This window comes from Panthera pardus, unplaced genomic scaffold (assembly GCF_024362965.1).
Source record: "Panthera pardus isolate Hobbes unplaced genomic scaffold, ASM2436296v1 HiC_scaffold_13, whole genome shotgun sequence".
In the NCBI taxonomy this organism is placed as follows: domain Eukaryota; kingdom Metazoa; phylum Chordata; class Mammalia; order Carnivora; family Felidae; genus Panthera; species Panthera pardus.
This window is the reverse complement of record NW_026526688.1, coordinates 96,301,374-96,550,078: the sequence shown is the minus strand read 5'-3', so window position 1 is coordinate 96,550,078 and position 248,705 is coordinate 96,301,374. Positions and strand designations below refer to the sequence as shown.

The window sequence follows — 248,705 nt, the reverse complement described above, 5'->3', positions numbered from 1 at the left end:
TATTATCTTGAGCTTATAGTTTGTCTTTTTAAAAAATATTAACTATTACTTCCTATTATTTGTCTTATTGCAAGTTATTATAAAAGAAAGAAGACTAAATAGTATGATAGGAAAGACAGTTTTGAGTATCAATCTTAGCTATTATTGGCTGAGAGTTCTTTTTTTTTTAAATGTTTATTTTTGAGAGGGAGAGAGAATGTGTGTGGTAGAGGAGGAGCAGAGAGAGGTAGAGAGATGATGTGAAGCGGGATGTGGGGCTGACAAACCCGTGAGATCATGATCTGAGCCGAAGTCAGGCACTTAACAGACTGAGCCACCCAAGTGCACCTGGCTGAGAGTTCTTTTTTTTTTTTTTTAATGTTTTTATTGTTTTTATTTATTTTTGAGAGTGGGAGAGGGGCAGAGAGAGGGAGACAGAACCCAAAGTAGGCTCCAGGCTCTGAGCTGTCATCACAGAGCCCGACGCAGAGCTCAAACTCGTGAACCCTGAGATCATGACCTGAACTGAAGTCAGATGCTCAACCGACTGAGCCACCCAGGAGCCCCTAGGCACTTAAACTTTATTTAGAGTTCCTACTTGTATTAAACTAGTCTATTAAAACATACCTAAAAAGTAAAGAGAGCATCCACTTTGGAACAACAATCTTGTTGAAAAGTACCCTAGATTTGTTTTGAACCTATTTTTGCATAGCAAGCACAGTGTTTTTGTTTTTTTTTTTAATTTTTTTTTCAACGTTTTTTATTTATGTTTGGGACGGAGAGAGACAGAGCATGAACGGGGGAGGGGCAGAGAGAGAGGGAGACACAGAATCGGAAACAGGCTCCAGGCTCCGAGCCATCAGCCCAGAGCCCGACGCGGGGCTCGAACTCACAGACCGTGAGATCGTGACCTGGCTGAAGTCGGACGCTTAACCGACTGCGCCACCCAGGCGCCCCAGCAAGCACAGTGTTTTTACCTGTTTGTATAATAGAGTAAAAATTTCTAAAGGTGCTTTTATGCTGTGTCTAGGATTGATATTTATTTACTGAAAAAAGGGTGCAAAGCCTTTCAAACATACATTAGCATTGATCCTGCCTTGAAGGTTAAAGATAATTGGAAGTATGCAATATTTATCTGAGCATTCAGCTCATAAGGAAAGCTATTATTCCGATAAACAGGGCCCAAAGCTCTATGAGTTGAAGGTAAGGATGGCTCAGTACATCTTGCTAAAAAATCAGTCTTTTCAAAAGTGGCTATTTTATAAGAAGTTAAAAAAAAATCTCTGGGTTCAGTTTTGTGAGAAACCACTGACCCAATCAAAGGCACAGACACTGGGAGCACAGTGAAATGAAGCTTTAATCAATGTTCTTGCAAGAGCATATGTCTGATGGACAGGCATACTTGGGGCAGTTACAGCAGGCAATTTATCTCCTAGTGTGAAGTACCCCCCCTCGATTCCTCATTGGCTGAGTACTAAGAGGTTACAGCCTTATGGGGAAGTCGCCTATGCCCATATAAGGCAAAAAATAGTCTGATTGGAACAAATGTACATTCCTTGAGGTGATACAGAGACTTCAGTTCTTTAGCGCTTACTCATTGCAAAGCCCGAGAAAAATCAGGCTGTGAAATGGAGAGGGGAAGAAGAACCAGGAAGTGAAGTGTCTAAGGGTTTGGGACTCCATTGTGGAGGGGGGGTAAGTTTATACATATTTCCAATAGGTTGTAAGCCTATTGTTAACTAGACAGCACAGCACTAAATAAGTATTTCTGAAAATGAATCATCTCACTTCTCACAAGTTTTATCTTCTCCTTGGACTTCCTGACTTTGAAATAATTTATATCTAATGCATTCTTTGAAACTTCTCTAGCATACACTACAGCTATTTGTACATTGTGTTTTTACCAGCTTGAACCTAAATTGCACTGGTAATAATAATAAAGATCTTGATGTTCTCATGGGATTTTAATTTCCTAAGGCACCAGGGGGAGGGGGAGAAAGAGTGGGTTCAGTCATCTGACAATACATAAGCATAGTCTAAACAGGAAAAACAAGAATCGTCTTTTAAAGGCTCATTTGAACAATGGGATCATCAAGTTTGTATAAGGATAATTACTTTAGGTGTTTCATAACTTATGAGGGCCCAGAGAACCAGTCTCCCTTCTTTGAAAAGATAACCCTATAACCTGCTCTTGATTCCAGTTTTCCACCAGAAAAATAAATAAATAAATACATACATACATAAATAAATAGGGCTTCTAATCTCAGTAGTTGGGTAAAATTAGGGTCATTTATCCTGGTTAAGTCTGGCTTTAAAAGCAATAAAAATAGGTAGTTTTGGGGCGCCGGGGTGGCCCAGTCGGTTAAGTGTCCAACTTCAGCTCAGGTCAGGATCTCGCGGTCCGTGAGTTCGAGCCCGGGCATCGGGCTCTAGGCTGATGGCTCAGAGCCTGGAGCCTGCTTCCGATTCTGTGTCTCCCTCTCTCTCTGCCCCTCCCCCGTTCATGCTCTGTCTCTCTCTGTCTCAAAAATAAATGAACGTTAAAAAAAAAAAAATAGTATTATTGAGCCAAGGTTTTTTGGTAAGCATTTTACATGTAGCTTTACATGGTAAGCACTTTACAAGGTAGCTCATGCAACCTTTACTACAATTTTATCAATTAGGTCTCAGTGAAGGCAGAGAGGCCAATTAAGAGGGTATGACAGTATCATATTAGCATGGTGGCATCTTGGAGTAGGATGGTGACAGTGGAGAAAGCAGAACTTGACATTTAGGAGGTACTGGTCTTGGTGAGAGCCTAGAATACTGCCTGGCAGAAGCTTGAGAAATATTTGTAAACTAGTGAATTATGGAGAGTGAGGGAAAGGAGAGGTTAAAGGATAACTCCTAGATTATATAGACTGGAAGGTGGTGCCATTCACTAAAATAGGGAAAAGACACTTCAACTTGGTTAAAATATGTAGTCTTTCACGTTCTTACTAACTGGCTCTCCCACCTTAATTGCCTTGATGGCAGTGTTTTGAACCAAACAGCTTTGTTCCTCCAGGCTAAATGGGGACTCTATTCACGAGAAAATAATCCACAGAATGGATAATAATTTGGCTACAAAAAAATTAACTGAGCCAATTTTCTTCCTTGATTTTCAACTAAGAAGCAGAGGAAGAATCTGGCAATTAGCAACAGAGGCCAAATGACTTAACATAATGGAGTTTCAGCAAAGACAAATTGGGTCAGTCAAGGTCCCATCAAAATCAGATGGGAGTCGCCTGGGTAGGTCAGTAGGTTAAACATTTGACTCTTGATTTTGACTCAGGTCATGATCTCATGGTTCATGGGACAGAGCTCCACATTAGGCTCTGCAGTGACAGTAAGGAGCCTGTTTGGGATTCTCTCTCCATATCTCTCTCTCTCTCTCTCTCTCTCTCTCTGCCCCTCCTGTGCTCTTTCTCTCTCAAAATTAATAAACTTAAAAAAAAAAAATCAGATGATGGGGCACCTGGGTGGCTCAGACGGTTGTGTCTGACTCTTGATTTCGGTTCTGGTCATGATCTCATGGTTAATAGAATCCAACTCCCCATCGGGCTCTGTGCTTACAGTGTGGAGCCTGCTTGGGATTCTCTGTCTTCCTCTCTCTCTGCCCCCAGCCCCAAACCCTAGGTTGCATGCATGCTCTCTCTCTCTCTCACAAAGTAAACATTAAAAAAAAAAAAAATCAGATGGAGGTACCTGGCTGGTTTGGTGGAGTGTGCAACTCTTGATCTTGGGGTTGTAAGTTTGAGTCCCATGTTGGGTGCAGAGATTACTTAAAAATAAAATCTTAAAAAAAAGATCAGATGGAAAGGTTAAACTGCATAATTTGAATAGAGTTATTAAAAGGATGACTTACAGAGGTACAGCATAAGAGTCAGGGAAACCAATGAGAGATAATGCAGTGCCCCAAGGACTACCAGTTATTAATAGGCTTGAAGGGACAAAGGAAAGAACTGGAAAGATAACTGAATAGAGAGAGTGCAGTTAACCCTTGGTGAATATGGAATTGACCAGCCTGGGGAATATGGACTATGACCCCACTATCTTCTGGCCTCCAATCTCTTGCATATACTTCCTACTGCCTGAACCCATCAGGATACCAAGGACTGTGAGGGAATTCATTAGTGCAATCTGGACAGATCAGCTCTGCTTGGCACAAAAGGAGGCAAAGGGTGGAGAGGCAAACAGAAGACAGGTAAAGTTGTTTCCAAGAGGCAGCTATGTGGAAATAGGAGTTATTAATATGTGTTTAAAAGAGGGACAACAAATTGACAACTCCCTTCACTGACATTAGTGGCACTGTATTACAGTGAAGATCTCAAACACCACCTACTGAATCTTTAGAGACCTTTTGAGTACACATTTACCCTCCAGTTCGTCTCTTCCTGCAACCACAATCTAGTTCCAAAAAAGTCCTCCTGTGTTTCTTCAATAAAGCACCTTTATAATTCACTTAAAAACAAAACAAAACAAAAACAAAACAGCAGCAAACAAAACTACCAACCATGGTTAGGTAGCCCATATGAATCTAACTTCAGACACCATTCCACATAACCTTTTCCTCAACAGAATCAGTCTTTAATCCACCTGTATTGAAACAGATAGTAAAATAGAATGTGTTCTCTCAGTCACTTCCGGTGTGAACTTGTTGCTGACCTTTTGTAAACAAAGCCAAGTATTACCTGGCAGGACTCCAAAAGGCTGATTCTAACAGGAAGAGCAGCTAGTTGATAGTTAACAAAACAAGGCTTTACCAATAATGGAGCTAGTGAAGATGGGGCCTCCTTGGAAATATAAGTACAATCCTTATTCAACTGGTAATGGGTCCTGAAGGTTGCTCAGGGTCAGATAAATTGGAAATTAATGTGACTGAACGGAGACCCCTGGGAAAGGAGTCCCGTACAAGCTTTCTGCCTAGCTTGTCAGCTCTCAAGGAAGCTAGGAGGGACCCATTGCCAAAGTGCATACAAATGGCCAGGTACAGTTTTGTTTTGCTTTTTTTTTTTTTTTTTTTTGAGGGAGGGGTGTTCCTTGGTGAAAAAATTTTCACTGGGTCAAACCCATTTTCAGCGACCTTGCACAAGAACATAAACATTAATTAACTTATAAATACATGCCTATGAAACCAATATCATCATTCACTGAATGTGACTGCCAAGTAGAAAGCTCTTATTGGATTTAATCAATACATATTTGTACCTTTTAAAATATGTCCATTCCAGGAAAAAATATTAGGAAACATGGTTACTTTGTAAACAAGTGTTATCTCTACAAATCAAAGGAACTTGTAACAACAACAAAAAGCCAGCGAAATACTAACCATTTGTTTTCCTCAAGAGCATTTTAAATGTATTTCAGTTCGAGGGTTGGAAATAAGGGTGGGGAAGTGCACTAAACCGACTCCCTGGGCAAAGGTTTCATAAACAGTTACCTACAAATTACACAATTTCCATTCTGGACGTGGCTCGGGATTAAAAGGGATCGCAGCTCCCCAAATCCTCAGGGGGAAACTTTCACGGGGTGAAGGGTCTAACGCAGAGTCCGGGACCCCGGTCCGCAAGAAAATCACCCCAGGGTAGTTGGCGGAGACTACCTACCATTCTCTCCCGCCTCAATTCTCCGTCAGGGCCTGGGGCACAAGCGACCGCCCCGCCCCCCCACCCTCCGGCGCCACGTGCGTAGCCCGCCCCGCCCCTCGCCCGCACTCTGCAGAGGGCGGCGCCAGTGCGCCGCTAGTCACAGAGGCCCTGGGCGCGCCCCGCCCCTGCGCCCACAGTCGGGGCTGCGGTAGCCCGCGTGCAGAAGAATCGTCCAGTTTGCCTTCCCTCCCCCTCGGCTGGCCGCTGGGGCGGGGCCGGCCCTTAGGCCGGGCGTTACCCGGACCGGCTAGTCCGTCAACCACCGCGGGCGGCCGCCTTGCGAGGGCAGGAGCCGGTGAGTAGCCACGTCACGCTCCTTCGGGAGGCCCCGCCCCCGCTCTGCCCTCTGGGACCGCCCCCTTCACGCCCCCGCCTCCGCCCCCTTGTGCAGTTACCGGCTCTAGGGGCACGCGCCTCCTTGACTCCGCTAGAGGTCCTCCACCCCTGCTTGTAGTGCGTCCACCGCTGCCCACGCCAGGTGAAGGCTCGCGGCTCCCGGCTGCGGCGCCTGGCGCTTGTTGGCTGGCTCGGGGCGTGTGCCTCTGAGGCGAACTGGGCCGGCGGGCGGTTAGCGCTCCGTTCCGCGCGGGGAGGGGCGGCCGCACGCCGGGCGCTGTACGGCGTCGGCCGACACGGGCGGCGGTGGCGGCCGGGTTCTCGGGTTTTCTGCCCCAGGCCGGAGCCAGTCGGTTCCCCGGCGGAAAGACGGGCAGTCGGGCTCCCTGGCCCCGGGCTCCCCCTGGCTGGGGTGACTGGGGCAAAGGGACGATGTCTGCTCGCGCCCTGGTGCCCGGCGCTCACTCTGGGGAGGAGCCACCCACGGTGACTGCTGAGAAGGAGTCGCTGTTGGTAGCGGCGAGTCGGCAGGCCGAGCAGCTGTCCCCGCCCGAACGGGAGGGCAAGGAGGCGGCGAGTGAAGAGAGGGCCGCGACAGCCATCAGCGCGGGGGCTCGGGGAGAGCCGTCGCCGGCGCTGGTGCTGGGGTACAGCGTGCCCCAGGCGGCCGTGCCCGTGAGACCCCTGGCGCTGCACCTGGCGCACAAGGCGCGCGGGCCCGGGGGCCCCTTCGGTGGGGAACCCCCGCCACCCTTGCCGAGGGACCTGCCGGCCGAGGACGTCCTGGAGATTGAGGCGGCGGCCGGCCCTGAGGAAAAGCTGCAGCCGCCGCCGCCGCCTAAGGAGAACCCCTGGACCAAAAAGCCTCCTCAGCACCTGTCCACTGCCGGGACGGGACTGCCGCCGTCCCCACTGGAAACCCTGGAGGCAGGTCTGTGGTTTTTGCGGTGGGCGCTGGGATGGTGTGTGCAGGGATGATTTGTTTGGCTGTTGAGGGACTGGGGGAAGGGCAGGCCGCCTTTCCCTGTCAGTCGGAGGTATTTCGTTCCAAGGTGTCATTCACTTTGCCTATTTACATAAATGGACATCTGGGAAGGGAGCGGCAGGAAGAGGTGGGACCTCAGCTTCTCCTTGACTGGTGGGGGCACAGCGGGAGTAAAGTAGCTGAGCCGCTCGCCTGCCGCGGCCTCGATTGAGTTTGCCCCCGTCCCCCCTCCCCTCCCCCGCACGTGTTAGTGACTTGGGGAATCTAGGTAGATAATGCAGTTCATCCTATAGAAAAGTTTTTGTGGACTTTTGGACTTGTAAAAAAAAAAGGGGTGAAGCAAGTCAGAGCCAGGGGATTTATTTACAAGCAGTGGAAGCGCCATTGTAGTTTTTTTCATTGCGAAATAATTGATAAGCTGAAAATCTCCGTTTTCAAAACAAGAAATAGTGATATTAAGTGTGAGACTATACAGTAATTGCCAACAAAATTGTGGTGGGAAATAATTGAATAGGACAGTTGACATGAGAGTGGGTTGCATGTTAGGTAAATGGGAGTCTCCGGTTGGCAGCCCTCCTCTTCAGAGGAGGTTAGATTAAGCCTCAGCATTTGAAAGCTGATCAGTACAGTAGGGCCCTAGGTGCTTTATTTTGGTTGTAGTTTTGTTTTTTTTTTTTTTAAGTTTAAGTGGAAAAAATAAAACAACACAAAAAGCAGTGTCTCCTAGTTTTATTTTGTAAATTAAGTCTTAGTAAATCAATAGAACTTTTAATATAGAAATTACAGCTGTTTACTGGGAAATCTTCACTTTTTCTTAAAATTAAAGGTTAACAATACAATGGGGAAAATGTGAGTGTGTTTACAGGGTTGTGAGAAGCAAGTGAGTTCAAGAATATGGCATAATTATAAGGTAATTAAAATGTTTTAATTACATTTATATTGCAGGTATAAACATTTCTTCAGAGGAACTCCAATAGAGTGAGATGTTAATTGATTTTTTTTAGCCTTTGCATGGTAATACTTCTCATTCTTGATAAATTTTGACACTTGCAGAAAAAAACTACTTAAAAATTTGCTCTAAATTTAATATTACCATCATTCTCTTCTAGCTGTAAAGATCTATTTATTCACTGTCACTAACTGAAGGAAACACATCTTAAAGCATAATGTCCATAAATTTAGCGAAGGGAAAGAAAGCCTTAATGAATCTTAATGGACTGTTCAACCTCCCTACTTCTAGACTTATAATTGTAATTTATATTCAGTGAATTAACCAAAAAATGAACTGTCTTTTGGTTGTAAATTATTTTGACAGGTTTTTAAACTTTTAAGGTAAGACTTAGGAATTTTAATTGGAAATGTCCTTTTGAAAACTATTTAAGAGTTTAATTAACTTCAGGTGCCTTCATTGGGGATCTTAATCTTTATTGGAGGTTAAGAACAAGGTAATGCTTGAGGTATGTTGTGGTTCATGGCAATTTTGATTTTGCTGATGTCTCTCTGTAGGCAGCTCTTCCTATTCTTGGAATCCTTCTGTGCCTGCAGGAATACCATTCTTTACTATTTGGAGCAATAATTTTATAAACTTCCCAATACTGACTCTAAGCTGTTCTACCACAACTTCTGTTTGTAGTCATAGTGTAAAGATTATGGTGTAGAAAAATTGCACTGTTTTGAGAGACTTGGGTTCTACTTCTGGCGATTTTACTGGGCGTTGTAAATGAATGAAATGAGTGTATTCATCTCTTCCAGTTAATATAAGAGTGTCATCTAAAATCTGGGTGCCTTGGCTTCCTATTTTCCTAAGCATATTTGCAACTTAAAGAACAATGAAATAGCAGAGGACCTTTAAGGTTTAGAGTAGGTGCAAACTAGGGATAATCTATTGGTAGGGAGCCTGTGTAATTTATCCTACAAACCAGGATACTGTAGAGAGGGAAAGAGAAGGATATTAATTATGCTGGAATAACAGACTTAAACCATGCTTGTCCTGGCCAAACCTGGATTTACTGTTACCCTCTTAATGAGGTACAGGAATTCCATCCACAAAATTTTGCCGGAAAGTTTATCATCAGGGATAGAAACATTATAGGAAATGAAGGGGACAGATAATCATGAATTTTCTCTGTTGAAACTGCAAGTGAATCATTCTTCTTCAGCCCTTGTGAGGCACTTTATTCCACTTGTAGGATGATTTTGGCCTGTGTATTGCTGTTTTTCTTAATCTAGGTGAGGCCTTTTCAACCAAAGCCTGGCCCACCTGAGACACCTAGAATAGTGTCATTGCAGTCTTGAATTCAGTAAGCAGACCCGAAAGAATTGTCTCCAATTCTTGTTTAAAGTAATTGTTTTGTTTTTTAAAGTAATTGGTTTCTTTTGGAGACCTTTATTAAAATTACAGTGTGGGTTTTATTAATCTCTTACCTGCTGCTATCACTGTATTTTGCATATCAAAAATCAGCTTTCTAATATAATTGCAGTTCTTTTACTCAACGAAAACATGGTATATAAAAATACTGATTTGTCCATCTTTTTTATCCTTATTCTTCTCTGACCTCATCAACTGTCCTTTCTCTTAATGTCTGCTTCCTAGAAACTTCAAATAAGCTTATTATTACCGTAATAACATTTTAAGTAAGTTATATGAATGATACATAAACACAGCCTCCTTATAAAAACAGAACTTTTGATGTCTCCTTACATATCCTGTTTACTGATATTCAGACCTTTCCATGCAGTTCCTTCTAAATATAGTGTTTTGTGTATGTTTTTAAAACATCATATCATCCTCCATTTTTCATTTAAAGTATTGGTTGAGCCCACCAACCAGGCATGGGCGGGGAGGCACCTGGCTGGCTCAGTCGGTAGATCTTAGGGTTGTGAGTTCAGGCCCCATGTTGAGCATGGAGCCTACCCCCCCCCCCCAAAAAAAAAAAGGTAACTATACAATAAGTGAGTTTTTAAAATTAAATTTTAAAAATTGCTGGCAAGGAGCCCATAAATATAATTGATATAGTTCATTTAGCCATTTACCTGTTGGTTGACATCTTGGTTGTTTCAAACAGCATTTTTATTTTATTTATTTTAATTTTATTTTTTTAGAAGGAGAGCTTGAGCTGGGGGAGGGAGAGAAAGAGAGAGAGAGAGAGAGGCTCAGCCATGACTGAGCTTGCCCCCCCTCCACTGACTCAGCACCACTGACTCAATCCCATGATCCTGGGATCATGACCTGAGCCGAAATCAAGAGTTGAATGCCCTTAAACAACATTTTTATACATATTTCTGGTATACGTGTCTGATTTTCTGTAGGATAGATGATGAGAACTGGAATTGTTAGGTAACAAGATATTTGTTGACAAGTTGCTCTCTAAAGTGACTACAAATTGATAGTCCCACTTTTAGAATATGAGAATTAAATAGTTTTAAAAATGTTTTTTAAAACACTCATTTACTGTGGTAAAATGACATTTTACTACAATTTTCCCTTAAAATTAGTGTAATGTTGGTAACAGTGCATTTTCTTTCTTTTTTTTAAGTTTATTTATTTCTAACAGAGAGAGAGAGAGAGAGAGAGAGCGAGCAAGCTAGGGAGGGGCAGAGGGAGAGGGAGACACAGAATCCCAAGCAGGCTTCAGGCTCTGAGCTGTCAGCACAGAGCCCAAAGCAGGTCTCAAACTCATCACCCACGACATCATGATCTGGGCTGAAGTCGGATGCTTAACCGACTGAGCCACCGAGGCACCCCAGTGCATTTTCTTAATTAAAACTTTGCTAATGATTAGAGTCATGAAAAGTGAGTAAAGTTTTTAAGTTTATTTATTTATTTTCAGATAGACTTAGAGAGCATGAGTGGGGGAGGGGCAGAGAGAGAGGAGGAGAGAGAATCCCAAGCAGACTCTGCACTGTCAGGGCAGAGCTGGATGCTGGGGCTTGAACCCATGAACCATAAGATCATGACCTGAGCCAAAAGCAAGAGTTGGATGCTTGACTGACTGAATCACCCAGGTGCCCAGGATTGGGACTCTGGACTCTTGACTAACTGAGCCACCCAGGCAACTCTAAAATTATCCCTATTATGTTACATTCCCTGCCCCTGCAAACTACTTAAATATCCTACACATCTCTCTATTGGTTGTTAACATAAGAAGAGAGTACTTAAATGGGGAGGGAGCCTATAATGTATCTGGTCTTATCCTACCATTCTAGCTTTTTGTTTATGTTCTCTTCTTTGTACCCTGTGTTTTGGGTGAAGGCCCTATTTGCTCATTCTCAATCTCTTTAATTCTCCCCCCCCCCCAATTTTTATTTAAATTCTGGTTAACATATAGTGTAATATTGGTTTTAGAAATAGAATTAGTGATCACTTACATATAACACCCCGTGCTCATCATAACAAGCGCCTTCCTTAATACCCATCACCCATTTAGCCCACCCCCCACCCTGTTTTAATTCTGTTTATCCTTGAAAAACAAGTTCATATGCTGACTCCTGTATGTAGTCTTCCTTGGTCTCACTGAGCTACTCTCCTTAATAGTCCACAGCTTTCTTACAGAAATTACCCCTAAGTGTCTTGTAATGGGAATCCATATTCATGTTTTTATCTCTAGTTCTAGTCTGTAATGTTCTTTGAGGCAAAGGGTGTCTTCTTGATGTTTGTTTATTGTCCATAACGATGACTTTCATTTAAATGGTACTCAATTTGTGGATTTTATTATTTTGAAAAAAATTTTGACCTTTTAAAATTATGATTAAATGCAGTCATGGTGTAAGATATCTTTCTTTTGGGGTTAGCCATAGTCTGCTTTTAAAGAACAGATTATACCAGCAACTCTCATTTTAATGTGCACAGGAATCCACCATGGGTCTTTTTAAAATGCAGATCTGATTCTGTAGGACCTGAGATTTCTGTATTTTTAATAAGTTCCTAACTGATTCAGTGATGCTGATAGATCAGTTTGAATAACAAGGGAGTTTAGTCCTAATGAAGTACAATAAATAATAAATATCTGTTAACAATTAAAGATGTTGCATTTACCTGACTGGGTAATACTGTTGCAATTTTCGTTTCCAGTGTTAAGGCTCTTAAAATGAATTGTTTCCCTTATTAATTAGAATTAGTAGCTTATAGATTCCCAGAGTTAAAGAATAACATTTTAAAGGTACTGGAATATTACTCACAAAGTTGCACTGATATAGTGTCTCATCAGTGATATTTGAAAAATGGGAGATATGAAGATCACACACCATTCATGTATGTTAATATATACTTGAAAACACTAGTAGTTTAAATTTGTTAGGTTTCATCTGTTTGGGAAAAAATGTATTTTAAATTTTTATGTACAAATTTAAATGTACAAATATGTTTTAAATTTTTTTGTTTTTTAATTTTCTAGGGTTGCTTGCTTTTTCAGTCTTATGTTTTCTCTAAAAACGTGAAGGGCAATTTCCTCCATTTTAGTTAAAAACAGCCTTTTGTAGGCTTGTTTTACCTGTTCTCCCTATGTGTATATAAAGTTATATTTAAGACGTGATGGACTATTTCCATGTTAATGCATATAGATTTATCTTGTTTCTAAAACTTTTACATTCTTTTGTTTAGATGTACTGTAATATAACTATACCATGTTAATGTAGATATAGGTTGTTTACTTAAATATGATTATATCAGCAAACTCATCAGTAAACATACAGACATCATTGTACCTTGTCTTGCTTCCCAGGTAATTTCCCAGAAATAGAATTGTTTTATTAAAAGATACATGTTTTAAGTGATAGATTACACATGTCATTATGATAGGTAAAAAGTGTTTTATTTTACATTTCTTTATTAGTGCAATTGAATGCCATTTCACATTTGGCCGTTTATATATATTTATTTATTTTATTAAAAAATTCTTTTTAATGTTTATTTTTGACAGAGAGAGAGAGAGAGAGAGAGAGAGCGAGCATGAGTGGGGGAGGGGCAGAGAGAGAGGGAGACACAGAATTCAAAGCAGGCTCCAGGCTCTGAGCGGTCCGCATAGAGCCTGACATGGGGCTTGAGCCCACGGACAGTGAGATCATGACCTGAGCCACCCAGGCGCCCCATATATATTTTTAATTATGATATTTTGAGTAGAGTTGACACAATGTTACATTAGTTTCAGGTGTACAACGTAGTGATTTCAAGTTTATATGTTTTGCTGTGTTCACCATAAGTATAGCTACCATCTGTCCTTTGGCATCACTGTTACATTGTCATTGCCTGTATCCATCAGACTGTGCCTTTTCCTGTAATTTATTCATTCCATAACTGGAAAACTGTCTCTCTACCCACTTCATGTATTTTGCCTAAACCCCCTGTATTTCTTTTTAAAATCATCTATTCATCTTTCACACAGATTATTTATTTAGCAGCTTAGTATCATCCTTTCAAATTAAAAAGTCTGGGTTGATGAGGTTGTTTAAGTGAGCAGCACAAAGAACTTCCTCATGTTGAACTTGGAATTAGACAAATGTGTCCACACAGTTGGTTGCATTGCAACTGCAGGTCCTCCTTCTATCTGTGTTGGGGAGTCTGTCCCTGTGAAGGTGACAGACGAAAAAGCAACCTACAGGGGCACCTGGGTGGCTCAGTCAGTTAAGCTTTTGACTCTTGGTTTCTGCTCAGATGGTGATCTTGGGGTCATAGGATTGAGGCCCCACCCCCCTTTCCCTGATGCGCTCTGAGCGAGGAGCCTGCTTGGGATTCTGTCTGTCTCCCTTTCCCTCCCTCTCTCCCCCTTCATGTGATCTTTCTCTCTTTCTCTCTAAAATAAATTTTAAAAAAAATTTAAAAAGCAAACTACAATACTTGCTTTTTGTGGACAGCTAGTTCCTAAAGGAAAAAGAGGAAAGGTACTGATTTGGTAGGTTCTGTTTATTTTCCTAAACTCATTAATCAGGAAACTTACTATTTCCATGGGAGGACTTGGGAACAGGAATGTTCTGGGAAAGTCTTCCTCTTGGAAAAGTAAATTAATTCATAAGGACTGTTTAGTAACAAATGTTAAGAAATCACTGTTTCCTTTTCCAGAGTGGCTAACATAGTTTGTCAGATACTTTGTGATTAAATTATTACATTGATAACATGTACATAAACATCCCAATTACAATGTGTACATAAAGGTACAACATTAAAATGTAAGCATTATTAATTCCCCAGGGTTAAATGTAAGCTTTCCCATTATATTTCCTGAGGAGGAATTAAAGTTGAGAGCTTAAAATTTAAACAAAAATTCAAAATTCTGAGTCCAAAAGAATATGCTGAAATCAATGTCTCTTAAAATTTTTTTAAATATTCTGGGGTGCCTGGGTGGCTCAGTCGGTTGAGTGTCCGACTTCGGCTCAGGTCATGATCTCGCAGTTTGTGAGTTTGAGCCCCACGTTAGGCTCTGTTCTGACAGCTCAGAGCCTGCAGCCTGCTTCAGATTCTGTGTCTCCCTCTCTCTCTGCCCCTTTTCTGCTCATGCTCTGTCTCTCTCTGTGTCTCAAAAATGAATAAACGTTAAAAAAATTAAAAAAAAAATTTTTTTTAAATGTTCAAAGAAATAAATATTCCCAACTTACTCACTTTTAAGTAGAGCTTATAATCATTGTCTGAGTAGAGTATGGAACTGTACTGGTTTTTATTTTTATTTATACATGGTTAAATAAAAAAAATTTTTTTAACGTTTATTTTTGAGGAAGAAAGAAGAGTATGAGTGGGGGAGGGGCAGAGAGAGAGGGAGACACAGAATCCGAAGCAGGCTCCAGGTTTTGAGCTGTCAGCATAGAGCCCGATGCGGGACTCCAACTCACAGGGCATGAGATCATGACCTGAACCGAAGTCAGATGCTCAACCGACTGAGCCACCCAGGCCCCCCGGTTTTTAAATCAATAGATTATTAACTCTGTTGTGTTTAAGTATTTTTAAAAATTTTGTTAATAATTTGTGTCATTTAATATTAAAGTTAAAAAGTTTATTTTTATGTAGTCAGAATAATTAAAAAAAATTATTTTTAACGTTCATTTTTGAGAGACAGAGACAGAGTGCGAGCTGGGGGAGGGCAGAGAGAGAGGTAGACACAGAATCTGAAGCAGGCTCCAGGCTCTAAGCTGTCAGCACAGAGCCCGACATGGGGCTTGAATCCACTAACCGTGAGATCATGACCTGAGCCGAAGTTGGATGCCTAACCAACTGAGCCACCCAGGCATCTCCAGAATAATTTTTATCTTTAATTTCTGACCTTAATTTTGTGATTATTAATATCTAATTGATTTATAGTAAAACTAAATGAAACCTTCTTGTGTGGCCTGTCCCTTACTACTTTACATCAAATATTTTGTATAAAGCTTTATTTTGTAACTTCCAGGCACTTAAGTTACTTAATATAGCAATATTTTGGGACATTTTTTTTCCACTTTGTTGAGGGAAGTCCCCCAAATGTTCTATACTGTATAACTTTCTTTTATTTACGTTTTTGAGTTTGAGCGAGAATGTGCGCACGTGAGTGCACCCAATTTGAGGAGGGGCAGAAAGAGAGGGAGAATCCCTAAGCAGGCTCTACATTGTCAATGCAGAACCTGATGCAGGGCTTGAACTCACAAACTGTAGATCAGGACCTGAGCCAAAGTCGGAATCTTAACCGACTGAGCCACTCAGCTGCCCCGATATTGTATAACTTTCATAAAATATACATGGTATATGTAGAACATACTCCAGTCAAATTCTGGATGGCGTTCAGGCAAATATTGTTCTTTGTTTTCCTGCCCTCATTTTTTGGTAATTTTTCTTAATGAAATATTTTATCTTTATGCCCATTTATAAATATGTATATACGTGCACATACATGTACCTATGTACTCATTATTCTGCTTTAGGAATAGAATTACTTTAATATTCAAGATTCCTGTATTTTCATCCCTTGCGATATCTTCATCCTTCATCTCTCTTCCTTTGAAAAGTACTCTGTATCTTTTTAAAATCTGCTTCTGGGTTTTAACTGAAAGATTGCTTCATTTTATTCTATGAATTGGTCATTGCTATGATTTTATGAATTCATGTTTTGCTGTATTATTGTGTTTTCTGTGCACACCAAGTTTATTCTACTTTTCAATATTTACTTTAGATCATGTTTAGCTAGGTGATACGCCATCTGGTCATCTTGGCTAAGTAACGAACCAGACTAAAAAACAGTTGTAAAGCTTCATTTAGAGAGTAAGTCTTTCTCTATCTCTCTTTATTTATGTATTTATTTCATTGTCAACCACTGTCTTATTCAAAATAGGGACAAGTGGTGATACCATGATAGTCTTTTTTTTTTTTTTTTTTTAAGTTTGTTTGTTTACTTTGAGAGAGAGTGTGTGAGTGGGGAGGGGCAGAGAGAGAGGGAGGGAGAGAATCCCAAGCAGGGTCTGCTCTGACAGCCACCCAGGTGCCCCAGTACCATGATAGTCTTATACAAACTTTTACAGAGACCTGTTCTATTTTTTATGACTTTATCTACATACAACCTATTATGGTTGCTAATCTTGTTTGTTTGCAAGCACAAATAGTTTGAAGTCTTCTGACTTATTTTCTGGATGCTTCTTGATGAATGTCAATGTATGACTTGTATAGCAAAATGTATCCATCCCTTTGGGAAGTAAGTTACTACTTTATGAAAACATGTTATATTTCTAATTTTTTCATGTTTTCCTCTGTGAAAGGATTGGTCTATCAGTTCAGGTTAAGTAAACCTTGATATTTCTTTTGATTTGAACACTGAAAACAAATTTGAATCTATTCTTGAACTGTAGTTGATTTCTTGTTAAGAGTTTCAGTATCAGAACTTTGGATTTTGTTGGAAATGATGACAACACTGGCTTACTGAAATTGATATGATACTTATTTTGTTAAATATATCAAATGAAGTGATTGTAAAAACAATTCTGTGTATTTTTTTAAATTTTTTTTTAGAGCTCAGTTCCCCCAAAATTATAAAAGCAGGAAAACTCAAGACAAAGAAATCCAACAAGGTATGTTTTTACATGAAATAGTTCTTAGCTATATTGATGTTGAAAATTGGTATGTTAGAAACTCTTAGATTATTATGTACTTTTCTTCTAGTTGTATCATTGATGTTAGGTTAAAGCTAATATATTAGAGAATTGTGGCCTTTGTGCAAATCCTGTATATTTTTGTTATTCTGTTATTCTATATTTATCAATCTAGTCTCAGTGTCATTAAATAGTGCTAGAAGTTGGATAAGACCCAAGCATTGTTATTGCAGTGTTCTGTTGTTTGGAGAAGATTTTGAGTTAATTTGGCAAATGCCTGCATGTAATTGTATATAGGTGATTTTTTACAGTCGCCTTCACTTTTAGAGAATATTTTTTCTACTTAAGATTTCTAATTTGCAGATGTAACACTTATTTATTACTTCTTAGGCTAGTGATTTCAGCGATATGGCGAATTGGCCAACGCCAAGTGAATTAGTGAACACTGGAGTGAGTATTATTTTAAGGTTTTTTCCTTCATAAAGGGAAAATATTCTCATTTCAACATGCAGAATTTTATTTCAAATGTGGAGAATTACATTAATAAAGAAATGCTGAAAACTTAGCAGCCATCCTTTTTATAGTCTAACCCATTTTTCAGATACCTGATTTTATTCATCACATTGCCTTCATTTGATTGTATTCTCAGGAGGTAATCTTCGATTTAGAAGGGGTGGGTACCATGCTGTTATTTTTATGTAGTGACTACAATTAAAGAGATTAGTTTTTAATATGAGACTAAATTGAAGCCCATTTTGTTTCAGAATTTGCTATATGTGTATTTATGATCTTCAATATGTATTGAAGGGCTAATTATATATACACATATGCATCATATGCATATATATATTGTATCAAATCAGGAAGTGTTCAGTGAATGGATTTTTAATTTAAACTATGAAAGAAACTCTAAAAGATGGTTCTGAGATACTTTATCAAAGGACTTAAAAACATTTTTTTAATTTTTTTTTATTTTTTAACATTTATTTATTTTTGAGACAGAGAGAGACAGAGCATGAACAGGGAGGAGCAGAGAGAGAGGGAGACACAGAATCAGAAGCAGGCTCCAGGCTCTGAGCTGTCAGCCCAGAGCCTGACGCAGGGCTCAGACTCATGGACCATGAGATCGTGACCTGAGCTGAAGTCGGACGCTCAACCGACTGAGCCACCCAGGCGCCCCAAAAACATTTTTTTAACGTTTGTTTATTTTTGAGAGAAAGACACAGAGCGTGAGGGGGAGAGGGACAGAGAGAGAGGGAAACACAGATTTGGAAGCAGGCTCCAGGCTCTGAGCTGTCAGCGCAGAGCCTGATGCAGGGCTCGAACTCAACGAACCGCAAGATCATGACCTGAGCTGGAGTTGGACACTCAACTGACTGAGCCACCCAGGCACCCCTATCAAAGGACTTTTTAGAGGAGTGGTAGCATATATGGTTATCTGGTTACATGTTTTCATTTGACACTGTACACTTTGCTATTTGTATTTTGTGCAGTATTAGCTTACAGTTGTAGATAATATACATTAATTTAAACAGCTTAGTGAGTGACATATAATAAACTGCACATGAAGTATACAACTTGATAAGTCTTGACCTGTGAAACCATCACCAAAATCAAGATAATAGGCTTAACCATTACCCCAAAAGCTTCCTCACACTCCTTTGTAATTCTCCCTGTCACATTCCCCTCATCATTCCTGGCAACCACTGATATGCTTTTTGTCACTTATAGTTAATTTGCATCTCTTACAATTTTACATAAATAGAGAGTCCTAGAATAGGACTCCTTTTTCCCCCAGTTTTCACTTAATTATTTTGAGATTTATTTATGTCATTAACGAGTACCTGTAGTTCATTCCTTTTTATTGCCAAGTAGTATTTCATTTTATGAATGGAATGCTGCTTGTCTATTCATCTATGGATGGACATTTGTGTTGATTCCAATTTGGGGCTGTTACAAATAAAGCTGCTCTATAAACATTTGTGTACAAAATTTTGCATGGATATATGCTTTCATTTTTCTTGAGTAAATACCAAGGTAGAATAGCTGGATTGTATGGTTGCTATGTGTTTAGCCTTTGCAGGAACTACCAAACTTCATTCCCCTAATACTCAGTGTATGAGAATTCAACTTGTGTCACACCTTCACAAATATTCCATAGAGTCAGTCTTTTAATCTGTTTCTATTAGGTGTGTGGTGGTATCACATTCTAGTTTTAATTTGCATTTCTTTGACTAATGATGCCAAGCACCTTTCCATTTATATTTGCTATCAGTATAACTTTTTGTTGGAGTGTGTTCAATTGTAGCCCATTTTTTGAAAATTTGAGTTGTTTTCTTATGATAGCATTTTGAGAGGTCATTATATATTTTGGATCCAAGTGCTTTATCAAATACTTAGCAAATATTTTTTCCCAATCTGTGGCTTGACTTTTAACAGTGTCTTTTGAAAAGTAGTTTTATTTTCAATAAAATTGTCATTTGTTTTGCAGTATTTAGAAAAGGTTTATTACCACAGTTTTTTAGATATGTTAGAGAAATTGTGCATGAAAATGATTTCATTCAGAAAACTTTTTGCAGAGTCAGAGTGTCATCAGCCAAGGAAATAAGAAGCTACAAAATAGAAAAGAAAGAGAAGACAAGGTTGAAAAGAGAATTAACACTGAGAGCAAAGAAAGCCGGGAAACAAAATTAGATGGTCCTGGTGAAAATGCCAGTGAGGATGAGGCTCAGTCAAGTAATCAACGAAAGAGAGGTTAGTTCATCTATAATGTCCACTTTTTCCACCAGTTTTATTGAGATATAATTGATAAAATAACATTGTATTAGTTTAAGGTATATAACACAATGATTTGATGTATGTATATATTGTGAAATGATTTCCACAATTTTATTTTATTAAAAAAAATTTTTTTTAATGTCTATTTATTTTTGAGAGAGAGAGAGAGAGAGAGACAGAGCATGAGTGGGGGAGGGGCGCAGAGAGAGGGAGACACAGAATCCGAAGCAGGCTCCAGGCTCCACGTTGTCAGCCCAAAGTGGAGCTCTGACCCACAAACTGCAAGATCATGACCTGAGCTAAAGCCAGAGGCTCAACTGATTGAGCCACCCATGCACCCCTCCACAATTTTAGTTCACATCCATCACCTCCCAGTCACAATGTTTTGTTTTGTTTTTTTCTTATGATGAGAACTTTTAAGATCTAGTCTCTTAGCAACTTTCAAATATACAATACAGCATTAATAACTATAGTCACCATGCTGTATAGTATATCTCCAGAACTTATTTGTCTTATAACTGGAAGTTTGTACTTTTGATCACCTTCACTCATTTCCCCTATCCCCAGCAGCCACCAATTTGTTCTGTTTCTGTGAATTCAGCTTTTTTAGATTCCACATGTAAGTCAGTCTTTCTGGCTTATTTCACTTAGCATAATGCCTGCAAGATCCATCCATGTTGTTGCAAATGGCAGGATATCCTCTCTCATGGCTGAATAGTATTCAGTTGTATATTTATCCACCACGTTTCCTTTATCCATTCATCTGTCAATGGACACTTACATTTTTTCCATGTCCTGACTATTTTAAGTTAGATGGTCCTGGTGAAGATCTCACTGAGAATGAGGCTCATTCAAGTAGTTAATGAAAGAGAGGTTAATTCATATCTTCATTTTGATTTTAATTTTGTGAGGAAAGTTGTAATAATGAAGAATTGTATTTAATCAATTGATTCCTAGTAGTCACCAATAGGTATTTTGGATTTCTTCAGGATACCATCTGCAATGGTAACTGATTTGCTTTTGTAATATTCTTAAACTATTCCTTTTTTCATTTTACTTGTACTTTATGTAGGTATAGAATGAAGTTGCACTTATAGAAATGGGTATAGATAGATATTTTTAAGATATATTTCTTAAAAATTGTATGATAATTGTTTCTTAAATTTGCATTGGAACTGCTCCCTATTTTCAGTTTTGGTCAACTTTTTTTTTTTTTTTTTTTTTTCATAGCATCTCTCCATTAAATTACACTTAGAAGAAAAAATACTGTCCTTGTATCCTTTTACATATTTGTATGCAACTTTTCCTGTATCTAGGGACAGATTATGATTTAACTGCTTTGTAAAAGCATATACTCATTGAGTGTTCTGAGCCTAAGTAAAAGTGTCTTCACAGGGCTTTAGGCAGAAAAGTTCTTTAAACTGTTGAAAGGTCAGTAGCTGAAACAAGATGAACATTGGGAAAAGGGGCAGGAGATGTTGGTCCACATTGTGCAGGGCTTTCGTCACTTGGAATTAGCGTTTTATTTTGAGTGCCATGGGAAGCCATTAAAGCGTTTTAATTCTTGGTGGTAGTGTGGCATGGGAGGGGACATTTTATGAAGTGTTTCCAGTCAATTTCTTTAATAATGAATTAAACAATCTCCCATACATTGAATGCTTTTTTAAGTTTGTTTATTTTTTGAATTCTTTTTTAAATGAGTATCTAATCCTTAGCTGCAGGGTAAGCATATTAATTAGCCTTACGTGATATGATGAGCCAAGGCTAATTGCTTAAAAGTGGTTGACAACAGGACAGACATGTTAGGAAAAAATTTCCCAGTTTCTTAAACAAGTTTATCACTTAGCTTTTTCATACTTCTCAGATAGGTAAGTCTTTTTGACTTCCTGGAATTCATACAGATGACAGACCTGTCATCCTGCTTTAAAATTGTCTTGTTAATCACTTCAATTAAAACTGATCAGCAAACACTAAAATCCAGGTTTTTATATTTAAATTCATTTAATCAAGTCGTGAATTGACTCTCTTTAGAGCACACAGGTGTTTTTTTGTTTGTTTGTTTTGTTTTTTTTAATCTTCAGAGGAAGGGCTTTTTTATACCAGAGAGACTCACTGATAGAATTTATAGTATAGAATTCAGATAGATTTTTTTTTTTTAAAGATCTTTCATATTCCTCTTCCTTGTCTGTCCACAGTTTGAAGGATTTATAGGAAATCAGTACTTTAGTTGCATACTGATAATTCCTTTTCCTTTAATTACCTTGGTAGTTTTTCCTTTGCACATGAGTCTTGTTTAGTCAAAAATATATATTGAGCAAAAGACTAAACATTTAGAAACCTTAACTGTGGATTCCATGAATTAGGTAATCTTCAGAATTTCACCACAGTGTAACAATTACAGTATCATGTATTCAACCAGAGAAGTTAAATTGCCTCTCTTAGGTTAGGAAAATGTATAGTAGCTATAAAAAGATTTATTAAGTAGTTAGACAGATTTTATACTCTAATTTTGAAAAACCTCTTTCATTCGTAGTAATCTAGATAAATCAATATTTTAGACAGTGACTTGAAACTGAATGTTTTGAATTACCAGCCAAACTTTCCAGTGTGTTCATTATAATGTCTTACCGGATATACCCCATTCTGAAGCCTGAGAGTCAAGTATTAGGAGTATTGTATTACACTTAACTATTTTTGAGGAGCTTTTTCATCAGAATTAAACAGAAGAGTGAGCATTTTGTTTGAAAGTAAAAGTTCTAAGGATACTCCATTAAGTGGCTTTTCACATGAACTTTAGAAATGTTTGCGCAGACAAGTTTATTAAGGAGCTTTGTGAGAAGAAGAAAATTATTTTGGTTCTCTACAAGAACATTTAAGGACAAAGTCTTCTGTTTAATTAAACCTTAGAGTCCATTCAGAATTGCAAAGCTTTAATGAAAATTGTGCATTGTCATTAAACGATTTTATTTTGTTTTTTTCAAGCTAATAAGCACAAATGGGTACCACTCCACTTAGATGATGTAAGACCAGACAGTCAAGAAAGACCAGGATCCCGAAACACCTCAAGATGTCAGCCTGAAGCAAGTAAATCATCACATAACAATAGGAGAAATGATACACGAAGTAAGTTACATTCTAAAGGAAAAAATTTTGACACTAATGAACTTAGTCTTAATTTTTATAATTTTAATAGCCATGTATAGTATAAACTACTTAAAAATAAGTTGCAGACATTGTGCCTCTTTTAACACTAAGTTCCTTCAGAGTGTATATCTTAAGAACAGTAATGCAGTGTGACTGTACACAGGCAGATTTTCCCCATAATGTCTTTTTCAGTTTTTTTTCTCCCTCCTTTCCAGGATCTAATCTGAGATCAAACATTGCTTTTAGTCATCTGTTCTCTTTAGTCTCCATTAATCTGGAACGGTTCTTCTGCTTTTGTCTTTGATGACACTGATTTTTTTTTTTCTGAAGATTTTGTGACAGGTGGTAGATATCTCTCACTTTGGGTTTTCTGGTGTTTCCTCATGATTGGATTTGGGTTATGAATTTTTGGCAGGAATACTGCAGAAGTTAAATGATTTTCTTCTCATTGCATGGAAATGCACATGATCTTGTTTATCTTATTGCTGATATTAACTTTGAGCCCTGGGTTAAGATGATGTACTCTAGGCTTCTTTACTGTCAAGATGCTTTTTTCTCCTTTGTAATTAATATGTAATTTGTGAGAGAGATTTTGAAACTTTGAAAATACCCAGTTTCTCATCAGACTTTTCTCATGAGCTTTAGTTTCCATTGATGATTCTTACCTGATTCAATTATTACCATATTGCAATTGCTGATTTTTCTTACTGCATCATTACTTCTGTATTTATTAGTTGACATTCCACTATAAGGAATGACTTCCCTTATTACCGGTATGGATTTATGGCTTCTTATTTTTTCAATGTATTATAATCCATTACCATGATTATTTAGTTTGATACTCAGATTATCCCAGATTTGGCTGGTGGGAGCCTCTTATGGGTGGTATCTGTGTCCTTTTAAAAAAGCCAGCTTTACTGAGCTATAAATTATATGCATATAAAATACATTTACATTACTGTCACTTCTCCCAGCTATGAGTCTACTTTCTGTCAGGTTAGATTTGCCTTTTCTATGGTTTTATATAAATTTTGAACTATACAATGTACGTTATGAACTCTTATGTCTCCTTTTGCTCAGCATGTTTTTCAGACTTGTCAGTATTGTTCCATTTATCAGTAGTTTCTACCTCTTTATTTCAGAATAGTTTTCTCTTGAATGGATATCCCCCTGTATCCATTCATTTACACATGGACATTTGGCTTGTTTCTAGTTTTTGGCTATTATGAGTAATGCTGCTATGAACATTTGTGTACAAGTCTTTGGGCATGTGTTTTAGTTTCTCAGGTAAACACCTAGGAGTGGATTATTAGGTGGTAGGATGAGTGCATATTTGACTTTAAAATAAATCGTCAAATTGTTTTCCAAATTGGTTGTACCATTTTGTATTTTCATCAGTAATGTTTCATTCCTTTGCTATTTGTTAGGTCATATGTCTTCTGGAATTTTCCATATTTTGGACTTGCTGATTGCTTTGTTATATTTTTTTTAACACATTCTTGTGTCTTTTCTGGATATAATTTTTAAGGTTTGATTAGATTCAGGTTTATTTTTGTTTTGGTAGGACTACTTCTGAATGTGTATTTCTTACAGCAGTAAGAAAAAATTAGGTGTTTCACTTTTAGTTGTATTAAGTTTGAGTTGGTTCAGGTATTGTTAGTCTTATCCATTATAAACTGTCTCATCAGTCTTTCATTTCCCAGATACATTATTTCAATGGGATTTCTCACATCTCAGAAAGCCGAGGAGGACAGGAGGAGAATATGTAGCAACAATTAGATGAGCATTTGGTTTTATAGGTTTCTGAAATCTTAAGTCTGATAATTTAAAATTAAAAAGAATTTTTTTAAGTTTATTTTTGAGAGAGAGACACACACACAGAGCATGAGCGGGAAAGGGACAGAGAGAGAGGGAGACATAGAATCCAAAGCAGGCTCCAGGCTCTGAGCTGTCAGCACAGTGCCTGGTGTAGGGCTCGGACTCACAAAGCCGTCTGATCATGACCTGAGCCGAAGTCAGACACTTAACTGGCTGAGCCACTCAGGTACCCCTTAAGTCTGATAATTTTAAAAGCATACATGTTGTCCTGTGAATGGGGAAGGCTTAAGAAAATTTACAAACATAATACCACTCAAAAGTTTCCAATTATGTTTTGGAATACTTTAAACACACAGAAGTTGAAAGAATTGTATAGTGAATACCTGTCTAACCACAACCTAGATTTAGTAATTTTGCTGTATTTAATTCCTCTATTTGTTGCATTATTTGAAAGTAACTTGCAGATAATCATGACACTTCAGCACTGATATTCAAAGAAAATGCAGCACCTAGGAAAAACCACAGTAATTCCCTAGTATCTTCTAAAACCTAGTTATATTTACTCAATTGTCCACAAAAATGACTTTAAAATTATGAAACTTTCTACAGAAAAACTGACCTTTTTTTGCCTTTGTATCAGTTTCTCATATGTATCACTTTAATATTTTATTCAAAAAGTAATATATATTCATAATATATTTTACTTATTAAATATTGGGCGTATAAGAAAACAGGGTTGTAAAGAACAAACATAAAATGAACACTGGGGACTCAGGACCAAGTTTAGAAACGTATATTACCATTACCTTTGAACTTCTGTGTGCCCCATGCAATTTCATCCCATTGCTTCCCTTCTCAGAAGAAAAAAGACCTGAATGTTTGTTGTTTGAATATTTTTATTTGAAGCTGACATTCAGTATGACTCCATTAACATATTGTGACAGTACATTTTTTTTTTCGTGGCAGTAATTTTTAAACTTTAGTCTAATTTTCTTAGATTAATGCATATTGATGTATTGTTTTTTTTCTTTTTTTAAGAATTTTTTTAAAATGTTTATTTTTGAGAGAGAAGAGAGCAGGGGCAGGGGAGGGGCAGAGAGAGGGAAACACAGAACTTGAAGAGGGCTCCAGGCTCTGCACTGTCAGCACAGATCCTGACATGGGCTCGAACTCAGAATTGTGATATCATGACCTGAGCTGAAGTCGGACACTTAACCGACTGAGCCACCCAGGCACCCCGCCCCGCATGTTGGTGTATTGTAAGTCCTTACGTTTGTTTTTTTTTTTTCCCCCTGCTAAAGGGCATTTCAGTATTTGATAAAATCTCTTCTGTTGGTGGACATTTGGATTGTTTCAGTTTTTTTAAAGTGTAATATTTACATTTTTATGCATGTTTTCCAGTAAACATGTACAAGAAGTTCTTTAGGGGTAATTTCTTTTCTTTTCTTTTCTTTTCTTTTCTTTTCTTTTCTTTTCTTTTTTTTGAGAGAGAGACAGAGACAGCACGAGTGGGGGAGGGGTAGAAAGAGAGGGAGAGACAGAATCCTAAGCAGGCTCCAAGCTGTCAGCACAGAGCCTGACACAGGGCTTGAACCCACAAACTGGGAGATCGTGACCTGAGCTGAAGTTGGACACTTAACCAACTGAGCCACCCAGGTGCCCCCTTTGGGGTAATTTCTTAAGACTGCAACCCATGAGTGCATTATGAAATTGGTGTACTGGGTGATGATCAGGTTTTTCCAAAAAAATTGATAGACTCAGAGTTCTTCACACAGAAAAATTTTTATGACAGTTGTGTTTAAATTACAAAAAATTTGTGTGTTCCAGGGTGTGATATACAGTAAGGCTTACTGTGGGTTGAGGCAGAAGTGTTTGAAAAAAACTGTATTAGGGTATACATTGAAGAGGATTTGCAACATCTAGGCCAGTGATTCTCAATAGAGATGATTTTCCCCCACTCCCAAGGGGGCATTTGGCATTGTCTGGAGATAATACTGGTTTTCACAACTTGGAGGGGGTGGTGAGTGAGTGCTACTGGCATCTAGTTGGTAGAGGTCATGGCTGATGCTAAACATTCTGTAGGCCCCTACACTAGAGAGTTAGCTGGCTCAAAGTGTCAGTAGTACCAAGTTTGCAAAACCCTTGGTCTCTAAGATATTTGTACCTTCAAATTTATTTAATTATTCCAATTTGTTTTTCAAAGTGGATGTGCCTGACTTTGCTCTCACTAATTGTATACAATGTTCTACCTTTTCTTCTTGATCAATATTTGATTAATTATAGGACCTGAAAATATTTGTCAGACTGGGGTAGATCAAATATTCTTTGTCTTAATTTGCATTTCTCATGACCGATGAGGCTAAACACCACTTTTTGCTTATTGCCCATTTGCATTTCCTGTTTGACTACCTATCTTGTAGCCATTTTTCCCACTGAGTTACTGTGTGTGTGTGTGTGTGTGTGTGTGTGTATGTTTGTGTGTGTGTGCATGCACGATAGTGCATTCTATGTGTATTCTGGATATAATTCTTATATTGTACTGCAGATATCATCTCTCAGTTTGTTTTGTGTTTTCATTTCCTTTTTTTCTTTAAAAGGAATTTGTTTTACTTAAATAGAGATGTTTCTTTAAACATTTTGTAAAACTTTTTTAAGGAGTTTTTTTTTTGTTTTTTTTTTTTTAAGGAGTTTTATATAATGCACATTCAGTAGTCTTGGAACGTCTTGAATCTTGAATAGTACCATCTTAACAAAGGACCTCTTCTTTTTTTGGTATATTATTTTCCTTATCAAAATGTTTTCTTTATGTCAATACTTTTGTGGACCCTCTTTCATGCCAGGGACATTTTGACCAATTCCTGTGAGCTCTCTTAAGTTAGTTATCTATCTGAAGAATGCCTGGTTACTAACAACTTGTTACAAAATGGGGAGGGGTAGTTGCCATGTTTTCATAAAAATTGTCATGTTATTTACTGTTGCAAATTGGAATGTATAAAAATATTTTTGTTTTTAAAAGGTTGGAGGCGTGATAGAGAAAAGAGAGACGATCAAGATGAAGTTTCCAGTGTGAGAAGTGAGGGTGGTAATATCCGAGGTTCGTTTCGAGGCCGAGGAAGAGGCCGAGGACGGGGAAGAGGACGAGGCAGAGGAAATCCTCGATGTAGGACATGAATTTCGTTAAATTAGATAGAGTTTCAAAAAGTGTGCAAGCCATCTGTTAGTTTTGCCCACTATCCCATATAATGTTTTAACTAATATTTTTTGTCTGATAATTAAGGTGGTTTTGTAATTGTTACCCCTTCAAATACTTGACTTTGGATTTTTCTTTATAGTAACTGTTTCTCTTTTTAAAAAAAAAAATCTGTAATCACTTTTCTTTCTCTTTATTCACATCAAGTGAACTTCGATTATTCATATGGTTATCGAGAACATGGTGAAAGGACTGATCAGCCATTTCAAACAGAACTTAATACCAGTATGATGTATTACTATGATGATGGTACAGGTGTACAGGTGTATCCTGTGGAAGAAACATTGCTTAAAGAGTATATTAAACGCCAAATGTAAGTTGATCAGACATAGCAGATGGGATAGTAACCTCACACTTTAACATCGTTGATAGTGAATATGTTATAATACATTTTAAAGCCGTTTCTTAGTAAAATTGGTAGATTTTTAATAGTATTTTATGTTTTTATTTTTCTAGGAAATGTTAGCGAAGTATTTTTTAAAAATTTATATTTGGTTTATGTTGTTACATAAGACTTCTGCTTTGTTTACTATTCAGGTATTTCTCTGTTTAAAGGGCGTTAGTTGAAAGAATATTGTCATGGTATATTAGGAGTGATTAAATATAAGAATATAAAATTGCCATATAGATATTTGATGTTGAACAAGTGAAGCCTGGCTTATTATTTGCAAATAAGTGGTTATATTGAAGTTCACAAATGAACATAAATGACAAAAAGTGGTGATAGATATATTTTTACTTAGCAAATGATTTCAAAATTCTAAGTTTGTTTTTTAACTTTTAAGTTCTCTTTCTTTGTGGCACATATTGAAGGGGAACTACCTGATCTTTTTTAGTTCAAACTTTTTATTCTAGTTTTCATAATAGTTGCCCTCTGAAGTACTGAAGTTGATGTTAGGAGAATATTCTATTGTCGTTAAGAGAAAAAATAACCCTTGTACATATTAGTATTGTGTAGAATGTTTTGCCTATTTATATAGTGTGTTTATATAGTGGTGAAAAAATGTCCTCAAGTGACTGGCATAACCAGTTTGCTGAAATTTGATTACTTTTTTATCCTTAACAAAGTAAAAGAAAAACTATTTTTGAAAGGGTTTAAGTATCTTGAAAACATCTATCTTTATTTAAGAAAGAAAATTGACTCTGTTAGAAAATAATTTCTTCATCGGCATCATCCAGGCATTTTCCTGGGATGTCTTCATGGTGGATTTGATTGGCTTACATACAATACGAAGCAACTTGTTTATTTTGTTCTTGCTTCTTTTGTTACAGTTGACGCAAACACTGAAGAAAAGGGCCTTTTTATGGGCAGAAAGTGCCTGGCATGTGGCTATCAACTTCAAACCACTATTCCTGTCTTTTTTGTAACTCTTGCTGCCAGGTCCCTTCTGAGACCTGACAGTGGATATGCAACTCCATGTCAGGATAATCGGCCTCCAATGTGCTCATACAAGTGAGGGAGGAGCAGAGAGCTACTTCAGTGTTGACAAAATTTCTGATCATGCAGTGTAGAATCCAGAGCTTCTAAGGTAGGACATGATAATGTCCCCTAGGACACTGAACAAAATGTCAGACACAGCACTGGGCATGACTCCTTTTTTTCTTGTTACTGTTTTAGCAATAGGGTTTTTGGCAGATGTTAGAGTACCAGGTTTAGAATGGCACTTTACTGTTATTCTTCGATTAGTGGACTTCTGGAGGAGTCATGCTTTCGACTTTGTTTTCTTTGAGGTTTCTCATACTTAATATAGATAGGCTCATTGAGTAGGGTTTACATTTTTCTCTTTGAGAAGTTACTGAAAACTTTCTTGCATTTGTGGAAAATTATGCTAAATATATTTCGAAAGTAAGAGGCTTAACTGTATTAGGGACGATTGAGTTTTTAAAATTATTTTAACTGAAAAAGTATTGTCATTTTTTATATCAGAATATTAAAAATTTAGATCTTGATTATTTCTAGCCAGGACAGTCTCTTTTGACATTCACATTTAGAGATGAGTAGTTTGTAGCCCATTAGAAGTTTAAAAAATAAATACCATAGGTAATAGGGTGATTTATGAATTTATTTAGATACTAAGATTTTCATGAAGTAGAATAAAAAACCATCTTATTAATGATTCAGAGAAGTTTTTGTCTAAGAACGGTTTTAACTTGTGACTAAATCAAATGTCGTAATGTGTGAAAATTTAGAATTTAAGCATATGTATCATGTGCCACTATGTCAAGTACTGTGAAAAGGACTTTTGAAGTGTATGATGTGCCCACCACATGCCAGGCACTATGAAAAGGGCTTTTGGAGGTATAACAAAATCAGAATTTTTGTTTCTTCAAGATTTAAGATTTTTTTTCTTCAGTGTTTAAACAAGTAAATGATTTACTAGTGTTACTGAGATGTCAGTAGTAGTTCACTGATCCAAGGGAGCTTTGCGCTTTGATCACTGGATAAATATCTGAGTATAAAGAAACAACTTGAGTATTTACATTTCTAAAATAAGATTTTTTTCTCCTAGTGAAAAGTAGCTCAAAGCCATTTCTCATTTATGGGTGATTATTTCTTCAAAGTTAGATTTTGACCTAAATATTTCAAGGGTATCGTTAGTAACCCTGTGTTACTAAATACATGAGTTGGTGTGCTTTCTCATAATTTGCCACCGATCTTTGATAACTGTCTCTGATTTGGGAACAGTATAGGATTATTAACTTGTAGGCCATATCATCACTGATGTCATGTATTTCTTTTGTATTCTTTTCTACATTTTCCCCCATTTGTCCTCTTGTTCTCTCTAGAATTCTATTTTTGTTTTTCTATATGGAGGCTGTAATTTAAAAAAAAATTTTTTTTTAATGTTTATTTTTGAGAGACAGAGAGAGAGAGCAAGCGTGAGTGGGGAGGGGCAGAGACAGAGACAGAGACAGAGACACAGAATCCAAAGCAGGCTCCAGGCTCTGAGCTGTTGGCCCAGATCCTGACTTGAGGCTTGAACTTGTGAGCCATGAGATCATGACCTGAGCCGAAGTCAGATGCTCAACCCACTGAGACACCCAGGCACCCCATGGAGGCTGTAATTTTAAACTTGTTTCTCAAATGCCACTATTGAATATACCCATATTATCTTTGTATCTTAGAACTTATAGTTACTGATCATACAGTTTATCCATTTACATTTCTCTCTACTTTCCTAGAGAAGATTAATATCTAAGCTAGCTTTTTCTGTATTTTTTTCCCCATGTACCTCATGGTACCCCATGTACCCCCATGTATCATAGATATTCCTTGTTCAGCTGTATATTCTGTTCATTCTTAAATGTCTTTTATAGTTCTCTCCATCAAAGATACAGGGAGATCTTGTAGATATATAATTGTGTGTGTACCCTTGTGCTCATGTATTCACTCAGTTTTTACTCAGTAGCTTTGTACTGGTTGCTAGCATTCAGGATTAAACAATATCACTACCCTGTCTATTTAGAAAACAAAACAAACTAATCTACTCTGTAAACTTCACAAAGAGTACTTCCAAGAAAGCTGTTCTCAGTGATGTGGGAAAAGTTGGAAGGCAATCTGTTGACATGTGTTTAGTTGTTATTTAGTGTTTAAATGAAACAAGTTAAAGTAGCTTTCAATAAAAAGTTTCCTTTAATTGACTCATTTAAAAAAAAAGTTATTGAACTGTTTTAAAGTAAAATGCTGGTTAATTCTTTATGCTTAGGTAAAGTTGATCTAAGTAGAAGTTAATGTTAGTTTTTTGGAAGAGAATCAGTATTTTAAGTTTCTTTCTGCTCATGGATAAGAAATTATAACTTGGTAGGGCTTTGGTCTTGTATTTACGTTCTATCTATGTTGTATTAAATCTGTATATTACTAATAAAATAATTTTAAAGCTGTTGATATATAAGTGATAGATATTTTTGTTTCCTATTGAATAAATTAATTAAACTTATGTTTACTTATTTTTGCTTGTTTCTTTTTTTCAGTGAATATTACTTCAGTGTAGAAAATTTGGAACGGGACTTCTTTCTTAGGAGAAAGATGGATGAACAGGGTTTCTTGCCTATTTCCCTGATTGCTGGTTTCCACCGTGTTCAGGCTCTCACTACAAACCTTAATCTCATTTTAGAGGTAATTATTCATTTAAAAAATAGTTGCAAAACAGTCTTTACTTTCCATTCAATTATGCTATAAAGTAACTCTCCTCTAAAAATTATATTAAAAAACTTAAAGGGGTGCCTGGGTGGCTCAGGTGGTGAAGCATCCCAACTTTTGATTTCCATTCAGGTTATGATATCAAGGTCATTAGATCTAGTCTCCCTGCTTGGGATTCTCTCTCTCCTCTCTCTCCTCTCTTTCTCTCTGTGCCGCCCACTCTCTCTCTCACTCTCTCTCTCTCTCAAGTATTTAAAAAAAAAAGGAGGGACACCTGGCTGGCTTAGTCTGTAGAGCATCCGACTTCAGCTCAGGTCATGAACTCATAGTCTGTGGGTTTGAGTCCTGAATTGGGCTCTGTGCTGACAGCTCAGAGCCTAGAGACTCCTTTGGATTCTGTGTCTCCCTCTCTCTTTCTGCCCCTTCCTTGCTTGTGTTCTGTCTCTCAAAAAATGAATAAATGTTAAAAAAAAAAAAAATTTAAAAAAAACGTAGGAAAAAAAAAAGCAAAAGATAACCTGTAGTTACCTAAGGCTTAGACTACATCTCATGGCTTTTTTTTCATTTTATAAGACCCAAATAAATTTCTAACCTTGGAGACTCCTCAAAGATTTACTAATGATGTTACCACCTGTGTTTAACCTGACCCTTCAAACTTGGACCTTCTTGAGTGTTTTTGGTTCTTTAAGTCTTCTTCAGGTTGCTGCAAAATGGCATGTACTTCTATTTATTAAAATTTTGAGAGTTTTTCATGTGCTATAGAAAGGGTAATTTAAAGCAGTCTTTCCAGATGTATTCTTAATGCTTTTATTAAATTTTGTGTCCTGCTCTAGAAATGCTTTGAACATTTTTGTTTTTCTGTTGCCTACATAGGTATAATCAAATTTGCCCTTTGGCTACAGTTTTGAAAGACTTGATATTGTCAGTTTTTTGAATAATAGATATGTAGTGGTTTTTTATTGAGGCTTTAATTTGCATTTCCCTAATGACTAATGATGTTGAGCATCTTTTTATGTGTGTATTTACCATCAGTGTATCTTATTTGTTGAAATGTCTGGTCAGATATTTTGCCTATTTTTATTGGAGGGTTTTTATTTTATTCTTTTTATTGTAAGAGTTCTTTATTGTGGATACAAGTGCTTTGTGTGTATTTTACAGATTTTTTTTCCCCAGTCTTTGGCTCATGTTTTCATTTTCTTTTTCTTTTTTTTTTTTTTTTATGTTTGTGTTTGAGAGAGAGGGAGCGTGAGCCAGGGAGGGGTAGAGAGAGAGACAGAGAATCCGAAGCAGGCTCTGTGCTGGCAGCAGCGAGCCTGATGAGGGGCTAGAACTCATGAACCATGAGATAATGACCTGAGCTGAAGTTGGATGCTTAACTGAGCCACCCAAGTGTCCCTCATCTTTTAATTTTCTTAACAGATTTCTTTGACTTTTTTAGCAATTTGTTTTGAGCATGTGTGCTCCATGTTTTAAAAACTAGTTACAGGAAGAGTCAATATTTCAAAACAATATAAACTAGCGATTTATTTGTTGACATGTAATTAATGAGTCTTTGTTTTATGAAAGAAGTTACCTCAAACAATGTCATTGTTGCATTTATTAATAAATACTATTTAAAGTTTCTTTGTAATTTTAAGAACTGTTTTTTCCTGCAAAGCTTAGTATTCATAAAAATATAATATTTGTAGTAGAATGAGTTTATTAAGTACTTCCATTGTCCGTGCTAATAGCAAAGATCTATTTTAGCTGTCATTTTCTTTTTTTTTTTTTTTAATTTTTTTTTCAACGTTTATTTATTTTTGGGACAGAGAGAGACAGAGCATGAACGGGGGAGGGACAGAGAGAGAGGGAGACACAGAATCGGAAACAGGCTCCAGGCTCTGAGCCATCAGCCCAGAGCCTGACGCGGGGCTCGAACTCACGGACTGTGAGATCGTGACCTGGCTGAAGTCGGACGCTTAACCGACTGCGCCACCCAGGCGCCCCAGCTGTCATTTTCAATGAAGTTGTGACTAATTTCCCCGACTCTCTGTACTTTGTAGGAATCTGGTTGTAATTTTATTATGGTATGTTTTTTTGGTCTATTGGTATTCCCAGTAAACCCTCAAGCATAATTTTCAAGTTATTGATTACCTGCTTCCTTACATCTTCTAGTAGAAGATGTAGTAGAAGGGAAGGAATATTTAAAAGAACTTTGGCATTACTGTTATGGTTACAATTATTGATAGAGAAAGAAATACTGCTATTATTGAAATACAGAAATACTGCTATTATTGAAATACAGAAATACATAAGCACAGTGATTTAGAACAGTATAGATCTGCATTCATTTAATATTCATTATGCACCTTTCCCACTGTAATGAATGGAAAAGTTGTCCTTTATCTGTTAAGTGGGAAAAATTGTCCTTTATCTGTTAAGAATGTAAGATTTCATTGGGTTTTGCAATATAAACATAGTAATTTAGAGCATGGACTTGACAATCTGCATGCACATCCTTGTAGCTCTGTGACCTTGGGTAATGTCCTGAGACTTCTATAAAGTAGAAATCCTAACACTACCTACTTCATAGGGTAGTCCTAGAGATGAAATGTGTGATGACAGTATCTGGCACAAACAGTAAGCCTTAAATAATGATTTACTGCCCTTGTTAGTTTTCAAGGATGTCCTTCTGTTCATTCCTGTTTTTGGATTTTCATTTACTTTCTATCAACTTTTTGCTATATGTAGCTTAATACGCTCAAATTTTTTCGTTCTTGAAAAGAACGATCAAAAGAGGTAAAATATACTTGAGCTCACACCCCTATCTGCCCTAGTTGAGGTTTTCCTTTGTTTTTTTGTTTTTGTTTTTTTAGTTTTATTTTGGAGAGACATAAAGAGCACATGAGCAGGGGAGAGGGACAGAGAGAGAGGGAGAGAGAGAAAGAGAGAGAGAGAACATCTCAAGTAGGCTCCATGCTCTGCGTGGAGCCCGATTCAGGGCTCTGTCCCTCAACCCCAGGATCGTGACCTGGGCAGAAATCAAGGCTCAACTGACTGGGCCATCCAGGCGCCCCTGGTTGAAGTTTTCTACACAGCCTATCTTACTGAGTCTGTTTACTCCCATTCATTTTCAGCTTACTGTACTTTTTTTTTTACTTTGATACATGAATATTATAATATGATTACTGTTGTAGTGATATTTATCATAATGTACATATCATGTACATAATTATAGTACAGTATTCTTGTCTATAGTCCTCATACTGTGCATGAAATCTCTGTCAATTATTTACTACTCATTGCAAGTTTGTGCCCTTAAACATCAGTCTTATCTCCCCCACCCACTGTTTCCTGGTAAACACTATTTTATTCTTTTTTTTATTTAAAGTTTCATGTTTTTAGATTCCACATATAAGTGATATCATGTAGTACTTGTCTTTCTGTCTCACTTATCTCATTTAGCATAATATGCTCAAGGTCCATCCATGTTGTTGCAAGTGGCAGGGTGTCCTTTCTCTAGGCTGAATAACATTCTGATATCTATCTATCTGTATATATCGATATATAGATATATATATCACATCCTCTTTATCCGTTCATCTATTGATGAGTATTTAAATTGTTTCCATATCTTAGCTACTGTGAATAATGCTGCAATAAACATGAGCATGCAGATATCTCTTTAGAATCCTGTTTTTATTTTTTGGGGGTATATCCAGTAATTGGAATTACTGAATCATATGGTAGATCCAGGTTACTGCATTCTTGATTCTTGCTCCACAGCTGAGGTCTATTTGTGTCTTCCTTTTTTTTTTTTTTTTTTTTTTCCTTAATCCAATTAATCCCGGAACTTTAGCTAATCAGTTCTGTAATTCTATTCAAGTTATTTAACCCCTTCATGCTTGTTTTCTCATTGTTAAAAGAGGGCAAATAATACTTAAAGTATTATAGAGTATAAGGGCTTAAGGGAAGTAATTAATACAGTATTTGTGAAGTCCTTAGAACTATGCCTACTACTCTTATCTGAAACCTTGTTTTCAAAATTGGCTGACTATGGTTCCTCAGAATGTGTGCTGGTGTCTTATCTCTAAGTCTTCACACATGAAAATCTTTACTCTTGATACCAGGCATAGGACCAGGAACTAGGAATATATTATCTATGTATTCTAACATTGGTAGTTATTCATAATAATAGATACCATTAAGAAAAGGACCAGGGGTGCCTAGGTGGCTCAGTGGGTTGAGCGTCCCAACTCTTGATTTTGGCTCAGGTTATGATCTCATGGTTTTGTGAGTTCAAGCCCCACCTTGGGCTCTGTGCATTGACTGTGCAGAGCCTGCTTGGGATTCTTCCTCTCTCTGCCCCTCCCCCACTTATGTTCGTGTTCTCTCTTTCTCTAAAAATAAATAATCTTTAAAAAAAAAAAGCACCAACATTACTAGAAAAAGCTTCAGGTGTCTAGAAATGTTAACTGTACACTTTAACTCATTGTTTAGGAGTTCAGGATAAACATGGTTTGGCTTTATTAAAACTCTTGTCTAGATCTTTTCCTTAATTTTGTGTAAAACATAATTTTTGTCTGATGCTAAATCTAAATCACAACTTCTGGTCTCTTTATGTTCTTCTTGAGCTTTTTTTTCAATAGGGAATAAATTCCCTGTGATTCAAGAATCAAAGGTTATGTAGTGAAGAATTTCTTCCTTCCCATGTTTCTCCAACAGTGAGTTAGTTAAATCTTTCTTGGTGACTATCATTGTTACTTCTTTTCTGTTTATTAATTCTCTTGAGATAGTTCATGTTATACTACATACATATATTGTTATGCCTTTCTTTCTAAAAACAGTGTATATTGGAAGATTACTCAATAGTTGTATATAAAGAACTTTGGTTTTTTTTCCCCTCAGATTTTTTCTTTTGAATTGAGGCATAATTTATACACTGTATGTTATAAATCATAGGATTATAGATTACTTTTCCCTATGAATATAGTTGTGTAACCAATACCCAGATTAAGATATAGAACATTTTCAACATCCCAGGCAGCTGCCTTGTGTCCCCTCCTAACCTGTACTACTATGCTCTTCTCGAAGGTAATTACTTCTTTAGAGTTCTCTCATTTGTTTTTTAACTTCACATAATCAGAGGTGTGTATATTTTTTTGTATCTGACTTATAGTTACCATTTCTGTGAGATTTATCCATGTTGTTGGTGTGTAGCGGTTGTTCACTATCCATTTTAGGTTAGTATTTCCTTGTATGAATATAATACAATGTACTTTTCCATGCTCCTGTTTGTAGATACCTGGGTTCTTTACAGTTTGAATCTGTGGTACTGTTGTGAACATTATTGTGTGTATTTTTTGATGGACATATGTACTTACTTTCTTGTGAAATGATGGGTGTATACACACACACACACACACACACACACACACACACACTTAGCTTTTGAAGATACTGCTAAGCATTTTTTCCAAATTAATGAACCAATTAAAACTACCACCGTTGAGAGTTTCACTTGCTCCACATTCTACCAACACTATTGGCAGTCTTTTTCCAAACATTGTTTTGAAAAATTTAAACCATTAAGAAAGTTTCAAGGTTTGTTTTTTTTTTTAAATTATTTTCTTTTTAACGTTTACTTATTATTGAGAGACAGACACAGAGCATGAGCAGGGGAGGGCCCGAGAGATGGAGAGACACAGAATCTGAAGCAGGCTCCAGGCTCTGAGCTGTCAGCACAGAGCCCGATGCGGGGCTTGAACTCACAAACCACAAGATCATGACCTGAGCTGAAGTCGGACGCTTAATTGAGCCATCCAGGCACCCCTCAAGGTTTTTGTTTTTGTTTTTAATTCAGGTATAAATAGCATGCTGTAAAATGCAGAGGTCTTAGGTATTTATTTTGAGTTTTGGAATTGTGTAAGCCTGCCCCCAAAAGGATATAGCCCATTACTCTAAAAACTTACTTAATGGTCTTTCCAGTCACAGTCAGTCCTCCCCTACCAACCCTCTGCTCCATCCCAAACTACTTTTCTTATTGTATCAGGATAGATTAGTCTTTATTTGTACACATTTGTGTAAATGGAATTCTTCTGTCTCCTGACTCTTTCATTTATAGTTTTTGAAATTCATCCATGTTGTTGCAGGATCTGGATGCTGAGTATACTGTACTACAGTTTACTACCAGGGTGTCATTGCTTCTAGAATGTTCAGTAGACAAAACTGGGAAAATGTTAGGAAAAAAATATAGATATCACCAATTCAAACTTTTTATTTTAGGCTTCTTCCTTATTTCCTTTATTCTGTGTTTCAGACTCTCTATTTTTTTCAGAGAGTATCCTGATTCCCATCAAAAGAGTTTGTTTTTAAATAATTTGTAATACTAATTTTAAAGTACTGTCCAGTTATGGAAAATGTAACTTGAAAAGTAAGTAGTATACTAAAGGCATACAGGTATAAAAAGTTGTACACATATGTTCTCCAACTAAAATATAGCAAGTTATAACTTTTATAAAAGAACAAGTATATATATTTAGTTTTTATATATTTGTATTTTTTCTCATTTAATTTTTAAAAGGTGAGTACCTTTGAATTTCAGATAAAATTCAGATCAGTAAGTATTTTATTTTGAGGAAATTTTGTTCTAGTTTTATTTTACCATTAAATTACAGCATGTGTATTTTTGCAAAGCACTTTGGCCTAGTGGCTAAGACCTTTGGTGGTGGGTAGCTAATAAATTATGTGAGTCCTTGTATTGCCTCATACTTAGTGTATAATCTTTATGAAGTTACTTTATTTCTTTGAGCCTCAGTTTCCTCATCTGTGTACCTTATGGGGTATTGTGAGGAATGTATATGTGTGTTTTTTTATAATTTAATTAATGGTGGTAGTCATTAAAATAATGCCTAAATTTTATTTGGTGATATTAAGGTAGGATAAAAAGAAATATGAGAGAAAAAAATTGACAATAAAGCTAATTGCCATAAAAGTAGTTTGCTTCTAGTTGACATAATAATCCTTAAATGCCTACTCTGTTGTGAAAACCAAATTATCTGCTGCATATTGTATCAGGATATCTGTTACCTATCACAGGGGCAAATGATTTAGAAATTTGTTCTAAGTAGTTAATTTGTGGATGCTCTTAAAAACATTTACTCTGTATAATATCTGCTAATTTCAGATTTAAAATTTTTTTTAGGTAATTAGAACTATAGGATATGCAATTTAAGTATTTTGAATGAAAGTTCTCTAGTATCTGAAAATACCTATTTATAGGCATTGAAAGATAGCACCGAAGTGGAAATTGTGGATGAGAAAATGAGAAAAAAGATAGAGCCGGAAAAATGGCCAATTCCAGGCCCTCCTCCACGTACTGTGCCACAGACAGACTTCTCTCAACTGATTGATTGCCCAGAGTTTGTACCAGGCCAAGCTTTTTGTTCACATACAGGTAACAGCTTTTCTTCTAGAGCAAGCAGTGTAATGGTGGGCTATTTGCTTCAATTTACCTATCCTTTCAAAAGGTTTATTTAGATTCAATAGGAAAATTAAAGGTAACTGAATGATTTTTGATGCTCTCAATTCTATTCATATTATCCCCTCACAGAACCATAAATTAAATAGAGATTTAAGAATTATGGGTAAATTTCTGCTCTATTCTTGTGTACTTTGTCCTGTGTGGAATTTCTGTCCATCTTCTTAGTTTTACTAAATGATTATAGATATATTGTGCCAGTTTTCCTCTTCTAAGATTGGAGTAGTCTAATAGGATTGAAATAGTTTAAAAGTCTTATACTCAAGAGTGGGCTTGACTTTAATGTTGTTACCTGTGTGCTTCAGTCCCGTCTTGTAAAGACAGGATGATCTATATTCGAAAGCAGAATTGGGGTACTGTTATGGAATTATTAAGGTTATTGATTAAAGAATTGATGGTAATTAGAATTTCCAAAAACTGCTTTAATATTAAGAATTTTTTCCTGGATCATTTTTAAGACATTCCCTCTTGGGAAAAAATGTGTGCTTAAACTTTTTTCAGTCAGGGTGATGATCTACTGATGCTCTTGGATGTCATTTGATCGGAATATGCAGAGGAATAGGTGACTCACTGAAATATTATAAACATTGGAGCAAATCGTGCTGCAGAAATGAAAGCGACCAGACTTACTTCTATGCAAGAATGTCTACTCCCAACTCCTTGTGGAGGAGGTTGGGCCACCACTACAATGGAGATAAACACCTTTGTGATGATGATGAGAGACAGACCAGAGGACTGCTGTTGTTTTTATAGGAGCCACCATTTGTGTGTAATTAGCCTGGGCTGCATGTGCTACTTTTATTTACGGTGGGAAAGTTAATTATCATTCTGGAATTATTGCAAGATTCTGTCTTTTCCTCCCAGACTTTTGTACCTGTGTCCAGATCAATAAAGCAGAAATAGGCTTGAGTGGCATTTCCTAGATTGTTAGGTCCTTTGCTATTTGATTTGCCCTTTAGTATAGTGTGCAGTCTACAACTCACATGCTGTCATAATATTTCACATGGACTGTAAGATGTATTAATGTGGACACTGAGGGATAAAAAATTTGAGAAATGAACAAGAATATTTTTTTCTAAACTCTTCAAAATGTATTTTTTATACACGAGTATATGAGACCTGCCATCAATAAAGTACTGATGGACAGTCTCACAGATATTTTTATTTAGTGTTTCTTTGGTTGTTAGCCCTCTGTGCCTCTAAACCTTGCCAAGCAAGAAACTTGGGCAGATGTTTTAAAAGTTGAAGAAAAGTGACAATTTTTAGGTTTTCTTAAAAAAGACATAATGTCTGATTGTGTAAGTTAGATTAATTTATTGTGTAAATCTGGGGTCCAAGATGACATTTTTAATCTGCTTATGAACAGGCATTAGGTGAGTTAGATAGAAATAGAATATACTTTTTCCACAGGTAGCTAAGATAGTTCAGTCAAGTTGGTGATGCCTGTTCATTTAACCATTTATGCATTATTAATAAAATTACAAGAACAAAATTACGTCTTGTACATTTTTGTGTTTTTTAAATATACACTCATTTACATCTCACATACATCTTCCCTAAAATAAATCACTGTATTTGTATGTCAAAATTTTTAGGTTCTTTAAATTATACATCATTAACTAGGTGGATAATGAAGGCATATAGGAAGACAGAATGTTCTTAGAGTTATGCTGATTCACATGACATCATAGGAATAAATATGTAAATTCAACCTTTTCCCATGAATCCTCAGATTTCTGACCTTAATAATCACCTTCTGATGAGAAAGTCTCAGTTTCAATACAAAGTATATGTCACCAAAAATTTGAAATGGATATAGGATAGGAAATGTAGATTGTATTTATCTGTGCCTATAAGTAAAGAAACTTTTATCCATATCCTTTTTATCTCTAATGAGACGATCTTAAGTTTCAAAAACGTAACTGTTGATGTATACTTTCAGAGGGATTTATATGGTAAGATATTTAAACATTTTTGGTTTTTTTTCATCAAAGAAATTAAAATTTCTATTTTTCCCTCTATGGAGGTTGAATTGTGTAACATGAGTTCACCTTTGCACTGAACAGAGGACCTCAATGCACCAGAAAAAGTTGATTATGGGAATGGTAAGATGTTAATTTAAAAATTTAGGTTTTGCAGTTCTTTGGATATAGTATTACACTATCAGCTCTTAAGTAAAAGGATTTCATTCATCAAAATTGAGAGTATCAGGTACCTGTCCTTCTTGGGGTTTTTTGATGTTGTTTTTGGTTTTTTGAAAAATGTGTAGGAAGATCCCTAATGATTTTTTAATAAGCTGTGAGATTTCCTTTGAAAAATTGCATAAGTATTCCTGAATGTGCCACATGCAAAGTATATAATCCTTTTAGAGCAATCTATATAATGACCCAGATTCAGGGTGCATAAGTCAAACTAGATAGATATCATGGGATATGTATGGTGATTTATCTCTGGAGAGTCAGGTTGACAATTTTCAATTAATGAAGGCAGCAAAGATCATTTTTTTTTCTATGTTCTCACAAGTTAGAACCTATAGGTGTCGAAGTATGTGTCTAATTTCTTTTTTTTTATCTGTAAGCAAGTTTAATGTCAAGTCATCTAAGTAATATTCACTCATTTGCTTTTGGAAGATGAGGGCTTTACCATTAACCCTTAAAATTTATACATATAAGGTTTGAAATCTTTATAAAAGAAAACATCACATAGAGCATATGTGTAGGTAATTATAAGATGAATACTTCCTTTAAAAAATCTGGATTTTTCTTGTCTTACCCAAATTCTTTATTTTAATGTCATTTAATTTATAAGCACATGTGTTATGGATATAGTGAAACACTTGACTCGTGGTAGAAACATTCAAGTTTAGAGAGCATTTAGAAATTATTATATAATAAACTTAAGTAGGTGTTTAAGATTAAATTTCTATGTTAAAAATAGTAGTTACTGATTTCCCTACCATGTGCCAGGTGCTGTTCTAATCATTTATACATGAACTGTGCATAGTAATTTAGTTAATTCTCAGTTGCTAGGATGGTGGTTCTTAGTCTATTTTTAAAGATTTAGTCACTGCATTGAACATAGATGATTTATAGTGTTAGGAATAGGGTTCTCTGCCGTTAAGTATTTTCCCATTCCTATAACTTTTTACTTGCAGCCCAAACCTAGCATTTCACTTGTACTACCTTTGTGGATCAATTAATGATACATATACCATTAATTTAGAAAATTGTAAAGCAGCAGTGTCTAATCGAAATAGAATGTTAGCCACACATGTAATCCTAATAATTTTAATAGCCTAAAAAGCTACAAAACAAATGAAATTAATTTTAATAACATTTTAAATATTTTAATATACCTAAATATTGTTAATATAAAAATTATGGATCCATTCTACCTTTTTAAATTTTTTTGTACCAAGACTTTGAAATCTGGTATGTACCTTACACTTATCCTGAGCACATTTTAGGAGTGGCCATGTTTCAAGTGCTCAGTAGCTCCATGTGGCTTGGCTGGTGGCTACATACTAGACAATGCAGTTTTAGAGCCTTTTCCATTATGAAGGAATATACATTTAAAAAAAGTAATATAGTAATCTGGCATTTGAATCCTGGATCAAACTATGCATTCTTGGAGAGGATAATAACTCTAACATGTAGTAGATGAAGTAAAATCTTGGAATATTCTTCTCAAATCCAAAGTCCTGGAGTGTGCCTTTGCATTTTCATTTAGTAAAAAAAAAAAGATTGTTGGTGTTCATTTATTTCAGCTTTCTCCATGTAATATTCAACTTTGCAGTATTTTCAAGTAATTGGCTTTCAGGACTAAAATGATGTTTAGAATTTTAGAGTTTAAATTAGTACTTAAAATTTTTGTATGACTCAAGTACATATTGCATTATAACTTTAAACAAGTATTCTTTGACTTTAAAAAAAGATTGATAAAGGAATCAATTAGGAATTTATTTATAGAGCATGTAATTATTCTGATTAAAAGATAGTGTGGAGAAAGGCATTTTTAATTCCAACAGAGTTTTTAAATGTTTTAGGGGCACCTGGGTGATCAGTCAGTTTAGCATCCAACTCATGATTTCGGCCCAAGTGATGATCTCACAGTTTGTGGGATCAAACCCTGCATCTGGCTCTGCACTGACAGTGTGAAGCCTGCTTGGCATTCTCCCCCCCCCCCCCCGCCCCCACCCTCCTTTCCCCCATTTGTGTACTCTCTCTCAAAATAAATAAAAAACATAAAATGTTTTACATTTTATTGCCAGAGCAGTGCACTTTAATGATGTGACATGCTACTCTTTATAAACAGTATTCAGTATGAGCTAAGTGGGCACACTGCATTCGGTTAAACCTCATTAAGCAAAGGAAATGTGAAAAGTAGGAATAATGGCTTACTATAGATCATAGCAGAACACTGAAGGACTGATTTTGCCTTCTATAAAAGACACATTTAGTCTGTGGCTTAGTAGCATTCAAGATTCCATAATTTCATTATATATAATTAATAGATTTTAAGATTGCATACGGAATTGACCCCTAAATAGATGTATTGTCACAATTAGTGACTCAATTGATATTCAGAAGTTTGAATGAATGTGATCTGTGTAAGAGTTGGTGACATTGCTTTTATCTGTTATTCATTGGCTTTACTTGAATACATCATACAAGCTTTTCGGGTTTGAAAGTCCTTGGGAAGATTATAATTGAGATTTGATTTATCATGTTTTTGTGAAAAAAAAAAAAACCCCAAATAAAGAAAAATAAGGTGTTTTATAAGTAAGAAAGCCATTATTTTAACTAAGTACCAACTTAAAATTTTAGAGTCTGCCCCAAATTCTCCAAGATTTGGAAGTCCACTGAACCCAAAGAAAAATACTGAAACGAGCAATCTCCAAGCAATATCTAGAGGTCTGTCTACCAGTTTGCCTGACTTGGACTCACAACCTTGGATAGAAGTAAAAAAGAGACCTCGTCCATCTCCAATGAAATTGAAGGTAAATTGTTACAAGCCAAGTGAAGTGTAATACATTTCGGATTGAGTATAAGACTACTGTATTTTGTTTGTCAAGTAAATATATAAAATTGGAAAAGTTTAAAAAATTGTAAAAATTGGAACCATTGGCCAGAAATAAAAACTACTCAGTAGTTAAAAGTAAGTTCTATTCTGTCAATTTTAAAAATTTACCTTTTACTTCTGAATATGATTTAAGATACTTTGGCCTTTTTACTTGTGACTAATTTAAATTTGAATAACTAACTCAGTGTTTTTAAACCTGACAAAATTTTCTTAAATTGTGAATTTGTATTTTAATCTCATTGTATTATTTGTAACTTTGTTAATTATAAAGAGTACAGATTCTGTACATACGTGTTTTGGTAATTCTGTGTACTGTAAGTAAGGAAAAGAGAATTGATGTCTTGGAGGCATGTGAGGGAGTGAGATGTGTGGTTATGAAACAGGAGGAGAAATCCTTGATGGTAGAACTGCCATATTTTTGACTCATGGTTAGATACAAAATTTCAAATGTGATAAAAATTGCTCTGATCTAATCCATAAACAAAATGAGTACAAATAAAACTAGGGAAATCTGAGTAAGATTAATGGGTTATTTCAATGTCTTATATGTGATATTCTATAGTTTTGCAAGATGTTAATATTGGAGGAACCTGGGTAAAAAATACATAAGATTTCTGTTTCTTTTTCTTTTTTTTTTAATGTTTGTTTTTTGAGGGAAAGAGCGAGCAGGGAAGGGGCAGAGAGAGGGAGAAAGAGAATCCCAAGCAGGCTCCACATGCACTGCCAGCATAGACCCCAATGCAGGGTTCGAACTGATGAAATGGGAGATCATGACCTGAGCTGTCACCAAGAGCCAGATGCGTAACTGACTGAGCCACCCTGGGGGTCTTAGATCTCTATTTCTTACAACTGTATGTGAGTGTACAATTCTCTCAAAGTGAAGTTTACTAAAAATAAATGGAAACAGTGGTACTCAAATGAGTCTGATGTATAGGGCCAGCAAGTTTGTAATGGAATATAGTTTTAGTAGTGGAAAGAGAATTATATAAGATCTAGGGCCTTCAGTTTTATGGCCAAAGAATATTGGTGACTTTAGTAAGATCTGAAATGTATTCTGATATTACAGAGTGAGGATTTGGCTTGGAGGAAAGCTGACTATAGGTTCTGGGGGCCTAGATATTTCAGTGATAGCTGCTGAGGTAGGTTACTTATCAACAATGTTGCCAACATACTTTAAAAAAAATGACCTTCTTAAAATATATATTCTAGAGTGGGTATAGTTCAGAGATATTTTTATTTAGAACTCTGAAAGCATTTTTCCACTGTTGTTTTGGTCAGTTTAAAATTTAGTCCCTTTAGATTTTTTGTATCAAGTCAATTTGTTGTTGAGGTTTTAAGATTATTTCTTCATCCCCCCCTCTTGAAATTTCAGATGATATATCTTGGAATTGGTCTATTTTTATTTATTTGTGCTGAGTATTTATGTCCTTTATTTTGGGGAAACTCATGTTTCTCTTTTTTTCAACTTTTGGTATTCCTTTTCATCTAATGTTGGACCCCCTGGATTAATCATCTGGCTATTGTTTTTCTGGAGTTGGGGATTTTAAAAAGCTTCTGTATTCTGATATTTCCATCAATTTTTTTTAAGCCCTTGTCTTTTAGGGTGATGATTATCTTTTAATATGTGGTGATTTTTAGTTGATGATTCATAATAATTATTGGTAAATTGGTATGGACTTCTGTTGTGGCCTTGTAGATATCTGCTCATCCAGAAGCCCTTTCTCCACCTGAATGTGAGGTGTGATTTTGCACACTCTTGGTTAAGTGTAAAGGTCCTATTAACTTAGACTTCTAGACCTTGGCAGAGAATAGTCATGCTGGTTCTGAGTCCCCAGAATTGGTAAAATCAGTACTTTTCTCTGGGAGGTAGGATTCCTTAGTGTACTTTATTCACTGGTAAAATTACCTTATTTTTGTCCCCCTTAGCTCTGGTTTAGAAGTTTAGAATAATACTGGAATGTGTTCAATGTCTATCTAGTTCTAGCGCTAAAACATAAGCCCTCTCTTGGCAAATCTTTTACCTTTTTTTTTTTTTTTAAATGCTTATTTGTATTTGAGAGGGAGAGAGCGAGAGATAGGCAGAGAGAGAGAGAGAGACAGAATCTGAAGCAGGCTCAAAGGTCTGAGCTGTCAGCACAGAGCCCGATGTGAGGCTTGAACTCATGAGATGTGAGATCATGACATTTTGGATGCTTAACCAACTGAGCCACCCAGGTGCCCTGGCAAATCTTTGACTTTGTTTAGAAAGCAATTCTTGGGCTTTTAGTTGGGAGCAGGTTTTATAGCTTCATATTTTCAGATAAGGGTATGGGACTGACTGTTCTGGCTATGTCCTGTAGTTATTTTTCCAGATACCCAATTTGATGGTTGTCACGTAGTCCATTCTTGCTCATTGTACTTACCATCTCAAAACTTTCTAGGACCCCAGTGGAACCAACAGTGTCTTTTTTTCTTTCTTTAAGTTTATTTATTTTTAAGAGGGAGAGTGTGAGCAGAGGAGAGGCAGAGAGAGAGGGGGAGAGAGAATCCCAAGTGGTCTCCACACTGAGTGTGGAGTCTGTTGTGGGGCTCAGTCCCTTGACCCTGAGATCATGACCTGAGCCTAAGTTGAGAGTTGGACGTTCAATCAACTGAACCACCCAGTCCCCCATTTTTTATGTTTTAGAGATAGCACATGAATGGGAAGGAGGGCAGAGGGAGAGAGAGCGAGCGAATCTTAGCAGGTTCCCTGCTCAGCACAGAGCCTGATGTGGGGCCTGATCCCATGACCCTCGGATCATGACCTGAGCTGAAATCAAGAGTTGCATGCTCAACTGACTGAACCACCCTGGTGCCTCGCTGTCTTTCTTGTTATAGGTTCTAAGTTGCTGTTTCCTCTAGTCTTGTTTATTATCAATATAATGCCATTTGCTTTCTGCTTTCCAAAAAATCAGAACAATTTCTGATCTTCTGATAGTATAATACTTGTTTTCATATTGACATGGATTTATTCTTTCCATTACTGCATATCATTATTGCAAGTAAGTATGGTCAGTCAGTTCATCTTGAATCCCAAACCTTTTGTCTCTTCCTCACAAATAAAAAAAAAATTTATGTTTGAAACAGAAATTTAAATACAACTGATATAAAGTAAAAAGTAAGAGACTGTGTTCAGGGTTTACCATTCTTAATGGTTTGGTATTTATTCTCAAACTTTTTTCACGTACTTGCAAATGTTAATAACAGGATGTATAGTCTCTGTTTTTAAATATATTCACAGTGTGTGTGTGTGTGTGTGTGTGTGTGTGTTTAAACCACTTTATTGACGAATGATTGACATACGAAAAGCTATACATATTTAATGTGCACAACTTGGTGAGTTTAAGATGTGGCTTTTTTTTTTTTTTTTTAATTTACATCCAAGTTAGTTAGGATATAGGGCAATAGTGATTTCAGGACTAGATTCCTTAATGCCCCTTACCCATGTAGCCCATCCCCCCTCCCAAAATCCCTCCAGCAACCCTCTGTTCTCCATATTTAAGAGTCTCTTATGTGTTGTCCCCCTCCCTGTTTTTATATTATTTTTGCTTCCCTTCCCTTATGTTTATCTGTTTCGTCTCTTAAAGTCCTCATGTGAGTGAAGTCATATGATTTTTGTCTTTCTCTGACTGACTAATTTCACTTAGCATAATACCCTCTAGTTCCATCCACATGGTTGCAAATGGCAAGATTTTATTCTTTTTGATTTCCAAGTAATACTCCAATGTGTGTGTGTGTGTGTGTGTGTGTGTGTGTGTGTGTGTATGTATATATATACACACACACACACACACACCATATCTTCTATATCCATTCATCCATCGATGGACATTTGGGCTCTTTCCATACTTTGTCTATTGTTGATAGTGCTGCTGTAAACATTGGGGTGCATGTGTCCCTTCAAAACAACATACCTGTATCCCTTGGATAAATACCTAGTAGTGCAGTTGCTGGGTTGTAGGGTAGTTCTATTTTTAATTTTTGGAGGAACCTCCATACTGTTTTCCAGAGTGGCTGCACCAGTTTGCATTCCCACCAGCAGTGCAAAAGAGATCCTCTTTCTCCGCATCCTTGCTGACATCTCTTGTTGCCTAAATATATTCACAGTGTGTTAAAAGTTAGTTTTCTTTTTGTTTGTTTTGTTTTGTTTTTAGTTAATAACATCATGGACAGCCTTCCATTTACTAGAACATTAGTTCTGTCAGGGCAGAGTTTTTACTTATTGTATACCCTTTCCTTGAACCGTGCCTGGCTCACAGTGAGGACCCAGATAATTATTGACTGAATGAATATATACTACATTAATAGGAGTTCTCAAAGAAAGGGATTGTATAGGAGAGTTAGCATTTGCTAAAGGATGAGGATTGGTCATAGGATGGCATAGGAAGATAATACTGAGAAACCTATTTTCTTGTGTTGAGAGTTTTGGAAATCTAGACTAGTTTAGATTTTAGAAGCTCTAGGATCTGAAAGTTTGGACTTGTTATGTCACCTAGTAGGAAGCAATTTTAACTTTTTCAGGAAGGGCAAAGTTCAACAACTGAGTACATGTTAGGGTAAATTTAATGAAAACCAGGCCACACTGAGTGGAGGTGAAGATTGAGCAGAGGGATTATCTAGGAAACCTAGTTAATAGCATTAATGTAATTGCAAAGGTTCAGACTAGCAAGTCTGACTATTGAATTTAGAAGTCAAAAAACCTTGATTGTTCTAGTCCTGACTAGTTCTGAAATTGTGGACAAATTAACTTCTATCTCTAGGCCTTTTTTCCCCTCATCTGTAAAATGAATTGCTGTGCAGTAGTGGATGAGCTAAGCACCATTCTAACTCTAAAAGGAATCTTTTAGATTAATATAACCCTCCTTTTACTCAATTTTGTGTTTTTCTTTAGCGTTAGACTTAGCGTTTAGCAAATACTTTGTATTTATTGGGCTAGAATACTACTGATTTGATTTTCTTTTATAATTTGCCTGCTGACTAGTCATTGAGCATGTTAGGCTTCATATTACTTGTAACATGTGATTTTTTTAAGTGATTAAAAAAAAGCGTGTATATAAAATCCCACTTTCTTCCCTTAGGAATCAGCATCTCTGCCTGAAGAGGCATCAAATCAGCTATATCCTTCAGATGAACAAGAGCAAGAAGAACTTGACTTTTTATTTGATGAAGAGATGGAGCAAATAGAAGGACGAAAAAACACATTTACTGATTGGTCTGATAATGATTCAGATTATGAAATTGATGACCAGGATTTAAACAAGATTTTGATTGTAACTCAGACACCACCTTACATGAGAAAACATCCTGGAGGAGATCGAACGGGCAACCACATGTCTCGGGCAAAAATTACATCTGAACTTGCTAAAGTCATTAATGATGGCTTGTATTACTATGAACAGGATCTATGGATGGAAGAAGATGAAAACAAACACACAGCCCTAAAGGTAATTGTTTCTGGCCAACAACATCTTTCTACTGATACTAGTTTTTTAAATATATGTTGCTCCCTGTTTTTCCTAAACTTAAGGCTTTATTTTATTAAATTTTTAATATAAATAAACAATATTTAATATGAAAAATTCCTGGAATATATCTGACAGTCATAACCTGAGATACTATTTTATTTTATTAAAATGACAGTGGAATGAATAATTAAAAAAATTAGCATTCACTGGCTAAAACCCTTTTTTCAGGTGAAAATAATTAGAAGGCCCTTTCTAATAAGAAGGAAAAAAGTTATGGACAGGCTTAGTTTATATGCTCATTTCTTACCCTGGCCTATAATTACTCCAGCTCTATGAGCAAGGTGTTAGAGAAGGGTTACTTTTGCTGACCCCTTTCATCCTTCACTCCTTAGTCTATGGTGCATGCTCTATGGTAGTGGAATTTATTGTGGTCAGGGATGGAAGATTAAAATGGCTGATTGTCTCTTCTTGTCCAGTCACTACTCTGGTGCTAGGGGTGCTCTTTGAACCTTGTTCGAATTTTTTATTCTCTTGCATTTCACCCCACATTCTGGATAACTAACCTATCCTAGTTATTAAGGTAAAATACAAGAGCATCAGAATATTATTTTAGCTGTCTGCATTCCTTTGATATCGATTTTAATGATGTAGATGGGGAATAAATTGGATATTTTTCTGCCATTAAAAAAGTTAAATATTTGTTTTTAGGATATAATAATGAAGGAAAAGTTGTGTAACTGTACTATGCCAAATAGAAGAGAGATCTTGGTCAGAAATAGTTAGAGTTGTAGGAAGAAAAGCCTGCCAACTAGTGATTGAATAGAAGGGACTGGCTGTCCCTGGAGGTGTTCTTATCATTAACAAGAAGTGTACTTCCCTTCTTGGCTCTTCATTTCTTTTTCTTCATGGAATTTCCATCATTGCATTCACCTCTTTACCTTCTCTATTTGTTGCCTTTTTGGAGACCATGCCTCAAGGTATTATAGCTTTCTGTGAATTAAGAGCCTGAGTAGTTCTTTCTGTCCTGCTGTGGGAAAGGAAGTGTGTTTTTATAAAGTTTCTTGGTTGAAAGTCTTTCCTTGTCTAAGCATTGCTATTTTATTTGTGATACTTAGGTTCTGTAAGAAATCTCTAAATCCTTTTTGGAACAGAGCTAGAAATTTAATAATAGGTTACAATTGCACTCCTTCCATTCCCTGTCTCCACTGTGCTTTGTTCTTCACCATCTACCATTCTGTATATTGTACTTCCCTTCTGTTTTGATTGCATGGATATGAGATTTATGAGGATAGGAATTTTTATCTTATTTTGTGCACTACTGTATCTCTGCTGCTAGGACAGTTCCTGGTGCATAGTAGTACTCAATTCATATTCATTAAATGAATAAATAAATTATGGATTAAACATTATGAACTAACCAGAAAAAAGCTAACCACTGTATATAATATTGGTTCTGTGGGAAAATTTTTTGAGTTCCAAATAATGAACTCACAAGTCACCTTGAGAAACATGCTATTTGTAGGTGATTATTTATTTGCTTTAACTAATGTGTAGACAAAAAAGCCATGTGTTAATTAAAAACCAGCATCTGCCTTATCCATGAAATATTAGGGGAAAGTAATCTTGGCTATATGACTCTGAGCACTATGGATCTGTTCATAAGTATGTTGTATTTTAGCGTATGTACATTGGTCCCTATGTACATTCTTATCACCTTATTCCCCTTGTTTCTAATTCTGCTCAACATGTAATTTCTTTTTAGAGTTGTACTTTTCTTGTGGGTCTGCTTAAAGGGAGAGAAAACAATGATTTAATATATATTTTTTAAACTCCTGCTGTGAGTCAGACATTGTGCTAGGTCCTGGGCATGGAATGGGAAGATAACAGTAGGGTCTCTACATGCCTGGTTCTTACAAATAATTGCGAGGATAGACATTAAAATAAGCTCACAATAAGTATTTAATCATAAATTATAATAAATGTTCTAAAGGAAAAGAACAGGATTCTACTGGATTGGGTTGTCAGGGAATGCTTGTGAGAAAGTCACAGTTATAGTGAGGTCTGAACTATGAGTAAGATTGAACCCTGCAAAGAGTAGGGAAACCATACTCTGGGCAGAGGAAACAGCAAGTGGCAAGGATCTGAGGGAGGAAAGAATTTGGTATATTTGAGGAAATGAAAAAAAAAAACCTGTTTATAGTATTATATGAGAGGACAGATATGACAATGTAGGCAGAAGTCTGATCATATATGGTTTTGTGGGCCATGTTAGATTGGAATTTATCTAAAATTCAAGTAAAGTATCTTGGAGAGCTTTACACAAGCAATGGGACATAATCTAATTTTTATTAAAAAAAAATAAGTCTGGTTATTATGGTGGAGAATAGAGTAGAGATAGGTACAAGGGTGGCAGAAGAAATCTACTTGGGAGGCTATAAAAGTAGTCTTGGAGATGGGTATTTGTAACTTAAGGTAACTTGGTAACCGAGGAACTGTAGAAATAAGAAAACCAGATCTGAGCTCTCAGGAATCATTGTTTAGGAGTTGTAATAGGAAAAGTGGTGATGTGGAAGCGTAAAACTGACTTCAAAAGGAAAGAAAAATCGGATGTGTCAGGAACTGGACATATAGAGTTAGATGTAAATGAAAAGAATGCCAAATTGACAGGGTAGTTTGGTGATATTTTTTGACTTTGCAAAAGGAGTTTTTGCTGGATCCAGAAGTTACATTGAACTGCACTGGACTGAGTATAGGCTTTCTGTTTCTGGCATGCTCTTACTGGTGAAGACAACTCAAATGGCCTTTTAATAGATGAGAAAACATCTACTTAAAATCCTTGAAGATCAGCAAGATAAGTTATTAATCAGAATGAAACCATGGACAAATATGGAGTATTGAAGTAGTGTTGCCCTGGAGACCGTTTTGGAATTTGAGGGATTTGAGGAGTTCAGCTTTGCAGAAGCCATCCAAAATAAAGGGGGAAAAGACACAAACCTAGGGCTCAGCCAAAGTTGGGGATTCCATCAAGTCGTCTTCCTATTAAATTGGTACCTAAAAGAAATACATCCTCAGTGGAAGAGAACTTGCTTTCTCATCTATTCCTCTGGGGGGGCTACACACAAATTTCCCTACTTGTGCTGAGCAGAATAAGGAGAAAAAAAATGGCTTAGAACTTATCATGCAACTTAAGTTCATACTATGTGGATGACTAATGTAACCACTAGTCATGAATTTAAAGTGATTATGGCCTGCTAATTTCCCAGAAACCTAGCAGAAGCCAACATAGCTCTTTTGTATGGACATTAACTTTTATCCTGGACCTCAAATAATTTACTCAAGTTACCTTAAAAGGAAAGTGAGCAGCTCACAAAGTTAATAATCAGACATGGAAATGTGGTACCACATGTAAGAATGAGCTAAAGTAACAGCAAAACCATACCCTGAAATAATTTAGATATTGGAATTTTTTTTATTTTTTATTTTTTTTTTAATGTTTATTTTTGAGCTAGAGATACACAGAGCTCAAGCAGGGGAGGGGCAGAGAGAGAGGGAGACACAGAATCTGAAGCAGGCTCCAGTCTCAGTGCTGTCAGCACAGAGCCCGATGTTGGGGCTCGAACACATGAACCATGAGATCATGAGCTGAGCTGAAGTCGAATGCTTAACTGACTGAGCCACCCAGGCGCCCCTTAGATATTCGAATTATTAAACAGAATATGGAGTAACTATGTTTACTGTGTTTAAAGAAATAAAAATATGGGTGGGGAAGAAGAAATTCTAAACAATAAAGTTCCTAGAACTTCAAGTAAAAACAGTTAAAGTTGAAATCAAGAACTCAATTGAAGGGATTAACAGCAGATTAGATACAATTAGAGGGTCAGTGAATTGGAAGCCAGCTTTACAAGAAATTTCAGAGATCAGCACAGAGAGGCAGAGAAATAGAGTATATGAAAGGGTATGTAATGTTACTCTAGAGAGTCTTTGCTATTACTTACTACATTTCAAATCAAGTTTTGTAGAATTTACCATCTACTGGATTTTATTATATAGCTTTTTATTTCTTTCCTTTTTTTTTAGCTTTTTCTGAAAAGTTTTAAAAAAGGAAGAAATGTGGAATACAGAGTGATAGAAATGGTCTAAAATGACATTTAATCAGAATTTCAGAAGGAAAGGTGAGAGAAAATGGGGCAAAGTCAGTATTTTACGAGGTGATAACTAACGCTTTTTCTGAATTGAGGAGAGGTACCAGAGTAGAGCAGCCAGGGGGGGAAAGGCAGATTACATATAAAGGAAGAAGAGTGACTTGGTCAGCTGACAGCTGACTTTCCAACAATTAACAGTTGAATGCAGTACACAGTGGAATGATGGTGTTAATATACCAAGGGAAAATAACTATCAACCTATGATTGTATGTCTTGCAAAATGTCTTTCAAGTAAAAGGGTAAAATATGAGAGAAATTGTAATTCAGAAAGCCTCACCAAGTGAAATTGTAAAGGTAGCATAATGATTTCAGATGCCAGATATATAGAAAGGACTGTAGAGCAAAGCAAGAGATAGGTGATAAATCTAAATATTAACTGTATAAAACAGTGTCTTACAGATTTACTATAACATTAACCCAAACTTGGAGAGAGCAATAAATACTATTTAAGGGTACTTTAATGTTTTCATGTTGCAGTTTGAAGGATACCCTTCAAACTATTTTTATTAAAACATAAAATTAGAGGGAATAACCATGAAGCTAGGAGAAAGGGAAATGTGGAATAAGTAGGGGCTTCCAGCACAACAATAAGGTAGATTTAAACCCAAATATTTAGAGAAAAAAAACCAATAAATATTGTCAGAGTATATATAAATAAAATCGGTTGTGTTATTTACATGTGACATCAAAAAGATAAGAGAGCAAAAAAGTTGAAAAGATTGGAACAATATACACCGTAAAGTACTAATAAAAAAAAAAATCAATCTGTAGATGCAGTGTAAACCATATCAGTATCCTAACTGGCTATTTTGCAGAAATTGATGAGATGATCTAAAATTATATTGAAATTCAAGGGACCCCAAATAGCCAAAACAATCTTAAAAAAGAACAAAGTTGAAGAATTCATACACAGTCCTTACATTAAGACAGTGTTCTTACTAGGATAAGCATAGACATACAGGTCAGTGGAAGAGAATTGAAAGCCCAGAAATAAACCCTGTGTCTATATTCAACTGACTTCTGGCAGAAGTGCCTAAACTATTTATTCAAATAGGGAAAGAATAGTCTTCTTAATAAGTGGTCTTGAGACAAGTGGATATCCATATGTAAAAGAGTAAATTAGATGCCACCCTAACTCACCATGTACAAAAATTAATTCATTTGATTTAAACATTTAAATATAAGAGTAAAAATGATACAACTATTGCAAGAAAACATAAAATCTTTGACTTTGTATTTGACAGTGGTTTCTTATACCAATAGCATAAGAAACAAAAGAAAATTGGGTATCATAACTTTAAATTTTGTACTTCATAGTACACCATGAAGAAAATGATAGGGAAAGAAAAAAAAAAACCAACAATACCATTTACATTAGCACCTCCTCCCCAAAATAAAATAATGAGGTATAAAGCTAATAAAATAGGTACAAGATCTATATGAGGAATATGATAACTCTGATGAAAGAAATTAAAGAACTACTAAATGAGACAGGAAGACTCAATATTATTAGTTTTCCCCAACTTGATCTGTAGATTCAGTGCAGTCCCAATCAAGATTTCAGGAATTTATTTTGTGGATATTGATTGATTAACTGATTCTAAAATTTATGTGGAGAGATAAAAGACCAGAATTGCCAATACAGTATTGAAGAAGAGTCAGAGAACTGATACTGCCTAACTTCAAGAGTTACTATAAAGCTACAGTGATCAAGACAGTATGGTATTGGTAAAAGAATAGACAAATAGATCAATGGAACACAATAGAGAACCCAGAAATAGACTTGCAGTAATGTAATAAAACTGATCTTTGACAAAGGAATAAAGGCAATACAATGGAGAAAATATAGTCTTTTCAACAAGTGGTGATGGAACAACTTTACATCCATGTGAAAAAAAGTGAATCTAGACACAGACCTTGTATTTTTTCACAAAAAGTAACTCAAAGTGGATCAGACCTACATGTAAAACACAAAACTATAAAACAACTGGAAGATAAAAGAGAGAAAATGTAGATGATCTTCAGTTGGCTGATGACTTTTTAGATACAACTCCAAAAGCTTGATCCACAAAGGAAGAAATTAAGTCAGAGTTTTTCTAGGCACATAATGGACTGTATCCAAAATATACCAAAAAAAAAAAAAAAAAAAAAATCTTAAATCTTCAACAGTGTGAAAACAACCAGATTAAAAAAACAGGCCAATGAGCTCACCAAAGAAAGTTATATTGATGGTGAATAAGCACATGAAAAGATACTCTATATCATATAATTAGGGAAGTGCAAATTTAGACAGTGAGACACCACTACACACATGTTAGAATGGCCAAAATATAGCTGAAAGCATCCAATGCTGATGAGGATATAGAGCAACAGGAATTTTCACTCCTGTTGGGAATGCAAAGTTGTACAGCCACTTTGGAAGACAGTTTGTTTCTTACAAAACTTTTCTTACACATTCTCTCTCTACACCTTTCTCTCTGCCCTTCCCCTGCTTGTGCTCTCTGTCTCAAAATAAATTAATAAAGTTTATAAAACCAAAAACCAAAACTACTCTTGCCATACTATCTAGTAATTACCTTCCTTGGTACTTAACCCCAAAGGAGCTGAAAACTTTGCATATGTGGGGTGGGCTGGTTGGCTCAGTCAGTAGAGCATGTTCCTCATTTATTTATTTATTTATTTTATTTATTTTTTTAATGTTTGAGACAGAGCCAGAGAAAGAGTGCATGTGGTGGGGGGAGGGGGGGCGGGGAGTGGGCGGCAGACAGAGGGTGACACACAATCTGAAGTGGGCTCCAGGCTCTGAGCTGTCAGCACAGAGCCCAACATGGGGCTTGAACTCAGGAACCATGAGATCATGACCTGAGCCGAAGTCAGATGCTTTACAGGCTGAGCCACTGAGGTGCCCCAAGCATGTTCCTCTTGATCTTGGGGTTGTGAGTTCGAGCCCCATGTTGAGGGTAGAGTTTACTTTAAAAAAAATCTGCATATGAAAAAACTTAAAAAAAAATAAAAATCTTTACAGTAATTTTATTCATAATTGCCAAAACTTGGAAGCAACCAAGATGCCTTTCAGTAGGTGAATGGATAAACTCATATATCCAGACAATGGAATATTATGTAGTGCTAAAAAGAAATAAGCGATCAGTGGAGGAATCTTATTTTTTTATTTTTTTTTTATTTTTATTTTTTTAATATATGAAATTTACTGTCAAATTGGTTTCCATACAACACCCAGTGCTCATCCCAAAAGGTGCCCTCCTCAATACCCATCACCCACCCTGCCCTCCCTCCCACCCCCCATCAACCCTCAGTTTGTTCTCAGTTTTTAACAGTCTCTAATGCAGTGGAGGAATCTTAAATGCAAATTACTAAATGAATCCAATCTGAAAAGGCTACATATTTACTGCATGATTCTAAATATTTGACATTCTGGAAAAGGAAAACTATGAAGATAGAAGGAAGATCAGTGATTGCTAGGGTATGGGAAGGGAATAAATGAATAGGCAGAACAGAGAGGTTTTTTAGGGCAGTTAAAATTTTCTGTATGATAGTATAATGGTGAGTACATCTAATTATACATGTATCAAAACCTGTGGGATGTACATACCAGCATGAAACTTATGTAAACTATGGACTTTAGGTGATTATGATGTGTCAGTGTAAGCCCACTGATTGTAACAGATGTAACACAGATTGTAACATGCAGAATGGTAAGAGGGGGAGAGTCTGTACTTTTTCACATAATTTTGCCATGAATCAAACTGCTGTAAAAACACTAAAAAAGCAAGTTAGAAGATGTTTACAAATAATATTTTTAATAAAGGACTTATATTTGTAATAGAGAACTCTTATAACTCAATAATAAAAATACAATCCAATTATTATTAAATGAGCAAATAATCTGAATAGACTTCTTTTCCAAAGAAGATACACAAATGGCTAATGAGCCCATGGAAGGTTGGTTGACATCATTAACCACCAGGGAAATGAATCAAAATCACTATGAGACACCACCTTGTACCTACTAGGATAACTATAATAAAAAAGATACATGCACAGTTGGTGATGATGGGGGGAGAAATCAAAATCCTCGTAGACTACTGGTTAGACTGTAAAATAGTTGACGGTGTTATGCTAAGTGAAGTCAGTCAGTCAGAGAAAGACAAATATATGACTTCACTCATATGTGGAATTTAAGAAACACAACAGATGAACATAGGGGAAGGGAAGCAAAAATAAGATAAAAACAGGGAGGCAAACCATAAGAGACTCTTAAATACAGAGAACAAACAGGGTTACTGGAGTGGAGGTGGGTTGGGGAATGGGCTAAACAGGTGATGGGCATTAAGGAGGGCACTTGTTTCGATGAACACTGGCTATCATACGTAAGAGATGAACCACTGAGTTTTAACTCCTGAAACCAAGACTATATGTTAACTAACTTGAATTTAAATTTAGAAAAAGAGTGTAAAATGGTCCAACTGTTTTTGGAAAGCATTGTGGCAGTTCTCAAAAGGTTAAACATAGATTTGTCTTATGATCTAGGAATTCCTCTCCTAGGTAGGTACACAAAAGAAGTGACAACATATGTCCACACAAAAACATGCACAAATGTTAATTGCAGCATTATGAAAGTGGAAAGAACCCAAACAATCATCACCTGATGAATGCATAAACAAAAAGTGGTATAACCATATAATGGAGTAGTATTTAGCAGTAGGAAGAAATGAATACATCCTGAAACATGAAAACATTATGCTATGTACCACATATTGTAAGATTCTGTTTGTATGTTTGTGTGAAATGTCCAGAACAGACAGAAATTATATTGGTGGTTGTGGGGCTTAGGTTGGGTGGAAATATTTCCTTGGGAGGAGATTGAGAGTGATTGCTAATGGGTCCTGTGTTTGTTTGTTGTTGTTTTTTTTTTTTTTTTTTTTTTGGAGTGATGAAAATGTTGTAATTTGATTTTGATTATGGTTGCAAAATTTGTGTATACTAAAAGCCAATCGATTCATATGCTGGGGTAGATTGTACCATATGTGGATTATATCTTTAATAAAGTTTTTTTAAAAAGTGCTACCCAAAGTGATCTACAGGTTCAGTGCAATCCTTGTCAAGAGCCCAATGGCATCTTTTGCAGAATTAGGAAAACTAGTACTAAAATTGATATGGAATCTTATGGGACCATGGAGAGCCAAAAAACAAGTTTTAAAAACCATGGAGTTAGAAATACCGCATTTCCAAAAAGGAAAGAAAAGAAAAATATCACATTTCCTAATTACAGAACTATAGTAATCAAAACTGTGTGGTATGAGCATACAGACCAAGATTAAATGAAGCTGAATAGAGCACAGAAATAAATCCTTGAGTTGACTATATGACCAAGTGATTTTCAGTATGTGTGCCAAGATCACTAAATGGGAGAAGACAATTTCAACAAATGGTGTTGGGGAAACTGGTCATCCACATGCAAAAGAGTAAAGTTGGAACCTTCTCTTAACATCATATGTAAAAAAATTTTAAAGATTAAAGACTTAAACCTAAGGTATAAAACTAGAACAAAACAGGTTGAAGCTTCATATTTGATTTGGCAATCATTTCTTAGCTATGACACTAAAAGCATATGTAATAAACAGATTGGAATTCATAAAAATCAAAAACTTATGTGTATTAACTTATCAGAATGAAAAGGTCAGCTGCAGAATAGGAGAAATATTTGCATATAATCTGATGAGGGGTTAATATTTCTGAATATATAAAGAAATCACAACAACTCAATAAAAGACTCAGTTTAAAAAATGGGCAAAGGATTTGAAAAGCTGTTTCTCCAATAATATACAAATGTCCAGTGAACACATGAAAATATGTGCAGCGTCACTATTCTTAGAGAAATGAAAATCTAAATCACAATGAAATATCACCTCACTCGTTAGAATGGCTACTTTCAAAATAAAAAGTAAAACCTAGGAAATAACAGTTGTTGGAGAGGATGTAGAGAAATTAGAACCCTTGTGCATTGTTGGTGGGAACATAAAATGATATAGCTGCTATGAAAACAGTATGGCAGTTACTCAAAAAACTAAAAGGATATTTGCACAGCCATGTATTTAGCAGTAGTATTCATGATAGCCAAAAAGCAAGCCAATTAAATGTCCATCATCAGATTAATAGATAAATAAAATGTGGTGTATACATATAATGGAATATTATTCACCCTTTAGAAAGGAAGGAAAACTATCACGTAATACAACATGGATGGTCTTTGAGGACATGCTAAATGAAATAAGCCACAAAGATACACTGGATGATTCCATTTACAAATGAAGTAGTAAGGAAGCCAAATTCATAGAAACAGAGTGGCAGTTGCTATGGGGGAGGGAGAAATGGGGAATTGTTTTTTTTGACATTTTTTGAGAGACAGAACATGAGTGGGGGAGTGGCAGAGAGAGAGGGAGACACAGAATCTGAAGCAGGCTCCAGGCTCTGAGCTGTCAGCAGAGATGAAATGGGGAATTGTTAATGGGTATGGAGTTTTAGTTTTACTAAATGAAAAAAGCTTGGTTATCCGTTGCACAACAGTGAATATATTCAACAGTACAGAACTGTAAACTTAAAGATGGTTAAGATGGTGAGTTTTATGTTTTTTTAAAATTCTAATTAAAAATGAAAATTAGAAAGCCCAGCTACCTCCTAAATAAAAAGTAACGCAAAAAAGCTTTTGTATATATATTGATAGCAGAATAGATTTACAAAGTAGACTTGAAAACAAAACATTACTAGTGCTAAAGAGTGTCCTTTTGTAATGATTAAAAGTGAAGAATCTATCAGAAAAGTATATTTTAAAATTTAATGTATTTAATATCAAGTTTTCAAATATATGAAACAATTGATGGGACAAATCCAAAGTCAGTTTGTCTCTTAAGTAAGGAATAACCAAGCAATAAAAAATGAGAGTAATTTGAGAAACAATTCTCTACCAAACCTCTGCAGAGTGCAAGATCTCTCTGTGCTTATCTGTAGTACTTTGACCTTCAGTGGTATATAAAGTGAATTTCAAAGCATTAATATTACATAAAACACTATTGGTGGAATTAAGTTAGTGTTTAAAACTTAAAAAGTAAAGTAATAAAACCCTGTATGTTTCAGAGCAAAGATACATGTTAAATAACTCACCAGTTGAAGAAGAAATCATAGTGGAAATTAGAAAATATAAATGGATTATTAACTGGATTTAAGAGGTGCACCGGATGAGAAAAGCTTAAATGCAAATATTTGGAAAAATGCTTGAAATTAATAAGCCGATCACCTGTATTATCTTTGCTGTATAAAACATTTCCCTTAAACCTCAAAGGCTTAAATAAAAACTTCTCACATTGCTTGGCATTGGCTATGGGTCGGCTATTGCTGCTGCTGTGTGTGTCTCTTCTCATTTTGGGGATTCATGCTGAAAGAGTAGCCACCATATAGCACTTGCTTATTCATTCACATAATGGGCTGAGCTAAAGTGTACAAATGTATTTTAAGTTGCTGCTTAGATGTTCTTTATGTAATTTCCTCACATTTGATTGGCTAAATAATGTGGCTAAGCTTATGGGGCTGGAATGTATATTCTCAAAAGGCATGAAAGGTGAATATGCATAATCCCCTAATCTAGAAAATGCAGGCTTTGAACAATAATAGAATCTGCTATAGCTTTCAAAAAGGTAAAAGTTAACAAAAGAATTAACAAAATAAGTCCCCATAAAAGTATATGGAAGTAAATAATAATTAGATCTAACACTAGAGAATTCATCATACCAACACTTAATTCTTTGAAAAGATTAAAATTTATGAAGACAAAGAGGAGGAAAATGTACTTATTTTCACTGCAGTGAAAATGGGGTTATAATTACTGATTATGGTCAAATAAGGGAAAATTTTCTACAAAAATATGTAACTTACCAAAACTTACTGGAAAAGAAAATTGATATAAACTTTTTTTTTTAAGTTTATTTGTTTTGAGAAGGGGGAGGGGCAGAAACAGAGGGGGACAGAGAATCCCAAGCAGCCTCCGTCTTTTCAGTGCAGAGCTAGATGTGGGGCTTGAACTCACAGATCGTGAGAGTCACAACCTGAGCTGAAGTCGAGAGTCAGGACATTTAACTGACTCAGCCACCTAGGCGCCCCAATGTAAACGATTTTTATAAATCTGAAAACTTGGCTTTATTAGCAAGGTTTTCTGAAATTGGAATAATTCCAACAGTGCACAAGTATTTCTAGTGAATAGAGCTAATAGTACTCAAATATTTGTTGAATGAATGGAGAAAAAAGAAATACTACACTTTATTAGAAGAGCATAACCTTGATAGCAATACCTGGAGAGAACATGAATGAGAAATTCAAGAGAATATGAATGAGAATCAAGCATTACAAGTTATCTGGGTATAAATATTTTAAACTTTTGTCCAATCAAATTCATTGTTTTTAAAAAAAGAATAACCAGATTTTTATTTCAATAGTGCAAATTAATTGTAAATCACCTTGTGAAGTTGAGAAATTAGTCACTGCAATTCTCGTGAACAGGTTAGATAGAGAAAGATTGTGATCACCTTAATAAATGCAAAAAATACATTTGATAAGTCAGCATGCATACTGGAGGTATTTTTTGCAACAGAGAAATAAAATATCTTCAACCTCATAAAGGGTTTCTGCAAAACCTCCTACAAAACAAACGTTCTGAATGGTGAAATGTTGAAGCTAATCTCTTGCAATCAGAATAAGACAGAGATTCTCACAGTCAAATCTATCAAATACATTGGATATCCTTCTTAGACCAGTAAGGAAAAACAACCAAAATAAGGTTAAGAGCTAGAAGGAAGAAGTAAGCATGATTATTATAAAAGGAAATACAAAGGTATGGCTAAGCCCAGCCACGTTCTTGCAAATGGCAAAGATTTCATTATTTTTCATGGTTGAATAATATTCCATCGTATATCTATACTACTTCTTTATCCATACATCTGTTGATGGACTCTTGGGTTGCTTTCATATCTTGGCTATTATAAATGATGCTGCAGTAAACCTATATCTTTTCGAATTAGTGTTTTTCTTTCCTTTGGATAAATACCCAGAAGTAGAATTTCTACTTGTAGTAATACTACATGTACTACTACATGTAGTATTTCTGGTTTTAATTTTTGAGGAACCTCTATACTATACTGTTTTCTGGCTATGCCAGTTTACATTTTTACCAACAGTGCACTTTTCTTCACATCCTTGCTAACACTTGTTATTTCTTGTCTTTTTGTACTGGACATTCTCACCAGTGTGAGGTGATACTTCATTGTGGTTTTGCTTTCATTTCCCTGATGATTAGTGATGCTGAGCATCTTTCCATGTGTCTGTTGGTCTTCTGAATGTCTTCTTTGGAAAAATGTCTACTTAGGTCTTGTGTCCATTTTTAAATAATATTGTTTGTTTTTTGGTGTTGAATTGTAGGAGTTGTTGATATAGTTTGGATATTAACCCTTTATCAGCTGTATCATTTGCAAATATTTTCTCCCATTTAGTAGGTTGCCTTTTTGTTTTGTTGATGGTTTTCTTTGCTGTATAAAAGCTTTTTAGTTTGATACAATCCCAAGTTTTTACCTATAGTGACTTCCAAGATTCTATTTTTTAATAGTATAAAACAATCATGAAGAATCTATTTTCTATGACTGCCATAAAAATTATCACAGATTTGGCAGCTTAAACTAACGTGAATTTATTATATAATTTTGTAGATAAGCAGTACAGGTGAGGTCAGCTGGTTTCTCTACTCCAGTTCTACAAGACTGAAATCCAGGTGTTCCTGCCTGAGGTCTTAGCTGTAGATTTTATGTGAGAATCACTTCCAAGTTTATTCGCATTGTTTACAGAATTCAGTTCTTTGTGGCTGCATGTAGAGTTGAGGTCCTTCATTTCCCTTTTGGCTGCCTGGAGCCTTTTGACTCCTTTAGACCACCTGCATTCTAGGTTAGATTGCTCTGTCAGTCTTCAAATCAGCAACAGCTTGTGGAGCCCTGCTTTTCATCTGTCTTAGTTTTTCTTCTGCTGCATCTCTTCTGTCTGGTTGGAGAAAATTCTCTGCATAATCCAGAAAAAACTCCCTATCTTCAGGTCACTAAATAGAAATCTGAATTACACCTGCAAATCCCTTTTTGCCATTTATTTAACATAATTACATTTTATAAGGATTGGGATCTGGATGTTGTTAAGGGACCCTTCTACCTACCATAGGGTAGATCTTTAAAAGGTAGAGTTTTTTTAAAAGGTAGAAGTTTTAACCAGACTTTTAAGAAGATTATTATAATAATTGAAAGGTGTTACGGAAGACATAAGTAGGAAGAGAAATACTGAGTTCATGTTTGAAAGATCTGGTGGGTAGTTTTCCCGAAGTCAATTCAAAAGTCAATTAAATACCATTAAGTATTTCAATGGATTTTCTTAAAGGAATTTGATAAACTGATTCTAAAATTTATATGGAAATGTAAGGGACAAGAAACTCCTCATATTCCTAAACTTGTTGTAACAAATTAAAGATAAGGACTATAGGAATGGAATAGGAAGTCCTGAAACAGTTGCATGTGTATATGCACAGTTGGTAAATGACAGGTAGGGTTAAAGATCAAAGAGAAAATCTGATTTTTATGTATGTGTGTTTCTTTGTTTCTTTTTTATTTTTTTGAGAGAGAGTGCGAACAGGGGAGGGGCGGAGAGAGAGGGGTACAGAGGATCTGAAGCAGGCTCATGCTGACAGCAGAGAGCCTGATGCGGGGCTCAATCTCACAAATCGTGACAACTTGAGCTGAAGTTGGACACTTAACTGACAGAGCCACCCAGGTGTCCTGAAAACATGATTTTCAGTATGTGGTGCTTGGAAAAATTGTGTGGAGAAGAAAGTGAAACTACAGATTTTTGCCTTCTAGTGTCATTCAGATCTACTCCAGTGAAAGGCAAAAGCAAAGACCTGTTAAGGGATAATAGTAAAAGATCTTCATGATCTCAGAGTAGGGACAGGTTTCTTAAGTGAACACAAAATTCACAATCATAAAGGACAAAATAAAAACATTTACCACAAAGAATTATTTATTAAACATCAAAAAGAATGCCTATGTAGTTCATGAAATTAAGAAAAAATAGTTTCCATTCATGATGTGATAGGTATTATAATAGGGGGTGCCTGGTTGGTTCAGTTGGTAGAGTATGTGACTCTTGATCTTGAGGTCGTGAGTTCAAGCCCCACGTTGGCCGTAAAGATTACTTAATGGAATTTTAAAAAAATGTACAAATCAATAAAAGATTCAGTAGAAAACTGACCATACGACATGAACAAGCATTTCACAAAAGATGAAGCCCAAATGATTGAAATAATGAAAAGGTGTTCAACATTATTAATCAGGAAGATGCAAATTAAAACGTCAATGAAATGTTCCATAAAACCCATATGAGCAAAGTTACAACATTGGACAAATTTTTGGGAGTATTTGGAACAAGAAACTCATTAATATGTAGGAATAAAAACGTAAAACCATCTCTTACTGCTTACCATCTCTACTTAAGAATATGCTTTTGAGTTGCATTGTTCAAGTATTAATCATATGTGGTTATTGAGTTTTCAAAATGTGACTAGTCCAAAAGGAGATTTTCTTTAAATATACAATATTGGCTTTTGAAGGCTTAAGAGGAAAGAATGTAAAGCATCTCAATGATTTTTATAATTATTGCATATTGAAATGATAATATGTTTGGTTAAGTAAGATACTAAAATTTCACCCTTTTAAAAATCTTTTTTTTTTAAGTTTATTTATTTATTTTTTGAGAGAGGGAGGGAGAGCACGAGTACAGGCAGAGAGAGAGGCAGACAGAGAGAATCCCAAGCAGGCTCCACACTGTCAGCACAGAGCCTGACATGGGGCTTGAACTCACAGACTGTGAGATCATGACCTGAGCCGAAATCAAGAGTTGGATGCCTAACTGACTGAGCCACCCAGGCTTCCCTTAAAAATCTTTCTTTCTTTTTTTCTTTCTTTATTTTTTTTTGTGAGCAGCAGGCAAAAGTTTATTAGAATATAAGATTAAAAAGGAAGAATAGTAGGAAAGCTCTCTTTACAGAGGGGATTTTTGAAAGTGAATGCCCCTAAAAATCTTTTAAACGTAGCTACTGGAAAATTTTAAATTACTTGTGGTTTCCATTTTGTTTATATTCACCAGCACTTCTCTAGAGGAGCTTAGAAGTGTTCATCAGGAATAATACATGACAGTACAGCAGAATGTTCATAATATTCACAGATTGGAAATAACCAAAATACCTATCAGCAACTAACTGGACATTATGGTATAGTAAACAATGCATAAATTATAGAGTAGTAAAAATAAATTACAGCTATAAACATCTTTATCAATGAATCTGGAAAGCAGCTGAGTGCAAGAAGTGAAGAAAGGTTGTGTATAGAATATGATTCCATAAAGGTTAAGGGATGGCTCAGTTAGTTAAACATCTGACTCTTGGTTTCAGCTCAGGTCATGATCTCGCAGTTTGTGAGTTTGAGCCCTTCATCGGGCTCAGCACTGATGCTGCGGGGCCTGCTTGGGATTCTCTGTCTCTCCCTCTCTCTCAAAATAAATAAATAAACTTAAAAAAAAATTCTAAAAGAAAAGCCAGGAATGATTAATCATGTAAGTCAGAATTTGGGTTGTGTTAGGGAGAGGGACTAGGATACACAGGGGTTCTAATGTATTAACAGTGTTGTGTATCTAGTTGTTGCATGAATGTTTTCTGGGAAGTTGCACATGTATGTTTAATACATTCTTCTGTATGGCATGTTTCATAACAATACTTAAAACCAGGCTAATATGAATAGGGATGTGTGAGATAAAAAGAGACAAGCCAAAGTGGAATAATTCTCTTCTTAGAACTGCAGGGTTATTGCTCTTTGGGCTAAAACTCAAGGTAGGTTGAACCTGTCTTTTTTCTTTTTTCTTTCTTTCTTTTTTTTTTTTTTTTTTTAACATCTAACTACTCATTTTCTCGTTCAGTGGTCTGCTTGGGGTAGTGGTGGAAACTTGAACAGTGGTGAAGGCATTATTAATAGAAGACATACAGATAGGTCCTCCATCCCAGATGTGTCTCTTTTTAGTCATATTGCTGGCTGGCCTCTGGGCCCATGGGCCTCAGGAATTGTCCAGTCTACTATCTCTCATGATACCTCCCCCTAATTAGAAATCTTTAGTTTGAATCTGCAGAACAAGGGAGAGAAACCATTACAACCAGTTCCTTAATCATTGTACTCTCTGTCCAAGTTGCTTATGTGGAAACCTAAATATGCTCATACCTTTGTTTCCAGCATTTCAGGGAGAACCTTCAAATCAAAAGCTGCTGAATCACATCAGTCAGAGTGCTTACCTCATTTTTAGGTTCATAGCATTTGCTGTTGTGCAGTATGCCAGCTTTGTCCAGTACTTCCTGGAGTATTATGTGACATTATCACTGGTGGTCTAAGTGTCCATTTCCAGAGTTCTCCTTGGAGAGAGAACATTTCCAGTTGCTGAATAATCTGGACTGCAGAGACATTGTTGAGAGAGTTCACTGAATGTGGGTTCTCTCTTCTGCCTTGACCCAGATAATGTTCTGGAATTGTGCATACCCAGTGGCTGCTGCTCGCTCTTGATTTTGCTGACTACTTCACTGTCTTTTGCCACATTCCCCTTACGAATGCAGGAGGGCCCTTCTCTGTATTTGTTGCAGATAGTGAGAGGAACTTCACCTGTGGTGAAGTCTTTGTATATAGCTGGAAATGGTGTAAAATTTGCTAGGAGATAACACATCATCACCTAGCAGACAATCACATCATACTGACTTGGCAAGAGGAGAGTCATCTAAATTTTTCCTCACCACCAATTGAGCTGTTCCTTTTCTCACTAGGAAAGAACACCAAGTTGAGAACCTCTCTGGCAAAACTGAGGTCTATTGTTGATCAAGAATCAACTTGTGTACAAGTTCACTGAGTACAATTTTGGACCAAAACTAACTTTTGTGAAACTCAGATGGGGATCGTTCTTCTCTACCTCATAGGGTTGTAAAGACTTGAAAACTGTAAAGACTGGGCATGTTTGAGAAAGAAAAAAGGCCATATAGTTATGTGGGACCAGTAATAATTAATGACTGATACCAGTGGAGGGGAGACCAGGAATTTAAAGATTGCAGAATCTACAGGCTTTACATAGAAATTAATGACATCAAAGTGTAGTCTGTGGAGTTATTCCTGGGTGCCACAGTGTTAGACATTTACATGATTAGTCCTTTTGTGTATTTTAAAATGCAAAACTCTTGATTCTTCTTCCTAATACCTTACTCTGAAAGACTTTCTCAGATCACTTTCCTCTCATGCACATGAGGCCCTAAATCAACTGTAGTCACTCTCTAGAAATATTTTGAGGGGTGCCTGGCTGTCTCAGTTGGTAGACTGTATGACTCTTGATCTTGGGGTTGTGAGGTCAAGCCCCACACTGGGGATTAAGATTTAAAATCTTAAAAAAAATAAAATCTTAATTTTTTTTTTTTAATGTTTTGAATTGACATCCTGCTGGAGAGACAGGTGAATCAGGATACCTGATTTCAGGTTTTGCCTCATTATTTAAATTCCAGCCATAATCCCTTGAATACATCAGTTTCTTATTTTAACATACATACTTCAAATATGGTAGCTTTATAATAAATTAACTCTTTGCCAAGGATTCAATCATTAACATATATTTGAGTGCCTGCTATGTGCCAGATGGTGCTGGGAGCTAGGAATATGGTAGTGAACATGACTGACTATTGAAAATGCAATCTCCCAATAATTTATAATGATGGTGTTGTTGGGAGTAGGGTGGGTGGATGGAGGTATTTAGACCAGAAAATCTGTGCAATAGATAACTACTATAATTGACCATTGAATTTAGTTATGAGACTCTTCATAAACAGGAAAGAAGAAACTTGCTGAGTTACCTCAGTGGAACAGTTTGGGAAAAAATCTGAATGAAGAAATGACTAGTGGAAATATGAGTATAATACATTCAATTGTATGTGAGTATTAAATATTATATAGAATAATATGAGTATTGAACTTTGGTATAAAATATTGGAGAAATAGTACCTGAAAGGTCATAAGCAATCATTGTGTGTGTGTGTGTGTGTGTGTGTGTATGTGTGTGTTAGTATATTTTTAAAGAATGGAAAATACTGGAACATTTTACATGGTGATGGTGATGGGAATGGTTGAGTCGAAAGGGGAAGTTGAAAATATAAAGGGAATAGAAAAACTAGGCTAAGTTCTCAGTAAGAGACTGGCTAGGACTCAGAACATGTGGATCAGGAGTTGTCAGCCTCAGCCCTATTGACATTTTGAATCATAATTCTTTTTTGGTGCAACATTGGATGGTTAGCATTATCCTTGGTCTCTACCCTTCAGATACTAGTAGCACCCTATCCCCACAATAAAGAAAAATGTACCTTTAGAAAAGCTGTGGGGTAAAATCACCTTTAGTTGAGAAGCATTTATACAGAGGTATTGGCCTTTCAAAGTGACTCTGTTCTTTATCTGGAGAGAAGCAGAACATGAGTGTGGGGGTGCTCGTAGATTTGGTGGTGGAAATATGAGGGAGTGAATTCCTTCTCAAACCTTTCTCAGTGAATTATGGGTCAAGGTTATGGGGCTGGTGAAAGTGTCGAGAGTGATGAAGATAAAAAGTCATTTTTGTAGAATGAAAGGTTAGAGTTCTTAGAAAAATCAGAGATTCCTAGTGAGCAGTGGGAGACTAGAGGCTATTTCTTTTGGAGGAAGTTTTACTATAGAGGCATGAGAACAGAGACCAGGCAGAGGAAAATGGAGTACCATGGTACTGAGATTATTACAGACTTATTTCTGAAACTGTTGAATAAAAGACCATCTAGATCTTACTTGGTCTTGAGCCATTTGGCTTTCCCATTAGACCATATTCTCTTGCTTTTCCTCCTACTTCTATAGCCACTTTTTTTTTTTTTTTTTTTTTTTTAGTTAGATTTACATGCTTATCTTCTCTTGGTTCCTTAAATGCCAGTGATTCCTAGGCTTATGACTTAAGACCCTCACTACTCTTCCTAGGCAGTCTTTCTTTCTACTCAGGGCTTCATTCATAACTGTTGTTTTAATCCCAACTCTTTTACGTCTAGATTAGATTTTGATTCTGAATTTCGGTTACAATGTATCTAGGTGTTTCCTGGGACATTTCATCATATTTGTCCTAGAGGCCTTGAAAAATCAACATACCCAAAACTGAATTTATTAACTTCTTGATTCAAAACTCCCCTCTGTAGCTCCTTTTCCTCCCCACCAAAAATCAAAACTCTGTGTTGCTCTATGATTCCTATCCTGGTAATTGGCTCAATGATCCCTGAACATTGGCATGGGTATAGCCCTCTTGCCTCACATTAGTCTGTAAGCCTCATTTATACTCTCATTTTTCATGAATTCTTTCGTATCTCTTTTCATTCTGTCACCCTTATTGCTCCTCTGTCTGTACACTGAAATACTTGTTTCCCAAAGATACTCTTCCTTTCTCTAAGCTTTCCCATATGTTTCTCCAAAGTCTTGATATACTCTTGCCCATCATCTTTGCTAGACAAACTCCTATTCATATTTCAAGTTTGGACATCAGCTTCTTTGAGCATCCTTTCCTGGTCTCCACTTCCTGCCTTTTCCCACAGCACCTTATATAAACTACTATTACAGCAGAATACAAGTGAATAATGTTGATTCAAGTGTTCTGTTTATGATTATATATATGGCTAGGTTCCCAGATGATCCCTCTGTGGAAAATAACTAAAAATCCTAGATAAAATTATTGAAAAAAATTTACAAAAAAATAAGGTATACTCACTAATTCCACAGATAGACCGAATGTGAGAACCTAGAGAAAGAAGCTCAGTTGAAGAACAGGCATTTCCTCAGAGGGCATGTACTAAGTAAAGTGAACTCCGTTTTGAAATGCACAGCCTTATGAACATGGAACAGGAGATAAACCCAAGTGAGGAAGTAAAATACGAGACGAGGCTATACCTTCAGTGTGATTATGAACTAGAAATTAACACATCCACTCAAATGAGGCATAAAGAGAAGAAACTATAACAAAACTTGCATTCTGAATCTTGGTTCTGAATGGAGGCGGGTGGAAAGTGCTCTGAGAACTAACCATGTGATGGTAGTCATTTATGTATATGCAGTTCAAATTCCTAATATATTTTAGTAGTCTGAAAAAAAGTTAAAACTAACAATATAAAGCCATTCTAGACTGTAATAATCATAGGTACCTGACATAAGCAAACCCATATCCTCTTTGGGGGAACTTATTTCACAGGATGGCAGACTCTTCTGTATAGGGCTGGATAGTAAATATTTTTGACTTTACCAAATATTTTGGCCCATTGGTTGTAGTTTCCTCCCCTGAATGACTTCATTCCAAGCCTCAAAATAGTTCACAAAGTATTTTTTAATGTTTTATTATTATTATTATTATTATTATTATTATTATTATTACTATTATTATTTGAGAGAGAGAGAGAGAGAGTGAGTGAGGTAGGGGCAGAGAAAGAGAGAGACACAGAATCTGAAGCAGGTTCCAGGCTCTGAGCTGTCAGCACAGAGCCTGATGTGGGGCTTGAACCCACGAACCACAAGATCATGACCTGAGCCAAAGTTAGATGCTTAACTGACTGAGCCACCTAGGAGTCCTACCACAAAATATTTTCTGAAGAAATTAAGTAGCTCAGAGAAAAAAATTATGAAACACGTAAGGAAATAAGATACCAAATGCATTATTACAGCTGAAATAACAGCAGAAAGAAACCCACAGATACTTTGGATGTTGGAGTTCCCCACTCACAGAATATCAGTCACAGAATATAATAAATGTTTTACATGGTTTAATTAATAATGATGAGGTAAAAAATATGGGAAGGGGAAAATCAAAATGCAGATTTGAAAAAAGGAACAATTCCTATAAGTGAACATTCATTTAAAATTAAGAATTCATGGTTGGATTTAATAGAGGTGAGACAAAGGTGATGAGACATTGAAGATTAGTAAATTGGAAGAGAGGTCGGTAGAAACTACCTGGAATAAAACACAGAGTGAAAGGGAAAGTATGAAAGACAGCCAGGAAATGGAGTTAGAAGATCCAGTGTACGGATACAACTATAGTTCCAGAAAGAGGAGGGAGAAAGCGGAGCTGGGGCAATAAATGAAGATATAGGGCTAAGATTTTTCCAGAACTCATGGAATGTAAGTTTGATATTTGAGTTTATTTCAGAAATAGGCTAATTTAACATTAGGAAATCAATTTGCCACATTTAGAGGTTAGAAGAGAAAAGTATAAACAATAAATATAGCAATAGCATTTGATAAGCTTATATATATTTATGATTTAGAAAAAAGAATTTGCAAAATAGATGTATCTGTAACCTAAATAAAAATATCTTTTATTTAGGAACCTGCATTTAACATTATACATAATGGTAAGAATTTTAAAACATTGACTTAAAGAATGGGATGAAGTTAATAACTATTTGGAAAATTCTAGAAATTTAAAAATATTATAATTATTAGTCTGTAGCAAGATTCCTAGATATAAAATCAATATGTAAAAATATTTTTGTCTTTCTTTGAGCAACCAGAAAAATGAAAGTTTTAAACAGGCTACTGTTTATAATAGCATCAAAATGTAGTAAGTAGGACTCAGTTATAACAAAAGATGTGCAAGATTTTTGTGCACAGCATTATAAACTTTATTAAAAAGATACTAAGGGATTTAAATAGAGATGCTATCTTCATAGATTGTAAGAATTAACATTGTAAAGATGATCCTCAACATCTTGATTTATATATTCATTACAGTTCCCAATGTCCTCCCCCATTCTTTCTTTTGTTCCCTTATTATTAGGAGGAGCTGATTCCAAAATTTATATGCAAGTGCAAAACGTTAAAAGTAGCAAAGACACTTTTAAAAGAAAAAGTGCAAAGTTGGCTTGCTCTACCAGATTTTAAGACTTTTTGATAAAGCTACGATAATTACAATAATGAGGTCCTCATAATGCATATATAGATAATTTGAGAGAATGAAGAACGAGGAATAGTTTAATTATATTCAGACATAGGATGTATGACACAGGTGGCTATATTGCAAAGGGGAAAGAATGCACTACTTAATTATGCTGAGTCAGTAAGATACTTTCGTGACGGAAAAAAAGGAACCCTGCCCCCAACTACATTTACATTAATTCTAAGTGGATTAGAAACCTAAATGTGAAAGGCAAAACAATAAACCTTTTCTAAGAAAATATCTCAAATCACTTGGGAGGGTTTTTTCCATAAATATACAAACACAGAGGTTTTTTTTAAATGTTTTATTTATTCATTTTGAGAGAGAGAGAGTACAAGCCCTCTCTGAGAGGGGCAGAGAGAGGAAGAGAGAGAATCCCAAGCAGGCTCCACGCTCTCAGTGTAGAGCCTGACATGGGGGTCGAATTCACAAACCATGAGATCACAAACATAAAGTTATTGATGCATTTTATATCATTGAACATAAGTATATTCATAAATAATTGATTAATTTTAATATATGTTTGCATTTACTTGTGAAATTTTTTCCTTTCATAATTCTCTTATTCTTGATTATGGCCTTTTCTTTCCAATTGAAGTATTTAATGTTTCTTATAAGGCTTGGTTGGTGGTAATGAACTCCTTTAACTTTTATTTGGGAAACTTGTTCTTTTGAGAACTTCCGGGAAGTTTGGGAAACTTCTTCTATTCTGAATCATAACCTTTCTGGGTAGAGTATTCTTGGTTGCAAATTTTTTTCCTTTTGGTACTTTGAGTATATCACACTACTCCCTATTGGCCTACAACATTTCTGCTGAAAAATCAGCTAATAGCCTTACAGTGTTCCCATTGTATATAACTGTTCTTTTCTCTTGCTAATTTTAAGATTCTCTCCTTATCACTACCTTTGTGCCATTTTACTTATTGTGTGTCTTGGTCTAAACCTCTGTGGGTTAATTTTGTTGAGTGGTCTGTTTCCTGGATCTGGGTGTCTCTTTCTTTTTTCGCATTAGGCAAGTTTTCAGCTCTTACTTCATTAAATAAGTTTTCTTCCCCCTTTTCTTTTTCTGGGATTCCTATAATGAAAATGTTATTATGCTTGATGATGTCATTGAGTTCCCTTAATCTCTTCTCATTTTTTATAAGTTTTCCTTTTTTACTTTTAAACTTGGTTGCTTTTTATTACCCTGCCTTCCAGATTGATGATTTGTTCTTCTAATCTGCTACTGATTCCCTTAGTGTATTTTTTATTTCAGTATACGCAGTATGGAGGTTAAAGCAGTAAAATCAATTATATTTACAAAAATCAGCCAAGGGATTCATGAAGTAAAAGGATATGAAGGATGAAATCATATACATAAAATGTAAGGGGGGGAGTAAAGATTTAGTGCTTTTAAAATGGGTTCAAACTTAAGTGACCATTAGTTTAATATAGTCTGCAATATGCATAAGATATTATATATGAACCTAACATAACCACAAATCAAAAACCTATAATAGATACAAAAAATGAAGAGGAATCCAAGCAAAGCACTAGAGAAAGCTATCAAACCACAAAGGAAGAGAGCAAAAGAAGTACACAGAGAAACTATAAGAACAGCCATAAAACAAGTAACAAAATGACAATAAGTACATACCTATCAATTATTACCTTAAATGTAAATGGACTAAATGCTCCAGTCAAAAGACAAGGGATGACTAAATGGATTTTAAGAAGGAGACTCACTTCAGACCTAAAGACACATGCAGAGTGACAGTGAAGGGAAAAACATTTTTCATGCAAATTAAAGCAAAAAGAAAGCTGGGGTAGCTATATATATATATATATATATAAAAAATAGACTTCAAAACAGAGACTGTAATGAAAGACAAAAAAGCAAAAAAGGACGCTGGGAATGACACAACAAGATGATATAGCAATTGTAAACATTTATAATGCACCAAACATGGAAGCACCTAAACACATAAAGCAACTATTACTAGAAATAGAGGAGGAAATTGGCAGTAACACAATAATAGTAGGGGACGTTAACCCCATTTACATCAATGGATAGATCTTGCAGACAGAAAATCAAGGAATCGGTGGCTTTGAAGGGCATGTTAGACCAAGTGGACCTAATAGATATGTTTGTAACATTCCATTCATAAAACAACAGGATGCACATTCTTAAGTGCACATGAAATAGATCACATGTTAAGCCAACAAAACAAGTCTCAATAAGATTTAAAAATTTGAAACCATCTTTTCTGACTATAACAGTGTGAAACTGGAGATCAACCCAAGAAGAAGTTTGGAAAGAACACAAATACATGGAAGCTAAATAGCATACTACTAAACAATGAATGGGTCAACCAAGAAATCAAAAAAGAAATGAAAAAAATAGGCAAAGGACAATGAAAACACAATGGTTCAAAAACTTTGGAATGCAGTAAAAGCTGTTCTAAGAGGGGGGATTATAGCAATACAGGCCTACCTCAAGAAATAAGAAAAATTTCAAACAACCTGACTTTACACTGAAGGGAGCTTGAAAAAGAACAAAGCCCAAAACCAGTAGAAGGAAGGAAGTAAAGAATATAGCAGAAATAAATAGAGAGCAAAAAAGTAGAATAGATTAGTGAAACCAGGAGTGGTTCTTTGAAAAGATAAACAAAATTGATAAACTTTTAGCTAGAGTCATCAAGAAAAAAAGGGGACCCAAGTAAGTCAGAAATGAAAGAGAAATCAACACCACAGAAATGCAAGATTGTAAGAGAATATTATGAAAAATTACATACAAATTAGACAACCTAGAGGAAATCAACAAATTTCAAGAAACCTATAACCTTTCAAAACTGAATCAGGAATAAAGAGAAAATTTGAACAGACCAGATACCAGCAATGAAATTGAATCAGTAATCCAAAAACTCCTGAGAAACAAAAGTCCAGGACCAGATGGCTTCACAGGTGAACTCCACCAAATGTTTAAACTATTCCAGAATATTCCAAAAAGTAGAAGAGGAAGGAAAGCTTCCAAATTCATTCTACAAAGCCAACATTACCCAGAGACTAAAACCAGGTAAAGATACCACAATAAAACTACAGGATAATATCTCTGATGAACATAGATGTAAAAATCCTCAATAAAACATTAGCCAACTGGGGCACCTGGGTGGCTCAGTCAGTTAAACATCCGACTTTGGCTCAGGTCGCGTTTCATGGGTTCAAGGCCCATGTTGGGCCCTAGCCTGACAGCTCAGAGAGCCTGTAGCCTGCTTTGGATTCTGTGTCTCCCTCTGTCTCTGCCCCTCCCTTCTTCTCTCTCTCTCTCAATTTCTCTCTCTCTCTCTCAAAAATAAACATTAAAACTTTTTTTTAAATATTAGCAAACCAAATCCAGCAATATATTTTAAAGAATTATTTACCATGATCAAGTGGCATTTATTCCAGGAATGCCAGGGTGGTTCAGTATTCACAGTCCACATGATGCATCTTATTAACAAGAGAAAGGATAAAAACCTTTTGATCATCTGAATAGATGCAGAAAAAGCATTTGACAAAGTATAGCATCCATTCATGATAAAAACTCAACAAAATATGTTTAGAGGGAAAAATTCCTCAACATAATAAAGTCCGTATATGAAAAACCCACAGCTAACATCATCCTCAATGGTGAAAAACAGAGCTTTTCCTTTAAGATCAGGAACAAGACAAGGATGTTCTCTTACCACTTCTATTCAGCATGGTCCTGGGAGTCCTAGCCAGAGCAATCAGATGAGAAAAAGAAAAGGCTTCCAGATTGGTAAGGAAGAAGTAAAATTTTCATTATTGGCAGATGACATGATACTATATGTAGAAAAACCCTAAAGAATCCAACAAACTGGGGCGCCTGGGTGGCTCAGTCAGTTAAGCGTCCGACTTCGGCTCAGGTCATGATCTTGCAGTCCGTGAGTTCGAGCCCTGTGTCAGGCTCTGTGCTGACAGCTCAGAGCCTGGAGCCTGTTTCAGATTCTGTGTCTCCCTCTCTCTGACCCTCCCCCGTTCATGCTCTGTCTCTCTCTGTCTCAAAAATAAATAAAGGTTAAAAAAAAAAAAAAAAAAAGAATCCACCAAACTAACTACAAAAATAACTGATGAAAACTGATGAATGAATTGAGTAAAGTCACAGGATACAAAATTAATAAAAATCTGTTGAATTCCATTACACTAATAATGAAGTAGCAGAAGGAGGAATTAAGAAAATAATCCCACTTACAATTGCACTAAAAAGAATAAATATCTAAGAATAAACTTAGCCTAGGAGATTAAAGACCTGTACTCTTAAAACTATTAAACATTGGTGAAAGAAATTGAAGATGACATAACAGATGAAAAGGTATACTGTACTCATGGATTGGAAGAAACAATATGGTTAAAATGTCTATACTACACAAAGCAATCTAGAAATTTAAATCTTTATAAAAACATCAACAACATTTTCCACAGAACTAGAGCAAATAATCTTAAAATTTGTATGGAACCACAAAAGACCCCAAGTTGCCAAAGCATCGTAAGAGTAGGGGCATCTGGGTGGCTGAGTTAATTAAGTCTCTGACTCAATCACACCTCAAGTCTTGATCTCAGGGTCATGAATTCAAGCCCCAAGCCTACCTGAAAAAACAAACAAACACAGAAAACAAACAAACAAAAAACAAATATAGAGGTATCACAATCTCAAATTTTAAGATATACAACAAAATACAGTAATCAAAACAGTATTGTACTGGCAGAAAAACAGACGCCTAGATTAATGGAAAGGAACAGAGATCCCAGAAATAAACCCATACATATATGGTCAATCTACAATGAAGGAGGCAAGAATATATATATTTATATATTCTCACCTATATATATGTATACATGTATTCATATACGTACACCTACACACACACACACACACACACACACACATATATACCATATAAAATGGAGAAAATACCATCTTTTCAACTAATGGTGCTGGGAAAACTCGACCACTTTTTTACATCATAATACAAAAATAAACTCAAAATAGATTAAAGACCTAAATGTGAGACCTGAAACCATAAAACTCCTCTAAAATATAGGCGGTAAGTTCTCTGATATCAGCCATAGCAATCTTTTTTCTAGATACGTCTTCTTAAGCAAGGGAAACAAAAGCAAAATTAAGCTATTGGAACTACACCAAAATAAGCTTTTGCACAGTGAAGGGAACCATCAACAAAACAAGACAGCCTCCTGAATGGGAGAAAATATTTGCAAATGCTATATCTGATAAGGTGTTAATATTTAAAGTATATCAAGAATTTACACTAAACACCAAAAAGCAAATAAGCCAAAAATGGGCAGAGGACTTCATTAGATATATAGATGGCCAACAGATACATGAAAAGATGCCCAACATCACTAACCATTAGGGAAATGTAAATTTAAAAGCCATAATGAGATATCATCTTATACCTGTCATAATGACTAAAATAAAAAACACAAGAAATAAATGTTGGTGAGGATGTGGAAAAAAAAGGAACCCTGTGCACTGTTGCTGGGGGTGCATGCAAGTGCAGCCACTGTGGAAGACAGTATGGAGGTTCCTCAAAAAACTCAAAGTAGACTTCCATATGATCCAGTAATTCCCCTATTGGATATTTACACAAAGAAAATGACACTAATTCAAAAAGATATATACACCCATATGTTTATTGCAGCATCATTTACTATAGCAATGATATGAAAGCAACCTAAGTGTGCACTGATAGATGAATGGGTAAAGAAGTGTTATATATGTATATACATTGGAATATTACTCAGCCATAAAAAAAAGAATTAGTTCTTCCATTTGCAACAACATGGATGGACCCAGAGGGTATAATGGTAAGTGTGATAAGTCAGTCAGAGAAAGATATACCATAACATCTCACTCATGTAAAATTTAAGAAACTTAAATAAATAAAAAAGAAACTAAAAAACAGACTCTTAAATACAGAGAAAAAAGTGGTTGTCAGAGGGGAAGTAGGTGAGGAGATGGGTAAAATAGATAAAGGAGGTTACGTGTATACTTATCATTATGAACAGTGAGTAATGTATAGAACTGTTGGATCATATTGTACACCTGAAACTAACATTGTAAATTCTACTTTAATAAAAAAATTGTTTTTAAAAAACAACCAAAAAAGTATTCTTTATTAAAGAATACCTAATGGAAGATAGGGTATTAAAAGATAATTTCCAAATTGAGAGAATATATTTTAGAATATATAAGACCTAAAATGCCTGTCCAGAGTGTGTCAGAATTCTTAAGACTCAATAGGCAAAGACAGAAAGCCCCGTTTAAAAATGGCCAAAGACTTGGATGTGGTTTTTGGAAAAGTGGAAATCCAAATGGCTAATAGACAAATGAAAAACTTATTTCATTTTATTTAATAAAACCTAATTATTATTAATTAGGAAGATGTAAGTTAAAACACAATAAAGTGTTTTCATATTAACAATATTGTTTTATGTTCTCAGTGTTACTCTTCCTTTATCATTGATTTTTATTACCTATTATTTCTCCCTTAAACCACCCATCAGATACATATATGGTTTTAAGTACAGTCCCACATCATAATATGCAAATGTAAATTTATCATGCATATAATAATGTTAGGATCATATTTATAAAATATTCAAACGTTTTGCTGAAGCACTTGAGCAAGTTTATGAAAATTCTAACTTGGTGGCTCTTTCTGTTCGTGGTCATCTTTCTTCTTACAGGTTCATTTTTAAAATAATTCAAATGGTGTTTATGGTTCTCAGCTTTATTTTTAAAACATAAAATCCCTTAATTGTAAAATTAGGTCCTTAAAGATTTGGTGTAACTATACTTGTTTGGACATTACTTTCCAGTGGTCAGGACATTGCTAAAGTGTATATATCCCGTTTCCTTATGTGATTTAGCATTTTAGAGTTTAATTACATTAGTGCCTATGTTCATTGAGTAGAATGGCAGTTGCATTGCTGGCACATTACAGTTACTGTTATTGCTGCACAAGTATAAAACAAATTTCTAGAAGTTAAACGTTAGTGATGGTACTTTACTGAAATTGAAGATTGTTTGGGCAGGTGGGATGGGACTTGACTATGAAGCTATGTAGGAATTTAGAATAAGGAGCAGTTGCAATTCTTACAAAGTGGTGTGATCAAAAGATGATTTAATAAGGTTTAATCTAACAGAGGCAATAGCATAGGTCAGAGTAGGTCAGAAATTGAGTTTAAAACTCATTTCTAATAATCAAGGGTGAAATGAAATGCTGAGCCAAAGGGACTTTTTCTTTTCAACACACATTCATTAACAACTGATTATGTTCTAGCCTTTATGAGAATGAAAAAAAATGCCAAATTGGGCAGAGATTTAAAGAAAAATTTTTTTTTAATGTTTATTTTTGACAGAGACAGAGCATGAGCAGGGGAGGGGCAGAGAGAGAGAGGGAAACACAGAATCCCAAGCAGGCTCCAGGCTCTGAGCTGTCAGCACAGAGTCCAAAGCAGGGCTCAAACTCACAGACCGGGAGACCATGACCTGAGCTGAAGTCGGATGCTCAACCGACTGAGCCACCCAGGTGCCTCAAGGGCAGAGATATTAAAGAAACGAGTCATAGTACTGGTGTGATAGAAATAGAAACACTTAACAAATAAAAACTGGGAGGAAACAACATTGAGATCAGATTTGGAAATGTGTTGATGTCATGTTTTGTATTTATGTAAAATGTCTTTTATCCTCTCTCTAAATACTAGCGATGATAAGAAAGCCTCAGATGTAGATTTTAGTATTTAGTATAGAAGGGAGAACTAAAACTGGGGAAATGATTGAACTTTTAAGGCACAGAAAAACAGAAGAGGAAAACAAAAGAGAAAAGAATGTCCACTAGTAGTTACTAGGAGAAAAAAAATAGATGTAGTTATGTATAGTTTTACTTGAAGAAGCCAAGAAAGTAAATGGTTTCTGGGATCATGATCTACAAAGGGACATATTCTGTCTCAACTTTAATTTTTCTTTACGTTGGTTTCTTACTTTTTCTAAGGTCATATTCATCCTTAAAAACTTTACTTAAATGTTCACCCCCTTCCAGCATTGAGATTGCAACTCATATTGATATAAATAAGAGGTGAGAAAGTTGAAGCACCAAGTGTTCTTTCTAGAAACTTGGCTGAGGAGAACCCTTCCCTTCCTGTTTCAACTCCCTCTCTCATTCTCACCAGTATGAATTATAGATAAATGTATACTTCTGAAATGTAAATGTCTGAAAGACATTTTATTAAAGTGTATTATTTTTTATAAATATTATAGACATGTTTCTGTATCAGTAATATATATAAATATGTATTTTGTTCCCTCTAAGTCTTTTGTTTTGGAGTGTTTCAAACCTTTGGAAAAGTTGCAAGAATAATACAGTGAACACAAGTATACCCTTCACCTAGATTCAACAGTTGTTATTAACATCTTATCACAATCACTTTGTTTATCTATATAAACATTTATAGATGTATATATTTGCATTTTCTGAACCATTTGAGAGTTGTAGACATTATGCCACTTTACCATTAAATATATTATCCCGTATTTCCTAAAAACAAGTGCATTCTCCTATATAACCATAATTATCAAACACAGGAAGTTTAGCATTGATAGAATGTTATTATCTAATATATAGGGCGTATTTAGATTTCCCCAACTGTCTTAATGTCCTTTATAACTTCTTTTTACTTTATTTTTTTTTGATAACCAGCTCTAACCAATGATTATACATTGCTTTTAGAATTTTATATTTTAATGTTCTTTCATTTAGACAAGTTCCTCAGCCTTTTTTTTTTTTTTTCATGACACTGACATTTTTGCAGCATCTAGGTTAGTAATTTTGTAAAATGTCCTTCAGTTTAGGTTTGCCTGGTATTTCCATATGATTAGTTTCAGTTTAATTTTTTGGCAGAAATATTACATAGGTGATATTATACATTCTTCACTACATTACCTCAGGAAACATAATGATGTCAGTTCTAGAATTGGTCATTTGGTTTTCAAGATGTGTACCATTGTAAAGGTACCTTTTTCTGTTTGTAATTTGTAAGTGATCTCTGGAGTGACAGTTTGAAACTGTGTTCCCCAGCAGTCTTCACTCAATGTTTTAGCCTCCATTGATGATTTTTGCCTGAATTAATTATTACTCTGGTGATTATATGATGGTAATTTTTCTCCATTCCCTTTATGTTAATTATTTAGCATTCTTCTGTAAAAAAAGAACTTTCTTCTCCACTCCATTTTACTTACTTACTTATATATTTATAGTGTCAGTGTGGATTCTGGAATGGATGCCTTTTCATTCCTGTCATTATTCATTTTGTTGTTCAAAATGTCTCCAATCTGGTCAGATTAGACCTCTCTCAAGATGACTCGTGTACCACTGATATATCCCCATCTCTTTAGCACTTTTCATACTTTATGACACAAGATGCTTTGCCCCTCTCTTTTTTCTTAGATGTCTGTTTTTTTCACTACCTTAACCAGGTCTTCCTGGTTCTATCCTTGATCTCTTAATGACTTTGTTATCTTGTATTATCTTGTATGCAAGTGAGAGAATCTGGTCCCAGGTCTTTATCATTAATTGTATGCTAATGACTTTCCAGTGTCTTTGTGGGGATCTAGCAGTATATAACTAGTCTATTGGATTTTCCAGCTGTCTGTCTTCTTCTACAGGCATCTCATTTATATATATTCTGTCTCCATTTTTAAAAAAAGGGACTTATCCCAAATTTGTTTCCTATATTTCCTGATTTTGGTTGGATGCCTCAGGACTCTTTATTAACTTCTAACTCCTAACATGCAGTTTGTCACTACATCCTATCTGTCCTTTCCTATTAATTCCTACTGTCTTACATTGGTTCTAGCCTGAATCATCTTTCCATGTGGTTTGTATACTTGGTTCTTGGCTCTAGTTTATTCTCTTTCTAGTTTTCCTCTTGTCAGAGTAGTCTTCCTCCTTCCTTTCTCCTTTCTTCCTTTACTTCCTAGCAAGTAAGGGAATTTACTATAAATCCAAGAAGCAGTGCTTGCTTACAGGCAAGTCTTTATATGAAACTTCAAACACTGACTTTGCATTTCTGTACTCCTATCTTTGGTGTACTTTTCCTCTATGTTAGCCTCATTTTCAGTCAGGCTTTCTCCGTGAGGTTGCAATGATGGTACAGACAGTTTCAGGCTTACATGATTTTCAAAGTAAATGATCCCAAGGAAAAGAATGTATCCCTCAAATTTCTAAACTATACATTTGACCATTTCTGTATTTCTTCTTAATGCTATTCAGTGCTTCTCCCCTGCCCAAGATAAAATTCAAATTCCTTGGCAAATAATATTTAATGGTTTGGTTCCTACATACCTGTCAGTCTTCATTGTGACACTGCTTTCTGATTTAAAATTTATACTCTGTTAATACCAAGTTGCATGTGTTCCTTCTGCCTAAAATATCTTTTCATATGGTTTGCTTGCCAAACTCTCTTTCATCCTTTAGCTTGCAAAACCTAATTCAAATATTACTCCCTTGGAAAAAATCTTTGATAGCTTTTATTGTTATTGACTCCAGAAAAATGACTTTTCTACCTTTGTGCCTCATATGTACCTATCTTTAACTCTTACACTGAAATGTAATAAATTTGTTTATAAATATTTCTTATCCCCTTTTTGAGCAAGGCAAGGTGTAAACTTGTAAAAAAACCAAAAATTTAGTTGCAGATTGGGTAGTTCATGAGTCTTCCTGCTGAGAACTAGGAAAGTTGGTTTTTTTTTTTTAAAAAATCTTTGTGAAGGCACAGTAGAACTAACAGTGTAGAAAGAATTGTGTGGTCAAAGTCTGGAAGAAGGAAATCTAAAGAAGACTGCCATCAGGGTCTGCATTTCCCTAGAGTCATCTGTCAGTTCCAGAAGAAGCAACTGAGAAGCTGAAAAGAGATTAAACATACACACACACAACTTGTGGGACTAGGGTGACAAAAATTGGAATTCAGAAACCAGAGGGGGACCTCTAGCAAACCTTTTAGGCTTTGGGAACTCTAAAGGGCTACTTTTCAGAAATTAGGGTGAACTGGAAAAGATCTGCTATCAGTAGGATCAGCTTCTAATAATTTTAATCTTTTATTGAGCCAATATTCTGATGTGTCTAGCCATTTGACTGAAGCAAACAAATCCTTTCTGGAGGAAAATAGCATTCTGGACCTCAGATTTTTAATAATGTCTGCCTCTCAAAAAAATCAGGCATATAAGAAGACAAGATGATGTAATAGAAAAAAAAAAAAAACAACAACAAAAAATAGACCCATGAAGATTCAGATAACTATCAGACAGGTCTTAAGTTAGCTATTGTTAATATTATTTAAAAAACCCCAAAGATGGAGAATTTAAGCAGAGAACTAGAAACTTTAAAAAAAGAACCAAGTAGAGGGGTGCCTGGGTGGCTCGGTTTAGCCTCCGACTTTCTGCTCAGGTCATGATCTCACAGGTGGTGAGTTCCAGCCCCACGTCATGCTCTGCTGACAGCTCAGAGCCTGGAGCCTGCTTTGGATTCTGTGTCTCACTGTCTCTCTGTCCCTCCCCCACTGTCCCCACCTCAAATATTAAAAAAAAAAAAAAAAAGAGAAAAAAAGAACCAAATAGACATTCCAGTAATGAAAAATATAATAACTGAGTGCAGTGAATTGGCTTAACAGTAGAGGTAAACTCAGAATTACTAAAGTAGAAGATAGGTCAAAAGACTCCAGAGTGAAGTCTCGAACAAAAAGATGGAAAATACAGAAAAGAGTATAAAAGACATAGGAGATAGAGTCAAAAGGTCTAACATATACTCTGTTGGCTTCTCAGAGGAGAGAAGAGAAAGCAGAAATAATAATTGAAGAGATTATAGTTGACATTTTATCAAAACTAATGAGGGATAATTTAAGAAGTCCTAAGAACTCCACAAAGAATATAAATTCAAGGAAAACCACATGAAGGCCATCATTGTAAAACTGCTGAAAACAAAAGCCAGAGAAAAAAGATTACTTAAAAAGCTACAGATTTTAAAAAATAAGACTTAGAACTACTCAGCAGAAGTAATAGAATCCAGGAGATAATGGGATGATATAATCACAATACTAAAAGGGAACTAATGTTCAGGAATAAAGGTAAATCATTGAATTGTACACTTAAAATAAGTACATTTTGTGGTATATGAACTATATCTCAGTGAATCTGTTTAAAAATGAAGGTAGCATGGGGCACCTAGGTGGCTCAGTTGGTAAAGCGTCTGACTTCGGTTCAGGTCATGATCTCATGGTTCATGAGTTCAAGCCCCACGTTAGGCTCTGGGCTGACAGCTCAGAGCCTGGAGCCTGCTTGGGATTCTGTGTCTTCCTCTCTCTCTGCCCCTACCCTGCTCATGCTCTGTCTCTCCCAAAAATTAAAAAAAATTAAAAAAACATTAAAAGAATGAAAAAAAAATGAAGGTAACATAATTTCAGACACATCAAAACCAAGAGAGTTTATTTTCAGATCTGCTTTAAAGAAAATATTAAATGGAGTTTTTTAGGCATAGGAGATATAGTCAAAAGATTTTGAAAATGATTCTAGAAAGAAGCTTGAAGATACACAAAAGAATGAAGCGCAATAATACGTTTGTGGATTTAAATAGATATTGACACTAAACAAAGCTGGTGTAAGTCTAAGTGGATTTTTAGGGCAAAAAGATATATTAGGGGTACCTGGGTGGCTCAGTTGGTTGGGTGACTGGCCCTTGATTTCTGCCCAGGTCATGATCTTACCGTTTGTGGGGTCACTATTGGCATGAAGCCTGCTTGAGATTCTCTCTCCCTCTCTCTTTCTTTCTCTCTCTCTTTTTTAATGTTTATTTTTGAGAGAGAGAGGGAGACAGAGTGTGAGTGGGGATGGGGAAAAGAGAGAGGGAGACACAGAATCCAAAGCAGGCTCCAGGCTCTGAGCTGTTAGCATAGAGCCTGATGCGGGGCTCAAACCCACGAACTGTGAGATCATGACCTGAGCTGAAATTGGATGCTTAACCTACTGAGCCACCCAGGCACCCCATCTCCCTCTCGCTTTCTGCCCCCCCCCAGTTCATGCTCTCTTTCTCTCTCAAAACAAATAAACCTTAAAAAAATAATTCAATATAAAAAGGGTCATAACTATGAATAGTTTAGTTGTCCCAGAAAATACAATAGTTCTAAGTTTGTATGCACCTAATAACATAGCATCAAAATACATAAGACAAAAATTGACGGGTACAAAAAGATAAATTTATAATCACAGTGGGAGATTTTGAAACACCTTTCTTATCAAGAAAGGTGCAAGATGTAGCAAGATGATAAAATATCAGGTTGTAGAAAAGGCAAACAGTGCAGTTAAGAAACTGCTTAATTGACATAAGTGAAATACTGCAGCAACATCTGTAGAATACACTTTTTTTCAAGTGCACATGGACCTTGTACCATACGTGTAGACTCATGTGAGTACTATCACATTCATGACAACTATTTTATCACCACACAGATCTCCCTTGTGCTATTAGACTCGTGTTCATGTGCCTCCACTCCACTATTCCTAACCCCTAGTAACCACTAATCTGTTCTTCATCTCTATAATTTTGTCATTTTGAGAATTGTCTATAATAGAATCATAGAGCATGTGACTTTTTGAGATTGATTTAAAAAAAAATTTTTTTTTTAAGTTTATTTATTTTTGAAGGGGAGAGAGAGCATGAGCCGGGGAAGAGCAGAGAGAGAGAGATACACAGAATCCAAAGCAGGCTCCAGGCTCTGAGCTGTCAGCAGAGCCTGACGCGGGGCTCGAACTCACTAACCGCAAGATCGTGACCTGAGCAGAAGTCGGATGCTTAACTGACTCAGCCACTCAGGTGCCCCTGAGATTGATATTTTCTAATCATAATGCCCTTGGGGTCCATCCAAGTTGTTGTGTATACCCATAATTCGGTCCTTTTTTAGAATGGCTACATATTTTTAAACTGACAATATCAAGTGTTTGATGAGGCTATAGAGCAATAGGAGGGTCAATATACTGCTAGTGTAATGTAAATAGGTACAACCACTGTGAAAAAGTATTTGGCATTTTCTACTAAAGTTGAAGCATACCACCTTATTCAACAATTCCAGTCATAGTAAACATTCAATAAAACATGTGTCTATGTCACCAAAAGAAGTGTTTTGTAAAAACATATTTTTAGTAACATTATTTGTAATGGCTATAATCTGTAAAGGAACTGAATGCTCATCAACAGCAAAATTGATTTTTCTTAAATTTTATTTATTTTGAGAGGGATAAAGTGTGAGTTGGGGAGGGGCAGAGAGAGAGGAAGAGAGAGAATCCCAAACAGTCTCTATACTATCAGTGTGGAACCCCATGGGGGGATTGAACCCACGAACCATGAGATCATGACCCGAGCTGAAGTTGGACGCTTAACCAACTGAGCCACCCAGGTGCCCCAGTAGAATGGATTTTTTTAAATTATGGTGTGATCGTATGATAGAATACCACAGAGCAGGGATAGGCAAATTTTTTGTGTGAAGAGCTATACAGAAAATAATTTTAGTCTTTATGGGTCATATGTTGTGCCAACTACCACTTAACTTTGCAATTGTAGCAATGAAGCAGACATGCAATATATAAGCAAATGGGTGTGGTTGTGTTCCAAAGAAACTTAACAAAAATAGATTTGGCCTTTGGGGGCTGTAGTTTGTTGACCTCTGCTGTAGAGTTACAAACTATAAATGAATCTCATAAACATAATTTTATGTAAAAAAGAAACCATACATTATAATTCCATTTTTATAAAGTTCAAAAACAGGCAAAATGAATCGATAGTACTGAAATCAGCATATTGCTTGTCTTTAGGGAGAAGAAGAGGGTAGTTATAGGAAGGGGTATGAAGGTTACTTCTAGGATGCTAGTAATATCTTTACCTGAATGGTGGTTACACAGGTCTGTTCACTCTTGATTACTCATTTAGATGTATACTTATGATTTATGCACTTCTCTAGTGTGTGTATGTTTAAATGTATGTGTGATGCTTTAATGAATTAGTTTAAAAAATTAAAAACAGAAACATACTGCTTGTGTTCCCATCAGGATAGAACTATATTATTCATCTCTGGCATATGATAATCATAACAGTAAATGTTTTCTTTTAAGTAGTAAGCTCTGTAGCAAGATGGGGACAGTGAGGAATAATGACTGAATTAGCTTGAAGAGCTTATTGAAGACTTTTGGGAAAGCAGTATTGGTATAAGGGCAAAAGCTGAGGCAATCCTTTAAGGCATTTTCATGAAAACAAGATCCTAGTTTAAAAGACTAGCAGGATCTAATGAGTGGTGTGAACTGACACCTATTCATGTTTGAAGGCAAAAGGGAAGATTGGTTAGCTATTAAGAGCAAGGTACTATGACTATTTTGTAATGATGATATTTAGTTTGGTCCATCTGACAGTTTTATGTTCTTTACCTGCTAAAACCCTCTTTGGATCTTGTTGAGTGATGTAGATGTGATAAAGGGTTTAATTGGAGAAAACTTACAAAACGTAGTAGAGTGCAAGCAGTCTCTCAAACTCTTTTTATTTTACAGCTTAGACCAGGCATGAATTGTCTTCATGTACCATGGCCAAATGACCTTACTGGCCTCCACTGGCCTCCACTCTATCCTCTCTCTATATATAGGGCAGGGCTGAGAACATCTAAGTGACTATGTAACCGTTATTAGAAAGGGGAAGCTTCAGGAGCCCAAGGGTCGGGGATAGCCTGTTCTTCCTTTGACAAAGCTCAAAAAACTTTGAGCCTCCTTGCTGCTAACCTTATAAGTGGGGTTTGGAAAGGAACCTCCAGGGCCATCTATCTGTCTTTCATCATGTGTTTCCCATTACCAGAAAAGGAAATGAAAACTTCTTGGCCTGGTATAAAAGGTCTTCTAGTAGCCTGTTCCCATTTCCATATTAGGCCTTTTTGTCACTGATTCTACACAAATTTTCTCAGTAACTGAATTATTTTCTAATAAATGACTGCTTATTCCAAGTTCTTTGCTCACATTACCTGCTTTAGAATGCTTTACCCCTTCTCTAAATTCTCATTCTTTCCCCATCTTTTCTGTGATACTTTCTGATGATCTCAATTCTTACACCAAATATTATCATTTTTCATATGCTGCTAATATTACTAGTTTTTATGTGTACATTTCTTTCTTTCCATCTAACTTGTAAATTCCTTAAGGGTAGGGAACATAGATTACTTGTAATCTCTTTAATACCCTAACAGTCTTGTGTATAAATGCTCAACAAATAATGATTAGAGTGTATGCTCTTACAATGTATTTTAATTATAAAATATTCAGAATATTTTTGGGTTCTCTGTGCCTCTTAGATTCTGAATATCGTTATTAAGTATAATGCTAGATTCTTTATTAGAACATCTTTTTTATTCTGTTGTAGTTAAACTCATTTTTTGAGGTTGGTATCAATTATTGTTTGTTGGCTACTCTATTAGCCAGTTTAGTAATTAGATTCCTCCATTCTACTTCAGCAAGAAGTTGAGAACTTTAAGAAGCTAAATCTCATTAGTAAAGAGCAGTTTGAAAACCTAACACCTGAACTTCCTTTTGAGCCAAACCAAGAAGTTCCTGTAGCACCTTCACAGTCCAGGCAAGGTATGTAAATCTGCTTTTGTGTGTAATAGTTTCTGAATAGTATTAAAGCAGTTCTAATTTGTTACAAAAGTTTTCCTTTTTTTTTAATCTGTGGAAAAAATGTAGGTATTTCATAAAAGACTAGAATTTTAAAACTCAACTTTTGTTTATCCTTTGGTGAATTTCAAAAGATTTTCGAGACTTGAAAGTACACATCATAAATTTGGTAAGACAGCCTTGTAGTAAATGGACAAAGTTGGAATCCCACCTTACTCTTAGTGAACAGGCAGATAATTGCAAGGTGATCTAGGAGTCATCTATTATACCAGTTCCTGCTCAAACTCAGACACTGAAAAGCAGGCAGAATTGGTTTGTTCTTTTTGTGTCTCATTTGGTTTGAGATTATTGGGAATGTTTCTCTTTTAGAAATAAAACTTTTCACTGACTCTCTAATTCCTTAAAATATACTAACATCATTCATTTGTCCTAAAGCCTTAGCTTAGTGTGACCATATAAATACATTTGGGAGATACATAAATTGAATCTGGCATTTTTAGGCAAGTTTAAGTGATTTTGTTATAGTCTTTCATGAAGGCAGGTTAAAGAAAAACTTTTGAGAAGTTTCAAATATATGCCAAAATAGAACAAATTGTATAATGTAATGAAACCCCCATGTACCCATTTGCTACTTAATTTCAAATCCAATTTCATTTCATCTCAGCTCCACTCATCCTCTTTACTTGCACTGGATTATTTTGAAGCAAACTTCTAATAATTATTCATATTTTTTTCATTCCTACATATTTATGTATGTGTCCTTAAAAAGAACTCTCTCTTTTAACACATAAATAGCATATTCCATTATCATCTAAAATTAACATTAATTCCTTAATATCAAATATCTATATTTCCTCATTCATCACTTTAAACAGTATCCATGTAATTTTGAACATCCCAAAGGTTGATATGTCTCTTTTAATCTATAGGTTCATAGTAACTTTTTTTTCCTTGCAGCTTATTGTTGAAGGAACTGGGTTGTTGTATAGAATTTCTTACATTCTGGATTTTGTTCATTGCATCTCCATGGTTTCATTCAACCTGTTTTCTGGTCCTGAATTTTCTATAATTGTTATTTTGATACAGAGGCTTGATCAGATTGAGGTTTAAAATTTTGCAGGAATATATCATAGGTAATTATTGAATACTTCTATCAGGACGTGCATAATGTTCAGTTGTCTCTCTTTTTGTGGCCTTAATAGCCATTTATAATCATTGCTTTTATGTCACAGGGGGCTGAAAAATGGTGAGGATCCTGTTTGTATCATTGCTTCTTAAATTTGGTAGATAGGATATTTCCATAAAGAGAAATCCCCTTTCTCTTTATATCTCTATATATCTCTATATTTATCCTGAGATAGAGTTCTTACAGGAAAAAGATTAAATGCTCAATTTTTTCCCTTCTCTATTTTTCAAAATAATGAGCTGGTTCCCTAACATCTTTTCATTGGTCACCAATGAGCTTTGTTTTGTTTTGTTTTTCTTTTTTTAATTTTGTTTTTAAATTATTATTACGACTTCATAAATGCATTTAGATAGGTTTCACTCTATTATAATTATTCTTACTGATACTTTTACCACTTACCGGTTTATTGGCTTTTAGCTCCAAATCCACCTTTTGTTGCTTTCTTCTGTGATAGTGGAGTTGGACCACTAACTTTCTTTGCCACCTGGCATGATGATAAGTTTTGTCAGTACCTGAGTTGTTACTGAGTTGGTTATTATTTCTAGAGCTTGGAATTTTTTTTTTTTTAAGAAAAATACATTATAAATCCATGTTGACATTTTCTGTTCAACTTTAGGATTAAAGGTTTTAATTTTAATTTGTTTTAAATTAAATTTGTTTTAATTAAAAGGTTTTGATTTGATTTTGTATTTGTACACTTTTTACTTACGTGAAAAAAAATTGTTCCTAACCACAGTAGCAGAATTATTTATGTATCTGTCTATCCTTTGATAAAACAGTTTTAGAATAATAATATTACTTTACACTTAAAAAATATATACTGAAAAAAATTTAAGTTCTTACAGTATTCCACTAATACTGTATGTATGTGGAATATTTTAAAATAATATTACTTTATACTTTATCCTTAAAAAACTTCATACTTAAAAAAATTTATGTTCTTACAGTATTTCATTAAGTATGTGGAATTTTGAACATGTTTCATGAAACATGAAAAAAGGTTAACATAAGTATAAAAATAGTAAAAGAAACTAAGTGAAATTCATATAGAGGAAAATGAAATAGTAAATATGAAAAGATGCTCTCAACAATAGCTAAATTATGGAAAGAGCCTAAATGTCCATCAACGGATGAATGGATCAAGAAATTGTGGTTTATATACACAATGGAATACTATGTGGCAATGAGAAAGAATGAAATATGGCCTTTTGTAGCAACTTGGATGGAACTGGAGAGTGTTATGCTAAGTGAAATAAGTCATACGGAGAAGGACAGATTCCATATGTTTTCACTCCTATGTGGATCCTGAGAAACTTAACAGAAAACCATGGGGGAGGAGAAGGAAAAAAAAAATGGTTAGAGAGGGAGGGAGCCAAAACATAAGAGACTCCTAAAAACTGAGAACAAGCTGAGGGTTTAGGGGGGGTGGGAGGGAGGGGTGGGTGGGTGATGGGTATTGAGGAGGGCACCTGTTGGGATGAGCACTGGGTGTTGTATGGAAACCAATTTGACAATAAATTTTATATTAAATAAATAATAATAAAATAAAATAAAATAAAGATGCTCTCCTCTTTCCTTTGTTGAAATTTGACAATTAAAACCACAATGATATACCATATTATATGCCAACAGTTTCACTTCAAGAGAAATTCTTGCAGATGTTTACCGAAAGAACATTTATAGTAACATTGTTCATAATAGAAAAAATACAAATGAAAATACCCATTTCTGGTAGATTATAAGATGTGATATATTCATAGAGATGAAAAATATACAGCAGTGGAAAATGAAAGAACTAAGGCTACATGTGACAAAATGGTTAAAATAGAAGATACATAAAATAAACTAGTCACAAAGGAGTTCACTGAATCTAATATCATATAAAATATAAAATTCATGGGTACATGCATAGCACAAAGAATCTATGAATAGCAAGAGGAATTGTTAATACAAAAATTTAATATAGTGGTTTACTCCTGAGAGAAGGGGAGAATCCCATTTGGAAGGTCTGCACATAGGCTTGCCTACATCTGGAGTATGTGTTGATCTGGTTGGTGGGCGTGTGGGTATCAACTCTTGTTTCTTTAAAACTTTGCCTTCCTAGGTTATAAGTGAGTAAACACTTTAAATCTCAGATATTTACACAAAGGTTTTTTTTTTTGAATACAGTGTTCTTGGAAAGCTAGAATTTTTCCATACTTAATTTCTTGTTCTCAGTTTATAAATCATCTCTGTTTTAAAATTTATATATACATTCACTGATCTTTATGTGCCATAACTTCCAATTTTAAAGAATAGGAACAAAAAATAAAATTTAGCCAAAATTAAGAAGATAGAATCAATCCAATATTGCTATGATTAAAAAAAAAAGTTGAATAGATTAACTTTCAGTTTGAAAAATAATTATAGGGCACCTGGGTGGCTCAGTCGGTTGAGCATCCGACTTCAGCTCAGGACATGATCTCGCGGTTCGTGGGTTCGAGCCCTGCAACAGGCTCTGTGCTAACAGCTCAGAGCCTGGAGCCTGCTCTGGATTCTGTGTCTCCCTCGCTGTCTGCCCCTCCCCCACTCACACTCGGTTTCTCTCTCTCTCTCTCTCTCTCAGAAATAAATATTGGGGAAAAATTTTTTTAAAGAAAAATAATTATGGATGGATTTAAAGAAAATTCAGCTTTATCCTGAGTAGAGTATATGGAAAGCTTGAAAGGTTTAAAGGGTAGGAAATGCTGTAAAATAATGCTATTAATAAAAGACCTGCTATTGCCACTATAAAATAGAATTTAAGGTATAAGAAAGGTGTTTGTTTTTACTGTCTTCAATAATTATCTTCCTGTTTATCCCATATACCTGATCTAAACAGCCCTCTGCTCCTCATACACTAAATCAGCTTTTGATAGTGCCTCCAGATCTCTCCATGTTAAAGAGGAATCAAATCAATCCTCATCTTATCTAACATCAACATTGGATCAATTATGTTCTGTCTTGAAACACATTCTTCTCCCTAGGCACTATTTACTTAGCTTTCTTTCGACTTCATGGAGTCTTTTTGCTAGTTCTTCCCCATTTCCCCAAGCTTTGGGAGATTTAGGGCTCAGACTTCACATTTCTTTCTTATCCTCAATGACTCCTCAGTATTTAGTCCCACGGTTTTAAATAGCATCAATTATACTAATGAGTGTCAAATTTGTATGTATAGATAAGACCTCTATCCTATAGTCCATATAAATATCCAACTGTGTAGTCAAGAGTTTCACTTGGATATTTTATAAACATGTCAAATTTCATATGTCCAAAATCCTACCCAGGTCTGAATTTTCAACCCTTTTCCAAGGACTTTTCCCAGATTTCCACATCTTGGTAAAAATATTAACTCCATTTTGTAGTGGTACAGGTAAAAAAAAAAAATCTTGGTGTCATCCTTGATCTTTCTTATTAAACCTCTGTATCTTATTCATTGGCAGATTCTATCCATTACCCCTTAAAATATATGTAGAACCTAACCACTTTTCACCTTCTCTACTTCTGTCACCTGGTAAAAACTACCATCATTTTCCCATTGGTTAATTTTAATAGCTCCTATCCTGCCACCCTTCTTTCATTCTGACCACGTTACAAGGATCCAGAGTTATCTTTTTTATTTCCTTTTTAACAAATTAAGTATAATTTATATTCAGCAAGTTTCACACTTTGTATGTACAGTTTTGGGAATTTTGACAGGTGCACACAGTTAAGTAGATGCTACCTACTTGAAGCACAATTCCATTACACTCCACAGATTCTCCCATGCCTCTTTGTAGTCAACCCCATGTCTAGCTTTTTTGGCAGCCTATTTTCTAGTTTCTACCCCTAGATTTGAGCTTTTACCAGAATATATATAAATAAAATCATATAGAATATAGCCTTTTGAGTCTGGCATCTTTCATTTAGCATAATGCATTTGAAATTCATATTTTTGTGTGCTGTTCCTTTTTATTAGTAAGTAGTATTCTGTTTCATTGGATGTAAGCAGTTAGTTGAAGGACACGTAGGTTGTTTTTTAATTTTTGGTGATTATGAATAAAGCTGATATCCATATTTGCTTACAAATTTTTATGTGAATGTAAGTTTTCATTTCACCTGGGTAAATACTTAGGAGTGGGATTGCTGGGTCTTATGGTAAGTGTATGTTTAAGAAATGCCTGTTTTCCAAAGTGGCTCTGTCATTTTGTACTCCTACCAACAATCCATGATGGTTCCAGTTGCTCCACATCCTCATTAGCACCTGGTATTGTTAATTTGTTGTTGTTATTGTTGTTGTTGTTGTTTTAATTTGTCATTCCTATAGATATGTAGCAGTATCTCATTGTGACTAACAGTGTTGAGCATCTTTTCATGTACTAATTTGCCATCAGTATATATGTGAAGTATGTACTCAAATTTTTTGATGTTTCTTGAGTTGCTTTTTTATTTTTTAATTTATGTTTTTAATTTTTTATTGGACTATACATTCAGTTGTTTTCTTATAGAGCTTTGGGAGTTCTCTAGTCTGGATCCAAGTCCCTTTTTACAAGTACATATGTAATTTGCACACATCTCCCAATTTGGGGCTTATCTTTTCATTTTTTTAGGAGTGCCTTTTGAAAAGCAGTTGTTCTTATTTTTAATGATGCGCAGTTTTTCATTTTTTTAATTATATGAATGTGCTTTTGGTGTCTGTGTAAGAATTCTTTGTCTAAATTTGTCTAAAGTCACAAGATTTTTATGTTTGAAGCTTTATATTTTTAGTTTTTATATAATTCAGATGTCTATTCAATTTTGACTTTTGATTTTTTTTTTCTTTTTGGTGTATGATGTAAGTATGGATATGGATACCAAACAATTTCACACCATTTGTTGGAAAATCTATTCTTTCTCTATTGAATTGCCTTTTCATTTTTGTCAAAAGCTAATTAACTATATGTATATAGATCTAATTTGGGAGTCTGTCTTCTGTTCATCTTATCTCTATGTTTATATCTTTGCCACCAGCACAACTTGATAACTGTACTCTTAAAATCAGTATATGTCTTATAACTTTTTAAGAAATTGTTTTGGGTAGTCTAGTTTCTTTGCTTTTTCATATAAATTATGGAGATAGCTTATTGGTTTCTGTAAAAAATTGCTGCTGGTATTTTGATTGGAACCGCATTGAATCTACAGATTAGTCTGAGAAGAGCTAATGTTTTAATAATATTGAATCTTCTAATCCATGAATATGGTATGCTTCTCCACTTAAGTATTTTTTGTTCTTCACTGTTTTGTGGTTTTGGGTGTATTTTGTGCATATTTTGTTAGCCATATCCTTAAGTATTTTATGGTTTGGTCCTATTGTAAATGGTGCTTTACAATCTTAACGTTCCAATTGTTTATTGCTATTATATAGAAATATGATTGATTTTTGTGTATTATCCTTTGTGATGTTAATTTTATGTGTCAGTTGGATCAGAGGATGCCCAAATATTTGGTTAAATATTTCTGGGTTTATCAGTGAGGTGCTATTTCTGGATGAGATTAGTATTTGAATTGGCTTAGTAAAGTAAATTGCTTTCTCCAATGTGAGTAAGCATTATCCAATCCATTGAGGGCCTGAATAGAAGAAAAAGAGGGGGGAAAGAGGAATTCACCCCCCCCACCTTTTTTTTTAAGTTTAAATTTTACTTCTGGTATGTTAACATACAGTGTTCTATTAGTTTCAATTGTACAATATAGTGGTTCAACAATTCTATGCATTCCTCAGTTCTCATCATGATAAGTGTACTGTTTAATCCCCATCACCTGTTCCACCCATAACACCAAGACACATTTTGAAGGAAAGCACTATGGCTTTCTAATTTATCTATCTAAAATCTAGAACTATAGATGGTTTCCTTACTGGATTGGATCAGTTGATATATGATCTAGACATTTTTCTAAACTCTTTGACTGTAATTCTGTTGTTTGCTGATTCCAGTGCTTTAGAAAACATTTTTCAATTAACATTACTGCCCTACCCACCATGTTTTTCGGTTGACATAAATTATTTCTTTTAAACTTCAAGATACACTGACTAGCATTTTTTTTTTTTTTAATTTACATCCAGGTTAGTGAGCAGCAATAATGATTTCAGGAGTAGATTCCAGTGATTCATCCCCTATAACACCCAGTGTTCATTCCAACAAGTGTCCTCCTTAATGCCCCTTGCCCATTTAGCCCATCCCCCCACTCAAAACCCCTCCAACAACCCTCAGTTCTCTGTATTTAAGAGTCTCTTATGTTTTGTCCCCCTCTCTGTTTTTATATTAGTTTTGCTTCCCTTCCCTTATGTTCATCTGTTTTTTATTTTAAATTCCACATATGAGTGAAGTCATACGATATTTGTCTTTCTCTAATTTCACTTAGCATAATACCCTCTAGTTCCATTCACATTGTTTTCAATGGGTTTCTTTGTGCTATAGTCATATTATTATCTTCACTCATTGAAAACCGCATCAAAGTTATATATTTTTTACTTTTAACTATCAAGTATGTTTTAAAGAATTTGAAAGAATATGTATATCAAGATTTTTACCGTTCTCTTTGCTCTTCTTCTGTGATGTTCCAGGTTTCCTTCTTAGGTCATTTCCTTCTGACAGAAATACTTTCTTGGGCGCCTGGGTGGCTCAGTCAGTTAAGTATCTGACATTGTCTCAGGTCATGACCTCACAATTCGTGAGTTCAAATCCCACATCCTGTGAGCACAAGTCCCACCTCGGGTGAGCTCAAGCCCCACTTTGAGTGAACATGAGCCCCACTTCGGGTGAGCCCTGCTTCTCTCTCTCTCTCTCCCTCCCCCCTCCTCTCTTTTCTCTCTCTGCCCCTTATAGGATTCTCTCTCCCTTTCTGCTCCTTACTCACCTGTGCCCTCTCTCCTTAGTCCTCCCTGAAGTCCTCCTCCCTGAAGAGGACTTCAGCCTACTCCTTTGTGTTTTCGGTCTTCTTTGATAAACTTTTAGCAGAAATTGTATGGCAGACAGTCACAGTTGGGGTTCCCTGAAGAGCAGATAGCCTGGTCTTTTGTTTAGCATAAAATTAACCCATTTGTGTATTATTTCATGAGTTCAGATGACTTTGTATAGTTATGCAGTAGCACCACAATTCAGTTTTAGAACAGTTCCATCACACTAGAAAGTTCCCTCATGATCATTTGCAGTCAGTTTCAACACTCAACTTCAGTCTGAGGTAACCAGTGATCTGCTTTTTATCTGTATGTTTTTGTACTTCCTAGAAATGTCATATAAATTGAACTATATGACATATAGTCATGTGTCTGGCTTTTTCAACTAATACAATATATTTGAGGTTAACCCATGTTGTTGCTTATATTGGTACTTTGTTTCTTTTTATTAAGTCATATTTTATAGTATGGACTTACTACATTTTGCTTATCCATTCGACAGTTGATGTTTTTATTTTTTCCAGATATTGCTGTGATGAAAAATGCTACTTTGAACATTCTTGTACAAGGATGTCCCATTATTTTGATTAAGAAGTTAAATATCCAGATGATATTCATATAGCATCCTAGGCTTGTAGTTGATAAAAAGCCAACTTTAATATATTCTTACTCCACAATTAGTTATATTTCTAGTAATAAAATTTTTATATCCACTATAAATATTTTATGTACTTGTAGTTATCTTAACCATATTTTGATAATTTTATCTCAAAATATTATAAATTGGTATCTGCTATAAAAATTTTATAAAATGGTTCTTTTGAGATAACAAAATATTCATCTTTGTCTTCACAAAATTGATATATCTGCTCTTATTGGTGGGTAAAATTTACATGTAATTAAATTTGGAATAAAATAAACATAAAACTGAAATGAAACTTAATTTTTAATATGGAAATGTTCAGATAAAAAATAGAGCTGTTTAATGAATCCCTGTGTAATTATCCTGCCTAATTTCAACAATTGTTAATAGTTTGACATTCCTTTTTCATCTGTATGTTCCCCAGCTGTTTCTGGCATTTCATGTTGAATCTCATTTCATTCAAATTAATATCTTCTGTAAATACGCTATTCTACATCACAAACATATATGTATGTATATATATAAATTTTCATGATACCATTATTTCACATAAATTGGCAGTAATTCTTTAATATCATCTGCTACACAGTTTATGTTTGGTTTTCCCTGATATCTGATATATATCTTTTTCAAAGTGGTTGTTTGAATCAGGGCCAAAAAAAGTACATAATTGCATTTGAGCGATAGGACAATTAAGTTAATCTTTTTTTTTTTTTTAAGTTTATTTATTATTGACAGAGACAGAGCATGAGCAGGGGAGGGGCAGAGAGAGGGGGAGACACAGAATCCAAAGCAGGCTCCAGGCTCTGAGCTGTCAGCACAGAGCCTGTTGCAGGGCTCGAACTTGCAGACTGCGAGATCATGACCTGAGCCAAAGTCGGAGGCTTAACCGACTGAGCCACCCAGGCGCCCCAAGTTTCTCCTAATCTATAAGCATTCCTCTTCTCTTGTTTTTCCATACCAATGACTTGTTGAAGAAACTGGTTAATTTGTCATAAGATTTCTTATAATCCAGATTTACCTGATTATGTCTTGGTATCAGTCAGTACATTCCTTATTGTTTCTATTCCTTATGAACTAGTATTTAGATGTAGAAGATTTAGTATATTCGCATTTTTATTTCTGTGGTGACAAGACTGTTTCTTAGAGGAGCTATTTACTTCCAATTACATCATATTGCCTTTTAGGCTGTCTTTTACTGCTGCTGTGATTGATTATTGGGTTTAGATGTTATTGGCCTTGTCCATTCATCATAAAGTTTCTCTTGAACATTTTTTTCTAAAGACTTTTTTTTAGAACACTTTTAGGGTCACAGTAAAATTAAGAGTAAGATACAGAGATTTCTCATTTACTCCGTGTCCCCAGCTTACATAACCATCACCAGTCTGGGGAAGGATGCTGCTTCCTCACAGCTGCATACCACATCAGAGTGGTACCTTTGTTACAATTGTACCTACAGTTGAACCTACACCAACACATCATAATTACCCGTTACATTAGGTTTCACTCTTGGTGTTGTACGTTCTGTGGGTTTTAACACACGTATAATGACATGTATCCATCACTATAGTATCCTACAGAGTAAAAATCCTCTGTGTTTTACTTATTCACGCTTCCCCCACCATATCTCCAACCTCTGGTAACCATTGATCTTTCAACTGTCTCCATAGTTTTCCTGTTTCGAATTTTGAATAGTTGGAATCCTATAGTATATAGGCTTTTCACATTGGCTTCTCTCACTTAATAATATGCATTTAAATTTCCTCCATGTCTTTTCTTGACTTGATAGCTCATATGTTTTTAGCACTGCATAATATTCCATTATTTGGATACACCATAGTTTATCCCTTCATCTACTGAAGGACATCTTCATTAGTTTCAAGTTTTGGCAATTATGAGTAAAGCTACAATAAACATCCATGTGCAAGTTTTTGTGTGGACATAAATTTTCAGTTCCTTTGAGTATATACCAAGGAGAGTGATTGCTAGATCATATGGGAAGAATATGTTTACTTTTGTATGAAGCTACCAAACTGTCTTCCTGAGTGTCTGTATCATTTTGTATTCCCACCACCAATGAATAAGAGATCCTGTTGCTCCATATCCTTGCTAGCATTTGGTGTTGTCAGTGTTCTGGACTTTGGCCATTCTCATGGGTTGTCATGGTATTTGATTTCCATTTCCATTTCCCTGATGACATGATGTGTAATATCTTTACCTGTGCTTATTTGCCATATATATCTTCATTAATGTATCTGTTCATATTTTTTAATTGGTTTGTTTGTTTTCTTATTTTTGAGTTTTAAGAGTTCTTTATATACTTTGGATAACGGTCCTTTATCAGAAGTGTCTTTTGCAAATATTTTCTTCTGATCTGTGACTTGTCTTCTCATTATCTTGACAGTGTCATTTGGAGGGCAGATGTTTTTTTCACTTCAGTGATGTCTAGCTTATCAGTTCTTCCTTTCAGGGATCATGTCTTTGGTGCTGAATCTCCCTTCAACATTTTACAAAATGGTTTTAAGAGTCATTGATGAATATTCCCTACATCCTCTATTTCATTAGAGTTACAAATAGTCATCTAGTTCTCTCATTCCTGTGTTCCATACCTAGAATTCTATAAAGAAGAATATTCTTTTATCAACTCTTTGAATACTTTGAAATTCAATTTTTCCAGGAAAGAAAGGATAAATGCTTGTTTCTTTCTTTGCATTTAGTTAGTTTTTAGAATAATGAGTTTGGTGCCCTAGCAACCTGCAAATGTGATTAAATGTTAAGGCACCATTTTGAACTTGTAGAACTTATTTATTTGAAATGTTTAGTCAGTTTCAATCATTGTTTTTAGTGGTCAAAGTACTTCATTTTTGACTGGTGGGGCCACTGAAATTTGCTGCTATGTCCTTATGACCTATTCTAGTTTTTTTCTTTTTTAATTTCATTGCTTTCTGACTCAAGATTTCCCAGGCTCATATTATACTTTATGCTACAGACTCTATTCCTTGTAGAGGACCAGATCAGTGGGAAATGGAAATGGAATTTGGAGACCATAATCTGGATGCTAGGAAGCTTACTGTTAATGTTCCTAGATCTTTTTAAAATATTTCTTTTACAGAGGTGCTGGATTTAACATATTTTTCAGTGTATAATCATAGTTTTATCCTTGAGATTGCATTATCTTTTTGGTCTAAGGAAAATCTGTATTAACACAATTCAGTTAAATTTATTGGTCATTTGCTGGGTATATATTTTTTTTCCTAGCACTGTTTTAGGCACTGGTATACAAATATTAGATTATGGACCTTGCTTTTAGGAACGCACTGGGACTTGTTCTTAGCATCTCATCAGATAATATATAAGAAAATTAATTTAATAAATCGAACAATAAATGGATGAAATGTAAAGGTGGCACCAAAAAAAAAAAGAGAATTATTTTTATTGGCAGAAATTCAAGAAGTGCTATAGATTCCTAGGGAAAGTAACATCTGTGCTGGGTATTAAAGGAAGGATATGCATTCAATTTGGTGTAAAAAGATAAGGGAAAGGGACTTTCAGACAGAGGAAAAAGCATATGAAAAGGTGAGAAGCAAGAAAATAGAAACAAGTAGGTTCCTATCTGGGGCACTAAAATTGAAGTGGAGAAAGACAATAGATAAGTCAAAATCAGTCAAGTCTCATATGCCATGATAAAGAGACTAGACTTCTCCCAGAGACAAAAGGGAAACACTGAGGATTTTAAGTAGAGACATGAAATGACCTAATTTGCCCCCCCCCCCGCCGAATATCATTATTATATCATTATATCATTCTGATAACAGATTGGGAGAAGAAATGGGGAAATTAGGTAATAGAGTGGTTAAGTTCACTTTTGAGTTTACAACCTTGTTTCTAGAATAGTGCTTGGCATATAGCAGGTACTTGGTAATATTTGTTGAATGATAAACAAAAATCCATTGTATGAATCAAAAGAAGTTGGTAAGTCTGAAGAAAAACCATACAGAAACAGTCTACATTCTACTTGCTTACTATTAGTATCTTACCATAATATTTCCACAAACTAATAAGTAAAACAACCCAATAGAAATATAGTCTGAGGATATGGTGGTAAACTCATGATAGGGGAAATGTGAATGATGACTATATATATGAAAATATGCTCAACCTCACCAGTAATAAACATAGAGGAAGAGGGGAAAAATAGGGAAGCAAACCATAAGAAACTCTTAACTATAGAGAACAAACTAAGGGTTGATGGAAGGAGGTGGGTGGGGGATGGGCTAAATGCATGATGGAATATTAAGGAGTACAACTTGTGATGAGCACTGGATGTTATATGGAAGTGAATCACTAAATTCTACATCTGTAACCAATATTACCATATGTTAACTAACTAGATTTTAAATAAAAACTTGAAATTAAACACACACACACACACACACACACACACACATACACACACACACACACACACACACACACACACACACACACAAAACCCCCCCCCCACACACACACAAAACCCCAAATACAAATACCATTCAAATATCATGAGATGGAAAAATATTTAAACGTCTAAACGAAACCAGTCTTGACGAGTATATTAAATTGCTGAGACTTTTTCATGCTACTGGTGGGAATATAAATTGGTGAAACCATTATAGAAAGCACTTTGGCAATCAGTACTTAGTAAATCAGAAGATGCATGTGCCAGGATGCCTGGGTGGCTTAGTCAGTTAAGCCTCCTAGTCTTTTTTTTTTTTTCTTAATATGAAATTTATTGTCAAATTGGTTTCCGTACAACACCCAGTGCTCATCCCAACAGGTGCCCATCACCCACTTTCCCCTCCCTCCACCCCCTCAATGCCCATCACCCACTTTCCCCTCCCTCCACCCCCAATCACCCCTCAGTTTATTCTCAGTTTTTAAGTCTCTTATGGTTTGGCTCTCTCCCTTTTTTTTCCTTCCCCTCCCCCATGGTCTTCTGTTAAGTTTCTCAGGATCCACATAAGAGTGAAAACATATGGTATCTGTCTTTCTCTGTATGACTTATTTCACTTAGGATAACACTCTCCAGTTCCATCCACATTGCTACAAAAGGCCATATTTCATTCTTTCTCATTGCGAAGTAGTATTCCATTGAGTATATAAACCACAATTTCTTTATCAATTCATCAGTTGATGGACATTTAGGCTCTTTCCATAATTTGGCTATTGTTGAAAGTGCTGCTGTAAACATTGGGGTACAAGTGCCCCTAAGCCTCCTACTCTTGATTTTGGCTCAGGTCATGATCTCACAGTTCATGAGACTGAGCCCCACCTCGGGCTCCATGCTGATGGCATGGAGCTTGCTTGGGATTCTGTCTGTCCCTCTCTCTTTCTCTGTCCTTCCCTCCCTTTCTCTCTCTCTCTCTCTCTCCCTGTCTCTCTCTCTCTTTCTCTTCCTCCCTCCCTCCTTCCTCTCTCTCTCTCTCTCTCAAAATAAAGATGCATGTGCCGTTTTAGTAAACATTTCTTTTTTACATATAAACCCTAGAGACATGCTCACACCTATACAGAAAGAAATATTTAACAATGTTCTCTGTAGCATCGTTGATTATACCAAAAATCTGGAAATAACATAAATGTGCATCTTCAGGAGAGTGTATAAATTTTGATATATTTGTATAACAGCATAATATTCTGCAGTGAAAATGAATGAACCAAAGCTATATGAGTAGAACTTGAATAATCAAGTATCAAACAAGATATGACTGCAAAAACTTGCAAAATGGTACATATAGTATGATGTCACTTATGTAAAGCTAATTATGCAAATAATGGTATTACATATATGTATATAATTATAGATAAAAGTACCAAATTCAAGAGCCTGGTTGTCTCTGATGAGGAAAAGCAAAATGGGATTGGGGAAGGTTATACAGTGGGCTTCTGCTTACTTTTCTTTTTAAAAAAGTCAAACAGATATAGCAAAATTAAAACTTGGTAAGGCTAGGTGATGTACAGACAAGTGTTTATTTTTTATTCTTATATATTTGAAATGTTTCTGAGGAAAAAAATCTTTTGAGAGTAGAAAATTTCAGAATTACCCTTGCTCTCAAGTAAAATATTTTCTTATCATCTAAGTAACTTTTAACAAGATTTTTATTTTGCAGATTTGAGTGATGAATTAGCTCAGAAGCTGTTTGATGTTTCAGAAATATCTTCAGCAACAATGGCCCTTTCATTACCCACAGCAGTTCCAGAATCTCCTAGAGTTTATCCTGCAAGGTCACCTAAAGCACCTCGAACACCCAGGTTACAAGATCCAAACAAAACACCAAGATTTTATCCTGTTGTTAAAGAACCAAAAGCTATTGATGTAAAGGTACACAAAACAACCAGGAATATAAAGCCTGCATTTTGTATCCTTTAACATTACAAAATGAGATGTTTTAGTTTCTATCACATTTTTTAAAATATATGATTTAGGTTGTAAAAATTCATTTAAAAATGATATTTCACCATAGTGATTGATGTTTTCTCAGGTTAAGGAATAACTTCTTTCCAATTTGGTGGTGTAATTAAAGTTGATCAGAAGGTATAATGAAGAATCATACTAAGTTGTATTTCCTTTAATCCTTGTGTTGAAACCAGGCAAAAGACCTTTTAAGTTTTGCAACTTGTATGTGAGATGTTTGAGTTTTGTGACTTCATGTGATTTCATAATGTGTCATCCACAGTATGAAAATGTTTGAGCTAGTTTATAGTCAGAGGGTTTTAATTTACTTGTGAAGTTCACACTACTCAAATCATTGCAATGTTTGACTTCTTTTTCTTTAGAGTCCAAGAAAGAGAAAAACAAGGCATAGTACAAATCCCCCTCTAGAGTGTCATGTTGGTTGGGTAATGGATTCCAGAGATCATGGACCAAGAACATCCTCTGTCAGGTACTATATTTGTCAAACATTGCTTTGTTTTTTATTTTAAGTTTATGAAAACAGTTACTAATTAGACCTTTGGAATATATAAAAGTTAATATGTTAGCAAATTAGAGAACATTGAAAATAGTTTTTAAAAAGAAGCCAAAGGAGGGGGAATTAAGTGGGATAATTTTCCAGTAAGTACGGTAAGGAAAAATTGAGTAGGACAGTTACTTTTTTTCCATTTAAACTGGTTTCCATAAATGTATACTCCTAGATAAACATATATTTAGGTTTATGAAAGATTCCAGATTCTCAGTGGCATAGTAGGTTCTTAGTGAATTAATATGCTGACCTATCTACTCAAACTATATTAAGAATATGGAAATAAAACACACTATTATTTTGAAATTTTTCCTTTTTGAAGGAAATAGATTAGCTGATTGTTAGTAGTAAGTGGTTTTTCTTTTAGCTTTAATTTTTTAAAAAGACTATTATTTACTTCAAAAGAGATAACAGAGTAAACCTTTTATAGTGCCAGTTGTGCAACATAATAAGGCATGTTTTGTCCTGTAGAGTGGATGCAGAGGTGATTTACTGCTAAGTGCTTTGTGTTTCTTGTACACCCATTTTGTGTTTAAATAGATGTTTTCAGAATAATTATCTGACTGAATTGCTAAATGAAAACTTAGCTTTAGGAAAACTTGTTTTGACTCGTTACTAGAAAGAAAGGATTAAATAGTTTCATTCAAAGAAAATCTGAAAATACTCACCTTTCTCATAATCTGAAAATATCCACCTTTGTCTTTCCAGTGATATTTAGTTGGTACTTCTACATTTTGTTTTCATTAGATATATTGTCCTTAAAAGATAAAATGTATATGTGTTTTTTGCACTCCTATCATGTACTTAGGGTTATTTTTGTGTTTTCAGCGATTTTGAGGGTTTTTTTTTCCAGGGTATTTTTTTTATTGGAGCAGTATATTTAGAGATCAACAGATAATGGTAAAAGATGTTTAATCAATAACATTTAGTTTAGTTAGAACATTTAATGGAAGATTTAGTTAGGAATGTGTTTCTTACAGTCCATTTTTATTACATTATATCTTTTGTTATTAATAATTCATCTATATATTGATTTATTCATTCCTAGGCACCACTCGACCTTCTCCCACAAATAAAATGTATCAGGAAAGCAGGGACTTAACAATGTGTTGGGCATTTTTCTAGGCACTGAGTATACAGCAGGGAACAAGATAAATACAGTCCCTACCTTTCTGGAGCTTAATTCAGGGATTGACAGACAAATATTTACAATAATGAGTGTGAATTTTTTTCAACTGACCTATTTTTTAGAGTAGTTTTAGGTTCACAGCAAAAATTGAGTAGAAGATACTGAGAGTTCCCTTATACTTCCTGCACTCCCCGCCTCCTACACTGTAGCCTCACCTGCTATGAGCATTCATATCTTTAGATCATCTACATTAATGTAATTATGGATGTGGTTAGATTTAAATCTACCATCTTATATTCTATTTGTCTCATCTGTTCTTTTTCCTTCTATCTTTTGGATCAGTTGAGTTTTAACAATAATTCTATTTTATCTCTACCATTAGCTTTTTACTTATATCTCTTATTTTTTACTGGTCATCTGTAGTTCATAATATACATTTTAACCTAGTCTACTTTCAAATAATATTATACCACTACATGTATAGCATAAGAATCTCAGTACCATAAAGTTCCATTTCCTCTCATCCTTTGTTATGCCTTGTTATTGCTTTTCTTTAGGCAGTATCTTTTAAACAAGTAACATGAGAAATTTTTGAAATATTTGCTCTCATTTTTACCCTTTGTAATTCTCTTCATTTCTTAAACATTTCTTGTTGTACAGGTCTATGAGCAATGAATTCTGTCAATTTTTGATTATTAGGAAAAGTTTTTTTTTTCTATTTTGAAAGATACTCTTATTGAGTATAAAATTCTTTGATGGATCTAGGTATGGATATGGATATATGTATATAAATGTGTGTGACATACAAAGTATTTATCCTCCTTGTGGTTCTCTGAAATAGTGGATTTATTGTTTGTTGTCTTTTGTTTGGTTAGGAAAATTTTCATCTCTTACCTCTTCAAATATTTTTTGCCTTGTGTTCTTGTTGTTTGTTCCCCTTCTGGGATTCCAATTACATGTACATTAGACCATTTACTAGTGTCTCACAGCTCTTAGTTGATCTGATCTGTTATTCTACTCTTTTTCTCTTTATAATTCATGTTGGATAATTTTGATTGACCTGTGTTCAAGTTTACTAATCCTTTCTTCATCTGTGTCCAGTCTCTGGATAAACTCATCATGGGAATTCTGTTTCTGATATTGTGCTTCGTATATTTTACATTACCATTTGATATCTTAATAATAGTTTTCTTGCTGAAATTCTATCACACATGTTTTCCTTTTCCATGAAATCCTTCAACATATTAATCTAATCATAGTTATTATTTTTTTAAGTGTTTATTTTTGAGTGAGAGAGAGAGCGCGCGCATGAGTGGGGGGAGGGGCAGAGAGAGAGGAAGACAAAGGATCTGAAGTGGGCTCTGCACTGACAGCAGAGAACCCAAAGTGGGGCTCAAACTCACCAACCATGAAGTCATGACCTGTGTCAAAGTTGATGCTTAACTGACTGAGCTACCCAGGTGTCCCTGATCATAGTTATTTTAAAGTTCATTGTGTGATCATGCCAACAGTCATCTGTAAGTCTCATTCTGTTTGATTTTCTTGTTGTGTCTGTCTCATAAATTTTGATTGAATTCTAGGTTATTGTTGCTTCATTATTGGTGCGTAGAAATGCAACAGATTTCTACACATTGATTTTACATCTTGTGACTTTGCTGAATTCGTGTATTAGTTCCAGCAATTTTTTGGAGTCTTTCAGGTTTTCTACATAGAATGTCATATCATCTGCAAATAGTGAAAGTTTGACTTCTTCTTTGCCATTTGGAGGCTTTATTTCTTTTTCTTGTCTGATTGCTGAGGCTAAGACTTCCAGTACTATGTTAAATAACAATGGTGAGAGTGGACATCCCTGTCTTGTTTCTGACTATAGAGGAAAAGCTTTCAGTTTTTTCCCATTGAGGAGGATATTAGCTGTGGGTCTTTCATAATGGCCTTTATGATGTTGGGGTATGTTCCCTCTGTCCCTACTTCGTTGAGGGTTTTTATCAAGAATAGATGCTATACTTTGTCAAATGCTTTTTCTGCATTTATTGAGAGGATCATATGGTTCTTATCCTTTCTTTTATTAATGTGGTGTATCATGTTGATTGATTTGTGAATATTGAACTGCACTTGCAGCCCAGGAATAAATCCCACTGATCATGGTGAATAATTCTTTTAATGTACTGTTGAATTTGATTTGCTACTATCTTGTTGAGAATTTTTTCATGCATGTTCATCAGGGATATTGGTCTGTATTTCTCCTTTTTAGTGAGGTCTTTGGTTTTGGAATCAAGGAAATGCTGGCTTCATAGAATGAGTTCGGAAGCTTTCCTTCCATTTCTATTTTTTGTAACAGTTTGAGAAGAAGAGATATTAACTGTTCTTTAAATATCTGGTGAGAATTTCCCTGGAAAGCCATCTGGCCCTGGCTTTTGTTTGTTAGGAGGTTTTTTATTACTAATTCAATTTCTTTGTTGATTATGGGTCTGTTCAAATTTTCTATTTCTTCCTGTTTCAGTTTTTGTAGTTTGTATGTTTCTAGAAACTTGTCCATTTCCTCCAGATTGCCCAGTTTGTTGGCATATAGTTTTTCGTAATATTCTCATAATTGTTTACATTTCTGTGGTGTTGGTTCTGATCTCTCCTTTTTCATTTGTGATTTTATCTGTTTGGTTCCTTTCTCTTTTCTTTTTGGTAAATCTGGCTAGAGGTTCATCAATTTTGTTTATTCTTTCAAAGAACCAGCTCTTAGTTTTATTTATCTGTTCTGTATTTTTTTTTATTTCCCTTCTGCTGACTTTAGGCTTTATTTGCTGTTCCTTTTTTAGCTCCTTTAGGTGTAAGGTTAGGTTGTGTATTTGAGATTTTTCTTGCTTCTTAAATAGGCCTGAATTACAATATACTTTCCTCTTAGGAAAGTATGCAGAAGAATGAAACTGGATCACTTTCTTACACTATACATAAAAATACATTCAAAATGGATGAAAGATCTCAATGTGAGACAAAAAACCATCAAATTCCTAGAGGAGAAGAAAGGCAGTAACTTCTTCCCATCCCAAAGTCCAACATGAAAGTCCAAGGAGTTTGGACTGTCATGTTTTCATTTTCATTTGCTTCGTGTATTTTTAATTTCTTCCTTAATTTCCTGGTTTACCCCATTCTTTCTTTAGTAGGATGTTCTTTAACCTCCATGTATTTGAGGGCTTACCAAATTTTTCTTGTGATTTCAAGTTTCATAATGTTGTGATCTGAAAATATCTATGGTATGATCTTGATCTTTTTCTACCTGTTGAGAGCTGATTTGTGATCCAGTATGTGATCTGTTCTGGAGGATGTCCCATGTGCATTCAAGAAGAATGTGTATTCTGCTGCTTTAGGATGAAGTGTTCTGAATATATCTGTTTAGTCCATGTGGTCCAGTGTGTCATTCAAAGCCATTTTTTCCTTGTTGATTTTCTGCCTAGATGATATGTCCATTGTTGTAAGTGGGGTGTTAAAGTCCCTTACTATTAATGGTATTATTATCATTCAGTTTCGTTATGTTTTCTATTAATTGATTTATATATTTGGATGTCTCCAAGTGGGAGCATACATATTTACAATTGTTAGATTTTCTTGATGGATAGATCCCTTAAATATAATATAATGTCCTTCTTCATCTCTTGTTACTGTCTTTGTTTTAAAATCTATTTTTTTCTGATATAAGTATGGCTACTCTGGCCTTCTTTTAACATCCATTAGCATAACCAGTGGTTCTCCATTCCCTGACTTTAAATCTGTAGGTGTCTTAACGACTAAAATGAGTCTTTTGTAGGCAACATATAGCTGGGTTCTTATTTTTTTGTATCCATTCTAATACCCTATGTCTTTTGATTGGAGCATTTAGTCCATTTACACTCAGTAATTATTGAAAGATATGAATTTATTGCCATTGTGTTACTTATAGAATTGGTGCTTCTAGTGATGTTCTCTGGTCCTTTCTAGTCTTTGTTGCTTTGGTATTTTTTTTTTTCCTCTCCATTCAAATAGTCTCCCATAAAATTTCTTGCAAGGCTGGTCTAGTAGTCACAAACTCCTTTAGTTTTTGTTTGTCTGGGAAACTCTTTATCTGTCCATCTATTCTGAATGGCAGCCTTGCTAGATAAAGAATTCTTGGCTGCATATTTTTCCCATTCAGCACAATGAATATATCCTGCCACTCCCTTCTGGCATGCCAAGTTTCAGTGGACAGGTCTGCTGCTAACCTTGTGTGTCTACCCTTGTAGGTTAAGGACCTTCTTCTTTATGGCTGAATAATACTGCATCATATATATATACATATATGTATATATACACACACACACACACACACACACACACACACACACCACATTTTCTTTATCCATTCATCAGTTGATGGACATTTGGTCTCTATAATTTGGCTCTTGTTGATAATGCTGCTGTAAACATCAGGGTGCATGTATCACTTTGAATCAGCATTTTTGTATCCTTTGGGTAAATACCTAGTAGTGCAATTGCTGTATCATAGAGTAATTCTATTCTTAACTTTTTGAGGGACCTCCATACTGTTTTCTAGAGTGGCTGCACCAGTTTGCATTCCCACCAACAGTGTAAGAGAGTTCCCCTTTCCCCACAACCTCTCCCAACATCTGTTGTTTCCTGTGTTGTTAATTTTAGCCATTCTGACAGATGTGAGATGATATCTCCTTGTACTTTTGATTTGTATTTCCCTGATGATGAGTGATATATCTGTTAGCCATCTGTATGTCTTCTTTGGAAAAGTGTCTATTCATGTCTTCTGCCCATTTTTATTGATTGCTTGATTGGTGGATTGATTGTAGGAGTTTATTGATTGATTTCAGGAGTTGCCCATTTTTTAACTGGATTATTTATTTTTTGGGTGTTGAGTTTGATAAGTTCTTTATATATTTTTGATACTAACCCTTTATCAGATATGTCATTTGCAAATATCTTCTCCCATCCCAAAGGTTGCCTTTTTTTATTGATTGTTTCCTTCACTGTGTAGAAGCTTTTTATCCTAATGAAGTCCCAATAGTATCTTTTTAATTTTATATCCCTTGCCTCAGGAGATGTATCTAGGAAGAGGTTTCTATGGCCAATGTCAAAGAAGTTACTGCCTTTCTTCTCCTCTAGGAATTTGATGGTTTTTTGTCTCACATTGAGATCTTTCATCCATTTTGAATGTATTTTTATGTATAGTGTAAGAAAGTGATCCAGTTTCATTCTTCTGCATGTAGCTGTTCAGTTCTCTTAACACCATTTGTTGAAGAGTCTGTCTTTTTTCCATTGGATATTCTTTCCTGTTTTGTTGAAGAATATCAATTTCTATTCTATTGCATTGGTCTATGTGTCTGACAGCCTTTTCCACAGAAATGGAAAACCTTATTCTCAAATTCACGTGAAATTGCAAGGAGTCCTGAAAAGCTAAAACAATTTGAAAATGGAAGAATAAAATTCGAAGACTAACACCTCATAACTTTGAAAGCTTCCTGTAACTGTAAAGCTTCCTGGTCTAAGGACAGGCAAATGGACCGATGGAATCAGTAGAGAACCTAGAAATAAACATGTATACAGTCAGCTTATTTTCAGCAAGGGTGCTAGGAATGTTCAGTAGAGAAAAGGACCATCTTTTTAACAAATGGTACTAGGAAAACTGAATATCCAACATGTAAAAGGATGATCCAGACCTTATACCGCATACAAGAAAATTAACTCAAAGTGTGTTAAAGACCTAAATGTAAGAGGTAAAACTGTAAAATTTTTAGAAGAAAGCATAAGGAAAAATTTTCATGCCCTGGATTTGACAGTGGTTTCTTGAGTATGACACCAAAAGAGGTGAGAAAAGAAAAAAATTACCATACTTCATCATAATTAAGAACTTTTATATATCAAAAGTTACTACCAGAGTCAAATGATAGCCTACTCAATAGGAGAAAATATTTGCAAATCAGATATCTGATTAGGGATTAATATTTAGAATATATAAAGAACTCTAAAAAGTTGACAACTAAAGAAAACCCAATTCAAAAATGGGCAAAGGATTTGAATAGACATTTCTTCAAAGAAGATATACAAATTGGCCAGTAAGCCCATGAGATGTTCAACATCATTAGTCGTTAGAGAAATGCAAATCAAAAACCACAATGAGATACCTCTTCATACCCATTAGGATGGTACTGTGGTATCTACTTAAAATTATATGAAGTCTCAGAGCACGTTGGTGGCTCAGTATGTTGGGTGCCAACTTTGGCTCAGGTCATGATCTCACAGTTCCTGGGTTCAAGCCCTGCGTTGGGCTCTGTCCTGACAGCTCAGAGCCAGGAGCCTGCTTTGGATCCTGTGTCTACCTCTCTCTCTGTCCCTCCCCTGCTTGTACTCTCTCTCTCTCTCTCTCTCTCTCTCTCTCTCTCTCTCTCTCTCTCTCAAAAATAGCATAAACACTAAAAAATTTTAGAAAAAAAAAATTGTATGAAGTCCTAACCCCCAGTGTGACTATATTTAGAGACATTGCAGCCTTTAAAGAGACCATTAAAGTTAAATGAAGTCACAAAGATGGGGCCCCAATTTAATAGGACTGGTATTTTTTAACATTTTTTAACGATTTATGTATTTTTTTCCTATTCAGCTTTTGTTTTATTTTATTTTATTTTATTTTATTTTAATTTTATTTTTTATTTTTTAATTTAATTTATTATTTTAAATTTACTTTCAAGTTAGTTATAATATAGTGAAACAATGATTTCAGGAGTAGATTCCTTAATGCCCCTTACCCATTTAGCCCATCCCCCCCCCTGCACAACCTCTCCAGTAACCCTGTTTGTTCTCCATATTTAAGAGTTTCTTATCTTTTGTCCCCCTCCCTGTTTTTATATTATTTTTGCTTCCCTTCCCTTATGTTCATCTTTTTTGTATCTTAAAGTCCTCATATGAGTGAAGTCATATGATGTTTGTCTTTCTCTGACTGACTAATTTTGCGTATCATAATACCCTTTAATTCCATCCATGTGGTTGCAAATGGCAAGATTTCATTCTTTTTGATTGCCAAGTAATACTCCATTGTATGTGTGTGTGTGTGTGTGTGTGTGTGTGTGTGTGTGTGTGTGTGTATATATATATATATATATCACATCTTCTTTATCTGTTCATCCATCGATGGACATTTGGGCTCTTTCCATACTTTGGCAATTGTTGATACTGCTGCTATAAACATTGGGGTGCATGTGCCCCTTTGAGATAGCATACCTGTATCCCTTGGATAAATGCCTAGTAGTGCAATTGCTGGGTTGTAGGGTAGTTCTACTTTTAATTTTTTGAGGAACCAGAGTGGCTGCACCAGTTTACATTCCCACCAGGAGTGCAAAAGAGATCCTTTTCCTCCATATCCTCGCCAACATCTGTTGTTGCCTGAGTTGTTAATGTTAGCCATTCTGAAAGGTGTGAGGTGGTATCTCGTTGTGGTTTTGATTTGTATTTCCCTGATGATGAGTGATGTTGAGCATTTTTTCATGTGTCAGTTGGCCATCTGAATGAATAGGACTGGTATTCTTATAAGAAGAGGACATAGGCATATCATTCTACACATACAGAGAGGAAAAGCCACATGAAGACAAATTGAGAAGGTAGCTCTCAGTAAGCTTGGAAGAGAGACCTCATCAGAAACCAATGCTACTGGCACTTTGATCTGAGACTTTGTAGGAGTGCTGACAATACTGTCTCCATCTTTGGCCTTCCTTCTTGTTCTTCTCTGTGCAATGATCTCCCTTGGGCCTGTGCGTTCCAGGCACAGTGGAGGTTACTGTATGTCCTAGCTGGAATGAGGGAGAGTTTATTCTGATTATCCCTCTGGTGTATAGATTGCACCACTTTAGATAACTAGTAGAGTTGCTTCTGTCACACAGATCGTGCTACTTTGGATAATTACCCTTTGTTCTCACGTCAGTGATCCCCCCCATTCTATAGATTCTATGGATTAAGGTCTGGACTTCATGGAAAATAGCCGCATAGTGGTGAGATTGTCCACCCAATCCCCCTGACAGTAAAGTTGCCCTGAATAAAACTCTGTGTAAGCAGTATGGAGTGGCTTGCTTTGTTTTTGGTCTCAAAGTGCCTTCTCAGTCTGGAGGATACTTTACTGTCCCTCCTCTACCAACATAAATTTCTGTTGTTTAAGCCATCCAGTCTGTGGTATCTTGTTATGGCAGCCTGAGCTGTCTAATACAGGTATATATAATTTTTTTTAGCTGAAAATAATTGTTTGTGAGGGTGTGTAGAAACTGGAACCCTTGTGCATTGCTTGTGGAAATATCAAATGCTGCAGCCACTATGGAAAACAGTTTGGCATTTTCTCAAAATGTTAAAACACAGAATTACCATATGACCCAGCTGTTATACTGTTAGGTATATATCCAAAAGAATTGAAAACAGGGAGTTGAACAAACCCTTTTATGTCCATATTTATAGAAATATTATTCATAATATCCAAAAGATAAAAACAATTCAAGTGTCCATTAACAGATGTCTGCATAAACACAATATGGTATATACATACAATGGAATATTATTCAACCATATAAAAGAATGAAATTTTAATTTATGTAACAACAACATCGATGGACCTTGAAGACATGCTTATTGAAATAAGGCAGACTCAGAAGGGTAAAGATAGTATGATCCCACTTGTATAAAGTACCCAGAATAGTCTAGTTTAAATAGAGAAAGTAGAATACAGGTGATTGGGGGCTAAATGGAGGAGGAAAGGGCTAGTTATTGTTTAATAGAGTTTTTGTTGGGGATGATAAAGAAGTTTTAGGTATAGATAGTGGTGATGTTATGTAACATTGTGAATATCTAATTTTGATGAAAAGTAAGTGTGCTTAAGAATGGCTAAAATTATAAATAGTATGTGTATTTTACCATACACACAGACATGCTCACACACACTCCTAAGAAAATCACCACTGATTTTATTAGGAAAGTTTTTAAGTATTAGTGGAAACAATCAGGGTTACAGTGACAAATACAAGGTTTCCAAAATTCTAATATTTGCATAAGAACTCAAAGTTTTCCTTGACATTTTGTTCACTTTCAAGGAAACGTCTGACACAAAATGAAGTCTGAATATTCATAATTTGTTTGTCGTTTTCTAATTAAAAATGTTGTTGCAAGAAAAATCAGCTGGGTCGGCTCACAACTTTATCAAACAAGTGCTTTGATTTAAGACAACTGTTTTAGTTTGAGCTGCTATAACAAACATGCCATGGACTTAAACATCTATTTCTCACAGTTCCAGGATCAGGGTACCAATGGGTCTGGTATCTGCTGAGGGCCTACTTTGTAGATGGCTATCTTCTTGTATCCTGGCATGGCAAACAGAGAGAGAGGAAGCAGCTATCCCACGTTTCTTTCTTTTTTCAATATTTATTTTTGAAAGAGAAAGAGAGACAGAGACAGAGCACTAGTGGAGGAGGGGCAGAGAGAGAGAGAGGGAGACACAGAATCCAAAGCAGGCTCCAGGCTCCGAGCTGTCAGCACAGAGCCCGACGCGGGGCTTGAACCCATGAACCGCAATATCATGACCTGAGCCAAAGTCAGATGCTTAACCGACTGAGCCACCCAGGAGCCCCCTATGTTTCTTTTTATAAGGGCACTTATCCCACTCATCAACTCTACCCTCATGTCTTAATTACCTTCTACTACCATCTTATTAGGGGCTAGGAATTCGACATTCAGTCCATAAAAATACCACTGTACTTTGATAATGCTGCAAAAGTACTTTATGCTTCCATCCCATTTTTGAAAATTGTGATTAAAAATCACATAACAGGGGCGCCTGGGTGGCGCAGTCGGTTAAGCGTCCGACTTCAGCCAGGTCACGATCTCGCGGTCCGTGAGTTCGAGCCCCGCGTCGGGCTCTGGGCTGATGGCTCGGAGCCTGGAGCCTGTTTCCGATTCTGTGTCTCCCTCTCTCTCTGCCCCTCCCCCGTTCATGCTCTGTCTCTCTCTGTCCCAAAAATAAATTAAAAAAAAAAACGTTGAAAAAAAAAAAAATCACATAACAAAATATTTACTACTTTAACTTTTTAAGTGTATAGTCCGGTAGTGTTAAGTATGTTCATATTGTTGTGAAACATTTCCAGAACTTTTTCATTTTGCAAAACTAAAGATTTTGTCCCATACAATAAGGGTTGAGATTTCATAAAGTTATTTATTTATTTATTTATTTATTTATTTATTTATTTTGCTTCATCAAAGACACCTTAAGTTGAAAGTGGTACTTTTTAAAATTTGCAATCACTATCACTAGTATGGAAAGTTTGGTGCCTCTGCCTCAATTTGCATTAGCAATTTTATGCACCATTACTTTAGTACTATCACTGCAAATGTGAACACAGTGAAAAGGGCAAATAATACCTTGGTGTTATTGTGAAAATGGTTTTGAGTTGCAGACTTTCTGAAGAGTTCTTGGGAAGCTCTTCAAACATCCTCAGTCTACACGTTGAAAACCACTGATTTAGATCAGTGTCTTAGAAAGAAAGAAAAATAATAAATAAAGCAAAACACAGGAAAGAACATTTGGTGATTGGATAGATGAGGGAGACCATTTAGTTCGAGTGAAAGAGGAAGAAAACCTATATTTGAATAATGGAGTGCAGATGAAAAGGAAAAAAAAAATAGACTTAGGTGAGATTTCAGAAGTAGAATTGATGTACAGAATTGCAGGTATGTCTTTGGATTCATAAAATTATTACCTTTGTGCCAGATTTTATTACTCATTTCTACTTATCCAATTTATATCATTTACCTAATTACTCATGAAAATTGAGATTTTCTCTAGTACCACAAGAAACTAAAGTAAATAATGGATCTGGAATAGGAATAAGCAAGTCATTTAGTCATGTGGTTCTACTTACTGCTTTAGTTTGAAAATTTATAACCATGTTCTTTATCAACTTCTGCGTATACCTGTGTTGAACATAAATAGCGATTCAAATATTTATCTTTATGTCTTCGTTTAGTTTTAGGGACTAATGTCTTTTCCACTGTTCAGACCCAACAACAAACAAATAGTACAAATTGGTTTAAACACTTGGTTCTTGATATTTCAGTTTGAAGGCTTTTTTTCCCCCTTCTCAAACAGCAGTTCAAATGTCTCGCCTTCAGAAGGTGCACCACTAGTAGGAAGTTATGGATGTACTCCTCATTCATTCCCAAAGTTCCAGCACCCTTCTCATGAACTTTTGAAGGAAAATGGCTTTACCCAACAAGTGTACCACAAGTATCGTCGAAGATGCCTAAGTGGTAAGATGCTTGTCCTTAAAATAGCTGTATTTAAAATTAAAATATAATATTAAAAAGTGTGACATTTAATATCAGGTTAAGATATTCTTTTGTTATAATTACCTTAAGTAAATGTGTTTATACATATTTTTATTCATGTATTTTGTAGCTTATATACATTAGGAAATGAAGTTTAGTATATTCTTGTTACTATTGACAAATGCTTAAATTTCAACAGTGAGTCAGAAAACAGATTAACATTTGTCCCTTATTTAGAAGAAAGCCAAATACATTTTAGAGATTAATATGTTTTAGTTTTCCTTATTTTAAGTTATATAAAATGTCTGCTGTTTTGACTTAATAAGTATCTTTAACAAAAAAAAGTTTTACTATTTTATCTTTTTCCAGAGAGAAAACGCTTGGGAATTGGCCAGTCCCAAGAAATGAATACCCTCTTTCGTTTCTGGTCCTTTTTCCTCAGAGATCACTTCAATAAAAAAATGTATGAGGAATTTAGACAACTTGCTTGGGAAGATGCAAAAGAAAATTACAGGTCAAATATTTTCTCACATTTTACAGTTGAAGGGAGTTTTCAATAAAATAATTTAAAGGGTAAAGTAGCCCAGTTTTGAACTGTGAAAGTAGAACAACATAACTGGGGAGAGGGCTGTATGTTTCCTATTGCTGCACAGCAAATTACTCCAAAACTCAGAAAATTAAAACACCAAACATTTCTTAGTTTACAGTTTCTAAGGGTCAAGACTCTAGGAACAGCTTAGTTGGGTGGTTCTGACTCAGATGTCTCATGTGCAGTCAAAGTGTTAGATTCGGCTGTAGTCTCTAAAGAGTTGACTCAGGCTGAAAGATCCTCTTCAAGCTTATTCACATGGCTGAAGCTTCAGTTCTTCACCACATAGGCCTACTACTCGGCATTTAATGACATGACTTCAGAGCAAATGATCTAAGAAAGGTGAAGAACTTCTAAGACAAAGACTTGATGTCTTGTATAGCCTATGTTTGAAAGTGACATACCATCACTTTCGCCATGTTGTATTATTCACACAGACCAACCTTGGTACCATCCCTGGTAGGAGAAGATTACCCAAGATTGAGAATACCAGGAGGTAGGATCATTTGGAACCATCTTAGGGGTTGGCGCAAATTCCAAATGAAATTTGAAAGAGCCGTTAGAGACTTCCCTTGCATGTGCACTTACGTCCCCAAATTGACAAATACTTAGAGCCGAATTAGTTGTTAAGATGCCTTGAGCCAAGAAAAAATAAGGCCTCTCATGATATGTCCACACTCATCTATCAAATCTCATTTTTTCCTACTAGTGCTCTGGTCCTCTAGGCAACAATATTACTGAACATGTTCTCTGAATGACCCAAGTTATTGCATTTAGATAGCTATACATATTCTTACCTCTGGTTATTCTGTTCTTCCTCCCTCTGCATTGCTAACTCATTCTTTTCATCCAGGCTAGACCTTGCTTCCTTGAGAAGTATTCAGGATAAGTTTTGAAGGTTCCTATAGGACAGAGTTGGGACCAAACTGAAAGGGTCAGAAAGAACATGAAGTAGACTTATGCAAGCAATTTATTCCTGGAAAGGGGAAGAAAGGAAGAGATGGAAAGAAGAAAAAAAGATAATTTTACACTCAGTATTTACTTAAATTTGCCGTTCTAAAAATGGATTCTACTTGTAAATCTTAAATAAGAATATATTGTTAACCAAATATTGTGATCTTTGAGAAGAATACAAAAAATAAATTTTTCGGGAAAAAAAATTGCATTTACCCTGACTTGTAGAAAAAATAGACTTTAATTTTCATCCAGAATATTTATCTTCATTAGGAATGACAGATACATAGCATGTGTACCTCTATTTCTCTCTCTTCTATTCCTGACCTCTCTAATCAATCCCAAAACTGTTTAAATAATGTTCTTGAATTCAGATTTTTGGTCTTTCTTACCACAGTTTTAATAGCTACTTCCAATTTACCAGGTTTAGCACAAAAGGAAAAACTTGCCATTTTTGATTTTGGTGTTATTCAAATATATTGACAACAAAACATTTTGATATTATTCAAACTATGGTTTGCTACTCATTAGTGGGTTGTGAAATCAGTTTAGTAGTTTGAAAAATGTCCGACTGCACTAAACATAGTAAGGTTAAAATTTTTTATAATTGATATAAACATGCAAATTTAGAATTGTTTGCAAAGCTTATATATGCTTTTATGTATACTTGTATATATGAGTATTGTGTCACCAGATAAAATATTTTTCTTACTATTAGATTTAGAAAAGTTTGAGGGGCACCTGGGTGGCTCAGTTGGTTGAGCATCCAACTCCTGATTTCAGCTTAGGTCATGATCCCAAGGTCTTGGGATTGAGCCCAGGATTCTCCCTTTCTCTCTTCTCCCTCTATCCCCCTCCCCCACTCATGCTGTGTCTCTCTAAAATAAAAAGAAAAGTTTGAAAGTCACTGTTATCATTACTCTCAGTGTCTTTTGCTGTTTCTGCAAACAATTTCTGTTTGTTCTTCAGGACTTTCTAATAACTTTCTGATATGCCCATGCCTATCCAAGTCTAGGTTGGGAATTCTTTTTTTGTGTTCCTATATCAGTCTGTATGTTTCTAGTGGTTTTTAACACATAATTTTGGGTCTGTTTCTGCAATGTTCATGACTAACCTGGATTAGCTCTTCCTTAGGAAGTATGTAGCACAGTTATTGTTAAGCATCTGAAGGCTTTGAAATCAGGGCCAAATTTGAATCCCAGCCTATTAATTCACTGTGGATTGGCAAATTATTAATCACAATAAGCTTCAGCTTCTTTTTACAGTAGGGGAAATTGTGGTAGATACCCTCAAAGGGTTATTGTGAAGATAAAACAAAACATGTTACCTGATACACAGTAAGTGCTCAATAAATTGTTACTGTTGTTAGAAAGATTAGTACTGAATCTATCCATTGACTAAATTCAGCAGTAGGATAGTTTTAAGAAGGAAGGAGAGAAATAACCTTTATTATCTTCAATGTGCCATCTCTGGTCTAAGTACTTTATAAATATTTGTGTCATCTATTCTTGAAAAGTATGATATTGTTATCCCCCATTTTCAGGGATGTAATTACAGGCCCAGAATTCAAATATAGTTCTTTCTGCTTCTTATCCTTTATATTTTCCACTCATCTAAGCTTTCTCACAATGAGGGGTAAGTGAATAAATGGCAACTGAGAGGCTGGCCATTTGCCCCTTGTCTTCACTTCAGCAGTTATGCTGCATAGTTGGATTGCGATTAATGTTATACTTCTGAAAAAAAAAATAATGTCATACTTTTGGTCTTTGGAATTGATTTGCTAAAAATTAAGACTAAAAATCCAAATATTGTAGTAGTCTATTGGCCTTTACCAATAACCTCTAAGAATTCTAACATTCTTCTAGAATGTCATTTACTTGATAAAACCCAAAACATTCTCAATTCTGCTTTCAAGAAAGAAAGAAAAAAAAAAGAAGAAGAAAAGAAAAGACAGAGACATAGGCTTCACTGCCAAAGATTCGGATTTCATTGGTTTGGAGAAAAGCCTTGGCATCAGTATTTTTTAAAAGCTCTCCAGATGATTCTTACATATAGCCAAGGTTGAGATATCAATGCTTTATATTTATATTTATATTTATATTTATAAAGTATATAAGCTAATATCAGTATAATATCACATAAGAGGAGTGTCAAGGCATGTTTGTCATTTCTGAGCTGGTGATTCTTTAGTCCTTAGTCCCCTTAGCCTTCAGTCATATAAGCTCAAAGAATAGTATCACTTATGGCTACCAAAACAAGGGGCTCAGGTCAGTGTGTGGAGGTAGTTGGTAGTCCTACATTTCTCTTGGTAGCTTGCCAAGAAACCTATTTATTCTTCTGGACAGACCATCGCTTTCCATCTTGTAAATAAGGTAGTTACAAAAGACACACACACACACACACACACACACACACACACCTTCACGTGAATAAAAGCCAGGCAAAATTATGTTGCAGGTAATGAAGAAATTGTAGTATTTATTCCACTAAGGCACCCAGAATGACTTAAGGATTCTAACTAGGAATCTATTAATTGCGACTTGTTTTAGTTGAGTAAGCTAGACATGGTCCTTTTACTGCTGTTCTGAAGACTGTGTTCACTGTCATGGGTTCTGCTCATCACCATTAATTAAATTAAAGATTGAGCCCATGTAGTTTACTGATCCACTGTCCAAAATTTGTCTTGGGTTCTCTAGGTAGCTTTAGAAGAAAACAAGGAAATTTGCTTTCTGATTTTATGTAGTGATTACAGTTGTTTTAGCAAAATATCTTTTATGAGATGTACTTTATAGCTAAAGTAGGGAAGATCTATTAGGAGCCATTTAATTAGGTTTGTCATTTATAGTTGAATAGGTCAACCACACATAGGGTCTAGGGCACAGAGTATAGTCTTTATCTCTCTTGAGTAAAGATTATATTCAAGAGTATTTAAAACCACACACAAACATACCATTATAAACCTTGGTCTGGGAAAAATCTAAAACATTCTTAATGCCACTGAATCTTTTGGACATTTCTTCAGAAATACCAGGGAGAGATCCTCTGTCCAAAGGAAGACAACTCTGGTTGTCCACAGGCTGCCTGTCATTCTGCAGGTTCCCATTATAGTTCCATGAGGTGCTATGGCTGAGTGAACAAAAATAGCAAAGCCATCCATGAATTAATAATTAACCATTTCAGCTAAAAACAAACAAAAACCTGCATACTAAAATTTACATACATTTAAGCTCTTCTGTTTTTTTGCTTGGGGTTATTTGTGTCATGTTTCCATGTATCAGTGCTGCTAAGTATGAAATCTTCACATTGTCATAGCAAAATTTTTATTGTAAACCATTCATTTCCTTTCCGCAGGTATGGATTAGAATGTCTGTTCAGGTTTTATAGTTATGGACTAGAAAAAAAATTCAGACAAGAAATTTTTAAGGATTTCCAAGAAGAAACCAAAAAAGACTACGAATCTGGTAAAACAAAACATCCCAATAATCTTATTCTATTTAGAAATTGTAAACCTGAGTCAATAAATAGAGAGAGTTCATAACTCTTTTTTTTCAGAGTAGGCCATTTAAGACCTTCAGGCCACTATTATGGTTCTTGATGAAGGATGGATGGAGCACCATATAGTAAGAAGGCCATTCCTATAATGTGTTAGAAAATAACCATACCCATGTGTTTCCTTTATGAAGTAGTATTTTGCCATTTTTTCCTCAACAAAACATGAAAATAATACTCACTGATGTTCCATTACTTGAAAACTCTTTGTAACATCAGCAGGTAGGCTTCAAAAGATGGATTAGCACAGTGGGTAATGGTGCTGACTTTGGGCCAAATGCATAGGTCCGAATCCCATTTCCACTACTTAGTAGCTGTGTGACCTTGGTTAAGTTACTTAGCTTTGTTAGCCTCAGTTTACTCATCAGTAATATATATAAGTACCTATATTACAGGGTTGTATGTGGTTCAAATTAGTTTAATAAATAAAAACCATTTAAATAATACTTGTTACATAGTGGATTCTTACTAAATGTTAGCTGCCATTATTATTACAACATCTTATTCTCAAGAACTAGATAAAGTGTTTGCTGGAAGGTAAATGATTAATTGCTGGTAGGATCATGTTCAATATGAATCATTTTTAAAATTCTATATAATTTAATGTGTATACTTTTCTTTGTTATTAGGTCAGCTGTATGGATTAGAAAAGTTTTGGGCTTATCTAAAATATTCTGAATCTAAGACGCAGTCTATTGACCCAAAACTTCAGGAATACCTCTGTAGCTTTAAGAGGTTAGAAGACTTCCGCATTGATGTAAGTTTTAAGTCCTTTCTTCTGTAGTCTTTTTTTTTTTTTTTAACGTGTATTTATTTTTGAGACAGAGAGACAGAGCATGAACAGGGGAGGGGCAGAGAGAGAGGGAGACACAGAATCTGAAACGGGCTCCAGGCTCTGAGCTGTCAGCACGGGGCCCGACGCGGGGCCCGACGCGGGGCCCGAACTCACGGACTGTGAGATCATGACCTGAGCCGAAGTCGGACGCTTAACCGACCAAGCCACCCAGGTGCCCCGATCTTCTGTAGTCTTTTTATTACCTTTAGATTTTGAGCTATCAGTGACTTTCTTAACTTTGATTTTATAATTTTTATTTTTTTAACTTATTTCACAATTTTAATTTTCCAGTTTTGAAATCAAACTTTAAAACAGGTGCAAAAATAGTACAGAGAATTCCCATATACTCTGTTTACCCAGATTTCCTAAATATTAACATCTTACATAACCACAGTCCAATTGTCAGTTCACTTTAATTTTGATAAGCCCCTATAATTAAACATTTTATAGATTTAGTAACTTTTATGTGGATATGTTACTAATTTCTCACACCACTTTGAAAATTTTTCACTTTCTATGTACCTTCATCCTATAGTTTCCTAAAATGTGCTAATGTAACATGTATTTAGGTTTCCCCACACAATAAAGGTAGGACAAGAATATTATATACATATGTAGAGACAGGAGAATAAACTTTAAACGATTTGACAAGGAAAGCATTACAAAGAAAGAATGGGATGAAAATAAGATAAAAGGAGGAAAAAGAGAAATAAGGACAGAAAAATCAAAAGAACAGAAAAGAGAGAGGTAGAAGGAATGCTAGGTCCATCTCTGCTTAGTATTGTAATTTGTTTGTCTTATATTTTGTGTAAATAGGTTTGATGGCCTAGCGATGGAATTAATAGACGTGCTTGTCTCTGGAATTAAAGTGTTTCTAGAGTAGCCTAGCCAGTTCTTTCACAAAGACATCCTTGCTCTGTAATAGTGACTTTTGCCCTATCTGAACAGGAACTAAGAATTCAGGCCTCCGCTTTTAAATACAATGGAAGATTGGAGAGGAGGTTATGGTCTTAACTTGTCTACAAATGAAAATATTAGTCTGGTGGTGGGTTCCCAAATCTTTGTAATTGGAAAGGCCTTAAAAGCTGACTTTTTTTTTTTTTTTTTTTTTTTTTTGAGTGCAGAATATGTTTTCACTGCCTACCCTCTCCTTGCTTGCAGTCTGAGGGGACTTGGGAGCTTTATGGATATTTATGTTTGAAAATGTTTAAAATTAATACATCAATAATGCTTTCTGGTCTCCTTATTCTAGAAACCCTAGATAGACTTTCAAACTTGCTAAAGATTATTTAACTCGGTGTCTCTTTCCCCCCTGCTGCTTTCATTTATCTGTTAAACATTATCATTCAAACAAGCCTAGGATAGGTGTTTAGGGTTGAAAGGGACTGGAGTTGACAGAGGTTGAATAAAGCACATAAAAAGTCTCTTTGAAACATTTTCTTCGAGGCAGGGAAGCTAGCTTTATATTTATGCTCTGCAATGTAGTTCAAGCCCCAAAACATATGAGAATCTTAATAAACACATGTTGAGTGAAAGAATGAACAAATACTAGTAGGCTGATTTAGTTGAGGAAGAAATGTAATACCTTAAATTGCTGTTAAGTTTTTGTTATGCTAATAAAATCTACTGAAGTGCCAACGTAGTTTCCTTCTTTCTTGAAAAAGCCTGGCCTTACATTTTGAAGGGAGGAAAAATAGTAAAATTGTCACTATGTTGTCTTTCATAATTTGCAGCCCCCTATTAGTGAGGAATTTGGAAGAAAAAGACATTCATCTACTTCTGGTGAGGACAGTAGTCGTCATAGACTTCCAACTAATTCCTCTACAAAGCTACCAAATGCTGCTAAGCCTACATCTGCTAATCAGCTTTAGGTCCCAATAAACTCTCCCAGAAGGAATACTTCACAGGAGTCCAGTGACAATTCACACCAGAAAAGTGCTGCCTCAGTTTCAACAGATGGTGAAATGCCTGAGAAATAGACTGTTATGAAAGTTGTTTGCCCTTGAAATCAACATTTGCATCAGTATTTATTTGGGAAAAATCTTCTGATGTTTAATTGTGATCATCACAAAAAAGAAAAAGGAGGAAAAGTGGTAGCATTTTTTTCTAACAAGATAAATTCTAAAAACATTTTCCCTGATGTCACGAGCAAGGATAGTTTTGGTGACCTTTTATAGAGATCCTCTATTAATGTATTTTGGTCCCAGTATTTCTTTTTCAAAGCAATTGTTTACAAGAACAGCATTCCTTAAATATATACAAAAACAATGCCTATATACAAAAAGGAATGCCTAACATTTCAGCTCATACTTCTTAAAGAAGATACAGTATGTTGTATTCATCTCTTCTATAGAGCTTTCCTAAAGAATCCGATCACCCCGTTATCAATTCATATTTGAACTTATCAAAAACAAAGGCAGATTACGTATATATTTTTTAAATTCAGAAAAAGAATATGAAATGATACATTTGCTTTTCTTGTTGATGTATAGTTTAAGGAAACTTTTTTTTTTTCTTTTTTTACTAAAGTAGAACTATATTGCAGTTAAATTGGAGTATGAAGTATGTGCACTTTGGATGCTGAGTTTGCTTTTTTCTCCCTAGTCATACCTCATGATTTCCATAGTTATTGTTGTGCTGGTGTGGAGTGTTCTGAATTGGCATCAGCTGGTTACATATTAGAAGTGATTTGCTTTCTGTGACTCTGTATAAGCCTGCACAAGTAATTGCAAACTGGTTGGGATTGGTTGGAATATTGTCCTAAATCAATTAAATCTCACATTGTTTTGAATGCATCTGCTATTTGTACATCTGCAGGTGGGTATGTCACAAGAAGTCAAATTATCTTCAATTTAAAAGGAGTAGTTTTTCCTGTTTCTTTTAGTTTTGTTTTGTGCTCATGTTTTCAAGAGTTATAGCAAATTTATTTCTAATTTTTATTGCTCTTGCAACTGATGTAAATGATAGTTTCAGTTTTGTGGGAATTAAAAAAAAATAAAGCGCTTATTCTAAATTATTTGAATTGATTTTTAATTATTTTGTTTAGATATAGTTGAAAAGCAAAAATATTCAAATTCTGCTAGTAGAAAACCACTCTATTTTGTGAATGAAATTTCAGTTATAAACCTATATCCAATTTATTTACCACATATATTTTCTTGGCAGAGCAGCCAGTTTAATACACTAAATTATTATTTTCTTTTTGATGTTTTTATAGGATGACAACATTGAAAAACATACAATCTTTGGATAAATGGGCTATTCATCAGTAAATGAGATTTTCATTAGTTCATTAGTTTCACCCATGCATAAATGATAATCTGCAGTTTTGTATACAATATTTGGGGGTTATTTTGATGTGTTAATTTTAAGAAATAGTCAAATTTGAATATCCAGAAAATAAATTTACTTAGAGATGTTGGAAAGAGGATGCAAAACAACTAAAGGTTAGAATAATAAATTTCTAAATGTTTTCTTAAGTGGATATGTAGTTCGGGCTTTTCACTGAGAAATTTCCAAACCATGCTTATTAGCTTTAAGGGGATCTCTTGAAATAATCTAAAAAGTTTTCTTGATATCCTTTTTGTGCTGAACACATACATATGAAACATGTATTTAAGATTATTTCCACTCACCATATACAAATGTAAATTTGGAGAATTGTATATGTTATATGAAAATAGTAATCAAGAGTTTTGTGATGTGTAATAAATTAGAAATTTTATATTATTTTTATTATAAAAGTAATACATATAACTGGAAAGTTTAGAAAAGCACAAAGAAGAAAATAAAGTACCTTTTTAAAAAAAGAAAAAAACAAAATCGGCATCATGCTATACATATAGTGTTATGACCTTTTTTCACATATTAGAGTTGAGCATTTCCTGATGTCATTAATATTTTTACACTATGACTTTTACAAGTTATGTAATATTCCAGCAGGTACTTCACATTGCATCATAGTTTATATTTAGCTAATCTCCTGTTGTTGAACTTTAGCATGTGGCCAGGTTTGAGCTGTTACAAACAACAATTTAATAATATTCCTACCGATAAATCTTTGTGTATATATCAAATTGGACTTGCAGGGACATTCACATTATGCCACTTCACTCTTATGAAAGACCTATCTTAGTACGGTAGTGGCTTTTCTCATAAAAGTGAAAATCCTCTTTGGATTTCTTTCAGTTCTCAAAAACAGATACTAAGGTAGGTCTTTTGTAAAAGTAAAGTGCTGTAACAAGAACTTGAGGAAAGTGAGGGATACTGCTCTTTACGCCATTTCAATTTATGAAAGGTTTCTTAAGAATGCTTTACTCGGATGGCAGGGGACACCTGTATTGCTAGCATAAATTCGTAGGAGTTGAAATTCTAAGTAGAAATGTGTTCCCATTCTAACACACTCTAGAGTGGTTGCATGGTTTATACTGAGCCAACAGCATCTGCTTTCCTGCATCCTCACCAACACTGGTTATTATAAATCTTTCTCTTTGATAAATTGAGAAATAAAAACACTATTTTAATGTCATTATATTAATGAGGTTATTAATGAGTGGTAGTTTTTATTGTTTATTAACTATATTATTTGTAGATGGCTTGATCATATCCTTTATGTCTTTCATGATTATCTTTTTCTGATTGATTTATAGAGCTTTTATACTTATCAAGAACATTAACCTTTTGCTTTCTAGTTTTTGTTTCTGTATGTTTAACATGGTATGTATATTTTTTGGTAAAAAATTTTAAAAATTTACTCCTTAAATTTTAAATTTAAAACTCAAGCAAATAAAAGCATTGTTATTCAATGAAAAGAAAAACATTATTGACTATAAATCTAAACAGCCCTACCCAAAATTTATGTAAGTCCCTAGAGACTTTAGATGCTTCCTTTTCAATTTTATAAGTAAAAAGGCAACGTTAAAATATTTAAATCCAACTACTTATTTTTTTTAAGAAATAGGTGGGGCCAAATTTAGAATTTTTTTGTACTAAAAGTAGTTATAAGGAAGAAACTTAGGTTTTAAAATCCATATTTTAGTTTTAAAATAGATTTTATGTTTTAAACTTGTGTTTCTAGTTTTGGACTCCACTCTAACATTCTCTCCTTAACTTTTTCCGACATACTTCTCCTTGTTATTATACCAAACAGTGTTACCACTTTCCTTTCTGTGCTTAATCTTTTTGTTCAGTTAATTTTTTAGTTCTTATCAAACTGCTTATTTTTATTTTATTCTTGTATAGAAGACTGATCCAACAGAGTAATACCTGATTCTATCACCACTAGATGGCAGAATGGAATAAGTCAGATCTGTAGTCCTTTGACAGGAGTGTGTGTGTGTGTGTGTGTGTGTGTGTGTGTGTGTGTGTGTGTGTGTGTGTTTTGGAGAATTCTCACTCCATCTTGTGGTGACATATAATTAAATCAATTACTCTTGCATTCCTAATAGTCGTATGAGTCTCAGCAACTCATGATTACCTTGTTAGGGCAATGCCAAACTGTGCTTAAGTTATTAGTAAATAAACACAGCATTGATTTGTATGGTTAAAGATAAAAATACTCTTGCTTTGGGTTTTTGTCCACTTACTTTAAGACTTAAAGTACTTCATTAACATTATTTGTGATTAACTCTCAAGATATAAACAAACAAGAAAATTATAAGATACATCTGTTTAAATGTGTGGCTAACCTAAGCTATGCATTTAATTCACACAGCAAGTTAGTGAATGGATCCTGCCTGAAATATGAGAAACTTAAAATTAGATGTTACTTAAAAATTTTTTTATTGAAAATTTTTTTTAATGTTTATTTATTTTTGAGATAGAAGAGTGTGAATGGGGGAGGGCAGAGAGTGAGGGAGACACAGAATCCAAAGACTTCCAGGCTCTGAGCTGTCCACACAGAGCCCAATATGGGGTTTGAACTCATGAACCATGACATCATGACCTGCGCCTAAGTCAGATGCTTAACCGACTGAGCCACCCAGCAGCCCCTAGATGTTACTTTTATAATATAATTGTTATCACACAGCTAGTTGAATGGCAGAGCAAGAATTTGAATTCAAGTAGTCTAGCTCTATACCCCAAGCTCTTCATCTTAACCAGACTGTTCTTTAACAGTTTGAAACATTGAAACATATGGATACTGACTCTAAAACTGAACTGCAATGATTCTTAACTATTATGAAATTGAGTGTTAAGTCTCCTGGTTAAGACTGTTAGGTTTTTGTATCATGGACGTCCTCTGCAGTAATGAATGGTATAGTAGAACATTTAAATATGTACATTGAGTGCTATATGGTACCTCTTTTGGGGGAAAATCATGATTAGGGAACAATATCATTTATGTATTTAAATGTTTTCCAGAGTTAGGTATGGTAAAAAAAACAAAAACAAAAACAAAAACAAAAAACTAAACTGAACATCTTATCCAGAACATGATTATGAAATTTTGTATTACATTAGGGTTATTATTGTCAAGCAACAATACTATAGTGTTCATAAATAATGGTATGTTAGTCTCAAAAAAGCTTGAAGGAAATATGCCACACAGTTAATTAAAAGGAAGCACATCTGGCTTTATACTTTACCAATTTTCCCAATTAACTTGGCCAATTAAGACATGATTTGGTTAATAGAATGGTTTCTACCAATGTACTATACATATTTGCTTCAGTGAAAAAAGCAGAATGTGCTCTTTGTTGTTTTAATTTTGTTTTCTCCAGGTAGTATTCCAGGTCTATAAAATTGAATACTTCTTTGCATGTTTTAAAATATATTAGACCTTCATTACAACATGAACATAATCATAGTACTGCTATGTTTAATGTTAAAATATTCTGGTTTCCAGTTGAATGCCAGTATAACCTAAGAGGAATCTGCCTTTTATGAGAAGGGCTTTGAAAGGGGGAGGCTCTGTGAGACCCCAAAATTTAGTATGTAGAATTTTATATACTTACAAGTTCTTTGGGGGAGATAATCCATGAATCTGAACTATTGTAATGTCTCACTTTTAGTTCTCTCCTCTTATATATTGAGTAATAATTTTGCTTATTATGTTTTTCCAGCATCACCACTATGTTACTTTTGCCTCATCATAAATATCCAGTCTCTGAGCAGGATATGAGAATCTGCCTTTCCATGACCCATGGCCTCTCCCAGGCTCAGTGATGCTCCGATGACCTCCCACTGCCACTCACTGCTTCTCACTTCCTTTTGCATGAACCAGAGTATATAATCTAAAGACCAAGGGAGGCTTAAAAATAGCTCCCACATTTGTCAAAAACACTTTAAGAAACTTCTCTGGGTTGTCAAGGCAGTATGGTATAATGCAGTGGTACTCAATTTGGGCGTAATACTTTCAGAGGAGTTTACATAGACATAAATCATTTTAAAGGAATCAATTTCCAGATTCTCAACTTCTGTAAGTACTCTTTTGTAAAACTGATTTATCTGGTCAATATGCTTGAGTTCCTGGTAATCTCTTTCCCACTTTATAATTTCCTTACCCATCCCAAGTATTACTCTTGATGTGAAAGCCATTATGGGCCACACAAAGGTGAAACCTTCTTTAATGATTCGTTGAGCTCTCATAAATTCAAGATTTGCTGAATTTGTGTTTAAGAATATTTCTGTTAAGAGTAAGGCTTTGTTGGGGTGCCTGGGTGGCTCGGTTGGTTAAGCATCCGACTCTTAAATTTGGCTCAGGTCATGATCTCAGGGTCTTGGGAGCGAGCCTCACATCAGGCTCCGTACTGAGCATGGACCCTCTGCTCCTCATGCACGTGCTCTCTCTCTCTCTCTCTCTCTCTCAACAAACAAACAAACAAACAAACAAACACCTGTCTTTATTTTGCTTGGTGTTCGGTGTGTTGTTCAATGAAAGAACATATGTTTTATCAAGTCATACAGAATATAATTACTGTCCTCATTTCATCTGATAAAATGTTTAAAATTTTCTACTTCCTGTTTACAAGAAATATTATTTTAAAAATATTTGCCAGAGAAATTTGTTCTTAGCATATTAAAACATTCTCTTTCGGGGCGCCTAGGTGGCTCAGTCAGTTAAGCGTCTGACCTCGGCTTAGGTCATGATCTCTCTGTTTTGAGAGTTTGAGCCCCGCATCGGGCTCTGTGCTGACAGCTCAGAGCCTGGAGCCTGTTTCGGATTCTGTGTCTCCCTCTCTCTCTGCCCTTCCCCTCCCTGCTCGTGCTCTCTCTCTCTCTCTCTGTCTCAAAAATAAATAAACATTAAAAAAAATTTTTTTAACATTCTCTTTCATTAGATTTCATTAAAAAGTTGGATCATGATTCCTCTCAAGATATGCATTTCCAATAAACTTGTAGCAGAGATTGTCAAGCTGATTAATCCATTTCTCCTTTCCCTGCTGCATACTGCTAGACTGCAAGCCCATCTTCCTGCTGTCTCAGGTTTGCCAGTATAACTGGTTCTGGGTTTTGGAAAGGTAGAGGAACTAAGGGGCACCACTTCCAAACCTGCCCACATGATCATGCCATCTCCACGTTCATTTTTCCCTTTCTGGGCTATGTGGAAGCTACATGTTGAAGACAGTAGAGCCTCAAGATGGGAGGAACCTGTGTACCTGAATCACTGCCTCATCCCTTTTGGGATTCCATATTATCAAGCAATAGTCTTCTGTATTAAGCCATCAAGAATTTGATGTTTATCTGTTACAGTAGCTAGTATTACCTTAACTAATAACACAAAATTTACTACCTATGTTTAGTCATTACCCAAATGTGTATATATGTTGTCTTCCTCAATTCTGTATTAATATTTGTAATAAATCCAGAAAAAAAATTTTTACCAATTAGAACTTATGGTCAGAGGAAAATAAATGAAAATTTAAATTATATACTTATTTTTGTTGTAGATATGTATCTGGTGATAAGACTTTCAAACATTAACACGTATTAAAAATATGGAGAAAATGGAATGGAAATACAAGTTCTTGGAGAAGACAGAACGGTGTAAATTTTCTAAATGTTAAAGAAGGGCTTGCTCATATATTTAAAAAATGGATGTAAATGGGTTTCATTGGATTCACTTAAAAGGTGATGTTTATAATTACAAGTATCAATATTCATAATATGCTGGAAAATCTGACCTTTGCAACTATTAACATGAAAAAAATTAAATGTCAGCTTACAATTTTATGAGGAATGCATAAGTTTTGAAAATTAGAAGGTTTTCAAGCAAAAATATTTGAACACTGATGCGAGCAGGGAAAATGCAGACTTTGGAGTTAAGTAGCTCTGCAGCCAAACTCTGGTTCTGCTGTATCACTGGGCATGTTATGTTAACTTTGGGCCCTTACTCTACTCCCGGTATTTAAATGATAATGCATGTAAATTACTATCTAGCACTAACCTGCTCCTATTAAGTACTTCCGGGAGGGGAAAAAAAAATTAGCCACTCAGGTGAAAAGTAATTCATCAAATCCTTTATTTCTGAGAGTGAATGAAAAGTTAGGTCCAGCGAAGGGGAAGAACTTTATTTGGGAGAGTGGGGATAATTTGGGGAGAGAAGGATGAAAAGAAGCTCTGCATGGCAACATAGGACCAGAAGGGTCCTTATTTGGGAGGACACTAGGACACTAGGAAGGACAGCAAGGTTGTGAGTAAAAGGAAAGTGAAAAGGAAGCCTAAATTTGCTTTAACTTACTTTGGTTCTAGTCTACCAAGCAATTAAAATAGTTCTCAAATTTAAAAATTGCTCAAAAGATTGCTTTTAAGTTGGTGTAATTATTTTATATGTACCATATATAGCATGTACTTTATGAATCTCCTCCCTTGGGTTCCATGTGACTTCTATTTTAAGTAGCTCCAGAGTGATACCAGAGAATTAAAGTAGGTCAACTGCTACCTGCATTTGTTTCCTTTATAATTCTTTTAAATCTGAGAAAATTCAAGGCATTAAATATGGCAATTTCTTTACCTAGTATCTCTGATTCTAGTTTGTACCTACTGAGACAGCAGATGAATGCCAGTGGCCATGGCTAGAACAGAAACTGGAGAGGGCTGTGGAATTGCAAAGTTCATGCCTGGTAAATGGACAAATGCAATTAAAAGGATAGCTGGTGTCACCTGACCTTTGTTACTTTGCACGCATTTGCAAAGATGTATCTACTAGTCATGAAAGCATTATCTTTAATAGCATAAGGTTAAAAACAACCTGAATATCCATCAGTAAGGGACTTGTTATAGTATGGCTATATAATGGGATTCCATTGAGTATACCAACTCAACAGTTGATTAGAAAAAAATGGGATATTCCTTAAGGAATAATAAGGAGTAATCTGTAATCCAGGTTAAATGCAAAAAGCAAGCCTTGGGGCGCCTGGGTGGCTCAGTCAGTCAGCTAAGCCTCTGGCTCTTGATTTTGGCTCAGGCCATGATCTCATGGCATATATATACTATGATATATATGATATATATATATATATATATATATATACATATATATATATATATATATATAAAATATTGTGCTGACAGTGAGAAACCTGCTTAGGATTCTCTCTCCCTTCCTCTTTGTTCTTCCCCTGCTTGTGCTCTTGCTCCCTCTCTCAAGAATTAAATAAAAAACTTTATAAAAAAAAACAAACATGGCTCACAGCAATGTGTCTAGAATTCCACCTTTTGATTTTAAAATACTTACATATCTGGCCGCCTGGGTGGCTTGGTTGGGCAGCCGACTTCGGCTCAGGTCATGATCTTGCAGTTCATGGGTTCGAGCCCCACATCGGGCTCTGTGCTGATGGCTCAGAGCCTGGAGCCTCCTTGGGTCTCCCTCTCTTTCTGCCTCTCCCCCACTATGGCTCTATTTCTCTCTCTCAAAAATAAGTAAACATTAAAAAATTTTTAAATATTTACACATCTGCTTGCAAACAAATTGAATAGCCCTAGAAGGATAAATAAGAAAGTGATTAATAGGGGCACCTGGGTGGCTCAGTTGGTTAAGTAAGTGTCCAACTTCCCCTTAGGTCTTGATCTCATAGTTCATGAGTTCGAGCCTGCATCAGGCTCTCTGCTGTCAGCACAGAGCCCACTTTGGATTCTCTGTTCCCCTCTCTCTGCCTCTCCCTCATACACTCTCTCTCAAAAATAAGCATTTTTTTAAAAAGTAATAATGGTTACCTGTGGGGAGGAGAACTGGGTAACTGGAGGGTTAGAGAGGAAGGAGACTTTTAACCTATTCTATTCCCTTTAAATTTTGTGCTATATGTTATTAAAAAGAAAAATTTAAGTTCTAAGTTTCACACGTCCGAGAAATTAGGATTTATTACTACTGACTTATTGTAACATCCCCTTACATTTCTCTGTAAAGACAAACAGTACTAGCTGCTCCATACATACATACATGTATATATATGTTTATATACATATATATATATCTGGATTTTTGGATGTTGGGGTTTTAAGCAGGAGGTAATAAATTATGCACCTTCTCCATCAGTGCCCCAAACCAACTCAGATATACCCAGGAGTCAGAAGAGGAAGGAGCAATATATCTATTACTGCCAGTAATGCTGGATTTGACAACTGGGTTTAATACTCCTTTGCTCAGAAAGTTGAACTTGCCTGTCCAGAGACAGCTGGACAGATGCAGGCTTCTCCTCGAAGGGAAGTGGCTCACCATTTGGAAGAGGATGAGGAGATGAGGGAAAACTGGTAAGTTCTAGGGAGTTTGGCTGGGTAAGAGGAAGGGAGAGAGGAGCTGAGCAGGACGGCTCAGTTAATCCGCCAGTCTCACCAGTAACTCACACATGGGAAGGAGAGGAGAGTAGAGAGGAGGGAGGAAACTACTTTTCCCTGTATAAGCTCCTAGAAGGCTTTTAGTGTCTATTCTGTGGACTCCAGCAGCAACGCTGGGAAAAGGAAAGACTGGTTCCTCCCATAAACACCCAGCATTACTGCATCCAGGGCTCTGCGACTGATTACCTGTAACAACTGATCTCTGCTAATACCCCTGCAGCTAGTCTGATTACCATCCCTTGTATGCCTTGCACAGCTTCTTGCCTTTTGCACACAGTTTTCCTGGTCCTTTCTTCCCCTCAATTGGTGCCCATTTTTCTTTTTCAGGTGCAGACTAAGCTCTGCCTTGGCAGCCCCTTGCACCTCTGAGCCCTTTCAGAACATGTTCCTTGATCGCGTTGCCCGCCCCCCCCCCCCCCCCCCCCCGCGTATGTTTCCTGTCTTGTTACATTTTTCCTTATGGTTCTAGGCTGTACTACTTTAGCTTTTCAGTCCTAAAGCGATCAATTAAGGAAAGCTTAACTTCCAAAAAAAAAAAAAAAAAAAGGAAGAAAAAAAAAAAAGACCACATGGGCCACAGTTACACAATTTAGACATAGGAAACTAAGATTTGTAACTTTTGACCCATTTTAACATCCCAAATACAATATAGAAGACAATGTGTGGTGGAGGAACAGAGGCATCCCTTCCCAGGCTATGTAACTTTAGTGTACCATGAGGGAAATTTAATCTCTCTCCTTGTTCCTAGCTCTTGTTTCCCAGGATACTATGGCAATTGTTTGTTCATAGATGCCCCATAAGCTCATGGAGGCGGCTGAGAATTAAGTTGCTTATTAATTCATTTAGTCTTGACCTACATATGGTTGAATAATCACAGGGCCATCTGTCCTCCTTAATTAACATGCAGAGATGAGGAGATTGCTCTCTACCTTCTGTGGATCATGTGTGAATCTTGTCAAGAGGGCCCCAAAATGACTTGCTGCCAGAGTCCTGGCAAGTGCTTATAAGTGAAACCAACAGCTAATAGGAGAGCTTTTGTTTTTGCTTGTTTTGTCTTTTCAAAAAGGCCTCCTGTTGTGAGTAGCCCTTGCTAATTCATCAGCCAAAAGCAATCTCGTAAATGAATAAGCAATAGGGTATTTCCTTTCAGTTTAGGAGATAGAATCAGAAGTTTTCCCAGATGCGTATGAGTTCCATCTCCCACAGGCTTCCACATTTCTCACAGGGTCCTCACACTTGCCTGTATGAAATGGATGGACTAAAGCAGTCTTTTACAGAGTAGTACTACCTTTTGGTGGTTGACATGGAATGTGATGGGTTAAAAGTTGTCAACTAAAACTAGACAAACCCTGGGGCGCCTGGCTGGCTCAGTCAGTAGAGCATGCAACTCGATCTCGGGGTTGTGAGTTTCAGTCCCACGTTGTGTGTAGAGATTACATAAAAACAAAACCTTAAAAAATAATAAAAATAATAAAACTCATTGATAATTTTGGAGCTGAAACCTTGGAATATCTGTGAACTTTTATGACCAGAAATTCCTATTTAACAGTTATCAAGGACCTGACCAAATGAAGGGTTTCATAGCTTTGGTGAGATGGATGACCAAACAGTCATGTGGATGATAATAGCTTCCATGTTAGAGTGCTTCCCTGTATACTGCCATATGCTTTATATCTCTCGAGCCTCAGTATATCCTTGTGAGGTACACAGGGCAGGGTTATAATCATCATTTTATAGATCAATGAAAATAATTAAAGAGCCCTAGAAAGGTGAGATAACTTGTTAAGAATCATTGAAGTACAGAGTTGGAACTAACACCCTGATTCTGGTCTCCTTATGAAGTGCTGTTTCCAATATACTAGTACCCTGATGGAGTTTCCATGCATCCCTTACAGTACTCTGTGCCATGACAATTGACTTATAATGTGACCACAAGCTGCATTATATCTCTATGAGTGCAAAGTGAACCAATCAGACTAAAAAGACATTGACTGGGACTTTACCAGAGATGAAGAACTATGAGATAGCATGAGTTTTGAGTTTTCTTCTTTTCTCTTGAATGCATCTACCACATATTCAAGTTCACCTGCATAAAAATGACAGACTACCAAAACAATCTTGAAAAAGAACAACAAAGTAGGAAGACTCACACTTAACCAATTTCAAAAAGTACTACAAAACTACAGTAATCAAACAGTGTGGTACTGGCACACAGACATAGACCAATGAAATAGGACAGAAAGCCTAGAAATAAATCTAGAAATATATAGTCAATTAGTTTCCAACAGGGGTGCCCAGACCATTCAGATGAGATCAGGCATATTCAGGGTGGTATGGGCATAGACTGCCAAGACCAATCAATGGGGAAAGGATTATCTTTTTTTTATATATAAAGTTTTTTAATGTTTATTTTTGAGAGAGAGTGTGTGTGAGAGGGTGAGGGGCAGAGAGAGAGGGAGACACAGAATCTGAAGCAGGCTCCAGGCTCTGAGCTATCAGCACAGAGCCCAGTGTAGGGCTCAAACTCACGAACTGCAAGATCATGACCTGAGCTGAAGTCAGACACTTACCTGACTGAGCCACCCAGGCATCCCAGGATTATCTTTCAACAAATGGTGTTGACAAAACTGGATATTCACATGCAAAAGAATGAAGTTGGACTCTTATACTATAATTGAAAAATTAACTCAGAATGGATCAAAGACCCAAATTTAAAAGCTAAAACTAGAATACTCTTAGAAGAAAATATAGGGGAAAACCTTCATGACTTTGAATAAGAAACTGGTTTCTTAAGTATTACATCAAAAGCACAGGCAAAAAAAGAAAAAAAATAGATGAATTGGACTTCATCAAAATTAAGAACTTTTGTGCATCAGATGATACTATAAAGAGAGTGGAAAGGTAACCTATAGAATGGGAGAAAATATTTGTAAGTCAATATCCAGAATATACAAAGAACTCCTACAACTCAACAACAAAAGGGCAGCCCAATTCAAAAATAGGCAACTTGAATAGACATTTTACTAAAGACAATATATAACTATAACTTGCCAGTAAACACATGAAGCGATGATCAGCATCATTTGCATTAGGGAAATGCAAATCAAAACCACAATGAGACACTACTTCATACACATGAGGATGACTATTATAAAAACAAAAACAAAAATAAGTGTTGGTGAGGATGTGGAAAAATTAAAACTTTGTGCATTGCTGGCAGAAATGGTGCAACCTCTGTGAAAAAAAGTTTGGCAGTTCCTTAAAATGTTAAACATAGAATTACCATTGACCCACCTAGTCTACTTCTGAGTGTATATCTAAATGACTTGAAAATGGGCTCAAAGAAATACTTGTACACCAATGTTCATAGCAGCATTATTCACAATAGCCAAAAGGTGGAAATAACCCAAATGTCCATTGACAGGTGAATGGATAAATAAAATGTGGTTTATCCATACAGTGGGATAGTACTCAGCCATAAAAAGATATCAAATTCTGATACATGTTGTTTGGATGAAACCTGAAAACATTTGCTAAGTAAAAGAAGCCAGACACAAAAGGGCAAATATTATATTATCTCACTCATATGAAGTACCAATAATAGGCAAATTCATAGAAACATATTAAAATAGAGGTTACTAGGAGCTAGGGAGAGGGGGAATGGGGAGTTATTGCTTAATGGGAATAGGGTCTCTGGGTTCATGAAAACGTTTTGGAAACAGATAGTTTGGAAACAGTTGCACAATATTGTGAATATACTTAATACCACTGAATTGTACACTTAAAATAGTTGAAATGGTAAATTTTTATGGTATTTATATTTTACCACTATAAAAAAGATTTGAATGTAAAACAAAGTATCAACTAGATACTTTATAGAGATAGAGAAGCAGAAGTTCACAATCACTCAGAAAATAATCGAAATCTATTTGGAAGAAGGGAACGAGTCTTGAGTGGCAGAAACCAAGAGGAGTGAGTTGGATATAACTTCATGGAGAAAGCTGTGGAATAAGAACAGGGAAAAGAGCAGATGAGAATTGAGTGTCCCTTATTTACCAGATTCCATGAGAAAGCTTTTATATGCTTTTTTCATTTAATCCTTACAGCAATCCTGTGTGGTAGGTACTGTTATTAACCTAATGTTTTGTGTAAGAAAACTGAATCTTAGGTTAATAACTTGCTCAAGGACTTGCCTAATGAGTGGTAGAGCCAGAATTTAAAATCTGGTCTGTGACCTCCAGAATTCATACTCTTATTTTGTTGATGTCAACTTTTTAGGTATAAGAACTGGAACAACAGTTTCCATCCCACAGGCTTGTTGTGGGGGTTAAAGAGCATTTTTGAAGTGGAAATTTCTGAATATACCTAAGGATGCTATGTTATTCTTTGATTGCTCTGTCCTCTGTGCTCCCAGAGGAGGCTGAGACCTCTTCTACTCTCTGAAAACAAAACAAAACAAAACAAAAAGAAAGACAGAAAGAAAAAAAAAAAAAAAAAGAAAAAAATGCACTCTGTAGCAGAGTGAATTGTTCACTAAAGAATGTTCTCATACCCCTCTACCATTCGTGAATTTCTCAGTGGCAAAGACTATCTTATTTTTTGTTTTTGGCAGGACTTTTTAAAGAGGGTTCTTTTCCTTTTTTTTTTTAATTTTATTTTTTAAATTTAAATCCAAATTAGCATATAGTGCAACAATGATTTCAGTAGATTCCTCAGTGCCCCTTACCCATTTAGCCCATCCCCCCTCCCACAACCTCTCCAGTAACCCTGTTTGTTCTCCATATTTAAGAGTCTCTTATCTTTTATCCCCCTCCGTGTTTTTATATTATTTTTGCTTCCCTTCCCTTATGTTCATCTGTTTTGTCTCTTAAAGTCCTCATATCGGGCACCTGGGTGGCTCAGTCGGTTAAGTGTCTGACTTTGGCTCAGGTCATGATCTCACACTCAGTGAGTTCAAGCCCCACAACAGGCTCTGTGCTGACAGCTCAGACCCTGGAGCCTGCTTTGGATTCTGTGTCTCCCTCTCTCTGCTCCTCCATGCTCACTCTCTCTGTCTCTCTCTATCTCAAAAATAAATAAACCTTAAAAAATAAAAAAAGTCCTCAAAAGAGTAAAGTCATATGATATTTATCTTTCTCTAATTTTACTTATCATAATACCCTCTAGTTCCATCCACGTAGTTGCAAATGGCAAGATTTCATTCTTTCTGATTGCCAGTACTCCATTGTATATATATATACCACATCTTCTTTATCCATTCATCCATCGATGGACATTTGAGCTCTTTCCATACTTTGGCTATTGTTGATAGTGCTGCTATAAACATTGGGGTGCAAGTGCCCCTTTGAAATAGCATACCTGTATCCCTTGGATAAATACCTACCTGGTAGTGCAATTCCTGGGTCACAGGGTAGTTCTATTTTTAATTTTTTGAGGAACCTCCATACTGTTTTCCAGAGTGGCTGCACCAGTTTGCATTCCCACCAACAATGCAAAAGAGATCCTCTTTCTCCGCATCCTCACCATCTGTTGTTGCCTGAGTTGTTAATGTTAGCCATTCTGACAGGTGTGAGGTGGTATCTCATTGTGGTTTTGATTTGTATTTCCCTGATGATGAGTGATGTTGAGCATTTTTTCATGTGTCAGTTGGCCATCTGGATGTCTTCTTTGGAGAAGTGTCTATTCATGTCTTTTGCCCATTTCTTCACTGGATTATTTGTTTTTTTGGGTGTTGAGTTTGAGAAGTTCTTTATAGATTTTGGATACTAACTCTTTATCTGATATGTAGTTTGCAAATATCTTCTCCCATTCTGTTGGTTGCCTTATAGTTTTGCTGATTGTTTCCTTCGCTGTGCAGAAGCTGTTTATTTTGATGAGGTCCCAATTGTTCATATTTGCTTTTGTTTCCCTTGCCTTCAGAGACATATTGAGTAAGTAGTTGCTGTGGCATTTTTTTTTAATGTTTCAAGTTTTTATTTAAATTTCAGTTAATTAACATATAGTGTAATATTAATTCAGGAGTAGAATTTACTGATTCAACACTTACAACCCCAGTGCTCATCACAAGTGCCTTGTTTAATACCCATCACCCATGTAGCCCATCCCCCACCCATGTCCCCTCCAGCAACTCTCAGCTTGCTCTCTATAATTAAAGAGTCTTTTTATGGTTTGCTTTCCTTTCTCTTTTTTTTATTTCCCCTCTGTTCATTTGTTTTGTTTCCTAAATTCCACATATGAGTGATATCCTATTAGTCTTTCTCTGACTGACTTATTTCACTTAGCATAATAAACTCTAGCTACATCCATGTCATTGCAAATGACAAAATTTTATTCTTTCTGATGGCTGAGTAATATTCCATTGTATATATATACCACCACTTTTTTTTTTTAATACCACTTGTTCTTTATCCATTCATCAGTCAATGAACATTTGGGCTCTTTTCATAATTTAGCTATTGTTGATAATGTTGCTATAAACATTGGGGTGCATGTGCCCTTCGAATAAATATTTTTTGTATCCTTTGGATAAATACCTAATAGTGCAATTGTTGGGTCATAGGGTAGTTCTTCTTTTTTTAAGTTTATTTATTTATTTTGTGTGTGGGGAGAGTGAGCGGGGAGGGGCAGAGAGAGGGGGAGAGAGAATCCTACGTAGGCTCTGTACCATCAGTGCAGAACCCATCATAAGGCTTGATCCCACAAACCCTGAGATCATGACCTGAGCCAAATCAAGAGTTGGATGCTCAGCAGACTGAGCCACCCAGGCGCCCTGGGTCATAGGATATGGTAGCTCTATTTTTAACCTTTTGGGAACCTTCATGTTCTCCAAAGTGGCTACACGAGTTTGCATTCCCACCAAAAATGTAAAAGCATTCCCCTTTCTCCACATCCTTGCTAACACCCATTGTTTCCTGTGTTAATTTTAGCTTGTCTGACAGGTGTGGGGTGATATCTCATTTTAGTTTGATTTATACTTCCCTGATGATGAGTGATGTTGAGCATCTTTTCATGTGTCTGTTAGCAATCTGGGTGTCTTCTCTGGAAAAGTGTCTATTCATGTCTTCTGCCCATCTCTTCACTGGATTATTTGTTTTTTTGGGTGTTGAGTTTGATAAGTTTTTATAGATTTTGGATACTAACCCTTTATCTGATATGTCATTTGCAAATATCTTGTCCCATTTGGTTGGTTGCCTTTTAGTTTTGTTGATTGTTTCCTTTGCTGTGCAGAAGCTTTTTATCTTGATGAAGCCCCAAAAGTTCATTTTTGCTTTTGTTTCCCTTGCCTCCGGAGATGGTCTAGTAAGAAGTTGCTATGGCCAAAGTCAAAGAGGCTGCTGCCTATGTTCTCCTCTAGGATTTTGATGGTTTCCTGTCTCATATTTAGGCCTTTCAACTGTTTTGAATTTATTTTTGTGTATGGTGTAAGAAAATGGTCCAGTTTCATTCTTTTACAGGTTGTCATCCAGTTTTCCCAATAGCATTTGTTGAAGAGATTGTCTTTTTTCCACTGGATATTCTTTCCTGCTTTGTCGAAAAGTAGTTGACCATGTAGTTGTGAGTCCACTTCTATATTTTCTATTCTGTTCTATTGATCTATGTGTCTCTTTTTGTGCCAGTACCATACTTTCTTGATGACTGCAGTCTTGTAATATAGCTTGAAGTCTGGAATTGTGATGACTCAAGCTTTGCTTTTCTTTTTCAAGATTGCTTTCACTATTTGAGGTCTTTTGAGGTTCCATACAAATTTTAGGATTGTTGGTTCTAGCTCTGTGAAAAATGCTGCAGTATTTTGATAGAGATTGCATTAAATGTCTGGATTGCTTTGTATAGACATTTTAACAGTGTTTGTTCTTCCGATCCATGAGCACGGAATGTTTTTCCATTTTTTTAAACAAAATTTTCATTTATTTATTTTGAGAGAGAGAGAGAGAGAGCATGTGAGCAAGTCAGGGAGAGGTGCAGAAAGAGAGAGAGGGAGAAAGAGAATCCCAAGCTGGCTCAGTGCTGTCAGCGTGAACCTGATATGGGACTCCGTCCACGAACCACAAGATCATGACCCAAACCAAAATCAAGAGTCTGACACTCTACTGATTGTGCCATCCAGGAGCCCCTGTTTTTCCATTTCTTTGTGTCATCTGCAATTTCTATCATAAGTGTTCTCTAGTTTTCAGAGTACAGATCTTTTACCTCTTTGGTTAGGTTTATTCCTAGGTATCTTATGGTTTTGGTGCAATTGTAAATGGGATCAATTCCTTTATTTCTTTTTTTGCTGCTTCATTTTTGGTGTATAGAAGTGCAACAGATTTCTCTACATTGATTTTGTATCCTGTAGCTTTAATGAATTCATTTGTCAGTTCTAATAATTTTTTGATGGATTCTTTCGGGTTTTCTTGGTAGAGTATCATGTCATCTGCAAATAATGAAAGTTTGACTTCTTCCTTGCCAATTTGGATGCCTTTTGATTTTTGTTGTTGTTGTTGTTGTTGTTGTCTGATTGCTGAGGATAAGACTTCCAGTACTATGTTAAATAACAATGGTGAGAGTGGACATTCCTGTCTTGTTCCTCACTGTAGGGGAAAAGCTCTCAGTTTTCCCCTATTGAGGAGGATATTAGCTGTAGGTCTTTCATATATGGCCTTTATGATGTTGAGGTATTTTCCCTCTATCCCTACTTTGTTGAGGGTTTTTATCAAGAGTAGATGCTATGCTTTGTCAAATGCTTTCTGTATCTATTAAGAGGATCATATGGTTCTTATCCTTGATTTCATTAATGTGTTGTATCATGTTGATTGATTTGTGCATATTGAACTGCACTTGCAGCCCAGAAATAAATTCCACTTGATCATGGTGAATAGTTCCTTTAAAGTACTGTTTGATTCGATTTGCTAGTATTTTGTTAAGAACTTTTTCATCCATGTTCATCAGAGATATTGGTCTGTATTTCTCCTTTTTTAGTGGTGTCTTTGGGTTTAGAATCAAAGTAATGCTGACTTCATAGAATGAGTTTGGAAGCTTTCCTTCCATTTCTATTTTTTGGAACAGTTTGAGAAGAATAGGTGTTAACTATTCTTTAAATGCTTGGTAGAATTCCCCTGGGAAACCATCTGGCCCTGGACTTTTGTTTGTTGGGAGATTTTTGATTACTGATTCAATTTCCTTATTGGTTATAGGTCTGTTCAAATTTTCTATTTCTTCCTGTTTCAGTTTTTGTAGTTTATATGTTTCTAGGAGTTTGTTCATTTCTTCCAGATTCCCCAATTTGTCGGCATACAGTTTTTGATAATATTCTCTTATAATTGTATTTCTGTGGTGTTGGTTGTGATCTCTCCTCTCATTTGTGATTTTATTATCCTTTCACTTTTCTTTTTGACAAATCTGGCTAGGGGTTTATCAATTGTATCAATTCTTTCAAAGAACCAGCAACGAGTTTTGAGGATCTGTTCTGATGTTTTTGTTTTTGTTTTTTTCTATATCACTTATTTCTCCTCTAATCTTTATTATTTCACTTCTTCCACTGGCTTTAGGCTTCACTTGCTGTTCTTTTTCTAGACATTTTAGGTGTGCAGTTAGGTTGTGTATTTGAGATATTTCCTACTTCTTGAGGTAGGTAGTATTGCTATATACTTCCTTCTTATGACCACTTTTACTGCATCTCAAAGGTTTTGGGCTGTCATGTTTTCATTTTCATTTGTTTCCATGTTTTTATTTCTTCTTTAATTTCCTGGGTGACCAATTCATTCTTTAGTAGGATGTTCTCTAACTTCCATGTATTTGTGGTCTTTCCAGTTTTTTTTTTTTCCTTTTGTTTGACATCAAGTTTCATTGCCTTGTGGTTGGTAAATATGCATGGTATGATCTCGATCTTTTTGTACTTATTGAGGCCTGATATATGACCTAGTATGTGATCTATTGTAGAGAATGTCCCATGTACAGTCGAGAAGAATGTTTATTCTGCTGCTTTAGGATGAAATGTTCTGAATGTATCTGTTAAATCCATTTGGTCCAGTGTGTCATTCAAAGCCATTTTTTCCTTGTTGGTTTTCTGCTTAGATGATCTGTCCAATGTTGTAAGTGAGTGTTAAAGTCCCCTACTATTATCGTATTATTATCAATGAGTTTTTATATTTTTATGTTTATATATTTGGGTGCCTCCGAGTGGGGGCATAAATATTTACCATTGTTAGATCTTGTTGATGGATAGATCCCTTTATTATGATATAGTGCCCTTCTTTATCTCTTGTTACAGTCTTTATTTTAAAGTTTAATTTGTCTGATATATGTATGGTTACTCCGGTTGTCTTTTGATATCCATTAGCATGATAGATGGTTCTCCATCCCCTCACTTTCAATTTGCAGGTGGCTTTAGGTCTAAAATGAGTCTCTTGTAGGTAGTATATAGATGGGTCTCTCTTTTTTTTTTAATCCATTCTGAGACTCAATGCCTTTTCAGTGGAGCATTTCATCCATTTACATTCAGAGTGATTATTGATAGATATGAATTTAGTGCCATGTATTCCCATTAAGTCATTGTTTCTAGAAATTTTTTCTATTCTTTTCTAGTCTTTGTCAATTCTGGTCTTTCTTAACCACTCAAAGAGTCCCCTTTCATATTTCTTGCAGGGCTGGTTTAGTAGTCATTAACTCCTTTACCTTTTGTTTGTCTGGGAAACTCTTTATCTGTCTTTCTATTCTGAATGACAGCCTTGCTGGACAAATACTTTTGGCTGCATTTTTTTTTCCCATTTAGCACAAATATAGCATGCCACTCCCTTCTGGCCTGCCAAGTTTCTGTGGATGGATCTGCTGCTAACCTTGTCTTTCTTTGGAAGTTGGAGATTTCTTTTCCTTTGCTCTTTCAGGAATTTTTTCTCTATCTCTGTATTTTGAAAATTTTCTGTGATATGTCTTGACATTGGCCTGCTTTTGTTGATTTAATGGAAGTTATATATGCTTCCTGGATTTAGATGTCTATTTCCATCCTCAGAGAGTTTTCAGCTATAATCGCCTCAAATACACCTTCTGACCCTTCCCTTCTCTTCTTCTGGGACTCTTATGATACGAATGTTATTATGCTTTAAGGAGTTGCTGAGTTCTCCCAGTCTACATTTGTGATCCAATATTTTTCTTTCCTTCTTCTTTTCAGCTTCATTATTTTCCATAATTTTATCTTCTATATAACTTATTTGTTCCTCTGCCTCTTTCATCCTTGTGGTCATTACTTCCAGTCAGTTTTGCATCTCGGTTATAGCATTTTTTATTTTGGCTTCATTTTTAGGTCTTTTGTCTTTGGGGTAACCTGGTGTCTTCTATGCATTTTACAAGCCCAGCTTGTATCCTTATTATTGTTATTTTAAATTCTGGATCAGGCATATTATTTATATCTGTTTTTATTAGATCCCTGGCCCTGAACTTTTCTTGTTCTTTCCTTTGGGATGAAATCCTATGTCTTGGCATTTTGTCTAGGTCTCTGTCTTCTTCTCTATGTTAGAAAAGCCTATTATGTTTCCTCCTCTTGAGAGTAATGGCTTTATTAAGAAAAGGCCATATAGTGTCCAGGGTCTGGTGCTTCTGGAGGGTCTCTATTATGTGTTGTGTGGACTCTGCTGCTGTGTTTTGGCTGCTCTTTCCCTCAGGTCAGCCTTCTGAAGAGTTTCTCCTTGCTTGCAGTGGGGGAGTGTTTGGACCTTGTACAAAGTGTGTTGACTTTTAACTATGCTCTGGTGTGCTCTGGTCTGCTTGTTAAAAGAGGCCTGATTATATCTCCATTAGAGCTGAAGCTTTGCAGTAATCTCTGGTCAGTAGACTTGATGGGTTCTGGGTGTTTGTGCTGGTCTTCTGGGGGAGGTACCCACTACTCTGGTCCTCAGGCACACCTGTCCTAGTAAAGAAGAACATGCAGAAGGCAGAAGGTTGGGATTTGGTGTGAGCAGCTCAGGCCACCAGTGTTGGCATTGTGCTGCTCCCTGAAGTCAGTCTGTGCTGATGGGCAGGGAAGTTCACACCCACAGTTGTCCAGGAAGCCCTCACAGAAGAGCAAAACTTCTCCCCTCATGTGTCCCAGGCATCCCTCAGATCCCTACCTTCACCTTGTCTGTGTCCAGGCCATTTGCCCACCTGGCAGTTCTGTGCTCCTGTGTTTTATCTCAGGCACACTGAGTTTCAAAACTCTAAATTTTAGGGACCTGGTGCAGTGCAAACACATTCTGATCCTGTGGGGGATGGTCTCGCTGCACTGGGGCTGGTGCTAGTGTTCCGGAATGGCAGTTGCACCAATGTTCAGGAGCTTGGAGTTTAAAGTGCAGCAAGACAGCAAGACACCCTCACCAGGTGTCTCTGCCTTTATGCTTAAGTGTGTGTTTGTGTGTGTGTGGGGGGGGGGGTGCGTTGAACACAACAGCACCTGCCAATTCTTTTGTCCCCTGAGAGGCAATGTTACCTCTCCCAGATACACTCCAAGGAGGGGAACTGTCTCTCCAAGTGGGTCCCAGGGGATCCTCATATTGTGCCGTTGCCCTCTCTCTCCACAGGCACACTGCAGCACCTTCCAGGCTCAATACCAACCATGGCATAGACTTTTAAAATTCCAGTCTTTGAGCTCTGCTGGTGTAAAACTCATAATAATCAGCCCCCCTCATTTTCCCAGTCAGTGGCTTTGGAGAAGTGTTTTTCTTGTGTGATCCCTTGTCTGCTTCTCTCTCTCGCCCTCATGCTGTCCCTCTCTGTCTCCATGATCAGGGTTCCCTCCCCTTTGCAGTATCCATGATCCTTTTGTCCCCTAAGTCATGTCTTTGCTCCTTTTACCTTCCATGATTTGGCCTCTTCTCTCCCTCTACTTGTGGAGTTTGTTTTGTCAGTCCACAGATCAATTTCTTGGGTGTTCAGAATGATTTCATAATTAACTAGTTGTGTTCAAGGGACTAGGCAAGCATAGGGTCATCCTATTACTCTGCCATCTTAACTCTCCTGGCAGGATTTTTAAAAATTTTTAATTTTATTGCCTTTTTTTCTTTAATAGAGGAAGGGGAGAGGGGCAGAGGGAGAGAGAATCCCAAGCAGACCTCACACTCATCATGGATCCAGTGACCCTGGGATCATGAACTGAGTCAAAATCAAGAGTCAGTCACTCAACTGACTGAGCCACACAGGCACCCCTCTTGGGAGGATTTTTAAAAAGTATGTTATACTGAATGTTTTTTTGAGTGAAGGTGCCACTTGAACAGAATTTTGAGATGAACATATGGCAGAAAGAATGGACAAGGACTTTTATAACAACTACATTTAAATAACAGGAAGGTTCCCTGTTGGAGTGGAGGGCCAGAACTGGCATATTGTATTAAGGGAGCAAGGAGAGTTTAAGCAGGATAAAGAACTAGTGAGGGGTTTTGATTTGAGCAGGCTTTGGAACTCATTGTGGGATCTTGGGAAGGAGATGGATCTTTGGAGAAGATGGCTGACATCACTGTGTTAAGAATCTTTTAGATGGAAAAGAATGAAAATCAGCAGCAAGGTAAGCACTCTGAAGGTAGAGCAATATTGTCAGAAAAGAAGATAAAAATTTAGAGGAGTAGGCAGAATGAGTGCATTACTCCAAAAACTCCCTGAATTCCCACTATAGCAAATGGTATCATCACCCTCAATGTCCTCACTATCATCAACATAAATACCATTATTAAGCACAACAATAACAACCATAGTAACATTGGCTATGTTATCAGAGTCTGCCAGGTGCATGACACTAGCCAGGGCTACAAACATAAGTTTAAGACTCTGCTTTCAAAGTGTCTAGAAAAGCCTTTAGACACTCCTATCCTTTTTTATCCTGTTCTCTGATGCCAGACTCTCCTTTTGTGAATGGCACTTTAATCATGTCACATGTTGCTGAAAAGAAACACCCTAGTATTTAGGCCTTCCAAATTGGGATCTTAATATATTTTTAAAATAATTTTATTTCTTTTTAGAATAGGCATTAGCTTCACATGGCCCAAAATTTATATTGATTATGTGGAGAAAAGTCTTCCTTCCCATTTGCGTCTCCCACTTCCCACATTTACTTCCTATGTACACTTTAAGAGGGCTTTTCAAAGGGTTTCTAAAGATAAAATAAAAATTTTATTTTATTTTTTCTAGAGAAGTTGTAGGTTTACAATAAAATACAGAGATTTCCCATACCCCCCCATGCCCACACACATGTATAGCCTCCACCATCATCAACATCACTCACCAGAATGGTACATTTTTTTTTAAATTTTTTTTTTAACATTTATTTATTTTTGAGACAGAGAGAGGCAGAGCATGAACAAGGGAGGGGCAGAGAGAGAGGGAGACACAGAATCTGAAACAGGCTCCAGGCTCTGAGCTGTCAGCACAGAGCCCAACGCGGGGCTCGAACTCACGGACCGTGAGATCATGGCCTGAGCCGAAGTTGGACGCTTAACCGACCGAGCCACCCAGGCGCCCCAGAATGGTACATTTTTTACCAAGGATGAACTTACATTGACACATCAAAATCACCCAAAGTTCATAGTTTACCTCAGAGTTCACTTTTGGTGTGTATGTTCTATGGGTTTGGACAAAGGTATAATGACATGCATCCATCATTATCATATCATACAGAATGTTTTCACTGCCTGAAAATTCTCTGTGCTCTGCCTATTAATTCCTCCCCAATCCATGATAACCACTGATCTTTTTATGGTCTCCATAGTTTTGCCTTTACCAGAATGTCATATAGTTGAATGATACAGTATGTAATTGCCTTTTTTTTTTTAACTTAGTAATATACATTTAAGTTTCCTCCATGTCTTTTCATGGGTTGATAGCTCATTTATTTTTAGCACTGAATAATATTCCATTGCCTGGATGTACCACAGTTTATTTATCCGCTCACCTACTGAAGGAGATCTCAGTTACTTCCAAGTTTTGGCAATCATGAATAAAGCTGCATGAACGTCCGTGTGCAGGTTTCTGTGTGGACATAAATTTTCAACTCTAAGTACCAAAGGTTGTGATTTTTGGATTATATGGTGAGAGTATGTTTAGTTTTCTAAGCAACTGCCGAACTATCTTCCAATGTGGCTGTAGCATTTCAAATTCCCATCAGCAATGAACAAGAGATCCTGTTGTTTCACATCCTCACAAGCATCTGGTGTTGACAGTCTTCTGCATTTTGGTAGTATGTAATGTGTCTCTCATCCTAATAGGTGTGTTGTGGTATCTCATTGTTGTTTCAATTTGCTAACCATGCCTTTTTAATTTTCCCCACGCCACTAGCAGTTTTCTCAGTGGATCATCCCAATTCTCCAAATATGCCTTTGTTGATCTTCTGGCCTAAAATGCCTTCCTTGGCCTAAAATGCCCTCCTCCCCCTAATCTAAATCTATTAATTCAAGAAATGTCATGGATTTCTCAAACAAGCATACATTTTTTTTGTGATTTGGGGACTAATAAACAGAAAAGGGTAAAAAAGGAAAGAAACTACCATCTATATTTTGAGCCCAGAAGTCAGAGGGGAGACACTGAAATGTTTTTGTTATTATTTAGTAGACCTCTTTTTCACGCTTATTTAAAAACAAAACAAAGTAGTAACAGCCCAATACTTTTTGAAAAAGACTGTATACAATGTTAAGACTTTAAGACCATACTCTTAACACCATAAGTGTATGCTCAGAAAGAGTAATTTCAGTTTGATTTATCTGACCATATTTGGTGAATCCCATTCCCTCGGGAGGAGCAGCTATCAAAATGATCTAATTCATAATAACATTAAGAATGTTCTGGCACCCTGAGAAGGAGGATTACTATGTGCAAAAGAGCTCTCCAGTGAAGGTGGGAGAGGAGCATGGCCCCTCTTTTCCTTCCCAGATGCCCCTCAGGTTACCCGTGACTCATTATTTAACAGAGGTTTCAAGAAATGCCTCATGTTAAGATGTCTGTCACCCAAATGATAACCTCTAGAGAGCCTGGGACTGGTTAGGTAAGTCACTTTTGTGGATAATATTCTCACCCTAAAAACTGAAAAGTGCTAAGAATTATCTTTCAGATATAACTCACTAGCTTGGAAGACTGTACAGATGCATTTATATGAAGATTACATTTGGTTCAAGGACTCCCCAAAATATCAACATATATTTAAAAATTTTTATTTCTCTTCATTCTATAGAGGAATTGTGGTATCGTACAAGGATTTTAACCTTATGCTAAATGGAAAATTAAAAAAAACACGCAAAATGTTTAAAGATAGGATAGCATGCAGATTTATAGGTCATAAAATAGAATATGGTTATTAAAATTGGACTGCAAAGTTTTTTGAGCTGCTTAATAGCCAAGGTAAAAATAAAAACATGATAGGTTAAAACTTCACATTCCATTAAAACAAATTTCAATTTCTGTTATTCTATAATTCTGTTATTTAGGTCTATAATATAGACCTCTGTGTGGGTTTTCATGTATAAGCAGTGACACATGAATATCTTTAACAACATTCCCTCAATAAATGCAGTAGTAGGTTCTGTCTGTAGTTTCTTCTACTATTCTTCTAGGTTAAACAAAGGTGTGACAGTACATAATTCAAAAAGGTGATCTGAAGGAAGACAATAGGTTCCATATGCAACCCTGTGATAATCCAGGGAATAAAAATGAGATAGCTAAAGAAATGGAGTAACTGTTTGTTTTTTAAGATTTACTTCTTATAGGTTTCCTTCAATTGGACTTGTGATAAAAGTTGATCACAAGTCAACTTGATGGATGTGTTAATTAACTAGATTGGGGACTCCTTCATGTCAAATCACCCCAAAGAACATTATAAATATCTTACAGTTTTATATGTCAATTATACCTCAATAAAACTAAAGTTTTTTAAAAAGTTGAGCAGACCAGAATTTAATACATAAAATGTTGTGTGGCCTGACGTTCAGATATTCTCTGTAGTATAAGAGAAGATCCAGAGACTTTCAAAATCAATCAAAAAATGAAAGGGGTGGTAACCTTTAGAAAATCTGAGGGCCCAGTGTCATGAGCATACTTCTTTTTTTATTGAAATATAGTTGACACACAATGTTACATTAGTTTCAGGTGTACCACATAGTAATTCAGCAACTGTAGGAGTTATGCTATGCTCACCACAAGTGTAGCTAGCTGCCATCTGTCACCATATAACACTATTACAATATCTCATGAGCATATTTTTATTGCAACTTCCAGAAAGCCCAAACCAACATAACTGAAAGACCTAGATAATTTATTTTAATATTTCTTATTTCCTAAAAATTTATTTAAAGCTATATTTCATTCTAAGTAATGCAAGATGAATTTCATAGATTTTGGCATATAGTGTATGAATTATCACTTGAAACCCTTATATTTAGTAATATTTTTCAGTTTCTAAATATGTGAAAATTTTAAAAGGTATCCTTTGGTTTTTAACTTCTAAGTTTATTGTATTACAGTAAGTAGTTTAGTCTACATAAGAATCCTTCAGAATTATTTAGATTTCCTTTTGACCTAATACATGAATTGTTTTTGTAAATTTCTCATGTCTGAAAAAGAAAGTGTATTCTCTGTTGGATGTAGAGTTTTATACAATAGCTTGAGCATATTAAATGCACTGTTCAGGTTTTAGATATAGGAGCTGTGTAGAACTTTAGATGCCACTTCAAGGAGAAAGCTATGGATGAGTAAATTTTGAATTGATTGAATTTAAACCAAACATACTTTTCTGGAGTTGACTAAGATTATGTTTTCAGCCACCAGGGGTGTATTTGTTTATCTATTACTGCATAATAAATCATCCCCAAAGTTAATGGCTGAAAACACCATCATTCATTTGCTCAATTTCTATGGGTTGGCAATGGGCAGGGCTTACCTGGATTGGTTTTTCTGCCATTCTTGCCTGGGGTTGCTTATGCAGCTGTAGTAATCTGGGGATTGCCGGTGGCTGGACCATCCAAGATGGCTTCACTCACATGTCTGGTGCCTCCGATGGGATGGGTGGCCTCTCTATCCACAAGTCTTTCATTCTGGTCTTCTTCACATGAGAGTGGAAGCTTTCCAAGAGGATAAGACCAGAAGCTGCGATGCCCCTTGGGTCCAGGCTCAGAAGTTGCATGCATTTCTACCACATTCTTGATGGCTAAAGCAAGTCACAGGGTCATTCCAGATTCAAAAGGCAGGGAAATAAATTTCACCTCTCGATGTGAGAAGCTACAAAGAATTTGGGGCAATTTTGCATCCATCACAAAGGGAAATATAGTTTAAAATGAAGATTTGAGTTGGGCTATAGGAAAGGGAAATTCTGTATATTGTATTCTTGAGCACATGGTTTGAATATATACCTGCTCCATATGGTTGCAAAGGGGCTATGTTGAATAAAGTTTTCATGTCCTTGTGAAGGATGTTCCAAAAGGACTGAGGGCTTCCAGACAGGATGTTTGCCTGACTCTTTCCAGTGAATTATTTCTTGGCTGCTGCAGCATCCTGGTGCATGCCAAGTAAGAAACTCATTTTTAGAGCCCCATAAACTTAGGTCCTGCTTTGATGAGGAGACATATAAAGAGTGTGACTTTTGAATAGACTAAGGCCATAATTTATCTAAGGCCTAAATGGGTAAAACTTTTATGAAATTCTCCCTTCATTATGTGAAGTTCATGGTACATGACTTGTTTCTGCAAGATAGGCCTTGGCTGAACTTAACTGTAAGGGAAGTCCTGGTGACTGCAAAGTTAATTTTCAGAAACAAAGCCAGTTGGGAGGAGAATTTTGAATTCTTTTATTTTAAATACCATATCCAGAACGAAATTGGACAGGGTGAAGTTGGAGTTTATAACATTCTCTGAAAAATCAGCACCTAAGAGTTTGGAGTTTACACACTCAGTCTTATGATCTCACCAGGACAGTAAAAGTCTATGCTCCTAGGAATGAAGGCAGGGGAAGATTTCTCCATTAGAAAAATGCTATTTTGTCCTTTTCCTCTTTTGGAGTTGCCTCACTTTCTCTTCTAACAAATCAGATCAGCCCTGTCCTCTCCAGGGTTCTCAGGGGAGTTACATCTGGTGTGCGGAATGGATTTGGATCCCCTAATCTGCTGCTGACCTCCTTTCTGCCAACTGAGTTAGACAGTTGTGATCACTGAACAGTGTAGTAGGCAAAGGAAGCAATCATTTGATAGTACACCACTCTAACTTTCATCCTGACTACCAACAGATACATTTACAGTACTATTTGCAACAATGAAAAGTTCTGTATCCTTGATGGGTCCACTGGAATGTTCCATCCTGTTCCTTCCTAATGATGAAGAAACTCACCATTAAGTTTTGTGATTTACTTGAAAACTCTCACTAGGACTCAGATTCCTGTTTTGACTTATAAGGCAGTGTATGTTTGTCATGCTTGGAGTACCCTGGTGAGTATGCAGACTGTGATGTTATTTTTTCAGAGTGCAAACTGTTTTCCACCTGACCATGGCCCGTGCTTTGTTTCCCACTGGGGCCTGGTCAGGCAAGCTGTGTGTACACTTCTTGAGAAGGCTGATTGTTGTGAAAACCTTTGCCACATAAACAGAAACAAGGCATTGGCTCATTTAGATACAATCGCCAGCAACTTTTCTCTTATAACCTCTGGAACACAATTGCATCAGTTCAGACATGTGACTGGGAAGAAGTATCAGCTCAAAGACCATCTGGTTAAGAATGAGGAGTACTTCCCAGGTTGGCAGATGGCAAAATGCCAAAATTCCCAAGCACATCTGCCTTGGTCCCTAATTCCTAAAAGATTCACAAGCTGAGGAGTTCTGACCCAGCCTCATAAAGGTGGGTTTGCCCTGGAAGAATTTGCCACGATTCTTTTGGAGCACCCTCAGGGGCTTTTGTATTTCTGGAGCTAACCTAATGAGTAAGTGTTGCTTTAGGACACATCTAAATTAGTTAAAATTCATTCATTCATTCATTCATTCAATTTATATTTATGAGCAGATATTGTCCTAAGGCTAGATTCACAAAGATAGACCCAATTTCTGCCCCTAACAGTTCATGCGACAGAGTGAGGATCTAAGAGAGGGAGGGATGGGACATATAGATGTTGACAATACAGAACCCCTTCCTCTATCTTTTTTAAATGTGAAATATGCTTTGTCATGCTATGTTAAGTAAAAGTTTAATTGCTTCATTTGTTGAATCAGCAAACATTTATTGAATGCCTGCTTTGTGCCAGGCCATGTTCCAGGTGCTATGGCTTTAAGGGAGTCCATTTAAGGAACAGCCTGAGATAATGTTAGGAAGATCAGAGAAGCACCCTCCCTTATTCTCCCTTCACCCTTCTCCAACTGCCCTCTCACCTCATCTTCTGAGGCAGCAACAACTTCTAATCCTTTTTGGGTCCAAGGGAGGGCATCCCCTCAAAAGGAACTTTGAAAGTAATCAGATATACAATGTAAATATCACCTTTAACCATGCCAATCATTTGTCTCCCCTGGACTTTCTTTAAATACACATGCAGGTTTACTCATGGCAGTGAGGCAGCACTGAAGAAGGGAGAAATAGGACAGCCAGAGTATGGTAACTTTGCCAGTGACTGACTGCTTGCATCTCTGTTGAGTAATCCTCTTTAGTAAATGCAAGCTGAGACTCAAAAATGAATGGAGGCTACCGAGGGTAGTGACAGGTATGTCCCAGGTGATGGCAGGGTCTTATCTCCTTCCCCATCTGATACTCAGTGAAGATATCTGTACAAATAGTCCCATGATGCATTTGACCAAACAGTTTTCTCCCCCCGATACTTTAGTACACTGAATCATATAGAAAAAGGGATAAATTATTTGGATAAACATAGATACTTCTTCTAGGCACTAAGGCGCTGTTTGAAATCATTATATAAAAAATCAGGCTTGAAGTAGTTAAAAAAAAAGAGGTAGATTTTATCTGTAATATGAAAATATTTCCAAAATGTGTAAATGGGTTAGACAAGTTGCAAAATAACATATAGTAGGATGAAGTCATTTATATTAAAAAAAGGGGGGGGAGGAACAATGATAATGGCTAATATTGTATAGTGCTTATTACGTGCCAGACACTGTTCCAAGTGTTTCATGAGATTAACTCATTTGATCCTCAAAATGATGCCATGAATTAGGTACTGTTATTATTTCCATAATACAGATTTGAAAACTGAGGCATGGAGAAGTTGAGTGTCTTGCCTAAAGTCACACAGCTAGGATTTAAACTGAGGCAGTCAGTCTGCAGATTCTGGAACTTAAGCTTTGCGATATTTCTACAGGTACAGCCATAGACATAGAAAATGCTTAGAAGAAAGGATAGAGAGTTACACACCAAATGGAAAATTATGGTTGTCTTTGGAGAAGAACCAAGAATTGGAGGTGGGGCAGGGTCAATTTAAATATTCTCTTAGCTGAAATGTTTGAAGGTCAACCCCCCCCCTCCCCCGCCAAAAGAGAAAGACTGCATGTTACTGCTGTTAAATTATTTACTTTTTTCAAGATTCTATGTTTAAGAAATCTCTCCACTCAACATGGGGGTTGAAATCATGACCTCTAGATCAAGAGTCACATGCTCTACAACTGAGCCAGGCAGGCACCCCCTGTTAAATTTATTTCCAGATAATTTTTTAAATATTAAAAAAATCAAACTTGGGGTCAATATAAGTGATTTTGAATAAAATTGGTAGATTATGCTCTTTTCCTAAATTTCACATTGATTTTGATATCAAGAGCAGAAGAATTAATTGTGTTCATCTTTCCTCTTGTTCTGTCTCATGACTTCTGATGAAATCTTATTTCAGAGATTAGATGAAAAGTTATGTCAGATTTTATCTGGAACAATGGAAGGCATATTGGTAAAAGTATTACATTTCATGGCTAAAATGTTTTTCAAGTTCAGAAACTAAAGCCCACATGACCATATCAGATCAAGTATTAGGTACTGAATCAAGTTAAGGAGGGGGATTTGTCACAAAATTGAAAAATTTTAAAGTTTCATATGTACTAATAATTGGGAAATTGTAGTGTATTAGGCTAATATAGAGATTTCTCTCTCGATAGGAGATAGGTAGATAGATAATGAAAGAATAATTTATTTTAAGGAATTGTCTCAAACAACTGTGGGGGCTGGCGATTCTGAAATCTGTAGGGCTGACAGGCTGGAAATTCAGGTAAGAGTGGATGTTAGTCTTGAATCCAATATCTACAGGGCAGGTTAGCACATGGAAAACTGGAAGGGTTTCTCTGTTGCAGTTTGGAGGCAGAACTGCTTCTTGTTTTGGAAACCTGTTTTTGCTGTTAAGGTCTTCAATTGACTGGATGAGAGCCACCCATATTATAAGAGTAATCTGTTTTTACTTAAAGTCAACCAATTGCAAATGTTAATCACATACTTTCGCAGCATCATCTACACTAGTGTTTGACCAGACAACCAGACCCCATAGACTAGCCAAGTTGACACATAGTTAACCATTATGAGTAAATTCCAATTTGAACTGAATTCTGACTGCTCAAGAATATATATGTTAGAGATAATGTGAGTCTAGTGATTTTTTTCATTTAGGATGTCTGGAAGTTTGAATTTACTTTAAGAGACTCAGTCATTTGGAGAAAATCTTTGAATAGTACATTTGCAATACATTTAAGCTGTTCTAATCACTATTTTTGCTTAACCCAAGTTGAGTTGTGAGATGATTCTGAATTATTTCATGGCAGTTGAGATAAGGTTAACTAAAAAATTCACACAAATCTGTGAAGCTATACAGCAAATACATTGGTGAACTCATTGTAGTATAGCATTTTCAATTTTGTTCCTAAAGATAGTTAACTTATGTGCAAAGTGCTTATTGTTCTTCAGTGAAGGTGGTCAATAATGAGAGGTGTTTTCATGTTAATATAATCACTCAGTTCTGTCTCTGACATCTCATCTAATAAAGTCATGCAAATAATTTCAGGATCACCTCCAGTCCACGAATTTTAAATTCTTTTGTTAAAAAAAATTTTTTTTCATGTTTATTTTTGAAAGAGAGAGAGGGAGAGAGAGAGCGAGCAGAGGAGGGGCAGAGAGAGAGACACACAGAATCTGAAGCAGGTTCCAGGCTCTGAGCTGTCAGCACAGAGCTTGACGTGGGACTCAATCCTAAGACCCTGGGATCATGATCTGAGCTGAAATCAAGAGTTGGACACTGAACTGACAGTTACCCAGGTGCCCCTATTGATGAACTTTAATATTACATTGATGCTCTGTTACTAAATGTAATACTTTGTTACTAATAGATAAATTGTGGGAAAACTAGTAAACATTTTTCAGATTTAGGACTATAGGTTTAATTAACAAAGGGTTATTCAGATTTTTACTTTAAATAAAATTATATACCACCTAAAGATACTTAAAATGTCTTTCTATGACTGCAAAGTAGAAGAAGGGAATATAGCACATGTCATAGAGTTGGTGGTGGCCTTTATCTTATTTTTCACCTGCGAGGTATTATTGGTTCCTTTCACAATTGAGGAAAATTAGGCTCAGAGAAGTTCAGAAACTTGTTCAAGGTCACCAGAAAGCAGAACTCCTTCAAGGCCTAAACTCCTTCCACTACAGACACAGCCTAAATAGAGAAGGAATTAAAATGCTTGCTCCTGCATTTCTTATATAAGAAAGGTGATTTGTTCCTATCTTATCTTGCATTTGTCTCCGTTCTCACTGTTGGCAGAGGTTTTAAGGACAAAGGTCTTTCTCTAAAAATAAGGCATTTCTTCCTAGGCAAGTGCAGCAGGTTGGACTATTTTCATTATATTTTTATTACATTGCAATTTGTCTTTGGCAAGACCAATTTAACTCGCCTTTTTCTAAATTACCACTGGAATAGGCCAGCAACTGCAATGAGTACTTCTGTAATGGGAATGGTAGGAAGAGAGGTGGGGTCAGGGGGGTCCACAGTGGAGGGAGCAAAGGACTTCCCTGGGTGGAATTTCAAAAGAGTTGATGAATGGTTTTAGTTATAGGGCAAAAAAAAAATGGAAGTCCTCTCCTTTTCTCTCCTTTTTCTTTTGGTCACCCCTTTGAAGAAGCCTATAAGCTATAGCTGCTGCAAAACAATGTTGATTAGATAGGCACTTAGGTCAGGGTCATACTGTGGAGCTTGCACCTTCATCCACTTGTGCCATGAAGATAAATCTGTAGTTTACAGTCCTAGAGTAAGTATTGCTAGATATTTTTAAGATTGCATAGCTCTGCCCTTGAACTGTATTCATAAAGTGAAAGAGTTGTGGAGATCATCTAGTCCAGTGGTTTCCCAACATTTTTTCTGTAGCACAAGGACTTCAAATTCTTACTTGCAAGCCCAGTAAGCAAAACTAAGAAGAGGTGCTGCTCTGATGCAGTTCCTAGGCTCTCTTCCAGGTCTCTAAAATGTTTCCTTGGAGCCCCCATTTTAAAATTTCTGGTATTAGTCAACCCTCTAGTTTTACAAATTTAAGAAAAAAACATTTTGAACAAATACTATGTGTCCAGCACTGTACTAATAAGTTTGGGGAAATTGTGGCCTAAAATAGGAGTATGTTCTGGTTCCTGGTTTATTAGGGGAGACAGATGATTGCAACACAATGGTAAATCAGTGATAACAAATGTACCTGTGATATTATGGAGTCATGGAATGGGGGGCTCCCTAATTCACTCTGGGGGAACTGAGTTGAGACTGAGCCTGAGTCTCTAAGACTGAACAAATTATCCAGGAGGGCAGTTAATTTGGGAAGGTATGGAGGACAGTATAATTCAGACTGAAGAATGGAGTGGGTAAGTAGCTAGGGGCATATTCTGGAAGATACAAGTTGTTTTATGTAATAGTGCTGTGGGAATTGATGAAGAGGACATAAGCCTTGATTCTTTAGAAAATAGGGAGCCACTGAAGGCCTCAAGTGAGGTCAAGTTTACATTTTAAATTGCCAACAGGGACTATGAGTTTGATGAGAACAAGGGAGGATGGAAGATAAATTAGGAGAGTATAGCACCGACAGAGAACCTAAGAGTAAATGTAAGTTTGGGGCGGGGGGTATGATGCATTCATTTTTGAGGTTCTAGGTAGAGGTGTCCAGCATGACTGCATGGTATCTCTAGTCAGAAGACTTGAATAGACTGTGATCCTATATATAGAAAGGGACTGGAGAGATGCAGGAAAAAGTCAACTTTGCTTAATTCTTGATTTTTGGTTATTTTCTTAGTCCTTTTCTATACTGAGCATATATTACTTTTATGACCAGGCAAAAGCATAGCTTAGTTTTAAAATTCTGTTGACTTAGCTTCCAAACTTTGCTATTTTCTTTAACCAGATTGGCACCACACTATATGGAATATCTTGCCACTAAAATTTGTATTTGGAAATGATACTATGTAGCCATTAAGATCATGCTTTTAAAAATAAATATGCAAATATTTACCAGTCTTCTTACACCAAACTTCATGATTTGGTTTATTTAGTTGGGTCCTATGCAGATACAGTGATGGAAAAATCTCGAGAATAAACCAGAGTGTTCACAGCATGTCAACTGCTCTCTTGAATGGAGAAATCACAGGCAGTCCAAATGTTCTCTCAATCACTAGTGATGGTAGAAAAAAATGCGAAGCTGAAATCTAGCCCAGGGTCTCCTCAAAGTCTGACTCACAGGAGTGTGGTTAGAAGATACAGCCTTTTCTGACATTGCCTGGGAATGATGAGTCTTGCCTAAAAACAGTAAAGAAAAATTGGGTGGTGTTCATTTGAACTTTCTTCCTACAACAAATAGATCATAATCTGTTATTAGAATCTACCAAATTGAGGGCTGACCTTAATGGAACACACATATTCAAAAGCTATCTTTGAGCATTTGCTACATTTAACTCACTAGAGCAAAAGAACCATCACTATAATATGAAATGAGTCATTTTTATTATGCTCAAAGCAACTTATAAACTTTATTATTACCAGCTTATTCTGGTTCATAAAAAACTCTGTAAGGTAATACACTGTGTTAACATGCCAACAGCATACATTTTTAGCAACTGGCTGCACTTCCCAGTTACTAACAGAAGTAAATGGAATACGTGGGTAAGGAGAGTCTGATTCAAGTTTTCTAGAGAACAATTTTCTCCAGTACTGGTTCAATATACTAACTTTAGCTTTCAGATTATATGTAGAGGTCGGTGTAAGTGTTGGAGTCTGCAGATTTCAAAAAAGGCAGGTAGAATTATTGTGAGGAAAACATGACGTAGACTTCACTAATGTCAAGTTTTTGTTTTTTTTTTTAATGTTTTATTTTTGAGATATAAGAGCGTGAGTGGGGGAAGGGTAGAGAGAGAGGTAGAATCCGAAGCAGGCTCCAGGCTCTGAGCTGTCAGTACAGATCCCAATGCGGGGCTCCAACTTGTGAACTGCAAGATCATTACCTGACCTGAAGTTGGACGTGTAACCAACTGAGCCACGCAGGCACCCCTCATAGTCAAGGTTTTAAAAACTTATCTGTTGTCTGAATAGGTTCGTTTCCTAATGGAGAGAAACTGACTAGTACACACAGTATAGATTTTGAGAAACATGCCAACTTTGAGATACTATCAAAAGATAAAAATCTGAATAAAAAAAATCTTTTAAAAAAATCACATTAGATTTTTATGTGGAATCTCCTGATACATAACTGAGAAACTTTAGGGAATATGAAACCAAATACAGGAAATCAAGACTAAAATTATCGAAGAGTAAGTTCATTTCAAGTGGATGCCAAAGATGGACAATATAACTTGAAATTAGTGTGGTGTTTCTCAGATGTGCCTGACCACAAGAATTACCATGGACTTCTTACGAGTGAAGTCTGAGAGGTGCCTGGGTGGCTCAGTCCATTGAGCGTGACTCCTGGTTTTGGCTCAGGTCATGATCATGGGGTCATGGGATCAAGCCCTGAGTCAGGCTATGCGCTGAGCATGGAGCCTGCTTGAGATTCTCTCTCTCATTTCTTCTGTCCCTCTCCCCTGCTCGTGCTCCCTCTCTAAAATAAAATTAAAAACAAAACAAAGCAAGAGTCTGAGACCCATTTTCTTTCAATTACGGCTCAGTGTGTAGTAGGTTTGGTCTGATGTGTATTTTAAGTACTTCAAGTGGTTCTACTAATCAGCAAAGTTAGGGAAATAGAGTCTAAGGGGAAAACAGCAGCAAGAATACCACCACAGCTTCTATCTCCTTACTCTAAGACTACCAAGCAAACTACCTGAGAATGAGAAACACTCAACTGAAATTGAGGAATTGTCTATAGAACAGTTTATTTCAAGTCCAAAACACAAATTGCTCAATTTTCTTAACAGACTGCATCATTTTTACTGCATGGATATTTAGGGTTTCTCTATTCACAAGTGCAGATTTATTTCTGAACTTCAGGCTCAAACTTATGTGTGTGTGTGTGTGTATGTGTGTGTGTGTGTATGTATATATACATACACACACACACACACATATTTATATTTATGTTTACTACAGAGGACATGTATGTTAGCATATTTTATAAAATATTTTACATAAAAAACACACAAAGCATTTACCAATATCCTTCAGTCTTTACAACCGGTCTTCAGCAAAGATTTGGCTGAAGATCATTATTTTCTATAAAACATCCCAAGACTGAATATAATAGAATGCAGTATTTTTCATACTTTAGCTTATTATTGCAATTTAAATTTCCCCTTTCTTTGACGGCTTCTGCATATGTTATATTCATAAAGTAGAATAAACCTCTTCTTTAACTTGGTGACTTTAATGGGCGACTTGTTAAATTTTTGGTGCAACCAAGAACCTAAATAGTCTCAATGAAATCAAGTAACTGACATATGCAGAATATGCAGGGCTTTTCATAAGGGCTTTTTCAAATGAATAGAAGAATTCAGTACTTATCAGTGTAATACCCTTTATTGTTTTGTGTTCAGTAACTATCACCCGGGTGCTATTACTTCTAGTATAGCCAGCATCAAAATATAAAGTCAAAATATGTACATTTTTATATATCAATTCTTACCTGAATAATCTCAGATCTCTTGAGAATGTTCCACAAAGTGGAATTTCTTCCTAAAGTTACAGTGAATGTGGTACAATGTGTACAACAAGTTGGTTAACCAGTGCCTGCTTTTCATTTCCAAGACTTTTCCTTATCTTGAATCAAATGCATAATCCTGACTACCATATCATAATGCACTGGGCTTACAGTTTATATATAAAGTCCAACTCAAGCTTATTTTGGTTTGTTGTACATGCTTTATTAAAATGGTACTGGTATTTACAGTATCTGCAGAGTCCTTTCCAAGGCGCTCTCACACACATTCAGACGCACCCATACAACATCCATACCACAGCCCCATGCACCCACACCAATGAGATGTGAGGGTCAGACTCCTAAAATTAGGCAGCTGTTGGGGGACAAAGTTGTTGATTTGATTTTCGATTTTTTTTTAAAAGAGAAAAAGCATGAGGGAATGCATTTGGCCATTACAATGCTAATTAAGTTTGTGTATATTAACATATGTGGCAGTAACACTGAATATTCCTTTTACATTCTATGTACACAGAATGACATCAAGGTTTTGCAGTCAACAGAATATTCCAACTTCAGTCTCAATGCTGCTTGTAATGACTTCTGAATTCACATAGGGGCTTTCCCTAAAAATAATTCAAGTCTATGTAAGTGAAATAAGGCACAATTAATATTGATTTGATCTAGGGGAAGGGAAGGGATAAAAACTAGTTTCAAATGATCTTACTATTGGGAATTAACTTTGACTTAGATCCACTTGAAATCCCTTCTCCTAATTTCCAAAGATTTCTTAGAAGTAAGGGTTTTTTCCTTTTCCCTGACAAAACCCAAAAAGAAAAGTTTGAGAATTCACATTTTAATGTTTCAATAATCTAAACTACTCAAATTGATGTGCACCCCCAACCTCTCCTGCCTAGATCTCCTCCCTCAGAGCTATAACAAAAACACAGCACATGAATCTCTTGCTGTTTTTGAGGAGATTTGTACACTTAAGTAGCAAATACATATCTGGTTGTCTTTGATTTAAAAAAAAAATAGGAGGGAGGGAGGGAAGGAGGGAGAGAGGGAATAGTAACCTTGTGACTTTCTTGCTCTTTAAAAAGTCCCTGTTTCCTCCTTTTCAGGATGATGAAGCCCCACCAGACATTACAAACAACTGCAACAAATGAGGTTGGCAGCATAAATAATGTCTAGTATTCAAATCTTCAAAGTGAGACTCATTTAGCTTGTATACAATCTGTTGAATGTTTTTTGCAGCAGGTGAACCAAACCCAAAGACGCTGGACATTCTGTGAAAGGGAGTAAGAATTGCAGTTCTGAAGGCCCCTGACTTTGGTTGTTTACAAAGTTCAATCCTGTTTATTGTGATCCTTGGTATCTTCTTCATCTGTATATTCTGATGGTTCTTCTCCTGGTTTTAGGAGTCTGCCTACATAATCATATTTTTCTGAAAAATACATCAAAAGAAAATCAGTAGTGATCAAATTTGTTTTACTATTCCATTACACAGCAGGGAAGGTGTTCACCTCTTTTAAAATTATATCGAATAAGCTAAATTGATCCTATTGCTCACCTTGGCTGGTCTTTGTATTCATGTAAGGCTTGAACAAAAGAAAACAGGATTAGGGAATTTACAAAGCTTGGGGACTGTGCTTTACCAGGAAAAGTGTTCCATTCTACCAGCTCTTAACCAAGGACATTTCATCAGAATCACTTAGAGATCATGCTAAGTAGATCCAACTAGAAAATATTCTTGGGAGAAAATGGGACATCTGCTAGTAGTCTCCAAGAAAATAAACCAAATGAGATGCAGTCATTTGTTACTCATTATCCTGTGTTCTTTGAGAACTCAGTGTGTGGCCCCAGTCATACCATTATTCTTTCTCCTAGCAAACTCTCTTCTTACATCTCTGTTAATATTCCTTGTTTTAGGTTACCAGTACTTAATTTAGAACACTATAATGTCCAAGGTGATACATATTTAGTCATTTCTTGGTCAGGAATTTGAACTAGGTTAAGTGAATTAACTGACAAACCAGAAGAAGACAGGAGGACTACCTCATACAGTAGAACCAGTTCAAATGCCAAGAAGCCAGAACTGTTTCCAAGGGATGTATAGGTCACATAAATAGCTGTCTGGAGTGTCACAGCTGTCAAGAGGTATTAACTGATGCCATGAGGGTATAATAAAGGGGAATGACATTTTTTCTTTATAGTTTGAGAGTAAGATCAGTAAAATCATTTTAGAATAAATTATAGTATCAATATCCATAATGAATTCAGTTTTAAATAGAAGCCTATATTTAAAAATACTATGTCTTACTTAAAAAGCCTTATAAGACTAAAGGTGTCATAATTTGTTAGACTTACAGTTGGTAACAAGTCAATTTTTAAAAACGGATTTTTAACTAATATGTAACAACCATTTTCAAATTTTGCTATTTTTATCATCAAATAATAATGGTGATGAAAATATATCCTTAGGTTTCTTAAAGAAGTGAAATAGTATATACTTTCTTTGGCCATAAATTTAATACTTCCAAAGAACCCAAGAAAATGAAGGTACCTTTAAACTGCATTTCCCATTCTCGAACACTCTCCATTTGTACAGCATTCAAGTCTGAGAGATCATCATATTCATCTTTAAGTGCATCTTTATCTAGGCAAAATGTCGCCAGTCCTCTGGAGGCATCCCTACCAGCAAATATTCCATATGGACCAGCTGGGGGAAAAAAAGAAATTATTGACATCACCTTAACAATATTTTGCTTATTATTATTATTTTTTTAATGTTTGTTTATTTTTGAGAGAGAGAGAGAGAAAGCATGAGCTGGGTAGGGCCAGAGAGAGAGGGAGAGCTGGGTAGGGCCAGAGAGAGAGGGAGACAGAGGATCTGAAGCAGGCTCTGAGCTGACAGCAGAGAGCCTGCTGCAGGGCTCAAACTCACGAACTGTGAGATCATGATCTGAGCCGCAGTCGGGCACTTAACCATCTGAGCCACCTAGGCACCCCAACCTTAACAATATTTTAGAATGTCTCAAAGGAAAAGGTCAAATAAAAGAAACCTCATAATGACTCATATTTGGTACACAGCCTTAACTTCAAAACATGCACAGATAGATACTAGACAATGAGAAGAAACTTCTTGGAGATCTACCTTTAGAACAAAATAAAGTTTTTCATTGAAAATTTAAAACTTAAATTTCAGATACCTCAAAACTTGTATTCAAAGTTGAAGACTACAAGGTATTAGGGAGAAGAGGAAACTAAAGCAATCAGGTTTGGAAACTGGTTTGTTTGAGGGGAGATAATGCTTTATTGGTTTCTGTTAATTAATTGTGGCATCTAAAAATAAAACAGAATATCCACTAGATAAGTACTTGGTAAAGACCCAAGTGAACTGTGGATCTAAAACATTTTCTTCCTCTAATCCAAAGTAGGTTGTATGAGAGCAGAGACTGTACCATCTTTGCACCTCCAGTGACTAGCTCAGTGCACAACACACGTAGATGTTCAACATGTCTTTGCTGAATGTTTTACCAGAAACATGGCCCATTTTCAAAATAAATATCACCAGACTACCAGAATATATTCACAATTACCTATATAAACTATGAAAAGTCATTAAACAATGGTTGTCATTTGTCACGGCTCTTGGGAAACAGGAGACATGGCTATAGGAACAGTTCCTCTGACTGACATAAAATGATTAGCATTTTGTCCAGGGAATTAAGAACCACTTCCCTAGAGAGGAATGGCATGATTTATATGCTGACAGCAGTGAGCCATTCCCAAAGTCTGTGCTTGAGAGTGGCAATTGTCTTACTCATCTCAGTATCCTCAATGCCTAGCACAGTGCCTGGCATAAAGTAGAAACGAAAGTTTCTTCCAAAATATTAGCTGCAATTCCAAATAAGGATTAACTAGATTTTGATCCTTTACTTTAAACAGATTCATTTATAGTAAGCAAAATCTCTGCTCAAATTTATGACAAAAAAGACACTTGTTATTTAAAACACATAACAAAACCAAAACAACCTAATTTTCCATATCAAGAAATTGGTTAAATTACAGTACATTAATTTAATGGAATAATAGTACATAACTATCAAAAAGAAGGAGACATCTCTATATGTACAGACACACACAGAAGTCCATGATAGAGTAACTAAAAACAGCATTTCAGAAGAGTATGTGTGTGTGTATATGTATATATATAGCATGATTTGCTTTGAATTAAAAAAAGAATACACATGTATGCACATTCTACATGTGTTTGTATATGCATGAAAAACACCAGTTAGAATACAGACCAAACACTTAACAGTGGCAACCTTTTCTGGGGAATGGAGGAAAAAATTTTACTTCATGTAACTGGTAGTCTGGCTATTTAAAAAATTATTATTTTAATTGAAGTAGAGTTGACACACAATATTATATTAGTTTCAGGTGTATAGCATAGTGATTTGACAAGTCTATATATTATGCTGTGCTCACCACAAGTACAGCTACCATCTGTCACCATATGACACTGCTACAATACTACTGACTATATTCCCTATGATGTACCTTTCATCCCTGTGATGAATTCATTCCATAACTGGAAGCCTGTACCTGTCACCCCACTTTACGAATTTTGACAATCTCCTCAACCCCCTCCCCTATGTCAACCATTAGTTTGTTCTCTGAACTTAATGGGTCTTTTTCTGATTTTGGTTATATATTCATTAAAAAATTCTTTTTATAATAAAAATCTCTCTCTCTCCCTTTTGCCCCTCTCCCCCACTCATGCTCTCTAAAATAAAATCAGTAAACTAAATTAAATTAAGTAAAAATTTAAATGGTAATAGGTGGTACCTGGCTGGCTCAGCCATAAGAATATGTGACTTTGAGCCCCATGTTAGGTGTAGAGGTTACTTAAATATTTTTTTTTTTTTTAAATCAAGTGCTAATAAATAAGATTTCTAAAATTCCTAATTTTACAATAGAAAAAAATTTCTTTCCTGAGGCTATAGTTATCCATACATGACAAAGGTAATTTAGAGAAAATAATTTTAAAACCAGAATTACTAGCTTAACTATTATGAGCAACAGAGTGGTCAGTTAGAGAGCTTACTGTTCAGTTAACAAAACAAAATATTTTCTAATGAGAAGTAAACTAGAAGAAAAGCCTGGAAATTTCTTGCTTTTTAAATAAACAGAGTAATGATTATACCCATATTCATATTTGAAAGCATTTAGGAAATTGAAGATTATGTTTCAGAAAGTATCTGTACATTTGAGTGTAGAATTCAAAAATCTACTTAAATAGACAAAAATCTAAAAACTTATGAAAATTAATTTGAATTATAGAAAGCGTTGCACTATAAAGTTCACTGAGTATAAGAAACATACTCTGAAAAGTTCATGGCACGGAACCAGAAGTGGCATTTGCAATAGGTACAGATACATTAACATGAAAATTAAGATAATCCTTCCAGTAAAGTACTTTCTTATTCTATTTTCCTGTTCCTAAGTATTCTCCATATTGCTACTTAATATTAGGTGACATTCACAATTACCATTTAATTGTTAAATATTTTCTTACTGAATGGCTATACCTAAAATTTAATCATTTTCCTATTAGCATACACTTAGGCTACCAATTTATACTTTTAAATTTGTGTTCTATATAAGAAAATGAAACACTTTTTACAATGGGTCAACATTAATAACCTTCAAATTATTGCCCACTATTTCACTTGTCATTGAAAAGGGTATTAACCATTTAAGAGAAAGAAATTCAGTATTATTTCTATTTACACAGTAAAATCCAAATTTCCTTAAATTGGAATTATTTACTTAAAAAATTTTTTTTAACATTTATTTATTTTTGAGACAGAGAGAGACAGAGCATGAACGGGGGAGGGTCAGAGAGAGAGGGAGACACAGAATCCGAAACAGGCTCCAGGCTCTGAGCAGTCAGCACAGAGCCCGACGCGGGGCTCAAACTCATGGACCTCAAGATCATGGCCTGAGCCGGAGTCGGACGCCTAACCGACTGAACCACCCAGGCGCCCCTGGAATTATTTATTTTAGAGCAATGTGAACTTTTAAAATTAAGCAAGAACAGGGGAGCCTGGGTGGCTCAGTCGGTTAAGTGTCGGACTTTGGCTCAGGTCATGATCTCAGGGTTCATGAGTTTCAGCCCTGAGTCGGGCTCTATGCTGACAGCTCCGAGACTGGAGCCTGCTTCAGATTCTGTGTCTCCCTTTCTCTCTGCCTCTCCCTCGCTCGCACTCTGCCTCTCTCTCTCTCAAAAATAAGTAGACATTAGGGGCACCTGAGTTGGCTCAATTGGTTAAGTGTCTGACTTCAGTTAATGTCATGACCTCATGGTTCCTGAGTTTGAGCCCCATGTCGGACTCTGTGCTGACAGCTCAGAGCCTGGAGCCTGCTTTGGAATCTGTGACGCCCCCTGTCTGTCTGCCCCTCCCCTATTCACACTCTGTCTCTGTCTCTCAAAAAATAAATAAATGTTAAAAAAATTCTTTTTAAATAAACAAACATAAAAAATAATAAAAAAATAAAATTAAGCAAGAATAGTCCCTAGGGAAAAGAAAAGAAGCCCTCATCTTAAAGCAGTTGTGTGGGTTTATTTATTTTTTTTGCATAACTCCACATGCTTTGTGGCACTAGCTGCTTCTCTGGAGATGGAGGCGATAGACAGATAGATAGAACCAGTGTGATTTTTTTTTCTTGAGGAACGACAATGATGACAAAGTAATCTATAAACATTATATATCCCCTTAATGCTGACAAACTTAAAACAGCAACGAGTCACACACAAAAGAAAAACTAAAGCTGATCAAGGCTGTAAAGAACTACAAATGTAAAATGATAGTCAACCATTTAAAGAATTTTCTAGCACGTGACTTTACTCTCATAGTCTTGCAAAGTAAAAGGAACAATTTTTGCCCTCCTCACTTGGCAGATGAACAGAAGCAGAGGCATTCAGTGACTTGCTTAAAATTACCAGCAGACTTAGGAAGTACTATTTCCACTTTTCTTTCTTTTTAAAAATTTTTTTTAATGTTTTATTTATTTTTGAGAGAGAGAGAAAGAGAAACAGCGCAAGCAGGGGAGGGACAGAGAGAGAGGAAGACACAGAATCTGAATAAAGGCTCCAAGCTCTGAACTAGCTGTCAGCATAGAGCCTGACACAGGGCTCGAACTCCCGAACCGTGAGATCATGACCTGAGCCTAAGTAGGAAGCTTAACCGACTGAGCCACCCAAGTGCCCCATCTGCTTTTCTAACTACTCCAAATATAGTCCACCTTCAGAAAACACAGAGGATCCACAAACCCAAAGGTGGAGTGACACCTGAAAATTGGAGCATTTCCATTAATTACAAAATTTCAGGGGAATAGATATTTTAGAACACCTATTAAATCAAAAGAAAAGAGAAATAACAAGAAAGCTATATACATCAACAGCTTTTCTTATCATTTTGTTGTAATACTTATCTTCCTGGCCTGCAAAAGTCAATCTACTTCAAAGTACTTAAGAGTATAAACCATAAAACTTATCTGAATTATAAAAAAGAGAGAAGATGATCATTATAAAAACAAAAAATCCTCCATCTCTGAGTATATTAATATATACCAATGCATTCTCTTATAAAATTCTCTGCCAACTTTTCTAAGGAGACCTCAATGCTAAATTAATGTAAAAACAAAACTTCATAAAACACATTCTTTTTTTGATTTTAGATGTCGACTTAGTAAGAGCGAACTTGAATCAACAGTTAATAAATCAAGCCTATTTCTAGGCAAAATGATGTTTTATTAACTCTTGAACAGAAAAGAATGATTCAATGATTAACATACTTCTTCACTCTCTAAACTATATTAAACAGTCTTCTTCGCTCAGGAAGCATTTAACTTATGAAAAAGTCTTTTTAGACTGGTTTAGTTTTTCCTGTAAGATCATAAAGAACATAACATTAAAAACTAGAATTGGAATTGGATGCATTGCTCAGAGAAAGGAGGATATGAGGTCTAACTAAAGTACATTTCTCTGCATTTATAATACAACCAGAAGCATTATCTGAGAAGCCAGAAATACCTGCCATTCCACTACCCCTTTACACAACAAACATAAATGTTACTGATTCCAATATTTTGATAACCATACTTGGCTACCTATTACACTAAAATAACATAGAGTTACCCAAGGAAAACAAATTTTAATGGTATTAAGCCTTTAGGTATAATTTATAAAAAAAAATAATAATAAAGGCCAGCTTATATAAACTAATGTTATTTTGACTATTAAGGGTTCATTTTTACATTAACATCTCAGTAATAACTAAGGGAGTTATATTCTGTTGCTTTATCATAGACTACAATATAATGCTGATATAAAAGTGGATTTGCAGGGATGCCTGGGAGGCTTAGTCGGTCAAGCATCCAACTTCGGCTAAGGTCATGATCTCACGGCTCATAAGTTTGAGCCCCACATTGGGCTCTATGCTGACAGCTCAGAGCCTGGAGCCTGCTTTGGATTTTCTGTCTCCCTCTCTCTCTGTCCTTCCCTCCCCTGCTCTTGCTCGAATAAATGTTAAAAAAAAAAAAAAAAAAGTGGATGTTTAATTTGAAGAAAATTCTTGCTACCAAAAATGAACAGCAATTCAACCAAGGCAGTTTCTCTTAAATGTACTTATGTAACAAATATTCTAGGACATCATTTTAAAAATAAATCTTTTATTAAAAAAATATTTTATAATGTTTATTTTATTTTTGAGAGACGGTGTGAGCTGGGGAGGGACAGAGAGAGGACACAGAATCTGAAGCAGGCTCCAGGCTCTGAGCTGTCAGCACAGAGCCCAACGTGGGGTTTGAAACCAGAAACCGTGAGATCATGACCTGAGCTGAAGTCAGATGCTTAACCAACTGAGCCACTCAGGTGCCCCCAAATAACTCTTCTTTTAAAGATAATGTTAAATACATCAAAATGACATTATACTAGAATTCAGATTTCATTAATACTCTTTAAGAGTTAACATAACTGTGGCACAGATTTTTCAAGTTCAAAATTCAATAAATCTACTAGTTAGTGAATCCTGAAACTGCTTACTTTAATATGATCAGGTAGAACGGGTAACATTTTTTTGAAAAAGGAAAAACATATGGCCACTGTAAGAAAATGTTTTAAAGAATAATGCAATGAACAGAAAATTCCAGGAAGAACTAAATATCTAAAGTATGTAACATAACTTTGTGATTCTTAGAATGACTACATAGCTACATTAGTATTTATGAAGAGGAGAAAATTCTACAATGAATATTTCAGTTATTTCCATAGTATAACAACCATAGCTCTCAGGGACAAACTTTAATTCATTAAAGTTTATAAACAGCCTAGTTTTCTGGCCTGTTGTGACAATAGTCTTTTGTGATTACTAAAGCAACTTAAAAAAAAAACAAACCTAATTATAGTTGTATTGAGTAATGTATTCCAAATAAGATTACAACGGGCCTAGGAACAAATGAAGCAATATGTAAAAGTGACTGAATGAAATCCAAGTAATAAATATTAATTTTTTATACTTATATTTAGGAAGTCCCAAGACTTTTAGAGAGAAGGTAGTGTGGTGAAAATGAAAGAATACCTCTCAAGAAGCCAAGATAACTGGGTTCTAGAGGCTTCACCAACATTTAACATTGGGCAAATCTTAAAGGCATTGGTATAAAATGGGGAAAGAATCTAGTTTGGCCTCCTCCCATTTTAGGCAGGTAAAATACTTTCCTTAACTCAATCTTGCTTCTGAAATTCAAACTAGAAGGCTGTCAACAATACTGTGGGTTGAGCTCAGTGGCCTTCGCCCTCGCTTATGCCTTAGGGTGGGGACAGGGAAGACTGAAAAATTAAAACTTCAGGCCTATGCCAGATGTTGGAATGGAGACTGAGTTTAACACAGCCTTCATAGGATGAGAAGTCTAAGGTGAAAAAATAGCATCTTAAATGATTATATTATTATATAATTTTTTTTAAAGTTTATTTATTTTTGAGATAGAGACAGAGCACGAGTGGAGGAGGGGCAGAGAGAGGGAGACACAGAATCTGAAGCAGGCAGGACCCAGGCTCTGACCATCAGCACAGAGCCCGATGTGGGGCCTGCAAGATCATGACCTGAGCTGAAGTTGGACACTTAACTGACTGAGCCACCTAGGCGCCCCATATTATTATATAATTATTATATTAAAAATAGGACTTAATTAGCTATTGGAATTTAGTGAACAGTAAAGGTAATACTGCAAGTGTTGGGGAAAAATATTCTATAAATAGTGTTGGGGTAACTGCATAGCTTTCTGTAAAAAAAAAAAAATTCTTATTTCACATCTTAAAACAAATTCCAAATGGAACTAAAAAACCCGAACCATAGAAGTACTTTAAAAAACTACATATTTAAAAAAATAACCTTTTTAGTGCAAAAAACCTTTAAGTAACTTATGATAAAGAAACTCAGCAGCCATAGAAAGAAGATAAATTTGAATACATAAAACCAAAAATTTCTGTGGCTTAGAAAAAACACCATAAAGTATAAAGACAAACTAGGAAAAATGTTTGCAGCTAAGATTGATTCACTTTTTAAAAAACACCTAAAATCTCTAGGAAAAGACCAATACCATGATTGAAAAACTGTAGAAAAGAATATATGAACACATAATTTGTAGGAAATGAAACATAAATGACTCAAAATTCTAAAGGTAGCCAACCTCACTAAAAAAGAGAAATGTAAATTAAAACAATATTGAGATACCATTTTAACTTCTCAGATTGACAAAGACTAGTAAGTTTGATATTGCATTTTTGGCAAAGGAGTGAGAAATAGGCATTTCCATGAAGTGTAAATTGGTCCAATTTCTCTGGAGGGCAATTCGGAAATAAAGTACCCAAATAAAAAATATCCTGTAACCTAAGTCTCAGTCATTTTACTTCTAGAATTTTCCTTTTTTAAGTAATTTTTTTTAATGTTTATTTATTTTTGAGAGACAGAGTATGAGTGGAGGAGGGGCAAAGACAGAGGAAGACACAGAATGTGAAGCAGGTTCCAGGCTCTGACCTGTCAGCACAGAGCCTGATACAGGTCTTGAACTTATGATCCATGAGATCATGACCTAGGCTGAAGTCGGATGCTTAACCAACTGAGCCACCCCGGCTCCCCCTAGGAATTTACTTCATAAGTTTACACATGTGTGTAAAAGGACATGTACATCAATATTTACAGGAGCACTATGTATTAACAAAAGATTGGAAACAACTTATATGTTTGTTAATACCCTGTAAATTCTTCTATTTTAACTATGTATTACCAAACAAAAAATACAGTTGGCTTAAGGAACAACATAGAAAAAATACCCCAAGAAACAAAAAGACAGTAATTGCTGCAGACAAGTTTTTGCAGTAAAAATTATAAACTACATGAAGAAACAAACCACCATGGAGGAGTGAGCACATACAGCAGATACAAGAACTGGCATCCCCAGAATAATACAAACAAATTAAAGAACTATAGTATGTTTGTCTAAAAATCTTAAGCCAATAAGAGATGGAACATAAAGAAAGATTAAAAGACATGAACGACAGAATGAAAAGCTAATGTGTACCTACTAAGAGTTCCAGAGGAATGAATAAAGAGAATGGGGGAGGCAATAATTGAAGATAATGAGTTCAAATTTTCTAAAATAAATGGATGACACACATCCTCAAATTTTAGTAGAGTGTGGCACATGTTAAAAAAAAAAATCAAATCCCCACCTTGACAAATCCTAGTAAAAGAGCGGCACTCCAAAGACAAATGGGAAAACGGATTAATCAAAGGAATGCAATTTACCCAAAGCACTTAAAGAGAAATAGAAGACAGTGGCATAATATTATTGAAGATCTGAGATAAAGGTCAATCTACAATTTTATATACTAAACCTATACTATTATTCCTGAATAAGGGCATATAGAGACAATTTTTTTTTAAATGTTTACTTATTTATTTTTGAGAGAGACAGAGCTTGAGCAGGGGAGGGGCAGAGAGAGAGGGAGACACAGAATCCGAAGCAGGCTCCAGGCTCTGAGCTGTCAGCACAGAGCCTGACATGGGGCTTGAACCATGAACCATGAGATCATGACCTGAGCTGAAGTCAGATGCTTAACTGACTGAGCCACCCAGGTGCCCCAGAACTTTTTTTCTACCAATAAAAAACTATAGGACATACCTCACTAAAATGAGAGCTGAACCTTGAACAAAGTAATGAGATGCAAGAAATGACAGTGAATAAAGAAAATGGTAACTATGCTGGTAAATTTAAATGAGGGCTGACAATAAAAAACAGGTAATACTATAATAAATTTGGGGGAGGAGTTTGAAAAAATACAGAACTATAAGTCTAATAGAAATAATATAGAAAATAGGATGAGGGAGGGACTAGAGTGAAAGCTTTCTAAATGATTTTGTTTTTATTACTTTTGAGAGAAAGAGACAAAGAGAGAGAGTGTGCATACATGCACAAGCAGATAAGGGGTAGACAGAGGGAGGAACACAGGATTCCAAGTGAGCTCTGCACTGAGAGCAGAGAGCCCAATGTGGGGCTCAAACTCGGAAACTGTGAGATTACAAACTGAGGTGAAGTCAGATGCTCAACCGACTGAGCCACCCAGGAACTCCATATAGAGTAAAAGCCTTCTAAACCAGGGCCACAACATATGGCTATATACTACAGAATCTCAAGAGACACCGTCCACATTTGTATGCATGGTAGTTTTGTATATTTATTAAATAAATATTCTCTCAAATAGCAGTAAAATGTCTTAGAGTTTTTTTAATTCACAGAGAAATGTTTGGCTAATAGTCCTATGTTCTTCAGAAGGATAGTGTCTATAGCAAAAACTTTAAGGAAATCACCAAAAGAATCGTTAATAGAATATATCGAAATAAGTAGGGAGAAAGAGTGGAAGAATTAAAAAAATCAATCTGCGAAGGAAAAAAAGTGGATAAAAGGAGGCAATGAAACATATGCCAAAGATAAATTACTAAATAAGATGATAGAAATCTAAATATATCAGTAATGATAAAACATATAAACCGATTAAGCTGCTTAAAGACAGTGTTGATATTACAGTCAATGAAAAAAAATGTGGTTATATGTTTTATCTACAGAGGAATAATAAAACATACCAGACTGGTGGAAAAAGAAACACTGAGGTAATACTAACCAAACAAAGGCTGAAGTCAAATCTCAAAATCAGTAAAGGTTAAGGATGTTTCTTTCTCTGCTGATTAATGTGATATGATCAGTTCTAGATCTAGTGCTAGATGGCATCAAAACATTCTCACACCCAATCTTTGTATGGCTGACTCCTTTAGGTTTTTGCTTAAATATCAACCCCCTTTTCTTGATAAAGTAATATAAATAAAACATCTTTCTTAACCACCTATTCTAAATAAAGTCCTTTTTTTACCCTCTATTACATATCCTATTCATTTCTTTCATAAAATATTTAATTATAAATTATAGTTATATACTGAATGCTAGTTTATTGTCTGTTTTCCTAAATTTCCACACAGGTAGGAACTCAACTGTTTTGAAAACTCAGTTAACTCACTTTTCACAACATCTTATTTAAGCAACACTGTAATGAAATCCAGGCAATTCCTTTTCAGTATTTAATATGGAGATGAAATCCTATCTTAGCTATCTTGAGATGATGCAGGTTCGAAGGGTAGAGAAGTTATTTAGTGATGTCTGTCATGCGTACAGAGGGGAGGGGTGGTCTATGTTGCAGATTGTTGAAAGAATTATTTAAAGAACATGAATGGCTAACTCTAGATGTTACTAAATCTATTTTCTTCCAGCATGAATAACATATTCTGGTCTCATATGGGCTTTCAGCTATCCTTTTATACTTAATGTTAGTATTTAACATAAATACGATTCCCTCAAAGATTAAAAATAAGGGCATGATGCTGAACTCAGAGTAGGTATTATAGAAATAACTAGTATAAATTTGAGCAGAGTATCAAAATTCATTAGACAACTTAGCTGATTCTTTTATTTTACTGAAAGGTAATGGATGTGTATGGCCATTAGTCCAAACAGACCCAGTTGGCTTCAAAGCAAGTAGCTGGGATGATAGCTGATAGTGTGAATAGGATATCCACGAAGGAAGAGGTCAGGTTGAGCCTAGTCAATATGCTGCAACTCTTGCTTCAACTGTAATTTTGCAAACTATAAATAAAAGTTAGCATACTGAAGATAAAATTTAAAAAGGAGGAAAATCACTTGAAAGGTACATGTGCCCCTTTCATGGGGGTACTTCTTTTATATATGACTTTTTCTTTTCCAGTGGAATTTAAAGGGAAGTTGGAGAAAATACAGCTTTGGTCTGTGTCAAAGAAAATGCTATACGGAATAAGGGGAAAGCCATATATTTAAATTTCAGAAATGCAGAATAAACTATTATACAAATTATACAACTGTATAATTGTTTGCCATTTTAAAGAATAAACAAAAACACTATTTTGGTAGAATTTCACTGTAGTAATATTAATCAAGTTATTTAAAATTATACTATCTATTCCAGTCTTCCTACTCTATTATGACTCTAGAAATGTGTGAAATTGTATTTTGTTGTGATACAATGGGATGGGATGGCATGTGAAGTCAATTTTACTGTTTGATTTCTAGCTTTGCCACTAAGTAGGTGATTTTGAGTAAAACCTCCTTGAGTTTCAGTTTCCACATTTGTAAAATAGGAAAATTACTTATCTCCTAGGGCTGTTTGAAAATTAAATGAGATAATAAGCTCAATAAATGGAGTTTCCTCCTCCTCTTCTCTTGACCTCTAGAATCTATGCTGTTGAAAAGAACTCTTTGGTAAGATGGAAATTCTCTATAAAGTGCACTAATATGGTAGCCATGTGGCTACTGAGTAATGGAAATGTGGCCAGTGAGATGGAGGAACTCAATTTTAATTATACTTAATTTTAATTAACTTAAAATTAAAAAGCCATATGTGGCTTGTGGCTACCATATTGGACAGCAAAACATACAGCCATGAAAGTGTGTTTCTTTGAGGCTTTAGATCCTTATGGGACCCTGGAGAGGGTATCAAAACAACAGTAAGATTCTCTGCAAGTTTATCCCATTATGTAGTTTACCTGAACTAGTATAGATAGGCTTTGTGGTCAAATGTACCTGGATTTGAATGCCATGTCTGTACCTCAGACTCCCCATCTGCACCTCAGACTCCCCATCTGAGGGCAAGAATACTTACTAACCTCACTGAAGTAACATGGAGATGACAAATTAATGGATCTGATGTAGTAGGTGCTTAACAAATCTTACTTTCTTTCTCCTCCCATATGCATTGTTTCTTACCTGACCACTTTCCTCACATGCTGGCCAAGTGCCTGAACTGTTACTAAATTTAATGCTGACAAATGTAGTTAATGCCAGTTGTTTGCCAACATGTGTTTACTCCACTAAATTGTCAATAATATTTTAAGAACTTGAACTTTAAAAATGACTAAGAACTTTTCAACATAGAATTTTTCAACATAGAAAAACCTCACGAAATAAAAAATCTTTAACTCTAAAACTATTATTGTGAAATGGGAGTAGATATTGGCTAGGCAAAGAAATGAGGTTTTCTGGCTCCTTAGCCCTAAGACTGTCAGGCTAAAATTGCTTCAAAGTGCTCAGATGACTGAAGATGAAAATAAAAATTAAAACCCAAAATAAACTTATATCTGAAATTTGGCTTCAAGACTTTTAGAAAAAGTGCTACATCTGTTAATGTGAAATGTCAACATATTTCAAGCCCATAGGTGATCTGTCTACTTTCAAGGTTCCTTTCCATAATACAACGTTCCAAACATCTCTACTAGGTTGAACAATAAATACTTAGAATAAAATAACTAATTACTCTTAGGCTGTTCATCAGGACCTGGGAACTGGTGGAAGCCAACCTAAAAGTGATTTCTCCGTGTTATCTAGGAAGCCCCTTAATGCTCAAGCTGCACAAAGGCTATCTACATTATATCTATGACTCTTAATTTTTAATTTCTGTTGCAGAACATTTGCCACTGGAGGCTGCTAAACTATGTCCAGGACAACCTTTCCTAGCTATTTGCAGATAGTGGCAAAGCATAATGTGTGAGGACTAATACGCTTCTTTGCACTTAACACTTTGTTTCGTTGTCAGTTTAGATAGGGGCTACAAAAGCAAGTCTTTTAGTTGGGTAAGCTCTACATTAAAAACCTAAAACTGTACACAATTTCTAATCACTGCATACACTTTTTAATATTAATAAGAAAAAACTTCAGATACAAAATATTGTGTAAATCCTTGATTTAAAAAAAATTAACTATTTAATTTGGTCTGTCCGTTTAGTTACTTTACTTTGGCTCTATTTTCTTGTCCCTCATATTCTTAAGAAAAAGTATTAACTGTTTTAGCTGAGTTAAGTAGGTAGACAACTGTTATTCATATTTACATAACCAGAAGCAAATACTTTATAAGATACCTATGACTTAATTAAATTCAATGTAGATGTACACACAAAAATACAAGCAACTAAGCAATTAAATAGTTTAACACATAAAATCTCCAATTTCTTATTCCTATTTCACTTAACCAAAGCACTTTAAGATATATTCCAGCCATCAAACACTAAAACCAAAAGTATATATTTACAAGTACCAATAAATCTCCTGTACTAACAGATTAAATCAAGAAGGAAACCAACTTGTTTTTAGACTTGCCAACCCCCTTAACTTTAAGGCCTGAATGTACTCTTTCGAATAACAGGTCACTCTAGGTCCCTAATTTTATTATTTATTTTTTATTGTAGTCACTTTTTTTTTTTAAGCTTAGAATTAATTACTACATAACCAGGATGTACAATGTTGCTCAATTTTATTGTATACCAACAGGTTCCATGAGTCTGACTGAAGTTTATTAGCATAATCTGAAATGTACCCTGTAACTACATGGAAGAAAGAAGGGTTTCTAACCCAATGACCCTACATACACGGTTCTCTGAAAGCAAAGTTTTAAAAACCTTTAACTTGCAGAAACCTTGCACTGGGGTGTGGATTTATAGCTTTTAAGTTTTTTCTGCTCAGTGAAAACACAGTAAGTCATTATCAACATGTATTTGAATACTTGACTTCCTACGATCAAAAAAAGAAAAAAAAGAAAGAAAGAAAGCAAGCAGACAGGCCCGCCTGCTGGGGTATCTGAGCTCCACCTCCAAAACTCAGGGAGAATATCTTTGCCAGTCTTTATTAAGATCTACATTCTGGTCTGTCTACATCCTACATACATGGTTAATCTTGGAAAGTGGCTCCATACTAAAACTGGTTTAAAGAAAAAGAATCTGAGATGTTGCTTATATGCCCAGACTTCACAAGCTAAACGGTAGGAACTTGTAACTACGTGTACCTAAACGTGGCCTTATGGGGAATGGTAGAGGGAAAAGGGAGATCAGTGGCTAAAAAGAGTAAAGAAAGGAAAGCTGTGAATTACCTGGCGCACAACTTCAGGTCCGTACTTTAGACATCTCCCCTCCCTCCTGCCCCCACCTATCCCAGGAATCAGAAAGCTCAGAAAAGGTTATGGGCCAGCTTGACAGGCGACAACTAAAAGTATTTTGAAAAATTCAGCACAAGAAAAGGCTTCGTGGAGGGATGAGAGAAAGATGAAAGCTGAGAGCTAGCAACACTGAAACACCGACTTCGGGGGGTGGAAAGCTGTAAGTGCCCGCTGCTGGGGTTGTGTGTGGGGCCGGCCGTCCCAGGTGCAGCAGCCAGGGCGCAGGGGTTCAGACATCGAGAAAGCTGGGCAAACCAACCCAGTGCCTAGGGGCACCCACCATCGGAAGAGGGTCGCACTTGAGCTACAGGAGGTCTTCCCCCCCCCTTCCAACTCCTCCTCACCCGGGCCGTAGAACTTGCTGCCTTTGGTCACGTCGAAGACTTTCCCATTGACCGCGAGCAGGATGCGCGGGGTGCGGGACCCGTCGTACTGGCGCAGCTGCTCCAAGCTGAAGTCCCGCTTCTTCATACGAGGCAGAGAAGCAGCGGGACTCTCCTCGCCGGCTCCGGCCCCGGCGCCCAAACCCCGCCGCCCCCAGCGCACCCACAGCCGGTAGGCCCCCAGCAGCACCAGCGCCACCAGCGCCACGTTCAGCAGCATCTCCCCGCCCCCCGTCAAAAGCGCCAATGCCGCTGCTGCCCAGCCGCCCCCTTCTGCTGCCGCTCCCGCGCCGCCTGGGCTCTCGCTGCTGCCGTCGCTGCTGCTCTCACTGCCACTCCCCAGGGTGCCTAGCTTCACGTCCCCATCACCCGCCGCCATCACTGCCCGCCAGCGCCTTCCTCCTCCTCCCCGCCCCCTGCCCTCCCCAACCCCACGGCCAACCCCGCCCATCTGAGGCCTCTCAGCCAATAACATGAGGTGAGGGGGCGGGGTCAGGCTTGCTCTCGATTGGGTGTTGACGGGGTAACGTTGTCTTGGATCTCTCCCTTCTCCTCCCTTCTTTTGCAGACCGCGCTCGCGTGCGACGCCCCGCCCACCTCGCCCCACACTTCCCTGCTTTCGCTCGTCGCCTACCCTGGCTGAAGTGGAAGAGGGGGGCGGGCTTGAAGAAAAGATGCAGCGCCGGCCGCGCGCGCGCACAGGCCGAGTGAGACTACGGCGCGTGCGCGAGTTCCGGAGCGCCACGCGCTCTCCTTTCCTTTGCAACTCCTCCGGGAGGCAGGCTCCGCCCAGTCCCCCTCGCAATGCGCGTGCGCCCTGGAACCGCTTCCTTTCCCAGGTTTAAGTTCGTGTCCGCGAACTCCCGCCTCTTCGCTTTTGCTCCGCTAGGGACTTCACGTGCGCCTAGGCGGCTGCGGAGGCGGGAGCCTGGCTGGGTCGCCTTTTCGAGGGCGCAGGTTGGTGGCTTGTGGGAGGCCACGACTTAGTTTTAACTGCTGGCGCAAACTATTGAGGGGCGTCCCTTTTTCCGCCGTGGCGCCGGCGCGCCTTTCCGGAAGCTGGGAGCGTGGGCGCGCAGACAAGCTACCGCCCAAAAGTTTTGGCGACGAACTGGAGTCTTCTTGTCGCGGATAGAGTGCACAGTGCCCGCACTACAGTTATTTGGCAGCCGGAATCTACTCGCTCCTTGCGCTAGCACGGAGCAGCCACTCCCGGGTGGTTTTGGTCAAGACTTCGCTTGTAGAATTTTCTTTCAGGTTTCAGACTAAAGGTGTTACCGCTTAAATCATAGTCCGTGGCGGTAGGGAAGTGGCTAGAATGAGGTGGTCCTTTGATTCGCTCATTCAGCTTTTTTTACATTTTTTTTTTAATCTCCCTAAGTCTTTCACAGTCTTTTAGCCTCTCAAGTCCTTTAAAAATCTGGTATAAATTCACCTCTGAAGCCTTATTCTGGGCTCCTTACCTCAAGCACTCAACTCCTTTGACTTGCTGTCTCGTGTCCTAGTCTGTTGTCTTTGTGTCAGGGAGTTCCCCCACGCCCACTCCCAAGAACTACTTGCTGTGAACAATCGGTGTGATAAATGAGTGAAGGTGTATTAAGGGAGTAACAATTTTCATTTAATCTTGAGGAACCGGTGCGATGGAGGAGAGACCCGAAAAGCAGTGGGGGCATATGATACGAACTAAAGTACTTACTAGGGAAAGGGCTAGTGTTCCATTTTCGCTTCAGTAATCAGGAGCAAAGTCTGGAAAATTAGGTTGGTAGTCTTAAGTCAACAGATAGGCTTGGATTTATACTACCCGTTTTGGAGGAGCCATTGAAGAGTTTGAAGGGGCAAATGACCGGATAAAACTTCTCTAGATTATCTACCGGATGTATTAAAGACTGGAGTAGGAAAAGCATGGAAAACAAGTTAGTAGGCTATGGTATTAGTGCAAGAAATGAGGAAACTTAGAACTAAGTGGCATTTGGGCAGGGGTCTGCAAGCTTTTCTATGAAGAGCCAAACATATTTTAGGCCTGTCTTTCATAATTACTCAACTGTCTTATAGTAAGAAAGCAACCTAAAAGATGCTTAGAGGAATGAGCATGATTGTGTTCCAGTAAAACTTTATTTATGGACACTGACATTTTAGGTGTCATGAAATACTATTTTTTTTCAACTCTTTAAACCTGTAAAAGCCATTTTTTGATCTACAGAGATACAAAAAGAGTCTATAGGCCATAGTTTGCTCACCCCTGTACTTTCTTGGGGCAGAATGAACAGGATTTAATTGGGAAAAGTAAGTGACCATATGGTCTAGTCTCCAATCTAGAATATTTTTGGAACTGAAAGGTGGCACTATACACTGGGAGAACAAGATTAAAATTAGATTGTCCCAGGCAAATCTAAGTGGTCATCCTGAGGTTAATGGTTAGATGTCATAACTGCTTTAGGACTTGGTAACAGGAAATGCCAATGATGGAAACAGGATGATTGGGAAGAAACTGGTTTTGGAGAGAAGATGGATGCTTGGGATGAGATGCTTGGGAGAGAAGATGGATACAATTGGGATGATCTCAATAAGCAGGAAGAAACCACCTGAGAAGCTGCATAGCAGGCCACTCCTTGTATGTTATTGACCGCACTGGGTCACTAACTATTCCCTAAACAGTAACTGACAAGGAGTTTGGGATTACCATGTCTGGTTAGTGTTTATCTGACTTTTGGCAGGTTTTATGCAGGATTGTGGCATGCATTGCTGGACACTTAGTATCTGTGGCCCCTTCCCACTAAATGACAGTAGCATACCCCTGACATTGGGGCATCAAAAAACAACCTTCTTTCCTCCCCTAGAAAGGTGTTAGTTGAGTGGTTAAACCAAGTGGCTTAAACCATCAGGATTTACCTTGGAGCTGAATTATACACATGTATGTTTCTTTTCCCTGATTGGTTTGAAAGGAAGAGATGAATTGAGCAGTATTGAAGTTGTCAAGAAAATAGAGTGGGGAATGTTGGGTAGGTAACCAACATTGTTTGCCATGAGAGTAAAAAGTCAAACATTTTCTTATATATCTTTGATAAAATAAATATCTCAACTTCTTCACACTTGAAGCCCCCCCCCACCCCCCCCACCCCCGTCTAAAGTTTTTTTCTGAGCAACTTATTCTCATTCTAAGCCCCCTGAATTGGTCCAGAAGGCAGTTCTTTCTCTCTGCCAGGTAACAATCCCTCACAGTAGGATATTCCTTCTTTGAATACTGTAGTAACTTTCTGCTCTTCTTTCCCTTCTTTGTTCCACATGAAGGCACTAGTCCTGTATACTGATTTTCTTAATTTGGGCACCCTATCTCCAGTGTCACTCAGCTATTTAAAGGAAACAACTCAGAAATCTCAGTTGGCACTCAGAGTCGTCTATAAATCCACAAATGGCTTTGCTTCCTCCCCTTCTGCAGCAAACCTAATCTTTACACATAACTTCTATTACTTCGATGCATTTCCTTTTACAATACCTAATCTCCATCCTCCCCATTGCTAAATTCATTCCCCACTCCAAGACTTTACTCATTCTATTTCCTCATTAAGAGTGCCCTTCTTAATCCTTTCTCCACCCAAATTCTGTTACCTTCCAATTCCTTCTCTAATTCTGCCTCTGTCCCAGGCTGTATCAGCCCACAATGATCTCTTTCTCTGAATTTCTACCAATTTCTTCCCTATACTATCCATTTTATTTTATGCTCTTGACTATTTTGTTACTGAAACTCTGCTTTGGGTCCCTACGTGTCTCCTTTTGCATCTGTAGATATTCCTTTTCTGAGTCTTTTCCACCTCCCTTTTCCTCCTTATAATCCACCCCTGCTTCACCCAGAAGTCATCTATAAGCATCTGTTATTATCTATGTTCTTTTCTCCTCTTGTTACTCTTTTTTCCTTGACATTTTATCTACTTAGTGATTTACTTCTCATCTCTATGGAAGATGTACCTCTCCAGCCCTGACCTCTCTCTGGGAGATAATAGTACTGGCCACCAAATATTTCCATTTCTTCTCCCACACACATAGCAGACTTGCATTTCCCTATTCCTTTGAACTCAGTGTGGCCAATGAAATGTGATTGGAAGTGGTCTGTATCACTTCCAAGTAAAAGCTTAAAGAATGCACAATTTCTAGGGGCGCCTGGGTGGCGCAGTCGGTTAAGCGTCCGACTTCAGCCAGGTCACGATCTCGCGGTCTGTGAGTTCGAGCCCCGCGTCAGGCTCTGGACTGATGGCTCGGAGCCTGGAGCCTGTTTCCGATTCTGTGTCTCCCTCTCTCTCTGCCCCTCCCCCGTTCATGCTCTGTCTCTCTCTGTCCCAAAAATAAATAAAAAACGTTGAAAAAAAAAATTAAAAAAAAAAAAAAAAAGAGAAAAAAAAAAAAAGAATGCACAATTTCTAAATAAACTTTTTTGTTTTTTTGTTTTTTTTAAAGGGAGATGCCGGGGTGGTTCAGTTGATTAGCATCCAACTCTTGGTTTCAGCTCAGGGCATGATCTCACGGTTTGTGAGTTTGAGCCCTGCATCGGGCTCTGTGCTGACAGTATAGAGCCTGCTTAGGATTCTCTCTCCTTCTCTCTCTTCCCCTCCCCTGCTCATGCTCTCCCTCTCTCTCTCTCAAAATAAATAAACTTAAGAAAAGAATGCATAATGTCTCATGCCCTCTTTCCTTTTGGCAAAGTGATGGAATGTTTTAGTTATCTATTGCTGTATAACAAACCACTCCAAATCTTAGTGACTTAAAATAGTAACTGGTTTGGGGCACCTGGGTGGCTCAGTCAGTTAAGTGTCCAACTTTGGCTTAGGTCATGATCTCAAGGCACACAAGTTCAAGCACCGTGTTGGGCTCTGTTGTTGACAGCTCAGAGCCTGGAGCCTGCTTCAGATTCAGTGTCTCCCTCTGTCTCTGGCCCTCCTCCGCTCATGCTCATGCTAATGCTCATGCTCACGCTCATGCTCATGCTCTGTCTCTGTCTCTCTCTCTCTTAAAAATAAACATTAAAAAAAGAGTAACTTTTATTATCACTAATGGTTTTGTGGATTGAATGGGCTCATGGGCAGCTGTCTTAACTTGCTTGGGGTCTCATGTGGTTGCAGCCAGGTATTTTCTGGAGCTGGAGTAATTAGGAAGCTTGACTGGATGCGAGAATAGCCAAGCCTTTCTTCTTCCCAGTGTTATCCTAGGGCCTTGCTTCACAATGGCTTCTCCAGCAGAATAACCTAATTTCTTAGTAGTTCAGGACTCTCAAAAGTGCAAAAGCTTCCAGGTCTTGTAAGTCTTAGGCCTAGAAATAATACATTCTATTGGTTAAAGCAGTCACAGGGCCAGCTCAGTTTCAAGGGGAAGAGAAATAAACTCCACCTCTTGAATGGAGACTGGGGAGAAGAGTGATAAAGAATTTGTGGCCTTCTTTAATCTGTCACCCCGACAATGTTTCATATGGTGGTTGCTTACATCAGTGAGGGTCCTAGATTCAGGGCAAAGTAGAAAAGAGCCTTTAGGTGACAGACACAGTCGTATGAATGAGAAATACATCTCTGCTGTTCTAAACCACTGAGATGTTTAGAGCTGTTTGCTAGCAAACAAAACCTAATCTACACTAATACAAAAACTGGTACTGGAAGTAGGGCACTATTGCAGCAAAAGCCTAAAATATGTGGCATTGACATATATGTGTCTGTTACAAATGTTAGTGGTTGGTTGGTAGGCAGCATCTAGTTCTGATTCACTTATGAATCTCCCAGCAAATCTAGCTCAGAAATTTGAGCTCAATAAATATTTCTTAAATAAGAGAGATTGTTTCTTATAATTCTGTTCTATTTCTTTATTTTAGGGGGAAATACTTCTTTCCTGCATCAGATGTTTCTTGAAGTATGGAGTGGGTGCCATGATCTTAACTCTCAATACTCTATTCCAGTGCTACTAACAAGTTTCCTGATGTGTAAGTTTGGCACATGCAGCCCACCTTCTCCCTTTCCCCTTTCCCATGGGAGTCAGGCCTCCCACAGAAAGTGTGCTTTCTACTCTACTGCTTCATATCTTAAATTTCACAGGGGCCTGCCTATGCCAGGGGATGCTTGGGTAAGCTTAACAGGATGGGCTCTTTGGGGGAGGTGTTTTTTTTTGTTTTTTTTTTTTCCTTTCAGTTTTAGGAGCTAAGTTCACTGCCAGGGTAATTTAGGTAATTTAGTATCTGAACTTTTCATTTCTCCCTGGAAAATTCATATTGGGAGGGGGTCATAATCAAATTGAGCACATCTTTTTGGCTTTTAATTTTTAGAGTATTTTTAGTTATCATTTGATCTTCTTTTAGGAACTTCTGTTAATGTTGAAAAATGTAGGGGGACATAATTTGAGACAGCAATAGAGCAGGTTTTCACTTATAGCCTTGGGTACAAAACAGCCTTGGAGCTGATTTAGTGATATGTTGTTTTGACCCATTCAGGACATTCAAGGGAACAAAATCTATACCTGTGACCCCAGGAGATTCCACAAAAGGGAGAAGAGACCTTATGAAGATGCGAGCACAATTGCCCTAACTGACCTCTGACTTCTTGACCAAGAAGGATAACCATATCCGAAGTTGATCTCAGTGGTAAGCTGAAGGCATAAGGCAAGGGTCTTCATACATTTTGCTGACATACATTTTGCTGACATTTGCTGACATACCAAATAATTTTTAAGTTGATGTGTAAAATTTTTTGTCCTAAAATTAGTTGCAAAAGATGTAATTTCTGGTTAAAGTAAATATGAATATTTTAAAATAAAAAGGGTTAAGATGCATATAATCAAATCAAATTCCATAGAAATTGAATACTCATCCTCATCCATTTTTATAGAAATTTACATTATTTTTTCTATGAGTTTGTATTTTCACTCTACTTCCCCACAAGAGTTTTAAAAATATATTTTTATGCTCAAATATATTTTACTGCTTGTTCTGTCATTCTTTTCTGCAATAAAAATTTGTTTATAATTAAAAAAAAATTATGACTCGGGGCGCCTGGGTGGCGCAGTCGGTTAAGCGTCCGACTTCAGCCAGGTCACGATCTCGCGGTCCGTGAGTTCGAGCCCCGCGTCAGGCTCTGGGCTGATGGCTCGGAGCCTGTTTCCGATTCTGTGTCTCCCTCTCTCTCTGCCCCTCCCCCGTTCATGCTCTGTCTCTCTCTGTCCCAAAAATAAATAAAAAACGTTGAAAAAAAAAATTATGACTAAAAATTGTAAGTGTCAAATATTTCTTCTGGATTGAATTATTATTACAATTATGAGTACATAATTGATAATAACAGTGTTACAAATTTCTTTTTATTTTTTAATTTTATTAAACATTTTTTTTTAAATGTTTATTTATTTTTGAGAGAGAGAGACAGACAAAGTAGGAGCAGGGGAGGGGCAGAGAGAGAGGGAGACACAGAGTCCGAAGCAGGCTTCAGGCTCTGAGCTGTCAGCACAGAGCCCAATGTGGGGCTTGAACTCGCGAACTGCGAGATCATGACCTGAGCCGAAGTCAGACGCTTAACCGACTGAGCCACCCAGGCACCCCACATTACAAATTTTTACACATAGCTACTAAAGAGAACTAAAATTTTATTGGAAATATGTCTCTCAATGAAATGGTTGGAGCTCCCTCTTCCCAAATAGTTCATGAATGTAATTTTTTGCTAGGAGACAGAATAGAAGACAGAAAAAGACAGAATAATACCACACGGTACAGGACTTACCAAAAATGACTAAATGATTATTGTAAATGCATTTCAAAATGCATTTATATAAAATAGAATACTATATGTAGAAAACTGCATATCTAAATCTCCATAAAAGATAGGGATGAATAATGATGTAAGAAATGGTTAACAAATGACAATGAACAGTAGTGTTTGAGTAAAACAATATAGATTTTCTGTATTTAGTAATCTTTAGGTGAAAATTAATGAAAATATTTTCTCCTGTGAGTCTGTATAATTGCTCAAGAAAATACAAAACATTGACTGACTTCTGATACATATTTCTTTTACGTATAACACTGATTTGTTTATTGGAAATTTGTAATTTTTTAACATCTTTTTCCTTGAAATCCACTGAAATATGTAACTGAGACATAGGAGAATGAGATTTTACATCAAGTTCTTTCTCATTTCTGAGCAGGTGTGCCTTGTAGCTGACTAGTATTTCCCAGAATGTTTTCCACAAATTTCCATATTTGAATTCCGAGACAGATATATGAAATCTTGCTGTGAGTTTGTTACCCAGATGAAGTAAGGCTCAACCTTCTTCAGTATTTCTCTTTGCTATCTCAACAGGATTCTTTGGCATTGTCAGGGAGTGGAAGCGGAAATAGTATTGGACCATTTCTGTGCTTCTCTCTTAACAGATGTATAAGATGAGGAAAATCAGGAAATCTTCCTACAGGCTTAGCGTGCCTCGATTAAATTAAATATTGACATTGGCATTAGCATTGTTTCTTTGGTGACTCAGATGCTTTTTTTTTTTTAAGTTTATTTTATTTATTTATTTATTTTTACCATTTTATTTAATTTATTATTTTAATTTACATCCAAGTTAGTTAGCATATGGTGCAACAATGATTTCAGGAGTAGATTCCTTAATGCCGCTTACCCATTTAGCTCATCCCCCCTCCCACAACCCCTCCAGTAACCCTCTGTTTGTTCTCCATATTAAGAGTCTCTTATGTTTTGTCCTCCTTCCTGTTTATAATTTTTGCTTCCCTTCCCTTATGTTCATCTGTTCTGTGTCTTAAGGTCCTCATATGAGTGAAGTCATATATTTGTCTTTCTCTGACAAATTTCGCTTAGCATAATACCCTCTGGTTCCATCCGCATGGTTGCAAATGACAAGGTTTCATTCTTTTTCATTGCCAAGTAATACTCCATTGTATGTATGTGTATATGTGTGTGTGTATACATACATATATATGTATACATATATATACACACATATATATACATACATGGATGAAGAAGATGTGGTATGTATGTATGTGTGTATATATGTATACACAATATACATATATGTATATACATATATACACATACATACCATGTATGTGTACACATGTGTATATACATATATGTATCTGTATACGTATATGTATATATGTATACGTATATGTATATATGTATACATACATATACATATATACGTATATATGTATATATACATATATATGCACATACATGTATATGTATATGTATGTGTGTATACATATCTATACATGTATGTGTATATATACATATATATGTATACACACACACACATACATACATACCACATCTTTATCCATTCATTCATCGATGGACATTTGGGCTCTTTCCATACTTTGGCTATTGTTGATAGTGCTGCTATAAACATGGGGGTGCATGTGCCCCTTCGAAACAGCATACCTGTATCCCTTAGATAAATACCTAGTACTATAATTGCTGGGTCATAGAGTAGTTCTATTTTTAGTTTTTTGAGGAACCTCCATATTGTTTTCCAGAGTGTCTGCACCAGCTTGCATTCCCACCAGCAGTGCAGAAGAGATCCTCTTTCTCCACATCCTCGCCAACATCTGTTGTTGCCTGAGTTGTTAATGTTAGCCATTCTGACAGGTGTGAGGTGGTATCTCATTGTGGTTTTGATTTGTATTTCCCTGATGATGAGTGATGTTGAGCATTTTTTCATGTGTCGGTTGGCCATCTGGATGTCTTCTTTGGAGAAGTTCTATTCATGTCTTTTGCCCATTTCTGCACTGGATTATTTGTTTTTTGGTGTTGAGTTTGAGAAGTTCTTTATAGATTTTGGATACTAACCCTTTATCTGATATGTCATTTGCAAATATCTTCTCCCATTCTGTCGGTTACCTTTTAGTTTTCCTGATTGTTTCCTTCGATGTGCAGAAGCTTTTTACTGTGATGAGGTCCCAATAGTTCATTTTTGCTTTTGTTTCCCTTGCCTCCAGAAGCTTTTTTGTACACAGGAACATTTGCCATCGTAAGATCTGGGATGAGTGAGAGGATGTCTGTTTTTTATAAGTGGGAAAAGAATGATTTTTACAGGAAGTTGGAAAAACAGAATTGTTGTGACATTTCAACTTCAGTCATATTTTAGGCAGCTCAGTTTTAGGAAAGAGTAGATGAAAGTTGAATAAATGGGATTGATTTCCTAAAAATCATCTGTGTTTTCCTTGGAAAGTACTTATAGAATCCCAGTGTAGATAGACTCCAGTTTGAAAACTACTAAGTTTAAGACAATAAAATTATGTAGGGAATACAGTGTAGTTGCAGGGGATTCTGTTAATGCTCTTAGCCTCTTGGGCCTCTTGGCCTCTTCCCCATGGGCAAGATGCTGAATGGTGAGAAACTAGGTGAGAAAGCTCAGCCTTGTGGCCAGTTTTACTCTTGGAGCAAGGCTGCCATCAGGAATCATGCCTTCTGGTCTGTTTCTTTTTACTGCAGGTTTTACAGGGACATGTCTTCAAGTGGGTGGAGGGGAGAGTCTCTGTCATCCTGCTCTGCCAGTCAGTGACTCAGTGGTAAGTATGCCTGCTCCCATTGGTGGTGCCTTGTTCCCAGCATCAGCTTTATCAGTAAGAGTGATAATTCTCAGCTGTCTACTGTTTTGCCTGTTTTTCAGTTTGTTCACAACTTGGTAGGAAGAAGGATGTGGTTTACTGTGTCCCCTAAATACTCTCCATTTTTAATAGTGCTATGAATATTAACACAATAAATATGTACTGTGAGTTTTCCTGAGTTCTTTTAGCCATGAAGTTATTATCAATGCTGCTTGCTTTTTTTCCTAATAGATTTGTGCATAGCAGTAAGTGTAATTTGTTTTCAAATGTTATTTGCCAAGAGACTATCACTGGGCAATATACATAAAACATCAGGAGAGTTAAGTTCAGGAGAAAAAGAATTGCTCTGTAGCCTTAAAGAGTTCTTTAACATACACTATGTCCCAAGTTTCACAGGTGAATGAATACATTAAGGGGTTGACTCAGGAAATTGGGCTTGCTATTCTGTTTCTTCCTGTGCTACAATTTACCTAGGTTGCTAAGCCTTAGTTTGAACATTCATAAAACAATGGTATAAAGTATGGCCATTATATGAGAAAATAAGATTATAAAGCAAAATAAGGAAGTGATAACTAATAGAAGCTCTGGGCATAAATATCTCTCATATTTCAAGGAAATGGCACTTTTTAAAGGGACACAAACCTATGTTCTCTAAGCACTTGGATCTTTATAAAGTAACCTATGTTTTTGATTACGAAAAAATCTGTCAAGTTTAAAAGGTTTAATTTAACACAAAATAAACTCTTCTTGAATTCTCTACAATGGATTTGTGCAGATAATTCAAGTATTGTCCTACACTAGCAGAAATTTTGACTGACTTTGACTTTGTTGTGGTTATTGAAAGGAAGTTCTCCAGTAGAACCCCACTTTTTAAAAGGAAACAGGTTCAGGAATTTCTGACAAGAAGAACCAAAAGATCACAGTTTTGATTCTTCTTTTCCTCTTGCCTCCAACATCTAATTTAACATCAAGTCCTATTGACCCTGTTTCCAAAATAGTATATCAAACATGACCAACCACTTCTCCATAGGTCTACTGCTACTATCCTAGTACAAAATCAGTTGCTCTGATTTGGACAATGACAACAGCTTCTTGTTTGTCCATTCTTACCTTCTTTGTCATTAACCATTTAACAATATAAATCAGACTCTATCACTTCCCTATCTATACTTCGCTAATGTCTTTCTTTTGCATTGTAATAAAATCCAAACTCCTTATCATGGCCTATATCATCTATTCTACACCTACCTTATGGTCACTCTCCTATCACCTTCCTTGCTCATTATGTTTCAGCCATATTGTTTTTCCATCTTTGTTTGAATATTCCAAGCTCATTCCTACTTAGATTTTCTAAGGCCTGACTGAGAATATTCTCGTCAGTTAGGACTCAGCTCAAATGTTCACCGCTCAAAGAAGCTGATGTATGTCTAAAGAGCTCTTACTCTGTCTCCCTCAACTTTAATCATTCCCTATCCTGCTTAATTTTCTTTATCACATTTAGCACTACCTGAAATTATCTTATCTTTACATGTTTATTTTCTATCCCTCTGCTCACCCCCAATAGAATGTGATTCCATGATGGTAGAGCTGTTGGTCCTGTTTCCTGCTGTGTTGTCACAGTTTAGAATGAAGGTTGTCATTGATGGGAGTTATTAAATATTTGCTGAATGAGTGAATGAATTTTGCCAGTTTTTGCCAGCATATGGAGGTTTTTTCCCTCTAGGGCAGAACTTAACCAAGCTACAAGATTGACATATAAAACCCTTATGTCAATATGTTAGTTTTCAGTGAGCAATATAACTGTCACATGGACTCAGACTTGCACTGATATGACCTGTTGAGGATTTTCTGCCTATGGGCTGACAAACAAAAGACTGGGGATTAAAGCAGAAACTTTTTGGGAAAAAATAGAATACAAGAAATGGGAATTAGATGGCTTGTATAGTTAAATATATCCATTTATTTAACAAATGTTTATAGGTATCTGACTGTGTTCTGTGCTAGGTACTGAAGAATCAAAAAGGAATAATATCAAGTACCAGCCCTTATGGATTTGCAGTCTAGTTGGGGAAGCCGGTGATAAACTGACAATTACAAATAAATGTCAAAAGTACTCTTTTTAGGTTAATGTCAGGGTGATATGTTTGGACCTAGAAGGGAAACTGAGCCTTGGGGGACTGAAGTGAGTTTCCCAGGAAATGTTATTTGAGCTCTGAGGAATTAGCCAGGCAGAACAAGGAATGGCATGGTGGGGGAAGGGTAGTGCTGGCAGAAGCTGCAGCCCAACCAAAGGTCTAGAACCTGGAGAAAGCAGGGCTTTCTAAAAACTCCAAGTAGATCTATGTGGCTGGAGTCGAGTTTGAGGTTGGAGCGGGGTAGGGTGAGAAGGCTGGTGATAAGAGCCATGGACTTCGGTTTGGACTTTATCCTGATAAGAGGTAAAAGGGAGCCATAGAAAGTTTTTGTTTTGGTGGAGAGATGGAGTTCTTCTTTCACATTGCCAGAGTACAGCCAGTACTTTGCATTCTTTTGCACAAAGATTTTTCTATGAACATCTGGGTAAGGTCCACACTCCTTTTCCTTGCACACAAGACCTTTCCTTTGCTCACTCTCAGCCTTATATCTGCTGCTCTCCATTGTGTATTCTGTGCTCTAACCTGCCAAATTTCTCAGTTTCCAGACTCACTCTCCAATCTTTAATTATGCTTTTGTATCTCCCATTCCTGTTAGTACCCTCACCCACCCCACTTCCAAAAAATGTTATTGGATTATTCTTCCAAACTACAAAACTACATGTTCTTTGCAACAAGCCAAACAAAACAGAAATGTGCAAAGAAAAAGTTAAAACTTTCTTTCTTCCTCTTACCATTAAACCCATGTACAATGTGCTTAAAATATTTTTATGCTCTGAATGCTCAACTATATTTAATAAATACTCTAAAATATTTTTAACTAATGTAGATCTATGCTATAAAATTTGTACAGCTTTCACCCCCATTCTGCAAACAATATGGGCATCATTCCAGTACCTGATGGATGTCAGACCCTATGTTTTATCTCATTTCCTCCACAACTAACATATGAGGTAGATACTCTTATCCCCAGTGGGTAGATGAGGAACTGAGATGTGATTAGTTTGCCCAAGGTTGCACAGCTAGTGATTGTGGGAGCAGCAATTTGAACTTGGGGAATGTAGCTCTCAAGTCCACAGTGCTAGCCACTGACTTTTACTGTCTCCCAAATAACGCTATTTTTGTTCTTTTTAATAACTGCACAACGTTTATATTCAGAATTTATTTGGTCACGCCCTTACTGGTGAATGTTGAGGGTTATGTGTGTGTGTGCGTGCGTGCGTGCGTGCATGTGTTTTGCCACTACTTAAAATGCCTCAATGTGTAATTCTCCAAAGTGGGATTTGAGGTCAGAAGGCTCTCCAAAGTGGGATTTGAGGTAAGAGGGGTCATTCATTTATTTTTAAACAAAATCCAAACAAAAAAGTACCATTAGGATAACTGTGAATGCCTTTAAATAATGACTTTTTAATTATATAAATATTTTATTTTATTTTTTATTAAAATTTTTTAATTAATTAATTAATTAATTAATTTAGAAAGAGCATGAGCAGGGGAGGGGCAGAGATAGAGGGAGACAGAGAATCTGAAGCAGGCTCCAGGCTCTGAGCTGTTAGCACAGAGCATGATGTGGGGCTTGAACTCACAAACTGTGAGATCATGACCTGAGCTGAAGTCGGATGCTTAACTGATTGAGGCACCCATGTGCCCTATATAAAGATTTTAAATAAACAGTCTTTCATTATTATGTACATTGTTAAGACTCTGAATTTTGACAAACTGAGTTTAGCTGAGCTACCTGTAATAGCTTAGCTAATCATTTGCATTTGTATCCAGAAATGCATGTTTTAGTACCCAATTATCATAGTGAATATGCTAGTTATTTGCTAGCTTACTTTGTTTTGGAGACAAATGTGTCCAATCTTATTCAATAATTGTATAACGCATTTCAACACTTCAAAAACAGTGCCTGGGACTAGTATACAGCATGGCAGTTTATTCAGAGGTTGTTTCTTATATGGATTTTTTCTCCTGACTATACCTTCAGCTTATATCTTAGTTTGTCATTATCTCTTATAGTAGAACGTGCTCCCTAAATGACAGTTGATAAGTAAGTTATTAATATTGTTTTAAATACATTTTTTCTTGCATTATTGAATGTTCTTCCCCTTTAGAGAGCAACCTTGAAGATTTTATTTTTCATTTAGCTTTATGTATGTCTTCAGAGAAGAAAACTAAATCCTATTGTTTTCCTAAATAGCTATCTAATATCAGTTCTGAATTATTTTCTTGTTAATTAAAGAATAACCCAGATAGAAGTGCTAACTGGCATAGTGATAGTTTGCCTTTGTATTTTAGAACCTATTGGCCACCAATTAATACTGCATCTTGGTAGATATCTTCCTTCCCATCTCAGACAATAAGTTTCAAATGGCACAAATAAAGAATATACAATATTATCATCAATTTCTCCCAAAACTTTGAACAACCTCACCATGAACGACATTTATGTACTACATTTTTTTTTTTTAACCTACAGGCTATCATGTGGGGAAAAAATATGAGAAGGTTTTATTGACTAGATTTATTTTAATATTGAACATTTTTTTTACAATATCTGAGCTTGTGCACCAAAGATGTGACACAGGGTCAGAACTAGGGCAGGGATGCACTTATTTCAAATTCAGAATTTAAGAGGGTGCCAAATAGCTCTGTAATCAAGGTATATCCTATTTTGGTGTAATATTTTTTGAATAAAAATTAAGGCCAAAACATTAAAAATTTAAGTAAAGATCAGAAGAGATCTACATTCTGGTGTTTGGGGGACCATTAATCTGTTTGAATACTGGGTGAAAAATGAGTGGAAAAGGAGAGATCTCTCTGATTTCTTCTTTGGTTTAAAGACAAAATGGATCTAAACTTAATACCCCATCTCATACATAGCATCATTAGATTAGCATTATTTCAGTCAACATGGTAACTTTAATGAATTGAAACCATTATCTTCTATCATCTATATTTACTGTATAAACATGTCATTATCTTACCTATAAATTTGTTTAAAGTATTACACCACTTGGAAAGCTGAATGGAAATTTACAAAGAAATACAGCTGACCCTTGAACAGCACAGTTTTGAAATGTGGAGGTATACTTACACAGGGATTTTTGGGCATACTTATTTTTATTATATACAGTCAAACTTTTATGATTCAAGGGTTATGTATGTAGCATTCTAACACCCCACTTATACTTATTGATATTTTTAGCTTCTTAAGGTTTTCTTTTTTTTTTGGCATTGTGGTTGATAAAACAGCACACCTTCATTTTGATATGCTGCTGGACTTCAGGTGAGGTTGAGAATTTTTCTGTATGTTTTTGAGATATTTGCATTTCTTCTTCTATGATCTGTCCATTCATTTCCTCTTTTGTGCATTTTTTTGTTGTTGTTGGATTGCTTGTCCTTTATCATTTTTTTGGTGGGGGGGATGTTTATAGTAGTAGTAATATTAACCTTTTTTTCTAACATGTGTTCAAATAGTTTTTCCTCTTTTACATTCATTTGTCTTGATGTTTTAAAAGGCATCTTTTAACTTATAGAAATGTTTAATTTTTTATGTGGTTAAATCTGTTGGTCTTTCCCTTCATGGCTTTTGGGCTTCCTGAAATTGACAGATTTTTGGTATCTCTTTTCATTAAAGATTGGGACAGCCAGCCAAGACTCTTTGGAGAGTGCTTGATGGGCTTTGATAACTTTTGTCTCAGGCTCTTTTACTTGTGTTGCTACCTCCCACTCTCCTCCTTCTGAGGGATCTGTTCTTTTTTAGGATTTGTTATTATTACATTCAAGCAAAGCCTTTCTGACCTAGGAGTCATTTGTCACTTATAAAAGTGTGCTTGCATATCTTTGCTCTGATTCACTATGTGCAGATTTTCTGTTTTTCTCCTTGTTTTAAGAAGCAATCACCATGTGGTCTTCTATTTTATGCTTTGTGTTTGGGCCATCTTCAGCTTCTGAGTTATTAAGCTTTTTAGAGGCACTCTAATGGGGAGGCATGCCCTTGGTATAAGAACTGTGGGTGGTGAAGATAAATTGGTAATGTGGAGGTCATGGGCTTAATGGTGAGTTTGATTCTTTGATTATACCTGTATAATCCTGGGAGGTTGTTATAAGCCTCAGAGCCTTTTCCCATAAAATGGAAGTGATAATAATACTGCTCTGAGGCTACTTTTTGACAGTGCAAGAAAGGCCTCTAACAGTTAATTTAGATGTTTCTTTCTTTTTGGTCATGTTTCAAGAATATTTTAATGAGGTGAGGTCTTCACAAATTACCTTGGTACCCCTTTTGGCAAAACAAACTCTTTTATTTGCTGTCAGCCCATAAAAGAAGGATAAAATTTCTTGGCCTTAAAGACTGAAATCCTTTACAGAGTGTCTGGAATGAACTGCCTTTATTTCATTATTGAAAAGAGAAACTTTTAAACTCTGAGTGGAAATTAAATTTGAGACCATTTTACACAAACCATGGCTTAGGACCAAACATAGAGCATATGTAGGTAAAGGATAGACATGAGGGAGAAGAGTCTGGCCTGCATTTTGGTGGATTTCAAAATGTGCACAGAATTTGTTCCACATCTTCATTAGTGGGCTCAAAGAAAAGAAAGTTACAAGGGATCTAGAGTTACCCCCCCATGCTTGCCCCCTGCCCTCAAGCTGGTGATCATAAAACCAATTTATGAATGCAGTTTGTTAAATTGCTCAACTGATAGTATTTCTAATTTAAGTTCTTTTTTTTTTTTAAATTTTTTTAAACGTTTATTCATTTTTGAGACAGAGAGAGACAGAGCATGAACAGGGAAGGTCAGAGAGAGAGGGAGACACAGAATCAGAAGCAGGCTCCAGGCTCTGAGCTGTCAGCACAGAGCCCGACGCGGGGCTCGAACTCACGGACCGCGAGATCATGACCTGAGCCGAAGTCGGATGCCCAACTGACTGAGCCACTCAGGCGCCCTCAAATGATAGTATTTCTGGATGTTAACTAATTTTAGAGGATTTGGGGCTGGGTATGGGGAGCTGAGAAGTGGATCTCAGGAGAAGTGGATCTCAGGAGAACTTATGCCTGACCCTGTGTAATGATCTGCTTTATTCTTTGCCTCCCACATCCACATTTGAGGCAGCATAGACCTGCTCTTAGATCTGAATCCGGTAGACAAGAGGAAAGAGGACTGACAAAACCAGATCCTAGTTTAAAAGTCTTGCTGTCCTTCAAGCTCAGACCCTTACGGGTTCAGACTTTATGCATGAAATCAAAGCAACTAACATATTTGAATGCCGTGTTAAGACACTGTGAGATGGTGAGTGTATATGTAAGGGAGAGAAAGAAAGAGAAGGGGTAAGGGAGACGGAATAGTGGGTATAGAATTAAGGCAAAGTTCTTGCCCTCAAGTAGCAGAAACAGTTAACTCAAATGCCTAGAAGGCCAACTACATTAAGTTAGTCAAGTGGTTTTGCACATGTAAGAAAAACAACATAGTGAGCAGGATGAATGACAACAGATACTTGTGTCACTAACAAAGGAGGTGGTGGGGTCTATGGCAAACTGAAGTGTGCATCTCTGTTTACCAGGAGTAGCCCATGCAATGATCTAGCAGATCTAGTTCTCAAAGTAGGGTTCCTGGACCAGCAGCATCAGACTTGCCTGGAAACTTATTAGAAATTATAGTTTTCAGGCTATCCCTGACCTACTGAATCAGAAATTCTGAGGGTGGGGTCCTGCATTCTATATTTTAACAATCTCTCTGTGATTCTGATGCTCCCTAAAATTTGAGTGCTGCTTTGTGGGAATTTGGACCCAGTGTTGCCAGATTTTTTGATTTTTCAAAAAGATGCTAGAAAACTAAATTTTATGGAACTATACAGATTTTTAGATATTAAAAACTACAGAGAGTATATGTAATTTGGGGAGGGCCGTAGAAAACTACTTGTATAGGCCACACTGTAACCAAAGCAAGTACATCTGTGGACCTTGTGGTCTCCATGCCTCCAGTTTCAACTTATAAATCAAATATCATGTTGACAACGAATAACTGAAAATACTGCTGGACTGGAGGCATGACTCTTAGTGAGTATTCATGGGTTGGAGGGAGACAGTGTGGCAGTAGAGTCTGGCAGAGGAGGCTTTTAAAAGCTGCACAAATTCTTCCCCAGCCCAGATGCTTCCTCACTTCCCTCTGTGGTGAAAGCTGAAGGATTTTGAACCACTGTACCTCTTGTAAGTCCAGAGTGTCCCTCAGGTGTGCAATAAAGAAGAAAAGAAGACTGTATCACAGTTCTAGAACACTATGGTTTTTAAACTACTTCCACACCTGTCCTTTCATCACATCTGTCCATTAAACCTGTGCAACAGGTATGACAGGTATTGTCTCCTTTAGAGCTGCCCAAATAGGCTGGGTGAGGTTAAGTGATTTGCCTGAAGTCACCCAGTTTGTAAGGAGTAAACATGAGACTAGATACCTAATCTTATAACTTCTAGAGTTTTTCTCCCATACATAGTTCCATGTATTTACGTGTACTGGTTTATCCCTACCACCAGTAATTCTTAAAAGAATCTGATATGGCTTGCGTTATTATGACTGGTGACTGACTTTTACCATGTGTTATGATCAAGCCCCAGCCAATCTCCTCCCTGGCTTGGTGTGCTGCCTGGGGCCCCAGATCATCTTCCTTTTGCCTCCTGTGAAACCCAAATACCAGTCACCATTCTTGGGACCCTTGGCCATCACCACCTCTGCACTTGGGCTGTATCTATTTGGAGTTCCTGGTTTCCCTCTTCTGGCCTGTCTTGCCACCCACTAAGCCTCAGGGGGATACTCTTGAGTCCAGAGCTGTTTCTAGTACAGGTGATAGGTTACATGGACATTGGTTGTCTAACTGAACTGAGCTCATTTTGCATAAGCTGCTGAATAGCTGCCATAGCAGTGGCTTTCTGACACATGGCAAATCTGGATGATAAACAATGTACATTACCAGGGGAGTGAGAATTTAGAATTCTTCAAGTATTCTCCCCAGTCTAGCTTAAAATAGAGTAGTCATGCATCTGCATAGCACTACCAGAAGAATTGTAGTAGTTTGTAATTTCTAGGATCCATTAAATACTACTTTGAGGAATTCTGGAATGCATTGTGGCTTATCTTCCACACAGTCTTTTTTTTTTTTTTTTAACTTGATGTATTTATTTTGAGAGAGAGAAAGCACACATGGAAGGGACAGAGGGAGGGAGAGAGAATCCCAAGCAGGCTCCGCAAAATCAGCATGGAGCCCAATGCAGGGCTCAAACCCATGAACTGTGAGATCATGACCTGAACCAAAGTTGGACGCCTAACTGACTGAGTCACCCAGGCACTCCCCCACACAGTCTTTTGAAGGGGGCTAGGATTAGGGAGAGACACATGCAGAGAAACATAGAGACAGAGACAGAGAAAGACACACAGAGACACAGTGAGAGAGAGACAAAGGGAGAGAGAGACAGAGAGGTAACTACCTAGCGAGTATGAAAGTCCTGCTGTGTGTATTTGTAGAAGGAAATGGAGAAGGTTCCTTTTGCTAGCACCTTGCTTTTGCCAGGATTGGCTTCATTACAGTTTTCTTAATCAGGGATAGCAGATCCTCAGTGGGAAGGGTGTATTTCAGCCTTATCTTGGATGCTTCCTTACTTTACTTGACTTAATTCAAAACTACAAACAGCTTAGTGTGTAGCTTGTACCATTTCCTTTGCATGTAATGAAAGTTTTATTTTAAAAAAGTCCCCATAACCATTTTTGCTGTTTTTCTACAGTAAGAATAATCAAAAGAGAATTCTAAATACTTTATGAACCATTTTTACTTGACAAAATAGTTTTTCTGAGCCAGACCTCTCTCTCTGAAACTTAGGGGCAGGAGAACTAGACTTTTATAGGAAAACTATGAATTCTTGTACATTGTCATATACTGCTCAAGGCCTTTTAAAAATAATTTTTTACTTTTCTTATTTTCATTAGATGTAATGGTAAAACCCAGTTACTCTCCTCAAAATAAGGAGAACATCAAATCTCAAACCGAAATATAAAAAGAGAAATTTCTTATTGATTCTGCTTAAATCTTCCTAGTGAAAATATTAAGCAGAAAAATTATCATATAGGAAAGCCATCTTTGATTTCAGTACAGATTTCAAACATCATATTTTTAAACTTGGGGAGAGATGTGTAAATTCAGTTTTTCCCATTGGCCTAGACTCAAGCACCTGCCTTTCTGTTGTGCAGTTACGTCCCCAGTAACAAATGATCTGGAAGTAAAATCCTTTAGTCAGCTGTGGTCAAACAGGAAAATCTTCATGAAGTATTCCAGACAGGAAAGCATGTGCTCAGCCAGGTCTGCCTGAGAACAAACAGCATCATTAAGGACCCTCAGGCAGTAGCATCTGTCTGTCTGTCTGTCTGTCTACACTCCTCTGCAGATCAGCAAGGTTGCAAGTCCTCACAGTTTCTCTTTGGGTCTCTATTTTTTCCTTTTTCTGCCATTTCCTTCTCTTGGTCATGATTCTCCCCACCATCACAGTTGGGCTCTAGCCCTTCCCTCCAATATCAGTTGTTTTCACGCATTGTCAGGCTGCCAGATTCTCCTTTCTAGAGCCTGGGATCCTCTTTGTGATAATTCTTCCTGTCCCACCTTTAGGCACTCTCTCCTCCTCCCTCTATCAAAACATGAAAGGATCATAAGGCCCAGATAGGATGGTTCCAGCTGTACACTACTGCCATTGAGCTGTTCTGGGGAGAAGGTGTGTAGGACTAACCATGGTGTACTTTCTGGAGGCTGAGGTGCCTCATCCTCAGGCAGTGAAGATGGCAGCAAAGACCCAGGCCACCTGTAGACAGTGAAGTCCCATGAAGCAGGTCCTGCCCATTCCTGTCTCTTGTGTCCTCACTCCCTTGAATTTGCACTCACCTTCCCTCTGCCTTAGAGAGTTCTATTGCATATTTTATGTTTTAAGAATGTCCAGTGCTATTTTAATAAACATTTAATTCTGTTTTCATACTGTATAAAATACTTTTTCAGAAATTGGGATAAGACTCTCAATAAATTGGGGTGAAGACTCTCAATGCTTTTTGTATTATTTCCATGTCTAAAAATAGTTTAGGGGCACCTGGATGGCTCAGTTGGGTAAGCACCCTACTCTTGATTTTGGCTCAGGTTGTTATCTCGTGGTCATGGGATCGAGCTCCACTCCATGTAGGGCTCTGTGCTGACAGTGTGGAGCCTGGTTGGGATTCTGTCTCTCCCTCTTTCTCTGTCCCTCCCCTGTTCTCTCTCTCTCTCGATAAATAAATAAACTTAAAAAAATAAATAAAAATGAGTTTATTACAAAGAAATATGTTGATGGACTATAATATCTTCATTAATAGAAGAAATTTTAGTAAACTGACTCAATTGTCACTGAGGAATATTTTAATTTGCTTTATGAAAAAATAGAAAGAGCAAGTAATACATTAACAATAGTTAATTTTTTATTTATTACATCCGTATTAAAATAAAAATAAAGGAAAAAATATAGAAAAATTTACTTATAATTCTACCACTCCATATTATTTCTGTTTTTATCTTCCTATGCTCCCTTCTAGGCCCACACGATGTATTTGTGAAGCTGCTGGATACGGTTCCTAACGCACCTCTATGGTAGAGGAATTCTTGTGAAAAGTTGTATTACATTTGGGGGTTGTATTCAAATTAGGTTTTAGTAGTATCCACCTGTTTAATTAGCTGCATTAACCAGCTTTAGTCTACTATCTCAGAACTTTGGCTGTACTATTGTAATATTGAGATTCTTTTTTTTTTTTTTTTTGGTGGTGGTGGAGCTATGATTTTATTACCACCAGCATATGGAAGAAAAGCTTTGTGACACTAAGATTTTCATTGTATGTTTCACTATATATAGTGAGTTTGTGGATATTAATAGGCCTTTACATGTAAGAGTTGAAATCCCTCTTTATCTTGGATTCCTGTGTCCTGTGAACATCATGGAAAATTTTCTGCTCAAGATAGGCAGTGGATTGGGTCTAAAGTAATTATCTACCTTGTCATATTCCTAATGCATATTCCCAAACTTAGGGGACAAACAACTCTGGCTTCTCCCTCTTCGTGGTTTTCTTTCTGAAATTGCAGATTTCTTTTTTTTAAAATTTTTTTAATGTTTATTCTTGAGACAGACAGAGCGTGAACAGGGGAGGGGCAGAGAGAGAGGGAGACACAGAATCTAAAACAGGCTCCAGGCTCTGAGCTGTCAGCACAGAGCCCGACATGGGGCTCGAACCCACGAACTGTGAGATCATGACCTGAGCCGAAGTCGGATGCTTAACCAACTGACCCACCCAGGTGCCCCTGAAATTGCAGATTTCTTGTCTTGGTGTTTACGAAGCTTGCCTGATTACAAAAATCATCTAAAGTACAGGAGAAAAACACAATTTCCCGGGCCCTTTTGAGAGCTTTTGAATCAGAATTCTGAGGGATGGCTTGTTTTAAATAGGCACCCTAGTAATTTTTACAATCTAGGCAATTCTGGGAAGCAGTCATTTATTTGAAGCCAGTTCATAGCTGCTGGCTCACACATTTGCTCTGCCCACATTTAAAGAGAGGAAGCCAGCAATTCCATCCTCGGGAGACCAACAGCTGTGTAGGTCCTGTCCTTATTCCACTCCATATATGGCTGTGGCCATGACTATATGAAATATAGCACAGGAGAGCAGGCCAGTATGGGAAGATGATCCACTCCCCCCATACACACCCAATGTCATCATATAGAAGTCTACCACAACCTTCAGTTTTGCCAGTGAAGAAGGAGAAATATATAGGTGGGGTTATTTTCTCTGCATCACTTACAGCTTTGGAATTGTGTTCCTTACAGAAATTTTAATTATGTACATGATGGGATATATGCATGTGTGTGTGTGTTTAGAATTTTTCTTTATGCTTTTTTCATGTGGTTACTGGGTTATTTTAATGTTTATTTTTGAGAGAGAGACAGAGCATGAGCAGTGGAGGGGCAGAGAGAGGAGACACAGAATCTGAAGCAGGCTTCAGTCTCTGAGCTGTCAACAAAGAGCCCAACCCCGGGCTTGAACTCACTGACTGTGAGCTCATGAACTGAGCCAAAGTTGGAAGCTTAACCCACTGAGTCACCCAGGCTCCCCAGTTATTGGTTTATTTTAAATTCAGTTTATGCACTGAAAAATTGCTCCTTTATTAATTCCAGTGCTATTAATTTGAAATTTAAGCAGAGTTTATACAACTCTAGGTCATTGCCCACATCTGGAATAGTATTCTCTGAAGTAGGCTGGTCCCAAAGTTGTGAAATAATGGGGCTTTTTGAGTTTGCACTTATTTCTTGAGTCCCTCTCCTTGCCCTGGGGGATCAGGGCCCTCCTGTTGTCCTCTAGCTGCCCATCCTATCTACGCTCCCCACCCCCCTTCCCTGGCAGTGCCCCATGCTCCAAAATTATCTTTCCCTCTCTTTTAAGTTCTTCTGAGTCAAAAGATAAAAATAGAATAACAACGGTAAAACATAACCCAGTAACTCTCATTCCCTAGATTTAGCGATCTCAGACAGCTGGTAGAAAGAAAAGAATGGATGAAATGAATTCATGCCATGGTGAGAATGACTGATTGGATGACTTACTACATTAACAAACTATCTCAGGGACATTTACATTTTAAAACAGTGCTTATTAAGTTCAAGGAATAAGTTCCAAATACAGGCTATTAAGCAGTTTTAAGAAGACGGGTAATTTAGGGGCAGAGGGATCTTTAAATCACACCACAAGGGCCATAGTTCACTCTGCTACCCAAGTTCAGCCCTTGCTCTTGGAAACACGTTGATATGGTATTCAGCCAGGAAGGCCGGGGTAACATGCTTGGGTTGGGTTAAAGGGCAATTCCAGGCCTTTATCCCCACCCTCTTGGTCTCTCTCTCATCTCCAGCAGAGCACTACATGGGTGCATTCTCTGCAGGGTGCGTTGTCACAGGAATTAACAGATCACCTGCTAATGCAGGGTCCACCCCAGCAGAAGGAGCCAGGAAGGCCCTCATATTTTCGTTATTTAAGTATGTTCACTCGTGGACTAGAGGTTGTCAGTTACTGCCCTTTCACGTAGACAGAATCAAGAACCTTTGGCACTGGCTGTTATCACTGTGTATAAAGGTTAAAAATTGACTGGAAGAAAATGTGGTACTTTATTCTCCCTCATGTCAGTTGAAAGTTTATTTCTATGTGTTTTTGTGTCACTGAAATAATAAACAACCAGGCAGGCCTTTTTTTTTCATTGAAGAATTCTGCATTAGGAAATGAAAATATTTTACCAAGTAAATGCAGAATGATTGATAGAGCAAGCATACTATACCTCTGCACATAAGTCTGTGTGTTATGAGATATGCTTCCTGCCATCCTTGGGTCCTTAGGTATCATGACTACTTGATGATTTTCAGTGATGGGATAGACCTACAGAAACACGGCTGGACATGGCTCTCTTGAATTTTAGTTTTCCCTCCTCCCTCACCTATTTAGTACTTCCTATACGAAGCAAAAATCTGAAATGTTGGCAGTAGAACTTGGATGGGCCTGATTTCCGTCTGCAAGGTGTACTGAATAATACTGAAGAAACCTTTTTGGCTCAAGAGCAATGATTTTTCTGAGTGACTTTGACGCTCTGAGTGATTTCTTTTGAGTTAGGGTGTTTAAATTACTCATTCTTCAACTGTACTGAAAGAAGCAAGTGTAGACATTTTATTATGAAACAGCAAAGAGTTTATCAGTAATAACTGATACAACTGGGTGCCAGGCTCTGTTCTGTTTAATGTGTGTCATATCTACTTCTCACAACAACCTTGTGAATGTTTGCCGTTTTTGTTGCTGTTTATAGATAGGGAAACTGAAGCATGGGGAGTTTGGGTGATTTCAGCAAGGTTCTACGCTGGGCTTATGGTCCTACTGGGAAGTGGACGTGGGCAGCATTACTTCATAGTGTTCATACTTAGCCACAGAGCCATACTGCCTCTTTAGCAACAACAACAAAAAGCCTAGAAGAATACACTACAACCTGGTGTATTGTTGAGAGGACAGGTCCTCTCTGGGATTATGAGAAGGGGGCCAGAAGGAATATTTGCTTTGTCTGTATCATTTGAATTTCTATTTATGATGACAATATATTCATGTATTACTTAATATAATTGAAACTTTTTAAAAGTTTATTTCTTTATTTTGAGAGAGACATGTGTGTATGAGCAGGGGAGGGGCAGAGAAAGGGGAAGAGAGAGAATTCCAAGCAGGCTCCTTGTGGGACTTGATCCCACAAACCATGAGATCATGACCTGAGCTGTCAGATACTTAACTGACTGAGCCACCCAGGCACCTCTATAATTGAAACTTTTTTTTTTTATAATTGAAACTTTTAAAGTTAAAATTGTTAAAGTCCTGGGGCACCTGGGTAGCTCAGTCAGTTAAGTGTCTGACTTTGGCTCAGGTCATTATCTCATGGTTTGTGAGCTCAAGCCCCACGTTGAGCTCTGTGCTGGCAGCTCAGAGCCTGGAGCCTGCTTCAGATTCTGTGCCTCCCTCTCTCTCTGCCCCTCCCCTGCTCACGCTCTGTCTCTTTCTCTCAAAAATAAATAAATATTAAAAAAATTTATAAAAATTGTTAAAGTCCTAGGTCAGGTTATTAATTTTCATAAATTCATTGCTACTTTAAAAAAATTATCAATTACGCTCTCTGGTAAGGAAGTAGGTATTGTATTAAGGAGATCATTTAACACAGTGTCCTTGGTTTTTAGATGAGGAACCTGAGGTTACATGACTTGCTTAAGCTCACAGAACTAGTTTGTGACAGAACAGGTATCCTGACACTGAATTTTGTGTGCTTTCTACTGCAGTTTTTGGGACATATCTTAGGTGGAATAAAATATACAGATATTAAGTGAACAGTCTGAGTTTCAACAAATGCATGCACTCACATAACTGATTTCAGAGCTGAGATATGTAGCATTTCCATTAACCCTAAACTTTCACTTGTGCTAGAGATCTCTTTGAAAACTTGTTCATTTGTATTAGTAAGAATCCAAGTGCTTACATTTCATATGTATCCACACATTTTATAGTTCTCAGCATAGATACACCTTGGTCTTCAGTTCATTCTGTTAACTAGAAAAGCTTATCATTCTCTTTCTCCATTTACTTTGCTCTTTGTGTGTGTGTGTGTGTGTGTGTGTGTGTCTGTCTGAGAACTGTTATCTGGCAATGGTACCAATATGCTAATAGTGATTTTCTTTTTTTTTTTTTAATTTTTTTTTAACGTTTATTTGTTTTTGAGACAGAGAGAGACAGAGCATGAACCGGGGAGGGGCAGAGAGAGAGGGAGACACAGAATTGGAAGCAGGCTCCAGGCTCTGAGCCATCAGCCCAGAGCCTGACGCGGGGCTCGAACTCACACACTGTGAGATCGTGACCTGAGCTGAAGTCGGAGGCCCAACCGACTGAGCCACCCAGGCGCCCCGCTAATAGTGATTTTCAAAACTGATTCCATATTAACAAGTATGGAAAATGACCTCTGGCGTGAGTGGATCTCAATCCATGTAAGTTTGACATCTAAAACAGTATAGTTTTGGGACGCCTTCCGACTTTGGCTCGGATCATGATCTCATGTCCGTGAGTTTGAGCCCCACGCCGGGCTGTGTGCTGATAGCTTAGAGCCTGGAGCCTACTTTGGATTCTGTGTCCCCCCTTTCTCTCTTACTCTCTCCTGCTCACCTGGGTGGCTCAGGCAGTTAAGCATCCAACCCTTGATTTTTAGCTCAGGTCATAACTGCGTGGGGTTTGTGAGATTCAAGCCCTGCATTGGGCTTGTCCCTCACAACGTGGAGCCTGCCTGGGATTCTCTGTCTCTCTCTCTCTCTATGCCCCTCCCCTGCATATATACATGCGTGTGTGCATCTCTCTGTCTCTCTCAAAAATAAATAAAAGAATGTACAGTTTATATTTCAGTTTGTCAGTTGTCTCAATATTGTTTTTTTCTGCCATTTCTTCCCTCTAGCTCAGGATCCAGTCCAAGATCATGTATTGCATTCAGTTTTATCTCTTTAGTTTCCTTCAGTCAGGAAGAACTCCTCACCTTTCTTTGTCTTTTCTGGCACTGACATATTTGAATAACATGGGCCAATTATATTATATTCCTCAATTTGGGTTTGTGTGATGTTTCCTCATGTTTAGATTCAGATTTCCTTATGAGTGGATGTGTGGCTAGACGACTGCAAAAGAAATGAGGTATCCTTCTTGGGGTATGGCATCATGTTAATATTGAACACTTGATGAAAGTGTTGTCTGATCTCTCTACAGTACAGTTACTATTTTCTCTTTTACAACTGATAAAGCAATCTGAGGTGAGATGTGTTAAGAGCACATAAACATCATGCTCCTCATCTCACTCTTTCCCCTAGACTTAGCATCTATCTCAGTTCCTCTTCAAAGTCACATTTGCCAAGACTTATTTACATATACCCTAAGTAAACAGAAAAACTGAATGATTTTGCTGAGGCTGTCCCTTTGCCTGTAATACTCCCATCCAAAGCTGTCTAGTTTGCATTACAATTTAAACCTATCTCAAAATGCTGTCTACCTCCCTGTCTATAACTAGAGTTAATGTCTTCCACTTTGACATCCAGGAGCACTTTCTAATTTTCTTGGGGCACATATTAATTTCTCCTTTGTGCTTGAAACTAATATGGTATACTTCCCTGATCCAACTTACTAGACAACAAGTGTCTTGACAGTATGGACTGTGTCTTAATCATTTCTGCATCCTCTGTAGAGCCCCAAAAAGGCAATCAATGGGAAGTTCGTGATCAGTGTTTATTCAGAGTAAATTTACATTTACTCCTACTACACACCTCTTCTGATGTCCTAGTTAAATACCCAACTGCATATTTAAAAAACTCAATTTCATCTGCTTAACATCCTACACCCTTTGTTTAACATGTTGCTATTTTGCCCTTGAAAAATGGAAAACTTCAGTGTCATTTCTGTATTTTTAGCTCAGGTGTTAAGAGTGTTGTTGAGTAAATGAATTGCTTTCTTATCGTTAGGATTTGTGTTTGATGTTTCCATCTAAGTCTTTCACTAGGGCACTGGGCCAGCTTTTCATTGCTTTGATAAGAAGGCATGATGAAGTCTGCTCTTCCTCGGAGGCATTCTTGTAACACTCATTAAGGGTAACTCCATATGCATATTGATAGGAGAATAGATCCCTACCTAACAATTCCCTTATGTACAGGTTTTAGAAAGTGAAAATATAACCTGCCAAAATTACAGGAGTTAGGAGCCTAGGTTATTAATTTGTTCAGATAGTATTAATTTGTTCTTCCAAGACATGTAAGAACAAACATTAGTTTGTAAGTTTAATGAATGATCGAAAGAACCAAAATTCTAAGTAGGTCAATCAAATCTTGTGGTACAACTTACTTGCAATAAATTATATGGGGAAAAGTCCAGACAGATGACACTGAACTGTTACTTAATATGGAAAATATATAAATTACATAAAATTCATCTTTTCTAAAGTGCACTTTTTTAAGTTTTCAAAATGGATGAAGCCACATCATTCTTTGTAGTGGGGCTTTTCTTTAGAATATGAACTGATATATTATTTTTTTAATAATTTAAAAATTGTAGCATAGTTTTAGATTTCCAGAAAAGTTGCAAGGAAGTACAGAAAACTCCTGTATACTCTTTACCCAATTTCCCCTATTGCTAACAATCTATATCACTATGTACATTTGTCACAAGTTAAAAATAAACATTGGTACATTATTATTAACATAATGCTTTATTTAGATTTCACCAGTTTTTTCTCTAATGCCCTTTGTTGTTGTTGTTCTGGGATCCCACCCAAGACATTTACATTTAGTCATTCTGCCTCCCTAGCCTCTTCTGGTCTGTGACAGATTCTCAGACTTTCCTTGCCTTAATGACTGTACAGTTTTAGAAGTACTGTTCAGGTTTGTTTGCAGAATGCTCCTCAAGTTTGGATCGCTTCAGTGTTTTTCTCATGATTAGACAGAGGTCATGGGTTTTTAGGAAGAAGACCACAAACATATAGTGTCATTCTCATTATACCATATTAAGGTTACATATCCAGGTAATTCATCATGTTGATGTTACTTTTGATCACCTGGCCAAGGTAGTCAACCTTTCTCCACTGTAAAGTTACTTCTTCCTCCATTTCCATATTCTTCCCTTGGAAGCCAGTCACTGTGTCCAGTCTACTCTACAGGGGGAAGGAGGTGGGAAGTTAAATGCCACCTCTTGAAGGGGAGAGTATCAACATAAAGTATTTGGAATTCTTTTGTAAGGGAGATTTGTCTCTTCTTTTTTAAAAAATTTCTTTCAGCCATTTATTTACGTCAGTATGGACCCATGGATATTTATTTATACTTTGGGTATAATACAATATTTTGTCATTTATTAGTTGCTCAAGTTGCTCCAGCTTTAGCCATTGGGAACTCTTTCGGCTGGTTCCTGTATCTCATGCTCCCATGATTTTGTTTTTTGAGCACTTCCTTACTTTCTAGTACTACAAGATGCTCCAGGCTATCTTGTATATTCTCTGCTTCAGGCCTAGAATCAGCCATTTCTCCAAAGAGCCTTGTTCATTTTATAGGAAGAGGGTATTAGAGACAAAGTTCTGGCCCATATTTTGATAATATAATAATAACAAATATTGGAAATGAAAGTGAGAGAAAGTGAAGATGTGGTAGGGGGCATAGGCTTTGATGATAGCCTCTGACTTGAAATCATTACTGTCATGAGTAGTCTGATCACCATTCCCAGTTTTCATGGAAGTGAGAGGTTTCCAGGGATGTAGGACTCTCCGTGATGTAACAAGGATGAATTGGCCACCTTAGTCATGAAATTGGTTATGTCTCATGGTTGCAAGGGACAAAAACCCAAATAAAGCTACCTCAGTTTAAAAAGGGAATTTAATGACTCATTTAACTGGGAAAGCTAAGGATGTATGGGTTTCAGGCAGAGCTGGATCCAGAGATCAAATGATATATTTAGGGCTCCCTCTGACTCCATGTTTCAGTTCCACTTCCCTCTGTGTGTTGGTTTTTTCTTAGACTCTGCTTGTGGGATTTAAGGGATAAGAACAGCTGTCTTCATTCCCTAAGACAGGGGATCAAAAATGAAATATCTAGAAGGGTGAGGCATGTAGTGTAAATGAGGAGAACAGGCTGGGTGGAGGACATTAGAGAGTGATGGGAACTTTCAGAGGGAAGCTTTAGTTATTAATGCTATGCAGGAATGCAAGTTCACTATTGCCAGATACTCCCAATGTTTCAAAATAAGACAGAAATATGAAATCCTGATTTTTAAATGTTGGTAAATAATTCAATTAAATACAAACAAAATTATTCATACCAAGAAAATACACTCATGGAGCATATGGCTCTGACTTACCAGAAGGACTCTTGAAGGGCTCACCTTCATGAGTCCATGGCTGTTTCCTGACTGCCTCAGGGCATAGTTGGGCACATACCTGCAAAAGGTAGTTTTCCCTTAGTAGTCTCAGGATACATTTACTGTTTTTGAAAATAGATCCATTTGAATAGCCTAGTGCTACTAGGAATTTATCCAAAGGATACAGGAGTGCTGATTCATAGGGGCACATGTATAAACCCCAATGTTTATAACAGCACTTTCAACAATAATCAAATTATGCAAAGAGCCTAAATGTCCATCAACTGATGAATGGATAAAGAAGATGTGGTTTATATACACAATGGAATACTACTTGGCAATGAAAAAGAATGAAGTCTGGCCATTTGCAGCAACGTGGATGGAACTGGAGGGTATTATGCTAAGTGAAATAAGTCAGTCAGAGAAAGACAGATATCATGTTTTCACTCATATGTGGAACTTGAGAAACTTAACAGAAGATCATGGGGGAAGGGAAGGGGAAAAAATAGGTATAAACAGAGAGGGAGGGAGGCAAACCATAAGAGACTCTTAAATACAGAGAACAACTGAGGATTGATGGAGTGGTGGGGGAGAGGGAAAATGGGTGATGGGCATTGAGGAGGGCACTTGTTGGGATGAGCACTGGGTGTTGTATGTAAGTGATGAATCATGGGAATCTACCCCCAAAACCAAGAGCACACTGTACACACTGTATGTTAGCCAATTTGACAATAAATTATATTTTAAAAAAATGAATGGCCTAGTGCTTGGAAGTTCACTGTGTATAAACTATCCTTCAAGTAGCATCTTTCATTAAAATATATGGATTTGTAAACTTATGTGTAGAAGCATATGGGAATAACCTTTCACTTAACTGCCTAAAACTATAGTATTTTAAACTATAATATGTATAATGGCTCCCTTCAAGTAACATATTCTTTTAATAAGATGCAGTGTTGGTAATCTCAAGTGTGGAAACACACTGAGATAGCCAAGTGCTAAACTGCTTGAAATTACACTGTGTATAATGCATCCTTCAAGTACCATCTTCTTTTATTAACATATATGTGGTTGTAAACTGATATTTAGAAGCATAAATGAGTGCTTAACTGCTTGGGGGAAAAATAGATCCCACTTAAGTTAATAGTTGCAAAATTTATCAAGTGCTTATTATGTGCCAGGCATTGTGCTAAGCAATTTACACATCTCTTTTAGTCCTTAAAATAACAAGTTACTATTATTATTAACTTCCCTGCAGATGGAGAAACTGAGAACAGAGAGATTATCTATCTTCCTTGATGCTACACAGCTGAGGGGCCAAGGTAGGATTTAGACCTCTCTTGGGGTCTGATTCTAGAGCTCAGATTGTTTGTCCCTTTGCTGTATTGCTTCAAATGGCTGAAGACTAGAGACATCTTAATATCTCAGAGTCAGAGATCGGTGATAAAAGGAACCTTAGAGATTAGCCAGTATGTTGGCTTATTGATAGGGAAATTGAGACTGCAAGCAAGGAGTGACTTGCTTGCAGTCAATAAGGTCTCAAAGGCTATCAGTGGCTGAACTGGGGTAAGTCCAAAGCCATTTTGCTGCACCATGTAGCTTCTGGGACTTGCTAAATACAAGGATTGAAAGTCCATGGTGGGTTTTACAAAGCGTTCTGAAGCCTTGAGAATTTATCCCTGCCATTCCTATTTCTGAATTGAAATATTTTTCATCTCTCATATACTAGGCTCTTCAGAGGGGGAAATATTTCCTTGTGTTTTTAACCAGGAAAGAAGATTACAACAATTATTTTTCTCTAAAGTGATAATTTTATCCATAAGCTCAGCCATCACTGTGATTTGAGGGAGAGGCCAAAGTTGGGTGGAGAGGATACTTCATGGCTATGATAAATATGTCTTTAAGACCTTTATGTCAATTCCTAAGAGATAGGTTGCCAAAGCCTTGAAAGCTACATTTTGTCTACATAGATAAATGATCATAATGATCAGTTTCAAAAACACTAAATTCCAGTGTATGATTTCTTAAATATATACACATGTGAATTTAGCAGATATTTATAGATGGGCTTTTAGGTGCAAAGAATTTTCCTGGGTCCTTTGAGAGTATAAAAATTAATAAGGAATTATTCCCATCCTCAAGGAGCTTATTACATAGTAGAGAAGGCAGATGTATAAGCCCTTAATTACAATAGAATAAGAGTCACAAAAATAAAACTTTTGAAGAAATACTAGAAAAAGAACAATAAAATCCAACTCAGAAGATCAGAGAAGATTTTCTAAAAAATTTAAGCTGGACTTTGAAGCCTGGTCAGTTGGAGGATGAAAGCTCTATGGACAAAAGAGAGCATATGAGTAAAGATGTAAAGGTGAGACACAGGGTGTGTTTAAAACAAACAAACAAACAAACAAACAAACAAACAAACAAAAAACATGTAATAGGGACACCTGGGAGGCTTAGTCAGTTGAGCATCCAACTCTTGATTTTGGCTCAGATCATGATCCCAGTGTCGTGGGATTGAGCCCCACGTCAGGTTCCGTGCTGAGTGTGGAACTTGCTTGGTATTCTCTCTCTCCCTCTATGCCTCTCCCTTGCTCACACGCACTCTCTCTAAACAAAGAAACAGACAAACAAAAAAAATGTAGTAATAATTTTGGTCATATGTTGTAGGACTCTGAGGGTTGGGTGCTGGGAGCTTACCATTATGATGATCCTCCTCTTTGGAAAATTCATATGTACATCAGAGTTTAAGAATTTATCGTCCAGGATATGTTTGTCTTCTCATCTGAGTCTCTGGAATGTCGTAGGTTCTACAGCCAAGAATAAACCATGGTGCTTATTTGAATGGGAAATAGAAGTCTTATGGGCCCTTGAGGGAATAAACTCACTACAGGGATTTTAAGTGAGGACTACACAAACAGTGGCTCTTGAAACTCTGCTCCTGACTCCCTTCTTGAGCTGCCACAATCCACTGGCTGATCCTTATTGAGAGACAATGCCAGTTCTTCATCATTATAGTGAGATTAATCTTGATTTAAGAGTGTTGTTTACCTGGGAAGCACAGGTAAAGAGATCTTTGGAGTAGAGTGCTCTGGCTTTGACTCTGAACTGATTCTTTTACCCCAGGGATTTTAAGATGAATTCTGATTCAGAGGTTAAGAAGACATTTCCAGAGTGACCTTCTAACTCTTTCTTAGGCCTTTCCTACTTCAAATGCACCTTTGCCTGGCAGGTGTCATAGTTTTTTGGGTGTGTAAGTCAGGGAATTAAGGAAATGAGCTTTAATTTTGCAAATTAGATTTCTAAACAAGATTATTCTTTTCACAAAGGATTAGTTCAAAGAATACTTACAATTTTTTTTTTAGCCATCAAAGGGTTGCCCAAATCTTACCTATCTCTTCTTCTCCCTTCTCCTACCATCCCCTCCCCTCCTTTCTTTTTCTCTCCTCTGCGCTCTTCTCTTGCCTTCCTTTCTCCTTCCTTCCCTTCCCTTTTCTAATTTATTTATCATCCATCTATTTACCCATCTGTCAGTCTATCCTATTATTTCTTTCTATCTATCCATCTCTCTGTCATATGTCTTTATCTACCTATTTTGTTTTGTTTTGTCTTGATGGAAATGAGAACAAAGGGTGATAAGGAGCAGTACTTGTTGTCTGAACTCTCAAATATCATTGGAGTTTGTTTGAAATGTTGCATAAAGGCAGTTCAGTTAAGTCTATATTGTATTGTTTGTTGAGATAATGGTCAAGGGAAAAGAGAACTTTAATGGAGTCCAAAGAGACATAATTCAGGGTATTGGGACAAAGTAGAGAAAAGAAAACTTGTTGGTTAAAGGCTAGAATTCCAGGTGATAAGAAAACAATTATAATCTCTTTTACTAATTCGGAAGAGAGACTAGTGGCTCTAACTCCTCACCTGGACTCATTTACAATTGCCATAAAACTTTCTGCCCTGTGATAGACTATGGCCCTTTTGTCTGCATCTCCAAACTGGAGGAGCAACCAGTGACCCACTGGTGCTCAGGCTGTGACAACATGATGATGAAGGGAGAGACCAGGGTTTGGAGGTCTCAACAGCAACTAGTACTCCCAGTGAGACAGCTCCTCCCAGCAAGCACTGCTCATTGAACAGCCTACTGCCTAAGATGAGATGTTTCCCAAGGAGACTCTTTTTTATTCTCTAGGCCCAAATACTCCATACTGTTTTCCACAGTGGGTACACCAATTTACATTCCCACCAACAGTACACAAGAGTTCCCTTTTCTTCATATCCTCACCAACACTTGTTTCCTGTCTTTTTGATACTAGCCATTCTGCCTAGTGTGAGGTGGTATCTTGTGGTTTTAATTTGCATTTCCCTGATCATTAGTGATGTTGAGCACCATTTCATGTGTCTGTTGGCCATTTATATGTCTTCTTTTGAAAACTGTCTATTCAGGTCCTCTGCTCACTTTTTAATCAGATTTGTTTTTGGAGTTGAGTTGTATGAGTTCCTTATATATTTTGGATATTGACTATCCAGTGTATCATTTGCAAATGTCTTCTCCTATTCAGTAGGTTGGCTTTTTGTATTATTGATGGTTTCCTTTGATGTGCAAAAGCTTCTTAGTGTGGTATAGTTCTGATAGTTAATTTTTGCTTTTGTTTCCCTTACTTGAGGATATATGTCCATAAATATGTTGCTAGGGTGGTGTCCAAGAAGCTACCACCTATGTTTTTGTTTAGGAGTTTTATGGTGTCAGGTCTTACATTTAGGTCTTTAATCCATTTTGAGGTTTTCTTTCTTTTTTTTTTTTTTTTTTTGTATATGGTGTAAGAAAGTGGTCTAGTTTCATTCTTTTGCATGTAGGTGTCCAGCTTTCCAAATACCATTTATTGGCAAAACTGTCTTTTCCCCATTGTATACTGTTGTCGCCTTTGTCATAGGTCAATTCATCATATAGGTGTGGGTTTATTTCTGGGTTCTCTATCCTGTTCCATTGATCTATGTGTCTGTTTTTGTGCCAGTACCATACTGTTTTGATTACTAGAGCTTTGTGGTATAGCTTGATATTGGGGATTGTGCTACCTTCATCTTTGTTCTTTCTCAAGGGTGCTTTGGCTATTTGAGGTCATTTGCATTTCCATACAAATTTTAGGATTATTTGTTCTAGTTCTGTGAAAAATACTATTTGTATTTTGTTAGGGATTGAACTGAATCTGTAGATTGCTTTAGGTAGTGTGGACATTTAAATGATACTGATTCATTCAATCCATGAGCATGGTATATCTTTCCATTTGTGTCATCTTCAACTTCTTTCAATAGAGTCCTATAGTTATCAGAGTATAATTCTTTCACCTTGGTTACATGTTTTCCTAGGTATTTTATTCTTTATAAATGGGATTGCTTTCTTAATTTCTCTTTCTGCCACTTTGTTATTAGTGTATGGAAATGCAACAGATTTCTGTATCTTAATTTTGTATCCTGCCAACTTGTATCCTGAGGGTTTTTTTTTTTTTTTCGTGGAGTTTAGAATTTTCTATATATAGTACCATGTCATCTTCAAATAGTGACAATGACACTATTCCTTACCAATTAAGATGCCTTTTATTTCTTTTTCTTGTCTAACTGCTACAGTTAAGACTTCCAATACAATGTTGAATAAAAGTGGTGAGAGTAGACATCATTGTCTTGTTCCTTATCTTAGAGGAAAAGCTTTCAGTTTTTCACCATTGGGTATGCCATTAACTCTGGGTTTGCTATGTCTGGTCTTTGTTATGTTGAGATATGTTCCTTCTAAACCCACTCTGTGAAGAATTTAATCATGAACAGATGCTGTACTTTTTCAAATGTTTTTTCTGTATCTATTGAAAGAAAGATCATATAGATTTTATCCTTTTTCTTCCAAATGTGATGCTTCACATTGATTGGTTTATGAATATTGAACCACCCTTGCATCCCTGGAATAAATACCACTTGGTGAATGATTTTTTAAAATGTATTGTTGAATTTGGCTTGCTAATATTTTGTTGAAGATTTTTGCCTCTTGGTTCATCAGAGATATTGGCCTGTAGTTCCCCCCGGCCCTTTGTTGGCCTTTTTGGTATCAGAGTAATACTGGCCTCGTAGAATGAGTTTGGAAGTTTTGCTTCCTTTTCTATTCTTTGGAATAGTTTGATAAGAATAGGTACTAACTCTTTTTAAAATGTTTTGTAGAATTTACCTTTGAAGCCATCTGGTCCTGGTCTTTTGTTTGTTGGGGGTTTTTAGATTACCAGTTCAATTTCATTAGCAGTAATCTGTTCAAATTTTTTATTACACTCTGATTCAGTTTTGGGAGATTTGTATGTTCCTAGGAATTTATCCATTTCTTCTAGGTTGTCTAATTTGTTGGCATAAAATTTTTCATAACATTTTCTAATAATTCTTTTCATTTCTGTGGTGTCATTTGTTCTTCACCCTTCCTCATTGATGATTTTATTGGAGTTCCTTCTCATTTTTTCTTAATGAATCTGGCTGAAGGTGTACCAATTTTGTTTATCTTTTCAAGGAATCAGCTTCGGGTTTCATTGATCTGTTCTGTTGTTCTTTTAGTCTCTATATCATTTATTTCTTCTCTAATCTTTATTATTTCCTTCCTTCTACTAGCTTTGGGCTTTGTTCTTCTTTTCCAAGCTCCTTTAGGTGTAAAGTTAGGTAGTTTATTTGAGATTTTCTTGTTCATTGAGGTAGGCCTATATCATTATAAATTTCCCTTTAGAACTGTTATTACTGTATCTCAAAGATTTTGGACCATTGTGTTTTCATTTTCATTTGTCTCCACGTATTTTTTCTCTTTGATTTCTTTATTGGCCTATTTTTGTTTAGTAGCATGTTGTTTAGTTTCCATGTGTTTGTATTCTTTCCAGATTTTTTTCTTGTAATTGATATTCAGTTTCATACTGTTGTGGTCAGAAAAAATGCTTGGTATGCTTTATATCTTTTTAATTTTATTGAGACTTGTTTTGTTGCCTAACATATGATCCATCCTGGAGAATGTTTCATGTGCACTTGAGAAGGATGAAATGTTTGGTATATATGTTAAGTCCATCTGGTCTAATGTGTTGTTTAAAGCCTCTGTTTCTTTATTGATTTTTTGTCTGGATGATGTCTCCATTGATGTAAGTGATGTGTTAATGTCCCCGCTACTATTAGCATATTACTATCAATTTCTCCCTTTGTGTCAGCTAATATTTGCTTTATGTATTTAGGTGCTTCTATTTGGGGTACACATATATTGGCAGTTGTTATATTCCCTTTTTGGATTGATCCCTTTATCATTATGTAGTGCCCCCCCTTTTTTGTCACTTGCTACAGTCTTTGTTTTAAAGACTATTTTTGTCTGATACAAGTATTGTTCCCCAGATTTTTTCTCTATTTGCATGGTATATGTTTTCCATCCCTTCATTTTCAGACTGTATGTGTCTTTAAGTCTGAAGTAAGCCTCTTGTAGACAGCATATAGATGGGTCTTGTATTTTTATCCATTCAGTCACCCTTTGTCTTTTGATTAGAGCATTTAGTCCATTTATACGTAAAGTAATTATTAATAGGTATGTACTTATTGCCATTTTACTTGTTTTCTGGTTGTTTTTGTAGTTCTTCTCTGTTCCTTTCTTCTTTTCTTGCTCTCTTCCCTTGTGGTTTTGTAGTTTTCCTTAGTGTTGTACTTGTTAAATTTCTCTGTAGTTTTTCTGTATATATATGACAGGTTTTTGATTTGTGGTTACCATTGGGTTCATATATAACATCTTATGTGTATTACAGTCTTTATTAAGTTGATGATCACTCAAGTTTGAACACATTCTTTTTTTTTTTTTTTAATTTATATTCAAGTTAGTGTATAGTGCAATAATGATTTCAGGAGTAGAATCCAGTGATTCAGTTTGAACACATTGTAACAGCACTAAATTTTTACTTCTCCTTCCACATTTTATGTGTATGATGTCACACTTAACATCTTTTTGCTTTGTGTATCTCCTAATTTTTGTGGAAATAATTAATGTTACTACTTTTGTGTTTTTACCTCCATACTGGCTTTATAGGTGACTAATTTACTACTTTTACTATATGTTTGCTTTTACCAGTTAAATTTTTTCCTTTCATAATTTTCTTACTTGTAGTTATGGACTTTCTGTCCACTTAAGGAATTCCCTTTAATAGTTATTATAAGACTGGTTTAGGGGTGATGAACTCCTTTAACCTTTGTTTGTCTGGGAAACCCTCTTTCCTTCTGCTCTGAATGATAACCTGGGTAGAGTATTCTTGGTTGTAGGGTTTTTCCTTTCACACTTTGAATATATCATGCCACACTCTTCTGCAAAGTTTCTGCTGAAAAATCAGCTGATAGCCTTATGGGGTTTCCCTCAAATGAAACTGTTTTCTTTTGCTGCTTTTAAAATTCTCTTTATCACTCTGTTTTTCCTTTTTAATCACGTGTGGACTTCCTTGGTGTGGACCTCCTTGGGTTCATTTTGTTTGGAGATGTATGTGCTTCCTGGACCTGGATGTCTGTTTCCTTCCCCACATTGGGAAACTTTTTGGCCATTATTTCTTTAAGTAAAATTTCTGTTCCATTATCTTTCTTCTCATTCTGAAATTACTGTAATGCACATGTTATTACACTTATGATGTTGCTGAGTTCCCTTAACCTCTTCTCATTTTTTATTATTCATTTTTCTTTTTGCTGCTCAGCTTGGTTGCTTTCTTTTTTTTTTTTAAGTTTTTTTTTTTGAGAGAGAGAGAGAGAGAGAGAGCACAGGCGGGGGAGGGGCAGAGAGAGAGGATGGACAGAATCCCAAGCAGGCTCTGAGCTGTCAGTGCAGAGCCTGATGTGGGGCTTGAACTCAGGAACCATGAGATCACGACCTGAGCCAAGATCAAGAGTTGGATGCTTAACCGACTGAGCCACCTTGGTGCCCCAGCTTGTTGCTTTCTATTACCCTGCTTTCCAGGGTATAGATTGCTGATCTATTCTTGTGTATCCACCAATCTGCTAATGATCCCTTATAGTGTGTGTGTGTGTGTGTGTGTGTGTGTGTGTTTTATTCAGTTATTGAGTTCCTTACCTCTGACTGGTTCTTTTTTTTAATATTTTCTCTCTTTGTTGAAGTTCTTACTCAGTTCACCTACTCTTTTCTCAAGTCCAGTGAGTACTTTTGTGACCATTACTTTGAATTTTTATCAGACATATTGCTCAGCTCCTTTTCATTTAGTTCTTTTACTGTGATTTTGTCTTGTTTCATTTGGGACATATTCCTCTATCTCCTCATCTTATCTAACTCTGTGTTTGTTTCTATGTGTTAGATATATTAGCTTCATCTCTTGGTCTTGAAAGTGGTGGCCTTATGTAGAAGAGGTCCTGTGGTGTCCTGTAGTGCAATCCCTCCTGGTCTCCAGAATCGGGAGCTTTAGGAGGGTCCCATGTGGGCTGTATGCACCCTACTGTTGTGGCTGAGCATCAGTTGATTTCAGCCGAGCTGGCTACATTGACCCACTTTGCCTATTGTGAGTACATTAGGCGGTGTTTGGTTCATGCATTTTTCAGATGCCTGTCTAAGGCCGTCACAGGCCCGTTGGTGGAAGGAGCCAGCAGGTAGCCTCTGTGTCAGTAATTAACTTCTCACTACTTCAGGCACATGGAAGAGCAGGGCTTGTTCTCCATGCAGTGGCTAACTGAGAAGATCTCATTGGTGTACTGGTCTGGCAGTCAGCCAAGGTGTCTGCATTTAGCCTCTCCACCACAGTTGCAGGCACACTGAACCACAGGACTTGCTCCCTACACAGCCAGTTAAGATGCCAGGATGCTAGAACTGCAGGCATGCTGATGTGAGAGGTTACTTCCCCTTCCTCCAGGGTAGAAGTCTCTTTGGAGTGGTGCTGGTCCCTACTAGGGCTGCTTGCAGGGTATAGTGGGGCAGGAGCTGCTTTGGAGGGATGCTTGCAGAGGTGGTGGGTTGGATGGGGTGGATCTAGAGGGGAACATAAGAGTTGGGCACCCAGTGCTAGCCAGGTAGATGGAGAGTGTTAGTGTTGGCTACTGCAAGTGTCTGGCTATCTGGGCTAAGAGTTAGGGGAAGAGAATTATGTATACTAGGACTTTTTTTCCTAGAGAAATATCCTGCAGATTCTTGCTTCTCTAGTGCATGCTATTTTTTTAATTTTTTAAAAATTAAAAAAAATTTTTTAAATTTACATCGAAGTTACTTAGCATATAGTGCAATAATGATTTCAGGAGTAGATTCCAGTGATTCATCCCTTATGTATAACACCCAGTGCTCATCCCAACAAGTGTCTTCCTTAATGCCCCTTACCCATTTATCCCATCCCATCCCCACCCCCGACGGCCCCTCCAACAATTCTCAGTTCTCTATATTTAAGAGTTTCTTTTCTTTTCTTTTTAAAAAAATTTTTAATGTTTATTTTTGAGGGGGGGGGGCAGGGCAGAGAGAGAGAGGGAGACACAGAATCCCAAGCAGGCTCAAGGCTCTGAGCCTGCACAGAGCCTGATGCAGGGCTTGAATCCACCAACTGTGAGATCATGACCTGAGCCAAAGTCAGATGCTTAACTGACTGAGCCCCCCAGGCACCCCTGTTCTCTGTATTTAAGGGTTTCTTATGTTTTGTTCCCCTCCCTGTTTTTATATTATTTTTGCTTCCCATCCCTTAGGTTCATATGTTTTGTATCTTAAATTCCTCATATGAGTGAAGTCATATGATATTTGTTTTTCTCTGACTAATTTCACTTAGCATAATACCCTCTAGTTCCATCCACATAGTTGCAAATGGCAAGATTTCATTCTTTTTCATTGCCATGTAATACTCTGTTGTATATACATACCATGCCTTCTTTACCCATTCATCTGTCGATGGACATTTAGGCTCTTTCCATACTTTGGCTGTTAATAGTGCTGCTATAAACATGGGGGTACATGTGCCCCTTCGAAACAGCACACCTGTATCCCTTGGATAAATACCTAGTAGTGCAATTGCTGGGTCATAGGGTAGTTCTATTTTTAAGTTTTTGAGGAACCTCCATACTGTTTTCCAAAGTAACTGCACCAGTTTGAATTCCCACCAGCAGTTCTAGCACATATTCTAAGATTAGTCACTAAATCTCCTTTACTTATAACCAAGCACTTTTCAAATGGCTGCTTCTATGCTGAGTCTTGGGCCAAGTCATTTATTATTCTGGCTTTTTAAGTGAAGTGACTCAATTTCCCATTGCCCTTTGGCTCTCCTGGTGCTAAGCCCACTGAATTTTAAAGTTCCTGCAGTTAAACACCACTGATTTTTTAAGCCACAAGTTATGGGTATTTGTCTTTCCAGTACAGGTCCCCAGGGACCAGGGCACCTGGTATGGGATCTAATCCTCTTGCTTCTCCATGCTTGTGGTGTCCCTCCTGTTTGTGGCTAGTACTGCCAAGGGTTTAGTTCAGAACCATGTCTTCACCCCTCCTACCCTTTTTGATGTGACCTCTTCTCTATGATTAACTGTGGAAGGTCTGTTTTGCTAGTCTTTGGGTCATTTTTAGAGTTAGTCATATAGATATAGCTGTTTTCTTCGTGTGTCCTTGGAAGAGGTGAGCTCAAGATCCATCTACTCTGCCATCTTCTCTGACTCCCTAGTAAATGTAATTTTTTATATTCTACGTTTGAAAGGCAGGATTATTCACATGTGGAAAACTCTAAAATTATAAGAATGATTTTGGGTGACTATAAATGTATATGGTGGAGGGGGGAACCTGTTGACTTCATATGAATCCCTGGATCCAACTGTACCTAAGGCTACCCCTTGGACCTTCCTATTTTATAAGAAGGTAAGTTTCTTCTTTTAGTCAAGCTAGGTAGAGTTTGTTTTTTGTCAGTTCTCTTTAGTGTTCTTATTAGTACAGCTTTTTTCTTTTCTTTTTTTTAAATATTTTTTTAACATTTATTCATTTTTGAGAGACAGGGAGAGACCGAGCATGAGCTGGGGAGGGGCAGAGAGAGAGGGAGACACAGAATCCAAAGTGGGCTCCAGGCTCTGAGACATGGGGCTTGAAGTCACGAGCCGTGAGATCATGACCTGAGCCGAAGTAGGATGCTTAACCGACTGAGCCACCCGGGTGGCCCCTGGCTTTTTCCTTTTCCTTTTCCTTTTCCTTTTATCTAAGCTCTACTGTTGCATTATGCTTTTAATTGGTCTCTCACTGTAGTCCTGCTCTCCCTTCCATCCATTTTCTTTGCTGGAGTCAGGTAATGTTCCATACTTGGAACATTATGTAACATTCCATACATAAATATAAGGTCTGTTTATGTCACTGCTTCTTCTGGTTAAAACCTTTAATGGCTTTTTATTGCTTTAAGATGATAACTATAGTCCTAGAACAGTATATGACTCTCTGTAATCTGGGTTCTGCTCATTTTGTTAGGTTTACCATTTTGCTGCTCTCTCTGCTCAGGTCTTGGTAGACTTCATTCTGTTCTCTAAACATATCAACTTATCACTTAAAAAAATTTTTTTTAATGTTTATTTATTTTTGAGACAGAGAGAGACAGAGCATGAATGAGGGAGGGTCACAGAGAGGGAGACACAGAGTCAGAAGCAGGCTCCAGGCTCTAAGCTGTCAGCACAGAGCCCAATGTGGGGCTTGAACTCAAGGACCATGAGATCATGACCTGAGCCGAAGTCAGATGCTTAACTGACTGAGCCACCCAGGCGCCCCTCAACTTCTCACTTTTATCTGGGCCTTCAGAGAGGCTGTTTCTTGTCCCTGGAGAGCTCTTTCTACTCTCTCATTTCTTCTGCCTTATCCTCCTTCTACTTACCTCTAACAAACTGATCTTTATTTTTTGTCTTTCAGCTAAGATGTTGCTTCATGAATGTCATTAGAATGGGAGCTTCTTGGGATCCAGGAATTTGTCTCTTTTGTTCACTCTTATGTCCCCAGTTCTTAGAGCAGTGAGCACTGAGTGAGTGAATGAGGGAGGAAGACCTTTAACTTCTCAGTCTAGGTGAGGCTTCTTATTATTTATCCCCATATCTTTACTTTAACAGTATTCCTAACACTTGTAATTATTTGTTTAAGTCTGTGTTCACATCAACAGAGTGAAAGGACAATTCATGGAATGGGAGAAAATATTTGCAAGTCATGAATCTGATAAGGGGATAATATACAGAATATATAAGGAACTCCTACAACTCAATAACAAACAAAAGAAACAACCCAATTTGAAAATGGGCAAAAGATGTGAATAGACATTTCTTCAAAGAAGGTCTACAGATGCTCAATAAGCACATGGAAAAATGCTCAATCTCACTAACCATTACAGAAATGCAAATTAAAACCATAATAAGATAGATACTACTTCATACCCACTAGGATGACTGTTTAAAAACCCCAGAAAATAAGTATTAGGGAGGATGTAGAGAAACTGAAACTCTTATGCACTACTGTTGGGAATGTACAATTGTGCAGCTTCTGTGAAATATAATATAGTCATTTCTCAAAAGAGTAAAAATAGACTTACCATCTTATCTAACAATTCCACTTCTGGGTATATACTCAAAAGAATTGAAAGCAACAACTCAAACAGATATTGTTATACCAATGTTCATAGCAGCATTATTTGCAATAGCCCAAAGGTGTAAATAACCCAAATATCCATTGATGAATGGATAAACAAAATATGGTATATACATACAGTGGAATATTATTCAGAATAGCCTTAAGAAGGAAGGAAATTTTGACACATGCTACAACATGGATGAACATTGAAGGCTAAGTGAAATAAGTGAAATAAGCCACACAAAAGGACAAATATTGTATGATTCTATTTAAATTAACGGCCTAAAATAGTCAAATTAGCAGACATAGAAAATAGAATGGTGGTTTCCAGGGCCTGGTGGGAAAAGGAATGGGGAATTATTATTTAATGGTAGAGTTTCAGTTTAGAAAGATGAAAAAATTCTGGAAATGAATAGTGGTAATGGTTGCACAATAATGTGAATATAATGAAACATTAGGGGGACTGAACTGTACATGTGAAAATGGTCAAGATGGTAAATTTTATATTTCGTATATTTTACCTCGATAAAAAATTGCAAGTGAAAAAATCTGTATTCCCTGCTAGATGTGAGGTCAATGTGGGTAGGGATTTTGTCTGTCTTGCTCACTGTTGTATTCCTAGCATCTAAGCACCGTGCCTGTAGCGTAGTGGTATCATTTGTTGGGACTGAATGAATAAGCCTATGAGGAGTGCTGTAGTGGAGGAGAAACCAAGTCATTTGGAGTCAGGTTTCCATTCAGGGACTATTGGCCAAAAGTCAATGTTGCATTTTATGGTGCAGGTCCTGGCCTTGCTCTATACAAGTTGCCTAAACCAAGTCATAATCTCTCAGGGTCTTAGTTTCCATGTCTCTAAAATTTGGTAGATAGTTCTTGACCTGCTTCTCATTGGAGTTCTTGAGAGAATCAACTGGTACACTCAGTAGGGGCTTTTCCAGTGTAGAGAATTACTCAGCTACTTTTTGTGTGTGTCCTGGGCTCCTCCCTGAAGTTATACCTTTGCTGCCCATGCCAGGAGAGGCTTAAATTCACCTCCCTCATTGCACCTCTCCTCCATTGTCGGATGTATCTTGATGTAACTTAGCTGCTGCCATTTCTTCTCTTATCCTGGAAGCATTGATGCTGCATGGCGCTTTAAATGGATGGACTATAAAGCCTTTGTTAAGTTGCCCGTATATCCTTTATGTCTGTACATATATCAGATTGTAAGCCCCCAGAGGAGCAGAGCCAAGTTGTTAACTCACATTCACGGTTCTAAATTCAGTGCAGTGAGCAGATCGGGTTTATTCTCATGATGATGATGAAGAGGAGTTGGAAGATTTTTCTTCCATTATATCGAATGAAACTACTGAATTTTATAGGTTCTCTCTTAGAATTTTCTGGATGGTCTCCTCTTTTTCATTTGAATACCCTAATCCCCTGGAGTGAAATGCAGGATAAAGAGGTAAATGATCTGAAAACAAATGTACTGTAATACATTCACTTTGGCTACAAAAATAAAACAACCCAAACCTAGTTTTTCTTGCAGTTTTTAAATCCAGATGGTAGTAAAATTTGACATTTCAATTCTGTTTGTGAAATTCATTTTGTTTTTAAATTGGGAAGAACCATAGAGCTAAAAATTGTCTGAAGTACTAGGAAGGCCTGGTGAGACCTCTTCGGGAGTGTTATTAATAAGGACTTGGTATTTTAAAGTGAATTTGGAGGCACTATAGATAGAGACTGTAAGTAACTGTGATGGATATAAATACTGAGAAGTAATGTGCTACCCCACACCTAATATGAAAAAGGCAGAGGATTGGCCTGGACAATGAAGAGAAGAGGGAAATCTGGACAAAAGAGACTGTTTTGGTAGCTGAATTTAAATTTTCAGTAACTGTCATTTTTGTTTATAGTTCTTATTCCAAAAGGTAGGCTTAATAAATCTGTCTTAATAAAGTTCTGAAATTAAGGATTTATAAGTTTTTTTAAAAAAATAAATATATATACTGTACAGACCCAATTTAATTAATGAAGCTCAAGATTTAAGGGTCCAAAGTGTTCAAAACCAGGTAAAGTCCCCCTTACAGAATACTTTATTGGCAAGGCTTATTTCTCACTGGATCGGTTCTGTGTATATATTCTTGGAAGAAATCATAGAAACAAATCAGCATCTGTATGTTAGAAGCAGTATATCAATTAAGTTTCTTTTGGTTGAAGAAAGCTCAACCTAAATGGATTTAATCCGAAGGAGAGTTTAATGGCCTTCATAACTGGCAAGTCCAGTGGGGAGACTAGCTTAACTGTCTTGACACAGGTGCTCCAGAAACATCTCCAGGGCTGAATCTCACCTCAGCTTCTCTCTCTTCCACATGTAGGCTTCATTCTTAGCAGAATGTCCCCTCATGGTTGGAAAGAAAGCTGCAGTGTTCCAAGACTTCACAATGCCAAGACTGCAAGTCTATTGGCGAGGAAAAGACCTCTCTCGGCAGATAAACAAAAGCCCTGGATCTGGTTCTCAGTGCCTGATATGGGTCATGTGGGCATCCTTGAATCAATCACTTTTGTGTAAGAGGGTTGAATCTGCTGATTAACTTAATCCAGACATGGCTCACACCTGATTTAAGAGTGGAGCCAAGCCATTCACACCACATGGCCTGAAGTTGGTGGGTAGGCAGTTCTTTCAAGGAGATTCATGATGAATACAGGGGCCAAAACAATAGATATCAGCTATCAGTAATATTTAATTAAAGTACTTAAAATTTTAATAGAATATTTACTAATATTGAGTGTATACTGTGTGCTAGGACATGCAAAGATGAATAAGAAAGGTCTTTTCCTAGTTCTCATGTATTTAGTTATGAGCACATGAGTACCTGACTGCTTTGGTATATTGTAGAAAGATATGTTAGTGAGCTATTTTCTCCTTACCTTTCTCCAGGGAAACACACATTCTTTGAAGATGGAGAGAACAAATTTCTCCAAATTTTCCCTTCCTTTTACTAACCACATTCTATGTAGAGACTGAAAGGAGAAAGAGTTATTTCTGACACTGGGGAAGGAAATTCCTCTGTGTGTATATTGCTACTGCATATATAAACTGTATATTTGTGTGTGCAGTGATGGTTATAATTTCCTCCACTGGCTCTAGTTCAGTTATTTTCTCTCTGATGATTTCTTCTGTGTTTCCTTCCATTTCTCTTCCCCCTGCCTCCAAAATTGCATAATACATATGTGTGTGTTCCTGTGCATGTATATGTGTTTATGTGCATGTATATATGCACAGTTAATATTGAAAATATTTAACAGATGATATGGCATATTCATCTACCAATCAGAGTGGATGCCAGCTATAAACAACCAGTACAATTGTAGTGGGACATAAAGGCTGTAAAGGAGCAGAAACTATGTCTTAGATGAGGAAGCAGAGATTCAAATGTACAAAAAATAGGGTGTGGGAGCCAGTCAACAGTGAGAGACAGCAGAACTAGGTCATGAATGAGAAAGCAAGTGAAGTGGAGAGAGAACTCAGTATCCAATCTGTATCCAAATTCAGTGGCTTCCCATTCTCTTGAGGGTTGTCTGTACTATGGTTCCTCTGAGATCCCCCATTTCCCTTATTGCTTAATTGATTCTTCCACTAAAAGCACCCCTTTCCTTTAAAAGCTACCTTGAGGGACTTTTAGTAGAAACTAAAGCTAGCTAACTAAAACAAATGGGATCATACTATATATAACATTTTATAACTTGTTGCAATAACTTTGTTATTCCCTTGTAAGTAACAGATCTTTCATGTCAATAGATAATAGGATCATATCACTTTTCTGGCACGTATTTGTGTTAGACACCTCTAGCTCCCTCATGCTTCATATCCTCTCAGCCCCGGTTTTACTCTAGCCATTGCACAAGTGTTACCTTACATATACCTGGTTTAGCTGCACCATATATTTCTGTTTTTGCCTGGAGCTTCTCACACCCCATGTGGGTAACCTGCAGGGACCTGTTTAGCACTTGAGCATGGTCAGACTTGGCAGTATGTAGATGTTAATCCTTATGGGAAAATCTTTACTAGTGGAAGATGGGAGCCAGTGGATAAATGCTTCCCAACTCCATCGTGTAGGCTGACAATTCAGAGTGGCACATTCTGTGTAGTTCTTTAGAGGTCCCCAGTCAGAACAAGCTCCAGTTTCCCATCATTTCTGGTTTGATAATACACCTTTATACTGGATTTTCCTTCATCCTTGTGCCGTTCCTCCTGGTCCTACACTACTATTCCCTGGGTTCACCTCTCAAAATAAGCTCCCTGAGTGCAAGTCCTTGGCCTCTTCTTTCTGGCAAGAATCCAGTCTAAGACAGTTTTGCATCACCTGGTTGCATCTTTATTTAACAATTATTTCCTTATGCACATTTATTTCCTTTTTTTCATTGTTATAAACAATGTCACCATGAACATTCTTATAAATGCATCTTTGCATAGCTAATGCTTATTTCCTTAGGAAAAAATTACTATAAGTAAAATTGCTGAGTCTATTACTGATCAATAGGAATACACATTTTAAAGGCTTTAATTCACCCTGGAGCAAAGACATTTGTATATAAAAGTTTCAGGGGCACCTGGGTGGCTCAGTCGGTTTAAGCGTCTGACTTTGGCTCAGGTCATGATCTCACGGTTTATGGGTTCAAGCCCCGTGTTGGGCTCTGTGCTGACAGCTCAGAACCTGGAGCCTGCTTCAGATTCTGTATCTCTCTATCTCTGCCCCTCCCCCAGCTTGCACTCTGTCGCTATGTCTCTCCCTCCAAAGTAAACATTAAAAAATTAAAAGTTTTATGTTTGTCAAAAAAAATTAGCCACTAACCTGGTGACATAATCTATCTATAAAAATTCACATGGGGCGCCTGGATGGCTCAGTCAGTTGAGTGACCGACTCTTGACTTTGGCTCAGTCATGATCCCAAGGTTGTGGGATTGAGCCCTACATTGGGCTCTGTGCTGAGCATGGAGGCTGCTTGAGATTCTCTCTCTCTCTCTCTCTCTCTCTCTCTCTCTCTCTCTCTCTCTTTCTCCCTCTCCCCTCCCCCACTTATACTCTTTCTCTTTCTAAAAAAAAAATAAAATAAAAATTTACATAAATGGCTGATTTTATCTTGAAGGCTGGCTGCTTTTCATAACTACATGACAGCTTAGTCATGACTGAGGTAGATACTTGCTTCACTTGGTCCAAATCAAACTTAGTGCTGAGTTCTTTGGGTTGAGCTTTGCTTATTGCACTTTAGGTCTTTTTAACACTATAAAATAAGAAATGGGTGAGAGATTAAAAGATGAAAATTTGAGAGTCTCACTTTTAGTTATTATAGGATAATTGTGTTAATGATACTGCCATTCAAGAAAGTTTTGAAACACACAAAGACCTTTAATTTAATCTCTAGTACTTAAGCTTTTAAGTTTACTATAAGAACTTTTTTCTTGAAGGAAAAAATGGGTACCAACAATTTGATATGTCTGTATCATTATCACTGAAAAAAGTTTCAAGTAGCCCTAGGTCTCTCTTTCTCAAAGATGCTGTCAGAATTGACCCAAGTAAGCCTCCTAAATTCTATGTCCTTAGTGAAGTTTTCTCTCACCTTCTGAATTACTGTAGTACAAATAAAGTAGAAGTTATCAAGTAAGCAAAGAAAATTATATAATAAGTTTTGATAGCATATAATATTAAATGCATGTGTATGGTTGTATTACCTTTATTGTTTACATATGCTTTAGAAATGTTTACATTTTATAGTGTACAGGGAGATGACTTATGATTGATAATAGATAGCGATTGGGGGTTCCACAAAGGGGTGCTTGGTAGATGCTTAGTGAAAAGTATAGCTATTTCCACAGAAAAGAAAATCCTACTGACATTGTTTTGATTTACAACACTTTCTCCATTATCTTGACCTGGAATAAAAATGTTGGGCATTAGCTTCTTAGTCAAGACAGAAAATATTTATAAAAACATTATTTCTATGAGAAAATTAAAGTCTGTTTACTTTATGTTGATTTAAAATAACTTTTCCAGGAACTTAACCCATATAAATGAAAGAATTGCTTGTCTTACAATCTTTTCTGTCTTTGTGTAAACTTACAAGATGTATGGTACACACACACACACACACACACACACACACACACACACACAAGACCACATTAATACAGTTTAAGATTGCTTCTGAATAGTATTCCTGTTGATTAAGTTTGGACAGGAGAAGTGGAGGCAGAACTCTGAGGGTGGAATTTGGCAGTCAGGAGTTTGAGGTAAGCTGTGTGGAGCCATCTGAAGCTTTTGAGAATTGAAGTAACCAGAATAAATCAGGATTTTCAAAACTATTATCTGGTCATGGTGTACATTTTAGGTTGAAAGAAGATTGGGAGTTTAAAAACTGGGTTAGGCCTGAGATAATGAAGACCTGGGCTAATGTGCTAGTTCTAGAAGCAAATGTAAAGGAGGAAGAAGAGATAAAAGAGACATCAGAAAGGACACAGGATGCTGGATAATAGAGGGTCAGGAAAGAAATTGTCAGAAGGATTGTGACTTTCCATTTGAGTGGCCCAAGGGCAGAGACTTTGGCTTTTTTACCACTAAAGCTTCAGTGTCTAAATCAGCACTCAGTACAGAGTAGGTGCTCAATAAATATTTGATGAAAGAATGAAGAGCATTTATATCACCAAAAATGAGATGAAATTACCCATATGACTCTTAAATTAATTCCTCACTTGATATTTGTGAATTACCCACCTGGGATTTGGAGCAAATATTTACCAACCATATAGTGTGGGCTTTTTCTCCCACCAGCAGACTTCATTTGGCAGATATGTTTTGCAGCATGTACATCATTGCTAGCTCTTTATCTTTCTCTAGGAATGAATTTTAGCCTCCCCAAGGGGTGATGCTTATGACTCTTCCTTTATCTTTGGAGGAACAAAAATGATTTTGCTGGTAAACCTTGCCATCTATTTACTTCCTCCATAAAGTCACGGGGAGATGTGGCATTAGTATTTGCTTGTTTTGCATGTGTATGGGAAGTAGAAAAAAAGGGTTGACTTGTATGGAGGAAGTCTAAGGGGCCAGTTTATACCCATGAAATCCTTCATTGAACAAGGATTATGGAATGCAAGGATGGTCTAGAAGGCTAAATCCCTGTCCTTGAGAAACTTAAGTAGAGAAGACCAAAATAATATGGTGGAAAGAGTCTAAACAGGAAGTGAAGTAAGCTCATGTGACATGGGATAAGTAACAACTTTCTTGGGTCTCATTCTCTTCAGATGTTAAAAAAGAGAATCTTGGGTTATATAATCCTCCAAGATTCTTTTGAGCCCTAATGTCTATCATTCTTTTTCTGACCTTAAATGCGTTGGTGAAAATATCTATTCTTCACCATGGCATCTGTTCAGCTTCCTTCTGAATACTTACCCTGTGTTCCAGCATTTGCGTTGAGCCCTTACCAACATTTGTCTATGTTCCATAGCTTGTTATCATAGCAGAAACTCCCCTTCATTTTGTTGAGACTTAATAACTTAGTCTATTCAAGCCAGACAACACAGCTGTTCTGTTTGGAACATCTAGTTTGGTAAGGTTGTAAAAGGTACCCAGAAATTTATGAGAAACTGCCTGGACACCAATCACCCTGTCTGACCTTAGCTAGTGTTTATAACTTGCATAGTTATACTCCCACTGTGTTTCCCCGTGAGCCACAATATTTCACTTAGAAGTTTGTGTCTGTGGTTGGCCTTTTTGACTCTAGTCCATCCCTGGGAACCATCTTTCTTACCTAATGCCACATGGACACATAGTCCTATCATAAGCATTTAAGAACTTATTAATTTATTTAAAGAATTAATTTATTTAAAGAATCAGTAGATACCTTTTTAGGTGGCATCTCTTACTGTTAGAGAAGGTCTGAGCTCTCTCTCTCATGTGCTTGATTCAACAGATTTATTATCAGATCACTGCCTGTTCTGTTTTTAATAGGCTCCTCCATCATTTTTCCTTTTTTAGAAAATTCCTAAATAAATATGTATAGGAGTGTTAACCTCAGATTCCTATGTATTTATTAAATTTGAAGGGTAGAGCTTAAAAAGGGTGGCATAGCTTTAAGCTTACCATGTAGTACTGGTTAGAAATCATAAGTGAAGACTAAACAGAGATGCAGGGCCTGAGTAGAACTTTTAACCTATGCTTATAAATGCTTATTAAAGGCCTTTTCTTATCAAAATAGCATAGAGTTGCCAAGTATCCAAAGAGTACTTTTTGTTGTTGTTGTTTCAGATGCTTGGATCACTGTCTGGAATTAGTGTCTATCTCATGGGCACTGTTGTTCCAATGGGCGCTGTTGTTAATGAACCCTTCTTTCAAATTAGAGACTAACCAAGACTTTCAATTTCAGAGATTGTTTCTTAGGGGAACTTATTTACCCCTTGATATATTTCACATCAGGAATTAGAAACTTGGAGAATGCATATCTTCTCATACCTGGCATGAGTTCTTAAAATATAGAGACAGGGTGCCTGGGTGCCTCAGTTGATTAAGCATCTGACTCTTGATTTTGGCTCCGGTCATGATCCCAGGGTCGTGGGATCAAGCCCCGTGTCGAGCTCTGTGCTGAGTATGGAGCCTGCTTAAGATTCTCTTTCTCTCTCTCACTCTCACGAGTCTCTCCCTCCCCCCCACCTGCCCTTCTCCCCTGCTCATGTGTGTGTACTCTCTCTCTTTCTCTGTTTCAATCTAAATAAATAAACAAACAAATAAATCCTATAAAAAATAAATCTTATTAAGACTGGATTACTTAGAGTGCCTGCTTAGGTAACTCTATACTCAACTAAGACCTACTCAGACCAAATGTGATTAGGATAGATTTTACTACTGTCTAGTCCCATTCAAGTTCACATGTTGCTGAGGGCTCCCCTTTCATGATCCACTGCTCCTCTGGGTGTCATGGATGTATGAGTTTATTGGGATGTCTTCAGGAGGCAGTTTATAATGGAATTAAGCATGCTTTGGACATGAGTGGGTGTCCATCCATTAGATGCCTCAGGATGATGTGTAGGCCTTTGTCAATGGTAGACTCTCATTCTATAGCTCCTCAGCTTAGCTTATATATGGTTTGAGTTAGAATGGTATTAGTGTTTGATGAGTATTGGCTCAGCCTCCATTTGGCTCCCTGATATTAGTTACCATGCTGTTCCTTCAAGTTCATTTTTCTTACTCAAAAAGTCACTCCTACTACTATTTCCCTCTCAATCCCAGCTCAAGGGATCCTGGGGGTGGGGGGAGGGGGAGATTAACCTGGGAGAGGAGAGAGCATAATTTGCCTTTCTCTATTCTCTTTCCAATTTATTATTATGATATGAAATCTGTACCCTGTTTTCTTCACTCTTGCTATAATTCTCTATAAGGATAGGGTCCAGGAAATGCAGAAAACTTAAAAAGCCATAAAGATTAATATTTCAAAATACTGTTTTACTACATACTCCAATATTACTATGCCTGGAAGGATTCCTTAACTTGAGGTTTTATTAAGATGTCAAAAATAATTGTTGGACCAACTGACCTAGATTGTCAAAAGAAAATTATAGAGGCTCTCCAAGGGTTCTGACATCTCTAAGAAACTGGTGAGAAAACAACTTGTGTGGCTTAGAGAAGAGTTCAGGTCAGGATCCTGTTCCTCTTGCTTTACATGGCCTCTTCTAGATTCTGAATCTTTTATTACTGATTCCAGTCTTACACGTTTGCTCAAAGTCTATAGTGTTAAGCACTGAGCCTTCATCAACTGGTTTCTATGGGATGTTTTGCCTCTATTTGTAATATTCTACCAGAACTGGGAGTGGGTGTGCAATATCACAGTTCTTTCTCTTTTTTTTCTTTTTTTTAAATTTAAATTCAAGTTAGTTAACATATAATGTAGTATTGGTTTCAGGAGTAGAATTTAGCGATTCATCACTTTACATATGACACCCAGTGCTCATCCCAACAAATGCCCTTCTTAATTCCCATCACCCATTTAACCCTCCCCCCCCACCTCCCCTCTAGCAATCCTCTGTTTGTTCTCTATAGTTAAGACTCTTATGGTTTGTCTTCATCTCTGTTTTTATTTTATTTTTCCTTACCTTCCCCTATGTTCATCTGTTGTGTTTCTTAAATTCCACATTTCCACATTAAGTAAAATTATATGATACTTGTCTTTCTCTGACTGACTTATTTAGCTTAGCACAATACACTCTGGTTCCATCCACACTGTTGGGAATGGCAAGATTTCATTCTTTTTGATTGCTGAGTAATGTTCCATAGTATATATATACCACCCCTTCTGTATCCATTCATCAGTTGATGGACAATTGAGCTCTTTCCATAATTTGGCTACTGTTGATAGTGCTGCTATAAACCCTGGGGTACATATGTCCCCTTGAATCAGCATTTTGTATCCTTTGGATAATACCTAGTAGTGCATTTGTTGGGTTGGAGGATAGTTCTGTTTTTAATTTTTTGACTAACCTCCATACTGTTTTCCAGAGTGGCTGCACCAGTTTGCATTCCCACAGTATAAAAGTGTTCCCCTTTCTCTGCATCTACATTTCTCTTTCTAATGGGCTTGGTGTCAGTATCTGTGTGTTCTTTAGCAAATGAATATCTTTTGAAGGATCAGTCTTTTTGTCTCATTGTGTTGATGTGAGAGAAATTTTAGAGCTTTTTTGGTGGTAGTTATTCCTTCTTGGAGTTCCCTACTTGGGCAGTGCCGTAAGACATTCAGAATAACAATTAAAAAAAATCTCTTGGACTGGGGGAGCCTGGGTGGCTCAGTTGGTTAAGCTTCAGACTTGTGGTTCCAACTCAGGTCATGATCTCATGGTTTCATGGGTTTGAGCTCCACATTGGGCTCTGCACTGGCAGTCTCTCTCTCCTTCTCTCTCTGCCCCTCCCCCACTTGTACTGTCTCTCCCTCAAAAAAAAAAAAATCTCCTGGACAAAAAAAATGCTCCATAAGTATTCAATGTCTCCTATAAAATTGGATTCAGTCTTGGGCATTTAATTTATAGGAGGATGTTTGTAGATTAAAAAAAAAAAGAGGGTATCTGGGTGGCTCAGTAAGTAGAGCATCTGACCTCAGCTTAGGTCATGATCTCACAGTTTGTGAGTTCAAGCCCCACATAGGGCTCACTGCTGTCAGAACAGAGCCAGCTTCAGATCCTTTGGCCCCCTCTCTCTGCTCCTCCCCCTGATTGCACTCTCTCAAAAATAAACAAAACATTTTTAAAAATGTTAAAAAAAAGGTGTGACTATTTTGCTAACATCTTTGAATGGAAGTAGCTTCCCTTAACTACCCTCTTTTATATTAATATATTCCCATTGCTTAAGTGGCAATGTGAATGTATTTTATCAGGTATGCTGAAGTTCACCTAAGAAAAATGCTGGTAATCTTTTTACACATAAAGGAGAATATAATATATTCTGATATTTGCATTTATGTTTTATATGTGCACCGACTAGCTTTTTATTACATTTGTTTCTTTAATTTGAAAAATGTCCAGTGTTTACTTGAATAATGTTGATGGAGCTACTAAATAGGTTTTTAAAATAAACAGTATTTGAAGGCTTGCATAGAGAGAAGACTAACCTATTTTTTTAAAAAGACTAAATAAAAATTGTGTCCAAATGAAAAAAAAAACACTCTTGGACAACAATGGCTTGGCACATTAGTGTTTCCTCACTTCATTCCCACTTTTCCATTACATTTTCTCTGCCAAGTTTGGCCTCAGTTGGGGCTGAGAATTTAGTCGTCTTGGCTCTTTCTTGATATTGTCACTTTAGATGTTATTCCCTAGTATGAAAGTTGAAGGTTAGCTTTCTTCCACTCCTTTCCCTTGCACGTATCACATATTTGCATACTTCCTGTTCCTCCATCTCCTATTATAGATATATAGTTATTTTAGTAGCATCAGTATCCAATAGTTATGTGATTATGGTCATGTAAATTTTATTCCCATTTTTCTGAGTCATGATAACATTTACTTTTCTGCACAACTTTTATTTTCCTGGGAATTAATTTTCATGTTTATAAATTTGCTGATTTTTTTCTGTGCTTATATCAAGGATCAGCAAACTGTGGCTCATAGGCCAAATACAGCCTGCCTCCTGTTTTTGTAAATAAAGTTTATTTGAAACATAGCCTTGCCAATTTGTTTACATATTGTTTATGTCTGCTTTACCTCCCAACAGCAAAGTTAGTGTAACAGAGACTATATGGCCTGAAAAACCTAAAATATTTACTATCTGACCCTTTACAGGAAAGTTTGCCTACTTCAGTTTATATAATTCAACCTCAAACTCTGCAAATTTTCAGTATTACCTTTCAGTATACTCAGTAACATCAAGTATTCAATTGACTTCATTTCTTGGGGCACTCTTGTTTGAAGTTTTCTGTCTTGGTTTTGACATTTTGATCTTGACTGGTTGCCCCTGGCCAGGTACACAGCTGTCAGTCTGGTGGCACCCTTTATCCCCCAAACTAGGGATTCTCTTTGCACTCTTCTGTGTCAGGTACTTCTGTGTCAGAGCCTGACAGAGGAGGGAGGGGGTGTTGATCCCACAACCCTAGGACCACGACCCGAGATGAAATCAAGAGTTGGACGCTCAACCAACTGAGCCACCCAGGTGCCCCTCAGATCCTTTGTTAAGAAAGAATCTCATGTCTTATTTTTTTTCTCAAAATATTCTTATTACTCTTTCATTCCAAATGGAACACAATTTCCAAAAAGGATGTGTGAAAAGTAAAATTTTGAGCCCTTGCATGTCTGAAGATGCTTTTTATATTACCTTCATGTTTGACTAATAGTTTGGCTGGGTGTAAAGTTCTAGATTGGAGATAATTTTCTTCTGATTTTGAAGCTGTTGTTCCTTTATCCTCTAGTTTCCAATAGTGTTGTTAAGAGGTCTAAAGGCATTCTTATTCTATATTCTTTAAGTATGAATTTAAAAAAAAAGAAACTCTTTAGAGTCATTTTCTTGGTATTCTGAGATTTCATAATAATGTGCCTTTGTGTGGATCTATTTTCATCAGTTAGGCCAGGCACTTGTTGAGCCCTTCAATCTGTAAATCCATATTCTACAGTGTGTGAAATGTTCTTGAATGTAATTGATGTTTTCTCCCAGAATGATGTTTGAAGGCAGAGCTTCTTAAGCAAATGAGTGTATACAATTATTTGGAGGGATTTTTAAGATATATGTGGCCAGGACCCACCTCTATAGTTTCTGAATGATGTATCTGGGTTGTGGCTTTCAGTATGTATATTTTGAAAAGCTCTTGGGGTAATTTTGAGAAGCACCTCTAGATAAGAGCCATTACTTTTGGGCAACAACTCTTAGAGTATAGTCTAAGAAGTATGGCATCATGGAGCAAAATAGTGTGGAAAAGTATTCTTTGAAATTAAACTTGGGTCCAATGACTCCTTTCCAACCATCATATTTTGTTGCTATGTGATCTTGGGCAAGTATTAAATGATGATGATGATGATGATAAAACTCTCTTGAGTTTTTGTGAGGTTAAATAGAAAAATGCCTGCCAAAGTGCCTGGCAACATAGTAAGTCCTGGATTTCCTTTCCCTGACCCTACATGTGATATGAAGAAAATAGATCTGGTTAGGATTGTTTCTTGACTTCAGGGGAGTATGTAAACCATAGCCTGTGTTGTATCAGAAGGGCAATGGGTACTAGATAAGTGCTCATATTGTGAGTAGTTCATACTTCACATTCTAACAGAACATGGAAGCTTGGTTTATACTCTATCGACTCACACATGTTTAGATCTTATGTTACTCTATAATTACTCTTAAATAGTTCTGATGGGCATTTTGCCTACCCAGTCAGATAGATGGCAAATTATGAACAAATGTAGGGATATCTTCTAGAACTCTGAGTTATCCATAGTGCCCAGTACTAGGATTCTGTGTAGCAAACATTTCTTCAAATGTGATAACAGCCTGAAATGAGATATTAACCCACTCTTCTGATTGAGTGAGGAGACAGAACATGAATAAAACAGAGCTTAGGAGTTTAGGAGAATGTGATTACCAACTCAAATATCCAGCATAATGTTTCTTTGCAGTCATTTGGAAGACAACATGATAATTCTGACTTATTGGTGCTTTGCTTAAAATATCACTTAGGAATGTAATAGCAGAAGTTATTTGTGTGCATTTACTCTTGACTCTGGTTGCCTATTTATCTATCCCTGTACTGTTCTGGGTGACATTACTGGCATATGTAAAATCATAATATGGTTTCTGTATTATATGGAAATATATGGTTTCCATTTTTTTTCATAAAATCCTTCAGGGAAAGGACTTTGTTTCAATAACTTTTGTATTTCTAGTGCCTAGAAAAGTACCTAACACATAATATGCACTCAACATAAATTTTGTTGATGAATTTTCATGTTCACATATATAAAGCTGAGTAATGATACAGGCTATTTATTTTTTTGAGATACTGAGAGTTTATTGGTTTTCAAAATAAAACATTAGCTTTTCTCAGACTTCTGAGAGTTTGTGGTCTTCCAAGACAGTTTACAGTAGATATTTATAATCTTATAATACTAAAGTTATGAATTTGGGCTTTATGTTCTTTGACTTTGCAGAATTACTACTTTTGTTTGTTTTTTAATTGAAGTATACTTAACATACAATGTTATATTAGTTTTAGGTGTACAATATAATGATTTGATAATTCTATACATTACTCAGTTCATATCAGAATATGTGTAGTTACCATCTGTTACCATATAAAGTTATTACAATATTATTAACTATATTCCTTAGGCTGTACTTTTCATCCTTGTGAGTTACTTATTTTATAACTGGAAGTTTGTTCCAGTGTTGAACCTTTTAATGTCTTTCACTTATTTCTTTCACCCTCCTCACGCACACCCCTCTGACAACCACCAGTTTGTTCTCTGTATTTAAGAATCTGTTTCAGTTTTGTTTGTTTATTTGTTTTGTTTTTTAGTTTCCACATCTAAGTGAAATCATACGGTATTTGTCTTTCTCTGTCTGACTTATTTCATACAGCATGATACCCTCTATGTCCATCCATGTTGTTGCAAATGGAAGATTTTATTCTTTGTTATGGCTGAATAATATTCTATATGTAGATACACCACCTCTTTATCCATTCATCCATTGATGGACAATTTGGTTGCTTCCATATCTTGGCTATTGTTAAGTAATGCTGCAGTAAACATAAGGGTGCATATATCTTTTTGAATGAATGTTTTCATTCTCTTTGGAAAAATACCCATCAATAGAATTACTGGATCATGTGGTATTTTTACTTTCAAATAAAAAAATGATTATTTATTATAAGAGAGAGAGAGACAGAGAGCTTGACTGAAGAAGAGACAGATAGAACAGAATCTACAGCAGGCTCCAGGCTCTGAGCTCTTAGCACAGAGCCTGATGCAGGGCTTGAACCCACCAACTGTGAGATCATGACCTGAGCCAAAGTCGAATGCTTGACCAACTGAACCACTCAGGTAACCCTATTTTTAATATTTTTAAGAAAACTTCACGCTGTTTTCCACAGTGGTTGCACCAATTTACATTCTACCAACAATGTGCAAGAATTCCCTTTTCTCCACATCCTCAACAACACTTGTTATTTCTTGTCTTTTTGATACTAGAAATTCTGACTGGTGTGAGGTGGTATCTTGTTGTGGTTTTGACTTGAATTTCCCTGAAGATTAGTGATGTTGAACATCTTTTCATGTGCTGTTGGCCATCTGAATGTCTTCTTTGGAAAAATTCTACTTATGTCCTCTGTCCATTTTTTTAATCAGATTGTTTGAGTTTTTTGGTGTTGAGTTGTATAAGCTCTTTATATATTTTGGATATTACCCCTTATTGGATATATCATTTGCAAATATCTTCTCCCATTCAGTAGGTTGCCGTTTTGTATTATTGATGGTTTCCTTCACTGTGCCAAAGCTTTTTATCTTGATGTAGTCCCAATAGTTTATTTTTGCTTTTGTTTTTCCACACTAGGAGTCACATCTAGGAAAATGTTGCTACTGCTGATGTCAGAGAAATTATTGCTTGTGCTATCGTCTGGAATTTTTATGGTTTCAGATCTCACATTTAGGTTGTTAATCCATTTTGAGTTTATTTTTGTATATGGCGTAAGAAGATGGTCCAGTTTCATTCTTTTGCATGTAGCTGTCCAGTTTTCCCAGCACCATTTATTGAAGATACCATCTTTTCCCCATTGTATATTCTTGCTTTCTTCTTTGATTAATTGACCATATAATCCTTTATGTCTAGGCTCTCTATCCTGTTTTGTTATCTATGTGTCTGTTTTGTGCCAGTACGATACTGTTTTAATTACTATAGCTTTGTGGTATAGCTTGATATCTGGGATTGTGACACCTACAGTTTTGTTTTTCTCTCTGAATATTACTTTGGCTATTCGAGGTTATCTGTGGTTCCACACAAATTTTAGGATTGTTTGTTCTAGTTCTTTGAAAAATACTGTTTGTATTTTGATAGGGATTACAGTGAATCCATGGATTGCTTTGGATAGTATGGACATTTTAACATTATTAATTCTTCCAGTTCATGAGCATGACATATCTTTGCATTTATTTCTGTTGTCTTCAGTTTCTTTTATCAATGTCTTATAGTTTTCAGAATACAGATCTTTCACCTCCTTAATTAAATGCATTCCTAGATATTTTATTCTTTTGGGTACAATTGTAAATGGGATTATTTTCTTAATTTATTTTTCTGCCAGCTCACTATTAGTGTATAGAAGTGCAACAGATTTCTGTATATTAATTTTGTATCCCATAACTTTATTGAATTCATTTATCAGTTCATATAGTTTTTCGTTGGAGTCTTTAGAGTTTTCTATATATATAGTATCATGTCATCTGCAAATATTGATAGTTTTAATTCTTCTTTACCAAATTGTATGCCTTTTATTTCTTTAAAAAAATTTTTTAAAGTTTTTATTTAAATTCCAGTTAGTTAACTAACATACAGTGTAATATTAGTTTCAAGTATGCAATATAGTGATTTACCACTTTCATAAACACCTGGTGCTCATCACAGTCTCACTCCTTATTCCCCATAACTTATTTCATTGATCCTCCACCCCTCTCCCATCTGGTAACCATCAGTTTCTTCTCTATAGTTAAGAGTCTGTTTCTTGCCTCTCTGTCTCTTTTTTTCACTTTTTCTCGTTTGTTTTCTTTCTTAAATTCCACATATGAGTGAAATCATATGTTATGTGTCTTTCTCTGACTTATTTCGCTTATCATAATACTTTCTAGCTCCATCCATATCGTTGCAAATGGTAAGATTTTATTCTTTTTTATGGCTGAGTACTATCCCAGTGTGTGTGTGTGTGTGTGTGTGTGTGTGTATTCACTGCATCTTCTTTATCCATTCATTAGTAAATGGACATTTGGGCTGTTTCCATAATTTGGCTATTATAGATAATGCTGCTGTAAACATTGGGGTACATGTATCCCTTTGAATTAGTTTTTTGTATCCTTTGGGTAAATACCTAGTAATGCAATTGTGGAAGAATAGGGTAGTTCTATTTTTAACTTTTTGAGGAACCTCCATGCTGTTTTCTGGAGTAATTGCACCAGTTTGCATTCCTACCAACAGTGCAAGAAGGTTCCCCTTTTTTCCACATCCTCACCAGCACCTGTTGTTTCTTATATGGTTGATTTTTAGCTATTCTGACAAGTGTGAGGTGATATCTTATTATAGTTTTGATTTGTATTTCCCTGATGATAACTGATGTTGAGCATCTTTTCATTTATCTGTTGGCCATCTGGATGTCTTTTTTGGAACAATGTCTATACATGTCTTCTGCTCATTCTTAAATTGGATTATTAGTTTTTGGGATGTTGAGTTGTATAAGTTTTTTATATGTTTTAGATACTAACCCTTTATCAGATATGTCATTTGCAAATGTCTTCTCCCATTCCATAGATTGCCTTTTAGTTTTGTTGATTATTTCCTTTGCTGTGCAGAAGCTTTTTGTTTTGATGAAGTCCCAAAAGTTTATTTTTGCTTTTGTTTCCCTTGCCTCAGGAGACATATATAGAAAAATATTGGTATGGCCAATGTCAGTGACATTACTGTCTGTGTTCTCTTCTAGGATTTTTATGGTCTAAGTCTCACATTTATGTCCTTCATCCATTTTAAATTTATTTTGTGTATGGTATAAGAAAGTAGTCCAGTTTCATTCTTTTTGCATGTTGCTGTCCAGTTTTCCCAACACCATTTGTTGAATAAACTGCCTTTTCCCATTGGATAGTCTTTCCTGCTTTGTCAAAGATTATTTAACTATATAGTTGTGTGTTCATTTCTGGGTTTTCTATTCTGTTCTATTGATCTGTGTGTCTATTTTTGTGCTGGTACGATACTGTTTTGATCACCACAGCTTTGTGATATAACTTGAAGTCTGGAACTGTGATGCCTTCAGCTTTGCCTTTTATTTCTTTTCTTGTCTGATTGCTACAGCTGAGACTTCTAGTAGTATATTGAATAAAAGTGGCAAGAATAAACATCCTTGTCTTGTTCCTTATCTTAGAGGAAAAGCTTTCAGTTTTTCACCATTGAGTATGATGTTAGCTGTGGGTTTGTCACTTATGGCCCTTATAACATTGCTACTTCCTAATGAATTACAATAAATATTCACCAAACTTCTTCTGTTTTCTAGATCCTTTGAAATTCTACTGTAATGGAAAATTTATTTAGAAATACAACAATTACATTAAAATTAACATTTGATAATTTAAGCAATTTACAAATGCTTTATTGATAAGCATACTTTAGGGGCACCTGGGTGGCTCATTCGGTTTGGCATCTGGCTCTTGATTTTGGCTCAGTTCATGATCCCAGGGTCATGGGATCGAGCCCTGTGTCAGGCTCTATATTGAGCATGGAGCCTGATTGGGATTCTCTCTCTCTCTCTCTCTCTCTCTCTCTCTCTCTCTCTCTCTTTATTTCTCTCCCTCTCTCCATCTGTCCCTCTCCCCTACACACATGCTTTGTCTCTGTCTCTAAAAATAAAAAAATAAAACAAACAAGCATACTTTAGTCAAAAATATTTTTACTATGGAATATCTCAGAATGGCATCACATGTTTAAGAATTATTTGGTTGCCAAATGATTTCGTGTTTATTGTGGTAGAATTCACAAAATATACATCACTGTTTAATCATTTTTAACAGTGAAATTCAGTGGCATTTAGGATATTTACAACGTCATGCAACTATCATCACAGTCTTGCTCCAGACATTTTTATCACCCCCAAAAGCAGCAGGAGACATTAAGCAGTCACTCCTATTCTCCCCTCCTCACAGTCCATAGGTACCACTGATTTGTTTTCTGTTTCTATAAATTTGCCTACTCTCGATATGTCATATAAATGGAATCATATACCATGTGGCCTTCTGTGACTAGCTTCTTTTACTTGGCATGTTTTCTAGGTTCACCAGTGTTATAGCATGTATCAGTACTTCATTCCTTTTATAAGGCTGAATAATATTCCAATGTGTGTATATGCTACATTTTGTGTATCCACTTATCTGTTGATTGACATTAACATTTTTCTTACCTTTTCATGTGCTTTGAACACTTGTGTATCTGTTTGAGTCCTTTTTTTTAAAGTTTATTTATTTTTGAGAGAGAAAGCATGCACACCCAGAAGGGACAGAGAGAGAGGGAGAGAGAGAGAATCCCAAGAAGGCTCTGCACTGTCACTGCAGAGCCCGACACGGAGCTTAAGCCCATTAACCATGAGATTATGACCTGCCAAAATGAAGAGTCGGACACACAACCAACTGAGCCGTCCAGGGGCCCCTTGAGTCCTTGTTTTTTTATCTTGTGGGTATATACCTAGGAGTGAATTGTGGTCATATGGTAATTCTATGTCTGATATATTGAGGAACTGCTAAAAAGTGTCATTTTACATTCCCACCAGTAAGGTGTGAGAGTTTTGATTTTTCCATATCCTCATCAACAATTGTTATTTTCTGTTTTTTAAAAATAATTAGAGCCACTCTATAACTGATTTTAAACTTTTATTATAAATTCTTATCCCTCCTCAGGGCATATTTGTAATTCTACATTGTGTATTTTTTGGGGCAGTTTTGAATTTGGTCCATTGCTACACTAAGGTCACTTGTTCTCTGGGCAGGAGTGGAGTGCTCTGTGTGATTTCTGGTTAATGCTAACAGTGCTCCCTGACTACCCACACTATGTTGGTTTAGGTATGTTAGACTTGGAGTGTTACTCTTGATTGCTATGGACAGTTGTCATCTTTGCAGGGAAGGTTTACAGGTTTATGGCTAGAGTGAATACTGTTCTTGGACATATTTTTATCACATCCAAATAACTATGCTGCAAAATATAGGATAAATATTTATTCATACTGTTTTGATGTCAGAGAGCACATTTCTAATACCTCCACTCTTCTGCTAAAAAGAAGCAGTGTCTTTTACTGTCAGAGAATTGTTTTAAATTTTAGTATTTTGGCAATTTTAAGAGTTTACTGTCTGATGAATGGACAAAAAAGATGTGATGTATATATACAACGGAGTATTACTCAGCAATCAGAAAGAATGAAATCTTGCCATTTGCAACTATATGGATGGAACTAGGGTATATTATACTAAGCGAAATTAGTCAGAGAAAGATAAATATCATGTGGCTTCACTCATATGAGGACTTTAAGATACAAAACAGATGAACATAAGGGAAGGGAAGCAAAAATAATATAAAAACAGGGAGGGGGACAAAACATAAGAGACTCTTAAATATGGAGAATAAACAGATGGTTGCTGGGGGGATGGGATAAATGGGCTTAAGGAAGACACTTGTTGGGATGAGCACTGGGTGTTATACATAGGGGTTGAATCACTGGAATCTACTCCTGAAATCATTGTTGCACTATATGCTAACTAACTTCGATGTAAATTAAAAATAAATAAATAATAAAAAAGAGGTTTATTGTCTGTTTTAAGGTAACATTTTTTTTCTCTGAGAGACTAATTTACATAATACCTAATAAGATATGTAAGGATTTGTATAAAGCAGCAATATTTAAGTGCATTGTTATGTACAGACTTGAGATCCTAACCTGAACTTTTGAATAAATATACAAAAGAGGTATTTTAGTTCACCTAGGGGTGATCAAGGCTATAGTATTTATGCCACATTTTCAACTGTCAGTCTGCTTTCAGAATCTGGAGGAGGTCTTTGAATTAAGTACAAAGATCTAGAGATAAATATGGAAAAACAGTGGTCCGTTCTGTTACTTAACAGTCTCCCTCAGGATGTGAGTTAGTGCTTAGGTTATGCAGTTAAAAAAAAACAAGTACAATTTATTGATGGGTTATGGATGTGGGTTAAGTATTACTCTGCTACGCTGCTATTTACTTTGTCCTGTACTTCCCCAAAGAAGCCCATTAAGTAGAAACACAAATGTATGGAAATCATTTTAACACAACTTGATACTATACTATTTGGAAAGAAATTTTAGCTTTGTCAGGAATGAAACATTTATTACTAGTATAAATCATCTCAAAAGATATCAGATGGTCTTCAAAGTGGTAATAGCCTATCTAACTGGTACAGAAACTGTTAGTTAAATAAGT

At 36.5% G+C, this 248,705-nt stretch overlaps 2 protein-coding genes and 1 long non-coding RNA gene across 17 annotated transcripts; 2 read left to right on the top strand and 1 right to left on the bottom strand.

Moving 5' to 3' along the window:
* The first annotated feature begins 5,775 nt into the window (after positions 1-5,775).
* LARP1B (La ribonucleoprotein 1B) lies at positions 5,776-133,627 on the top strand. Of its 14 annotated transcripts, XM_019419342.2 has the most exons (20): positions 5,776-5,943; positions 16,098-16,186; positions 16,928-16,986; positions 17,398-17,457; positions 19,587-19,761; positions 22,768-22,908; positions 27,764-27,907; positions 28,145-28,310; positions 31,970-32,114; positions 39,399-39,573; positions 44,484-44,656; positions 49,836-50,201; positions 90,158-90,281; positions 105,227-105,438; positions 105,894-106,000; positions 118,348-118,508; positions 118,896-119,040; positions 123,421-123,530; positions 124,248-124,375; positions 132,736-133,627. In XM_019419342.2, exons 4-20 carry the CDS (start codon positions 17,416-17,418, stop codon positions 132,892-132,894), a joined length of 2,673 nt encoding a protein of 890 aa, XP_019274887.1. In that variant the 5' UTR covers positions 5,776-5,943; positions 16,098-16,186; positions 16,928-16,986; positions 17,398-17,415; the 3' UTR covers positions 132,895-133,627. The 14 variants fall into 14 exon arrangements, 13 of the variants coding, with proteins under 13 accessions (XP_019274887.1, XP_019274896.1, XP_019274848.2 ...); XM_019419351.2 differs by lacking the exon at positions 16,098-16,186; XM_019419319.2 differs by lacking the exons at positions 5,776-5,943; positions 16,098-16,186 and adding an exon at positions 5,977-6,915 and having other exon boundaries at positions 105,311-105,438.
* Positions 133,628-161,664: 28,037 nt separating this feature from the next.
* PGRMC2 (progesterone receptor membrane component 2) lies at positions 161,665-182,699 on the bottom strand. 2 transcript variants are annotated; one of them, XM_019419455.2, is made up of 3 exons: positions 182,232-182,691; positions 166,819-166,974; positions 161,665-165,699 (listed from the first exon to the last, which is right to left on the bottom strand). In XM_019419455.2, exons 1-3 carry the CDS (start codon positions 182,647-182,649, stop codon positions 165,602-165,604), a joined length of 672 nt encoding a protein of 223 aa, XP_019275000.1. In that variant the 5' UTR covers positions 182,650-182,691; the 3' UTR covers positions 161,665-165,601. The 2 variants fall into 2 exon arrangements, with proteins under 2 accessions (XP_019275000.1, XP_053757231.1); XM_053901256.1 differs by having other exon boundaries at positions 165,621-165,853; positions 182,232-182,699.
* A 396-nt stretch (positions 182,700-183,095) lies between these two features.
* On the top strand, positions 183,096-188,923 carry LOC128776541 (uncharacterized). The gene is made up of 3 exons (XR_008421678.1): positions 183,096-183,227; positions 188,119-188,226; positions 188,731-188,923. It is a non-coding gene; the product is annotated as an uncharacterized LOC128776541 (long non-coding RNA).
* The last annotated feature ends 59,782 nt before the right edge of the window (positions 188,924-248,705 follow it).

Excerpts from the sequence above, each read along its gene's own strand:
- PGRMC2 (XM_019419455.2), bottom strand. The coding sequence starts at position 182,649 with ATGGCGGCGGGTGATGGGGACGTGAAGCTAGGCACCCTGGGGAGTGGC. Across the intron at positions 166,975-182,231 it reads CAGCAAGTTCTACGGCCCGG|CTGGTCCATATGGAATATTT; the intron begins GTGAGGAGGAGT and ends TTTTTCCCCCAG. Across the intron at positions 165,700-166,818 it reads ATGGGAAATGCAGTTTAAAG|AAAAATATGATTATGTAGGC; the intron begins GTACCTTCATTT and ends TGTATTTTTCAG.
- LARP1B (XM_019419288.2), top strand. The coding sequence starts at position 6,417 with ATGTCTGCTCGCGCCCTGGTGCCCGGCGCTCACTCTGGGGAGGAGCCA. Across the intron at positions 6,916-16,927 it reads ACTGGAAACCCTGGAGGCAG|AGCTCAGTTCCCCCAAAATT; the intron begins GTCTGTGGTTTT and ends ATTTTTTTTTAG. Across the intron at positions 17,458-19,586 it reads GTGAATTAGTGAACACTGGA|AGTCAGAGTGTCATCAGCCA; the intron begins GTGAGTATTATT and ends AACTTTTTGCAG.